At 36.0% G+C, this 262,210-nt stretch overlaps 1 protein-coding gene across 4 annotated transcripts; it reads left to right on the top strand.

Annotated features, from left to right (window-relative positions):
* The first annotated feature begins 17,036 nt into the window (after positions 1–17,036).
* Positions 17,037–237,650, top strand: PTPRZ1 (protein tyrosine phosphatase receptor type Z1). Of its 4 annotated transcripts, none has more exons than XM_077118719.1 (30): positions 17,037–17,407; positions 85,568–85,633; positions 134,622–134,801; positions 136,649–136,800; positions 138,974–139,069; positions 140,281–140,347; positions 143,897–144,054; positions 144,196–144,346; positions 158,562–158,746; positions 160,153–160,279; positions 166,006–166,052; positions 171,455–175,049; positions 179,525–179,666; positions 186,979–187,070; positions 189,872–189,957; positions 192,468–192,488; positions 192,657–192,753; positions 195,556–195,638; positions 197,058–197,192; positions 198,210–198,344; positions 198,809–198,972; positions 215,498–215,633; positions 216,915–217,061; positions 227,325–227,418; positions 227,729–227,802; positions 229,546–229,674; positions 230,553–230,699; positions 234,191–234,333; positions 235,067–235,202; positions 236,698–237,650. In XM_077118719.1, exons 1-30 carry the CDS (start codon positions 17,350–17,352, stop codon positions 236,836–236,838), a joined length of 6,984 nt encoding a protein of 2,327 aa, XP_076974834.1. In that variant the 5' UTR covers positions 17,037–17,349; the 3' UTR covers positions 236,839–237,650. The 4 variants fall into 4 exon arrangements, with proteins under 4 accessions (XP_076974834.1, XP_076974963.1, XP_076974901.1 ...); XM_077118848.1 differs by having other exon boundaries at positions 171,455–172,454; XM_077118786.1 differs by lacking the exon at positions 192,468–192,488.
* Positions 237,651–262,210: the final 24,560 nt, after the last annotated feature.

The raw sequence follows: 262,210 nt of genomic DNA on the forward strand, positions 1-262,210 counted from the left end.
TCATAAAAAAAGTAACGTTAAATCAAAGATTTTGGAATATAATGTATAAAGACTTAATTTGTGAGAAGTACAACAAAAGGTGGGAGGAGAAGGGTATAGGAACAATGTATGGGTAGGCAATTGAAGTTGTTTGTATCAAATCAACTGTGATTATAATAGGTTTATGATGTTAAATTTTAACCCCATGATAACCACAAACAAAATATATGAAAAATATATTCATAAAGAAATGAGAAGAGACTCAAAATGATACAAAATACAAAATCAAATAAAACTGCAAATAGGTATTAACAGAAGAATTGAGAGTCAAAGAGATACAGTACTTACAAAGACAAAGTAGCAAAACGGTAGAAGTATCAATAGTTACTTTAAATGGATTAAACTCTCCAGCCAAAAAGCATAGATTGGCAGAATGGATAAAAAGCATGACCTAGCTATATCTTATTTACAAGACACCTTAAATTCAAAGATACAAGTAAGTTGAAAGTGAAAGGATGACAAATATATATACCCTGCGAACAGTAATCAATAGAGAGCTTGGGTAGTTCTACTAATAACAGAGAAAATATATTTTAAGTACAAAAAACTTTTAGAAGGGACAAAGAAGGCCTCTATACATTGATAAAGGGGTTAATATAGAAAAAAGTCAGCAAGTATAAATAAATATGCACCTAATGGCAGAGCCCTAAAATTTATGAGGCAAATATAGAAAGATTTAAAGGAGAAATAGATAGCTCTACATTAATGGTAGGAGATTTCAATATAACTTTCAATAATACATAGGACATCGAGTCAAATGAGGAAAGACCCCAAATCAAATACCTAACTCAAAACTGGAGGATCTAGAAAAAGAAGAGAAAACTGAATCCAAAGTAAGTAGAAGAAAAGAAATAACAAAGATTAGAGTGGTGGTTAATAAAATTGAAAATAAATAACAGTAGAATCAACAAAACCAAAAGTTGGTTCTTTGAAACGATCAAAAAAATCAACAAACCTTTAGCTAGACTGACAAAGATAAAAAGAGAGAGGACACAAATAACTAAAATCAGAAATGAAACGGGGCATTACTACTGCCTATTCAGAAATAAAAGGGATTTTAAGAGGATACTGTGAACAACCGGACACCAACAAATTAGATAAGCAATGAAATTCCTCAAAAGACATAAACTATAACTCAGTAAGACATAGAAGATCTCAATAAAACATTAACTAGTAAAAAGATTGGATTAGTAATCAAAAACCTACCAACAAAGAAAAGCCAGAGACCAGATGGCATTATGTAGGTGAATTTTGCTAAATATTCCAATAGTTAACACAATCCTGTTCATTTTCTTCCAAAAAATTGAAGAAGAGGAAACGCCTCTAATTCATTCTATGGGATCAACATCACCCTCATACCAAGGTCAGATAAAGATACTTTAAGATTAATAGACTAAGATATCCCTTGTGTCTATGAATGCAAACCTCCTCACAAAAATACTAGCTAACCAAATTCAACAGCACATTGTAAGAATTATATCATGATCAAATGGAATTATCCCAGGTATGCAAGGGTATTTCTACATAAGAAAATCAATTAACATAATAAACCATATTAACAGAAGGAAGGAGGGAAAATACATGATCATCTCAATCAATACAGAAAAGGCATTTGACAAAATGCAGTACCCTTTATAAAAATACTTAGAAAACTAGGTTTAGAAGGGAACTTCTTCAACATGATAAAGGACATATATGAAAAACCCACTACTAGTATCATACTCAATGTTGAAAGACTGAAAGCTTTACCTCTAAGATCAGGAACAAGAATACCAACTATCATCACTGTTATTTAACATTGTACTCACAGTTCTAGCCAGAGCAATTAGCCAAAAAAAGAAATAAAGAAAAGGCATCCAGATTGGAAAGGAAGTGAAAACTTCTATATTTGAAGATGACATGACCATATATAATAAAAATTCTGAAAAATCCATAACGAAACTACTAGAACTAAAAGTAGATTCATCAAAGTGGGATACAAAAACAACATGCAAAAATCAGTAGAGTTTATACACCCTAGTAATGAACAATCTGAAGAGAAATTCAAGAACAAAATCCCATTTATAATAACAACACAAAGAATCAAATATCTAAGAATAAATCTAATCGAGGATGGAAAGGCCTTATACACAGAAAATTCTAATACATTGCTAAAAGAAATCAAGGAAAAATTAAATAAATGGATTAATATTCCATGTTCATGATTTGAATACCAAATATCTTCTAAGAGATCAATTCTACCCCCAAGCAATTTACAGATAAAACACAATTCCGATCAAAATTCCAATAGCCCTCTTTATAGAAATGGAAAAGCCAATTATTAAATTTGCATGTCAGGATAACAGGCCCTAAATAGACAAAAACATCTTGAAAAAGAAGAACAAAGTTGGAGAACTCACACTTCCCTATCTTACAACTTATTTTAAAGCCACAGTAATCAAAACAGCATGATATTGGAACAAGGCCAGATATATAAACCAATGGAATAAATTGGGAATTCAGAAATAACCCCTTGTATCCATGGCTAACATTTTTGATGAGAATACCAAGTTCACTCAATTGGGCAAGAATTGTCTCTTCAACTGAGACAATTCTGAGAAAACTGAATGTCTTTATGCAAGAGAATAAGGCTAAGCCTTACCTCACACCATATACAAAAATCAACTCAAAATGAAGCAAAGACCTAAATATAAAACCCCCAATTATAAAACTCATATGATAATAGGGAATCACCTTCAGGACCTTGTTTTAGGCAACAGTTTCTTAGACTTTACACCAAAAGCATGAGCCACAGAAGAAAAATTAGATAAAAGGGACTCTATAAAAATTTAAAACATTTGTGCATTAAAGGACTTTATCATGAAAGCAAAAAAAAAAAAAAGCAACTTACAGAATAGGAAAAAATATTTAGAAACCAAATGTCTAATAAGTGATTAATATCCAGAACATATATTTAAAACCGTACAACTCAACATCAAAAAGACATTGGTCTAGGATGGTGCAATGTTGGCTCAGTGGCTGAATTCTCTCCTGCCATGCCAGAGACCCAGGTTCAATTCCTGGTGCCTGCCCATGCAAAAAAAAAAAAAAAAAAGAGGAAAAAAGACATTTGTCTAAATTTTTAAAATGGGCAAAACTTGAATAGACATTTCTTCAAAGAAGATATCCAAACTATCAAAAAAACACAAGAAAAGACTCTGAACATCATGAGCCATTAGAGAAATACAAGTCATAATACAAATGAGATATCATTTCACACTAACTACAATGGCTACTATTTTAAAAATGGAAAATTATTAATGTTGGAGAGGATATAGAGAAATAGGAATACTCATTCATTGTTAGTGAAAATGTAAATGGTGTAACTGCTGAGGAAATCAGTTTGGCAGTTCCTCAGGAAGCTAAGTATTAAATGACCACATCACCCTGAAATTTCACTTCTGCGTATATGCCCAAAAGAATTGAAAGTGGGCCCTGAACAGTTATATGAACACTGATGTTCATAGCAGCATTATTTTCAATTGCCAAAAGGTGGAGAGGTTTGCAGTGAATTAAAAGCAACCAATCCAGATTTAAGCATATCACAATTTTATGAGAATTTCCCCCCCAAAATACTGAACATAAAATGCCAATTATGTTTGGAAACTCATGGAAACCTTACTAGATCTTCTATCCAGCAATGTCTAGTTGAGTCCTTCTCACATCACATCACACCACTCTCACCTACTTTTCTGTGTTCCTCTTCCACTTTTAAGAACTGTTGTGATAATCCAGGAGATTCTGCTCATTTTTAAGATCAGCTGATTAACAACCTTAATTTCCCTTGCCATGTAGCAATTTATTCACAAGTTCTGGAGATTAGGATGTGGCTTCTTTGTGAGGTCATTATTCTACATACTCTAAAGATGGAATGGATGCCTCAGAAGGTAACTGGGCTTCAGCCTTCTCACTAATATATCACCTGAGAGTGATGCCCACTGTAAACTATGATATATGGCCACAAGTCTCTGGGGTGGGATAATGGTTATAAGATAAAGGAGACAGGGAGAGAGGTAGGGGGAGACGCTCCAAAGAATCCATTTATTTGCCTAGACCTGAAGAGTTAGACTTTAAATACCCACCCAAAGGTGTACACATTGATCAGCGTTAGCCAGAGAAGTGGCAAGAACAAGTGAGGAGAGAATTGTGTATAAGTAAAGAGATATTTGCCATTTTCCTCGGACCTCTGTATCCCCAATCGCAGAGTCAGAGCTCATAGAAAATTCAGGAGTGGGACTGTAAGAAGAATACTCCACCGTGAAATTTCTTCAGTACATCCTTCTCTGAGGGAGTAGAGGAACTTTGAATCCATATGATGTTGAAGTTATAGACTTGATTGGGTAAATTTTGATAAATAAAAGTGCCTGTAAAATTTACAAATTCTAACCAAGCTGCAGTGAAGGGAGGGAAAAAGGAGTTTCCAACACAGTAAATTAAAAGTTAGCGAAAAAATTGAACTCTCATGTTTTTCTCTCTATTACTATACATTAACCTGTCTCAAGTATATGAAAATCTGAAAAGCCAATTAAATTTGTAATGTAACCTGTATAACATTAGCTCCAGGATACAACAGAGAGGGACAAAATATCCCTCATTTGAGCTGAAGGAATTTGTTCTTTTCCTGGGCTGCTTACCTGTTTCCAACAATGCTTCTTTTTGAAACTATATTTACAGTAAAATAAAGGTAATGTGGTTCAAGTAAAGGTGATATTGTTTTTCTAATCAATGATAGAATCACTGGTGTTATAAATACAAGCAGACAAGGAGGAGTTCATGCCTTCATGATCTTAAACCATATAAATATAATCAACACCTTTCTTTTCAAAGATGAAAAGTAGGAAAGAATCAGAGAAGCGATTTGCTTTTGTAATATAAATGACTTGCTTTGCTGTCATAATCAGTTTCCTCACCCTTATTTACCCACCCTCTTCAACCTCCTACAGAAGCCTTCAAGGATGGAACAACATCTCAAAGATTGACGAAGGATGCTCACATTTTGTGAGCAGTTTCAGTTCTGACAAAGGAGATTTTACTATTTTTCCCTAAAATACTTCAGAACAATTTTTAACATTCAGGACCTAAGAAAAGATAGCAAAACAATTATCAATCTATTATGTAATCATAAAACAGGGTGCTCTATTTTCTTTTGGTTTCTTTGCAACTCTTTAGTTTGTAGTCCCATATTCTCTCTTCTCTGCCTCTCTTTGTCTGTTTGTCTCTATCTTTTTGCTCTGTTAAGAGACACTTCTATTTTTCACCCATATTTGAGTCTCCTTTTCTTCTAGGTACATTGGAAAACCAATGGATTGGAAGGAAAGTGACATGTCATTTCTGTATGCAGACATTTAACTTGACACTTCAAGACCACCAGCACTCTCTTTTCTGAAATTGCAAAAATTTTTAGAAGGAAATGTCAAAAGCTCAACACAGCCCTGATTGCTGGACAGTCACATTCAAGGCAGTTACCCTGGAGAGTCACTTGAGCTTGAAACAGATTTCATGTGAAAAATTAACTTTTGTTCTTCTAATGGGGAAAGCTTTGTAATGTATACTATGTATACAGAAAACAATGTAGACACAAGTTTCCAACCATGTAAAGAATGATCTAAGTCAGGCCAGGGATTATTTGGTGTGGAATCTCCTAAGGGAGAGGAAGTATAATTTAATAGTTAAGAACATGGACTCTGGTGTCAAACTACCTGAGTACACCTTCGATCTATCAATTATGAGGTGTATGACTGGAAAAATAATTTTGCTTCAGTTTTCCTATGCAATTGGGATGAGATAATGGTACCACAACATACATTGGCTATGCTAATTAATCAATTATATAGGATGCCCTTAGGAAAACACTTGTACTTAATATGTACCATGTAAGTATGGCTATAATCACTAGTACAAATAGAAAGAAACACAGTAGAGAGTCTATAATCAGTTTTTTGCAACCTTGGTTTAACCAGCTTCACAACTGTACATGATCAATGTGAGTTCTATCCTTTCTAATGCCAGCAATGGAAGAATCCTCTGTGGCTGTGGGCCTCCTCAACTTCCATTCCTATTTTAGGGAACAGAAGAAGCTGTCTAGAAACAGTGTAAGTAAAAACTGATACTTAGAAAGAATGGCCAATGGCAAACTTTCAGGGTCATTTGGAATAGTCCAGAAATAGAAATGTTTCTTAATTGTCAAATTTAAAATAACTAAATGTCTGCATACAGAAATGACATGTCACTTTCCTCCCAATCCAATGGTTTTCCAATGTACCTAGAAGAAAAGGAGACTCAAATATGGGTGAATAATAGAAGTGTCTCCTAACAGAGTAAAAAGGTAGAGGCAGACAGACAGACAGAAATACATACAAAGAGAGGCGGAGAAGATTTTGAAGTCTCCAGTCTGGCTGGTCCTCTGCTTGAATGGAATCAGAGGAGATTTAGATTAATTGTGAAGGAAAAGAAGAAAATATGATGATAATAATGCTGGGAATACACTGGGGGTGATTTAGGCCTTCCAGGCCACACTGAGTTCAAGAATTGCCAACACAAGGACCACTGAGCTGGTTCTAAGGCAAGGCAAATATGTTCTGAGCAATCTAAATCTCTTATCAAAAAGCCAACCAGTAAGTCAAAGGAGAAGGAATGCAGAGGGTTTAATATGCAAAAATTGACAGAGAAACATCAAGGATGTAGGATGATGTATTCCAGCTCTCTTGAGCCTTGAAACAAGCAGATCACAGAGGTAGCCGGTAGTTCATATATTTAAACATTTATTGAGCACTGAATATATGGAAGGCCCTGGGATTTTGTAAAGAAATAGTAATAGAAACAAGGTAGAATTTAATAGTCAACTGTAGGACTGTTTATAACATGAGGGTGGTGAGGAAGAAAAGGCCAAGAGATTTATCAGGGTTTTTTTAAAATTTATGATTGTGTGGATCACATAAAACACCAGATTTGGAGGAATGATGAGTTTTTAGTTTGGGGCACACAACTTGAAACACTTATGAAGTAGTCATACAAAGCAATTAGATTTTGCATATACATTGGGTGAAAGGTATGGGGTTAACATGTAAATTTATAAGCCAGTAACTTAATGTTAATAGTTCTAAGAGCCCCTAATTTGTCTAAGGAGACTAAATAGAGACTAAGATACACTTAAGGACAAAAAGGATAAAAAGAAATTAGTAAAAGGGGGCAGAGAAAAACTAACAAGGAGAGTGTCAAGAAAGTGAAGAGAGGTGTTTCAGGAATGGGATAGTCAGCAGTATAAGTTAAATATTGTAAGGACTATTAATTGTCTTTGGAATTTGACAATTAGAATGAGGTTATTTACATTTGACAGACCACTATTAATGGAATAGGGAAGGCAGAAACCTAATTTCAGTGGTTTGAAGAGAAATTAGGAAGTGAGGGAGTAAAGAAAATGGCTGTAGTCTATTCTTAGGGAAAATTATGAAGGAAGAGATAGATACATGGGTCTATAAATACAATGAGACACTGGGTCAAAAGAGTAACAGCTCGGGGAGAAAAATAAATAGGGAGAGAGAGAGATTGAAAGAAGTGATGGAAAATTGGCTCCAGAAAAGCTAGGTGCCTCAGATCAAGCATGGGGGAATCAGTATTTAGCAGGAGAAGAAAGACCTCATCATCTGGGATTAGATAAAAGCATTGCTTTCTAAAAGCAAAGGGAAGAGGTTTGTTCTGGATCCCTAAAATTTAGTGAATGGCAGTTATAGAGAGACAATTTTTTGGTTCAAGATAAAGGAGAACATAATGGTTTTTAATGTAATGAAAAATACAATGGATCATCTATGCATGGTTGTGAGGTTTTTAAACTGTAACTAGGCAAGAAACAGCAAAATGACCTTTTATCAGACATGCCTGTGCATTAAAATAATCCAGACCATTTTTGAAGGCTCTACACACTCCTGATTCTCTGATTTTGCAGAACTTATTTAACACATTTGTTTTCTACTCCAATAACATACTGAACATTTTTCAAGGGCCTAGGGACCAAGCAAGTATTGATGTTTAAAATAAGCTTGTGGAAAGACTTTATATCTCATTTGTCACTGATGCAACAGAGAGAAGGGTGTTTTCACCTTCAAATGGTAAGAAAATGAAAGTAGCAATAGACCTAAATTTAGCCATGTGGATCTTTGTAATGTAATAGAGATTTGAGGGCACATTCCTTAGGAACTTATTTCAATTTGGGGCTTAGATCATGGATACAGGGGTAAAAGAAAAATATGACTCTTCTGTTATGTTCTATAATAAGAGATGGTGGCGGGGTACAGAGAAGGGAGCAGGATGTGCAGATGATGAAATAGCCAATTTATTATAGGCAACAAAATATAGAAGAGGATTCTACATTCTAAAGAACATACTTCTCTTAACACAACCAAAAATTAACTTAATATGCCAACAGTTAATAATATGCCAGCAGACTGATGACATATATGAGCCCAGAAAACTAAAGCTGCCCTTATGGAGACTGATTAATTTTTCCTGGATAATACTTTTCAATCTCTGGAAATAATAACTAATGATGGTTTCATCTACTGGTGCATACTCCAAATTAGATGAACATTTTGGAAAGATTACTCAGGTAATGAGTATGAAATAAAGAGTATAAAAACTGATGGTAGGAAAGTTAAATCTTATTAACACCACATATATAAATAAGTTCATGCATGAATTACTACAAAGATATAAATCTTGTACAGAGTCAATAATAGAAGGATATAGGAAAAAGCTAGTATTGCATGTTATGGCCTATATTTAACAGTAAAACATCAACAGTATTAAGGAATACCAGGAGTAAATAATTGGAGGAGAAGGGGATGGAGAAAGAATTAAGGGGAAGCATAGGTTTGCTATTTGGTGAGGGTGTGTTTATCTGTTATTTTTCTCTTTGGGGCAATGAAAATTGTCTAAAATTGAGAGTGTTGCTGATTGTACAATAAAGTTAGGATGCTGTAAGATATGGATTGTTTATTTTGGACATTTATCCATAATGCCCAATGGATGGATGTGGCTGAAGGGTACATTTTCTGAGAAGCAAAAAGGAGAACTGTGGTATATACATATGATGTAATATTGTACAGCTACAGAAAGTAACAAAGTCATGGGGCATGCAATGAAGTGAATGAATCTTGAAGATGTTATATGGTACAAAATAAGCCAGAAACAAAAGAATAAATATTGTTTGGTTTCTTTTAGAAAATACTTATAAGAAAATTGGGGCCAAGATTGTAAGCTCTGATAGAAGTCACATTTAGTCCGGATTTGTAAGTGTATTTCTAGATTCTGAGATGCTGTGCTGTATATGTTTAACCTGGTATTTCCCTGGAACTTTGGGTACCTGTGTGACACCTTAGACTCAGAAATGGAAAGTCAGCACTGCTACATAAAACAACTGTTAAAGTAACTGAAAAAAGAGACCAGGCTTCAACTAGAGATAAAGATGAAGGTGATCTGGTTGGGACTAAGGTAAATTAGAATACAGGGCAAGGGATGATATTGTCTGTATTATAGAGCTTCCCCTACTGGATGAGACCAAAGGCAGAGAGGTTTATTTTGTCCAAATCCTAAAATTTCTGTAGCACATAATCAAAATCAGCTGTCTAGATAGCTCATTTAAACAACCCAAACAGATGGAGCCCAGAATGGGAACAAGGGCTTGTAAATCGGTATAACCTAATGTAATAACTGGATACATCACAGGGTATGTTAGGCAATTTAAAAATATTGGTCAAGTTCCTTGAGAGACTGGATGAAATATATGGAACTATTAAGTTTTCCCACCTGGGAAACTCATGAAACTCTCTCAAATATGAGGGACTCCCAATTTAATAGGCCAAGCCCTTGATTTTGAGACTTGCTCTTATGAAACTTATTTCTGTAGCAAAGAAGCTAAGGTTAGGAGTTACTTCCAGAAAACCTCTTTTATTGCTCAGATGTGGCTTCTCTCTCTCTAAGCCCAACTCTACAAGGAAAATATTACCCTCCCTCCTACATGGGACATGACATTCAGGGGTGAGTGTCTCCCTGACAACATGAGACGTGACTCCCAGGAATGAGCCTGGCCTTGACACCGTGGGATCAATAACACCTTCCTGACCAAAAGGGGGGAAAGAAATGTGATAAAATAAGGTATCAGTGGCTAAGAAAGTTCAAATAGAGTCTAGAGGCTATTCTGGAGGCTACTCTTATGTGCAAGCTTCAGTTAGTATATTGCTAATCGCCATGGTTTGACAAACCTCAACCAACAACATTCCTGTTAACCTTAAAGAACACTTACGGCTCTACTGAGATTCTACAAAAGTTTATGCACTAAGTATACTCTCCAGAAACCTATAACCTTCAGATGTTTTTTAGGTCAGATAAGTCCTGAAACCAAGAAGGGCCAGCCTCTCCAGAACATCAACTAGTTCCATCCCCCATTCCATATTATCGACAGCCCTTTCCAACAAGAAAAATTTAGAATGGGCATAGCCTAATATCCCTAAAGATTGGGAGAAGGTTCAAAGGAGGAGGAAGAGTTATAACAGAGAAAATGGGTTTTAACAAATGAGTATGATTGCTGAATCATTACATTGGTATTTCCTTTAGTCTCCAGTGTTTTGGAGCAGCTAGAAAGAAAAAGCTAAAACTGTGGAACTATAACCCATGTCAAACTTCAAAATCTGTTCTATAACTACTTTTTAAAATGCACTTTGAAATTTATTGATTTTTCCCATATATTTCACAATAAAAAACGTTAAAAATTAAATAGTTTTTAAAAATCCAGTTTTAAAGATGAATATCCTGATTTTTCAATGATGGGCAGGAAGTTGAAATTTAAAAACAAAGCAAAACTAAAAACTTATGCCTGAATTAAAAAAAAAAAATCACTGGGCCAGGACAGTGCAATGGTGGCTCAGTGGCAGAATGCTCTCCTGCCATACTGGAGACCCAGTGCCTGCCCATGTAAAAAAAAAAATAGAAAAACAATCAGTGGGCCTGATCAGTCTCTGGGGAGTCTGTTTGTGACCCATCATTTCCTAGGAAGACCCCATGTCTGTAGGGAGAGCTGAACTACAAAGAGGCTCAGGACCTACAGGGTAGAACCTAAGTACCCAAAAGGCAGTGTGACAGCTTAACTGAGAAGACTGGGCAGTGAGGGGCCAGGTGAAGGACTCTACTAGAAATGTGTGAAGAAGCCACTTCTAATTCTATTTAATAACTTTCCTATTGTGTCATTATTATTTTTTTTAAGTTTACGGGGAAAACCGAACTTAAGATGGATCTAAAGATTCCATAAGTAGCTATAGAAGCTTACTAGATTAAAGAAAAAAGTTGAGAAAAAAGCCTTGGAAAAATATCAGAAACAAAAGTCATGTCATAGTCATGCCTGTAAAACAGAAATGCTAAAAATCTGAATGAGTTGTTTTTATAGATAATAACATTAGATCAGTGTTAAGGTCCTGGATTTTAAAATTGAACGTGGCTATACCTGAAAAATTCCTTGCTTTGGAAAGTATACATTGAAATATGTAGGGATAAAGGAACAGCATGTCTGCAACATATTTGCAAACATTTCAGATGCCATATGTGTGTGTATAAAAGGAAGAGAAAAGGTGATAATGGTAAAATGTTAATATGTGGGGAATGTAAATGAACTGGATACAGAAATTCTTGTTCTATTTCTGTAGCTTTTCAACATATCTAACATTTCCAAATGAAGAGTTAAAAACTAAAAATTGGTTTTAAATGGGTTAATCAAACAAACTATAAAGAGGAGCTAAAGAAGGTCCTTGATACCTTTAATATATATATACATTTAATTTATATTTATACATTAATTTATATACATATTAATTTATATATAAAGGCTATGTATATGCTGGGGAAATTAGAGGCATACCTAGAGGCCATCTCCCAGGTCTCACTCATGCCCCCTTTTCTATTGTGTGCACGTTTCCATAAGCTTCCATTGTGAAGCCCTGCGGGAGAGGTTAGGTCTAAGGAAAACGTCTGACCATACCTTAAACCAGAAACCAGGAACAATCAGCTCCAGCTGCTTATAAGGGCAGGAACTCTCAGTGGCAGGGCCCCCTTACCCTGGGACTGTATAAATATCCCACACTTGGGCAGCATGGATTTGTCTCTTCTTTCTGGGAAGTGGGCCTGTGAAGCTGCCATGCATCGATCCTGGTCAGAGCAGTTGGTCTCCTGGGGAAGTCCCTGTCACTATGGGACCTCGTCTCCTGCTCTTTTGGGACCTTTCTGCTGTATACTTAATTAAGTGGCCATTTGCTGATAGTTTCTGTTGTGCTTGACCCCGTATTCCCACAATGGACCTTACAGCAACTTGCTATATTATTTAATATAAATAGACTTATCCACAGAATAAATGAAAACTTCCAAACAAAAAAATAGAATATAAGAAGTCAAGTGTTTAAGAAGAGACTTAAGGTCTTTGATAGGATGAAAAATGTTTCAGAGAGAAAAACAGAAATTTAAGTGCTGTTTATCCAAAAATAATTTTCAAAGCATATACTTTTCTCTAACTACTGTTTTAAATTGAAAACACAAAAAACATCAGACATTACCAATACACAGAGGAAAAATTATCCTGAATCTCATATCATATTATTCTTGACATGGAAAAAGCAGTTCTTAACTTTCAGTGTTCTTTAATACAATTTTCTCACTGAATTATATACTTTAATCATAATAACTTTAAATTATTCTACAGTCAATCATGATTAGATAGTAAAAAGCTAAATATGGAACATGATGTGATTTTCCTCTTAAATAAAATTATACTTCCCCCAGATGGACTCAGGGTGCCACATCACTCTCAGCTCCAGACCTATCTCTGTGGATTCTCTGATCTGCTTTATGCCTGTCAGTAGGAAAAGGCAGTAATAGCCCATTTAGCTAAATTCCAAAGGGTCAGTAGGAACAAAGATGCATAGCTCATGCAGTTATAAAGGAATTCTTTTTCAGATAGAAAGTTAGTAGTAGGGCAAATCCAAATAAAATGTTTGATTATGCTGCAAAAAACTAAATTACTCTTCAGCCTTTTTCAGAGATTTCACTACATTATAAGAATATTGAGTAGATACCATTATGTGGATCAGATATGAACAAATTTTGTAGTGTGTGGAACAAAATAAATCCATTCTCAAAATCTAAAAGACATGGTATCCAGTAAAAATGGGATTATTTTTGTAATTCTGACAAATTACAAAAACTGTACTTTGCTTGTAAAGAAGCAACTTATATAAACAACTTTAAACACTGCAAAAGTCCTCCGGTATATAACTGCCCAAGCGCTTCACACAGGGTTTAAATGGGAAGACATTTAATTGTTTGATTAAAAGACATACAAAGTAAATATATGCCTTCTGCTGCCTTAGAGCAGGAAATGTCATGCTGTATATGCTTGTTTCTATGGTGGTCTCTGTAACTAGTCTGTAAACTCCTTGATGCCAGGGAGTTAGCCTTATTTATTATTATAACTGCAGCTCCTTTCACAGTAGCAAAAAGTCAGTAGATGTTCCATAAATCTTTATTGAATTAATATGAAACCCAAGTGAAATGATGGTAAAGTAACTGGTGTTTGAGTCTGACTGCAGTCACGCCTGAAAATGGTGTTCTTTGGAAGGATTTTCACTTATATGATATCCTTTTATGGTTAGCACATTTTTCTACTTACATGAGATCCAATTTGGAGCCTTTATGCATCTGCATTAAGGCACAGAAAGTCAAGTTTTGGAATTTTCTCTTGCATTCGTAGAAACAATTAGGTGTAAACATCTGTGTGTCCTCCTGTGTCTTATTCTTCCCTCAAAAATAGTGTTTTAGCTTTAAAAAACTATAAAGAAAAATTATTGAATTCAAAGTTGGGTTCTGAGTGCATTTCAAATTACTACTGGCTTTCACTACTGTCCACAGTCTAAACACTTGGGTAAATGTGCAGAGCTAATAATGAAGTTTGATACTGCTTCAGGAATTAGAAGCCATGATTTTAGTTCTAATTAGAGGGCATATTCAGGAACACATATAAATATTGAGAATGTGACCCTTGATTTATTCTTCCTAGGAATAGAAACAGAAGTGTTGCAACTTTTACAAGAATTATAATGGAGATTGATGGTTGATACAAGTTGCTACATAAGAAGAAAACATTCTTAACTATTTTTGCTAACATAGCAAAAAGTGTGTATATCAACTAGAAATGCACTGGGAGCTCAGAGAAAGCATTTATTAACTATAGACTGGAGCAGGTAGAAATGGTTTCCTAGAGATGTGTAGTTGAAGGAGAAGTATTAACAGGGTAACACTGATGTCAAAGGGGATGGAGACAAGAATGAAAGAAGTAGATATTATATGTTATAAAACTGTGAATTAAAGTTGAGTAGATTGAGTGAGGTCAGATTTTGGAGAACACTGATTTCCTAGGAGAAGAGTTTGTACTTGAAGTGCTAAGCAATAGGGAACCACAAAAGAAACTTCAGAGAACTTTAATTATTTAGAAGTTACATTGGTTTGTTCAGGAGAATGTATAGCTACCCACAATGTTGCAATTATCAAGGCTACCTCACTAGCTGCCAGAATAATCCAACAATATCAAAAGGAATCCCCCTAATTCCTCCTATTTAGGGAGAAAGACGTTATACTAGTCACTTTTGAATTAGTTTCCCAACAAAGGCACTGTTGAAATCAAATTTACTTTGGTAAAAAGGGCAGATGAATCCTGGTCTTTGAGTATTCAATTCTTATAATTAAGATTATGTCATTTACCATAGAAGCCATAAGAAGACACCTTGAGGAAATAGTCTTGTCTAATGAGGTTTGTGCCGGGAGCAGGATGACAACAATTCTACCTGACTGAGTGACAGCAATGGAAAACTGACTTGGAGGAACAGGCATGTCCTCCTGAGGAACAGTGATGGAGTGGGAGGCTCAGGAGGTACAACAGGCCCTGGAAACTAGGTCATTGCCACAGCCCGGGTGTGGGAGAAGAGAAGGTATCAGAAGAGCAGGAGCACCAAAAACATACCATATCTCACATTTAATAGTTTTATTTGGGTCATTTCTGAGACGCTTTACCTGATCAGTATGCATCAGACATTGTAAATTAAAGTTATAAACCTGTAAAACCACATGCTTTCATTCAAAGGATGAATATCTATTTACCATTTATCTATCTACCTACCTATCTGTCTATCTCTTATCTCTCTACCTATCTACCTACCCATCTATGTGCTTATCCATCTATCTACCTATATCGACTGTTTATCAAGAGTTTACGGAGACAAGGAGAGAGAACATCTACCTAAAGCATTAACCTTATCTTTGTGAGCTGGATTTATTTGTTTCTCATTTACTATCCTGGGACATTTTGCACATTTAAACTGATGTATAAGCCAAAGCTCTAGGAATATTACCACTCTCGATAAATATAATGTACCATTTAATATGAAAAATTTAAAGAATGATAGAGAAATGATTATATGAGGGTTGGATCTACAAGGCTAATGAATATTTATGGAGGTAGACAATGATTATTTAATTGAGGGCTTGACAAAAATTTCAAAATGGAGTTTCCATAAAGACAGCAAAGTTAGGGTTCTTTAAAATCCATCCTTTATGTTCATTTAACACATTTCTACTGTGTTTCCATTGTGTATCATGCTTTGCTTTAGGGTCTGACAATTCAAATATGAATTACACTGTCCCTGCCAAAAAGGGACTCACAATCTAATAGGAAAGAAGGATACTGTAACTATAAAATATTTTTGCGTAGGGTTGCCAGATAAAATTCAGGACATCCAGTTAAATTTGAATTTCAGATAAACAATTTTTAGCATAAGTATGTCCCATGCAATATGTGAGGACTAGTTATAGTTTAAAAACTCATTGTATTTACAAAATATGACAACTCTAGTCTGTCTGAAAATTTGGTGTGTCTATCAAGGCTAATCATTTGTGGTTGTGAAATGCCTATGGTTTTCCATAAGTCTCTACTCCACAGTTTATTTCCAAAGTGTCCCTAACAAGAATTCACGTAGAGGTAGATGGGGCATGGGAGCATGAGGGAGAGGATGTGTTTTCTCTGCATAATTTGTTTGGTTCTTAAAGTCAAAGCAACTTCCATGGGATTACAGAATATTGTAAAGTTGCCAAATAAAGTACAGAATTAAAGGGAAAGAAGAATCTCTGTATCTCTTATACCATGACAATAATGAGCTGTCCTTGTTTGGTTCACAGAGATTATTGCTTATTTTATCAATTGTCATTGAAAAATATATTTGAACAAATGTCACTGGGATGAATCAAACAGCAGGACGGTTTGATTAGGGGTCTGGAGAGGGGCAGGGTCAGACTGGTCACAATTCGGGCCGGAGATTATTTGGAGTCAACTAGAGGTGATTTGGGGGCGGAGATTAGAGTCAACTAGAGGTAATAGGTTTTGGAACTACTTTGGTGATATGAGGAATGGAAAGAAAGAGAGGAGGGGCACCTAGTTATATGCTGGCGCACCCACCACTTTCTGACTGGACGCACTTAGCATCTGCAGGGAGGATAACAATACGCTAAAAAAACATTTCCAAGGGTGAACCCCAAAGGTCAGCCTCTGCCAGTGCGGGACAATGGGGGGTTGGTCCTCTCTTCACTTCCAAAGAAATGTCAATGCGTTTACCACGCGAAGATTCTGAACCTCGGCGAGCTTCACTAACTCCAGGACAGCAAAGCCACCGGCGGGGGGCGGGGGAAGGCCTGTAGGCATGTATTTTGTTAACTGGGACTCGGACCCAGAGCGACAAACGCGCTCCTCCGCCCCCTGCGCGCTAACCCGGGCCCGCGACACGCCCCCAGCGGCGCGGTCCTGCACCCCCCGCCCCCTCCGTGCGCCGCGACGCTCACAGCCCGGCCGAGCGCGCACCCCAGCACTCTGGCGCCGCTGCGCTCCGAGCGCTCACCCAGCGGCCGCCTCAGCGGCGTAGCACACAAATCCCCCAAACGGCCGGCGACTTACGGCTCGCGGCTGGCGGCCCCCGACATCCACCCGGTCGTCACGCACCCCTCTCTCGATTATTCGTCTGATTCTCACACAGACGTACATACGCGCTCGCGCGCGCACACACATACACACATACACACATCTCATACCAATTTATACACCGGAGGATAAAAAAGAACATTTCCTTTGCGCCCCCTCCTTTTCCACCCCGAGAAGCAGAGGAGCCGCGCGGTGAGGAGGCCCCGGACCGTCTGGAAATGCTAATTCTAAAGCGCTTCCTCGCTTGTATTCAGCTCCTCTGTGTTTGCCGCCTGGGTGAGTGCTGAGACCTCAGTGGGGTTTCATCTCCGAAACCGGTGGACCGGGGGTGGGGTGGGGGATTTCAGCTACTTGCTGCTGCCGCCATCTAGGAAGGAAAAAGGGACCTTCGACTTGGGTCCCGCGGGGTCGGCGGCCTTAGGATGGATGCCAGCATCGTGAGAGATACGTACTCGTCCCCACCCCGCACCTCCGCCACGCGGAGATAAGTGCTGGGGACGTCAGAAGAAGAGAGGCTGGGTTGTTATGGTCCCTGTTGCCCCCGCCACTCTTGTCTTTCGCGAAGTGTTGAAAGAGCCTGTTATGTTTAGATACACATAAAATAAAGAAATAACCAGAAATAGAACCTTGGAACTGAGGTAAATACTGTACCGCATTTTTGCTGTCCTTTATCATGCCGTAGACAGTCTGCGCTTATATGAAACATGCACGCCTGCTGTGAGTTGATTTTTCTCTCCCTCTCTCTCTCTCTCTCTCTCTCTCTCTCTCTCTCTCTCTCTCTCTCTCTCTCTCTCTCACACACACACACACACACACACACACACACACACACACACACACACACACCTGAAAGATAGTACAGGAACAAGCACCAACCTGCATTTTCAGTTTTTCGGGACTTTTACTTTAGTCACGTTCAAGTCCGGGCAGTTACTTAAAAACAAAGTTTCAATCAAAATCTCTATCAACGTTTTGCCACTACTGCCAAAGTCAGAGAGTTGAAGGTTGGTGGATTTATTCATGGATTCGTTTTTCATTCACCTCCCAAGTTACACATTTAATACTGAAATTGCATTCTAAAATAGCCAGTTCCAGTATTTATTTACCTGGGATGCAGATTCCCTTTTCCAATAATTTTTTCCAGAATTGTAGGGTTGGATTTTGCATTTCATTAAATGTCTTTTATCCTTTGTGATGATTTTAAATCATGATGGAATCTAACAGGCTTGGAGGCATTAGCTTTTGCTTCTCTGAAAGTTAGAAAACATTGTACCTCAATTTGAGAGTGCTCATATTTAACTCTTTTCAATCAGAGGGTCTCAATTTTTTATTCTGGTTTGTTTTTAATAAAGTGGATATTAAACTACAGCTCATCTAATATATGATGCTCCTCTTGGCAGAGTAACCTCTACAAACAAATCACTTTCATGTTCTGAGAATTTCAGTGCTTATGAGTATAGGGTGGTAATTTCCTATCGCCTGCCAAATATGTGGACATAATTTAAATTCCAAAAGTTTTATAAAAATGCTCAGGGATGATGTAATGCACACAGTTGACATTTAGAACCTGGGGGAAATCTATGGACCTGATTGACTGTAAAACTGTACAGTTGATGTCCAAGAGGGGGAGACATTTTTAAAAAGTGCTATGGTCATCAAATACACACCTGTTGAATTTGCATTTTTATCATGTATCTGTTTTAACAACAAAGCCAGGTCCTCAAGATACTTGAATTATTTAAAGTAAATTCCATTGTAATAGGGAAATGAACCTGAGAGTATAGCATTGTATGCCATCAAAATCACACGCCCTAGGTACATTGCCAAGTGATTTTTTTAAATTGAGGTGTAATTTACATAACGTACAATTTATTCTTTCAGTGTGTTCAATTCAGTGATTTTTAGTATAGTGACAAAGTTGTGCAAACATAACCACTATCTAATTTCAGAACATTTTAATTTCCCCAAAAAGAAACCCCATTCTCATTAGCAGTCATTCACCCCTTACCCAGGGGTAAGATCACATTACCCCTGATCTTAGCCTCTGGCAATCAGTAACACACTTTTTGTGTCTATAGAGTTATAGATTTGTCTGTTCTGACCATTTCATGTAAATGAAATCATATAGTGTGTGTGGCTTTGTTCAATTAGCATAATGTTTTCAAATTTCATCCATACCGTGGCACATGTCAGTATTTCATTCCTTTTTATGGTTGAATAGTAGTCCGTTGTATGACTATGCCACCTTTACAAAGGCTTTTCTCAGTATCTTTAACCTGCTGATTTTGGTTGCACAGATTTCAATGGACTCTTTGATGATGCAAACTCTTTGAAGATGTAAAATTTAAGGGTAAAGAATTTAATTGTTTAAGAATATCACAAGCTTATGTGACTTGAACATAGCCTGTATTGGAACTCAAAGTGTGTTATTTGGAGACTGGAAGGTGACCATTTTCGGATGTCCCATCATTCTGAGAAAGTTACCTGATTGCATTATTGCCCACTGGCTGACCTGAGGTACCAGCATCCTCAGATGGGATGAATGTCTTGATTTTGGGAAGCACATTTTGAAAAATTAGGGCATATCGTCTATAAATAAAAAATTCAGCCTTTACTTCAATTATTTTTCTCTCAATAGCAACCATAGTATTTGTGGACGTGATTATTATCTTCCTATCTTTGGAGTCAGCACAGAGGCCTGGCACAAATATTAGATGCTCAGTTAAGTCAGTCACCTGGGTGAGATTTCCTGTGCAAGATGACAGCTCCTATGCAACTTGAATGTTAGACTGCCATTCTTACCATTATTCAGAGTTCATTTTTAGTACTTAAGAATGTCTTGGTGATTGGGACCTTATTTTCTGTGCACAAAAAAAATACCCTGTGGTTTGAACTGGGTATACAGACCAGTTAATTCTCTTGGAAATAATTCTCCAAACAGAAAAATTATTCTAGGGTATGTGGGCCGAAACAAAGTCTTTGTTTCCAATTTACTACAAGGATCAATTGGGACTAAAAAGAGAGATTATATTGGAATAGGTGTGGGAGAACTGTTAAATATATTCTGTGAGTTCATCTGTTTCAATATTTCTGTCAAGATTGGGCTGCATCCTCAACTCTTTTTTCCAGAAATAGCTAGACCAATATCCTCAAACTTTAATGTGTATCACAGCCACCTGGTGGTCTTCTTAAACCAAAGATTGCTGGAACCCACCCCTAGAGTTTCTGTTTCAGTGGGTCTGGGTGGGGGCCCGAGATTCTTCATGTTTTATAGATTCTCAAGAGGTCCAGTGCTCCTGGTCTGGTCCATACTTTGACAACCACTGGGTTAAATAGACATTTAAATTTAAGCAAAATTTCTGTATCATTAAACCAAATTTTTCTATGGACTTGATTTCTGTTGCTGAGTTAATATTTTTTTAAATTGCATGATTAACTCAAAATGTAATGTTATTCAGCTGAAGGAGATTTTGCAGAGAGGCAGAAATTAAGGATGACTACAAGGTAACCTAAGTGAATTTGGATCCTTTAAAGTAATTGGGATGTTTTCTGCTAGGTGGAGAACTTCACTAATGTGATGACCTGCACAACTCTAGATATTGTTTAATCTTGACCCACTGAACAGGTATATCTTATGGGAAAAATTACAATGGCTTTCCTGTAAGAAGGCTTAACTATGAGTCATTGAGGGAGAGGCAGATGTTGTAAGAGCTTTTAAAGAATAGATTCTTTCAATTAATGTGAATTCAGAGTCTTTGAATTAAGCAAGTTACAGGGCAGCAAGGCATATTAATTTCAGATGTTTAAATATTATTATTAAATATGCAGTGAATCAGATTCTGAAGGTTTTAGTCATATTTTTCTGCTTTAAGAGCCACATTGTCTACAAATTATGCCCAACTCCTTTGTGAATTAATTTCTTAATTCACCCCGTGTACAGAGTTAGTGAGATCCAATATATTGTGACTCTCAGCTTGGTCTGTTTTCCTCAGAAAACAAATCGTAAACATGAATATAAAATATTCATGCTTTCCCCCCAAATACTAAATAATTAGACTCCATTTAGAAAATTAATTACTTTTGATTTTCAGAGTAGAAATTTTTTATTCCTTTTCTCTCTTCTTTTTATGTAGACTATAGTTGCTTCCACTCAGGGAGATTTGCCAGGATAAACACTTGATTGATGAATTTGTTTCAGCTCTCATGTCTGGACTAGATATTTGGAACTTTGCTTAAAATTGTATGCTATGCGAATTTTGCTTCTGGCAAAAATTCAAGTTTTTCTTGAAGTATTGAGCTGCATATATTTTCCCATTCCTCTTACTCCAAAAATATTTGAGTATGTCCAATGTGGTAGCTGTGTTTGACAACCCATTTGCCAGCTTCTCAAACTGTAACATAGAAATGGAATCCTTGCCCCCCAGCCAGGGTCAGAGGACCTCAAAGTAAGAACTTGTTTAAGGAGATGCAGTTGTATTTTGTTTTTAGTTATTGTCTATTCATTCTATACCAGGTGCAGCATTTTAAGTATGTTTTCTTTTCATTTCTTCCTTGTCTTAAATCCCTGAGGTAGGTATTTCATTTTACCCATTATACAAATAAGAAAACTGAGGCACAAAGACATTAAATGACTTAAATGACATCATACAGCTCAGATTTTCCTTCTGACTCCAGAGCCTGAGACTTTTTTGCCTTTTCTAGGAAATTGTTTGCCATTTTGAATTTAGTAGTTTGCCTCACATGCAAAGCAATGCTGTATTTCATGCCCATTTGCTGTCTTACAGATCCCTGTCATGACTTTTCCCGTGTGCTCCTATACTACTTTTTTTTTTTTTAATTAAGGCATAATTTAACCGCTTCAGTGTACTGTCTTGGAAGTTTTAATAAATACCATGACCATGTAACAACCTGTGATATAGATACAGAGCACACCCATCCATACCATTTTTAACTTCTCCTGTGTTATTTTCATGTTTACGGAGTGCCCAGCATCTGCCACCCACTGTGCTAGGCACTAATAATTCTGCAGAGCATAAATGTATGGAGCTCCAGTACTCCAATGATGCTTAATCCCCACGTGGGCAACCTTCTTTAACTTCCGCTTTTAAAATACTTCTCTTAGTTGTTGAGAGTAATAGTCTCTTCCACATATCTCTTAATGTGTTAAATCTCTTAAATTTTTTTAAAAGCCACTTCATTTCATTGAGAGCCCACTGTGCAAGCCATAGTCAATTTAAGCAAGAAATATTTTGTTTCCATTTTGTTTCAGCTAATCATAATCTATTGGGGATAATCTCTAGTAGCAAATGCAGGTTATAAAGGAAAACCAGTTGTCATTGGTGTTCGTATTTCTTCAGGAACTAAAACCAACTATGAGGGCATTAGGGAAAAAGGAAGAAGTATTTTATCTTATTGCACAATCCTACAAGACTTATATTTTAGAACTGTGGTGGCAGCCACCAGAACCACTAGTCACGTGTGGCTATTTAAATTTAAACTAATTAAAATAAAATAATTCACTTCCTCAGCAACAGTAACCACACGGGCTAGTGGCTACCACATGGGGCAGTGTAGAAAAGAACATTTCCAAAACTGCAGAAGTCTCCTGGACAGCACTGTTTTAGAACAATAGTAGTGAAAAACTGATATAATATTGATTGATAAAAAAGATGAGAAGTTATCAACTCAGCCAGAAAAATTTCTAAAGTCTTTAAAATTGCTTGAAGTCTTGATGCATATAAGTAATTTTTGGCCATTGTGTATCAACCCTGCAGAATTCCTGGAGACTGTCCTGTGGCCTTACGCACAGCAGCAATAGGAGAATGAGATTTAATGACCACTTTGGTGGTCTCTACAGACTGGGGTTAAATAGGAGAGATTAGCTGTTAGTTTAGGAGGGAATGTTCTGTCCCCACAGCACATTTTTCAAAATTTGTTATGGCATTCACAGCCTTGTTTTGCAGTTTATCTATTTTCATGTCTGTCTGTCTCCCCGACTAGAGTAGCTTCTTCAGGGCAAAGACTATTTTATTCATCCTAGCATTCTTGGGTTTAGCGAAATTGAGTAGTTGTTCAATAAATTTTAAATATAAGGGTATAGAGACGCACCATGAAACTTCTTAGACAGCAGTAGCTTTTTGCTGCTGAGATTGGCCCTTTACCTTTTGTCTTTCCTTCTTTTGACACTTTCTGGTCCCAATCTGAGAGTTAGGTCAGCGTTCTTCTTGGTCCATCCATCTTTAATGCCACTTCTGGCTTGTGGACTTTACTTTCTTTGATTTCTACCAGAAATGCACATAAACATCACCTAGATCCAGACATCATCTATATAGGAAGGCTAAATGCTTGATACTGTATGTGTCGTGGCAGTAACAATTATGAGTGAGCATTTAATTCTAGATGACATGGCAGCAATGAAGCTTTGATGTGTCCCAGGGAACCAGCTTATCAATTCAGTGAGTGTATGGGTGTTGGGAAGGAGAGGAGAGGGACTGGGAGGGGCAGTAAAGAGAAAGTACTCTATCTTGAACCTGTGAGAAATGAAGTACAGTATCTTGAGCCCAAGAAGACTGTATTTTAGCCAGTCAAAGCCATCATGTTGGATAGGTCCTGTCTAGTCAAGCTGGAAATGAGCTTATGACCCAAAGCACTTCTTTCTAAAAACCAGGGTAAGGACAGATAGTGAAGTTACATCATGTGAATGTGCATGCTTTATAGTTTGTAGTCTTTTCAATAATCCCATACTACTGTACCTAGATTTCTCCTCCACATAGCAGATTCTCAGCAAATAATGAATTGAATTGAACTCAAATGGAACAAGGCATGTAGAAATCCTCACAGGAGTTGAAAGTAGAAAAAGAGGACTTGCTGTTCTTTTCGGATTTTTGCTTTTTTCCTCTCTCCTTCTTCACTCCTCCCTCCCTTCCTTCATTGTTTTTTCCTTCTCAAATTCACTTCCTTTAAGTATTAATTTAAAATAATCAAATAAACTGAGGTTGCTCTGCAGCCTGATGAGCACTTTGGAGGGAGGGGCTTGATGCTATTTGATATCATTACTTAAATTATTTTTACTGTGTTAATATAATTTGGGGGGCTTTGTAGTTAACATAATTTTAAATGTATGGGTGACAGATTTTCTGACTAAAAATTCCTTTTTATAAAAATGGGAAGTGTGTCTTTTATTTTTTCTTCTACCAAGATATTAAAGTAAATTCTACTGTTTGGGATACTGGTTAATGTGAACTTTGTGGCCTTATTCAGTAAGCACAAATCAATTAATATAACATATTAAAAGATGAATTGTTTTGTAAGTTTCTTGAAAATATATGCCTTATATATTTGGAAAAAATAATTTGTGAATTAGTAGGAAAGAAGGCTGTCCATTAAAATATTCATAACAGAGACTACAGATACCTCTGAGTATCAGTCTATCCTTTTCTCACTCTGACTTCTGCTTTAGCACTTACTACATTTTTTTTTCTACTTCACCCTCACTGACTGAATTGCTTATTTTTTGCATAGTGATGCTCTAATATATTTACCTAAAGATATGGGTCTTAGTGCTAGGCATTTCTCTGAGCTGATTAGCTCAATACCTTGAGTAGAAATAAAGGAAATATTGCTGTTTTAAAAATTACCTCTTTTAGCAGAGATCATGGTCAAAACAGTCCTAATTATGTGCTTAGAATAACAAAAAGCTGACCAGATATAGGAATTTTCTAGATTTTCTTGTGATTTTCAATCACATTAACATCAGATTAAAAATTATGCTATAATAACATTGTACCCACTTGAATTCTGAGATGTTTTCTTCAGTGGAATATGTAAGGATGGTGCCTCACTGGCATTTAGGGAATTGAGCAGAATCTTGTCTGCCCACAGGAGTGTATTGTACATGTGATAATGTTATCATGTTTATTTCAGTGCAAAAAATATTGACAACCATTGATCTAGGTCAACCTGCACTAACACTTTAGAATTACTTGGAGAACTTTTAAAATATACTGATGACTTTAAAACACACTGTTCCACCCAACGTGAAGTAAATTGTAATGTGTGGGTATGAGTCCTAGACATGAATAGTTTTTTAATACTCCCCAGGTGAACACCGAGTGCAGTCAGGGTTTAAAAGCACAGATCTAGGCCAACCGTGTGATACTAGCAATCTTAGTTCATTTTTCTTAAGGTAGAGATATTGGCAAGTTTCACGCTGTTCTAAACAAAGCCTGTACCACAGGACAAAGGCATTGGAAACCTTCCCACCCCTCTCTCCTCTTCTCAAGACAGTTCCAGTTTCAGTGTAACAGTAGAAGGAAGAATATGGTCTAATGTCGTTGACCTCATATCATCTTTGCAAGCCAAAGGAACTTCAGGAGGTCACACAGTCTTGGAGTTGGTCCCAATACACAAATCTGTCAGCTGGTGGAGGATAACTGGACCAGCCTCCAAGATGGGCTCCCAGATGCCATTTACCAGGACACAGGCACATAATAGAGACAAGCTTTCCTTTTGTCAACTATAGCATGTTCTTGCTGGTCACTTTTCTTGTTTATTTTCTTTCTCCATGTATAATTTGTTAGAACCAAACTTCTTGTTTGCTGTTATATGATAGGTATGAGATTTAGATAGATTTCATCACTTCAGTAATTTATTTGTAAGGTCTAGGCTATTTGTTTTTATTATATTTGAAGAGCACTAATAGCTCCATTTAGAAGTTAACCATGGGGCAGGCGATGGCAGCACAGTGGCAGCGTTCTCACCTGCCATGCCAGAGACCTAAGTTCAATTCCCGGTGCCTGCCCATGCAAAAAAAAGTTAACCATGAACTTTTCTAGATGGTCCAGATGACCATTTTAATATTCTTGGTGATCAATAGTGAGGACATGGATTGAAATCAGTTCTTTACTGAGCATCTTCCAAGTTCTAAATAGTCCCCTAGGAGACTGCACTCAGTGGTCTGCTAAACCTTCATCAAAAAGAAAGATCCATATATACATAGCTCTCATATATGACAAAGTTTGCAGGGTTATGAGTGTGTGAATTGTTTGGGGGTATAGACTAAATTCACCCCTTGGAAAGTTTCTAGGAGGAGATGGGGTTGGATGAAGACCTGCAGGGGGTGAGTAGGGTCACTGTGGGAATGAAGTGCATTAGTGGCAGAAAGGACGGCATGCAGACGCATGGAAAGGAAGTGGGACAGTGATGTTGGAGGGGAAGAGAAATGGGAGGACAGTGTAGTGACGGAAGTCTCTAATGGTAAGTAGGGTATGAAATTTATCCTTTGTGTGGGGAACTATTGAATGATTTTGAGCAATGACACAACTTAGGTAGATCTCCTTATTTTAGGAAGATAAGTCAGGTATCTTATTATAGGGTAAATTAAAACTGAGTGAGACTGAGATTCAGAAACCTCAGTTAAAGGCTCATACACTGTGGCAGTCAAAGTGAAAACTTTTTTTGGGGTGGGGAGGTAGTGGTGCATGGTCTGGGAATCAAATCCGGGTCTCCTGCATGGAAGGCGAGCATTCTGTCATTGAACCACCCATGCAGTCTATAAAAGTGAAAATTTAATAGATCATTTTCAGGTATAATACCTTTTTTGTTACCTACCATATGTTTCTTATAATACATTAAGGGTACAGAAGTGATAAATTAATGAATCATTACATTTGGGAAAAGGAGAAAGTGACAGCTATCAGAGATTGAAATGTATGTTTTTCCTGTGTAATTAAAAGTTTAGATATATTTTGTACTATTTGAGTCAGATACAAAATTTACAGATTAAGAGGTATGGCTGAGTGGATTATTCATGAAAACGTTTGATGATAGTGAAATTTCCTTTGGTGACTTTCAGAGCAGGTGACATGTATTGTGTATATACATGCACCATATATATGCATATATATTACCTAATATATACACAGATAAATGTATATATATACACACATATATGAAAACATATATATGTATATATACACACATTTTGGAGTACTCAAACTGAATATTGCTTTATTTTGAATATGTAAAGATTATATTCTTTTAGAAAATTATTAGATTTAATGGTAGGAAATATCATGGATGTTTTGAACTTGACTTTTGCCTTCCTCTAACATAAGAAAGTGTGGGAAGAGTGTCTGTTTCTGTGTTTGACCTGAACATGGTGCTGTCCATCTTCAAGGGATTGGGTCCAGTTTAGATGAATGGAACTCATTTCAGCAGAGCTGTACTGAGCAGTTACTGTGTGTCCAATATGTATTTGGGAATTTAGTAAATAGTTATGCATTTAAGGAGTTAATCTCTTTATAAATCTAACACTGGTGGAAGTGTACTTGAATATATAGAATAACAAAATTAAATGTTAAATTGTATGGCTCAGCAGGTACAAGGATAGTTCAATGGTAGAATTCTCACCTGCCATGCAGGAGACCCAAGTTTGATTCCTGTCCTGTATACTTCCCCCACACACACACACAAAAAATATTCAACAAATCGTGCTGCAATAATGGGATAGTCACATGGAAAAAGAATGAAATGTGCCCCCACCACCACCACCATATAGCATACAAAAGAAAATTGTATGGCTCAGATTATAAGTCTGCGGAAGTCAGAAAAAGGAGAGACAAAATACAGAGATGAATTCATTAAAAATACTCTGTGAGCATATGAGGAACAGTTCTTCCTCTTAAATAGAGAACATTTGCTGTTCATTAGATAATTTAAGCCACTGTTGCCCCTGCCTCTCCCCCATCCCCTTTTTTGCTATAATCAGAAATAAAAAACAAACCTTTATCACTTGTTTCATATTATTTACTTAAAGGAGAAGCTTGGCTACAGAAGTTGGTTAGGTTTTGCATCTCTACTCTGAAAAGTATTTAGCTCTCCTCAGTATTCCACCCTTCCAAATTTAAAATAATAGTGTAAACAGGAAAATACATAAGCAAAAATTTACACATTAAAACACTTTTCTTGCATGTTCTGTACAACACCTACGGCTATGGAAATATCACACAATTTCCACAGTTAAGTCTTCCCAGTTTGAGGCTTAATTTTTGGTAGTGACAGCTGCTCTTTTGTGATAAACTATTGCTACTGAAATCTCGAAGATTGAATTGGTATGTGTATGATTCTTGGCTACACTGAAGAATTTTGAACATGGATGGCAATGCTGTCTGTAAAATGGATTCCTGTGAAAGAAGTATAATGAATGAAGTCAAATTTAATTAGCCAAATGTGGCTAGTGCAAACTGCTCTTAAATCCTTTAAGATATAGCACAATATGGTCACCATCCATCCCACAAGAGAGTATCCAGTAATGCTTCTGTCTTCCTTATGATTCCAACTAATTTGCTTCTGAATTTTTTTATTACTTCTAAACTATTCAGTATTATTTCCCTGGGAGAAGAAATCATGCAAATGCAAGATACTTCTCTGTTCCTCAATAAATTATTCAAAAGGTTTTACCAATTCCTTCACCCCCTAAAAAAGATAAAACACCCATAAGAGAGTATTCCAGTTCCCTACTTGGAGAGAGACTTTCAAAATATCCTTTTCTTTGAATTTTTAAAATGAAAACTCTTGCAGCATCGGTCAGTTTGGAAAAAACAGCAACTTTGTTTTAGGTTGTATTAGAGTTGATAGCATTCAGGCAAGTAAAGAAAATATTCTTTAACCAAATAGTCTTTTACTAATGATAACAGTTAGTAAACGCTTTTACTGTGAGACAGGTTGAGATTTCTCTGGATACCGGCAGAGAAAGTGTACCTTCATGCTGTGAATTTTTGCTTACAAATAGGTGGGGAGTGCTGGATTTTTTTAAATGTGATGCTTTGAGACTGTAGTACACAGTCTTCTAGAGATTTGTTTGGATAATTGCCCTAGTGGAGAACACTCACTGAAAATAAATTATCAAGAAAAGATTAATATGGACTTTTTTGTCTGTAGAATTCTGCTTGTTTATTTCATTCTGTTATAATCCAATGTACTAGAGCTATGCAGTTACAGTGAGAAAATTTTAATATGTTCACATACCAGCCTACTTAAGGTTTGTAGACTGGAGTTTAAGTTCCCACTGATTAACCCACTTCAGAATGTTTATATGGTAGTCAATAATAAAGAATGAAAAGTCATTTTCTTATTGCATATGTCTTCATTCATTCACCTAAAAATCTCAAACACACAGTTGATCAAAACACAGCTGGAAAGCTCCACAATATTAAATATAATACAAAGATACATACAGCCATGAAAATACAGCAACAACCCATTCCACGTTAACTTAAGAAATCTTCACCAACCTGCTCTCTTGCCAAAATATATGTAGTTCAAAAACATGCTATAGTAATTACTCCCTTGGCATAAATTATTGGTTGTTTAAGGTCAGTGTGAAAAGGCTTTTTGCTAATTTTTGGCAATGCATTGAAATGTTTTAAGGACCATACACTTTAGGAGAAGTACTTATTCTTTTATACAGGTGTTTCCATAATTCTCAGAAAGAAATTCTTATAACTAACTTCAAAAATGAAATGTAGTAGAGATGTAGGAATCTCCATCCATGGAAATCTTTGAGAAAATAATGGATGGAATTATGTGTTGCTCCTACTCATGATTGGAAAGCACCAATAGGTTCATGCGACTCTTGATGTCATATTGTGCACTTTCCAGGGTGTACGAGGTGCTTCAATCCTGAGCGCAGTCTACTTCTCCAGCTTCTCCTGAATCTCTGCAGGTGCTCCTTCACTTTGACTTAAACTTTTCTTTTTTCTGTAGTAGCTTTTAGCCCTGTACATGCCTAGCTGTCTTCCATCTCTTCTGTGGAACCCTTCCTAATGTATCTGTGTTTGCTCTCAGAGATTAGTGCCCTCTTGCCTGTGGTGGCAGAACACTCTACATGACTCATTACTGCATTTCTGCATTGTGTTTTGGTTGTCATTTTCCGTAGTTTTCTCTCTTTTTTTCATGGGCAGGCACCGGGAATCGAACCTGGTTCTCTGGCATGGCAGGTGAGAACTCTGCCACTGAGCCACCATCACACTGCTCTATAGTTCTCTTTCTTGAAAGAGTCTGGTTTCCTCAAGTGGTAGAGCCAGTGGACCCTTAAGTTATCCTGCCCATTTAATAAGTGTTCAGTAAATATTTGTGGCATAAATGAATCAAATTCCTTATGAAGCACTTTAAAAACAGAACATACAATAGGATCTATCCAGTCAAATGTTAACATCTCAACTCATTCAACTCATTCTTTAGCAGTGTAAAAAAACTTAGAGTCCCATTTCCAACCTTTGGAATTAGAATTCAATTCACCCTTAAATTCACTCAATCCCTCTTATTTTAAAAAAGTAAAGTAAAAGTAGGTCAATCAGTTCGCTTTCTCATCTTAGCAGCTCCAAGAATCTATATAGATTTTGAACTGAATTGGCACAAAATCGTGGACAACTTCCTAAAGACTTTTACTCTTGGCATTCAGTGTTTTAAGAAAGAAAATTAAGTGATTGGAATAGAGTACAATAGTGAATGCAGAAGAAGGGAAAAAAGATGACTGTGGCCAGAAACATGAGAGAAAGAGTACTATAAGTTTCTTTATTCTAAGTAGCGGTGGGAGAATCTACTTTTTGGCCTGTGTGGCGGATGTACCATTTCTATGGGGTTTTTCCCTATGTTTCCTGTCAAGCCAGGGTTTGAATGAAACAAAAAGATACCGGATCCCTCTTGCTAACACCTCCTTATCCCTCCAACACCCCAGCCACTGCCAGCCAAGAGCATTTCTTTCAGTTCCTTTTATACTTTTTGACCAAGAACAAGATCTGAGATATGTGCGATCCTGTTTGACTTCAAGCGTGGAGAAAGCACTGTGTATTTTAAAGCAACTGGTTACCTGACAATACTGACAATACAGCTATTGATAGCAGCAGGTAATCTACTGGGTAGATTTAAAGTTTATTTTTAAGGAATGCAATATTTTCATTCAGCTGTTTAAAAGGCTTAAATATTTAAAATGAGGTGTAGGTCAAACAGTCACTATGAGAAGCCTTGCACAAAATTCAGCCATTGTAGTTACGGACCTTTAGGATAACATTAGTTATAAAATTATGCATATGCTTTGTTTTCAAAAAAGCTTTCTATGACATCAGAATGTGTTGGAAAGAAGTTATCTTCTGTGTAAAAGCGGAAGGAACAATAAATATTAGGAAATGTAGACTTCCTCCTGCCCTGAAGCAAGGCTTCATGTGAATGCTTATTGTCTTTTTTGCAGTACTCATTTTTTTTTGCATGATGCCCATTTCATAATTAAAGTATTGGTGTTTTCTTTCAAATTATTAGATTAGCACATGAATATATAAATTAATTAATAGTTTAGTTAAAATAATGTGTTCCTTAGCATCTTAACTTTCAATTATTTCTACCAGTAAAAACAAAATTCCTCTTTTGACTTCTGTTCCATTTCTTTCCTTCCATTTAGAACTAAACTTTTATAAAGAGTTTTCTGTACTCGCTGTCTCTGTTTGTTCTCCTCTCATTGGCTCTGGAACCTGCCCCAAACAGACTTCTTGCTCCCACCTCTGTCAAACTGCCTTTCTTACACTCTGCAGTTCCCTTGACGTTGCAATATTCTTGGTCCTCGTTTTATTACCTACAAGCAACTTTTGACAGCTACCTTTTTCTCGTTTTGGAGATACTTTGTTCTCTTGGCTTCCAAATATATCACCCTTGCTTGATTTTCCTGGCTACCTCACTGGCTGCCACCTCATTCTCCTTTTCTGATTCCTCTCATTCCCCAAACGCTACACATCGAAGTCCCTAAGACTCATTCCTTGCATCACTTCTTTTCTTTATTCACTACATGCTTGGTTGTGTCAACCCTAAATTCTCTACAGTTATGACCTCAAAAATTTGTCTCTAGTCCTGACCTCTTACCTGAACTCTAGAGTCGTGTATCCAAATGCCCACTTAAATAATACACATCTCAAACTTGACAGGTCCACAATTGATCTCTTCATCTCCCTCCCACCCTAAACCCTAACTTCCACTGTTTTCTTTATCTCAGTAAATGGCTTCTTCATATTTTCGTTTGCTCAGGCCCAAAACTTGAAAGTCATCTTTATTTCCCCTATCACGCAACCAGATTCAATCTGTCAGTAAACTTTGTTAGTTCTAACTTCAGTTTATCTCCTGGATCATCTTTTCTCATGAGCTCCATCCACCGATACCATCTGTCCAATCCTCCATCATCTCTTAGTTAGATTGTTGCAGTAGCTTCTCAGCTGATCTCCTTGTTTGTGCCCTACAAAGCAGATAGAATGGTTTTGTTCAAGTGCAAGTCAAATTATGTCACTCCCATACTTGACCAATTTCTTATCTCACTCAGGTTGTGCTTTGGAAGGCCAGCATCCCTTTCTGCACCTTCTCTTAAATTCCCTTCTTGCCAAGGGTTCCAGTCTCCAGTCCCCAGAGATCTTCTACTCTCTTCTTCCAACCTGATCTCCATTTCTTTATCTTGACTACACAATTGCAGCTTTCTTCACTGGTTATCAGTCAGTGTAATTTACACTGGACTGTAGATGATCAAAATTAATAAGAACACATAATTTAAAAGAGGAGCACATTTAACATCAATGATTCTGTAGCTGATATAAATGAAGAGTAGATATTTTTGACGTCGTGGAGCAATAGGCTTTCAGGGGTTGGATGTTTTCCATTGCTCTATAACTAAGACTAAAATTTATTTTTCTCTCAGGAGGTAAATTTGCCTTACTCTCTAGGTGGTGGTGGGTGTATTAAATAATCAACATTGACTATGTGAAGAGAGACCATCTTTGTTATTATTGTCACTATTAATAATAACCATTTATTGACATGCTCATGGTAAACTGGATGCTTTATATTTGTGTAATATAGTCCTATAACACTGTGGTAGACACTGTTGCTATTCTTATTCTGTTCATCTTTTAATTTCCTTAAAGTCACACATCTACGAGGTGGCAGAGCTAGGACTTGATTGGATCTGCAGATTTCAAAGCCTCTCATCTTAATGGCTGTACTGTCCAGTGAAAATAGGTTTACACATAATAGTGGTAGGAGTTAAGATTTGACATATGGAAGTTTGTTTTAACATGCGTGTTTCTAAGGACTAGTTTCTATGGAAAAGTATGTAATATGATAACTTAAAAAAAAACACACTCTAGAGTTGTTAAAAGTTGATGTTCTTGTTTCCAAACTTCAGTCTTGGATGGCACTTTTGTCTTAAAGCAGTGTTGTTGAGATATGTTCACATACCATGCAGTCCATCCAAAGTGTGCAATCAATGGCTTTTGGTATGGTTTCAGAGTTGTGCATTTGTCACCACAATCAATTTTAGGATATTTTCATTCTTCCAAAAATAAAAACCACAAACCTGTTAGCATTCACCTCCCAGTCCCTCTATCCTTCCCCAGCCCTACATAACCACAAATCTAATTCCTTCTCTGTAAATTTATTTATATCTTCATTTTATGTAAATGGAATCATACAATATATAGTACTTTGTGTCTGGTTTCTTTTACTGAGCATAATGTTTTTAAAAATTATTGTAATTTTTTAATTAGAGAAGTGTGGTACCTCTTTCCAATTGATGAAAGAATATTAAATTATGTTAACTATAGTTCATAGTTTACATTAGTTGTATTTAGTCATGGCCCTTTTAGAAGTAGAAACATTTGTCACTGTTACTCTCCTACCTCCCTTTTTGCGTTCCTGTCTCTGCACTACCCCTAACACACAATACCATCTCGTTGGTTAGTCTGGCCTCTCTGTCACTGCCTGTCTCATTCCCATATTTCACCAAGGTCCCTCCCTCCTGCTAATTAGAAAGTCTTCTTCACTTACTACACTAAGAGGAAAACCTGAGCCACGGTCTTCCTACAAGTCTCATAGCATTTCTCTACCCAGAGCTGCACACAGAAGCTTTCTCTTTCTCCTTCCCAAAGCAAGAAGCAGTGCTCCCTTTACTGCTCCGTGGGAAAAAAGGGTAACTGGTCAAGAAACTCTAAGCAGTGGTGGTGGCCAGGAATGTGAGGGAGCATGATGGTATAGAAAGGAACTGGTGGTACTTTATGTGTGAACCTGCCTAATGCCCGTGCTTATGCATCTCACAGCAGAGTTACCCATTCGTGCATTCCTCATCCATTCATGCATTCCTAATCCATTTATCCATTCAACTAGAGTGCTTAAACACCCATTATTTTCCCTATAACCTTATAATGGTATAATGGACACACTGGTTGACCCAGTTAAAAAACAGAATAAAACAAATGAAACAGCCTCAGTAAAGTAAGAAAATAACATCCATTGGTGTGATGTTTAAATGCTGTGGTAGCAGAGAGCGATACCTGAAAAGATGGAGTGGGTTGTAAACTACTCCCCCCTGCCTTGTGAGGAAGTAGAACAATAAATCATACCAGGAATCGAGACACTTCCAAGAATATGTGTGGCTCTCCTCACTGAAGTCCTCTCAGAGAAGATCTCTTTTTAAGTTTGGACTATTTGATGGATTTTCTCATGTTCTATGCATGATGGACGGTGTGAATGATTTCAAAGGGAAGTATGTGTCTCCCCGATCCGAAAACAGTATTGTTGCATGCATTTCAGAAGGTCTCTCTGCTAGAAGAATTACTTCCAAGTCTTTTTGTCTGTTTCAGGTAACTATAACATGAATATCGTAGGTATTGTCTCTTGTTATATTTAAATTTTTTTTTTCTAAAGCCTGGGAAAGTAAAGTTTACCATCCACCTTTACTGTTAAAAAATATTAGCATTTTTTCCTTGCCAGAATAGTAGTACATTCATTTAAGTTACTATACTTTCTTCACATTCCTGGGGAAATAATATTGAATGTATTTCTTTTGAGTAAGCTGACAAGTCTGCCCAAGAGATGGTGCTAAATACTGTTGTTTGCTGATTTATACATTACAACCAGATGGATGCTACTTTACGAATGACTATGTCTTGTGACAAAGAGAAGTATTTCAAATACTTATAATCTACAAAAGAGTACAAGGGACATCTTAGTAAGTAATTGAGGTTGCTTAAATTCAAGAGAAAAAATAATGTAGAGTATATATGTGAGAAGTGAAAAAGAACATGAAATAGAATCATTAATGATAGGAAGGCATTGGGTGACACTACAGAAGTAATTCAGCAAATCCAATCAAACACTTCTATTTATTCATTATCATAAATCCTCATATTTTAAATATTCCAAGATAAAAATTTGCCATTACTACTTCCCACTCCCAGCCTCACAACTTGTTTTCTCACTCAAGTCCCAGGAGAGTAGAAATGTTTAACTTCAAAACTCCTTCAGTGTTAGTGGCTTTCATTAGACTCGATAATAGTGATGAGAACATATCTCTATTTTCTCCCTTTTGTGCAAATCCTCTGAGGCATTGAAGTTCATGTCCCAATTCAAATCAATTGCATTTATCTTCGGTTATCACCCAAAATGTCTAGTTTCTAATATTTGGATATGTACTCATAGATGATTTCCAGATCTACCTTATACATCTTTTATACTCCATATTCTTAACATTTAACATGCAACATTTTAAATATATAGAAGATAAATTCCGCTGTCTATACAAGTTTGTATTATCTTGTTTTTAAAAGTTATCGGAATTTGTTTTATCTTTAAAGTTACCGGAAGCTCAGCTTCCATTTGGACAAAGTGATAATTAAGTTTCTTTGAGATTGTCTCCCCATCCTCCACCCTGAGAAATCTTGGATCCTGGAGCTCCTGGAAGTTATTGCTGCGCATAGGAAACATAAGAAAAGGGTGTGGACTTAAGAAACGGGAGAATCATGCCCAGGGTAGGCAAAGGCCAGATATGATGGGAAAGCTCTGTGGTTTTGCACAGGTCAGGCTGGGTTTGTGGAGCAACTTTCAACTAGAGCTTGATAGATCCCTTCAGGCAGAGTGACATGGGACACATGGATTGATGGATCCTTTCATGAACTATTTGGAGACTAAGATTGGGAGGATGACATAGAACTTGAGAAGTCCAGGCAGACTCTGTAAGTGTCATGGACCCAGTTATCTAATTGCAGTGTTGCAGTGATTACTGCATTCTTCTCAGTGGGTAGAACTTTGGGAACTGCATTGCTGTTGGAACACACAAGTGTGAGCAGAGGTGAGATGGCCATTCATTGAGGCAGAACAGGAAACAATGACAGGGGTTGAAACCTGAGAGACGGGTGTCAAGAGACTGTATTTGGTTTTCAGAACAGGGAGGTCAAGTTCAGGATTTGTAAATAAGAACGAAACATGACCAGGGCCAGGGTATACAGGAAAGGGTGAATTGAAACTTGATGCCAAAGGCATGGTTATAATTCTGAACAAGGGTAAAGTAGGAAATATCATCCCTGTTACAGAAAACCATTAAAACCCAGAAGAGACCTCATGCCTTTCAGGACAGAATACAGCATCAGCTTATTTGAGAAGCTTTTCTCACTATTCCAAGAGCATCACTCACCCTTCTATGAAATCACACTGTCTAGTAATATACATCTGCTTTTGGATGGATCCCATTATTTGATAATTGTTTATACATTTTCTTACCTGTTCTAGTCTGTGAACTTCTGAAGCCCAGAGATCAACACAGGATAAGACAAGTGAATGATGTTGAATTGGGAAAGATATCTTCAGGGTCTCTAGAACTATTTATATTGATATATTAGTTAATTATGTGATATAGATAAGGGTGAGTCAGGTTGCCTCAATCCATTCAATTTCCTCTCCCTATTTGGATGTAAATATTTGTATTGATAGGAGAGGGGCACAGATGGACAACCTGGAGACAGAAGTTATATTTATGTATTTGTTGATAGGTACTGCGATCAGGATTTGGGATACAAAATGAAGAAGGTGAAATCCCTGCCTTCAAGGAATTCATGGACTAATAGCACATGTGATAATCACTGTTTCTTACATGCACCATGTGCCAGACACTGCAAAGTGTTTTCAGTTTGTCGTGTAATTTAACCTAACAATGCTATACGGTTTATTATATTCTCATTGCAAATGAAGATGAGACATAGAGAAGTTAAATAACTTGTCCAGTATCAGGTAGCTGGTAAATAGGAGAGCTACGATTAAAATGTCTGAGCCCAAAGGAAAAGGAAGATCTCAGTAGTGTTTGTCCCTATGCCATACCCTCTTCTCTGTTTCTGATATTTACCATCATGAATACCCTTTGATCCTAAGTAACAGTGTGTTTCTTGAGAGTGAATATAGTAACAAGGAGCAATATTTGAAGAATTCCCTTCCATAATTCAGGCAAAAACATCATATGTGCCAGTAATTTTGTCTTCATATTCATAACCTTCTCAAAGTTAGAAAAAAAACTAAAAATAGGGATGAGATAATGCAGTGCTAAACAAAAGCTAAATTTAGATAAATATTACTGAAGAAAATATGTATTTTACTAAAAATGTTAGTAGCTGGGGAAACAGAACAGTGAAACCTGGATATCTTTTCTGTACGTTTTTTCAGGATGTAAAATATAGATAGATCACTTATTAAAAGTCAGTGAATATTATGGAATTATACACCTACCAAAAGAATGTTTTTACTGGTTAATATATTCTAAAATTTGATGCAGGAAATGTTTCACAATTGAAATCAGAACTTATTTATTATTAATCTTCTGATGTTTAATTTCAGGAGGGTGTTCTTAGAAAATATAAATTACTTGGCCTTTGATGCTATTTATTGGAACAATTTCCTTAAGAATTATTCCATAAACGCATATCAAAATGTGAAAGATTTTTTGTTCCCATAATTTGTTATCCTGAATTTTCTCTCACCTGTTAAATCCAGTGGCATGAAAATCATTCAGAAAGATCTGAGATCACTGTAAGAAGAAGAAATTTACACCTATAGAAATATTTGAAACTGAAGTTTTGCTAAAAGTTACTGTGAGATATATGTGATGCAAATAGTGATTTTTGTGTCCTAGTCTTTACATGCAAAAAAAAAAAGTTTGGCATCTAGGCTTGAAGTATGAAGAAAAACAGAATCTGTAATACAAATTCAAATGTAAGACCTGCTTTGAAAATACATGACCTTTTCTACATGGGTCTGCCACAGGTAAATCTAAAGCATTATTCTGGTAGATCTCCCAATCATCTTATCTTAGCACTACATCTCCCTTTTACTCTTTTGCTTCATCACCCTGTTTTACCCCTTTCCTAGATTTTCTGGCATAATTTTCAAGAAGTTTTGATCATAATCAGTTCCAGTATTTTCCTTCTTATTTTGACCACCTTGACTAGGTATAAGATACAAAGATCTTGACTACATGAGACCTTGCTTCTCAAAAGTTGTAGTTCTCTCTATATATGGTAAAACGCTTATCCTTGCTATAATGTTTCAGTGATACATTTTTCTAGAAAACTGAAGAACTTAATTCTGTTCATGAATTTCTGATCTTAGCACTTAGTCTGTGGTAACAGTTTTAAAATGGCTCTGCCTCCATTTAAAGGAAGCAATTTTTCCAAAAGTGCAGGGTCTGTGATTGACTATACACTGTTTCAGGGCTGAAAGGTTATGTCTGGAATGCTTCTTACCTTGTGAATCTTTGGATTCAAAACATAAATTTCAGATTTAAAGAAGCATGTGGGTGAGTTTCTTTGTCATGCCATATAGGTTTTTTATTTTTACATTTAGCAATACTTAAAAATGGATTTCTATTTATATCACTATATAAATATAGTAATTTCTTATGATTGGAGGTGAAATGAAAGAAAACTTCTATTAAGCTATTTCTTATTTTGTTTAATCCATAGCAGACTGAGATATGGTTCAGCATTTTAGATCCAGTGTCATAATGTAGGTTTCCATAGTTCAAATTAAGCTTGATGGTTTTTAAAGAATTATAATTAAGGTGAAAATTCTTATTGTCTGTTTTGTAACTGACTTGGCATTGAGTTTTCAAAGAATGTGGTTGGTGTGAAAGTGTTTCAGGTGATTGGCTTTTTTTGTTTTTTGTTTTTTTCTTTCTCTTTCAGGGGTGGGCCTTGATGGGGAGTCAGAAGTGGCAGTAGGTTCTGACTATACATGCCAAGATATTCATTGGCTTGACATCATCTGGACAGTAGCTTGCCTGTTTTTTGTTTCCAGATATCAGTGAAAAAAATAAATTTGCAGATTTTACTCAAACCACTAAAAAACTGAAATTTATGATCCATATTATTGGAAGTTAAACTTGGATTGTATTCAGTTTGCATATTGAGTGTAGTAAGTTACTACATAAAATGATAATTTGATGTAAGGCATATTTCTTAATTACTATTGCAGAGAGATTTCTCCCCCCAAAAAAGATGGTCACTCTTTTTCTGTAATGCATATATTGAGACTTAAAAAATTTTAAGTTACTGGGGAGCTCAGCTTTCATTTGGATAAAGGATAATTAGTTTCTTTCCAACTGTCTTTCACTCCTAAGAAAACTCGGTTGCTGAAGCTTCTGGGAGTTATTACTAAACATGTCTCTTATGTATGAACCTGTTATGTAAATAAAAATAAATTTCCACAGTGGCCCACTCTTACTAATTATTAATAATGTGACTATTCAATACTTGGTGAGTTAAGGAATAAATTATATAATAAAAAAACATGATTTTAGCTACAAATATCACATTAATAAAAGCAACTGTAATGCTATTTTGATGTTATTAAATGTGTAGTGGCAAATCTAAAAAACAATTTTTTAACAAGCTGGCATATTCATTAAAAACCTTGTTAGTTTACTGAAGAAGCATACATCACTAACAAAAAACTTATGTATGTTCAAAATGTTCCAGGAAAATTTAGTTTCTCTTATATATTTGAGTGAATAAATAAGAACAGATATTGTATAAATGAGAACCTTAAGTCTCACATTGTTTTGTCTTTCAGACATCAGGCAGTATGTATGTGCTCAGTGCTTTTTATGATTTATTTGGTGATGGTCCACAGCTATACCTTCGAGAGTGCCTCTGTATCTGTCTCTCTAACCTTTCAAGTAGTTTAGTTTAATCATAAGTTCAGGAGACTATTTTAAACTATTAAAGACATAACCTCAGGTCTTTTATGGTTTAGAGTTTAGGCTCATTAAAATCTGTGGGAAGACATGAGGTAAAGGTATTTTAAATATGTAAATTCATATTTTAGCAATCTAATTTATCTCATATATATTAAACTTTTCAGCTTATAGACTCCATGAAATGAAAGAGAATTAAATAGCATCCACTTTTCTATTTAAAGTACTTAATGAGATTCTGAATTTTCCAGATCATGTTTATAATGTACTGTTCTTTCATATATAAATAAGACAAAAATGAGTTATTATTTAAAGGCTGTATGCTCTTGATTTGAACTAGTCATCTGCTTATAGGTCTTCCCTATCACAAAATGATAAATCAAATTTAGATTTTATTCTTTGGGTATTGAATAGTAGAAAGCTAAAAGACTGATACAAGAATTGGATCAGCGACTTTGATCTTGGTCATGTCAGGCACTACTAGAATGTATTGATTGTTGTTAAAAAAAAAAGTATAGAGGAAGAGGATGCCTATGCTTTAAATAAGGAATGATTAATCATTTGCCTTTCAGACACTATGAGTAATTTCCTGTCATCATTTTTGGTGAAATCAATTAGTGATGGTTAGTTGACAGTGATTTAACCACGTAGTTACAACCTTATCTGTATTTCATAGTTTTTATTCTATTTCTCTTCTGCCTTTTTAGATTCTAATGGATCCAACATATACTTTCCTTCCTGTCTTTGATATATTTTACTTTCAGCATCAGACTTATTTGTCACCAAGTCTTTCTAATTGGGATTCAGATGTTAGTTCTCCCTTGTCTCACAGCTCATATCTTCTGCAATGGCACTGGATACTTCTTTAATGGTTTTATCTGTATTTCCATTACCATTAAATTACAAGTAACTACAGTTTAGATAAACTCTTCTTAAAAATTAGAAACTTAAATAGATTGAATTTTAAAAAGAAGTCACTGCTGATTGTAAAAATTCAGAAATGAATAGCACAATACTACCAAACTGTAATACAATAATGTTAGAACACTGATTGTAGCTGAATGTGAGAATGACAGAGGGAGGAGGCCTGGAACAAATGAAATCAGAAGGAAAGATAGACAATAAAGACTGAGATGGTATAATCTAGGAATGATAGTGACTAAATGTGCAAATTTAAAAATGCTTCTGAATGAGGAAGAACAAAAGAATGTCAGTAATGCAGGGTGTTGAAAATAGATGGTAATTCATATTTGAAAACTTTACCATCTGTGTGAGACAAGCAAAAAATGTTTATTTGGTACAAAATCCATATTTTGACTAGTGCATTCCTAATATAACTTATGTGGACAGCTTAATCAAGCACCGTAGTACTTGAAGTCTTGCGTAGGGCATGAAATTTTGTAGGTTTGTCCAGAGTGATGCCCAGATAAATCCCAGAGCAATCTGAAGAGTGAATAGGGAAGTATTTGCAGAGTCCCCTAAGGGGAATGATGAGAAAGAGGGAAAATTCAACTTCCCCAAGTGGAGAATTCTTGATATTCTTACAGGCAGTGGGGGCAGCCAAAGCAATAGGCTGAACCTCCAATTTGGGGTTTATTCTTATGAAACTTAATCCCACAAAGGATAGGCTAAGCCTACTTAAAATTAGGCCTAAAAGTCGCCCCCAACAGAACCTCTTCTGTTGCTCAGGTGTGGCCTTTCTCTCTCTCTTTCTCGGCTGACACAGCAAGCAAACTCACTGCCCTCCCCCTCTCTACGTGGAACATGACTCCCAGGGGTGTGGACCTTCCTGGCAATGTGGGACAGAAGTCCTAGAATGAGCTGGAACTCAACATCAAGGGATTGAGAGAAAATCTTCTCGACCAAAAGGGAGAAGAGCAAAATGAGACAAAATAAAGGGTCAGTGGCTGAGAGATTCCAAGCAGAGCCCAGAGGTTATCCTGCAGGTTATTCTTATGCATTAAATAGATATCACCTTAAGATGTAATGGAGAGGCTGGAGGGAACTGCCTGAAAAATGTGGAGCTGTGCTCAGGTGGCCATGTTTCTTGAAGATGATTGTATGATGATATGACAATCACAGTGTGACTGTGTGGTTGTGACAGCCTTGTGTCTGATGCTCCTTTTGTCTACCTTGTCGATGGACAAGTAAAACATATGGATTAAAAATAAATAAATAATAGGGGGAACAAACGTTAAAAATAAAAAAAAAGTCAATGACTTCCCAGGAGGGTGGTGGAATAAGGAGCTACAGGACTCACCAAAACAGCTATTAAACAAGAAATGCCTGAAACTCCAGAAGCTGGAAGAACACTTATACAGCATTCAGGGAAGACCAGGAGGAAGAGGCTAATAAATTATGTTAAGGAATTGTAAATTGCTCTCTCTGCACAGTGGCTACCAGTGCCAGTCCCCATTCTCATGGTGGGAGATTCAGTGCCTGACTTGGTGTTGCTGACAGAAAATGAAATAAAAATCATTTTCCTCAAGAACAGGGGTGTGCATGGCCAATCACTGATCACATCTTTTGATTAGCCAGATCACATTGCTGAGTACCAGCTCTGAGGACAGATGTTATTTCAACCTGTCCCAGTCAAAGGCCACAGCAGCCATAGTTTCAGGCATCCCCAGAGAGGGGCAGAGGTTGTGAATATTTAAAGATACAGTGCTTCCTCAAGGCTACATTGGACAGTTAGTTTAAGGGCTGTATTTGATTGGCAGGCCAGGAAAGCTCAACTTTTGAGTAGTGTTGGAGGAGCTTTTGGAGCCCTTCCTGACCCTCTCCACAGGACTCTTGAGGGCTGGTCTGAATCTCCTTCATGTGTCTGTAGCCAAATTTTAACTGGGAAAAACCGAATTGGGAAAGTCTTCTCTGGGGTAACCTTCCTCCCAGAATTTGCACTACAAAAAAGCATACTGAAACAATAAAAAGATTATAAGAAACCTTTGAGGCAAACAGTCTGGGACAAAGGCCTGCTGGCTTCAAATACCCGGGAGAGGGAAACTTGTCCCCTGGGAAACAGAAGGGATAAACTCACCCCTGTAAACTTCAGAACTCCAAAACAACTAACAAGCAAAAGCCCAGTACGAGACAGAGGCCCAGAAGGACAGAAAAAACCATGAACAGTGCATTCATCTTGAGCAGACCTTCCAGATAAGAGGGCTGAAGCTCAAGGAAATTTCTGTCTTATCACAGCTGATTATAAAAACAGAAAAAAGACGTCCCAGGAAGTAAATCCCACAGATTAACATTTTAAAATATTAAAATGTATAGTGTGCAACAAAAGAGTACAAGACAAATAACGAAACATGAAATGATGGCCCAACAAAAGAAAAGGATAAAAATATAGAAAACACCCACAAAAAAGACGAGACATACTGAACAAAGCTCTTTTTAAAAAATTATCTCAAAAATACTCAAAGCAATGAAGGAAAATACAGAGAAAGAACTACAGGATATAGAGGGAACAGTGAATGAACAATATGTGAGGCTAAGTAGAGAGAGAAATTTTAAATAGGAACAAAACAGAATGACTGGAGTTGAAGACTAAAATAACTGAAATAAAAAATGCCAAGAAGGTTTCAAGAGCAAAATGGAGTTGGCAGTAGAAAGAATCAGTAACCTTGAATACAAGACACTTGAAATGAATCAGGTTGAGGAGCAGAAAGAAAAAAGAAATAGGTGAAAGCTGAAAAAGAAAAAGGTGAAAATAGTGTAAAATGGCTGTGGGACACCATCAAGCACACCAATGTACACATTATGAAAATCCCAGAAAGAGAAGAAAGAGAGAAAGGATGTTTCAGTTTACTAAAGTTGATGAAATGCGATATATCAGAAATTGGTTGGCTTTTAACAATAGAGATTCATTAAATTACAAACTTCAGTTTTGAGACCATGAAAATTTTGAAATCAAGTCATCAACAGGATGATACCTGGGCTCTGAAGACAGGCTACTGGCAATCCTCAGCTCCTTTGTCCCATGGCAAGACACATGATTGACATCTGCTGGCTCGTCTCTCTTTGATTTTGTTACATTCAGCTTCTGACTGCTTTTCTCTTTTGTTCTGAACTTCTGTTTGTTTCTCTTTGCTTCTGTGTACTTTCTCTGTGAAAATTTTGGGGGGCTTTTTTTCTGTGTTGTCTCTCTGTCTTTTGTCCTCTTATAAAGGACTACAAGAGGATTAAGACCCTCTTAATCTGTGAGGTGGGTCACATCTCAACTTCATTTAATATCCTGCTCACCAAAACATGCTAGTTACAATAGGTCCACACCCACAGGAATGGATTAAATTTAAGAATATGATCTTTTCTGGGGTACATATAGCTTCAAACCATCACAAAGAGGCAGATGGAATAGTCAAAGAAATAATGATGGAGAATTTCTCAAACTTAGCAAAAAATGTGACTCTGCACATCTGAGAATCACAGAGAACACCAAATAGGATAAATGTAAAGGAAAATACATCGCATCATATCTTGATAGCACTATCAAATGCAAAAGACAAGGAAAGAATTATGCAGGCTGGAAGATAAAAGGAGTGTGTAACATACAAGGGAATCCCACTAAGACTGTGAACCAGTTTCTCATCAAGAATGATGGAGGCAATAAGACAGTGGATTGAAATACTTTAAATGCTGAAGGAAAATAACAGCCAGCCAAGATTTTTATACCCAGCGATACTTGCTTTCCAAAATGAGGGAGAGATTAAAACACTCTCAGATAAACAAAAGCTAAAGGAGTCCAGCACCACTAGACCTCTCCTGCAAGCAATGCTGAAGGGAATTCTTCAGACTGAAATGAAAGGACATTGGACAGTGTTTGAAGGTAGCATGAAGAAATAGAGACCTGCCATAAAGGTAAACATTGGGGTAATTATAAATGCCAGTATTATTGTTTGGTATGTAACTCCACTTCTTACTTCCTACAGATGCAAAATGAAAATGCATAAAAAGTAATGAAAATCTAGTTTTTGGAATTTATAATGTATAAAGATACAAGTGGTAAACAGTATAAAAATTGTTGGGGGGACAGAGGTATATTCAGGGCAGTGCAACAGTGGCTCAGTGGCAGAATTCTCGCCTGCCATGCTGGAGACCTGGCTTTGATTCCCAGTGCCTATCCATGCAAAAAAAAAAAGGTATATGAATGCTATTGAGGTTAAGTTGGTATCAAACCAAATATAATTGTTATATATTTAGGATGTTAAATTTTAATCCAGGGTAACTAGAAGGAAAAGGGATGAAAAATATATCCATATAGGAATGAGAATGCACTCAATAACACAAGAAAACAAATAAATATAATTTTAGGCTTTAACAGAAGTGAGGGACAAAAAAGGTATAAGACTTACAAAGGCTAAATAGCAAAATGGTAGAAGAAAGTCCCATATCATCACTGGTCACTTTAAACGTAAATGGATTAAACTCCAGTCAAAAGGCAAGAGATTGGTGGAATGGATAAAAGAGCATGACCCAACTATATTCTATCTGCAAGAGACTCACTTTAAAGTCAAAGATACAAGTAGGTTAACAGTGAAAGGATGGAAAAAATATACCATGCAAGCAGCAACCAAAAGAAAGCTTGGGTGGCTATACTAATATCATATAAAATAGGCTTTAAGTTAAAAACTGTTACAAGAGGGTGGGCCACAGTGGCTCAGCAGACAGAGTTTTCACCTGCCATGCCACAGACCTGGGTTCAATTCCTGATGACTGCCCATGCAAAAAAAAAAAAACAACAAGAAAAAACTGTTACAAGGGGCAATGATATTCATTAAATACTGGTGAACAGTACAAGTGAACAGGAAGATGTAACAATTATGAATATATACATGCATCTAACAGCAAAACCCCAAAATATATGATGCATATACTGAAAGATTTGAAGGGAAAAAATGATGGTTCTACATTGATAGTAGAAGACTTTAATGCATACTCTCAATAATGGATGGAACATCTATTCAGAAGATCAGTAAAGAAGTACAGGACTTGAATGATATACTAAACCAGCTAGACCTAACAGATATATATATAGAACATTGCATCCAATGAAAGTAGAATACACATTGTTCTGAGAGCATTTGAATTATTCTCCAGGATAGCCTGTATGTTGGCTCAGAAAACAAGTCTCAGTAAATTATACGTTGGGTCAGAAAACAAGTCTCAGTAAATTTAAAAAAATGAAATCATACAAAGAATATTTTCTGGCCACAATGGAATGAAGTTGGAGATAATAGAAGAGGGAGAAAGAGATGATTCACAAATATATAGAAATTAGACGCATACTCGTAAACAACCAATGGGTTAAAGAGAAAATAAAAAGCAAAATTAGAAAATACCTTGAGAAGAATTAAAATGAAAACATAACCTACCAAAACTTGAGATGAAGTGAGGCAGTGCTGAGAGGGAAATTTATAGGCATAAATCCTTACATTAAAAAAAGAAGAGGGTGCACTGGTGGTTCAGTGTAAGGATGCTCACCTTCCATGCAGGAGACCCAGATTTGATTCCTGAACCATTCACACGCATACACAAAGAAGAAGAAGAAGAACCTCAAATCAGAGACCTAATCTCAGAACCGAAAGAACTAGAAAAAGAAGATAAAAACCCAAATTGAGTAGGAGGAAGAATATGATGAAGATGAAAATGAAGATAAATAAAAGAGAAAACAAGGAAAACCAATAGAATCAACAAAACCAAAAGGTGGGTCTTTGAAATATCAACAAAATTGACAAACATTTAGTTAGATTGAGAAAGAAAAAAGGGAGAAGGTATGAATAAAGAAAATCAGAGATAAAAGTGGAATATTATTAATGATCCCACTGAAATAAAAATGGATTTTATAATGGACATTATGAACAAATGTATGCCATTACATAAGATAACCTCAATGAAATAGACAAATTCTTAGAAATGCAGAAAAAAAGTTCATTGACTCAAGAAGAAATAGAAGATTTCAACAAACAGTTACAAGGAAAGAGATTGAATGAGTAATCATAATAAAAACAACAAAGAAAAGGCCAGAACCAGATGGCTTCACAGAGAAATTCTGCCAAAATTCCAAGGAGGCTTAACTCCAATTCTGCTCAAACTCTTCCCAAAAATTGAAGAGGAGAGAACACTCCTATTTCATTCTAAGAGGCCAACATCACTCTCATATCAAAAGCTGAAGAAAGATGCCACAAGATAAAACAACTATAGACCAATATCTCTCATCAATAAAGATGCAAAAATCCTTAATAAAATGCTAATGAATTGAATTAAAAGAATTATATGTATGATCAATTTGAGATTTATTACTGGTTTGCAGGGTTCTTTCAACATAAGCAAATCAATTAATGTGATACATCAAATCAATGCAATGAAGGGTAAAAATTGCATGTTCATCTCAATCAGTGCAGAAAAAGCGCCTGATAAAATCTAGCATCCTCTCTTGATAAAATCACTTAGGAATTATCAAATAGAAATAGAAGGAAACTTCCTCAACATGATAAAGAGCTTATAATATAAAAAACCTACGGCTAACATCCTGCTTAGTGGTAAAAGATGGAAACCTGGGCAGGCCACGGTGGCTCAGCAGGCAGAGTTCTCACCTGTCATACGAGAGACCTGGGTTCGATTCCCGGTGCTTGACCATGCTAAAGAAAAGAAAGATGGAAAGCTTTTCCTCTAAGATCTGGAATAAGACAAGGATGTCCACTAGAATCACTGTTACTCAACATTGTACTGGAAGTTCTACCCAGAGCAATTAGGCAAAAAAAAAAAAAAAAAAAAAAGAAATAAAAGGCATCCAAATTGGAAAGGAAGAAGTAAAACTTTCCCTATTTATATATGATATGATCCTATAAAAACAGAATCTTGAAAAATCCATGACACAGCTCCTAGGGCTAATAAATGAATTCCTTGCAGTGGCAGGGTACAAGATCAGCACCGAAAATCAGTATTTCTATACACAAGCCCTGACTGTTTCTATACACTATCAGCAGTAGAAATCATGAAAAAGTTCCATTCACAGTAACTAAAAAAAAATCACATATCTCAGAACAAATATAACCAAGCATGTTAAGGATTTGTGTACAAAAAACTACAAAACATTGCTAAAAGAAATGAAAGAAGACCTAGAAAAGTGGAGGGATATTCCATGTTCATTGATCAGAAGACTGAATATCATTAAGATGTCAATACTACCCAATGGAATTGTATAGATTCAGTACAAATCTAAGCAGTTCTTTTTTGTAGAAATGGAAAAGCCAGTTATCAGATTTATATGGAAGTGTAAGTTTCCTAGATAGCTAAGAAAAAGAAGAATGAAGTTGGAGGAATCATACTTCCCAAACTTAAAACTTATTACAGAGCCACAGTAGCAAAAAAGCCTGGTACTGGCACAAAGACATACATAGAGACCAATGGAGTAGAATTAAAGAACTCAGAAATCAACCCTCACATTTATGGGCAATGGATTTTTGACAAGATTGAAAAAACTGCTCAACTGGGAAAGAATATTCTCTTCAACAAATTTTGCTGAGGAAACTGGATCGACATTTGCAAAAGAATGAAGGAGGACCCCCTATTTCACATCAGATACAAAACTCAACTCAAAATGGATCAAATGCCTAAATAAAAGATCTGAAACTATCAAACTCCTAGAAGAAAACATAGGGAAGCATCTTCAGGACTGTTTGCTCAGCTGTGGTTTATTAGACTTCACACCAAAAGTACTAGCAACAAAAGAAAACATAGGGTGGGTCGTTGTGGCTCAGCAGGCAGAGTTCTCACCTGCCATGCCAGAGACCTGGGTTTGATTCCTGGTGCCTACCCATGCAAAGAAAAAAAAGAAAAGAAGAAAACAGATAAATGGGACCTCATAAAAATTAGAAACTTTTGATTCTCAAAGGACTTTATCATGAAAGTAAAACAACAATCTATACAATGATAGAAAGTATTTGGAAACTGTATTTCTGATAAAGGAGTAATATCCAGTGTATATAAAGAAGTCCTTCAAATTAACAAAAGACAAACAACACAATTTAAAAATGGACAAAAGACTTGAACAGACATCTCACCAAAGAAAATATACAAATGGCCAGAAAACATATGAAAAGATGGCCAGTATCATTAACCATCAGGGAAATGCACATCAAGACTACAGTAAATACTATTTCACAGCTATTAGAATAGCTGCTTTTGTTTGTTTTTTAAATAGGCAAGCACCAGGAAATGAACTCAGGTCTCTGCCTGCTGAGCCACTGTAGCCTGCCCTAGAATAGCTGCTTTTAAAAGAAATAAGTGTTGAAGAGTATGTGGAGAAATAGGAACACTCATTGGTTGTTGATGACAATGTGCAATGATGCACTTCTAGGTACTTCTAGGTACATACTTCTAGGTATGTAGCCCCAAAAATTGAAAGCAGGGGTTCCGACATATATTTTCATTCCGATGTTCATAGCGGCATTATTTACAATTGCCAAAAGATGTATGCAACCCAAGTTTCCATTGACTGATGTATATGTAAACAAAATATGGCATTTACATACAAAGGACTATTACTCAGCTATAAAAAGGAATGACGTCATGGTATATATGACAACATGGATGAACCTTGAAGACATCATGTTCAGTGAAATGAGCCAGACACAAAATGGCAAATATTGTATAATCTCACTGATTTAATACAATTTGCCTAAGGAAACTCAGAGTCCAAGTCTAGAATATAGTTTACCAGGGTTGGAGTGGGAATACAGAATGGGAAGTTAAGGCTTAAAATATCAGGGTTCCTATTTAGAATGATGGAAATGTTTGGTAATGAATGGTGTGATGATAGCACATTATCAGTGCAATTAATAGTACTGAAATATATATCTGAATTATGATTATAGCGAGAAATTTTAGATTTTATATATGATAACCAAAAAATAATTTTAAAGTCCTTGGAACTACTCTACACAAACACTGAACCCTAGGTTAAACCATGGACTTTAATTAATAGTAAAATTATAAAACTGTACTATCATCAGTTGTAATAAATGTTCCACACCATTGCATGGTGTTGGTAATGGGGTGGTATATAGGGTTCCTTTGTTTTACGTATGATTGTTCTATAAACACACAACTTGGGTTCTCCTTTCCTTTCCGTTTTTCTGAATTCCTCCCTTCCTTTCTTCCTTTTAACTTTTGGGATAGTTTTAGCCTTCTGCTTGCCATGAGAACCTCAGCCATCAATTACTTAACCTGAAACCTTTTATGTCACCATTCTTGCCAACAAGTACTTCTTTCTGGATTCCCAATGACCACTTCCCCCTAACTAGAAACCTAGTTCCACCTAGTATCTAGAATAGGATACCCTTATGGCTTTATCTGGTTTTGAGTTGGGTTCCTGTCACTTGTAATTCTGAATTTCCTATTTCAGGACTCTCACTTTTTCTTACAAACCCCTCTTTCTAGGGCTTGGTTCAGATATAATATATCTGCAATAATTTCAGCATGTTCTGAGTCCCCTTTGGGTTCCACACTACTTGTGAAGTGCTTAATCCATTCCATCAAAGAATGCACTGCTGCAGTTTATGAACCTAGGTCATGTGATTCTTCCTTTCTCTCTTGCAGCTGCTTTTATTGGGCCAGATATCTGACCTGAGGCAGGCCAGGCATGCCACAGATATTGGTTGTGCATTATGGTCATCATGTAATTGTAACCAAGAGCAAGATGAAAAGCTAGACTCATGAGAGAAAGAAGAGTATAGCAGACACTCAGACAACTGGAGAGATAGTGTTTGAATCTATTCAAAGAGAACTTTATACTCATTATTCCTCTCTCTAGGAGGTAGTAATAATGTGGCTACACCTGAACAGAACCAGTAGACTTTCAAAGGCAGAGCGATGCTTTTTAGTCTCTACAGAGTTCCATATATCACAGTTTATCCCGTAATTTACATAATTTCCTTAAATAAATTGTAGGATACTCATATTACTAATATCCATCATTAAAAAATTCTCTGTATATTTAATCTTTTTCATGGAGTGATCTCCTAAGATATACCTAGTAAACGTGTTACAAACAATATGCATGTATAATCCTATTTTTAGAATATAATATTGTATGTGTGCATTTGTAGAGAGAAACTTCTGAAAGCACTGTCACCAAAATATTTAGTTATTTTTTCTGGACAAATATATATTTGAATAAGTAATTTGTACTTTTTTTATTCACATTTTTCTTAATTGCTTCAACTTCTGCAAGAGTATGTATGACCTCTGTAAAGATTTTTAAAAGCAATAGTAATACAGTCTGTTGGGTAAAAAAAAAGCAGATTTTAGAATAATATTGTGATATAGTCCCATTTTTATAAAGATATATACATGAAAGTAAAATTTTAATATTGACTAGTATTGGGGCATTTTTCGTTTTCTTCCTTTTTCCCCCCTCATATTTGCTGATATCTGTATTTTCTTGTTTTTCCACAATGAAAATGTTAGATAATAAAACCACTTTTTAGTTAATAAAAAAGGTCACAAACTTTTTAGAACCTAAAAATGTTCTCTGCAAGCAGTTGTCAGGCTAGAATAAAATAATTTATGACACTGTAGTCCTAGTTCTACTCATCTTTTTGAAATTGAGCATATGAATATCGACTAGCTTTGGAGAAGAATCAGGAGAATGTATATATAGAAGTAATTATTTCTGTATATAGAAAATTTTTGTAATGTTGAATTTTTCATGGAGTATTCATTGGTTCCTGAGGATTTCATAGAAACTTACTAAAGTTTGGGGGAATTTGGCAGATAGAGTTAGGCTTTAGTATTTTTGTTACATTTTTTTATTTCTCTGTATATTAAGTATGTGTGCTGGTACAATATTTGAATGAATTTGCTTGCTCTTCTATCTTCACAGTAAACTTTCATCTTTGCCCATCTCCTCTTGCCTAGGAAATCCATGCTTGATAGTGGGTGGGTTAAATTATGGGGCTGAAAATTGGTACTTAACTGAATGCCTGAGTTTCATATTTGAGTACTTAATTAGCATCCCACATCCTGCTCCCACAGGGCCAACAGCTTGCTGGACAATAGACGTGGACATTTGAAACTCAATGAAAAATCTTTCTAATCTTATGATCACCCCATAGGGAATTCTATCATTCAACAAACCCCACTCAGTCACATCCCAAGCCAAATACAGCTAGACTGTATTTTAATTTTTACTCTTAAATAAGAAGAGTCAGCCAAGACTGACCAGATATTTTAGCAAAGTCTTTAGCATAAAAATGATCAAAAGAAGTTAACAAAAATATAGAAAAAAGGAACTCAGAAGAAACTGAGAAAAGGTAGGAAGTAGAATGCACTTCTCCAAAATCTTTAATTATATGTGCAGAAAGATAGTAGATTTTGCATTCATAAAATGAGAAGATACTTTAAAATGGCATAATAAAAGAACAAAAAACAGCTCATAGACGTTTTTTTAAAGGACAAAGAAATCATGGTTGGAATAAACAAATAAATATTAGGTAAAATTTTTTCTTGAGAACAAAAAGCCAAAGTGGTGACAATCGAGAGAAGAAATGAAGAAAGGTAGATTATCAATCCGGAAATCTAACATAGGAATTTCAGAAATAGGGAAAAGAAACACAAAAGAAGAAAGTTACAAAAAATGATCAAGAAATAGCTTATTACTGATACACATGATTCTTCAAATTGGAAGAGCCCAGATAGACCCAATTGAGTGAATGGTAAAAGATTCAAACCAAAGGCAGATCATTATGAAAATTCAAGACACTGGAAGATCAAGAGAACAATATTCAAAGAACTGAGAATAAAAAAGACATCGATTTTTTTTCCATGTCAGCACTGGAAATTAGAATATAATGGAGCAGTAGATAACCTGAAAATCTGGGGGACAAGGTTATTTTCAACTTAGCATTTGCTAGGAGAACAAGGCAATCTCGAGCAAAGATGATCTCAAAACTTTTATCCTGTGCATTCTTTCTCAGAAGCTGCTGGAGCATGTGCTCCAGGGCTCCACCAACACAAGGAATAATCCAATAAGGAGGATTCATGGGATCCAGGAAACCAAGGTTGCTACAAGGGTTCTGATCAGAAATCAGAATGAAGGAAAACCTGAAGACACCAGCTAGGCAGCAGGCTGTGGTGCCAACAGTCCAGAGGGAAACAGAACTTCAGGGGAAAAATTGGAAATGCTACGTTACTTAGAAACAAATGTCTAGTGGTATTTTACAGATTTTATACATTTGGGGAAGATAAGCAATTGATACTTAAGAAAACTAATCAAATTAAGAAACAAGGAATTTATTAACTGTAAGAAAAAGAAAAAGTTGGTTAGAGAGGAGATGTATTCATAGTATACTATTTTCTTTAGCAATCTGCAATATTGACATAATAATATTGAATATTTCTAAAATTATTATATCTGTATTGGAAGTTTAGAGGGGAGAGGAGGAGGCTGGTTAAATTCAAGGGCAAAATACTTAACTATCAAAATAAAATGGCAGTATATAATATGTAAAGTTTATAAATCAAGAAATCATAGTAAAAGTATGGTATCTAAAACAATGGTGTTAAATTCCAGAAAAGAGAGTGAAAAGAGTTGAAAATTGTGACCTCTGGGAAGCTGGACCAAAAGGGTGGTATGAGATGAGGCTGCTTTCCGTTCCTAGTGTTATAGTAACATTTGAAGTTTAAACTGCATACGTGTATTGTATGTGTGAGTGGCTCTTTTCTCAGTGACCTGAGGGCTCACTCATCTTCTGCAAGTCTTTGCTTGAATTTCACCTTCTCATCAGGCCCTCCTTGACCGCCAGTTTAAAATTGCACTTGCAATCGTGTGCCTTGTTCTGTAGCACTTATCTTCTTATATAGTATGTGATCTACTTATTTTTTCCTTTACTGTTTACTTTCTGTATCATCTTATTAAAATGTGAACTCTGCAAGGATAGAATGTTTGCTGGTGAATGATTTTTCACTGATGTAATCCTGTTATGATGCCTAGCACACAGTAGATATTCAATAAGTTATTGGTTGAATAAATCAGTTAACTAACTGGAGGGGGGAAGGACTAAAGGAAAGAAAGGAAGTAAGGAGGGGAGGGATGGATAATACAAGGCATACCAGTTAGGAGACAGTTGCATTATATCACAGATAGGTTTTGAACTTAGAATTGATGAGATAGTGGGACACTATGATTATTTCTAAAATGAACACTTCATCTATTTTGTAAGCACAAAATACCTAAAAATAGGAATTCGTAAATTCTAAAATATATTAGAAAAGAAGAGCATTTATAACCATGCATAAATAAAATTTAGAAATAATTGTTTCATTTAAAAACCATAGAACCTCTTGATTTAGAATTAAAAGAACTGTACAGTAATCTCGCTAACGAGAATAAAAAAATGCTTTTGTAGAAAGTTTTTCAAGAAATTTTATACTTTCTCTAGCTTGGATGTAGGTTACAAAGTTGAGGATTTTTATACTTTGAAATATAAAAATTCATATCTGAGATTAATGAAAGGTCCAATATCATATATATTAATAGTTTATTTTCTTTTTTTAAAAACATTATAATCAATTCTTATTGTTAACACTTTTAAGGAAGTGCATTTACTAACATCTTAAAGTTTGCTTAGAAAGGAAATCCTCAATTAGTATAAACATGGTTTTGGTCTGCATGAACTTAAGCTATGAGATAATTAGGAAAAGATTAATTGTTTTCATTCTGACTATTTTGAAAACACTGATGGGAGTAGTTAGTCAGATTAAATTGTAGTTTGTAATTTAATCAACTCCTTTTTTCTTGCCCTTGAAGTAATAAAAACTAGTAATTATACATTGAAGTTTTCTCTCATGTTAAGAACAGATGTCTATTTTGCATATATTTAAAATAACAATGCATACCTCAATTCTTATGCACGTCCTGAGTAGATATGTACAGCACTACCCCCTCCCCTCCATCTCTGAGGCTTAACTCTTTCTTTTTCCTGTCTTTTTATAGTTCCTACCCTTTTTTAAACTGAGATTGGCGGCAGGGGCTTTAGTCATGGTAGGAAAACATAGTTGGAAAAGACTGCAAACTGTCCATGGCATTTTCCCCATAAGGGGATGCTGAAAGAAAGTTTCAGAGACAGAGGAAAAAACTACAGAGGAATACATCCCATTCTAAAATAGTTTACAATGTAAACAAACTTACTTTCTCCAAGCAATTAGTTGTAGCTCATTCACTGCTATGCATTTCAGGGAATGAAATCTATCATATGTTACCAAGCGTCATACAGGGAAAAAACGTTTATATAAAGTGCCTCTAAATTTTACCTATACATATATATTAAATGCTTTTCACTTTAATTAGCTCTTCAGAATTGCAGTGAGCTATTCAATATTGCAGGCACCTAGACAATGAGAAGGCCAGTCCCTACATTTATTTCAATGGCAAATCTATACGGAAAGAAGTCAGTGGGGGAAAATTCATTAAGACTGTATTAGAGAGTTAATAATTAAAAAGTAAAAGTTATTTTACATGTAAAAACTTAAAAGAATGAAATTTAAGATAAAAAGTAAAACTATTTTGAAACAGAAATGTCAGATACCATGTTATATTTGAAACAGAAAATTGATGGTATTTTCCAGTGGTATGAGAACTAAGATTCTTTTATCTATAAAGTGTTAATATGTAATTAAAGATTCCAATAATTGAAAAGTCTTAAATAAATTCAAGAAATCCCAGTCAATCCTAGAAGGAGTTTTAAGTAAATTTCATATATTTATTGTTTTTAATAAAACAATATGGAAGTATTGAAAATATGAACATGAAAATAATGACAAGACGGAGTTTGCATTTCATGATTAGTATTGTAGCCCAGTCCACTGTTTTTTTATATAGTGAAGTATGAAGAACACAAAATGTTCTTATTAAGTTGATATGTGTTTGGCACTGCTTGGCACACACTCTCTATTCGGTGATTCTTTTTATTTATTTGTGTATTAAGTATTTATTGAGCACTCATTCTCTGCTTGGTGCTATACTAGAGAGGTTTTTACTCTTAAAGGGACCCCCCAGACAGAATGGAGACAAGGATACAATTTATCAAAGAAGGATGATGTTTCCTACTAGAAGAATGTTTGGAATTACAGATGCTTAGGGCATTTGGGAAAAGGAGGTGTTAAGGGAAGGAAAATTTTTAAGATGGGAAGAAAGGGCCAAAAACAACAATTCAGTGAAATCATGGAGAAGGTAGGATATAGGAAAGAGTGAGGACACCTCTTTCTATGAAACATAAGGAGAAATAAGCATGTGATGAGGATCTGTTAGTTAATAGGTGTGATAGTTAGGTTCGGTTGTCAGCTTAGCCTGGTGTTGATGCCCCATTCTGTTGCTGTAAACTTAAATCAGCATGAAATTAGTCTATGGCAGATTATATCTGCAGTTGGTTAAGGGGGGTGCTTTCACAATGTTTAATATAATTAGCTGGAGGCTTAAAAGAGAAGTCAGAAGAGAGCTCAGCATAACTCATCTCAGCACTCTTGCAGCTTAGCCCATTTGGAGATACAGAAAATAATTGCCCTGGGGAAAGCTGTTGGAACCCAGAAGCCAGAAAAGAAGGCCAGCAGTCATTACTGTGTGCCTTCCCATGTGACAGAAAAACTCAGATGAAAGCTAGCTGCCTTTTCTCTGAAGAATTATACATTTGTAATTAAATAAATCCCCTTATTAAATGCCCATCCATCTCTTGTGTGTTGTTTTCTGGCAGCTTTAGCAAACTAAAACAATAGGGGAATGAGAGGGACCTTGAAAATTTCCTGCACAGTAGCTTCTGCTTTCTTGGTGAAACAAAATACTGTATTGGTTCATAATTGTAATGGGAGATATTTTGCAGAGTAACTGGTTGAGAAAGAGTTGATGATCATAGATGGGGAACTGAATTAATTTATACATCACAGGGAGCATTCTTCTGAAATTGTAAATCCTAAATTTGTAGTTTACTCATTCAGTGAATATTTATTGAACACTTTCTGTGTATCTCGGTTAGATTCTGAGTGTGCAGCCTGGAACAAGATAGTCACATTTCCACTTCTCAAGAAGTTGACAGCTTACTACAGAAAACAAATATCAAAAAATTATTCTACAAGTTATTATTCAATTGTATTGTGAAAAGGATTGTGGAAAAGTTACAGAAAGGATGTCTTCAAAGAATTGATATTAAGATACCACATGAAGGGATGGGCCACGATGGCCCAGCAGGCAGAGTTTTTGCCTGCCGTGTCGGGTCTGCCCATGTAAAAAATAAATAAATAAACAAACAAACAAATATAAATAAATAAAAGATACCACATGAAGGATGGTTAAGTATTGGGTAGATGAGGAGGCAGAGAAGGAAGGGAATGGAGATATTTAGGCAGAGAAATCACTGAACAAAGTCCCTATGGCAAGAGCACACTTGGGGATTGTGTTAGTTAGATTCAGTTGTCAACTTGGCCAGGTGAGCATACCTAGTCTTGTTGCTGCAGACATAAGCCAGCGATACGTGAACCTCATCTGTTGCCAATTACATCTGCAGTCAGCTAGGAGGCGTGTCTGCTGCAATGAGTGTCATTTGACTTAATTGGCTGGTGCTTAAATGAGAGATCGCAACGTAGCACAGCTAAGCAGCTCGGCATTCCTCATCTCAGCACTTGCAGCTCAGCCCAGGCCTTTGGAGATACAGAAAGAAGTCACCCCGGGGAAAGTTGTTGGAACCCAGGTGCCTGGAGAGAAGACCAGCAGAGACCATCCTGTGCCTTCCACGTAAGAAAGAACCTCAGTGGAAAGTTAGCTGCCTTTCCTCTGAAGAACCAACAAAATAAATCCCCTTTTATTAAAAGCCAATCTGTCTCTGGTGTGTTGCATTCCAGCAGCTAGCAAACTAGAACAGGGATGATAAGGCAGAGTTGCCAGTCAGCGCCATGTGCCTACTGGGGTTGCAGGTGTGCCTTGGTGTTACTCAACTCTGGTGTGTTACTCCCAGGCAGTGCAAAAACTAATATTTTCTGTACAACAATATGAATAAGTTTGTGAAGCCCTGTATTAGTAGTACTAAAACACATGTGATTGGAGGAGCATAATGAACAAAAGGAGATGTGGGTTTAGAGGAAGAAAGGGGCCAGATAAAGCAGAGCATTTTGGTCCTTCTCCTGAGAGCTGCATCATCCTTTGAAGTCTTTTCAGCATGGGAAGAGAAGTTTGAGGCACTGCTAAATGGAGGATGGATTTGAAGGAGCAAGAATAGATGTGAATGGACAAGTAAAGGATTTCTTCTAGACCTGTCACAACCAGAAACTAGAGTAGGTTGAAAGGATGATGAGTTCGATCAAGGGTTTCTTATGACTGGTTTGATGCAGCTGTTTGTGACAGCAGGACCAAAATTTGAGGTTGCTGGTCAGCATATAGTTGAAATGACTAATCATGGGGTGTGGGCCCTCATAATGAGGACAAAAGTCAGGATTGGGAAGAAATAGAAGTCAAGACTTCTCTTGTAAGTCTTTGAGTCAGGGAGGCAGAAAAGAGAAAAGAGATTCTTGTCAGAGGGAGAGATTTCAGTGCTAAAATTTGCAGCATTGGAGCAGGTCTGAATATAAGAGGCCTCAAAATGTAGCTTAATAATAATTATATATTATAGAAATATTGTTATTTATTTTTATTATTGTTGTATAGATATAGAAATAGATCAACTGTGAAATTATCTATGATTTCTAATCTAGGTTCTTCTACCTATGATGTCAGAACCTAGCATGAATGTAGGAAAGTGCTGTCTTTTGGAAGACCATATTCTCAGGGTATTTGGCCTGTACCAATACCAATACTATCCATTACCAAAACTTTTCCAACATCCCAAATAGAAACTATATATACTATGCGTTAACTCCCTATTCCCTACCCCATCCCATACTCTGGTAATCTATATTTTAGATACTGACTCTATAAATTTGCTGACTCTAATTATTTTGTATCAGTAGATCATACAAAATTTATCCTTTTGTGTCTGTCTAATTTAACTCAACATGATGCCTTCAAGGTTCATCTTGTTTTCTCATGAACCAGAACTTCATTCCATTTTATGACTGAATTATATTCCATTGTGTGTATATACCACATTTTGCTTATTCATTCATCAGTTGATGGACATTTGGGTTCTTCCATCTTTTGGCAATAGTGAATAATGCTGCTATGAATATTGATGTGCAAATATCTGTTCAAGTCCCTGTTTTCAATTCTTTGGGGTATATACCTAGAATAGGGATTGCTAGGTCATATGTTAACACTATGCTTAATTTTCTGAGAAACTGCCAAATTGTCATCTCCAATGGCCGCACCATTTTACATTCCCAAAAACAATGAATGAGTGTTCCTATTTCTCCACATCTTTCAGACACTTGTAATTCTCCTTTTTAAAAGGAAAAATAATAGCCATACAAATGGGCATGAAATCATATCTCATTGTGATTTTGATTTGCTTTTCCCTAATGGCTCATGATGTAGAGTATATTTTGATGTGCTTTATGACCACTTTTGTCTTCTTTGGGGAATTGTCTATTCAAGGCTTTTGCTGATTTTTTTTTCCATGGGCATGCACCGGAAATTGAAACTAGGTCTCTGGCATGGCAGGTGAGAATTCTGACACTGAGCCACCATCGCACCACCCTTTGGCCGATTTTTTAATTGAGTTGTTTGTCTTATGTTGTTGAGTTGTGGGATTTATTTATATATTCTGAATATTAAACAGTTGTTGAATATGTGGCTTCCAAATATTTTTTCCCAATATGCAGGTTGACATTTTAATTACATGTAAATCCTTTGCTGCACAAAAGTCTTAAATTTTGATGAGGTCCTATTTAGCTATTTTTTTTCTTTTGTTACTCATGCTTTGGGTATAAAGTCTAAAAATCCATTGCCTAACACAAGATGCTGACCAACAGTTTTAAACTTTGACTCTAATATTGAGGTCTATGATCCATTTTGAGTTGATATTTATCTATGATCCATTTTGAGTTGGTGTAAGCACATGGGTGTCCAATTTCCCAGCACCAGTTGTTGAAGAGACTATTTTATCCCATTTGAGTGGTTGTTCTATTTTGCTAGCTGCTGAAATGCAATATACCAGAAAAGGAATGGCTTTTAAAGGGGGAATTTAATAAGTTGTTAGTTTACATTTCTAAGGTCAAGAAAATGTCCCAATTACAAGTTTATAAAAATGTCCAATCAAAGGCATCCAGGGAAAGGTACCTTGGTTCAACAAGGCCAGTGAAATTCAGGGTTTCTCTCTCAAGTGAGAAGGCACATGGTGAACACAGTCACAGTTTCTCTCTCATCTGGAAAGGCACATGTGAACACGGTCAGGGTTCTCTCTTATCTGGAAGCACACATGGCAAACACAGTGTCATCTCCTAGCTTCTTCTCCTGGCTTCCTGTTTCATGAAGCTCCCTGGGACATTTTCCTTCTTCATCTCCAAAGGTTGCTGGCTGGTGGGCTCTGCTTCTCATGGCTATGTCATTCTGCTCTGCTCTCTCTGAATCTCCTTCATTCTCCAAAATGTTTCCTCTTTTATAGGACTCCAGAAACTTATCAAGACCCACCCAAATGGGTGGAAACTTGTTGTTATGTAATCCAATTTACCAAATGGGATTAGGATTAAAACATGGCTTTTCTAGGGGACATACATCCTTTCAAACCAGCACATTCCATCCTCTGGACCCTGAATAAAAAGACATGTTTTCCCCATATAAAAATACATTCATTCCATAACAGTATCAGAGAACCTTAAACCATTTCAGTAACATTACAAATACAATTCAAGGTTAAAACCAGTACAAAATCTCATAGTTAATTACAAGCATGGTCTATCCTAAGGTAAAATTATCCTCTGTCTCTGGACCTTTGAAACTCAGAACAAGTTATTTGCTGCAAACATACAAAGAAGGAACAGTCATGGGATACATATACGCATTTCCATAGAGAGGAAGGAACACAGGGGTCACCTTACCCATACAGTTTCGAAAACCCGCAGGGCAAAGGTCCATTAGATTTCAAAGTCTGAGAATCATTTATCCTCGGGACTTCTGAAGGCAGCAGTCCCACCCTTTCCAAGGGCCTATGCAGAGGCCTGCCTCTCTCCAGGCCTGAGGTGGCATGACTCTTCCACTACAACGAGGTGGAAGGCCCATCCTCTGCCTTTGGGGCAAACTCACCCTCTCCACATGCTTGGGTGGGTCCACTCTCCTGGCCCGAGGCTTCTTGCCTCCAGACCCCAGCCTCAGTGATTTTGCCTCTGAAGTTATTTTTCCTCCAGTGTGTCCCTTCTCTGTCCCTTTCAGTCCCTCTCAGTCCTGACTGGCAGTGCTTCTCTTTATACAGATCCCACAGCATTCTCGTTGGCTTTCTATGCAGTAACATTGGATCGTGCCCATCAGATATAAAGAGTTTCCACAAATCCTTCCTGGATAACTCCATTTCTGAGCCTGGCTTTCTCTGAAATGTCTGGCTGGTTACACATTAGGTTAAATTCTCACATAGGGCACTTTTCTCTGGCGTCTCCCTTTTTGGAGGCCCAGAATTTTCCAGAACTTGAATTTCTGGTTTCTTTGTACCCAAGAGTTCAGTTCTCAGCTTATCTCTTTCCTGTTGCATAAGCTATAACCTGCGAGGAGAAACCAGACTGCACTTTCCATATTCAATTTGGAGATCTCTTCTGGTAAATATCCAAGCTCATGGCTTTTAAAATCTGCCTTCCAGCCAAAGCCACTAGACAATTTTGCCAGATTATCTGCCATTTTAAAACAAGGCTTGTCTTCCTTCCAGTCTATAATGACACATGCCTCATTTCTGTCTAAGGCTTTACTAGAAGTGTCTTTAGAGTCCACATTTCTACAGTCTCTTCAAGGCATTCTGGGCCTTCACTATCAAGCTTCTCGCAACTCTTCCAGAATCTTCCCCTTATCCATTTAAAAAGCTGTTCCAACATGTTTGAAATTTGCAAACTGCAGCAGCAGCACCCCACTCCCTGGTACCAAAATCTGTTCTAATTTGCTAGCTGCCAGAATGCCAGAAACGGAATGGCTTTTAAAAGGGAAATTTAATAAGTTGTTAGTTTACAGTTCTAAGGCCGAGAAAACGTCCCAATTACAACAAGTCTATAGAAATGTCCAATCAAAGTCATCCAGGGAAAGATACCTTGGTTCAACAAGGCTGATGAAGTTCAGGGTTTCTCTCTCAAGTGAGAAGGCACATGGTGAACATAGTCACAGTTTCTCTCTCATCTGGAAAGGCACGTGGTGAACATGGTCAGATTCCTCTCTCATCTGGAAGCACACATGGCAAACATGGTGTCATCTCCTGGCTTCTTCTTCTGGCTTCCTGTTTCACAAAGCTCCCCGGGGAGCATTTTCCTTCTTCATCTCCAAAGGTTGCTGGCTGGTGGACTCTACTTCTCATGACTATGTTGTTCTGCTCTGCTCTCTCTGAATCTCCTTCATTCTCCAAAATGTTTCCTCTTTTATAGGACTCCAGAAACTTACCAAGACCCACCCAAATGGGTGGAGACATGTCATCACCTAATCCAGTTTACAAAATGGAATTAGGATTAAAACATGGCTTTTCTAGGGAACATACATCCTTTCAAACCAGCACAGTGGTCTTTGTCCCCTTTTCAAAAATCAATTGGCCATTCATGTGAGGGTTGATTTCTGAGCTCTCAATTCTATTCCATCATATTCCATTGATCTGTATGTCTGTCCTTGTGCCAGCTTTCATTATTATGGATTTATAAAAACTTTTAAGATGAGAAAGTGTGAGTCCTCTAATGTCATTCTTCTTTTTGAAGATGTGTTTGGCTGTTTTGGGCCCTTTAACCTGCCATGTACATTTGATGATTGGCTTTTCCATTTCTGCAAAGAAGGTTGTTGGTGTTTTGATTGGTTTACCTTGAACCTGTAAATTGCATTGGGTAGAACCGATGACATCTTAAAAATATTTAGTTTTCCAGTCCATGATCCCAGTTATTTAAGCCTTCTTTAATTTCTTTTAGCAATGTTTTGTAGTTTTTTTAGAACACATCCTTTACATTTTTTATTAGATTTATTCCTAGATAGTTTTGTCTTTGTGTTGCTATTATACGTGAAAGTTTCTTACTGAATTTCTCTTCAGACTGTTGGTTGTTGGTGGTGTATAGAAACACTACTGATTTTTTTGCATGTTGCTTTTATATCCTACTACAATAATGAATCTGTTTATTAGCTTTGGTAGTTTTGTTGTGAATTTTTCAGGACTTTTCATACATATATAGGATCTTGTCATTTGGAAATAGGAAGAGTTTCACTTCTTCCTTTCCAATTTGGATGCCTTTTATTCCTTTTTCTTGCCTAATTGCTCTGGCTAGAATGTCCAGTACAATATTGAACAACAGTGGTGACAGTGGGCATCCTTGTCTTGTTCCTGATACTAGAGGGAAAGCTTTCAGTATTGCACCTTTGAGTACAGTATTAGTATTGGGTTTTTCATATTTGACCTTTGTCATGTTGAGGAAGTTTTCTTCTGTTCCTAGTTTTCCAAGGGTTTTCATAAAGAAAGGGCACTGCATTTTGTCACATGTTTTTTTCTGTCAATTGATACGTTTTTTTCCCTTCCTTCTTTTATATAGCATGTTACATTAATTGATTTTCTTGTTTTGAACCATTCTTGCATACATGGGATAAATCCCCTTTGATTATGGTATATAATTCTTTTAATGTGCTGTTGTATTTAACTAGCAAATATTTTGTTAAAGATTTTGCATTCCTATACGTAAGGGATGTTGGTCTGTTCTTTTCTTTTCTTATTGTATCTTTATCTTGCCATGGTTTGAGGGTGAGATTGGCCTCATAGAATGAATTAGGGAGTGTTTTAGTTTGCTAAACCTGACCAAAAGCTGTATACCAGAAAATGAGCTGGCTTTTAACAATGGGATTTATTAAATTACAGTTTTACAGTTCTGAAGCCATGAAAATGTCCAAATAGAGGCATTAATAGGAAATACTTTCTCCCTGAAGACTGGCTGCTGGCAGTCCTCAGCTCCTCTGTCACATGACCAGGCACATGGTAACACATCTGTTCATCTCTCCCTTCTCTCTCAGATTTCATTGCTTCAAGTTTCTGGCTTCAGTGTCTTCCTGTTTCTGTGGGTTCTCTGTATTTTCTGTGTTTCCTTTCTCAGCTTCTCTGGCTTTTCTCTCTCTGCTTTTCTCTTTTATCCTTTTATAAAGGATTCCAGTAAGAGGGTTAAGATCCACCCTGAATGAGGTGGGTCACATCTCAGCTAATTTTACAATCTACTCCCAATGGGTCCCCACCCATGGGAATCGATTAGCTCTAACATGATCTTTTCTGAAGTGCATACAGCTTCAGACCATCACAGGGAGTGTTCCCTCCTCTTCAGCTTGGTTTTTGGAAGAATATGAGCAGTATTGGTGATAATTGTTTTTGCAAAGTTTGGTAAATTTCACTGTGAAGCCATTTAGTCCTGAGCTTTTCTTTGGTGGGAAGTTTTTGATTACTGATTCAACCTCTTTACTAGTTTTTGGTTTGTTGAGATTTCTTCTTGCATTGGTGTAGGTAATTTTTGAGTTTCTAGAAACTTGTCCATTTTATTTAGTTTTCAAATTTATTTGCATTCAGTTATTCATAGTATTTGTTATAGTCCTTTCTATTTCAGTCAGACCAGTAGTAATGTCCCCCATTTCTGATTTTAGTTATTTGTGTCCTCTCTTTTTTTTTTTTCTTTGTCAGTCTAGCTAAACGTTTATCAGTTTTATTGAACTTTTCAAAGAGCCAACTCTGGTTTTGCTGACCCTCTCTATCTTTGTTTTTTTTTTTTTTTTTTTTTTTGATTCTCTATTTCATTTATCTGTGCTCTCATCTTTGTTATTTTTCCTTCTGCTCGCTTTGGGTTTAGTCTGCTCTTCTTTTTCTAGTTCTTCCAGTGTTGAGGTTAGGTCTTGATTTGAAATCTTTCTTCTTCTTTAATGTAAATATTTAGGCTCAGTTTCCCTCTCAACACTGCCTTTGTTGCATCTGTAGATTTTGATGTGCTTTATTTTCATTTTAATTCATCTCAAGATGCTTCCTAATTTCCCCTTTAACCTATGGGTTGTTCAGGAGTATGTTGTTTAATTTCCACATATTTGTGAATTTTCCATTTCTCCTTCTGTTAATTGATTTCTAGCTCCATCCCGTTGTGGCCAGAGATGATACATGGCATGATTTCAGTATTTTAAAATTTGTTTAGACTTGTTTTGTGACCTAAGCTCCCTCTATCCTGGAGATAATCCATGTGCGCTTGTGGGGAATGTTTATTCTGTTGCTGTTGAATGAAGTGTCTGTGTACTCTGTTAGCTGTAGCTGCTTCAGAGCATCCTACAGGTCTGCATCTTTGTTGATCTTCTGTCCAGATGTTCTACCTGTTACTGAAAATGCTGTGTTACAGTCTCCTTCTATTAATGTGGAATTGCCTATTTCTCTCTTCAAATTTGTCAGTATTTCCTTAATTTATTTTGGGGCTCTGTTTTTAGTTGCATATATATTTATAATCGTTACGCCTTCCTTTTGAAGTGACACCTTTATCAGTATATATTGTCTGTCTTTATCCTAACAAATTTTTTACTTAACTTTTACTTTATCTGATATTAGAAAAGCTACCCCAGCTCTCCTTTGGTTACTACTTTTAAGGTATTTCTTTTTTTCTATCTTTACACTGTTAAACTACTTATGTCTTTCTTCATTTCCTTATGCTTATTGAAGATCATTTTTATAACGTCTTTTTCTGGTTTGTCCACTGTCTGGTGTTCTTTGTTGATGTTTTCTAGGTTTTTATTCTCTTTCTTTGGTTGTGCCATCATTTCCGGTTTCTTTGTTTGTCTTATTCTGTACATTTTAATATTTTATACTGTTAATTCTGGGCTTTATTCCCTGTAATGTCTGTTTCTTTAGATTGTATCCAGCTAGTGATTTGACAGAGATTTTCTTGAGAAGCAGCTGCTAATAAAACAGGCAGACCTAAACTAAAAACACCTTACTCTTTGCACATTAGATTCGCATTGGCTGGTGCTTTCCTGCAGAGTTCAGTCCTCCCGTTAGGAAGGTCAGCCCAAGAAGAATGCAAAATGCAGGATCCTTCCTGTCTTTTCTGGGCCTGCGTCTTCTCCAGGGCTTATGCTTGTTAGTGGCCTAAGGAGTTCCACTGTTTACAAGAGTTTGAGTGCTCCCTCTACTTCCCATGAAACAGACCTTCTCTTTCCCCTGGGTGTTGCATTGTAGGACTTAAAACCGATAAACCAGGCCACCCATCTCAGTTGTTTCTGACATTGATATCCTTGCTTCAAGATGGAGAACTAGGATTTGTTTATGAACTAGGTTTTTATGCCATTCTTTGGCATCAGAAAGTTATGTCAGGGGAAGGATGCCCTGCTGCCTGGTGGAGGAGTTGGGAATGGGTGACAGTAAACAGAGAGAGCAGTTCACTGGTATTTATTTCAATTTGATAGACTCTTCTTCCTGCTCTTCCTGAATGCTGCACAGTGTTCTGCTGGACTCCGGAGTTTCAAAATAATTGATTCAGATCACAGTTTAATATTTGTTCTGGTGGAGGGACTGATTGTTAGAACTTTCTATTCTGCCATATTCCCACAATCCCTTCTTTCTTTTTTTTTTTTTGAATACTGCAGTACTCAAAAATATGATAGAATGAAATAGATTGAGTGAAATAGATAAATTGAGTGACATTTTAACTGATTTATAGAGCCAGATTAAAAAATAATAATTCTGGAAATCATTCATAAAGCTTAAGTAAATATAACCCAACCTAATTGTTGGGGAAATCTTGAACTGTTGTCTGGAATTATCTAGCTATACAGCCTATATTTATTTTTTAAATTGCATAGTTTTCCTCTTTACCTCTATATATTTTATATAAAATGTCTATTTAAGAAAAACAACTTGGGATTAGTTTTTTAACTGTGAGTTGTTATACTTTTGTGAAATCCTATGTTTAGCACTGTGAGAAATCCCAATGTGCTTGATATCTGAAGTTTTAAGTATTGCTGTTTGATCTGTGTAGAAATAAATTTTTACCACATTATAAATTTCTGATGGTAATTTGTACTTTTGTAATTTATATTTTTACTTACAAAGGTGCGTATCGTTTAAGGCCTCAAGTAAGCTTCGTACATAAAAAAGATTCCACTGCTCTTTCTTCTTGTACCCGAATGTAAACTTCCAGGGACCTATAAAGAGTGAAAGGCATCAGACTGTGTGTCCATGGCAATCTGCTGGCTCTGCGGAGGAAGTTCCAGTGGCATTAAGCCATGAAAGGGATCAATTGTTTTTGTGAAAAATCCTGACTTGAATTCAAAGAATCAAGTCCATTAAAATAAAAAATGATCTAGTAATCATTTTGCTGAAATATTCTTGATGGTGAGTGGATATTTTGTAGATCAAATAGAAATATGATTCAAATGAGAACATAATGGGATTGTTGAAGATCTTGGAATATAATTCTGAATACCTTTTATTCTTGAAGAGTTTTACTGGTAACTTGCATACTACTCCTAATGATAGAACTGAACATAGTGTGAGGTATGTAACATTCATTCATTGATTCACTCATGTGCCAGGCACCATGCTGGTGTCGAAGATGAGAACATTGTGGGGCTTTCTTGTTAAATCCTAAAACACTGCTATGTTTCCCATAAATAATGTGATGTACTAGGCATTAAGGGCAATGTTATATTAGGGTGCCAATAAAATTACATTGATTCTTAAAAAAAAAAAAATTACATTGATTCTTGTTGGATGTGCAAGGAAAATGGGGGTGCTTTTTCTCCCTCTGAGAAGAGATGAATAGGTAAGGCCTACATGAGCTTCACAATATGCTGCACACAAATTCTTTTTTTTAATATATTCATTGAGATATCTTCATGCACATACATACTATCCATCCAAAGTATACAATAAATGGCTTACAATATCATTACATAGTTGTGTGTTTATCACCATGATCATTTTTAGAACATATACATCGCTCCGGAAAAAGAAATAAAAGCAAAAAGGAAAAACCCCTACATCCCATATACTTCCCTCTCATTGACCACTAGTATTTCGATCTATCCAATTTCTTTTAACTCCTTATCCTGCGCCCCATTATTTATTTATTTTTTGTCCTTATTTTTTACTCATCTGTCCATACCCTGAATAAAGGAAGCATCAGCCACAAAGTTTCAACAATCACATGTAATTTTTTTACAATGGTCACATTGTAAAAAGCAATATAGTTAAACAATCATCTTCATATATCAAGCCTACTGGAATACAGTTCAATAGTTTCAGGTATTTCCCCCTAGTCAGTCGAATACAACATAACCTAAAAAGGGATATCCGTATAATGCATAAATATAACCTTTAGTATAAACTCTTGACTCTGTTTGAAATCTCTCAGCCACTGACACTTTATCTCATGTCTCTTTTCTGCTTTTTGATCAAGAAGCCTTTCTCAATCCCATGATAACTGTGTCCCAGCTCATCCCAAGATCAAGGACTCAGATTTCAAACAGAGTTGAGAGGGTATCCTGGAGGTTATTCTTATGCACTCTATAGATATCCCTTTTTAGTTTATGGTGTAGTGGAGTGGCTGGAGGGAAGTACATGAAGCTGTTGATACTGTGTTCCAGTAGCCTTGATTATTGAAGACGATTGCATAAAGATGTAACTTTTACAATGTGACTGTGTGATTGTGAAAACCTTGTATCTGATGTTCCTTTTATACAGGGTATGGACAAATGAGTAAAAAAATATGAAAAAAAATAAATAATGGGGGGACAAAGGTAAAATAAAGTGGGTAGATGGTTAAAAAAAAACAAACCAAGAGCTCAGCCTACTGAATTGGTTGTCCCCACTGCTTGTGAGACTATCATGAATCCCCAGGTGGGGAAGTTTAATATTTCCTCCTTTCTCCCCAGCTTGCTCTGGGATGTATTGGAGCATCACACTGACCTGCATAAACCAACAAAATTTCATGCCCTATTCAAGATTCCATGTGATTATTGTGTTTGCACACAAGTTCTCACTAAATAACAGGTGTGCTCAGGAGATGGGAAATCCATCAGGGCTATGGTATTGCTTTTGGGTTCCCTGGCATGTATCACCATCCCCAAATCATCAGGCCGTACAAAATCAGGAGGGAACTGTGCATTTCCCAGCCACTGTATTACCTGGGGGGATTCAGGTATGAAAGTGAGCACATAGCCTCAAAGTCTCTGACAGTGATGTCTTTTGGAAATGTCAAATATTTTACTAACTAATGCCCATTGCTGTGAGACCAGAGAAGCTTCTGGGAATTCCATCCTAACAAGTAGCATTCATTGCATTTAGATATTTGAAGCAATACATTTCAGTTAGTTGAAGATACATAGATACTATTCTAGCTTGCTAGCTGCTGGAATGCAATAAAACAGAAATGGAATGACTTTTAAAAGGGGTATTTAATAAGTTACAAGTTTAGAGTTTTAAGACCATGAGAATGTCCCAATTAAAGCGAGTCTATAGAAATGTCCAGTCTAAGGCATCCAAGGAAAGATGACATTGATTCAAGAAGGCCAATGAAATTCAGGGTTTCTCTCTTAAGTGGAAAGGTACATGGTAAACACGGCATCTGTCAGCTTCCTCTCCAGGCCTCTTGCTTCATGAAGCTCCCCGGGAGGCATTTTCCTTCATCTCCAAAGGTTTCTGGCTGATGGGCTCTGTTCTCACATCTGTTGTGGTTCTGCGACTCTCTCGTTGTTCTCAAAAGGGAGCTCTCTCTGACATGTCTCCTCTTTTATAGGATTCCAATAAACTAATCAAGACCCATGCAGAAGGGAGACACATCTCCATCTAATCAAATTTAAAACCCACAATTGATTGAGTCACATCTCCATGAAGATAACTGAATCAAGTTTCCAGCCTACTGAATAGGGATTAGAAGAAACTTGCTCTCACAAGATTGATTAGGATTAAAACATGGCTTTTCTAGGGTATATAAATCCTTTCAAATTGGAATAGATACCTAGGTTGTCATGAGGCACTGAAAATTTAAGGAGTTGACAGTTTCTGTAAGCTGTTTTCTCTGAAGTTTAAATAAAGATAATTTAAAATTTTCAATAGTCACAATTTCTTTTAGTTTGCCAATGGACATCAATGGTGTTTTGAAGATCTTTAGCTATCATGCTATAGTTTACCATCTCCTGAAAGAAGTTTTTATTTAAACTATGCATCCCTAGTGCATGGAGTGTAATATGAGCCCACTAACTGTTTGCTGAATGAGTTCTAAGTAAGCATTCCATTTGGCAGCATTGTGATAGAACAGGACATTCCACAGAACTGAATTAAAGCAGAAGTTATTTTTTAATCTCCCTCAGTGTTTAATAAAAAATTTTTAAAACTTATGAATAGGTTTTCCTACTTTATTAAAAATATTTAATATAATTAAGCTTTTTAAATGATACCTCATGTCAGAATTCTCATTCCTGAAGAAGCTGTTGAAGAATGAGTGCCATTTTTCAAGTCACTGAACAGTCTATTGCTATTTATGCAACTGTCTTTCTGACTTTTTTTGTTTGGTTAACTTCCTCCACTATCCACTGTCACTTTTTGATGCTATTTGAATTTCTTGCTTCACATTTTCTCCTTTACCTTTGACAGAGTTGCCTATATTATATCTTTTACTGTGCGGTAGTCAGACTCTTACTTTCCTCTGAATTCATCAAGTTGTATGCATGTTGAGGATGTCAAAGCCTAAAATCTGCATGTTGCTAAATGTGATATAAGAATAACTCTACTTACTAATTTGCCCTGAAACCATGTTTTTGGTTCTGGCTGCAGTCTCTTTGGTAAATACCTTTTGAAACGAATCAATTTCAGTTAAATTAAAATTGTATGTGATTAATTTGTCTTTGTTTTTGTTTTTTGATTAATTGTTTGAGTCTTCACTGGGTCTTTTCAATTAGAGGCAAAATATTATTGAGTAAAACTGACTATAAGAACACATGTAGAAAAATGTGTTCTTCTTGTACTGGGATTCTGTAAACATATTTCTTAAAGTCTCTTCTTTTATGATGATTTGCCATTCCCTGCTTAAATTTTTTTCAAATTAAATGTTGTTTTACAAAGATGAAAGAAGAATTGCTGAAGTTGGAAAAAAAGCAATACCAATATGAACCAAAAATGATGTATATTCATATTTATAGTATCCAAGTATACTATATATCAGTCCCTGGACTAAGAACTATTTGTGTTTTATCCAATTGAATTTAATAGCAGTAGTCAGTATAATCCTTATGCTCATTCTGTAGTTAAGGGAATTGAGGCATAGAGAGAAAAAATCAACTTGCCCACAGAACTATTAAGAAAATGCTGTAATTGGGTAATAGCTCATAAGAAATGATAGAAAAAGTACTTTGGTAATACATTGAATAACCTTTATAAAGTACTGTGTAAATAGAATTCAGTTTAGTTCTCAAATGAAAGCATTATTGCTTGTGTTAATGTATTGTCTTATCCTTATAAACACATTCCTATAAATCAGTTGGTTTCAAGTCACCTTCTTAGGTTAGCAGGGCTTTATTTTTCAGATAGAGAAACCTGAAGCTGTTAGAGGGTGAATGTTCACAGCTGGGTAGTTTGAAAGCCAGGGCTTATCCCCCTTCTTCTAACCTAATTTCTTGTTCTAGTCTCTTTCTATTCTGACATACAGCTTTTCAAAGAATCACAAATAGAGGATAGCTTTTTTTAAAAAAATGAATAATAGCCTTGTTTTTTGTCTATTGAGTTATAATTTATATAGAGTAAAACACACCTTATTTTCTCTTTTAATGCAATTTTATTGAGATATATTCATATACCATACAGTCCACCCAGAATATACAGTTAGTGGCTCCCTGCATTGTCACATAGTTATGTCTTCATCCTCACAATCAATTTTAGAACATTTTCATTGCTCCAAAAAAAATCCCCAAACATCTCGTATCCCTTATTCACCCCTATTATTGACCCCTAGCTTTGGTCTGGTACATTTGTTACTTGTAAAATATTACTGTTAACTATTGTCCATAGTTTGCAATAGGTGCATTTTCCAATATACTATTCTTATTAACTCCTTATAATAATGACTTATATTTGTTCTAGTTCATAAAAGAACTTTTAAATAATTATATTGTTAATCCCAGTCATTGTCCACCATAAGATTCACTGTATTATAGAGTCCCATGTTCTAACCTCTAGCTTTCATTTTAGTGACATACATGAATCTCAACTTCCCCTTTCAACTACGTTCACACACATAATTCACTGCTCTTAATTACATACACTGTAATGAGCTACGATCACTCCTATCCATTTCTAAACATTTAAATTCGACCTAGTTAATAGTTCTGCACAAATTCAGCATCTGTTCCCCGTTCTCTTCTAACTCCTGGTTACCTATATTCTAGATTTTTATCTCTATGAGTTTGCATATTATAATCAGTTCATATGAGTGAGGTTATAAAATATTTGTCCTTTTGTGTCTCACATTACACTCAACATAATGTCCTGAAGGTTCATTGTGTTGTTGCATCCTTCAGGATTTCATTCCTTTTTCTGCTGAATAATATTCCAACGTATGTATATACCATATTTTGTTTATCCATTCATCAGTTTATGCACACGGGTTATTTCATCTTTTCACAGTTGTGAATATTGTCACTATTATGCAAATGTCTGTTCATGTTCCTGCTTTAATTTCTTTTGCATATATGCCAAGTAGCAGGATTTCTGGATCATATGGCACTCTATATTTAGCTTTCTGAGGAACCGCCAAACCATCTTTCACAGTGGCTGTACCATTTTACATTCCTACCAGCAGTGAATAAGTGTTCTATTTCTCCACATCCTTGTAGTTTCCTGTTTGTTTAATACTGGCCATTCTAATGCTTGTGAAGTGATTCCTTATTGTGGTTTTAATTTGCATTTCCCTAATAGCTAGTGAAAATGAGCATCTTTTCATGTGCTTTTTAGCCATTTGTGTTTTCTCTTTGGGAAAGTGGCTACCCATGTCTTTTGCCCATTTTTTAATTGGGTCGTTTGTCTTTCTATTGTTGAGTTATAGATATTTCATTATATATTCTGGATAGCAAACCCTTATTCAGATATGTGGTTTCAAAATATTTTCTCCCATTAAGTTGGCTGCCTTGTCACCCTTTTGACAAGGTCCTTTGAAGCACAGATGTATTTGATTTTGAGGAGGTTCTATTTACCTGTTTTTTCTTTTGCTGCTTTGCTTTGGTTTTAAGGACTCAGAAACTACTGCCTCTTGAAGCATCTTGAAGATGCTTCCCCACATTTTCTTCTAGGAGTGGAAAATAGATTTTTAATTTTGAAAGGGACCACTGCCTGAAGAAGTTGAGATATTATAAGAAAATAGAATCTGAAAAGCAGATAATATAAATATAAAATACTTAATGAGATATAAGTGCTAAACATAAAGACACAAGATCACAAGTTTAGCTCTTGCTTTTCTTCCTGTAATCTGGAATCTGTTGTCAGCCAGGATGACCATTTAAAGAATGAAATATGGGAGAAGTGAAAATAATATTTTATAATAAAAGATTAGTATTTTTATGTATTTCAGAGTAAACTTGGAATGGTGAATGTAGTATTTCTTCTTAATCATAGATTTGATCAATCACTCCACTCCTATTTTTTTTTTTTTTTTGGTATGCTGTATGGTGGGGTCACATTTCATTTTCTTTCCATGTGAGTTTCCTGTTATTGCAGCACCATTTGCTGTATTGCTGTATTTTGTTTGTTTTGTTTGTTTGGGAAGTGCATGGACTGGGAATTGAAACTGGGGTCTCCCACATGGCAGGCAAGAATTCTACCACTGAACTTCCCTTGTACCCCCTCCATTACTTTTTATTACAAAACTCAGGACATCAATAAAAATCACATTCACATGAACACAGTATAGGTGTCATGAGATTTTATTTACAAGGTTAAATCCGTGTCTTTGGGTATACATATGATAAATAATTATCAAAGATTTTCCTCTCAAAATCCTTCATTAATGAAATTAGTGGCAAAAACATAAGCTTCAAAAAATTTGAAGTCACTTAGATGTCAAAAAATGTATTAAAGCAGGGCGGGCCATGGTGGCTCAGCAGGTAAGAATGCTTGCCTGTCATGCCCAAGGACCCAGGTTTGATTCCCGTTGCCTGCCCATGTTAAAAAAAAAAAAAAAATGTATTAAAACATAAATTCTATTTTGAAATATCTTAAGTCTGTGTTATGTCATATATAAACTTCAAGGCCTAAGACTCTTTATAAAAACATTTTTTATCCCTGTAAGGTGCAAAGATGGTCTGTTATAAGATGCTGTTATTAATTTAACTATCACCATTATCACATTAAACACTGCAGGAGTAATTATTTTGAGGTGTCCCAGTGGCCTAGTAACTCCAGGGCAAAATGCCAGCAGACCTGGTTGCAATCCAGTCTGAAAACACTGTATTAACTTGTTCATTCTCTTGACATCCTCATAAATGGTAAACCTGGACAGAAAACATACTTGTTCCAACTGAGTTAACTATTCCAAAATAAATAATATCCAACCCTTGGCCAACCATTTGTAATTGTGGGTAAAAAGTAACTAATGAGATGTACTTGCCAAGGCTATTAATTATGTACTGAACAGGAATGCTTTTTAGATATTGTTCCTCTGAGTGCAATAAGCATGGGCTATCTAGGCAACCTAATGAACGTCTTCAAGCAGCTGCCTCAGCAGAGACCATGCAAATTTCAAGCAAAAATTGGGAAGAGCTGTTTACCTAGTAAGACCCAGTTCTGACATTGGTCAGGATAGGTCACCAGTCCAAAATCTGAAGATAGATATGTTTTGAATAGTGGTTGAAGTGGCTTCTCTATTTTTACGGCAGACTTCGGTGGTTTGCAGAACGAGCATCCATGACGGTGTGGAGCTCCATAGAGAGTGCACACATCTAAATGGGAAAGATAAGAGAGTACGAATTGGATGGTGGGCAAAAGATAGGTGGATGGGGGGGAATTAAAAGTATAAGCAGAGGAAAATGAAGCAAATGATTGTGCCAGCCAGCTACAGCATGTGTACACCTTGCCAATCAATTACCAATCAAGCCAATGTCATTTGAACGGTTTTCACTCACTTCAGTAAAAATTTAGAAGAGAAGGAGATGAGATGATGAATACTGCCACTTGGTAGTCGATTGACAACAGGAAATCTACACCAATAAAGCAGTCGATGTAATCTTATTTGTATCATTATAAGCAACATCAGGGTCAAAGTGGTAAGAATGTGTTAACAATTAGAAGCCAACTAATTAAGAATGTCATCAAATTGTTTTAATTTCTTAAAATTACTAGTAGAGAAAATGGTTCTAAAATGAATAAAGGACTTGCTTAAGATAGCAACAATATGAATTTATAAATAGATAATGGTCCTAAACTGACAAGTCTTTTCTGAAACAATGTATAAAAGTTCTGAAATCTCGCTTTTTAAAATGTATTCATTTTAGAAAGGTAAGCAATTAGCTGACAGTCCCTCTAAGTTTAATTAAAATTATCTTCTATGTGTTTAATGTTCAGAATATTCTTGGGGAACTGAGTTCAGTATTTGAAGATAAGGATTTGTGTTTTCCGTTTGCAGAGAGTGTCCATCCTTAAGAGTCAAGAATACTACTGCAGGATAAGAAACAGGGAGCAATAGTAAACAAATGAATAAATTTGTGACTGAGCAAGCACATGCTATGCACATTATATAAATGTCACATTGTTCTTTTGAAATTTGCTTCACTATTGAAAGAAAAAAGCTAAATACACTGAAAGATGAAATTCAGTAAATGACATGACAATATAATCATATGTCTTAGGAAGAGCTCAAAGTGGTTTTACACAAACTTTATCTCTTGTTACAGTGTTCTTTTATGTAAATATGGACTATATAGCCCCATTTTACAATTTTGAAAATAGGAACAAAGAAATGTGAACTTGTCCAAGGCCACTGAGCAAAGGCAGAGTCTGGACTCTTTTTTTTTTTTTTTTTTTTGGCTTGGGCAGGCACCGGGAATCGAACCCGGTCTCCAGCATGGCAGATGAGAACTCTCCCTGCTGAGCCATCGTGGCCTGCCTGAATCTGGACTCTTGATCTTAAACATGTGAAAAGAGGCACAAAATATTTATATTTCTATTGTGTTCATAGTTTAAACCAGGCAGATTGATAATGGTCACATTAATTTCTTTTTGAAATGTTGCCCAAAGTTAAGAATATTTAATGTGCAATAGAAAGTGGTTTATTTTAATTTATAAAACATACTGACAAATTGAAAATATACTAAATCATTAAAAATCCATTAAAAAAATAGTAGTTTCCTATGATAAATATCTCTCTTATGAATAAAAATTTTCTTTTATCTAAACCAATGGGAAAAAATCTATTGAAATTCATGACAAAAATGAATTTTCAGTCAATACCCTGGAAAGAAGTCAAGGAAATCTTTCTGCCTTGCCAAGGCAAAAACTACATAATCAATCAGTCGGCACACCGGCAACAATTTATCGTATGATACACCCATTTTGGAATAAGTTGCTAGCATACAAGGCTGCCAGATTTTCTTGCTTAATGGTTAGATGCATATGTGTTTGCTTAATTTTATTCACATGAGAGGTGTTTTAGAAGAAAGGCCCAGGTTAAAATTAGGCTGTTTTAAGGTTTATCCACAAATAGAAGACCCAACCAAAGTGACAAAAGGGTGATCTGTGAATTTGCTACACTGCCTTTTTTGCTGTAGTTGTTGTTTTTAATTATCTTTGTAGCTGAAGTGCTCAGATTGTCTATCACTTGGAGACTTGGCTGTGATTTTTCTATGCTGAAGCAGTGCTGCTAATGCTATATCTTAACTATTGCATGCTGTATTTTATGAGTAAGAGGGAGCTTTTTTTTGTAAAATCCAAACTGAAGAATGAAAAATGGATTTCAAGTTTTTCTTTACTCAGTCTTCAAAACACAATTGTGTATTTATCTCTTACTTGTTTGTAGAATCAGAGACATGCTTTCAGAGGTGAATATACATTTTAAATTAAAATTTTTAAATGTTTAACTAGTAGATACAAAGCATGAGAACATATTTTAAAAAGGAAAAATCACCACACAGAAATTACATTTCTGAATATATGCAACATTTATAAAATTGCATTGTAATTGTTGAGTGTGCCTTATATCATGTGCCCTTTTTCACATAAACAGTTTTGAAAACGTTATTTTAATGGCCTGCCATTGTTTCATAGATTACGTTATTTAAATGTTAAATAATTTATTTAAACTTTCCCCACTTTTCATACTTTAAAATATTTTCCAATTGTTCTCTATTTTGTTCCATGTTATGTATGTGATCCTTTGGTTACTAATTTTCAAAAATATATTCCTTTGAATAAAATTACTAAAGAATATGAAGTACTCTAAGGACCTTGCCAACTTACTCTCTAGAAAATTTATACTAGTTCATACTTCCACCTATATGTAATTAAACGTTTTAAGATACGTTGGGTATCATTAAATATTAAAATTAAAAAAACAAAACTGATAATTTGATAGCTGGAAAGTAGTATCTCAGTGTTATTTTGTTTTTTTTTGATTGCCAGTCAAGCCTCACACTTCTTTATATATTTATTGATTAATTTGCATTTCTAAATCTTGTTTGCTCATATTTTTGCCCTTTTGCTATATTCGCTTCATGTGTTTTAATAGTTAGGAATAATTTAACATTTGTAATTTACATTTTATTACTCATTTTTAAGTTTAACAGTAATCAAAGCAATGAATGTTTCTTTATAATTTTTTTCATGCGTAGAAAGGCCCTCTCCATCCTTTGAAAAATTGAATATTCACCTATATTTTTTTCTTAGTGTTTGTGCATCCTTTTTCAAAAACATTTTAATCAACTTGGAGTTTATTTACATGTATATGTGATTTGATTGAACTTCCTTACCCAAATGATGAATATCCCAATATATTTTTGACTTTCATTCTTTGCTTATCTGATTTTGTTGTTCCCCTTATCCTTTATTAAACTTGTATATATATACTAGGGCTTTTTTGGTGTTATGTGCTTTGTTTCATTGATCTTCCTGTCAGTTTATCTTTTAATACCTGGTTGACCAAGCCCCCATTATTTCTCTTTTTCTAAACTTAATTATTTCTTTCCATTTATCCTTCTTTATGAACTTCAATATTTCCAATTAAAAGACCCCACTTTTGTTCAGTGGTAGTTCAGTGGTAGAATTCTCGCCTGCCATGAGTGAGACTTGGGTTCGATTCCTGGCCTGTGCATGAAAAAGCAGAGAAAAATAAAAATAACATTCCAATAAGATTCGTCCTATTCATTCATCTGGAAAGAATTGATATCATCTAAAAAATTCAGTGTTCTCATTTAAGAATGTGGTCGTTCTCTCCATTTATTCACATTTCCTTTTGAATTAATAGTACTTCATGTATTTGTTTTTTGGATTTTATGCTTTTCATGGTTATTGTGACTGGAATCCCATGGAATCCTCTAATTGGTTATTTTAGTGGGCCAGTCGCACAGAACTTCCCAAGCAATCCTAATCATAAGCAGCACAGCAGATGTTCTTGTTCTATGCCTGATTACATTGAAAGCTCATGGACATAAGACTTCACAATAGAAAACTGCTGAATGATAACACCTTATTATTGTACAGATAATAACATAATAGTGTAATAATGGAATAATAATGTAACATAAATATAATAGTACATAGTTTTGTATTTTCATGAATCCCATGTTTTCTACCCACTTTCATTTACTTTTTTAAATACACATTTAGTTCTCTTTTCACCTGTAATATTTTTAGCTCCTTCTTCCAATAGTTATTTTTACATGAGTTATTTCTGTCTCTGCTCTCATTATCACTATTTTACAGACAATTGTTTTTCTCTTATGATGGAGCAAATTCAGAGTTAGGTGTTTTATATATATATATATATATATATATATATATAAGTGATTATAATTATTCTAACACTGTACAATAACAATGAATTTTTGACACCTTTGAGTTTTAGTGTTGTAGAAGAAGCTTGATAAGGAAAAAAAAGTGATATTTAATCTCCCACAGATTTTATTATACACATAAAGCTCAAGTAAGGCTAGCTAAGTGGAAAACATTATTATGCATGTCATTTAGGTTAAGGAAATAACACATTTTCTAAAATCTAATCAGTGTTCTGTTTTAATATACAAAATGTAGAGAATACTTTAAGTAAACCACTATGATATTATAAAACTTTTTATTAACTTGAGAAATTATCAGTGATTATTTTGTAGAAAAGTCAGGTTACCTAGTAATATATATAGTGTATTTCAATCTACAATACAGATTTAATATATCTGCATAGTTTACCATCTGGAAACATATACATATGCTAAGTTGTAAACAGTGTTTACATGTAGGAGATGGGATTACAGGTGATTTAAAATTATTTCAGCTTATCTGGGTTTTTATAATTTATCTGAAACACATTTATGACTGGTTTAATAAACAAAATTATCAGCATATTTAACAAAATAATTCAGCTTTAGAAATACAGATGATCTTATAAGATTAAACACATATATCTAAGTATAGGAGAAATCACTAGCTACTTTCCAGTACAAGCCTGTGAATATTATGAACTTTCATTGAAAAGTTTTGAATAGGTTTTGTAGATGAATTACCAACATAGAAATTCTCTTTTGGAAAGTCATGCATAGTCCTCAGTGTCTAAGAAACAATAGAAACTAATTGCCTACCACTGAACTCTTCCCTAGTCCTATGAGACATCTGTATTTAATTGGATATCTCATTACCAAAATAAGCATAAGGACGAAATGGTTCCCATTGTTCTTTTACATGCTCCATTATGTTCAACCTTTCCATCTCCTTTGATAATTTTGCCAATTGATTTATTTTTTAGTGTAGTGCCACAGGCATCTACTTTTTCATTTCTTTAACCTTATCCTTACATAAGGAAGTCGCCTGAACTCATAACTCATTTCTTTCCAGATTACACTTTTTTTAACAATTTGAATTCATGTGCCCTTCTCTATGGTACCAAGTTGTGATTTAAGTCTTGAGACTGTCGAAAGCACTTTTATTTTACAACTACTGCAGAGGGGGAGAAAAACCAGTGAACCTCTTCTAACACTGGAAAGTAGCTGAAATTGGAGAACAGATAGTTTGGGGAAAAACAATTTTTTAAAAGTCATATGTTTTTAGGGAGTTTGGTTTCACTAAATATAATGTGTGAACTATTCCTATATCCTAAACATTTCCATAATTAGCTAAAAATAGCTTCATAAATGTCTCTACAAAATGGATACAAGTTTACATTCCACATGGTTAGAGGCAAGCTATGTGGTAACACAATTTGAGAGTAAGCTAATCCTTTACATTGAATGACAGGAAATCCCACAGAGAAAACTTGCCATGTATGAAAGTATAGACTCTTTACCAAACTCGTGGGAAATTTTAATTTTACTCAGAAAGTTTGCCTTAGTTAGCTGATCAAAATTTTGGCTTAGACTACTTGAATCATAAACTCAACTTTCTCACCAAACTGAGAAAGACATTTGCTACAGAACGTCTGAAGAAGTAAAGGATTTTGTTGCTATAGGTGATTTATTAATGGGTGGTTTTTAATCAAAAACTGATTCCCTTCTTAAAGGAGCTCATATTTCTGATTTTTTTTTCTTCTCAGAGAGGAGGGAGCTTCTGTTATTTTGTTTCCAGTGATGGATGGTTATGACTGTTGTCATTATCAATGTATTTTAGTCCTGCCTCTTGATTTTTTTTTCTTTTGGTCCTGCCTCTTTAGTCTTATGCATGTCTGGCTTCCACATTATTTAGTGTCTGATTATTGCTCTGATGAATCTAAACTGTCCCCAGGTTTTCCAGGCCTTTTCTCCAGGTTTTCACAAGCCATCTACTTTCCTCCCACTCCCTTCACTTCTGCTAGAAATAATTTGTTATTCCATATTCTTTTTTTTTATATTTCCCTTCAAAATATATTTAAATATATGAAGTCTATGCAACACCTTCTGTCAACTCAGCAGACTGCCTCCTTTCCATTTTTAGAAGAAAAACAGATATGAGGAAAGGATAGAATGAGAATAAAATGTGTGAAGGTTTGTGTGACCCCTGTGCCACAGTGCACCAATCTCACCAAGAAAAAGTCTCTAGAGACCTGTGCACACTGTATGTGAGAGGCCAACCTTTGCTTTTATAATTTTCTACCTCTTGTTGATCTCACCCTTTCCTCTACCTGAACATTTCAATCCCTCTCCGCAAGTCTCTACTTATCAAAATCATATTCAAGGGCTTTAAAGAACCATATCTTAATTCTGTCCCTTCTTCTCTGCCTTTCCAGATTTCTCCCACCAACTGATCTCCTTTCTCCATCCCAAGGTTCATTACAGAGTCATTAAAGGATGTAAAATATGCAAGAAATATCATCTCTGAGGACCACTTTGAGAAATCTAGTTTTAGAATCCTAGACTTCAAACTCTGCAGTTATGAACTACTGCTGGTGGTTATTTAGTAGGATAAAGGTGATAATTTGTCAACCAGCATGAAGATTTCCTTTAGTAAAAGGCGCAACCAGAGTCATTTTGTAATTCAAAATATTTATAATTATATTTTATAGTGAATGAGCACACAGACTTTTTTCTTTTTGTTTAGAAAACTTGAGCAAAAAGAAATGCTAAGTTTGGCATTTGTCTATCTCTTCCATATGGTGGTTATGAAGGAAAACAAATTTTAATTTCCATTATTTGAATTTAAAGAAAAACAAAGGATTATATATACATATAGGTATATATATGCATATACATACATTTATGTATGTAACTATTCAAGGTAATTACAAAATGGAATATGTCGAAACAGAAACATTTAAAGTTACCTAAAATAACATAAACCAAATTTCTCTAGTTTTCTTTTAAGCAAGTAAAAAAAGCCACTTCAGGAATAGTTTTAAAGCAAATTTTAGAGTAGCTGTAAAAAAAGCTTCATTACCATATATTTTCTTGTATAATATGTTTATCATTCCTTCCTGAAATGCCTTTCTTAGTTTTTGTCACTACAGAGCACTCAGACTGAAATGGATCTGGCAAATACTTTTAAATGGAATAGAAACTAAATAGAAAACTAAAGAAACTAAATCAAATGCATAGAAATAGAAAAAAAAAGTCATTTCATCTCTTTAATTGATTTAAAAATGTATAAGTTCTTTGATAGATTCTATTTTATATAGGATTTACTGGTTTTCAAAGTATATAATGCAACAGAAATGTGGGGAATCTAGCCTCTTTTTTTCTTGTTCATTGGAGCTATCACATCTCATCTATCAGGTCTCTAAGTAGAATTATAAAAGTGGGGTACTCTCTCACGCCCAGGAACTATGTAATTAGCATATGAATATGTAACGGATTGTTTGAAGTAACAATTAAGAGGACAATATGTGAAGGAACTGAAGAGAGCTACCAACACCTGGGAATCTTATTGAAAAGCTTTCTTAATGTAAAGTAATTAAAAACCAAGGACAAATGCTCATTGTGCAGTGATAAAACCCTACTAGGAAAGCTAAAATCTGCTTTGCTGTTATCCTTTAGACTGAATCATTATAACAAGAGCTTGCAGTTTTATTCATTTCAAACGAATACATGTTAATTATAGAATTTGTATGGTATGTAATATTCTAAAACCATCAAAACCCATTTATATGACATAAATATTTTCAATTTTTAAATATTTATATTAAAAATTTATTAAATGTAACAATAAATACCTTCTTGGTGGTGTAGAGTTTCAGAGGAAAATTCCAGTTGATAGCTAGGTCAAATCAAGTGTACAGTTAATTCTCTTTATTTGTCCAGATAATTTCTTCTGATAAAGCTTTATCCCACTGTATTGTTTTGTTTTATTGTGTTTCTCTTGAAAGACATACATGCTATGGGAGTTAGTGGTCAGTAACCTGAAGAGAGAGAAGCAATCATTTCAGAACTGTTAAAAATCCTTGATGTTGTGGAAGGAGCAGTGAAGTAGAAGGTGGAAGCCATGGATTATTGGTTCCATTTTTGTCACTTCCTGCCTGTACAAATGACTTACATCTTTTTGGCATTAATTTCCTTATCTCTAAATTAAGAAATATATTTTTTCTAGGCTGTTAAAGTCTAGATTTCTTCACACTCTTTCTAATGTTGCGTGTGTATAATCCTGGATCATGAAGAAACACTTGTCACAAGAATTTTTAGGATTAAATGACTACCATTTTGTATGACAACTTAGTTCACCCCTCAAATAAGAAAGCAAATGTATGTACAAATATTCATAGCAGCATTATTTGTAATAGCCTAAAATTGTTTACACCCCAAATATCCTACCACTTTTGAATGACTAGATAAAATGTTGTATATCCATATGGTGGTATATTATTTGGTAATAAAAAGCAAAGTAGTACTGATAAATGTAGCAACATGGGTGACCTTGAAAATGTTATTCTTAGTGAAAGGAGCAATTCACAAAGGCCCAGATATTGTATAATCCCATTTATATGAAATATCCAGATTAGGCAAATCTGTAGAGACAGAAAGTAAATTACTGATTGCTTAGGGCTGGTTAGGATTGGGGGATGAGAAGGTGGCAGGTAAAAGGTACAAGTGTTTTCTTTGGAGTGATGAATGTTTTAGAGTTGATTGTGGTAATGTTTTCACAAGTTTTTAAATAAATATTAAAAACCATTGAGTTGTACACTTGAATGAATTATGTGCTGTGTGCATTGTATCTCAATAATTATGTTATTGAAAAAACCAAAAATGCATGTCAAAATGTGCTATGTGGTCCATGGAATATTTACCAGCATATATGGTTAATGAAAAATTCAAAACAATTACTTTTCCAAATTAAGTTTTGGCTTTGAATAATGTATGGATTCTGAATGTACATTTTCTGCAGTTGGCCTGACTTGTAGTTTTTATAAAATCGTTTAACCGTGATTTAATATCATGTTATACTAATCATTGAGTATAAGACACAGAAGAAAGGAAAATAATTTCTGAAATGTCCTTTAAGGAATTTGTTACTCTGAAACTAATAATTGTCAACAAAGAGAAAACAATTATGCAAAGAGAATAAGAAGAAATGGTTTCATTTTTCCAACTGATGAGAAAAATCAATGTATATAATATTATAAATAAATCCTTGCATCCAAGTGAAAGCTGTATTTCCAGACTCTAATTTATGAACAGTAATGTATCCAAAGTTCATTCATAAACTAGCTATTTGTAGCCTTTTCTGTAGAACTATTTTCTCAATGCTGGTTAGATTCCAAACAATATTTTTTTCAAACTACTGTTTTCTCAGTGCTGGTAGATTCCAGACTACAAAAGTTTATTGAACCCACAGTGCATCTGAACTGGATTACTAATGTTAGTCTGGCATTAAGGAACAATGCACAGGAAGAAGGAGGATGAATCATAACATCCCCATTTCTTGGGTGCAGTATGGCCCTAGGAAAAATTTTGAGTTTTTTGGAATGAGACTTTGGTCTCCACCCATCTTCCTTTCTTTATCCCTTGCCCCATATCCTAAATCTAGAGCCTTTCTCTCTCTGGCTTATGAGGCATCCACTAGTCTTATAATGCCCTAGGTTTCCCACTCACACAGCTCTGTTGCTTAAAGGGCTATGGAATATGAATTCACCTACAGTGCCCAACTCAATCTCTCTCCCAGCCAGCCAACACCCACACACTGAAATTCCCATTTCTTCATGCAGTTAATTTTGTTGTGAATTAGAAGGGAAGCAAATTTGAAAGCATGATAACCTCATGGAGGCATTTACTGATAAAACTTGAAAACATAAACCCAAAAGTATGTCAAATCCATATAATTTTCATGTATTAAGAGTTGGGAAACTATAAGAAAAATTTGGAGGTAGACAGGCTTTTGGGACAAACCTTTCTAAGTTGCTTCTGCTTTATGCAGAATATTTGCTTTGTCCCTGGCTGAACTTCCAAGTTCTTCAAATGTGTCCTCTACAATTTACACTAATTACCACAATAAGAGCGTTGGAGTTTATAATGGTGGTGGTTGGGGTTTAAGGGAGATTTGGGGAAGGTGATGCGGATGACCATTTGGGGATGAAAAATTGGGGGTCTTATATAATTTTTAGTTATAATTTTAAATATATTTTTATATATAATTTCTATGCAGTGATTAATTAGTTTTTCTTGGTTATAGATTTGACTTATGGATACTACAGACAACAGAGAAAACTCGTTGAAGAGATTGGCTGGTCCTATGCAGGTAAACATTCAATGATTAAAAAATATTATTTGTTTTCATATTCGTATATATAAAATGAAATTTTATAGCTCAATACATTTTAACTTAGCTATAGTCAATTGGATTAATTAATAAAAATTTAACAAAGGCAAAGCAATTGCTAATGGATTTTTACATGGATTTGCTTATGTAGGCCATATTGGTATCAGCAGAGCTGGATTAAAATCCCAAATCCACATTGACTGCATCTCCTTGGGTAATATGTGTAACCTACCAGGGACTCAGTTTTCTTATCTTTGAAATGGAGGGTTATTCTGAGCATTAAGTGAATAAAGGAAGTATAAACAGAGCCTTGACACAGAGCCTTATTCTTAGAAAGCTCTAAATATATGTTAGCTGCTATTATTATAATCATGCTAATCATTGTTTTTATTTTAACAATATTAATGAGAAGCTTGCTTGAGAACAGAGCTTCCTTCTGAATTACTATGGCTGAGTTCACTGAAGTCAGACTCTAAAAAAGATCCTGTCATATTACTAGACTTTTTTTTTAGAATATCATGAATATCTGCAGCTGGCTTGAAATAGCTCCAACCAGAAATTACAATCAGATTCCCTAGGGTAGAGGAGAAGCCTTAGGCCTGATCGGAAGAGTCTGAATTGGAGTCTGGAGGAATCTTGACAAGCCTGGTGACCATCTGTGATAGAGTCAAGAGTTGGGTATTCATTAAAAATAAGGTTGGATTAATGAGAAGGAGTCAGATTTGAAGGGCTTTTACATGGGCTTGGTCAATTTGGATTATATTTTGTAGAACAGGGGCAGCAACATGACAGATTTTGCACAAGGCACACATTCTCTCTCTGTCTCTAACAATTTATTATTTACTTTCAAAGTAAATTTTGGTAGAAATTTAGAAAATACATACACGCTCAAAGAAGAATATAAAAAATCACTCTTAACTCCCTCCAGGAACATCCACTAAAGAAGTGGCCTGTATTTGTTCTCTTAAAATTGTATGTTTTATACGTGGTTATGTATCCATTTTATCTCTGAAAACAAACTTTTGAGCATTTGCTTATTTCAGTGATTCCTCATGATCATGACACTTAATGGTTGCTTAATAGTCCGTTGCATAACTGCTTTTGTTGCATAACTGCTTCCATTCCCTTATTGTAGGGTATTTAAGCAACTTTAAACAATGCCATTTAGATAGACAGAAAAACATAAATCTTGATTTGTATTTGTATTCTTTCCTTGCTAGAGAATCTTTGATCAGCAGTTATTGAGTGGAAGGAAATGTTTTTGAGGTTCTTGATGCACACTGCCTAATTGCTTTCCAGAAGTGTTATACTGAAAAATAGTACATTAAAGTGAGTGCCTCACTGAACACTAGCCAGAATTGAATAGTATTATTTTGAAACTTTTCTAGTCTTTTGTAGGTTAAAAAAGTGATATCTTGCTGTTTTAATATACTTTTGTTTGCTACCAAAATCAAGATTTTCATTTTTATTAGTCATTGCTATTCCCTCTTGTATGAAATAAGTTCAGCTAAAGCCTAGAAAACAATCAAAATACCCAACAGATGAATCTGGTCGTAGCACCATGGGATCAACAATGCCATCCTGACCAAAAGGGGAAAAAGAAGTGTAACTAATATAAAGTATCAGTTGCAGAGGGGGTTCAAATAGAGTCGAAAGGCTACTCTGCAGGTTACTCTTGCGCAAGCTTCAGTTAAACCCTGCTACCTATCATAACCTGCCAACCCCCAATCAGGACCATTCCAGCCAATTCTAAATAAAGAACACCTAGGGCAAAATGTAAGATTTCACAAGGGTTCCAGGCACTAGAGTAACTTTACAGAAACCTACAACCTCCAGATGGGTCCCTGGTCCAGATAAGTCCTGAAACCTAGCCCAGCTTCTCCAGAAAATCAGATAGTTCCAACTCCTTACCCCATATTAGTGATAGACCCTTCCAATATCAAAAATTTAGAATGGCTGTAGCCCAAAACCCACTAAAGAGAGGGATGAAAGATCAAAGGTGATGGTGGAGTTATACAGTGAAGGTAGAGTTTAACAAATGAATGTGAATGTTGAATCATTAAATTGATATCTCTTTTCGTCTCCAATATTTTAGAGCATCTAGAAATAAAAACCTAAAATTGTGTAATTGTAACCCATGCCAGACTCTGAAATATGGTCTACAACTAATGGTGGTGCTGTGCTTTGAAATTTATTGCTTTTTTGTATATATGTTATTTTTCTTAAAAAATAAGGAAAAATGATGATAAAATATTTATGCCTTCTAGCCTCTTATATTCTGGAGCAGCTAGAAGGAAAAAAAATCTGAGTGGGTTGTGTGGTAGGCCATGACAAACTCTTGGATCTGTCCTGTAACTACTTGTTGATAAGCGCTTTGAAAACTATTGCTTTTTTATTTATTTGCTGTGTTTATATGTTATACTATACAATAAAAAAGTAAAAAAAAAAAAAAAAAAAAAAAACTTAGTAATTTGGCCCAGGCAGGAGATTAGTTGGATTGGAGCTGTATATTGAAAATATAAATCAGATCATTGAATGGAACAGTAGTATTACAGATGATTGTGAAAGTCGTATTGAGCAGTTTAAAATTACTGGCGTATGCAGTGGGACTTAGGGTTGTGTAAATGGAAAGACTGCCCTTGTGAGCTTGACCACAAGTTTCTTAGGGATGGGATCTTTAGAATGCCAAGAAGGGGCACTTCATCTATATTGGTAGAATGGATGTTAGAAATGTTCATTAAGGGCTAATGGTCTGATTGTGACATACAAAATGGATTGAAAGGGAAGACTGCAAAGGCAGGCAGACTATGTGGGAGCTTGGCGTGGTGACTCCAATGTGATATGAGAAAGTATGTCTAATGGATTGGCTATAAGTATGAAGGAGAGGTGGGTTTAAATTACAATGGGGAATTAATAGAATTTGATGACTAACTCCATATGTGGCTAGAGTGTGGTGTACCCATTAGGAGCTCAGTCGTTAAATTCAGACAAACCAATAACTTCGTTATTCAAAGCCCCCAAATGTTTCAGAAGCAGAAAAGTATTAACACTTATTTTTCACATAATATGTATCTTTCCCTCTGGGATTGTCTCTGTACTTCTATTTATTATATGTTTACAGCTGTGTATTTTAAAATTCATTTGCATTCTTTCCATGCAAAATCAAGTAGACCCATTTCAGTTTTACACTTGATGGCTTGTGTTTACCTTTATCAAGCAATTCATTGCAATAAGGCAGTGGTACGCATTTCAAATTACCTTGCCAAAGTGAAAGATGAAACTTGCTGCGTGGAAGAGAAAGATCCTACCTGAAAGTTCTTTTACATAATATTTACTTATTGTATAATATTTAGTCTTTCAATCTCCATCATTAATCAATGAAGTTTAGTTCTTAGGTCGTAATTTCTTAAAAGACTATCATCACATTTCTGGAGCCCTGAATCTTAATCTCAATTGAGTGATTTTGCAAGCAGAGACTTTATACTGAGAAATGTTCAACAAGGTAAGATTCAGTCATCTCCCTCTACTGCTATCATTTGTAGTGTTGTTGTCCCTGGGAAGGAGCACCGGTGCATGTCCCTCTAATTCAGACTGGGCTTTGCAATTCTGAATACCTGGACACTACGCAGAAGCATAATTTCAGAGAGAAAGAAAGATGTGAAAGAAGGGATTGAAAGGAAAAATGCTGTCTACTAGCTATCTCATTCTAGAGGGAACTTTCAAAAATTAATACTCATTTTGAATCCTTTTTTCTTGAGATTTACTTAATATCTTCAATTTCATGTATGTTTTTATATGTACCACCAATTTCTGTAAGTTTATTAACTGTGTAATAAATTCCTTTTTGTCTTTCAAACACCATCTTCTTTAAGATTTTATAACTGGCAGCCACAACTCCTTTTGTCTTTCTTTTCATCCAAAAAGAAAAATCTTAGTGTTTTGTAACAATTGTAGCCAATTTTTGCACTCTCCCCTTAATAATCATGAGAAATAAGTTAGAAGAGATTGTGAATGTTTGAAGTGCAACTAACCAAGGAGTTAGCACTGTGAGAGGCAGTTCTCTGTTCTGGAAAACATCTGCTGTTATCACCATCTGGACATTAATATGGGATGTCTTTTGGAAAGATATATTTAGATATTATTAGTAGTGGTTTGGGAATCATCAAAATGTATATGCTAATGAGGAGAATTTCTATACTTATATACAAATGTTACTTCAAAAATAAACATTTCTCCAATGACTTTTTATATGGATTAAATCTACACATTTTAGTCTTTTACATTTATATTTTTATTTTTAATTACTAACAATATCATAATCCATCTTTTAAAAAATTCACCACCCTATTCTTTTTTAGACATTTTTTACTCTAATTAAAAAAGTAATATAACCATAATGAGATGATACTTCACACTCATTAGGGTAACTATTTTTTAAAAACAAATAGAAAATAACCAGTGCTTGTGAGAATATTAGAGAAATATACTGTTGGTAGGATTGCAAAATGATGCAGCCACTGTAGGAATCAGTTTTACAGTTCCTCAGAAAGATGAACATAGAATTATCATATATCCCAGAATTTCCACTTCTTGGTATATACCCAAAATAATTGAAGGCAGAGACTCAGACAAAGGTATTTGGCTACCCGTGTTCACAGAAGCATTATTCGCAATAGCCAGATAGTGGAAGCAGCCCAAGTGGCTATCAACAGATAGACATTTTGGTAAACCAAATGTAATATATACACAAAATAGAATATTAATGAGCCATAAAAGGGATGAAGTTCTGATACATACTATTAGATGGGTGATACTCATGGGTGAGTTTCAAAGACATGATATTGAGTGAAATAAGCCATACACAAAAATACATATTGTATGATACTGCTCATATGAAACACCTATAATAAGCAAATTCATAGAAACAGATAGCAGATTACAGGTGAAAGAAAGGAAATTATTGCTTAATGCGTACAGAATTTCTATTTGAGGTGATCAAAAATTGGGGTAATGGATGTTAGTGACAGTAGCATAGTGTTGTGATTGTAATTAATACCATCAAATTGCACACTTCAAAGTGGCTAAGATGAGAAACTTAAAGTTATGTTATTACAATAAAATGCTTAAAAAAGAAGTGATAGATATAGAAAGATTAGATAGATAGAATGATAGAGAAATAGTAGCAGCAAGACATCAAAAGTTGGTGGACCTGGGTATCTGTGTAGGGGGCTTGTTGGAGTTTTCTGTATGAGTTTTATTTTTATTCACGTGTCATGTATGTTTGAAATTATTTCAAAATAAAACATTGTTAATTTAAAAATAATAACATATAGCTGATGTAGAAAACTAAATACATAGACATATGTCCAGAGAACAAATCAGCTGTATTTGATTTTTTAAAAGTAATTAATTAATTAAAATTTTTATTTTATTTTATTTATTTATTTTTTTACATGGGCAGGCACCAGAAACTGAACCCAGGTCTCCGGCATGGCAGTTGAGAACTCTGCCACTAAGCCACAGTTGCCTGCCCTGGATTTGAATTTGATAATAATTAACTTCCTAGTTTCAGGTTGAAACTAAAACAGGTTATTTTCCTCTACCCAATGAAGTTTTAAAGACAGATCTCAGATACTTAGCAGTTATGAGTAAAATAAAAAGTAGGTTTTAATGCATTCTGTTTTCCCTATAACTGGAGTCAGAAAATGGAGGACCTTTTAGCCTAGGAGAGAGGAGGTTATACTTGCCACCACTCCAACAAGGACGGTTTATACTGAGTGATGGGGGAGTGGATGGTGTGGTGTTTACTTCCCTGAGCAGCTGGGTGTGCCGCAACAGATCAGGAGAGGGCAACAGTTTACCATGGTTTTCAGCAAATGTAATAGCAACAGCAAGTACCAATATGTGTACTCTGTTAGAAGAAAGCCACAGAGTTCCTTTTATATGGCTGAGTATAAACCTGCGGCTTATAGAGTGGCCAGGCTTTCATGAATGGGTCTATGTCTAAGCAACGCACAGTTCTTTGCTTTAAAACCAGGTTTCATCATTCTACTCATTACTTATTAGCTTTAGCTCCTTAAGAGGAGAGTCAGAGGATTAGACTCATTATAAAGGGGCATTTGCTATGGTAGGTAGGGTGGCAGGTCTCAAAAGAGAATGTTCCAAGATCAGGGCGAGGGTGGAAGCTTCAAAGTTTTAATGAATGACTTGCTCTACTGACATAGGTGCAATCGGTTTAGAAAATTATCTATTGCTAGAATATTTGTTTATCTTAGGAAGAGACTAAAAAAATGTCTCAGGTGAGGAATATTTTAAAACTGCCTAGATCAAAGTGAATTTGGCCTCATTATTTTGTTTGAATTGCTAGAGTATTAATAAGAAAACAAATGAAAGCCTTTATCCAAAGTAAATTACACCAAAGCCAAATATTAGAAATGTATACTTTTAACTTATAAAGCTTACTATCTCTTGTTATTTTTAATTTTAATAAAGTTGGTATTATTTTAAACTTCTATGCTTATCATCCCATCTAGAAAGTGAAAAATTACTTACTGTATATATACAATGCAAGATAAAATAGTTTTAAGATTCTTAAATATAACTCTTTCAGAAATGGCTCAAGTAAATTAGTCTTGGCCATATTCAGTCCTTCTTTTACATATAATAGCTTACCTTGCTGAGCTCTATATTTATGTTCCTCCTTGTTTTATGTTGTTATTTAAATTCATCAAATTAGCTGCAATTTCTGAAGGAAGGACTTGCCCTTGAGTGTTTGTACATATAGAATCATATTAATAAAAGTTACTAATGTATCATAACGCCTGTCTATAAAATAGTTCACTACTCTACCATAAGCCATTTAAATTATTATTATATGCTAAACATTATTTATTTGGAATCACTTGAGCTAAGGTTAAGTAACCTTTTGTAAAAGGTTATAAAATTATAATATGTAAAGTGCAGTACAAATCCCTGCTGGTTACTAGGTGGGTAGAGAATTAGAGGGTGGAAGAGGAGGAGAGGATTGTTCTTTTAATTGTGCTTTTTTACATAGGCTAAAAACAACTTTTCTATTCAGGATGCATTCTATAATTATGCTGTAAAATGACTGGGTTGGTAAATATATTCAACAGTCCTATTTTAAAAGTTATAGGAAGGTAAACAAGTTTTCAGTCCGTGATGGAAAAGTGAATTGCATATCTGAGAATATCAGTACTAAAAATCCAGTTCGCTCCATAACTTCATTTCCTTTAAAAAATCTAAGTTGTTTGGCCTTTTAAAATTAATGTCATGAAGAAATAGCCCAGGATTATCACATGAGGTGATAAAATCTTCCTTCCATTTGAATTGTTGCATCATTGATTATAACCTCAAGCAATATAAGGTCATCAGAATCTTGTTTGCATGTCCTCAGAAGTAATCACCATTGAAATACAATATGTTTTTGAACTTTAAAATATTATATTATGTCTATTTCATCATATTTAAAACAACTCAAAATTGATAAAATCTCAAGTGTTCTTAACCCTAGACTCATTTTAACATTTTAGTTAAAGGGTTGCAATGTATACAAGTAAGATGTGTCTAGTCTACTCTGGCCGCACACATCACTATTACACTCTTGGCTGGAAACCCAGGAATGAGGAGGGCTTCAGAACAGAGAGACTTATGGGAAACAACAGAACCATAATATAAGGTTTAGTCAGGTTTAGTGTTTAACTTCTATTGATCTAGGAGAAAGTGAGCCAAACTTAACTCAGTAAGAAAATCTGAATCTATGTGAAAAATGGCTGGTTTCTGCTCATTCAGGTCTCTCTTTACTTCTAGAATCTGAGATATCCTTTTAATGAAGTATATTTTCTTCTTTGATTCACCTCTCCTTATGTTAAACAGACTGTCTATCTCACATTTCTAACTTAGTAGTCAAAAAGCAAGTTTTAGAACCCTGTGTATAGGATTATCTCACTTATGCTTTAAAAATTGACTGTGAAAAAATCCACCAACCTGTTGGCATGGGACTGTGGAAAGGGATGAGACTGTAAGAGGCAGGACACTATCACTTATTACTGTGCACTATTTCTATTGGGAAAAAAAAATGAATGCATGTTGAAAAAATTTGTTTTCAGCTTCCTTGGATTTGTTTTATTTAAGAAAGGAAAAGTGGTTGGATAAGAACCACAGCATTGTGCCCCCGCCTTTCAGAACATGCGGACTTTGCTGGGCTGAGTCACAGTGAGAGGGGTTCACCAATTTCTAATCACCACCCAGAGAGCACTTATTAATGCCCGGCTTTCTGGTCAAAATCATAAAACTGATTTTGAAGTAAAATTTGAAGGTACAAATTGACCAGGCTTCATTTCAGTTTTCTTATCTGAGGAAGATCTTAATAATTCCCTACTTGAGTGCAGATCAAATAAATGCTTTATATTGTTGTAAGAAAGCTCTTCGATCAAGTATGATATAAACCCAAGTGATTATTATTTGGTAATGCCTTAACTTGGGTCCAAAATGATTAAGCAAGCCAGTGTATGCCTGAAAAATCTCACAAGAGAATTTAGGAAGGAGGTGATTTGTCTGAATGCATAGTATGAGCAGGGTTTTCCCATCATATATATATATTTGAAATTTCAGCTAAGATTTATATTCTGAGCAAAGTATTCCTGTGCTAAATGTGATATCTAGAGTATGTCTCATTATAGAGGCTGAATAGGGAACAGTTAATTGATCAAAATGAGAATTCATTTGTCTGCAACTATCACTTATTGTAGAATTGGGAAAAAAGGGTGTGGCTGAACATTAGCATTACAATTACAAAATATTTGCTAATTTTATCAAATAGTAAACTATGTACTAATGAGTTTTTCCCAATATGATAAAGTTTAATATTATGGTAGGTCTTTTTCTTTCTTAGGAAAAACTGCATGTATTTTATATTCCAGCCTCACAACTACCCCTATTGACAACATCTAGTAGATTCTTGAATGGATCAGACATGTCTTCTGGCAACTTAGGCTGAGAAAACCTGGCTTTTCTGGTCTCTGTGTTCAGCCTTTCTTTTCCTTCCTCTTCCAGGAGCACATTTCTCTCTCTGTGTATCCTCTCATCTGGAGTGTTCTAGTTCATGAAAAACATATTTCAGCAAAAGAAAAAGGGAATATTACATAGTTAACAATATTAAGAATATTTCTTGGTTAAAAGGTTAGGTTTAAGTTTGTGTTATCCATCATACAAAATTCATTTAAATATTTTTAGCATTTAGGCCAAATACCACTACAATTATTTTAAATTGATCCGTGTCACTCTTCTATAGTATGGCTCAGTAAGATGTGGAAAATCAAGGATTTTCAGTGAGGAAAAGATGAAAAATAAGTGGTTTATTTCTTCTTTTCAGAAAGATTTTTCATCAAGTGAAGTATGTATTAATGAATGAAACACAGAATCATAAAACTGATTTTGAAGTAAAATTGATATATTTAGGACTGACTATATATTATTTATCCATTAAATATATCTATGTTTCAATATGGCTGTCTATTTTTTCTGCTAGCTGCAAATACAAACTTAACAACTTCCTGATTACACTTGTAGTATGTTTTATGTAGGCAAGAGGCCCCAGTCCTTCTGAGACCTGTAATGGAGAGTCCTTCCTTGCTTCTTTTTTAGCTTCAGTTGGTTGGCTTGCAGCCGCAGCACTTCCATCTCTGCCTCCATCTTCACATACTTAATTATGACCTCACATAACTAATTTTCATCTCTAACAACCTTCTGTCTAAAGTAAGACCTTACATAACTAATTTTTATCTCTAACAACCTTAATTTCGAAAGTAAGTTCTAACATATGGGTGTTAGCACTTCAACATACCTTTGGTGGGGAGGACACAGTTTAACCCATAACAAAGGGCAAAGATTTACTATCTTCACCCCTGTATCCCTGCATACATAGTAGACACCCAAAAATATTTTGTAGTTCTTACTCTATATTCTCCAGTCTCATTGGGTCTTAGAATTAATGTCATCTCAGAGAAATTATGACTAACAGTAGCATTATTACAAGAAGCCACTGCAAATCCTTCTTGCAACAAATAAGGATGTACAAAAGTTAAATATTGTCAATGACTTCAGAGCATGTGGTGGTATATGAGAAGTAACCATAAATGGAGTGGAAAGCAGAAAAGGTTGCATTTTCTAGCCCTTTCCACACTCTGCACCAAAGCAAATAATAAACCTCACATATGCCAAGATAGATTATCTCTTAATGAATGTCTAATCTTGTCTTTATATGTATGACTCCCATCATTTCATATTTCATGAGCATCTTTAGAAAATAAGATACACCAAAAGCCTTTTCCCTCATAAGTATACAGTTTTTCTTTTCCATAATGCTAAAATTTTGTTCTTGAAGCTTGCATTTATGCATATAATGCCGTCATAAATCCTTGAGAACAGTTTTAGGTTCTATTAATCTCTGCTAGAATGTGAAGAAATTGACTTCTTATCACTTCCATGGGTTGCCTCCTACCTAAAAGTTATCTTATATTCATCCACAAAGGAAAACATAAAGCTTTAAGATCATTCATTTAATGAACTAATATTTACTCAGCATGAGCCAGACACTGTGCTACCTCTGGTGATGCAGTGATGAATGGAAGCAATCACAAGTATACAGACAAAAATAACAAAATAGGATAAATGCCACAATCATAAATTATGGTAGCAGAGGGTCTAGGGTTAAAAATAGCTTAAAGGTTTAGGGAAGGCTTCTCAGAGAAAGGGACTTTATATTGAGATGAAGCATATGTAAGGAATAAGCCATTGTGGGTGAAAGATCATTTCAGGCAAAGAGAGCAGCTGTGTAAGACCTGTAGGTGGGGGAGAACTCTGCTACGCTCCAACCTCCATAATATTCTTTCTGCCTTTGGACAAAAAACTAGAAATGCAATGAAACAAGCTTCTTGAGACCCTGTGAGTTAATTCTAATTGATTTGGTGTCCTTAACCTATCCAAAACTTTTTATAACAAGATTTACATCATATTTGATTACAGTGATTTACATTTTTACTTATTGACTTGATATTTACAGGATTTTTGACATCAAACTTTTAGTTAATAAACTAAAAGAGAACAACAGGGGAGAGTATAAAACATGCTGATTCCAAAGCCATTATATATGGTATAATCTCATTTCATTTTATGCATGTACCTTTTAAAAAACTGTGTTGAGCAGTTATTCCTGAAAAGTGGAATATTTTCATCTTTTTACTTGTCTGTATCATCTAGTTTTTGTACACTGAATATGTGTGTACTTTATAATTGAGTTAAGGAAAAGGGGACTTGAGAGTCTACTTAATGTAATGGAAATTTGTTTAAATTAATTTTTCTTCTAGGAGTGATTAAGAAGTTATTTTGCATCACAGAAATTCTTCTGCCCCTTCAAACTTCCTCCATCCGTAATGGTCTAATTGTTTATATATGTGAAGAGTCTATATGTGGGTCTTTTTCTATTTACTCATACCAGGTCAACTTTTTACTAATCAGTAAAACTGGAAATGCTATATTAATTATCTGTATCCTTAAGGAGTCGGCAATAAATTATAATCAGCAGGAAAATAGATAATATTCTCTTAGAAAAATGGTCTATTCATTGTAGATTTGCATTTCACCAGATTTGGTCTAGCCTGGATTCCATTGAGGGCACTTAAAGTACAGAACAACTTGATTTTCTTCTCTGTTATGGAGCAATAGACTCACTTTGCATTCGTTTCACAATCTGGGATCATTATCCCAGCTTGGGGAGAATCAATTTCTCATAGTTGATTGTCTGAATCACTGCTAGCTCTGTCACATTTTCTACATCATTTACCAGAAAGTGTAGTGTTTTAAAAAGTCAGAACAATTATTCAGGTAACCTATTGCCTGTAGATGTCCTCAAAATGTGCTCCAAAGCTGTCACACAAGGGCATTGAAATTCTTCTGAAAATTGATTGATAATGTTGCTGACCTGTAGATCAAAGGACTACCCATTCCAATTCACTATTTTCTAATGTCCCCGTTGATGTGAAAGAGTTCATTCTCTTTTGAAAGGAGAACAGTTCATCTTTAGAGAGTAGTTTCTGTTTTAGGATAATGACATCTTTAGTTTCTGTGGAGCTAATGACATTAATTTGGGATATGTTTATGTGGTTTACGAGTGGATTTAGGGAGAGGGTTCTATGACTTTTAATTATATCCTTTAGGGATTTATGGAGATCCCTTGCTCATGCTTAAGCACAAGACGAAAGCTTGATTTTAAATTCAAGTTCTATTGATGTATTTTAATACCACCAACATTTTTTTAAAGTAAATTGAGTAGAAAATTAAATGCTGACAAGATGCGGATTCTTCTAATGTATCTGGCCTTTGTTTAATCATTTATGATTTATCACTGCAAGATATTTATATAGATTAGAAACCACAGAGATCTAAGGAACTATATTTATTTGATCCTAATTAATATTTGGTCATAAATAGATAATCACACCACTTTCCAATTTCCAAATGTTAAGCAATTAAACACCAAGCAGCTGTTGGCCAGATAGGTATTAAATCTTGCCAAGTAGACATATGCAAGTTTTTCACCATATTTGGATTATATCAGATTGATTACAAAATATTCTGAATGTCATTTCCCTTAGGAAGGTTGTATGTTATAGGATAAAACTGAAAAAAATGTATTTATCATATTTAATAGTGTTAAAATTCATGCTAACTTGAAACAGTTGTATAGTACCTGTTAGTTCATAATTTGTGAAGATATATTAAGTGAAACCCTTTTTTGACTATCTGTGTAAAAGTGCTTTGTATTTAAGTTATATTTTAAATAGCGAAATATTAAATCAGGAAGGAATTACATTTTCTTAACTAGAATGTTACTAAACTTTTGCATTTTACTCCTTTTTTGAAAAAAGACATTGCTCTAGAAGCAGTTACAATGATAAAGAAAAAAGGAAAAACTAAATAACATATATCTACATCAATATTCCTAAACTTCAGTATGCTTCAGAATTACCTGGAGGGCTTACTAAACAGAATACTGGGCCTGACTTCCAGAGTTTCCTATAACTCTGGGGTGGAACCCACAAATTTGCGTATCGTACAACTTCTCAGGGATACTGATGGTTTGGAGAACCACATATTGCAGTATCCAAAATTTGCATCATTTTTCCTTCATTTGTGGAATGACTGAGTGAAGGATAGAGCTTTTTAAAAAAAGAAAACAATCATGAATACATTCATGAGTACTTCAGCTATCTGGATATTGATATTGGATATTGATATGGAAGAGTATTAATATTGTGCTATATAAAATATAGTAACTTTTAAATATTATTTTCAAAACTTGCTGTCTGTACCAGTAAAGAAAGATAGGGTAGATTTTTGAACAATTGTTAATACATGCTGGGTTAACATTCCCATCTGAACAGGGGCTTTTTCACCTATATTGAGAGGTGAAATATGCAAGCCGTCTTTACCTTAAATTACTCTAGATGCAGCATCTGGCCTGCAGCCAGACCCACTAAAGAGGGGTTCACACAAGATCCACCTATGCCATTATCCCCAACAATTCCCAAGAAAAGTTCTTTTTTATAGCCTTTATTAATTTTTTTTTTTTGTCCACTTGGCTCCAAAAGAGTATGGGTCCCTGTTCTAGTTTTCTAGCTGCCAGAATGTGATATACCAGAAATGAAACAGCTTTTAAAAGGGGGAAATTTATTAAGTTGCAAGTTTACAGATCTAAGGCCACGACAATGTCCCAATTAAAGCACATCTATAAAAATATCCAAATTAAGGCACCTATAAGAGGTTACCAGAGAAAGAGGCACACTTATCCACTGTTGGTGAGAATGTCAAATGGTGCAACCACTGTGGAAGGCAGTTTGGCGGTTCCTCAAAAAGCTGAATATAGAATTGCCATATGACCCAGCAATACCATTGCTAGGTATCTACTCAAAGGACTTAAGGGCAAAGACACAAACGGACATTTGCACACCAGTGTTTATAGCAGCGTTATTTACAATTGCAAAGAGATGGAAACAGCCAAAATGTCCATCAACAGACGAGTGGCTAAACAAACTGTGGTATATACATACGATGGAATATTATGCAGCTTTAAGACAGAATAAACTTATGAAGCATGTAATAACATGGATGAACCTAGAGAACATCATGCTGAGTGAGACTAGCCAAAAACTAAAGGACAAATACTGTATGGTCCCACTGATGTGAACCGACATTTGAGAATAAACTTGGAATATGTCATTGGTAACAGAGACCATCAGGAGTTAGAAATAGGGTAAGATAATGGGTAATTGGAGCTGAGGGGATACAGACTGTGCCAACAGGACTAGATACAAAAACTCAAAAATGGACAGCACAATGCTACCTAATTGTAATGTAATTATGTTAAAACACTGAATGAAGCTGCATCTGAGCTATAGTTTTTTTTGTTTGTTTTGTTTTTTATATATTTTTTGTATTTTTTATTTTTATTTTTTCTCTATATTATCATTTTATTTCTTAAAAAAAAAAGAGGTTACCTTCATTCAAGAACAGCCGATGAATGAAGTTCAGGGTTTCTCTTAGCTGGAAAGACACATGGCAAACATGGTGAGGTCCGCTAGCTTTCTCTCCAGGCTTCTTGTTTTGTAAAGCTCTCCTGGGGTGTTTCCCTTCTTCATCTCTAAAAGTTTCTGATTGTGTGGGCTCTCCACTCTTGGCTCTCATGGATCTTGGGGCTTTCTCCAAAATATTTCCTCTTTTAAAGGATTCCAGTAAACTAATCAGGACCTACTTGGAATGGGTGGAGTCACATCTCCCTCTAATCATAGATTAATACCCACAATCGGGTGTGTCACATCACTACATTGATGATCTAATCAAGTTTCCAACCTATAATGCTGAATAGAGATTAAAGGAAATGCATGCCTTCACAAGATGGATAAGTATTAAAACATGGCTTTTCTAGGGTGCATAATCCTTTCAAACTGGCCTCTCTTTATTTTTAAGATTGTATTTTCAGTTCCTGGAATCTTCTTTGTTTGTTTTCAGATTCCAGTATTATAATTCTAACAACACATACCTACTAAACTGTATTGTTAATGTAATTTAGTAGTACCTTTAAAACTTTTTAAAATAGGAGAGAAATGTTTCTGAATTTTTGATTAGTAAAGACTGTTATTCATCCATCTCTAAAGTAGCTCATGTAATTGTCACTTTTCAAGTCACTGATGTCAACTCCTCAAGAGGTATTGTCTTGCCACTGCACATACAGATTTCATTTTTCATCACCAGGGCTGCATTTTCTTGGAAGTTAGTCTCTAACCCTGGGGGATATATTTGAAATTTAATAGTTTTTTTCATAAAATTCGAGGAAAAAAACAACTAGGTATCTGTCAGTTCTCACTTTTCTAGCAAAGGCCTTGCTTGAAAATCTTGCAGTGGAAAGTAGAGCCTGAACTTGTTGGGTAATAACTTCATTCTCTGAACAAATTTTAATTGCTTATGTCCTAACTGCCAAGCAGAAAACAAAAGACTAAGTGCCTACCCTCAAGGAGTTTGCATTCTAAAATAACACGGAGCAAACATCTACAGGTAAAGGGGATAACTTGTGACAACTTGTTGAACTATACTGCACAAGGATGCCATCCCATTCTTGAATGTTGAGTACAGTCATCTTAGTAAAAAAAAAGTAATAGGTATATAGTCATTACTATAAGTAAAAAATAACTACAAAATTCCTAAGACCAAGCCTTGTATCTTATTTCAAGTAAATAATATTTATTGATCATTCTCATGTTGGAAATTTTTCTGGATATTCCTGTATGTAGTGATGGTGGCAGACAGAGTAGTTCTAATTAGGATTTCCTTTGGACCCTAAAACCTATACCCCAGGGAGCTTCATGAAACAAGAAGCCAGGAGAGAAAGCTAGCAGGTGATGCCTTGCTTGCCATGTGCCCTTCCAGCTGAAAGAGAAGCCTTAACTGTGTTCACCATGTGCCTTCTCACTTGAGAGAGAGACCCTGAACTTCACTGGCCTTCTTGAGCCAAGGTATCTTTCCCTGGATGGATGCCTTTGATTGAACATTTCTATAGACTTGTTTTAATTGGGACATTTTCATGGCCTTAGAACTGTAAACCAGCAATTTATTAAATTCTCCTTTTTAAAAGCCATTCTGTTCCTGGTATATTGCATTCCGGCAGCTGGCAAACTAGAACACCCTACGTCCCAGATCAAGCCAGGAGATACAGGATTATGGAAGGATTAGGGCATGGGTGGGGATAGGGTGGCAGAGATAGTCAGGTGAACAGTGTACTCTTGAACGGTCTTTAATCTCAACCTTCAGTATCACCAGAATAGCCAGGCCCATCTCATACCCGCACTTACCACTTACCAGCAATCTGAACATATCCTGGTTTTTCCCTCCTTGGGAAAGGGTGTCTGGCAAGAATGTTATAATTTCTGCTCCCTTTAGAGTCCCTATCAGCCTGCCAAGAACACCGTTGTTCTCCCACTTTGATTGTGAAGAACCCATTTTAACATGCTTAAGCTTCATTCGGTTCTTTAGATGTCCATCACACTGACCCCATTCAGTTTCCTCGTGTGTCTACCGCAGTCTCTGTTATCTGAGACACAGGCCACTTCTTCCTAGCATCTCACACCTGCCTGTGCTTGGTAACTGTTCCTTACTGATTCTTTTATCAGTTGATGGCATTCTGTATAAAAAGGTCCTTTTATTTTTGTTCCACAAATGTGTAGTCTGGTTGCCTTGGCTAGCTTATTCTTAAAGGGTGTTGGATTTTACAAGATAATATAATTAAAGATTATTTTCTATATAATTTGCTTTTTCGAAAAGAAGAGAATAAAATTTAAGTAAAACTATTTTAAGCTATGGATATATTTTAAAACATTTTTGTATGTACTGCCTTAACATGAGTATAATTTTGTTAATTTAAAAAACCCTTTAATGCTTTCAAATCTTAACAGGATTAGGTCACAACACTCCTAAAATATCATCTTATACACATCTATATATTATATTAATGTTGGCACAACCCTAATATTTCTAAAAAACAGTTATGACTTAACTAATGAAACTGCTAATGTAAGGTTTCCTTTCAAATAACATCACTAAGGAACACTTGATTGTAATTATATTTTGTCAGTAGTTGACTATATTTTCTTTAATTTCATTACTACTTTGTGTAAGACAAACCTGTTATAGTAGAAGAAAGCTCACTTTAAAAAATAAACTAGCGCTAGTTAACAAAGGAAACAAAGTGCAGGTTTTGAGGGCCTAAGTTTCTTCATTCCCTAAGAAATACTGTGAAGCAGATGTACTTTGCCATACAGGGAGTCCTGGAAACTGCTTTTTGGGCACCAGTCTTCCCTTCAGCCTCTCCTCTGTTTTAGTTTTCTTGGTGGCTTGAAGTCCAAAATCAAGGCTTTCTCCCAGAAGTCTGTGGTATTCTGGGGCCGGCTGCACATGATCCTTGGTTCCTACCTGTTCTGAAACCTGGCAGTGCACATGGTGGCCTCTCCAGGATTTTCTTGTGGTTCTGATGACTTCCAACTTCTGGCTGCTTCCTGTGGGTTTTTTCCTCTGTCTAAATTTCATTCTCCTTTAAAGAACTCCAGTAACAGGATTAAGAACCGTCCTGATTGAGGTTGGCCACCCCTAACTGAAGTAACTTCATATAAAGTTCCTGTTTAAAATGGGTTCCCACCCACAGGAATGGATTCAGATGAAGAACATATTTTTCTGGGGTCATAGCTCCAATATACCACATCCCCGAATCCTCAGCCATCCCACACACAATCCCAACCACTACCCTGAGCACCAATCAGACGATGCCCCATTCTTTAGGAATTTACCAGATGTCTGGCTCTCTGATTTATCAAAATTTCATCCAAAGGCTAATGTGTACCTAACTCAGTCTTTGACATTGACCATGTTCTCCAACTTTGCTTCCTTAACCTCATAAATTCCACTCTGATGCAGTAAGAGGTCCTAATGAGTTAATGGGTGTCCTCTCAAAGATGCTTACCTTTTCAGACTGCTTTTAAAGGTATAATCTATAAAAAAAATTGTCTTATGAGATTTTCAGGCTCTGTGCCAACTTGAGGGAGATATGATTTTTTTGTCATCAAGCCTTTGTAATCCCCTCAAATTATATCAAATTTTTTTCATTTCATTTTCATCAGATGAAAGATTGGACATTTTCCTTATTTCATGCTTCAATAGCTTTCTAGAGGTCATAAATCAAAGAATTTATTACTGTATTTAAAATTTGTCAGTCTGTTTTAAAATGAGTTTTCTAAAGTAAGAAAAGTAGGTGCACGAATATATTAATGAAAGCTTTCGTTGTAATAAGGAAAATTAACAGTAACCTTAATGACTAAGAATAGGAGAGTGGATAAATATAATGCGTGTATGTGTGTGTGTTTCTATTGTGTGAAGCCAGTTACAGCATATCCACACTGAGAAACAAAATGCAGACATTAAAAACAAATGAGGCAAATTATATATGCTGACATGGAATGATCTCCAAGACATATTTTTGTTTGAGAAAAATAAGCAAGTCACATCAACGTAGGTCAGCTGATGCTTTTATGTAGATAAATGAGAAGAAAGGGGAAGATTATGGGTATACGCACATAATTTAAGGATATAAATACATAGACAAAGTGATTGGAGCTCTTCCCCTCTTATTTCTCTTCTCTTTTGTTGAAGATAAACTGATGCATTTTTTTAAAAATGTTAAAATTCGTTTGGACAAAAACAATTTGTGAATCAGGGAGGGCCAAACTGAAAATGGTAAGGAGCGCTCTGCCAAGAGAGTGGAAGGGGGGAACTTATATAGGGTAAATTAGGAAACGAGGAAGGAGATATTCTAATTCACTGACATTGTTTCCATTTTACATGGCGGGGAGGGGTCTTTGAAAGTGGGCAGCAGTTATGCATTTATTAATGTGGTACCTATTTTTGGGGGGTGTTCATTTTTATTTTATTTTTTTAACTTTTTTATTGTATAGTATAACATACGTACAAAGCAAAGAATTAAAAAGCAACAGTTTTCAAAGCACTTGTCAAACAAGTGGTTACAGAACAGATTCTAGAGTTTGTCTCGTATTTTTCCTTCTAGCTTCTCCAGAATATAGGAGGCTAGATGGCTTAAATACTTTTTTAGCATCATAATCAACTTTTTTTTTCCTTCTTATTTTGTGAACGATAACATATATAAAAAACTATAAATTTCAAAGCACAGAGCACAATTAGTTGTAAAACATATTTCAGACTTTGACACGGGTTACAATTTTCAAAATTTTAGGTTTTTACTTCTAGCTACTCTAAAGTACTAGAGACTAAAAGAGATAATCAATTTAATGATTCAGCGTTCATATTCATTTAAGTCCTATCTCCTGTGTATAATTCCACCATCACCTTTGGTCTTTCCATACCTCTCTGTGGGGTTGTTTGACCTATGGCAATTCTAAATTTTTGATATTGGAAGGGTCTATCACTAATATGGGGTAGGGAGATGAAACTATCTGATTTTCTGGAGAGGCTGGGCTTAGGTTTCAGGACTTATCTGGACCAGGGGCCCATCTGGAGGTTGTAGGTTCTGTAAACTTACCTGGAACCCTTGTGGAATCTTATACATTGCCCTAGGTGTTCTTTACGATTGGCTGGAATGGTCCTGGTTGGGGGTTGGCAGGTTATGATAGGTAGCAAGGTCTACATGTAGCTTGCATAAGAGCAACCTTCACAGTAGCCTCTTGACTCTATTTGAACTCTCTCTGCCACTGATACTTTATTAATTACGTTTCTTTTCTCCCTTTTGGTCAGAATGTAATTGTTGATCCCATGGTGCCAGGTCGGGATTCATCCCTAGGTATCATCTCCCATGACACCAGGGAGACTTTCACCCCCTGGATGTCCTGTCCCACATAGGGGAAAGGGCAATGATTTCACTTGCAGAGTTGGGTTCAGAGAGACTGAGGCCACATCTGAGCAACAACAGAGGTCCTCCAGAAGTAACTCTTACTAGTCTAAGCTTTTCTGCTACCTACATACGCGTCACAAGAGTGAGCCTCATGATCGATGACATGTCCTATTTATTTGGGTATCCCTAAAGTTTGGCACAGTATTAGGGAATTCCCTGATGGTAAGATTTAATAGTTCCATAGTCTTTCTCCCCCCCCCTCAGGGGACTTTGCCAATACTTTTTGAATATCTGCTTAATATACTCTAAGAAGTTCCCAGGCATTACAATAATCTATATATTATAAGGACCTCTTTCTTATTCTATGCTTCCTGTGTTTGAGTTGTTCAAATGAGCTATACAGTTAGGTTGAATTATATTATGCGCTACAGAAAATTTCAGTTCCAGATCAAATAAACCTTTCTTACATTGGTCTCAGAGAGTATGTGTGGTTCTAAAATATAGACAATATTCCTTACCACTGTGTTCTGAATTACTTTAACCCTAACCTATTCAGCTTCGTTCTTATCTCTAATTATCAGGATATATATATATATATATATATATATATATATATATATAAAACCATCGCTCAAAACCCAGAAATTAATAATCACCACTCTGGACTTAATAATAATCACCACTCTGGTCTGCTCTAAAAGCTTACAATTTAGGCCCCTGTTTCTTATAAGCATATGATTGTTGTTTTTTTGTTTCTGGCTTATCTTGTCTCACCAAATGTCCCACATGTTCATTCATATGGTTGTGTGCCTCACAACATTGTTCCTTTTTGTAGCAGCACAGCCTTCGTTCATAAGTATACACCATCGTTCGCCAATCTACTTCTCCATCAATGCATCCTTCAGCCACCTGCATTCATCAGGCATCATGTATAAGGCCCAAAGTCCACAGTCCATCAACATTCTTAACTTTAGATAATTTCATTGTTCCCAAGAGACAGAAAAACAATAAACACACCCTTGCCAAATGGGAAATCTAAACCTCCTCTTAACTCTTGTCCCTCACCCCGTTATTTACCTCTTCTGTTGCTGTAGTAGTGCTGATGGTTTCCTTTTGAACATAGCTCATAGCATACACTAGCAGTTTTCCCTCTGTACCCTGGACTTAAGCACTCTTTATAAAAAAAGCATATCTTTGAAGTAATTCTTACAAGAACTCACTCATATTTCTAGTTTGAGTCAGTGGAACATGTAGGTCCATACAACCCATTTCAATCTTGTTCATCTTCCATATGGTAATACTTCTAGACCTACTAGAGAATCACCTTTGCTCCTATGTATTCCCTTACACTGGAGTTCAACCTCATTAGCTAATGGTTCACCAATCCCTAGCTTCTATGTATCTCTAAGTCCCCTATCTTCTGTATTATAAGCCTCTGATTATACCTTTATGTTGGCCATAAAAATGAACTCATACAGTATCTATCCTTTTGTGTCTGGATAATTTCACTCAGTGTTATGTTCTCAGGGTTTATCCATCTTGTCACATGCTTCAGGACGTCATTTTGTCTAACTGCTGCATAATATTCCATTGTATGTATATACCACATTTGTTGATCCACTCATCTGTTGATGGGCATTTGGTTTGTTTTTATCTTTTGTCTATTGTGAATTATGCTGCTATGACCATCAGTGTGCAAATGTCTGTTTGTATCATTACTTTCAGCTCTTCTGGGTATATACCAAGTAATGCTGTTGCTGGGCCATAGAACAATTCAATATTTAGTTTCCTAAGGAACTCCCAAACAGTCTTCTATAGTGGCTGCACCATTATACATTCCCACCAGCAGTGCATAAATGTCCCAGTTTCTCCACATGCTCTCCGACATTTATAGTTTCCTGTTTGTTTAATAGCAGCCATTCTTATAGGTGTGAGGTGGTACCTCATTGTAGTCTTGATCTGCATTTCCCTTATAGCCAATGAAAATGAGCATCTCTTCATGTGCTTTTGAACCATCTGTATTTGCTGTTAAGAAAAATGCGTATTCATATCTTTAGCCCATTTTCTAATTAGATTGTTTGTTCTTTTGTTGTTGAGTTATATGATTTCTTTGTATATACAGGAAATCAAACTTTGTCCAATATGTGATTTCCAAATATTTCCTCCCATTGAGTTGGCTGCCTCTTCACCTTTTTGACAAAGTCTTTTGAGGTGCAAAAGCACTTGATTTTGAGGAGTTCCCGTTCATCTATTTTTTCTTTTGTTGCTTGTGCTTTGGGTGTAAAGTTTAGAAAGCTACCTCCTAATACTAAGTCTTGAAGATGTTTCTCTACATTTTCTTCTAGAAGCTTTATGGTGCTAGTTCTTATATTTCAGTGTTTGATCCACTTTGAATTAATTTTTGTATAGGGTGTAAGATAGGGGTCCTCTTTCATTCTTTTGGCTAATGGTATCCAGTTCTTCCATGCCCAATTATTGAAAAGACTATTTTTCAATGATTTCAGTTGAGAGAATTTGGGGGCCTTGCCAAAAATCAGTTGACCATAGATTTGGTGGTCTATTTCTGCATTCTCAGTTCAATTCCAGTACCTGTGTTTGTGCCAGTACCATGCTGTTTTTACTACTGTGGCTTTATAAAGGTTTTAAAGTCAGGGAGTGTTACTTCTCCCACTTCATTCTTCTTTTTTAGGATGCTTTTAGCTATTCAGGGTCTCTTTCCCTTCCAGATGAATTTGTTAGTTAGCTTTTCCAAATCTTCAAAGTAAGTTATTGGATTTTTGATTGGTACTGCATTGAATCTGTAGATCAACTTGGAGGGAATTGACATCTTGACTATATTTAGCCTTCCTATCCATGAGCAGGGAATGTCTTTCCACCTATTTAGATCTCCTTTGATTTCTTTTTTGCAGCCTTATGTAGTTTTCTGTGTAAATGTCCTTTGCATCCCTAGTTAAGTTCATTCCTAAGTATTTGATTCTTTTAGTTGCTATTTTGAATGGAAATAGCATTTCCTTAACTGACTCCTCAGCTAGGTCATTGCTTGTGTGTAGAAATGTTACAGATTTTTGAACATTAATTTTATATCCCACCACCTTGCTGAATTTGTTTATTAGCTCAAGTAACTTTGCTGTAAATTTCTCAGAATCTTCCAAGTATAGTGTCATATCATCTGCAAATAATGAGAGTTTTACTTCTTCCTTTCCAATTAGTATGCCTTTTATTTCTTTGTCCTGTCTGATTGGTCTAGCTAGAACTTCTAGCACAATGTTGAATAATAGTAGTGACAGTGGGCATCCTTGTCTTGTACCTGATCTTAGGGGGAGGGCTTTCAGTCTCTATCTATTGAGTGTGATGCTGGCTGTCATTTTTTTCATCTATTCCCTTTATCATATTGACTATTTATCTTTGATTTCTATCTTTTGGACTGTTTTTATCAGAAAAGTATGCTGAAGTTTGTTGAATGCTTTTTCAGCATCAATTGGGATGATCATGTGATTTTTTTCCTTTTGATTTGTTAATTGCTGTATTACATTAATTGATTTTCTTGTGTTGAACCATCCTTGCATTCCTGGTATAAACCCTACTTGGTCATGTTCTATAATTCTTTTACTGTGCTGTTGGATTTGATTTGCTAATTTTTTTTTGAAATTTTTTGCATCTATGTTCCTTTGGGAGATTGGCCTGTAGTTTTCCTTTCTTATAGCATCTTTACCTGGTTTTGGTATTAAAATGGTATTAATTCCATAAAATGAGTTAGGTAGAGCTCCTTTTTCCTCATTTTGTTGGAAATGTTTGAGCAGCATTGCTGTTCGTTCTTTCTGGAATGTTTGGTAAAATTCCCCTGTGAAGCTATCTGGCCCTGGGCTTTTCTTTGTAGGAAGATATTTGGTGACTGATTGAATCTCTTTATTTGTGATTGGTTTGTTGAGATCTTCTATTTCTTCCTGAGTCAGTGTAGCTTGTTTGTGTGTCTCCAGGAATTTGTCTGTTTCATCTAAGTTGTCTAATTTGTTGGCATATAGCTGTTCATAGTATCCTCTTATGATTTCTTTTATTTCTTCAGGGTCTGTGGTAATGCACCCCTTCTCATTTCTAATTTTGTTTATTTGCGTCTTCTCTCTTTTTTTCTTTGTCAGTCTTGCTAGTGGTCTGTCAATTTTGTTAATTTTCTCAAAGAACCAACTTTTGGTTTCATTGATTCTTTCCATTGTTCTTTTGTTCTCCCATTCATTTATCTCAGCTTTAATCTTTATTATTACTCTTCTCCTATTTGCTTTGGGGTTAGTTTGTTTTTCTTTCTCAAGTTCTCCAGGCTTTCTGTTAAGTCCTCAATTTTTGCTCCTTCTTGTTTTTTACTGTAGGCATTTAAGGCAATAAATTTCCCTCTCAGCACAGCCTTTGCTGCATCCCGTAAGTTCTGACAAGTTGTATTCTCATTTTCGTTCGTCTCCAGATAGTTATTGATTTCTCAAGCAATTTCTTCTTTGACCCACTGGTTGTTTAAGAGTGTGTTGTTTAATCTCCATGTATTTGTGAATGTTCTTGTTCTTTGGTGGTTATTGAGATCCATCTTCATCCCACTGTGATCAGGGAAAGTGCTTTGAATAATTTCAATATTTAAAAATTTATGAAAGCTTGTTTTGTGCCCTCAGTATATGATCTATCCTGGAGAATGTTCCATGAGAACTAGGGAAGAATGTATAACCTTGTGCTTTGAGGTGCAATGACTTATATGTCTGTTAGGTCTCAGTCATTTATCAAGTTATTTAGCTTCTCTATTTCACTGTTGATCTTCTGTCTGGTTGTCTTATCTATAGAGTAGAGTAGTGTATTGAAGTCTCCTGCTATTATTGTTGAAACATCTATCGCTCCCTTCAGTTTTGCCAATCTCTATCTCATGTACTTTAGAGCTACTTGACTGGGAGCATAAGCATATATGATTGTTTTATCTTCTTGGTGAATTGACACTTTAATTAGTATATAGTGTCCTTCTTTGTCTTTAGATTTTTTGCACTTAAAGTCTATTTTGTCCAAAATTAGTATAACTACTCCTGCTTTCTTTTGGTTACAACTTGCATGTAAAATCTTTTTCCATCCTTTCACTTTCAGTCGATTTGTATCCTTGTGTCTAAGATGAGTCTCTTGTAAGCAGCATATAACTAGATTATGTTTCTTTATCCAGTCTACCAATCTGTATCTTTTAATTGGTAAGTTTAGTCCATTAACATTCAAAGTTATTACTGAAAAGGTGTTTCTTGATTCCACCATCTTATCTTTTTTATTTTATTTGTCAGATCTATGTATTCCTTTCCCGCTTTCTTTTTGTATTCTTTAAATTACCATTAGTGGTACTCTTCAATTCTGTGCCCTCCTCCAGACCTCCCTCGTCTGTCTTTCTTTTTTTTCAGCCAGCAGAACTCCTCTTAGTATTTCATGTAGGGCCAATCTCTTGTTGATAAATTCTTTCAGGACTTTTTTGTCTGTGAAAATTTTAATCTCTCCCTCAGTTTTGAAGGACAGTTTGGCTGAGTACAGAATTCTTGTCTGGAAGTCTTTCTCTTTCCAGATCTTGAATATATCATACCACTGCCTTCTTGCCTCCAGGGTGCTAGTTGAGTAGTCTAAACTCAGTCTTATTTGATTTCCTTTGTATGCAGTAGATTTTTTTTCTCTTGCTACTTTCAGAATTTTCTGCTTCTCTTCGACATTTGACTGACTGATTTGTATGTGCCTTGGGGAAGGCCTGTTTGGAGTTCTTTAAGCTTCTTTGATGTGTTTGTTTATGTCCTTTATGAGGGTTGGGAAGTTTTCCCTATTATATCCTCAACTACTCTTCTAGGCCTTTACTCCTCTCTTCTCCTTCTGGGACACCAGTGATTCTTACATTTGCATGCTTTGTTTTGTCTATCATTTCCCTGAGTTCCCATTCAATTTTTCTACCTTTTTTATCATTTGCTGTTTTACATCTTTGAAGTCAATTATCCTGTCCTCTACATCACTTATTCTTTCTTTTGTCTCTTCAAATCTGGTGTTATATGCCTTTAGTATGTTTTTTTTTCATCAACAGAGTCTTTAATCTCTGTGATTTCTGCGATTTTTCTTCTATTCTTTCAAATTCCTCTTCGTGCTCTTCTATGTCTTTTTAATCTCCTTTAGGTCATTTGCTATCCCACTTATTTTATTAAGTAGAGCTATATGAACATCTTTGATTAGCTGTTCCAATGTCTGTGTCTCCTCTGGTGTTATAATTTGGTCATTAGGTAGTGCTGTATCAGTCTGCATTGTGATATGCTTAGTGATCTTCTGCTTTCTTGGTGGTATGCAATTAACTTGATTGATTTACTTTGGGAGTTGATTTCTTTCAATAGGTCTAAGGCCTTGTGTTTGTGGGATGGTTGTACAACAGGTAGCAGGGCACGAGGTGGAGCACTCAGTGTGGTGATCTGTTTCAGGGCAGGTATGGGCACAGGTTGGGAATGTTACGCTGATGCCCATGTGAACGTGGGCACCCAGCAGCCAGGGAAGATGTGGCTGTGCGGGTGCACCAGTCTGGGGGACATAACCCTGGTATGCACTGGTCTAAGGCATGGGGCCCTTTGTGCACATGCATAGAGCTGTGGCAGCAGGTTGGCATTACTCCTTTATGGATTGGGGGCAGATGTGACCCAGCTGTGCAGTTCCAGCCTTTCTCAGAGCTGGGAATTGAGGCTGAAGGCTGTGTGCATGCATGGTTCTAGGACTGCTATAAAGTGTGTTTCCCAGATCAGAATGCTATGATTGAGGGCCCATGCATGCATGGCCTCGGAGTGCCGTAAAGGGATGTGCTGAGCTCAGGAAGGGTGGGTTGAGGCTGTGTGACACTGTGGGTAGGGGGTGGGGGTAGCATAGGTATGGAGGTTAGTGCCCACAGCCTTTATGCGCTGGAAACAGCCTTCAGGGAGCAGGGAGGGAGAGGTAGTGCTTGGGAGGGGTGCAGGAGAGGTGGTTGGGCTGCACTTGGGGTGGGGGTGTAGGGTGGGTACATGCACTGGGGGCTGGTGGGATGGGGGTGCCTGGAGCACGGGGAATGGGAGAGAGTGATGGGGTTCAGATGTGTTGGGTATGCGGTGAGTCGCTGGTCACCGGGCTGAGCTGATGAGGGTAGCGCACCCAAGAAATGCAGCCTGGCTTATTTCCTAGTCCTGTATTCCAGTCCTGTGAACTCCATGCCTCCACACCTCCGCACCCCTGCACCAGGCTCCAACCTTCTGCTTCTCAATTCTAAAGTGTCCGCAAGCAGGGCTGCAGCATGTGGTGCAGAAGGTTCTCCCAGGTCAGCTGCGCTCCTGAAATGCCGCCTCAGTCACCCTCCTGTTCCCTCTCCAGCCTTCCCATGAAGCAAGGCTAATCTCAAGCCATTCTAGTTGGCCATCTTCCCAGAAGTTTCCCAATATGGTGTCTATTCTGATAAACTATGTCTGCTGGATGAAAACTGGTTTATTACCAGGCATTGCTTATATGCAGTTCTGTAGGATGCTTTCCATTGTTCTGTTTTCTCAGAAATCCCCTGCAAAACAATTGTTTTATCTTCTGTAAAAAGCGGTCCCTGCCAGCACTGTCCAATGCCAATGGCCATTTTATTTTACTTAATATTTCCTTTCCCTTCCATTTCCTTTCTTCATGAACATTTCAGTCTTGAAGCCATTAGGTGGGGATGAGCAAAACAGACATCTGTGCCAGTGTCCCAAAGCTGGTTGGCAGCATCCATGCCTGAACATAGTGAGGAGGGCATTCACAAATGATGACTGGCCAGGAAAGAGTGTCAGATATGAAGTGGAGTGAGGAAGACATCCTTATGAGGTGATGACCCAACTTAGGGAATCAGAGCCCAAGTGAGATGAGAAGGACATTCATTCTGAAGAATTTCTGTCCTGAAGAATTTCCAGGTGGGGTTTTGAAGACCACACAGAGTGAGGACAATGTCATCTTAGAGTGAGGCTGCCGGGTATGATGTGTAGAGGGTATTGCCACAGAGGACAGCTTGGCATGGAATGTCAGAGCATAGGTGAGGTGAGAAGGGCATCTTGGTAGGAGGGCTGCCCTGCATGGAGAATCAGAAACCAAGAATGGAGATGGGGGCATCCCCATGTGGGGGTGGGAGATCAGGAGAGTGACTTTTGGTGTGAGGTATCAGAGCCAAAGAAGAGGGAGGAGGGCTTATGTCTTGATGGGATCCTGGTATGAAACCCTGAAGATGGGTGCTCTGGTGAGAGGTGTTGGAACCCAAGAGCAATGAGGGGAATATATGAAACTGAGCCTTTCTCACTCTTGCAGCTCTAGTGCTTGATATAGGTATTTGCTGAGAAAATGAATTAAAAAACAATTTACTAGAGTTTCAATCCTTTCCTAAGCAGCTTTTCTTTTAATGTGGTAATAAGTAACACTACTAGATAAAATGGAGCAATATACATTTTCAGCTGCTGCAGGTGCTAATTGGTAATAAAATAAAGTAAAACCTCCAGTGAATTTGACAAAGTGGAGAGTGGATAGAATACTACATTAGCCTGAGCATCAGGAGTAGATTGTGTAATGCTAAATGAAAACTTCATAAAGGAAAATTGAACCTCTTTGGGCTTGTAGGCAAGGAATCTGGAAACTATTCGTGGGATATTAATTAAAAGTGGATTTCTGGCTTGTGGTGTCAAATGCCAAGTGGGTAAGGAGATCATCTATAGAGGGGCAACCTGTATTGGTTATCAGAGCCCAAGCAGGTGTGGAAGATGTCTCGGCAGAAGACCAGCTTGGTGTGGGTTATTAGACCTAAGCAAAGTGTATAAGGTATTTGTGTGAAGGGAGCAACCTTACCTGTCAGAATCTGAGCTGAGTGAGGAAGACATCCATGTAGAGGAATAGCACAGATCATAGTCAGCGACCAAGCAGATGAGGAAAGTATTTCTCAGCAGAAGGAATGGTGATAAGAGATTAAGTACATTCAAGGGGATTGACTAAACAAGGAAATATGCTAAGATTAGTAAGTGCTGGATCTCTTGTGGTTGGTAAAAAGAGTTAAAATTATGGCAAGAGAGAAAACCCTTATGAACCCTTAAATGTTAGATTGTAAGTAAAGGTATCAGTGAGAATGCATACTTTTATATATATATACACATATATACATATTATATGTGCATATTTGTATATTCCCTGTCTATGGAAAGAGCCTGGGTGCAGCATCACTCCAGTGGTAATAAGCACACCCAGTGCCCAGATACTGGCTTCTATATCTCATTCCACACTAAAAGGAACCAGGACTTCTTAGAGAAAAAGCTGAGCCCATGACTAAAGTAGTGAAAGTTCAGTGAACCAGTAATATCTTGTGACAGAAATAAAGAAGGTGCTCAAAGAATGATTGGGGGCATATTAAAAGGACACAGAATCCATTTCAAATGACTATTACTAGCCAAAATGGGAACAATTTGAGCATCAAAATATATAATTAGAGTAATGTAATATATTCCATTTAATAAATTAGGAAAACAAGTTCATACAAATATAATTTAAATATGACTTAAGTGAAAAAAATTTAAATTTGATAAAGAACAAGATATTGACATAAATTCACAGTGCACCCCCACACACACATAATACTTTTTCATTACAAGGGGAAATTAAAAGCATTTTGGAAAAGAAAAAGTAATATTAGTATGGAAAAACTTGACAGATGCAACTTTACTCAAGTAATCAAGCAGATTCAAAGAGAATAAAAAGACAACTAAAAGCTACACTTTTTATTAAATGGAGAAGGACTGTATTAAGACTTGTTGATGAAATCTGAATGAGGTCTAAGGATTATATGATACTGATGTATCATTGTTAATATCCTTATTTTGAGGATTGTGTTGTGGTTTTTATTGTAAAATGTCCTTATATTTAAATTTTCAATATCAGTGAGTACCATGTAGGCTCCAGCCTCTCAAATGGTTAAAAAAATGTATTTGTTATGTATTTGAAACTTTTTTGTGAGTTTGAGTTTATTTCAAAAGAAAAAGATGTATGTGTGTAGAGGGGGTATGAGAGTGGTGGGAGAACCTTAAAGATATACAACCACCACTAGTTCATAGGATTTACTTTTTACAAGAGCAAAGGAGGTGAGGAAGGGTAAGATGGAGACTTCAATATTTTACTCTATAGTCTTATGTGTGCTCTTTCACATTGAGGATGTTGCATTATTTTCCTGCCTGCTAAATAAAATACCATACAATGGGCTGACTTAAGAACAAGAATTTATTGGCTCACAGTTTAAGAGGCTAGAAGGCTTACTTCCTCCCAGGAGCTGGCTGGCAGTCTTTGGGGTTCCTTGGCTTTTCCATCATGTGGCCATGCACATAATGGCATCTTCTTTCTTTTCTGGGTTCCATTGATTTCCAACTTCAGTCTGCTCCCTGTGGCTTCTCTCTGTGTTCAGCTTCTAAGGATTTAGTGCATATTGGGTTAAGGCCTACCTTCACTCAGTTTGGCCACACCTTGACTAATAATATCTTCAAAGGACCTATTTACAAAAGAGTTTGCACCCATAGGCCCAGGGTTTGGCACTTGAACATGCCTTTTGTGAGGGACATGATTCAACCCTAACAATTGCATACAAATTTTAATAATTTAATACATAAGGAAGGAAAAGGTTATATACACTGTGCTCACAGATACGTGAGTACCAAAGCAGAAACTGAATTAGCCTAGTTTCAATTACCCTACCAAGTTACTGTTACTTTTTAGTTTTCACTGAAAAACAAAAATAATTCAATTGATCAGTCCATATTAGTTCAGTGGCTTTTTTCCATGGCAATAATTTGGACTATGAAAGCAATGTAAGTGTCTCAGAAATGCATCATTTTATCTGAGCTTCCCTTTCTTCATATCTGCCAGCAGTTCTAACTGAAGTAAATGGAAGCAGGCTATTGGAAGCAATGAAACTTCATTTTGTAACTCCTTAAAATTTTGTTGCTTTGCCTTTATTAGAAGATTTTGTTTGTGAAGCCAGATCCAGGCTAAATTAAATAGATCTGTCATGGCAACATTCACATTCTGGGTTCTAAATAAATGTTTCCTTTTATTATGCATCCTGAAATTTCCTGTGACAAACTGAAGCATATGAAATGGAGTTTTATGCTCCATTGAACTGAATTCTACATAGCTGCTGAAAAATGTTTGAAGACTTTTAATGGATTTGTCCATTTTAGTGACCATGTCACCTTACATTTTTGAAATGCATTTTGATTTGCATTTTAGTGTTTCTGTAAATGTGAATTCAGTTATCTGCCTACTTCAGAGAACACTCTTGAGAACCAAGACAGATGTAAATGTTAATAAAAGCAATAATAATAATAATTATAGATGACACTCATCAATTAATTCATTCATTACTCATCTCTGAAGATATCACAGTTGAGAAACAGTTAAGGTGCCTGACCTTAACTGACCTTAACTAAGCTTATATTCTGTGAGGGAGAGAAAAATAGACAAATATCAAGATAATTTCAGAGCATGATAAATATTATGAAAAGAACAGAGAAGGTGATGTTGATAGATAATAACTGTGTGAAGATGGAGAAGGCCTTTCCAGGAGAGTGCTAGACATTTCGGCTGAGATAAGGAGAAGAAGAGGCCAGCTAGTAAGGAGAAGGGGAGGTAAATGTTTCAGGTAAGGCGATGGTGAGTACAAGGGAGGTGTGCTTGAGGAAGAGAAAGGGTGTGGAGTGTGGTAAAAATGGAGACAATACATGGGCTAGACATGTACTAATTGCTCTATATGTATTAACTCATGTAAGCCACACAGTAATCCTGGGAGGTTCATCCTAATATATCCATATTTTATAGGCAGGAACACTAAGAAACAGAGATGTTAAAAAAAAAAAGTCTTATCCAAACTTATACAATTCATGAGTGATAGGTACAGGGTTTTTACTTGAGCATTCTGACTTCATAGCCCATGCTTTCAGCACTATATGATGCTTAGTGATAGGTACGGGGTTTTCACTTGAGCAGTCTGACTTCAGAACCCATGCTTTCAACCCTGTATGATGCTTCTTCCCAGAGAAAGCACCACACAAATGTAATTTACTGTTACTATTTTTATGATAAAGTTCCAGGCATCTTCTATGACCTAGAGAACTCATCTATATTTCCATGTTTCATTCCACAAAGAATATTATGTCTTGCTCTTGGTACAAAGTTCTACAAAGCATATATATATATATATATATATATATATATATATAGACAAATTGAAGAGAATATAGAAGTTCCCAGATGACAAGTAATTTTGACATGTGAGAAGTAGATGAAGTGACTAAGAACTATATCATGAAAAAGATAAAGTTCAGGGGACTACAGTGTCCACATTCATATGTTTACAGGGCCATGATGTGGAAAAATAGCTCAACTTTTTATATGGCCCCAAGGGAATACAATTTGAAGAAAAATGTTAAAGCTACAGGAAACTTGCTTTGATGGATTGAATGACTTAGTGAAAAATCCAAATACGCAATAAGCTATACGGTGGGATTTAGAGACCTCAGTGTCAGAATCATTTAAACCTATGCAGAAAAACCCGTTATTAAGTGTGTTGTAGAGAGGATTTAAGCAATGATTAGGTAGGACCTAGGGTGATTCTTCCCATTCATAAGATTCTATGATGAAGAAGCTATAATCAGAAGCCAGGAGGGTCAGAACTTAACATACTCAATTTGGTAAAGCAGGGCATGGAAACTTGATGCCAGGAATAGGTGCAGAATCAAAGTAGAATCCCAGACAGGAAGATTGTAATTAAATATTGAAACTCCGTTGTTTTTTTTAGTCATCAAAGGGTGTCTTAATTTTCCAGACAATGGCTTGGCTTAAACAATGGGAATTTATTGACTCACAGTTTTGAAGCTTGAAGTCCAAAATCAACAGTCAGCAGGGTGGTGCTCTTTTCCCCAAAAACTGGCATTCTGGTGCCATCCTTTAGTCCTTGTGTTTTCTGTACGTGGCAGTGCACCTGGTGATGTCCTCTCCTTTCTCTTCTGGGTACTGTTGACTTTCAGCTTCTACTCCACCCTAATTGCTTTTTCCCTGTGGCCTTCTGTAAAAGGGCTTCAGTAATAGGATTATGACCCATCCCAATTCAATTTTGCCACTCCATAACTAAAAATAACATCTTCAAAAGATCCTTTTTACAATGGGTTCATACCCCCAGGAATAGGTTAAGAGCATTTTTTTTCTGGGCTACATACATAATTCAGTCTACCACCAGGAGGCAGATTGTGTGGCTCAGGCTAGAAAGTAGAGCAGGCTACTTGCTTGGCATGCCCTGTTCTGCCTTACAGAATCTGTACTCAAATTTCCCCACTTGACATTATCTTGTCAAAAACAATCCTGACACCTTAGGGAATTGATCATATACAGTTATCTTGATTAGATTACCTATAATTTTCTGCATTGATTTGTCTACATGTCTCCTGTTTTTAGATCCTAGATTCACGGAAGGATTTGTACTTGTATATTTGTATTTTTGGCCCTAAAAGCATTATTGAAAAATAGTAACTAAGACAACAAGTAGGAGGCCTCTCCTGGTCTATTGAATAGGATCAGAATGTCAAAACAAACTTGGATTTAGAAATGTAACGTATTTGTGGCCAGCATTTATTTTCCATTTACTTATCAAAGCCCTGGATATAACTCCGCAGGTGAACTCACTGCCCTACCTGCCAACTCCCAGGGTTGTAAATCTCCCTGGCAACATGGGGCATGACTCCTAGGGATGAGCCTGTCCCTGGCATTATGGGATTGAGAAAAATTTCTTGACCAAAAAGGGGAAAAGAAATGAAACAAAATCAAGTTTCAGTGACTGAGAGATTTCAAATAGAGTTGAGAGGTCATTTTGGAGGGCATTCTTATGCATTATACAGATAATCCATTTTCAGTTTTGGGGTGTATTGGAGTAGCTAGAGAGAAATACCTGAAACTTGAACTGTAACCCTATAGCCTTGATTCTTGAAGATAATTGAGTAGCCATAGAGCTTTTAAGGTGGGACTATGAAAACCTTATGACTGACACTCTCTTTATCCAGCATATGAACAGATGAATAAGAAAAAAAAAATAAAAGATTAAATAAATAATGGGAGGAGAGAGTATGGGATGATTGGGGTGTTCTTTTTTCTTTTTATTCTAATTTTTTTTTGGAGTAACAAAAATGTTTAAAAATCTACTGTGATGAAGAATGCACAGATATATGATAACATATGAATCACTGATACAATTTCATGGTTGTATGGTATGTGGATATATAATATATCTCAATAAAATTGTATTAAAAATCTCTAGGCATGTGCTCCTTAAGCATAATATTAGAAGATTTATTAATGGAATATATTTCTTCTTTAGAAGATTAAAGATCCAAGTGATTCAATAAAAGCCGTGATAAATTATGATTGAATTAGATGTTAAATTTGGCAGATTTCCTCCATTTGGTATTCTAGAGTTCTTCTGAATTAAATTACAATGAAGTAATTGGAAAAAATATTTTGTCCTATGCTAGCTTGTTGATTTTTATCAAAAGGTCCAAGATCAACTTCTTTAAACTCTCAGAATTTTAGCTACATTTCCTAAACTGAGGACAGCAGTATCTTTCTGGAGTTGAAATTGTTATTATGTTAGTGCTACTTAGTATCACATCTACCACTGAAGAAAAAGGACTGCAATACATTTTGGTATTATTAGAATAAATTTTAGAAGAATAACGTCAGAAAAGTTATTTTTGAGCAGTAAAGAGAAATGATGTGAAGAATTTTCCTAATTTAAAACTTTGTCTTCGAAGTATGGGGTTTCATTATTTGGTAGCAGCATGTGGGAAGACCTGGATATTGCAGTAACTAAACCCAAGCAGAAAAGAGGAATGTGTTCTGCAAATGCCCTGTTATCTTTTACCTTGTTGATTTTGCCTGTTCCTCAGAATTAATTTTTTAAAAGTTGAAACATATGTCAGCTGGGACCTCCCAGCCTTTCAAAGATGTAGATTTTGTTGGCTCAAAAGCCAGCCTGCCTCTCGCTTTTCCCAAATCCTGTTGCCTGTCAAAGTTCTAAACCCTGCATTGGCCCTGGCTTCCTAATGCCATATCTCTGCACATCTTGGCAGACACGCAGGAGAGGGAAACCTGCTCATCTAAAAAAAAGAATCTGTTCAAATCTGTTGTTATGACCAGACCTTTACTGCATCTTCCACAAGGTTTATTGAGGTAGACACAAGTTAAGATACCTTAGAATCCATGCAAGTATATACCTTTTGCAAATAGATGAACAACAACATGGATGAAACTAAAAATTATGTTGAATAAAAGAATAGTACCTACTGTATAATTCTATTTATATAAAATTCTAAAATTGTAAAGTTAATGTTTAGTGACAGTAAATATATCACCTATTTCTTGGGGATGAGAAGAGACAGATAAAGACAGGAGGGATTGCAAAAAGGATCAAGTGACAGATATATAGTATTGTGATAGCTAGATTCTGCCAACTTGGCCAGGTGATGATGCCCAGTTGTTCTCTTGCTGTGGATTTAAATCATCAGCATGTGAAATTCATCTATGGCTGATTACATTGTGGTGGGCTAAGGGGCATGCCTTCCACAATGAGTGAGGTTAATTTAATTAGCTGGATGTTTAAAAGAGAGAGGTCAGAAGAGAGCTCAGCAGCTTAGCATTCCTCATCTCAGCACTCACAGCTCTCAGCCCACTTTTGGAGATGCCAGTAAGTATCACCCTGGGAAAGCCATTGGAACCCAGAAGCCAGGAAAGAAGGCCAGCAGTCATCACTGTGTGCCTTGTCATTGTCAGAGAAACTAACATGAGAGCTAGCCGCCTTTTCTCTGAAGAACTATAAATTTGTAACTAAGTAAATCTCCTTATTAAAAGCCAAGCCGGGGCGGGCCGCGGTGGCTCAGCGGGCAAAGTGCTTGCCTGCTATGCCGGAGGACCTCGGTTCGATTCCCGGCCCCAGCCCATGTAACAAAAACAAAAACAAACAAACAAAAAAAAGCCAAGCCATCTCTGATGCGTTGCATTCTGGCACCTTTAGCAAATTAAAACACCTTCTGATTAGTACGTGTCTCAGAATAAATCCTTTAGGCTTTTTCTGTTTGGAGAATGTTGAGCTTCTTGAACGTATGTATTTATGTTTCATAAGAGCTGGAAGTTTTCAGCTTCTATTTCCTCAAATATGCTTTCTGTCCTTTTTCCCTTCTCCTTCTAGGACACCCATGACACATATATTTGTGTACTTCATATTGTCACTCCCAACGGTGTAATCTCCCTGACAACATGGGTCATGGCCCCCAGAAATGCCACTCAAATCCCTGAGACACTTCTCAATTTTTTCTGTCCTTTTTCTATCTGCTCTTCCGACCATATGATTTCTATTGTCCTGTTTTCTAGTTCACTGATTCTTTCTTCTGTCTCTTAAGATCTAATGTTGTATGCCTGTGGGGTATGTTTAGTCTCTACTGTTGTACCTTTGACCCCATAATTTGTTATACTTCTTTTTATGCGTTCAAATTTTTCCTTATGACCACACATTGTCTTCCTAATACCCTGTATCTCTTTATGCATATTTTCCTTCAGCAACTTGAATTGATTTAGGAGATTTGTTTGAACATCTTTGATTAATTCCTACAACTTTTGAATCTCCTCCAAAGTTTTTATTTGTTCCCTTGACTAAGCCATGTCTGTCTTCTATTTTTTTGTCTGTCTTGTAATTTTTTGCTGATATCTAAGGCACCTGATTATATTGGTGAGTTAACTCTGAAGGACCGTTTCTCCTTTTGTCTAGGGGTTTTTTTTGTTGAGTGCCTTTGTGTTAAGGCTTTTCTTTGACACTTGGTCTAATTTATTCTAGACCTTTAGAATAGCCCATATTTAACTATTCAGATTTTCTCAGCTACTCATCTGGTTTTTACCTTGGATCTGCAATGCAATTTTTTAAATTTCAATTCTTATGCAATTGTTTCACCTGTTGGAGAGAGCGTCGTTTACTCTTTTCCTTCTCCAGGAATCTTGATATGTTCTTTTGGTTTTTGTGCAAAATTTTTCTCCCCAGTTCCTATTATTTGCTTAAACCTTTTGAGACCTATCCTATTTTAAAGCTGTTCAGTTTAACACCTCCCCTTTTTCCTTTGAGGCTTTTCTTCCCTCTCAGTGTATTCTGCCCGGAGGAGCCAGATGGGGTCATTCCAAATAGGTGGGGCACTTCAGAAAAGTCTGTTTTGCTTTTAGATAGTCCAGCCAGTTGCAGCTGGGTTGAGTGAGAGCTCAGTAGTTCTTGCAAGCAAGCCTTTCTATCCCCATCATTCTTTCTTTCTTTCTTTCTTTTCTTTTGCCCCAGGAGACCTTTTATATGCATATGCAGCACTTCACAGCAGCTTATGTTCTGTTCTGGGTCTCTGCAGACTTAGGTCCCTGTGCCTGCAAATGTTTGGAATTCATATGTGTGGACTCGCTGCTGTGAGTCTCTATCCTCAGTGTGAGGTGAATGGAATCTGACAGTCAGGGATGAAATTCTCCTGAGATTTTTCTGTTTCTTTGATTGAGTATTTGTGTTGTCCTTCTCCAGTCTGTACTGTTCTCCAGAATTCTAAGCAAGTGGGATTTGTCCTTTTGTTTCCTAAATCTCTGTGAAGGCTTTTTCGGATGTTGCTCTTTTATTTGCTAAATCTCTGTGGAGGCTTTTTCAGATGTTGTTGTTGCCATATTGATAATGTACCCTTTTGAGTATTAATTTTTCATGATCTATTTCTTTTAATTGCGCAGGTTCTGGTAGCTCTTTTAGGATTATTTCCTTACAAAATGCTTAGGAAGAAATAAACTTTGTGTTTGATAATTTCCCTCAAATGACATCCATGTAAGTGTCAGTGTATACAATCTTCAGTTGATTTGGAAAGACCATAATATAATAGCAAGACTATGACAAGTTAGATTTACCCAAAAGACAAGCAGTCCTTTAATTCTTTGAGGATTTTTCTTCAGTTCTAATCCTTTCTATTATTATTTTAAGAAGTATTTCTGGTTTTGTTCTATTATTAGAAAAAGCAATCAAAATGATACCCAGTGTCACATAATATTTATTGTTGTTCAGCAGTATACATGTTTGAAGAGATCCACTGCTATTAAATTATTTTTCATATTGTCACTGGTGGTATATCTTTATTATTACTTTGCAAACAAAGAGAGTAAGATAAAGGCTTAATTTTCTTGTGTATAGATATGTCAGACTAAAACTCTTTCATCATTTTTGTCGTTGAAACCAGACACCATTGGGAGGGACCACTGTGGTCACACCCACAGCAGAGCATTTGCCCCAAGGAAGACTTCAGTGATGCCCTTTTTATTCCATTCCCTCGATTATCAGGGCTCTCTGAAGAGAGTTTGACGTGGACCATGGAAAATTGCAGCTCTTCCCCTCTTTACCCAAAACTGATGCACATTTGCTGAGTGGTTGTGAAAGATAATAAGGGAAAGAATGACTTGTCAACTAGTTCCCTAGAGGATTAGATGCTGTTGCCTCTTGGCTGGTGACACCATCCTCCTTAGGCACCCAAGACAGAACCATCATAGGAATCCATTCATTACCCCTTTTTCTCAACCTTCACCCCTAACCAACCCTCCATTGCTGAATTTTTTCCTAAATCTTTCTCAGGTGTACCTCTTCCTCTCTTTCCTACTTGTTCCTACCCTGGTTTGGATTCTAACTATTTTTCACCTAATTTATTGCCTAAACATCCTAATTTATCTGTCTTTACTTTTGTCCTTCTCAACTTGGTAATCATAGTGACCTCTGAAAACTTAAATTTGACCATGACACTTGCAACATGAATCCATTAAATAACTTCTCTATACCCCTCCCCCACCCAGCCCCCTGGTAACTTGTGATCTACTTTTCATCTCTATGGATTTGCTTATTCTAGATTTCCATATAAGTGGGATTATACATTATTTTTTCTTTTGTGTCTCAGTTACTGCATTTAGTGTAATGTTTCTAAGATTCACCCATGCTGTCGCATGTATCAGAATTTCCTTTTTTTGGATGAATAATTCCATTATGTGGATATATCACCTTTTTTATCCATTCATCCTTTGATGGACACTTAGATTGTTTTCACCTTTACGCTATTGGTGTACAACGCTACTAGGAACATTGGTGTAGAAGTATAAGGCAGCTTTTTCAGGGCTATACTACACATATTCTTTTTTATTCCCCAAATCAAGGAGTAAGTAATTTCTAGGAATAGTTTTCCTCTGAGATTGGTGTTTTGATCTGTATTTGTCATCTCATTGTAGTAGCCAGACTTAAGCAACAAAGAAAAGAAATCTCTTCTCTCATCATTCCACAGATAATTTACCGCTTTTCATTAAAGGCAGTTAGTTAACAGATAGTGCTACGGAAAAGTCCTACAACTAATCAGTCTGCATTGCTTTCTGTCTGAATCCTGAATATTAATATATAGTGGATTCATTTGGAATGAATCAGGCACATATAAAGGTCATATCATTAATTACAGAGTTACTTAGTCTCTGAGCCTTTTCCTTTGAGACCTGGTGGCAATTTGGGGGGGCGGGGAGATAGAGAAACAAGAACTTACTGTGGTTCATGGAGCTTGTTAAATTTCACCTGCAGTGTTCTGATTTTGATTAAATATATCTGATGCCAAGCTATTGTAGTAGAAACATTGCAGTATTGGGCTTCATCACTATTGCTGTATCATTTTATAACTTAAAATGAAGGATGAAAAGAGAACACTGTGGTTGTAACTGTTTAATAGCTTTGAAAAAATTGATTTTCTCTCTCCGTGCCAGACTGGAGAAGTTTTGGGTAGGGTGGAGGTGAGTTTCCATACTCTGTTGTCAGAATCTCTACTTCCCTGACTTTTTATGCTTATACCACAGCCATCATACTCTCCTCCACTGTAGGACTGCAGCTACCGTCCTACTTTGCTTGACTATCAGGACTTCTGAGCCTGCAAAGAAACAGTGGTTTTGAGTAGGGTCGTTACAAATTTATAGTCTCCCACATTAGTGAAATAAATGCTCAGTGCTTTCCATCAGCCTTAATTGTCCAGTAATCATTCCATTCTTCACTATTTTCCTCAAACCCAATCTCCTACCATTTTCCCTCACAGAAAATGATCTTGTTTCTGGTTTTCTTGAAAAAGTAAGGAAAGGGGTTAAGAAAATTCATACTATCTGCAAGGACATTTACATATATTATCTCATTTAATCTGCACTGTCCTGAGAAATAAATATTATTATTCCTGGTTACAGATAAGATAACTGAGGTTCATGTGAGTTATGCTTGTGAGCAGAAGGGCTGGAATCGAACTGAAATCCACTTGACTCCTGTTGCAGTTTGAAAGCTTCCAGAATGTGATATGCCAGAAATGCAATGGCTTTTAAAAAGGGGAATTTATTAAGTTGCAAGTTTATAGTTCTAAGGCCATGAAAATGTCCAAATTAAGGCACCAGCAAGAGGTTACCTTCACTCAAGAAAGGCCAATAAAGTTTGGGTTTTTTTTCTCAGCTGGGAGGGCACATGATGACGTCTTCTAGATTTCTCTTCCAGCTTCTTGTTTCATGAAGCTCCAAAGGTCTCAGGTGGTGTGAGCTCTGTGGGTTCTGGTGGCTCTCTTGGCCCTTGTGCTCTCAAGCTTTTTCCAAAATGGTTCCCTTGTAAAGTGCTCCAGTAAGCAACCCCACTTTGAATGGGTGGAGGACACACAACTCCATGGAAGCTGTCTAATCAAAGGTTACCACCTACAATTGGGTGGGTCACTTCTCCATGGGAACAGTAAAAAAGAGATCCCTCGCAGCAATATGGAATGAGGATTAAAGGACATGGTTTTTCTGGGGTGCACAATAGATTCAAACCAGCACAACTCTTAATCTACTTTTCTTTCCATGTGCTGTGATCCTCCCTAATGCAGAAGCTCAGGGATATGAACCATTCAGCATTCTCATTCCCCCATCTGTAAATAAGCTAGATCCATACAAGTCCTTATTTCCTTTTCTTTTTATTGTTGTTCTCTTCCTCTCTTGGGCTGATAATCCTTTATCCATTCTCTGTATCTTCTCTCCTTGGGAACTTTGCTCAAAGCCTCATATAATTTCAAACTCCTTTCTGTAATAACTCTTTCCTCTTAATAGTCTCACGTGCTTAAGTCTCTCTTCTACCTTAAAAAGAAAATTCCATTCTTCCTTCTTGTATCTGTCTCTGGGTGCCACCCTATCATGCTTCTTTCTATCACAGCAAACTATTAAAAAGTGTTTTAACTCTACTTTCTTGCCTCCAGTTCACTTCTCTAACTGCCACAGTCTGAATTCCAAGTCCATCATTTCGCTAAAACTGCTCTGTTCTAGGATATGAAGTCATGGAATTAGGAAATAAAAAAGTCCAGTACGCACTCTTCATTCATACCCATGGTCTACATAGGACACTCACTTTTATGATAATTCTTCAATGATGAAACCATCCTTCTCTGGTATCATTTTCTCCTAGATTTGTAATTCCCTTTTCAGGCCATGTGTTCCTAATTCTTTTGGTGCCACCTGGTCCTTGTTATGATCCCTAAATGTTAGGGCTGCTCAGTGTCTTATCATTGACTCTCTACCAGCTCTACTGACTTTCAATGAAATAGTTCATCCATACCCATGGTTTAAAGCTAACTCCTAAATGCTGATGTTTCCCAGTATTTGTCTCTAGCCCAGACCTTTCAGTGGTTTCACAGACCTATAATTTTGATTATCTGATAAGCTTCCATGGAAATTTCAAGGTCTACAGGTCCAAAACTGGACTTCAAGTCTGTTTTACCATTCATTGTCCCTACCGATGTGAGACTAGTACCACGGTACACACACATGCCCCATTCAGGATCTTAGCAGTCAACCTTTGCCCTCCTGCCTTCCTCACATCCAAATTAAAATCCTCTCAAATGTTCCTAAATCCTTCAAATCCACAACCTACTTTTAGTAGGTTTCTTTAGTTTGTACCCCCATAATTTCTTGCTGCTTTAACAAAACTTTATTCTGCTATAGGGTCCATTTCATTTTCTGATTAAATCGTGAGTTAATTATGATCCATTAGCAATATCATCATATTTGTTTTGCTTATTGATTTCATTTATGCCCACCATAGATTACTAGGCCTTGATCTTCAAAGTAATAGTATTTTAACATGTTAGTGTCCTTTGATCTTATTTCATCTTGTGTTTTTATTTCTTTTCTGAGGTCTGCAGTAGTTTTGTTGTTGTTATTATTTTTTGTGGGTTTTTTCTCAAGTGCATTTGTCTTGCCAACTTGGAATACCCCCCAGAATTTTAGCAAGGAACTTTGAAACAAAATTTCTGGTCTTTCTCTCTCCCTATATACTGAGCTTCAGTTAATTAATTTTTTGAATATAATAATGCTTAAGTAATAATTGAGCTAGTGTTGGGAATGTTTGTGTTTCTTTCTTGTAATTTTTTTTAATTAATAAAAAAATTTAAAAAAAATAATTGAGCTAGGACTTTCCTAAGTAAATTGATAGCTGACTTCCTAATATGTTCGGTCCCTTAGCAATTGGATGTATCAGCCAGGCTCGCAGAGATTTTCTGCTATCCTGTTGTAAGTATCCCGTAGGACAGATAATAAAGAGAAATTAGAGAATTAGAGCTTCTAATTCTGAAATTGTTTGCTTTCAGTCTGCTTTCAAGGTAGCTTTAATAACAGCTACTGTCTATACTGACTACATCACTCTGTAACTCTAGAAGTCTGGCCAAAATCACAAACAGGCACACGGATTTGTGGATGTAAAAAACATCCTATCCCCATTCTTGTTCTTGACATGGACAGTTATTATAGACATGCTGCTTTAATTTTCCAACATTTTATGTGACATTTACTAATGTGATATGTATTCATTTAATGATTATTTTTCAGTAATATTAGGTTTTAGTTTCTTATGTTTTGAGAAAGTCCCCTTTCTTAGCAGCTAACTGTTGCATCTGAAAAATGTCTTCTTTCATGAATCATCTTTCCATTTTGCTAGAGCTCAAAATTCTATGCCACATTTTCATTGAAACCAACACTGATTTATCTCATTTTGTTATTTGAATGAATTGAAATTTGAATCCAAGTCATTCATTGCTGATAACTTTATTTTATTTTAATGACTTTCAGGGAGGGTGGGAGGGGGGCCTCAATCAGAAGGACTTGGGTCCCTAAATGGTTTTTTTAATTTTGACTTTTTGGTAGATTTGTTAACATATAAAAGGTAAGCCATGGTCATTTTTCATATCGTGGTTTATAGTTTATGGGTTCTTGAGTGGAATTTATTCAAGGCAATTTATGATAGATGCCACAATCATGACTTCAGTCTTCCCTTTGATATAGCACTATTTCCTTTTTTGTAATATGTTACATGTAAACATATAGCAACACAAACATTTTCTGACCTCAGAACCTAGTCTAGACAAGAAATATATGAACATTAAAAACAAAATATGTTTTTCTCAATAATATCTTGGTCCATAATGTAACAATTCTAAGAGTCTACCATTATTAAAATCCAGTTATATAACAACAATTTATGGTAATCTTAAAAACAAATCCATGTTGAGCTCTTTGTCATATTTCTGTGAGTTTTCAGATAATCTTTTCTGATTACCTTATACACTATCATAACTATTTTGCCTATTTATCTGATACTTGAGGTAGACCCATCAACAATAATGTAAGAAAGAGGAAAAAGGAGAGGCTGAATGATAGTATTTTCTTTGCATTTTCTCTCCTTTCAATCATTTTATTACTTTCTCCAAATGTTCAAATAAATGTACTGTTTGGTTTTTTGTGTGTATTTTTCTTTTCTCATTCCCTCTTTATCTTACATTTTAGTTTCCACCAGATAATATTTTTAGATTAGTGATTGGTTGAGGAATATTTCCCTATACAGAATGTATTTTTCAGTGGGTTCCTATCTAGAATCCTAACTTGTCCAGATGTGTAGTACCTGGACATCAAAGGGTAGATAATGGTAGATATCTTATTTAAGCATTTATGCACTCAGTAAATGTTTATTTACTCCCTAAGTTCCAGGCTCTAAGAAAGATAGTGACATTAGAAGAATAAAAGACAGACATATTGTAGTTCAAGTAATTAGTTGGAGGCCGTAAGAATCAAATGAAGGCAAAATGAAAGATGTGTATGAAAATAGCCATTCGTTGCAGGCTCTGCTTTCCATAAGGCAGCTATCACCTGTTTACTCTTCCAAAGCCTCTGTACTTCCCAGCTAAAATTGATCACAGTCTTCCTTTTCGTCTCCCTCTGTAGAATTCCCCTTCATCCATTCTTTGCTCAAGACCAGTCTGGACTGTTCACTGTTCTCTAGCTTTGCCTACACTTTCCCATCACTGTACGTTTGCTCAGGCTTGTCATGCAGCTGAACACGTTGTCACTTCCTTCTCCACCTGTCAAAATCCTGCCATCCTGCAAGGTCTGTATTAGTGCACTTTTGATTGCTATGCTTGCCTTCCTTCATCCTGCACAAACAAACTAGAACTATGCTTCCTGCATATCTCCTTGAAAGCCTAGAATTGCTTTCCATTTTGCTTGGTAGAGAGAATGTACTATATACAATAGAAGAGGCACAGTAGGTAAATATCAATACAGTTAATTCATTTTGGTGCACAAAGACTATTCTACAAGTATTTAATTTGTTCCTACTACGTGCTAGACTCTGAGTTTGACAGTAGAATACAGATGAAATAGATAATTAACAAACAATTAAAATACAGTCTAGGGCCGGCCACGATGGCTCAATGGCAGAGTTCTCACATGCCCTATGGGAGACCCAGGTTTGATTTCCAGTGTCTGCCCAGGCGAAAAAAATAAAAAAAATTTAAAATACAGTCTAAGTGCTCCCACCAGGTAAGTACAGGAAATTTATAGTAGAGTTACCAGTTCAGGTGAGTCAGTGGATAGATGAAAGAATGGATAAATGTGTAAATGAACACTTTATCTTAATTATCTAAAGGTCCTATTTAACACTCTACAGTCCTATTTATGAGTAAATCACCCTTTTATAGCCTTCTTCTCAGCTATACCGGTGTCTTAATTTCATTCCTCCAAACTCTCAGGTGGATATTTGGGGAATTAAAAAATAATGATGTTTGGGAATAAAGTTAATCCAACGTTTCATTATGAAAGACAGATAAAATGCTTCTGCTATTTATGTTTCAGTCTCATAAGCAATTTTAACACTTTATTAGTTTACTTTCCATAAGCAGTTTTAACATTTTATTAGATAACTTCCCTTGCTTTTCTACTGCTGATGATTTAAAAAAAAAAAAAAACACTCCTTTTTACACTCCTTTGAAAGAAGGTCCTCAAGTTCTTATTTTTCTGGATTTTTTCTTTTTCTTTTTTTCTGGATGTTCATTAAAAAAATTATTTTCCCTATTTTGGTTTTAATTTTGCCTTTAATCATAGAAATTAGGGCGGTCTCTTGAGCCCGCACTGTACTAAGCACCCTGATCTAGTAGACATTTTAAACTGGGTCTATGCTCAGTGTAATCATTTGGTGCGCTTCAGATATAATCCAATTACTTTCTGTCTCTATGTTTATAAAATGGCAGGCAACACAGTTTGAACCTCAGGTCATTCTTGATATCCTTCAGAAGAAGTTTAGTTGGAATCACTCAACAATTGTTATATAAACTGTCATATAACAAATAGCTAAATGTGACCTGCTGTTAAGTTCAGAAATGTTACTTTAATTCATCAGGTTCTATTTTTCCATTTGCCATCTCATGTTAGATCCCTATGAACTTAAACTTGTAAAGAAGAAGACGTCATTTCTTGTTTGTCTGATTCCTTCATTCAACAGATGTTTACTGAACATCTGTGTGCCAGGTTTTTTTCTAAGTTCTGGCATATAGCCATGAACAAAGTTCCTTCTCTCACAGAACTCACTTTCTAGTATATAGAGACAATAAAGAAACATAATTACTGTGTCAGGTAGATATATCAAAAAAGAAAAATGAAGTTGGGAAAAGGGATAGAGAGCGACATGGGGAAAGTTCAGGGACTGAAGTGAAAGAGCAAACCTTTCATACATCTGGGAAAGAGCGTTCCAGGAAGAGATGGCAGCAAGTACCAAGCCCTGAGGCTTGACATGCCCAAGAAACAGACCGAAAAGTCACTGTGGCCAGAGCAGAGTGATCCAAGGTAGAGTGGAAGGAAATTAGATCAGAGAGGATATGAGTGGTGACATTATTTAGGATCTGTAGTCCATAGTAAGGAATTGATATTTTGTTCTGAGATAGAATGACATTGGAGGTATTTGAGGCAAGTGGCATTTGTTCTGGCACATATTTTAAAAGATCACTTTAGCTATTAGCTTCCTTTTTCTAGGTAACAAATGCTTACAAATTTAGCAGCTTAGAACAATGCACATTTATCTTACAGTTTCCTTGGGTCAGGAGTCAAGGAGGAGAGGGGTAGATTAGCTGGGTTCTCTGCTCAGGATCTCACACAGACTGAAATCAGGTTGCTAGCTGGGCTACATTGACATGTAAACCTCAGAACTCCTTCCCTCGTTCATTCAGGCTGTTGACAGAATTTACTTCCTTGAGGTTGTTGGACTGAGGTTCCCGTTTTCTTGCAGACTGGCTTCCTGGGGTATTCTCAGCTCCGAGAGGCTGCTATTGATTCTTAGCCATGTGGCCCTTTCACAGCCTGGCTGCTTGCTTCTTCAAGGTCAGCAGGAGAATCTCTCACACTTTGAAGGTCTAAGACAGAGCCTTTTATAATGTAACATAATCACAGGAGTCATTACCCCATCACTTTTGCTGTATAATATAACTTAATAAAGAGAGTGAATATCCATAATATTCTTAGGTTCAGCCTACAACCAAGGAGAGGGGATTAGATAGAGGTGTGCACAGGAGGTGGAATTTGGGAGGCAGAGAGACATTTCAGATTCTGTCTATCACATAAAGAGAGAACAAAATCATAGAAAGGTCATGAGAGGAAGCCTGAGATCACAGAAAAGGCACTGAGTGTCTAGGCCAATACTTCCCACATGTGCATGTGAATCTCCTGAGCATCATGTGAAAATGCCCATTCTGGCTTAGTAAGACTACAGGTAGACCTGACACTCTTAATGATCTCCTAAGTGATTAATGCTGCTTGTGGTGCAGAAAGGCTGTAGGCAAGCGATGACAGTGACATGGGCTGGAGCGGTAGTAGTAGAGATGGGAAATAGTCTGTTCAGGGATATATTTTGAAGGTTCACTCAAAAAGATTGAAGGGTTTGCTGAAGGAGGAACAGAGGCATCAGGATGATTCCCAAGTTGAGATGGCAAAGACTATACGAGGAGTTTGTCTCAGAGCAGAAATCAAGAGTTCAGTTTTGGATATGCCAAGTTTGAGGTGGCTAATAGACCCAAGAGAGATGATCACTAAATGCTATGGAAAATAACAGGTTTATAAATCATATACAGTGTTAGTGGAGGCATAAAATTTTATGTTTCTGTGCACCACAACAGTGTGACTCTTGAGTGTCCTTGGAATTTATTGCACTGTATTAAAAAATTTAATAAGAAGAACCTTATTGATTATATGCTGCAGTTTCTTTCTCTTCAATTGAAACTTCTCTTCAATTGACATTAAAATAGGCCATGTTTTATTGTCCCCATGCCAGTATTCTTTACAGTGATATCAACATAACATTAAAGTTGTGCCCTAGAAGCCAAATCATTGAATCACTGTGCATATTTAAAGCATATTGTACCCAAGTACTCTTTAGGAATAGAGCTAGATTTTAAAATAAAGTAAGTCTTCAGCACCTGTTGATTTTGGTGAATACCCACTATGAGATGAATTACCTAATTTTCCCTGGCTACATAGGTGGATTTGTGATATAACTATCATTCTTTTTTGGGGATAAATTATGCAAAGTTAACTTTGTTACATTATGAGAGGTGGCCATTAAAGTGAGTTTGCAAAAGAAGACAGCATAGATCAGGGTGGTAAAAAAGGCTATGTTTACTTACAATTTCCCTGAATATCATCATGTAAAATGTGGGCCTTACCCATGCCCGTTTTTGGTAAGAAAAGCAGCATTTCATGGATTTTAACAGAACTAATTAAAATGTGCCTCTCAAACAGTGAATTCTAAGTTAATATCGAGTGAAATAATGATATGAGAGATGGATCATGGTTTCAGGAAGGGATGAAATTAAAACAAATGTAGAGCAGTTTTGGTTTAGAAGACTGTCCATCCTGTGAAACGGGAAAATTCATTTCACTTTGAGAAAAATATCTTATAGAAAATCCTATTTGGTTTTCATTGTTTTAAAACAATAGACAATAAAACCTTGGAGGTCTTAACACCAGGAAAAAAAAAATACAGGTGGGGGCAGTGTGGGAGGGATAGATAGCTTTTTATTAACAAGACCTGAATAGTTGGAGAATAAACCAAATCATCTGATGATAGGGGGCAAAAGAAGGTCTCCACTACCCCATGAGAATGCTGAGGAAGTTAGAACTTAACTCTTATCATCTAGGTACCTTTCAATCTTGAATCCTGGGCTTATCGAATAATTAGTCTTTCTGCTGATTTGGAAGAGTGATAGCCAAACAAAACTCTTGGTGAACTCTGCACTTTGGGTGGTTTTTAGATAGTCCTCTTTTCTGAATCCAAGGCTAAATGTATTTATTTTAATGTATTTAAAATAAATACATTTTTAAAATTTGAAATAAATATATTTATTATAATGCATCATATTAAAACCCTGAATCCAAGACTAAATGTATTTATTTTATGAATTAGTTCAAAGATGTCTCTATTGTATCTATTTTTATTTAATGTATTAATATAATAGATTAATATAAAATTTAGTTTTTACATGATAATTTAAGAGGCTAACATCTTACCCTTTCTTTTCCTAGGAGCACTGAATCAAAAAAATTGGGGAAAGAAATATCCAGCATGTAATAGCCCCAAACAATCACCTATCAACATAGATGAAGATCTTACACAAGTAAATGTGAATCTTAAGAAACTTAAATTTCAAGGTTGGGATAAAACATCTTTGGAAAACACATTCATTCATAACACTGGGAAAACAGGTAAAATATTTGCATTCTGTTTGTTCCTTTAACATGTTTTATGAAACTAGTGTATGTTTACATTAGTTTTTTCTCATTTTCCTTTGAATGGCTTAATATAAACTGGAAAGAAGCTATAGGTAAAAGAAACCAAATAAGCAGAGAAAACTGGAAATATAGACAATATTTTGAAAATCTGTACCAAAAAAATGGCCAAAGTCACTATATCATTCCTATTCTCCAGTAATTTGCAGTTATTAAAGATAAATATAATAATAATGGTGCCTTCACAAGAAGGTGTGATAAAGATAGTGTAATCATAAAGCTTTTGTGAGTTAATAACTCCATCACTGGGCAGTTATTTAGCCAATCAGGATTTCCTTTTCTTGGTATCATAGTTTCATCTCGTTTTCTCAGTTACATGCTGTATTCAATATCTGGATATGAAAAAAGAAAGACTATAATTGATATTTTAATGTAATAATTTAATTTTGAATTCTGAGAGAAAAGGATTTTTTTCTATATCAGTACCTGAAACATAATAAGCATGCAGTAAGTACTTGTTGAATAAGCAAAGATAATTATTATTACATTATAGTATTAGTTAAATACGTAAAAATATATTGTCCCAAATCTTGACATTTACTTTACCAGTCTTGAAGGTTTTGACCATTGAACAAGGCAGTGAGGCATGTAATCTCTGCTTTATTTTTCTTGGTAGAGTGTGAGTAAGCCTTTGAACTGTGCTATTATATTCCACATTTTAAAAAGCATGAGTCTAAAATATTTTGGAGACACACTGCTTGTGCTCATTGCGGGCTCTTTAAGTTATAAGTATGGGGTCTTGAGCAAGTTACTTAACCTCTTTGTGGTTCAATTTCCTTATCTGTAAAGTAGGGATCATAATTGTATCTACCTCCTAGGGTGATGAGAGGGTCAAATGGTTAGTGCATGTAAAGCATTAAATTTAGTGCATAGAACATTGTAAATGATGAACAAATGTTTACCGTCATTGGTACCATTATTATTGTTATCATTATTGTTATAATTAATGGAAAGTTATATCCTTGGCTGGCTGGCCAACATGTTGGATTCCTGATGCCAACAGTCATTTCAGCCTAATGCAACAAAGACTATTTAAATCTGTCCAAAGATAACCAACATCTTGCATTAGGCCCTCCCAAGAATCATTAATCCCCAGAAGACTTATAAAATGCAATCAATAAAGTCTGCTGTGGGACTCAAATTGGGGAGTTTAAGATTCTGATGGTTACAGCTCAGAGTTCAAACATGATATGACTAACCCCTTCGGTAAGAATGGATTTTTCCCACCTGCCTTTGACACAGCCTGGGACAGAGGTTCAGGATGTTCGAGCTTGATAAAGCTTGGGATAATGTTTGGATAGATAAAGATGAGTGAAGAAAGTAGAAACCTGTTCAAGAGCAGAAATAAGCTGATGGGAGGTGGTGAGCACTGCCAGAAGACTTGTCTTCTTTCTGCTCCTCTGTTCCTTCACACTTCACTCTTTCCCTTCTCTACCATCAGATTCTTTAGAGAAGCAGATCTTTGGAGAAATGGCAACCTCAGGACACCACCACAAAGCAGGGAAGGTGGACTAGCTGTCTTCTGCTTAGGGCCTCACAGCAGTTACAGAATTTGGTTTGGTTCACTTTTGTGGAGATATATTAGGTATATTATAAGGAACTACAAAGTCCAACTTCCAAAATGGCAACAATTTTTTTTTAATTTTTCAAATAAATTATTTTGTTAGTGTAACTTAAATAGGAGGGAATTTCATTGAAATTTGTAATTTTGATTTTCAGAAATGTAGATGCAATTTTATTGTTGGTTTTGTTTTTGTTTTTAGTTGAAATTAATCTCACTAATGATTACCGTCTCAGTGGAGGAGTTTCAGAAATTGTGTTCAAAGCAAGCAAGATAACTTTTCACTGGGGAAAATGCAATATGTCATCTGATGGATCAGAACATAGTTTAGAAGGACAAAAATTTCCACTTGAAGTAAGTCAGTAGTTCCACTGGTTGCTATTTCGTTTTCTAAATCGTGTTTTATTTAGTGTATAATTTGATTAATGCATAACTCAGATTTTATAATTTATACTTTATATTTTTTATAACTTGATTAATATCTGTTTTCCTCACTAGACTAAGAGCCATCTTTGATTTTCCACCCCCTGCTGAAATTAATTAAATAGTGAATGTGAAGAGTCCGAGTCAAATAGACCTAAGTTTGAATCTTGGCTCCACCCTTTGGCTATTAGTTGTATGACATGACATTATACAAATTACCTAACTCACCTGAGCTTCTTTTTTATCTTCTGTAAAATGAACATAGTAAGAGTAGTGCCTACCTTATAAAGTTATGGTGAGGATCAAATGAGAGGATGGATTATTACTCTTATAAAAATAATTGAAGATGTTAACAGTAATTATCTCTGAATTACAGGTGACTTATTTTCTCCTTTAAATAGTTTCCTATATTTTCTAAATTATAATTCATGAAACTGCATTGCTTTTATAATCTGAAATAGTTATTGATGATAAAAATAAGGGTAGGGTGATTCTCTTTTAAAGATTAAAACACCTTTTTAAAATATATAACCGCTTTCAAATTTGTGACTTATAATTTAGGTCTTTTCTGTATTATATATATTTCAGGAAAATTACATTTATCAAGTTGGGTTTATCAAAGAAAAAGCAACTCATTAAAACAAACAACATTTTTCTTTTGGGGCACTCAGCAGTCTAACAGTAGTAGTTATTTAAACAAAGATGAAAAATCAAGAACTTAAAAAACCTAACCAAAAAAAAGACTGAGCAACCAAAAAAAAATGATACATTATCTACACATTAAACCTCTTACATATTTATTTTTCAAGATTTCTCAAGTCCTCTCACAAAGGTATTTTTTGTTTGTTTGTTGCTTGTTTTTAAAACACCCTCTTGTAATTAAGCATGTAGGAAGAGTCATCATTGACTTGCTCATTTATCTGGTCTCCCACATCTGGTATCCAAATCTTCTAAATTCTGCTCTAAATATTGTGGGAGGTCAGAAGATGTTCAAACCACCATTGGCTCTTACTTAGATTGTGATATGTCCTTTTGACTGATGTTCCTCTCTCCAGTCTTGATGTCCAATCTGTCTCAGCTTCATTGCTTGCCTCTTCCCTCAGGTGGGCCCAGTTGAAATCACAACCGACTGCTTTCAGCTTCCCATATTTCTTATACTTTCCTGCCAGTAGGCTTTTCCCAAACTGTTTCTTCTGATGAACATGTATCTGTCTCTTCCACCTTTCACCTGGCCAAAATTAGCTCTTCCTTCATGGCAGCTTAGAAATCATCTCTCTGAAAAGGCTTGGTGACCCATCGAAGGCTGTAGCCACTGCCATCCTCTGCTTCCTACTTTCTGTTTCCCCTATCATGATACTCATCACACTTCAATGTTCTGACAGGTTTTATAGTCTATTTAATTATGCTTCTGAATAGCTGATTTGCCTGATTTGCAAGCTCATGACATGAGAAGCACCAACTGTAAGTAAGGAAAGAGGCTATTATAGACAGATATGTGGAATGAAGCAGAAATTAATAAAGGCCAGCCTCACTTGAGGAGAGGAGACTTGAAACATGCAACTTAAACTCTTGCGGTATATTCAAATAGAAGCAGTGTTCTTAAGAGTTTTTCTATTAATATTGTACAGTATGATAATGTCCAGAAATGGCAAGTCAGAATCATCAAGAAAGGCATATAAATTCAAGAAAGAATGAAACCAATATTTGAAAGAATGCCAGCAAAATAACAGAATAACATTGGAGGGCCAAGATATTACTCTAGCAAATTGTTATTTCAGTGTCCCCTGCTTATCTTAAAGTGGTATTTGGGTTCTAGGTATATCTAAAAATTTATGTGTGAAAATTAAACTTTATTCCTGATGATTTGTGTTTCTCTCCTCATTGAGGGATGGTAAATGATAGCAAATATAATAATGATAGCAAATATGCAACTATATTTGCTATCATTAGATAATAGTGATAAAATACTTTGAATCTACATAGGAAATAGGGTTATGCAATTATAGGCTTTTTCAAACATAATTTATTGAATTAGTCAATTATTTTATTAAGTCTGCTGATGTTTATAAATTCTTTGTTTATAATAAAGCTGTCATTGTTATAGATGCAAATCTACTGCTTTGATGCGGACCGGTTTTCAAGTTTTGAAGAAGTCCTTAAAGGAAAAGGGAAGTTAAGAGCTTTATCCATTTTATTTGAGGTAATATTATATTTGATTAAACACTAACTTAATTATTTTTCTGTTCATATGAAATATTGATGTGAAGTGTCAAGATACACTTTCTAACAAACAAAAGAGTTCACAATTGCAATAACCACTGGTCTTCATTTTCAGAGAGAACTACCCTTTGACTGGTGGGTTCAAAAGAGGAGTCTTGTACTCATTAATTGGGTTTTATGAATCCACATTATTTGTACATGCAGAGCATCATAATTACATAGCAGTAAGTCTAAATTACAACTTTTAAAAAAAATTTTTATTTTTATTTTTAAAAAGTTTAATTCACACACCATACTACCCATCCTAAGTGTACAGTAAATGGCTCTTGGTATAATCACAAAGTTATGCATTCACCACCACAGCCAATATGAAAACATTCTCATTTCTTCTGAAGAAAAAATTTCCATGCCCCTCATATCTCCCTGTTATTGACATTTAGCTTTGGTATAGTATCTTTGTTACAATTAATGAAAGACTATTACAATTTTACTATTAACTGTAGACCTTAGCTTTCATTAATTGTGTTTTTCCCATGTAACACTGTATTATTAACACCTTCCAATAATGATGTATGTTTGTTCTAGTTTATGTAAGAACTCTCTTATCTTTATACAATTAATCCCCATCATTGTCTACTCTGGATTTCGTTAAGTTATACAGTCCTGGTTTTTATCTTTTATCTTTCCTTCCTTTTATCTTTCTGATGCCATACATGTCCCTAGCCTTTCTCTCTTAACCATATTCACACATGTTTTTCATTATGCTTATAATATTGTGCTGTCATCACACAGAATTGTGCCACCCATTTCTGAACCTTTACAATCAATCTTGTTAAATATACTGTACTCCTTAAGCATTGAATGTCCAATCTCTTCCCTCCTTCTATCTCCTGATAACCTGTGTTGTCAAATTTAACTCTCCCGAGTTTGCTCATTATAGTTAGTTCGTATTAGTGAGACCATGCAGTATTTTAAATCATAGCATTTTATAATTTCCTTTTTTAATGGAAAATTTGAAAGCATTCTAGTTTTTCTTTTTTTGTATTGTTTCCACCTTGATGAGAAAAAATTGTTCATTTGGCGCACTTTACTTTCGAACATGTAAAGTGGAATTCATTGGTCTTTACATTTTCTTTGAACAGTTAATAAAATATTTTGTCTGGTTTTTAGAATATCACTTTTCTTTTACAGGTTGGAATAGAAGAAAATTTGGATTACAAAGCAATTATTGATGGGGTCGAGAGAGTTAGTCGTTTTGGTAAGTTACTCAGAGGAATATTCTTCTGTAAGATTCAACTTTGAATGCATATGAGTTTTTACAGTATTACAAATGTTCCAAAAGGAGGAAGTGAAAGCATATTTAATGAGGAACAATCTCCCACTTATCAGACTTGACAATTTTTACATTTCTCATTAAATAGAGAACAATTTTTCAGAAATTTTGTTGCATAAAAATCATAAAATGTTAATGTAGTAGGAAATTGAAGTTTTCTAATTTTATTCTTGAAAAATAATCTAATTCTCACATGCGTGTAAAATGTAGTTATCTATTCTGTCTTTGCATTGTGCATCCTTTAAAGACTCATTTCTAAACTGATACCAGATAAGTTTATGAAAACCATATTTTAAAATGGAGAAGGAATTGTAGCTCAAGTTATAATTTATTTCCTGGTCGTTTCCTTGCCAAATCCTTTGCTTTAGCAATGTGAAGAGATAAGATTTTTGGAAGACAGTGAATGTTTACATAGTAAAATGAAAAATGCCTTGATTTGTTCTGCCTGGTATCTCATGGATCTTGTAATTTATCACAGCATATGTTTTTGACAACATTGTCAATAGACTGCAATCCTCTTATTATTGTTATTTTATTTTTATTAAATGCCCACACATAGAGTATCCAAGCTGCCCTTGAGTTACCGATAAAATGAGGATTATTCCTCTCCTGGAAGCTACAAAATTTGAAATTAGAAGCAAGACTCATATATATCCTTTCCTTGAAAGCAGAAGTGTGGCCTAGGATTGACTCATCTTTGTCAATTACTTGTGAGGATCTGATTTGACCAAACTTAAGTCAGGAAGATGCGAGCTCCTGCCAGGCAGCTAGCTTTATTTTTTATTTTTTGAAAGGTGCAATGAAATGCATGATAAAGCTGTTATCTCCTTCCATCCACCTAAATTGAAAAATTCAACGCTGACTGCCAGAAACCATGCTTAATGTTCCCCTCATTTAGCCAAACTGAAAGAAGGCAGCTAGTTTGAATTCCTACAGATAATATTTGTGTCTGATATGAGTTCTGGATGTTCCCAGGCCTTGTACAAGCCTGTAGGAATGGAAGTGATGTGAACCCTAGATTGTTCATCCTGACCTGCGCAACTCTGAGACTTCAGCCACTTTCTCTCAAGGCTTCTACGGTTTTTTCTGGGATTCTCTAGAGTAGGTTGCTCATATGAGTTTAAGAATAAATTTGATCATCTTCTTTAATTAAAGTCATATTTTCAATATCTATTATATGCAAACCATTGAGGGAAGTGCTTAATCAAGCCAAGGCTGCCGCAAAATATAGTCCCTGAGAATATTGTTTCCCTAATCATATTATTCTGCCTATATCCTGGCTCTCAATTTGAAAGCAGAACTAATGATCTCTTGGACTCGCTGGAGACAGGTTGTATCTGCATGATAAGAATCAATTGAAATAGGTCTTTATTTCTAAGAGTTCATCTTAAAGTCAAACTGCAAGCATATATTCCTAACTTTATTAACAGCACTCCTCATTCCTTAGGAAATTTCTGTATTGCAGAAAATTTTAAATTTAGTAATCAATTTTAAATAGAAATAAATTAGTTTTTCTTTGAGGATCTCTGGACAGGACCTGCCTTCGTTGGGATTTTAGTTCACAAGGTCTGGAGCATTGGTATTTTTTTAAAGTTCCCCAGATCATTCTAATAAGTGAAACCATGGCTCTGCCCTGTGCCACTTCACTCAGATGAGACTAAATTGTTTTCAGGGATGAAACATGTCAGGACAAAGGACATGCCATGGTGAGGTAGTGGCAGAGGGGCAAGTGGGCTGGTGGGGAGTGTGGAATTAGTTTGACACAGGTCTTGCTGGTACACTATATATGGCTGAGGGCTGGTACAGAAATAACTAAATATTTGGCCAAGGCAGAATATGGTAATTCCTATTGGGAAGATGCAAAATGCAAGGAGAGAGATATATAATTGGATTGTTTCAGGGTTGTGTAAGACTAGATGGACCACTCATGAAATCTGTACCAATTTTTTTGTAAACATTCTCTCTGAAACAAATAACTTGTATCCAGAGAATACCTCCCACTTTTTAAAATGCCTTTTTACTCTCTGATTATGCTGTAATAAAACTTCTCATTCTTCTCTATATGTTTAGTACTTTTTGTATACTATTTAAGAAATCTCAACCTACCCAAAGATTATGAAGATAATATTCTATGTTTTCCTCTAACGGTTTTATAATTCCTTTACAGTTAGGTCTACAATCTATTTAGAACTAATTTTGTTTATAGTGTAAAGTAGGAAATCAAGAGTCACTGTTTTCCTTGATGATATCTGATTTATTGTGCACTGTTTATCTAGTGACCATACACGTGTGGGTCTGGACTCTCTATTCCCTTCCATTCATCTCTTTGCTTATCTTTGCACAAATACCTCACTGTCATGATTTCTGCAGCCTTATAATAGTTCTTGCTACCTGCTAGTTGAAGTTCTTCAGTTTTGTTATTGTTCAAGATTGTTTTAATTTTTCTTTTGTATTTCCATTTCAGTTTTACAATGAACATGTCAGTCCACACGTGCACACTCACACATGCACACACATGTGCACAAACCCTGCCTAGAATTTTGATTAGGATTTCATTGAATCTGTATATCGATTTGGGGAAAATTGGCACCCTTGTACTGATTCTTTCAATCCTTAACATATTATTTCCCATGTGTTAAGGTCTTATTTAATTCTTTTAGAATATTTTATAATTTGCAATGTAAATGTAATTAGATTTATTTTTAAATATTTGATATTTTTGTTTCTATTGTAAATGACATTTAAATTTCATTTTCTATTATTTAGTACTGGTAAATAGAAATATAACTGGTTTTTGTGTATGATGACTTTTAAAGTCATTTGGTTAAAGTCATTCACTTATTAAAGTCTTTCCAATCTCATGCACAATCAGTTATCTGCAAATAGCATTGGTATTATTTCTTTCTCTCCAGTCCTTATGACTTTTGTTTCTTTTCCTTATTTTATTGCACTTGTCAGGTCCTCCTGTTCAGCATATACATGTGGTGCTATCAGGGTATCCTTGTCTCCTCGATCTCCAGGGAAATGCTGTTAATAAGTCATCCTTAAATAGGTTATTTATTATTGACTTTTGAAGGGAATCTTCATCTGAATAAGAAAGTTTCCTCTATTCTCAATTTGTTAAGAAATTTTGTTTTTTTTTAATGAAATTTGTTTCTCATCAAATGTTTTTTCTGTATCTATCGAGATGATCATATGACTTTTCTAAATATCATGACTTTTAAATATCTTTGTTATACAGAATGATCTCTCCCAAGTTTTGCTTGTGTTACAGTTACAAAATCTGAGACATATAATGATATATGTAAGAAAATTTTGACAATACCAGATTATGAGCCACATTGGAAATGTATCTAATTTTTAAAAAAATTTTCAGTTCATAAATGCCCAACAAAATGTTTGTTTCATAGACTCTTTGAACAGTTCACTTCCAGTGTTGGAATTCCAGTTGAGATTTCTATTATTCTTTTGTAGGTAAACAGGCTGCGTTAGAACCATTTATATTGCTGAACCTTCTGCCAAATTCGACGGACAAGTATTATACTTACAATGGCTCCTTGACATCTCCTCCCTGCACAGACACTGTTGACTGGATTGTTTTTAAAGATAGAGTTAGCATCTCTGAAAGCCAGGTAATCATGGAAATTCGAACAAATGAAATAATTTGAAACAATTTTTAAATGAATTATTTTCTAGTTTTACCTCAGAAATATCTAAAGGCATTTACTGATGCACTTGGAGCAGGTATGTTAAATTGTTTGTTCTTCTTTCAGTTGGCTGTCTTTTGTGAAGTTCTTACAATGCAACAGTCTGGTTATGTCATGCTAATGGACTACTTGCAAAATAATTTTCGAGACCAACAGTACAAGTTCTCCAGGCAGGTATTTTCCTCATATACTGGAAAAGAAGAGATTCACGAAGCAGGTATGTATTGAAATATAATTTTTGTACAACCCTTACAGATTCACTATTATAAGGGATAATTGTGGTATAATAGAATGAGTACTGAATTTTGATTTTTAAAAATATTTTTATTATTAGTTTTATGATTTTTTTATTAAGCTATTTAACACCTCTGAATCTCAGTTACCATTTATGTGAATGTCAATTTAAAAAACAGTCTGTCCTTCCCTATACAAATAACCCCATTTTACAGATGAGAAAAACAGTTCAGTAAGGAAAAGTTGTTGTTCCAAAGTACATAAAAATAGGTGACAAAGCCAGATGCACAGTTCCACATTCACTTTCAAATTGTCTTTATTTTGTCTAATCTCGGAGCTATAAAAGAAGAGAAATAAGGAGCTGAGGTGTCCAGAGCTTGGGAGATCTTTTCTGGTTGTGGTCACCAGGGAACCTCCATGGGAGAACAGCAGTTGAGCTGAATTTTGATACATGACTTGAATTTTAAAATATTCATTTTTGTGTTAGCAGTTCCAAGGGAAGAACCTAGCACCTGGTTGCTATTGAAAATAAATGCACTGAGTTATTAATGAATTTTAAAAATGAGCTTTTTTTCCAGTTCCGTCCTTGGGATGGGGGGCAGAAGTTTTTCTTGTCAGGCCCAACCAATAGAGGCAATGCCAGAGAAATCTCTGGAGTGCCCTCTCTCTGTCTTTGGAAGCTTGTTTTGGATATTATAGGTGAGTTCGTGGGTGATGAGATGCAAGCACATACGGCCAAGTGGTGGAGAATGCCTAAAAACACAGCTTTGTTAAATCAGAGGCCCTGGAAGGGGCCAGGGGAAAATGAGGGCTGCAGATGGACTCTGAGTTTACCTAACCTGGCCCCTTCTGCAAAGATCAGGTCAGTTCAGAAAGGCACAGGAAGAAGCACACGTGGGTCCCACACTCTTTCCTTTACTGTAACCCAGGGGAGAGGGGTATGGCTTTTCTGTGGATACTGGGGATTGAAAATTTCAAACTATATCGTGCAAAAAGTAGAAGCAGCAAGGGCCCTTTGGAGAAGCTGAGGGCAGCTTCTTATCATCCAAGCCATATGGAGATACAAGCCTTATTAGTAAACTATGTTACAGAGGGACAAGGGGCCATTTGGAGAAGAAACTGCAAGGACCATTTGGACAAGTCAAGGGAGGCTCTTTTCAGCCAGGGCTAACTGGAGTGGTCATGCAAAAGGAAACTCCCAGCTAGGCAGGATGGCAAACACAAAATATGGTATCCTTTAGGCCATTACAAAGCTGACACAGCTGTCAGAAGACTTTTAAAATGTCCAGCAGACAAGATAAGATGCATCATCTGATTTGTCCTTTTTAGTCTATGTTGAAGGTCTATTGGTTCATGAAAGAACTGGTGAAATGGCCCTTGTTTGAGGGACTTAAAACATTTCTAAGTACTTGGTCTTCTTTGATCTCAGCCCTTCAGTTAATTGTTTATGAGGTATAAATTTACGTCTTTTGAAGAGAAGACATGAAAACACTATTCTTTTAAAATTTTAATGTGATATTTGTGAGAAATGTTTATCCTTTAATGGAGAATAAAGTACAAGAGAAACAACAGTGATGAATAGCTGCATTTAATGTCATTTAGTTTCAAATTAAATTGCCTCAATTTGAGGACATTTAATTATATTTCTACCAGCAACACTAAATACTATAACATCCTATCTGGTAAATAATAGATGATTGATTGAAAAAAAGAATCAATTAAACAATTCCTTTTCTAAAATACAATACACTAAACTAATTAATTGTGATTATTTTTATCGTGTGCTTTTGACTATTTTATTTTGTTTAAAATCCTTCTATGGCTCTCCATTGCTTTTAGAACAAAATCCAAGCTGTTTGTCATTGCCATTTCAAGTACTAGTCTTAGTACTTGATACTTAGTACTTATTCTTCCTTCTCTCACACTGAACACCATGAAGTCCCCTGAAAATAGAAGACTGCTTTCACCCAGGTTGCATCTCTTTCCCTTACACTGTATTTCCTTCCCTGTTATCCTCCCTTGCTTGCCTCTTCCTCGTTCTTCAAGACACAAGTAGAGCACTGCATCCTCTGGGAAGCCATCTGTGACTCTACTCCTCTCCCCACAAAATCTGGCTTTGGCCCAGGCACAAGACTGTACACTCCAGGAGTCGCCATATCCATAGAGTACGAGGCAAATGATGCACCATCTGTACTTGTACAGTGTGCCCATGTGCTCCTATATTGTTCTATGCATCCGTAATTCATAGCAGTTGCCATATTATAATAACTGTCTATTTACTTGTTGGTCTCCCTAAAGGACTCTGATCCCCCTGAAAGAAGTAACTAAGTCTTGTATCTTTTAACTGTATTGCTGAGCACAAGTAAAACTACCATTTGCTAAATATTCACTGAGTGACTGAGAGAATCCATTTCCATTTAACAAAAACATGGCAGATTATCCAGGCTGGTTGGCTGCCTCTTACACTGCTTAACGAGTAAACCTGAATGTAGTTCTGACTTAATGTAGAACACTGTTATTTACACAGTTAAGTGATGAAAGCTCAAAGTAATAACAACTAAAACGGCAATGGCTACTATGTATTGTATAACCCTTCTCTACCAGGCTTTGTGCCAAAGGCTATTTGATTTAAACCTCACATCATTCTTGTTAAGTCAGCTTTATTTTCCTCATTTTAAATATTAGGAAGCTGAGATGAATTGGCTTGCCCAAGTTCACACAGCTAAATAGTACAGAAGTCAGTATTTGTACCTTTCTCTCTCTGTTGCCAGAGCCTTCCAACGCTCTCAACTATGTTTCTTATTTATGGAGGAATGTCATTTTTGGGCTTCCATAATTTTAGACTCAAAAATTATAACCTTAAGGATGTGAAACTTGAATAAAAAGTAGTATTGGATTTTGACTATTTTGTTCCTATAAGGTCAAATAAAAAAACACTTTCTAAACTACTTCGTGTTTTTGTGTTACATGGATATATGTTAGAACTTTTAAAATAAGGAGTCCAGTTTTCTTGAGCAGAACTATCAATCTTATTCCCCTGGGCCACATGTATAAAACATTAGAGAATTTCACATCAACATTGTTATGATTATCATAATAATATAATGATTTATCACCTATCTGTCTGTAGTTTGGTTCCAAAAGAATTAAAATTGCAGAGCTAACTAGAATAAACAACTCTAAATAGACTCAGTCATTTAAATTGAATGGACTTACAAATGCAACATTTACGGAAAAAAACACACAAATTAGTTTTACAATAAAAATGTCCATTTATTTTGACCATGTATGTATTCTGATGCAAGCCCTCTCCCAGCTTCCTCAAGAAAGCCCAGTCACACTCAACATTTTGTGATGATTTGTATTTTAATTAAAGAGTTGTGGGGTGATGGGAAGGGGCTACAAAACATGGCATCTCACCAAAAACGCTTACCATAAAAATGTGGAAATCATTCCTTCAAAAGTGTTGTCCTTTATTTGACCTCTGGATAAACTCAAATACTGGAAACCAATACTAATTTTTGTTAATGTTTCATGTCTTTAAAGTCATAGGTTTTTATTCTAAAATTATGCAAATAGAAACATACCACTTGTGCACTCTCCCCTTCTGGGTCCCAGAGCTCTGGCCTTCAGATTTTTTACTCTTTTCTGTGGTCATTTTCCTCACAGAGTCCCAGCTGCTACCCATTTCCCATCATCACAGTCTTTTCACATCTTTTTTTAAAAATATTTTTATTGAGAAATATTTACACATGTACAGTTCAACCATATTATACAATCACTGGCTCACAATATGATCACATTGTTGTGATAATAACAATCCCATGATCATTTTTAGAACATTTACAGCACTCCAGAAAAAGAAATTAAAAAATAAAACCTCATATATCCCATACCCACAGAATTTCAATCTACCCAATTTTTGCCCTTTATCTCCCCCTGTTTTTTTATTTATTATCCTTTTTTTTTTACTCATCTGGATAAAAGGAGCAACAGACACAGGGTTTTCAAAATCACACAGTCACAGTGTAAAAGCTATATAGTTATACAGTCTTCTTCAAAATCAAAGCTACTGGAACATGGTTCAACAGTTTCAGGTACTTCCCTCCAGCCACTCCAGTACACTGTAAACTAAAAAGGGCTATATATATAATGCTTGAGAATAAACTCCAGGAGAACCTCTAAATGTTTGAAATCTCTCAGCCACTGAGACTTTATTTTGTCTCATTTCTCTCTTCCACCTTTTGGTCAAGAAGCCTTTCTTATTTGCATGATCCTGGGAGTCAGGTCCCATGTTGCCAGGGAGATTTACACCCTGGGAGCCATGCCCCACATAAGGGGGAGGGTAGTGAGTTTACCTGCCAAAGTTGACTTAGAAAAAGAGGCCCCATCTGAGCAATAAAAGAGCTTATCTTGGGGGGACTTTAGGCATAATTATAAGCAGGCTTAGCTTCTCCTTTGCAGAAATAGGTTTCATAGAGGCAAGTCCCAAGATTGAGGGCTCAACCTATGAAATTGGTTGTCTCTGCTACCGCCTGTAAGAATATCAGGAATTCCCCAGATGAGGAAGTTCAATATTTTCTCCTTTCTCCCCAGTCCCCCAAGGGGGGCTTTGTAAATACTTTTTTTATTCTCTGCCAAAATTACTCTGTGATATATCAGGGCATCACAGTAACCTATACAAACCAGCAAGATCTCACACCCTATTCAAGATCCCATGTAATTATGGTGTTCTAGCAAACTGACCATGCAAGTTAAATTAGATAATGTGCTACCCAAAATACAAATTTTGCACCAAATAAACATGTCTCCCTTTGGTCTCACATGGAGGTTGAAGTTTGAAGATATGAGTCATGTCATCCTTTACCCAGTATTCTGATGTAACTCAGTCCTCTCCACATCAGCTTCATTCATATATCTAGGAATAATCTGATCACTTTTTCAGCTTTTTTAACAACTGTTGAATTGGGTAATGCTGACTTTCATAGCTTTAGTGCTCTAACTCTGAGTTTCAGGTGTCACATAAATATCTGAAGTTTCAGGAAATGACCAGTTTACACAGAAATAGCTAAGTATGTCAGAATTTAGAAATATCAACTCCTAAATATATGGGACTGCTGTAAGAATTTACAATATAGGAACCTTTACCATAGGCCCCAACCTGATAACCCATGCTCTCGACTTCAATTCCCTAATTTTATAATTTATAATTAATCCATATCAGTGTGGCATGATATTTGTCTTTTTGTTTCTGCCATTTTATTCAACATACTGTCCTTACGGTTTATTCACCTAGTTGCATGCCCCACAACTTCTTTCCTCCCGCCTGCTCATAGTCCATTGTATGTATATACCACCATACCCCCTTCCATTCCTCATTTGTTGTACCCTTAGGCCACCTTCATCCGTTGGGAACACTGCCACCATAAACACCAGTGTGCAAGTGTACATTCGTGTCCCCGCCCTCATTTCCTCCAGGTATGTACCTAGTGACAGTGTTACAAGATCATATGGCAACTCCACCCCAGCCTCCTGTGGAACCCCCATGCTGTCCTCCGGAGAGGCTGCATCTCTTCCCTAGCAACAGTGAATGGGTACATCTCTTTCTCCGCATTTTCTCTAGCACTTTTTCTCCCTGTTCATACCTCTCCCTCATGCCTCCACCTGTGGACACTTAATTTTGGCAGAAAGCCCTTACATTTAGTGGAAGCATATTACAGTGTTACTGTTGCATATAGACCCTAGCTTGCATTGATTGTACCTTTTCTTGTATACCATCCATTTTCAACCCCTTGCAATGTTGACATTCATTTGTTCTCCCTCTTGCAAAAATGTTTCTGTTTCATTTTTACATGTAATCACCATCATTGTCCTTTCTAGGCATTCCTGAATTATACCGTCTCAATCTTTATCCTCTATCTTTCCTTCTGGTTTCATATGCTTCAGTTCTTTTTAAGGGCAGAAGAATGTAGCTTGGCCCAGATCCTCCAAACATGCCTACCTGCACCCATCCCATTGAACACAGCAAACAAAGGGCCCTCCATTTACCAGGACCTACACCTGCCCTAAGGAAGTTGGGAGGTTATGAAAAAAGTTTTTTTCTTCTGTTATATGGACTTTTATGTTTGTTTATGATTTTAAAGTTTCAATCTTTTTCTAAAATAAATGACTTAACATTGCAATAAAATCTGCCTGTTTAAAAACACAGGTTATTATCAGTTTGATGAATCTCGTTCATGTAGTTAAATATTTCTTCAACTCTTATTCTCACTTAATGTGACCACTGACAAAGATCAGTTCATAAGCCACCATACTCTATGGTGACTTCCTCATGCCACATAATTGGAAGCAATCCTTCTTTCTCCTGAACTGTCACAGTCCCTTATCTTCAGTTATGACACTTTCCCCTTCCTACCTTACTTCAGAGGTTTTTATGTACATGGCTTAGTTCCTTGATAAAGCTGAGTCTGATTGATCTCAGTATTTTCTGAATCACCTGATAAAAGTACTTGGCAGGTAGTAAGAGCCTTCTGACTCCTTGATGAATAAATGATGAACAAATGAATGAATTAAAGAATGGATCAAAACTTACTTAATACTTAGCCTTTGAGGTTAAATAGAGCACGTCTGCATTATTGGAAACGAGCACAGGAGGAATAAATGGCTTTAGATTTCCAGACTGATTGGAGCCAAGTTCTTTGCTGAGCTTCCTTTAAATAATTAAAACTGGGCAGGCAACGGTGGTTTAGTGACAGAGTTCTCGTCTGCTGTGCCCAAGACCTGGGTTCGATTCCCAATGCCTGCCCATGTAAAAAAAAAAAAAAAAAAAAAGTTGTGACTCTATTTAGAATTTTAGAATTGCTTTTGTTTTTTCACCAACTGGCACAATTTAATTCTTGTTTTCTCTATCATGAGTATTTACATTCCACAGGCCTTTCTTTTTTTCAACATCTTTATTGTGAGATAGAATGTGCATACACACACACAAAGCAATAATTTTCAAAGTACCTTTTAACGAGCAGTTATAGAACAGATTTCGGAGTTTGATATGTGTTACCGTTCCACAGTTTCATGGTTTTCCTTTTAGCTGCTCCAAAACACTTAGAGATTAAAAGAAATATCAATGTAGTGATTCAGCAGCCATGCTCATTTGGTAAATCCTGTCATTCTCTAAACCGGCATTTCTTGATTATTTGCCTTAAACATATTATTGTGATACATTGTTTTCTTTTTTCTTAATGGAAACACTGCCTCCCATCTACATTTTGGAATTGAATTTGAGGATAAGAATTGCATTTATATACAGAATTTATCTTTATAAAATTAAATCTACGAACAACTTTTTATGATGTAGACATCATTTGAAAAAGTAAAAAAGTTAAATAAGAACTCAGAAGACAATAAAAATCCCATATAATATCTCCATGCAGAAATAACCACTATTAGGATTTTGGTGAATATCTTTCCAGACTTTTCTCTTAAAATAAAAATGTATTTTTATATTTCACAAAATGGGACTATACTACATATGTCTGTTATCTATCTTGTCACTCAATGTTCTATCTTTAATATGGCATTCTTAATTTTTACATGGTATTCCATTGTATACTCAATTTATTAAACCAGTTAATCAGTTTTGAACATTCAGGCTATATTCATAATTTTCCCTCTCATAAATATCTAACAATGCCATTTTGACCAAGGGTGTGATGTAAGAGATGGCACAAAAATTGCCATAAATCTGCTCTTAATAAGTATGTTGTAAGAAAATGTATTATGTAGTTAATTGAAGAAACCATCTGAGATCTTTATATCCATGTAAATTTCTTGAAAGTAGACACAAAGCCTTATTCATTTTTTCTTTTGTGGCAGGCAATCAATAAATGTTTGTGAATGAGTGCATGTTTTATAAGAACTTCAATCCTCTATTTTCCCATTTTTATCTACAGCTACCATTTATTATAAAGACATTTCTTAACTGTCTTTCAGCTAGTGAGTAATATGTGTGAGTAACAATACAAATATAGCAAAAGTATAAAGTAGACACAGGTTCAACTTTGTCTCATCCCTTCCCTTCCAGGCTGCCTTTTTATCTCACTACCAAGTCTCTCCCACTTGTTAGAAGAAGTAGGGTCCTGCTGAAGCACAATGGATAGTAAAAAACTAACAAGTCCAGTAGAATTTTGCTTTCAAACCCCAGTACAAATGCTTTTTAGTTGGATAAGGCATTTCAAGTCACTTGTTTTCTTTTCCCAAGCCTCAGTTACTTTATCTATAAAATGGGAAAGTTAAAAGTGGTTGTTGTGAGGTTTAAATGAACTAAAGTCTGCGAAGTAGTACCGTCTCTTGAATGTAATATGCTCCAAAGTTACTATTGTTGTCATCTTTATATATGTATAAAGAGGCAAGATATCACAACAAGTATAGGATGCTGCAAAAGTTGTCCATGTTTATTGCTTTGGGAAAAGGCCTTTTTATCAAATACAGTAAGGCCTTTTAAAATAGTTTGTTGAATAGGATTAGAAATGCACTTCAAATCTTATGTGCAATTTGAAAAAACAATAGAACATAAAATGTTTTTCAAGACAGAGTGTACATGGAGTGTCTTTATTGCATAAGGTTGCAGTTGAGCTGTAAAAACTTTTAAGTAATTTCCTGAAAAATGTCGTGATGAATTTTACATTAGTAGACACACCTTTTTGAAGGTCAGTAGTTGTAAATAGCATTCGTTAAGGTCACATATACATAAAGACTGTGCTCTAACTATATGCAGAAAAATGAAATGAAGGTTATTTCCTTCCTAGAAAAGTATAGATTACAAATTGAATTGTTAACAGTTACTGTCTGTCCCTAGAAGATATTGATAGAAGTACGTAGAATTTGAAAGACCTCTTGGCTGTTTATCTAAAGTCCATGCAATCGTTTAGAAGTACTCAACAGTGACACATCTTTTCCATTTATTATATTTTAGCATTTGTGGCACTGTTTGCAAAAGTTTTATTAGGATCTTCTGAGGCAAAATCACAATCTCGATATTTGCTGTCCTTTGGGTCTCTAAGTCTTCCAGCTTCTCTCATCAAAAAAATACCAGTCTCTGGCCATGGTGGCTCAGTGGCAGTCACCTGCCATGCCAGAGACCTGGGTTCCATTTCCAGTGCCTGCCCATGTAAAAAAAAAAAAAAAGAGGCATCTGTCTCCTATATATTTTAATAAGGCTCATGAACCTCAAATAAGAATGTCGTGGATTTATCAGTCTACATTCATTCATGAAATATTTTATCATGAACTGTGTTAAACTGTTCTGAACTTCAAGTTAGAAGGAAATAACTGGGTGAAACCTAGTAATGACTCATATAATTGTGACCTTTTCTCTGTCACTCCTCAATGATCATCTCTCCATCTTTTCCCTCTACCCACCACTCGTGGATTTTTACTCATAATCCATGGAGATCAGGCTGGATCTCCTCCATCAAAGCAGACTGCCCTTCTTCTGAGGCAGGCATACAGAACAGTGAGAAAAACAGGAGACTTGTCCCTTGCTCCTGCCATCTGCATCAACTTTCATGATAAGTAGAAAGAAGTGTTACAGCCAAAAAATCGCCAAAAAATCCTCATTTGCAGGTTTCCTCCATTTCTTTTTCCCCTGTTTCTTGTTCCTTGTGACATGCAGGTGCTTTTCTTATTAATATTTTGGTACTTGTGATTCACATGTTTTTCTATGTAACTAGGTGTTCCCTCTGTGAGTGATGAGATGAAAATGATAAACTGCTGAAGTTTGTGTCAGCTGAAAGTTTGTCAGGCTTTTACAAGTTTTAGTGGGAAATGCATGTGATTTGGAAGAACACAATCTAATTTGCTCTAAATGGCTTTTTTTTTTAAAGTTTATTGTGCATTCCTCTGTAGATGGAGTCCAAGACTTAGAAAATAAAAGTGCTCATTGCACCTTATAGATTGCCAAATTTAAGAGTTAGAGGAAGTGAGCCTCTTAAAGACAGGGACAGCACCTTCTTAACCTGCATGTGCAGAGCACCTGCAGGTACTCAGTAGATGGAACCCGATACGTTTTTAAGCAAGAACTTTTATAGCTCCGTGAATGAAGAGAATACATCCTCATTCTTTAAAAGATGCTCCTTTGCATCTGTATAGTACCAAAGCACTTAACTGTACTCCATGTGACCTGCCCTAGATTTATCTTAGGGCCTGCAGCAAGTGGAGTCTCCTTGACTAGTGTTCCCTAACAATTCAGTAACTATGACCCAGTACAAATGTAGCTTGCACAAAGAAATTGAGGCCAGCAATGCCGTCCTGAACAGGGAAGTAGGGCCACAGCATAGTTCTAAACTCCCATAATCAAAGAAACTATGTTTTTGTTATTATTTTATGATGTTAGTTGGTAGCTTGTATTTGGTTTCTGAGTATATATTGATTTGGAAAACTATTTTTTATTTTCTATCCTAATATGGTGCTTTATATAAGCATCTAATAAGATATTAGACTGGGTGGGCCATGGTGGCTCAGCAGTCAGAGTTCTCACCTGCCATGCCGGAGACCCGGGTTCGATTCCTGGTGCCTGCCCATGCAAATAATAAATACATTTAAAAAAATAAGATATTAGACTGAATTCAGTAGGGAATATAAGGAAAGCTTAGAAAATTTAGTGCAAACTATTCAGTTCTAGCCTGATCATGACCCACTTTTTTTGTTTGTGCACCAACCAGGTTGTATGGCACTGACTACATGACTATTCAGAAGACCCAGTCCTACTTGTAGAAGGATCTTCAGCAAGATCATAGCCTACTTAGAAAAGTATAGGCTTTTCTTTTGAAGGCATTCTAAAGTACACATGTTTTTCCATTTAATAAGGCATTTCAGAATCTTCAACTGAAGCTTTATAACATGCTATTAAACTGTTGATTATCAATTAATATGCTTTTAAATAAGTTTCTAATTAAAATATGCTTATTCCTGGACCATGCACCCCCCAAAAATATAAAATATATTTAAATTTTGTGAGTAAATGACTGATAGACTCTTATAGATTTATAAGGACAAAGAACGGGAATTAATACAAAATGGCAAGGATATAAATTTCTTTTTGAACTCTCTACTAGTCCTGACTCTTAAAATTTTGAAGCCTCTACTAATTTCTCTTATCAAGGAGAGATGAATGTAACATCAAAGTACAAAGTATTTTTGTCATTTAAACAATAGTTTGAGCTGTATTTTTTTGCAGCTGAAAATTTTAATTTTTTCACGGGAGATTTCTGTATTGTATGTGTATGCATCAAACTTTAATACATTTTTAAATAGTTACATCATTGAGGAAGGAAATAGTTCATCTCAAATAATTTAAATAATTCTCTAAAAACTAGGATTGAGTTTTGGAGGGTAAAATCTACAAAGGATATTGTATAGATACTTTTCCACTTTCTAAAAGTGGACTTGCGATCCATGAGAAGCAAAAATGAAGCAATTGCATTTCTTCCATGGTATAGTTTACATGAATAACTCAATTATGAGATGATTTGTTGGATTTCTGCCATCTGGTGGACATTAGTAGACTGTCACTACATGAGTAACATGATGTAGTCTAGCCCTAAATTAGAATATGTTTTCTTATTGTGAGCTTACGCTGTTATGATAAGGAAAGAAATGTTCTCTTGTTCCCAAAGAAACACCCCTAGCATTAACCTTTTCTAAATAAAAATTAGCATCACAAGTTTTTCATTGAAAAATCCAAAATTTCTACCTCAAAAAAATGTATACATATGTTTATTCATATGCTATATATAGTTATGTTTTTCTGAATCATTCATATGTCATTGCTGATGTGATATACGTATACTAAAATTGATAGTACTGTATACTGTATGTAAAAATTTATTTCAGTTTTTAGGCAAATTGTTAGTTTTTGGTGCCCTCCTGTGTTCATAAGATGAACTACAGACTAGTAAAGACAGTTTCCTGGGTCACACTCTGATCCTGTTGGCATATTTTCATTGAGTCCTTGGAGTAGTTTTCATAGAAGCAATGATTAGGTTGACCTAAGTCAACTTCATACTGTCATCTAGTGGCTTTGTAATTTTAGGTATGTCTCAAAAGCAAAGCCTGGGTTCTTAGAGGCAGCATATTAATTAATTTTTGGCCTTGGAGAGATCAACTCTATCTGACCTGTGTAGAGATTATATATATCACTTTGCTTAACACAATATCCTAAAATTTTATTATTTTTGCTTCTAAATTAGTCCAGCCTGTCGCATTATGAATATCTTAGAAAACTATCAGGGCACTCTTTCTTATGGGACTTAATTCTTTGGCACAATTCCCAGCTTGAATTCATTTTAAGAAGTCCCTCAACAATTTTTAAAAATGTTACATTTTTTGAGTAAGGGTGAGATCTTGTTGGTTTGTCCAGGTTACTGTGATGCCCATATATATTCCAGAATCATTTGGGCAGTGAATAAAGAAGTATTTGCACAGTCTCCTTGGGGGACTGGAGAGAAAGGAGGAAATATTCAGATTCCCCAACTGGAGAATTTCTCATATTCTGGCAAACGATGGGGGCAACCAAATGAATAGGCCAAGCCCTCAATCTTGGGGTTCGCTCCTATGAAACTTATTCCTGCAAAGGAGAAGCTAACCCTACTTAAAATTAGTCCTAGGAGTCATCCCTGGAGAACCTCTTGTTGCCTAGATGTGGCCTCTCTCTAAGCCAGTTCAGCATGCCCTCCCCGCTACAAGGGACATGACTCCCAGGGGTGTAAATTTCCTTGGCAGTGTGGGACAGAAATCCCAGGATGCTCTGGGACCCAGCATCAAGGGATTGAGAAAGCCTTGACCAAAGGGGGAAAAAGAGAAATGAGACAAAATAAAGTTTCAGTGGCTGAGAGATTTCAGACAGAGTCAAGAGGTTATCCTGGAGGTTATTCTTATGCATTCTATAGATATCCCTTTTTAGCTTATGGTGTATTGGAGTGGCTGGAGGGAAGTACCTGAAACTGCTGAGCTGTGTTCCAGCAGCCTTGATTCTTGAAGACGATTGTATAAAGATACAGCTTTTACCATGTGATTGTGGGATTGTGGAAACCTCGTGTCTTTTGCTCCTTTTATCCAGGATATGGACAGATGAGTAAAACAAAATGTGGATAAAGAATAAGTAAATAGTGGGGGGACAGGGTAAAATAAATTGGGTATATGGAAATAATAGTGGTCAATAAGAGGGAAGGGTGAGGGATATGGTATGTGTGAGGGTTTTTTTTTGTTCTTTTTATTTCTTTTTCTGGAGTGATGCAAATGTTCTAAAAATTAATCATGATGATGAATACACAACTATATGATGATATTGTGAGCTATTGATTGTACACCATGTATGAAGTGTGTGTGGAGAGTTATCAATAAAAATATCTTTTAAAGTGTTATGTTTTCATATGCGACAAGCAAACCCTCAAACTCCCTGAAATTATTTTGCTTAATCTATTTATGATTCCAAAATAGGATTTTTATTAATGTATCTGAAAAAGTACTGACATGGCAGTTTTAATTGTGTTTTTATGGTTTTCCCTGGTTTTGAATTTTTAATATTTGAAGGCTTCTCTAATGACAAAATGTCCAATAATAGAACATCTTTATAATTGAAATTCTCTTCATCCTGAGCTAAATTTATCTGTCATATCCCAAACAGAAATAAACACCATGAAGTGGAATATATCCTTTGTTCATTTATTTTAAAAAAATACATCTGTATGCCAAATATATTCAAAACATGTTCTAGGCAATATAGAAATGATGAGTATAGTTCTTATCTTTTTAACCTAGTAGAGGAGTTAACTCATTCAGAAGAAATAATGAAGCATGTATAAATGCAATAATAGTAGTAAAACAAAATAGACCATTTAAACACACACACACAAAAAAAATCATTTTAGTAGAAATCAGAGCAAGTGTAATACAGGAGGTAGTATTTGACTAAAGCTTGAAGGGAGAAGTAGGACTTAAACAGTTAAAGGATAGAAAGAAGGAAATTTTCGGATACAAGGAATGGCTTAAATCAAAGCCCCAAAGTGTATCTTTGGGAAAGTGTAACTTTTTATCTTACGTTAAAATTAAATGCAAATGAAGTTTTTCATAGGACAGATTTTACTTGTTAAAGTCCTGAAGGCTGACAGTTGTATCAATAAATATGCTTCTTTTGTCTCTAGTTTGTAGTTCAGAACCAGAAAATGTTCAGGCTGACCCAGAGAATTATACCAGCCTTCTTGTTACATGGGAGAGACCTCGAGTGGTTTATGATACCATGATCGAGAAGTTTGCTGTCTTTTACCAGCAGTTGGAGGGAGAAGACCAAACCAAGCATGAATTCCTGACGGATGGCTATCAAGACTTGGTAACTATAAGACCAATTGTTTTATGCATTGATTACATTATAGTTTAATTTTCAAGGTAAGAACTCACAAGCTGTGTATCACTACCCTTGGTTAATTTAAACTTTGTATAAAGCTCTTCAGTGAAAAACAAAGGCAGAGGTGATGCACAATTATGCCAAAAGTTACACTGAATTAACTGCTTTCATTATGTTAATTATTATGTTTTGAATTACAGGGAGACTACAACTTTGCCACCAAAGATATTATAGAATAGATAGATACGGACGGACAGATGAGTTATGAACTGAAGATCATCTAGCGTAGGCCCTCTTTACAAGTAAAGGGACTTAAGAGAACGTCTTGTTAAACGTCTTGGCTAAGGTCTGGCCGTTGTGGAGTCAGGTCTGGAATCTCAGTGTCCTGATACTTTGTGTATTGTTTCCCCGTCCCACTACTAGCCCAGGAATAACAAAGTAGGGGACTTTTCCTTGCATCAGATTTCCAGGTAACAGATGCGAAGTTATGACTGGGTCAGGATCTGGGGGGTGGGAAACAGTTAATCCTTAGGAAAAGATCTGCCCCTCCCCAGCCCCGCTCCCTTCTGCCAACACACATACATACAAATTAAAGAAAATAAAATACAAATTTCTTCTGAGGCCTGAGCATCTCAATATTGGACTTAGCCTCAGCAGGAAGAGTTGGCTGTAGACGGGAGTGTGCTTGAGAAAACTACTGGGCAGGGCTCCAGGAAGGTCTGCAAAGCTTTCCCCATTGCAGGTGAAGCAACAGTGGACCCTGCAGTCATCAGCTACAGTCCAGCAAACCTGCATTTACATAAAAACAGTAATTGTTATCATGATGTTTAATACCATATGGACCAAATAGATTAAAAGTTTAGCAAACAACATTTTTATTCAATAGTTTTCATAAAATATATGACTCTAGCACTGGGAAAGTTATGGAATTTATGAGTACATAATATTTTTCACTTCAAACTTATGGGAAAGGAGATATAATCCTATTGCTGCCTTGCTTATAAATTGTTAGGGTAAAAAATGTAAATTGCTTGTTCAGTGTGTTCTTCACTTTGTGCCCCTTCTTTGCAAATGCCTCTATACATTTATTTTCTCTAACATGTTCATTTACAGTTTGTGATACCTATTTACAAATTTGATGAGTTCTAAGTTACAAATGAAAATTTTAAAAATCAAATCTGATGAAAAAAATCCAAAATGCCTAATTTTCTGGTATCTTTTTAATTAACAAATATCAAAAACTTCACAATATTGCATACACTTTTTTCCTCAGTAATAAAATATAAATATTTTCCATTGACAAAATGACAAAGTTTTCTAAGGATGGATGTCTAGTATATTAATAACTATGAAAATAAAACATTAGTATAATTACTGGCATTTTCTTTTAGGGTGCTATTCTTAATAATTTACTACCCAATATGAGTTATGTTCTTCAAATAGTAGCTATATGTACCAATGGCTTATATGGAAAATACAGCGACCAGCTGGTTGTCGACATGCCTTCTGATGACACTGGTAAGTACTCCCTGATAAACCTTCCTAGTAACTAACAAATGAGGCTAGTTCAATTCTTGAATGCATTGGTACTTTTTCTCTGACTTTCTATTCTTTTGGCAATAAGGCACAGTGATTTTCTCTTAAGGCTGGATTTCAGATAATATTGTGAATCATGGAGCCCATTCTCCTTCAGCAGATCTGGTGCAGGACAATAAGTAAATTTCATTCTTAATATAGATATTTTCTTTTATAAGATAAGAGCAGCAAAACATATTTATAATGTTTGTAATGGTCATCAAATGAAAATTGCTGTGTAAATATTGGGACTTATTTTGAATAATTGAGTTGGTTTCATTTGTGTTCATTTCCTTTTCAGCCCCCAAAGCATTTTGTAGTAAGTATAGACATGATCCTAAGATCATGTGAGGTATGTTCAAATATCTATACAAAGCATCTATCTTAAATATCCTTAGACATTTTTTATAATTTCCTATAGTTGATTTGCCAGTTTTATTCTACACACCAAAAAAAAAAAGTTTCTAATTGTGTTTTATTTGCATGCATCTATCTTCTCTAATTTGTATGGGAAAACCTTTTGATCTCACAACATATGCAATAATTGAATTCCTTTGTGTTTTATTGATAAAATCAATTGCTATTATAATTTGACTGTACATAATTGAAAAGTTTTCTTTTTGTTGGTGTAAGCTATTTTAAAGTAATAAAATGAAAGTACATGTATATACATATATGATTACATATTCATATAGGCATGCATACATACACAAGTAAATGTACATATTCTTTGGTCATCCCTATCATAAGACTACTCATTGAAGTTTTTACAAATTTTTAATGTAAATGAAGTGTTACAAATCACATTAATTATAGCCTATTTCATTTTTATGTGCAGAAGGAAAATCAATGTGTACTAGATGGTCCAAATGCATATAGCAGGACTTTAATACATTATGAGTTAAAATAAAGTATATGTTCCTTGATCACCTCTCCCAGATGGTTCTAACTAGTTGAATCTTTGTGAGTTAGAGATGTTAGGATATGCATCTTTCCAAATCACATCATACAAAACTTCCCAAAATGTCTTCCAAATTAAAAAGTTGATAACTATCAATTATTCCTTTTATCATGAGGCAATATAACTATTAAATAAGATTTATGATCTCCCTTGTGGTGTGGGTATAACAATCTTTCCTAGTATCTTCACTTAGCACTATTTTCCAAAATCATATTATTTTTAAAAGGAATGTGCACTTTAAGTCTTATTGAAAAATAAGTATCAAATTGACTAACCTTATTTCTAACTATGCCATGTCATGCTTCACCATTGCTCAACCCTTACCACAAAGTTCTCCATATTGATTCATACAGAAAACGACATCTGTAGCAGTGCAGCATTGACCTTGTTGGCCAATATCATATGTGAATTGATTGGAGTATGGCATATAAATATCAATATTTATATAGTTGAGGATATGAATCATATTGAACATGTTCACTTAATTTTTCTACATTAGATTTTAATATGCCACTCTCTAACTTCCTATATCTCAAACAATTTCTAAGGAGTTTACAGAACTAATGACTTTTAGCTGTTTATTTTATTCTCTGGACTACCACACCAGAATATTAGACTTTCTGAATATGATTTTGCAGTTTTCTATTTTTGAGAAGCTTATTGCATATGGACAAAAAGATCAAATGTTTCTTTTCTGCAGAAGTGATTTCTGAATGATCTTTGACACTGAGTCTATATTGGCACAAAGTACAAAATTCTTGTATCATTTGTAGCACTTGCCACATTTGTTCAAAATAATAAATATTATGACTTAATTTTGATTATTTATTCAAAGAATCAGGACCCTATCGAACATTGTAATAATGTGATACTAGTTTGGACACACCAGTTAACCTCAGACTACTGGATGTCTGAGTCCCTAAAAGCATTTTGTACACAAAAAATTTTAGTAAAAGATGGTATTGATTTGACTATATTCCTCTTAAAAACCAATGGTTAAAATGTTAGGTAGAATATTCCTTAAGTATTCCTATAAAAATTCCTTCATCAAAAAACCAATTTAACGGAAGTTTCGGGGTCTTCCTACTCTTTATAAAGAAAATATTATTTCTCACGGAACTTATCCTTTCTGATTTTAAAAGTGGAGTAGCATTTAAATCTATATATTTGCAATTCATTATTAAAATTACATTATCTTAAAGATTGCTTCTATAGTAACTAGTACAGTAGGAGTTTTGACAGCAATACTATCTTGTGGATTGTATGATCATACCTATAAGATTTGTGATTTTTTATTTATGTGGTTAATACAGCTGTGTTTTTTACTTTGTTGCTTAATTCATGGTTTTTATTAGTACCATTTCATCCGCTTAATCATGGTGGTCCATTATCTTAGTAACCTTGTAATATGTCCTATTGAATTTTTCTTTTATAATTTAGGATAAGTTGTTTCCTAAATACTGTATTTTTCATAAATTTTGTTTTAAGAAATGGACTTAATTCATCATTGTCCTCATTCTTTCCATCATATATTTCAATTATTCTAATCAAGATCTGTAAAAGAAAATTCAATCTTCTAAATTGTATATTTAATGTTGGCTAATTTATTAATTGCCTGTGCATTTTAATTTCATGTATGCAGTTGTTATGGACAATGGTACCACCATAAATTCATGTCCGTTAAGTATTATTTTAAATAGTCATTTTAAAATGACAGCATGAATTTATATTTAGATATCAATTATTTAAATTTGTCAACAAAACCTTTTTAATGTTATGAAGAGATGTGTATATTCCTTTAAAAGAACGTAGAAAATTATATTTATGAATGAATTCATAAATATATTTATTTCACTGTAACTAAGAAAATTTTGTTCTTTTCTGTTATGTAATATAGAGCTAATTATTATACAGTTACAGAGGCCTTTATTAAATAGATGTTTTAGGGTCTTGACAATTATATGTGTCACATTTAAATGCGTGGTAAATTAGATCAGCACATTTTCCTGTTGCTGTGTCCTTTTCAGTTGTATAATGGATGTCTTTGTTAAATCAGTATACATCTGTCCTTGCTCCGTCTGTACCATCCTATGCTTTTGGTGTAATTATATAATAATATTGTAAATCACGGTTTGAAGTGATTGCAGTCTGCATTGCTTTAACCTTTTGCATTGTGAAACTCTGCTTACCTTCAAACAATTAAATAAGCCTTGCTTGCCAACCTCCATCAGTGTTGCTTTTTTGTGTTGGAATATTAATGTATTACTAACATGTTATTTGAGAAAATTTAGCATTACATGTGCCTAAAAACAAAACCAGAAAGAGCCAATAATGTTTTGTTCAATTATCATACAAATGTGAAATTTGTATTCATGCAGAATAAGATAATGACAGTCTTCAAAATTTCTTACACTTTTGTAGCCTTTATGGAAATCTGTTATGATTAAATGAAAAGATTCTATAAAACAGTAAAACTTTTGAACTAATTAAAATGCCAATAGTGCCTGAGTCAGATCAGTAGTTGCTTAAAAACCAGTTACTATTTGCAAGGACAGAGCAGGACACAGGAAACCCAATATGAGTGAGACCTCATCCCCATCAGCAAGGTAAGCCATGTGCACTGTGCTCTGGAGCTCCCAACGGCAGAGCTTCAGAATCTCTAGAAAAGTAGAAACAATCTTCCAAAAGTTATTTCATTTCAGAATTCTTACAGAGAGCTTTAGCAAAAGAGTTTTGGATTATTTGGGGAGAGGAAGCATGGAAGTATTCCTGGGCAGCCCCAGAATTTCAGTCAACCCAAGTGATCTGAGTCCAGGAGGCAATGAGAATGAAGATCCTTCCAAGTGGGATTATATTTACCAATATGAAGGTGCTGGCACATGGAGTAAACACTCTATGAGCATGCCCTGAAACAGAGAAGTTTTCAGAGTGTTACTTGGGCCCATTCATTCTGCCCCTGGGGTCTAAAAAGGTCTAACAAAACCTCTTACATCTTATTGCATGAGACAACAACACCACTTATGAAGTCTACAATGAAGTAGCCTTCATTGGTGCTTTCTAGGATTTATGATTGGGCAAGGTCATGTTTTTTAACTCATTAGGAACCATATCCATATAGTTAATTTATACTTTGATGAATGGGTCAAAATAAATATACACTGAGAATACTGGAAGAAAAGGAGATTAGTCTTCAAAGTGATAATTCTACATTCCCCACCCCTTTCTGACAGTAAAAAATTACCTTTGTTCCTTAAAAATATGATGCAGTTAGGCCATGTTTTTATTTTAAAACACCTCTCTAAGCGTGTTGAAGGGAATGGACTGCTGAGAATTTTTTCCTTTGGCCTCCTTAACAGAGAAAAAAAACCTACAGTTTGATAACATCTATCACTAAGAAGAATTTGATTATGATTATAGTTAATAATTGTTTGCATGCAGGAACTTCTCTAATTGTGGCTTTTAGGAAATTGCATTGGAGATTTTTACTTGCCTGTTGATTTAGTTTACCTCATTTTTAAGTTCACGTATATTAGTTTCCTTGGCGGTTATGGAGACAAGAGTGTTGGAGACAATTGAAATCATTTTAATTTGGAAAAACAGAGGCTGGTAAAAGTTTTTATAAGAACAAAAGAAGAAAAAGAACACAAATGATCCAAATAAAAATTTCCAGACCCCTTCATGGCCACTTTTAATAAGAAAAAGAATAATTGAGAGTTAAAATTTAAGTGATTATTTCTATGAGGGTTTTAGCTTTTATAGCAGTGAAAATTGGTCAGGGTAAGTAATATTGAAATAGCTTGAGTATTAACTTTAATACTGGGGCCTGAGCACACATAAATTTTATTTGAATTCTCTTTTAAATTGAATTCATGCTTATAACTACACTTTTATGGTTCTACATTTCAATTTACTGATAAAAATAAACTCCGTCCATTTTATAGTACAGGCCTGTATTTGAGAAACAATGTTAATTCAGTTATACCTTTGAGATTTCCATAGAATATACATTTCCTGTGGGGATATGTAAAAACATAAAATGGAGAAAACAAGCAGCACTGGACAGTGAAGAGTCTGAATATTGGAGATGGAGTAAGATTCTATAAAAGCTTCGGAATGAGAGGAGCATTGCTCTGTGAGAATGCCCGAGCCCCTCAGTTGCCTGCTTGTCATCTTGGGTGATGACCTCAACAGCTCAGATGAAGACGAAGGGAAAATTCTTCTCTGGCCCCTCCTTTGGCAGTTTGGCTAGATCCCTTCTTGGAGGGATGGAACCAGCTCCTAGGTTTTTCTAACACTTCCTGACGAGTACTGTTTTCAAATTGAGATATCCATGGACTAGAAGTATGTTAATTCTGGTCTTTGGGGACAACTGACTGACACTGATCATTCCACTCTTGTATAAACAGTATTAGCTGAGTTTCCTGTGGGAAAGGCCCAGGACTTGCTCGGCCTTAACCACTGCCAGTCCAGGCTGAGGTCTGCTAAAAGGATCAAAACACTGAGATTTACCTAGTGCAGTTCCCTATGTACAAATAGGGTTGAGCCCATATCTAAAGAATAAGGAGATTTATTTTTCACTGTCAGAAGAGATACTTCGTTTTCAAAACTAACAGTTCTTTTTTCTTTTTCCTCCTTTCATCCAAAGGTAAACCCACAACACTGAACTATTTAAATAAAAATTTTAATAATTGTATTTTTAATTTTGTAGAACTTGACCTCTTTCCTGAATTAATTGGAACTGAAGAAATAATCAAGGTATCATAGCCATTTTTATATATATAAATTTTTCAAAATGATGTTCTGAGTTATTTGTTCAGATATTGCTACATGGATAAAAATATGTGTTGCATTATTTAGTGTGGAGTTAAGTACTAAGTTGTATAGGTAGTCACATAATTCATGTATATGAGTCATGAATGAAGAGATTGCAAGATATTTTGATATTATAAATAAAAAAACAGAGAGATAGAAAAGGCTTAGTGATAATGAAAAGACAAAGAACTTTAAAAATAATCATACCCATGAGCTATAGCTTTAAATTGGAATTTTTCAGTGTTTAAGTTTTTCAAAAAGACTAAAATAAGATTCAACCAATTCTTAATATTGCTATGGTTTATTTATCAATAACTTAACCAGTGATTAGTAACTTAATAATAATTATGAGCCAAAATATGTTGCATATATTCTTTTACCCATTTAATATTTTTTATTTGTGTTTGGACTATTCATGTTAAAAGTGTCTATTCCTAGAATAATGTCTTCTAAATAAGTGAGTATTTAGGGAATACCTACTAATTTTGATATTTGGCATTACTGAGATTAAAATCCAACTGTTTTTATTGATAGGATTATGAATGTGTGTGAATGTGCATATATATATATATATATATATATATATATATATATATATATGCTGATAAAGTGTAGCTACTGCTATTATCTAGCCATAAATAGCAGTTAGATTTTGTTTTCACATCTATAATTACCTTAATAGTTTATATATCTTAAAACCTTTCTCTTTTATAAGAAATTATTTTACTGAACTGACCAGTTGACCTTAGAATAAAAGTTCACAGAATTCACCTAAGGATATGTTGTTTGTTGTGGATGTTTGTATGTGCACACATGCATTTGGCTATGTATATACCTAGAAATGATCACTAGAATCAAGTCAAAGACAGGAAAAAGAAACTATGTTTACTCTGCATTGTTAGTTCGTGTCATTGGTTTGATATACAAAACATGCCCTTGTGCCAATAATTTGGTAAATGACAATCTGTTTGATTTCCATCTTGTAAAGGTGTAATATTATACATCACATACTTTAGAAAAGACCAAGGAATTATTTTTCACAGTAATTGGCATTATCATAATTCCATGTTTGTTTGTTTTTCTGAACCACCGTTAACTCTAGGGCATCCTTAAGCATAAGCCCTTAAAAGTTATTTAAAATTTTCCAATGTAGGTTAGAAACTCTAAAACTCTAATGTTGCGTTTAGCATAATATTTAGTTAACTTTGTGAATAGGCTATAAATGTAACATGTGTACCTTTATTTTTGCCTTGGCACCCTAAAATATAGGTACCAAAGGTCATATATGTGCTCTTACCTTAAGTTTCACCAGTTAGAGAGCTGCAGACACAAGGAGATCTTCCTGTTAGATGAGAAAGTGAAAAAGTTTGAGAATTTTCCCTTTACAGTCAAAGAAAGATTCCTGAGCCTTAAGCAAGGAGGAAGAGAAGAAAAATAATAAAAATAACATTCAATATAACAGTCCAGGTTCCAAAAGGAAACATGTGCCACACTTAAATGGATCATTGACATTAAGTTTAATTTTTTAAAAAAGGACTCTTAACAGATCTATGGGAAGGGTTAAGAAAAGCCAACAAAGGATGACGCTGTACCCCTGGGGCTAACAATATTTGGGACTTGTTACTGCATCCAGGCCAGAATGGCAAAGAGAGGGTATAGAGTAGCCCAGCAAAAGCTGTGACCTTCAGAGTGGGACCCAGACATATCCTGGCGACCAGTTACAGAAAGAGCCTCCTGGGAAATAGATACCCTACCCTACATTCCTCCCATCCTCCTCCTGCTAGAGCAGAGCTGGGATGCATGGAGAGTAGATCTGGAGAGACTAGGAGACATTATGTAACACAGTGGGGAAGAAAACACTTAAGGGAGCTGAAAACAAAAATTCAGCATTATCTCTTGGGGAAGTGGAAGGCTGTAACTGAAAGAAGAAATGGGAGGAGTAGAAGTCTTATGGTATTTTATGAGGCTTTGTCCAGTGTGGTAGTGCTCAAAGAAGCAGCAGCTCCTGTTCTGTGAAACAGTGAGGAGAACGTGTGGTCACTGGTGAGGGAGAGAAAGCCAGCTGCCATCACATATTTGGGGACTTAAAAGGGATGGCTATAGGAACAATGGTTAGTAAACATGAAATAGCAAATAGGTTGTAGTTTGTACTACTGAAATTGACTACTTGTAGTAAAGCTTCAGATAGGAATGGGTCTATATGCTTAATGTGTCTTCTGGAACATGATTCTCAGATGGGATGAAAACTGCCTGACCCATCCACTATTCAATTCCATTGATTCATACAGGAATGAACGACAGAAGTTGTCAAATACTGGAATGTATCTCTAATGATATTTAATGTTTGGACGATGTTCTAGTGGATCTTCTTCAAGTAGAAATGTATGACTTTGAAAGAGAAAGTATTGACAGCTTTATGAAGGGTTTTCACTGAAATTTTTTAAATGAAAGTTGTGAAGGATAACTGTTGTGAGACAGGTCAAAAGTGTATTAGAAGAGATACAATAATTTTGTAAGAAATAATATAATATCTGTGTCTTCAAATATGTAAGTAAAGTAATCATAGTGTATAACTGATGCATTCTCCTTGAAAAGTTTTTTTTTGTTATTATGGTAACATATACTAAAACAAAAAATGTCCCATTTTAACCACTTTCATGTGTACAATTCATTGACATTAATTACATTCACAAATTGTGCTATCATCACCACCATCCATTCTCCCTGAAATTTTCACACAAAGCAATATGATCTCATAGAGAGCAACAGGACTTGATGGGGTAGGAATAGTTAAGGAACATTTCTTAATATGCTTGAAGTTGTATGTTAAATTTGTGTATGTATAAATGAGCATTTTTCTCGGGAGCTGGTCCATCACCTTTATTAAATTCTGAAAGGTATTGAGAACACTAAGTTTTAAATCTACTAGTTTAGAAAGTAATAGAAGGATGTATATGTGTGTAATTTTTTCCCTTCAACAGATCTAAGAGAAGAGGTTAGTAGCATTATGTTTTAAGAAAAGTTTTATAGAAATCTACATACCTTATGTTAGGAGTATGGTAAAGTCTGTTGGTATGGGAAAAAAGCAAAGAGGAAGAGGAGTAATATTATTTGGGGCATAGATAGATAATTGTTCCATAACATAGAGAAAATAGATGACATGTCTTCAGGGAACTTTAGCTTGTAAGTGGAGAAGAGAGGTAGAATGGTATTAGAAGATGAACTAGAGGTTTTCCTATATATATTTCCTTTAAGTAGGAGAGATCTGAGTACAGTTAAGCTTTTGAGAATGATCCATTTGAGAAAACAAAATTAAAAATACAAAAGAGAGAAAAATATTCTATTGTATTTAATCATTATATTTAAATCTGTGTATGTATAAATGAGCATTTTTCTTGGGAGCTATTTCCCAGGAGGCTCTTTCTGTGACTGGTCGCCAGGATATGCTGGGTCCCACTTTGAAGGTCACAGCTTTTGCTGGGCTACTCTATACCCTCTCTTTGCCATTCTGGCCTGGATGCAGTAACAAGTCCCAAATATTAATGGACCTTTTCTGTCGGAAAGGACGGGCTACAACAACCCCTCAGTTACAAAGGACAGAAGGAATAGGGGTGAATTTGACTAATTCATATGATTATACTGCAAAGAAGTGTTTTTGTCTGGTGGCTTCTTTTCTCTGTAAACAAACAGGAAGATCATCTCCAAATAGTGAAGAGAGCTGGAGATTTGAATAGAGCAGAAAAAAAAGTTTGAAAGAGCCTTAGGAGAGGAGAGAGTAAGAGTGTGGAGCAGTATCAGAAAACTAGGCAAATATCCAGATTTTTTAAAATACAGTGGAGACCAGAAACTCCATACTGCTAAGCTTAGCTTTGATCCTCAGCAAAACCCTGGAGAAGATTATAAAAAAAATGTCTAAAATGAAAAGAAAGGATATCTGGGCACCAAGAATTTTCACCAAGAACAAGCCAAGGCAAATTATTATTTCCTTTAACATGAAGTTTTTAGGCTTGTACATTAGAAAAATATTTTATTCAGTTAACTATTTGTCAACTGTCAGGTTGTCCTTATGAACAAGGTGTCAAACAGAATGCAAAATTTTATGAAGAAACACTGACCATTAGTGAAGAAATCTGCCAAGGGAAGAAAGTGGTCGTTTTTGGAATATTATACAATCTAGATAATTAAAGCCAACTCACTTCTCAGAGTTGTCACCTATGCCTCAAAAAATGCTGTACAACCAACCAAATTATTAAGCTCTAGATAATGATTGGGTCTTAAGCTTGTAAATTTGTGTTTCATACAATATAACTTCCCATGGGTAGGAGATACATGCCCATTAGCCCACATAATTTGAGTCACATTTTTTTCTACTGATTTGGCCAAGTTCTCATTAATTTGTACCAGCTCACTTTTTTCTTCTTTTAAGGGACATTGACCTAAAGAACTGGATCTAACAGATAATGCTGACAAATTATTAGGTATAAGAAGACTGATGAAATCATGTCCCAAGGGGATTTTTTTGAAAATCATAACTCTGGCAACTTAGTGTCCTAAACATAGGCCTAGATGTCTTATAATATACCCAGATATCCACAAGAAACAGAAAGCATGGGTTTTGGTTGACTTCTAGCCAAAACACTTCCAGTCCTTTACATGACTAGGGGCATGAAAGCCTAGGGCTCCTGGAAGTTGTTTCTAAGGGAAACACAAAGTTAAATAACTAGTACTAAAGTCATATCTTAACAAGTTGCCAGCAAAATACCTGCCTAAGTCTTAAGTGTAAAGTAGTAAAATAAAAAAATTGAAAAATCCTCTTCCTGTCCTAAATCTTTTCCTTAGGATGACATAAGAAATCTGATTCATTCTGAATATATACAATTAAATATTCTAACAATGCAGCTACTTTGGTCTTTGAAATAAATAGCTCCATTGCCATTCATTTTATAGAAATTAATTATTATTTGGTATGTTGCCAGATGAAATGAACAAAGAAACATAAAATCAAGAAAATAAATAGCATAATAAATAAACAACAAATCCCAACTATATAGTCTTCGTTTTAAAGCTGTGAAATCTATTAACTTAATTACTCCCTTCCATAAATTAAGGTAAAGAAAACCAGAAAAAAGATGTTTTCATTACATTTAATTACTCTTCTTAGAGGATGGATGGAAAAGATTATAGGACAGAGGCATGGCTTTTGTGGAATGATGGCATATGTGCAGGAAAATTTCCCAAGATCTTAAAAGTAATGATTAACAGTATAATACAGTGTAAGATACTACTAAGATTTAGTTTTTCTCTTATTTCCTCATGTCCCATTAAATATTTTTTACTTTTTAAAGGAGGAAGAAGGGGGAAAAAAGATTGAAGATGATACTATCGTGAATCCTGGTAGAGACAGTGCTACAAATCAAATAAGGAAAAAGGAACTGCAGATTTCTACCACAACAAACTACCATCTCATAGGGACTAAGTACAACGAGGCCAAGACTAACCGATCCCCAACAAGAGGAAGTGAATTCTCTGGAAAGGGTGATGTACCCAACTTGCTTTTAAATTCTACTTCTGAGCCAATAACTAAATTAGTGTCTGAAGAGGATACTTCCTTGACTTCACAAACTGTGACTGAATTGCCCCTTCATACTGCGGAAGCTACTTCAACATCTTTAGATGATGGCTCTAAAACTGCTCTTAACTTCCCACAGATGAACTTGTCTGGGACTGTGGAATCTTTAAATGCAGTTTCTGTAATGGAATCTCAAGAGGTATCCACTGATATCAGTGAGGATGAGAGTTTACTGACCCATTTCAAGCTTGATACAGGAGCGGATGATTCTTCAGGCTCCAGTCCTGCAACTTCTGCTAAGCCATTCATCTCTGAAAACATATCCCAAGGGTATATCTTTTCTTCAGAAAACCCAGAGGCAATCACATATGATGTCCTTCTGCCAGAATCTACAAGAAATACTTCAGAAGAATCAACCTCGTCTGGTTCAGAAGAATCTTTAAAGGATCCTTTCATCGATGGAGACATGTGGTTTCCTAGCACTACAGATTTATCAACCCAGCCCGATGTTGGATCAGGCAGAGATAGGTTTCTCCAGACCAATTACACTGAGATACATATTGATGAATCTGAGAAGACAACTGAGTCCTCTTCTCCAGGTCCACTGATGTCACAGGCACCCTCAATCACAGATATAGAAATGCCACAATATTCTACTTTTGCCTACTTCCCGACTGAAGTAACTCCTCATACTTTTACTCCATCCTCTGGACAACACGATTCAGTCCCCACTGTCAAGTTGGTGCACTCGCAGACAACTCAGCCAGTATACAATGGTGAGACACCTCTTCAACCTTCCTCCAGTAGTGAAGTCTTTCCTCTAGTCACCCCTTTGTTGCTTGACAATCAGATCCTCAACACTATCCCTGCTGCCACCAGTAGTGATTCGGCCTTGCATGCTACGCCTGTATTTCCCAGTGTTGATGTGTCATTTGAATCCATCCTGTCTTCCTCTGATGGTGCACCTTTGCTTCCATCTTCCTCTGCTTCCTTCAGTAGTGATTTGTTTCAGCATCTGTATACAGTTTCTCAAATCCTTCCACAAGTTACTTCAGCTATTGAAAGTGATAAGGTGTCCCTGCATGCTTCTCTCCCAGTGGCTGGGGGTGATTTGTTATTAGAGCCCAGCCTTGCTCAATATTCTGATATGGTGTCACATCAGACCACCGCTCATGCTGCTTCAGAGACACTGGAATGTGGTAGTGAATCTGGTGCGCTTTATCAGACGCTTATGTTGTCTCAAGTTGAACCATCCAGCAGTGATGCCATGATGCATGCACATCCTTCAGGGCCTGAACTGTCTTATGCTTTATCTAATAATGAGGGCTCCCAACAAAGCTTCACTGTTTCTTACAGCTCTGCAATACCTGTGCATGATTCTGTTGATGTAGCACATCAGGGTTCCTTATTTAGCAGCCCTAGCCATGTACTGATGCCTAAGCCTTCATTAATATCCCCAACTGCATCATTGCTGCAGCCTACTCACGCCCTCTCTGGTGATTCGGAGTGGTCTGGAGCCGCCTCTGGTAGTGAATTCCTTTTATCGGACAGAGATGGTCTGACAGCTCTTAACATTTCTTCACCTGTTTCTGTAGCTGAATTTACATACACAACAGCTCTGTTAGGTGATGATAATAAGCTGCTTCCTAAAAGTGACGTAATGTATGGAAATGAGACTGAACTGCAAATTTCCTCTTTAAGTGAGATGGTTTACCACTCTGAAAGCACAGACATGCCTGACCTGTATGCTAACGTAAATAAGTTGAATGCATCTTTACGAGAAACCCCAGTTTCCATCTCTAGCACAAAGGGCATGTTTCCAGGGATTCTTGCTTTTGCTACCACTAAGGTTTTTGATCTTGAGATTAGTCAAGTTTTAGAAAATAATTTTTCAGTTGAACCTACACATGCTGTATCTCAAGCCTTTGGTGATGCTTCGCTTAAAACTGTGCTTAGTGCAATCTCAGAGCCAGCATCCTCTGACCCTGCTTCTAATGAAATGTTATCTCCTTCAACTCAGTTCTTATTTTATGAGACTGCAGCGCCTTTTAATACTGAAGCATTGCTGCAAGCTTCCTTTCAGGCTTCTGATGTTGACACCTTGCTTAAAACTGCTCTTCCAGCTTTGCCTAGTGATCCAATATTGGTTGAAGCCCCCAAAGTTAATAAAAGTAGTTCTACAGTATTGCATCTCATGGCATCAAATTCTGCTTCAAGTGAAACCATGCTGCTCTCTACGTCTGTGCCTGTTTTTGATGTATCACCTACTTATAGTATTCAGTCTGCTTCAGTTCAAGGTTTAACCATTTCTTATGCAAGTGAAAAATCTTTTGAGCCACTTTTGCTTAAAAGTGAAAGTCCCCAACAAGTAGTACCTTCAGTATACAGTAATGATGACTTATTCCAAACTGCTAATTTGGAGATTAACCATGCCTTTCCCCCAAAAGTAAGGCATGCATTTGCTACTCCTGTCCTATCGATTGATGTACTTCCAAATACACATATAAATAAGTTTATATATTCTGATGAAGTTTTCAGCTCCACAGAAAGTTCTGTTCCTAATGGGATATTTACTGGTATCCCAAAAGTTGTTTTGGATACGCTTGTATCTGCTGATCATTCTGTTCCCTTAGGAAGTGCCTATATTTCCATTACAGCCATTTCTCCCAACAGAGATGGTTCTTTGACCACAACTCAGTTGCTGTTTCCCTCTAAAACAACCTCTGAGCTGACTCCTAGTGCCAGTTCTGATGCTGATCTAGTAGGAGGTGGTGATGATGATGATGATGATGATGATGATGATATTGATGACTATGATGATGATGATGATGATGGTGACAGAGATAGTGATGGCATATCCATAAATAAGTGTATGTCCTGCTCATCCTATAGAAAATATCAGGAAAAGGCAAAGAATGATTCAGATACTCAGGATGAGACAGTGAAAATCCCTTCACTGTCTGGGAATTCTGAAGAAGAAAATAAAGTCACAGGTGTAACCTCAGACAGTCACACTGGTTTGGAAAGAAGTCCTGTTAAAACACCACAGACAAATGTGCTACTCCAGAGGCACAGTGATGGGAAAGAGGAAAACGACATGCAGACGGGTAGTGCCGTGCTTCCTTTCATCCCAGAATCTAAATCGTGGGCAGTTCTTACGAGTGATGAAGAGAGTGGATCAGGGCAAGGCATCTCAGATAGCCTTAATGATAATGAGACCTCCACAGATTTCAGTTTTCCAGATGTTAACGACAGAGATGCTGATGGGGTCCTGGAAGCAGGTGACTCAGAAATAACTCCTGGATCCCCATGGTCCTCAACACCATCTATAACTAGTGGGCACTCAGAGGTGTTCAACGTTTCAGAGGCAGGTTAGTTATGGATCAAAGGGATAGATCAAGGTGTGGTGGCTTTCTTCCTCTAAAAGGGAAGTAGAAAAATCATGGAAAGGTAGAAATTTGGTAAACGGCACATCATTTTGTTTTTTTTTTTTAATCAAAACATCCAACAAATCATTTTATGGTTTTCAAAGGATGAATAGTTTACACATCAAATAACGTTCAACATGTTTTGGTCCTTAATTAAGTTCTCTACAAAGTAGATGAAGTGATTTCTATTTATTGTCAATATTACAATTGATACCTATTATGTGTAAGAGCAGTTATGTGTGCATAATGCATTTTTATCCTACTACTTTTTAAATGAAAAGATTTGAATATGCTGTTTTTTGGATGGTGATTTTAATTTTCATATTTGTACTCTAAAATAATTTGTAAACTAATTCTGTTGAATTCTCATATGAATTTACAACTCTGATGTTATATGACATAAGCACCACACTCTGACTCACCCCATGAAAAAGAATTAGATCATTTGTACATCCACATCAGCTTGGGAAGTTTTTAAAAAACTGTTCTATCGCTGAGTTTTGAAAACTAATGGTAACGTTAAAAAAAAAAAAAAGAAAGTTTTGATTTTAAAAATTGTCTTTTTTATTTCCTTCATGTTGCCAGAAGAGGGCAGTATGAACCAGCAAAATACATTCTACTTTGTATTTGCTGCTTATACATACACCTTTGTAAAAAGTTGTTGTGCATTAATATGCATAGTATGCATAGGCATTCTAGGACAAGATGTAAAAACACTAGAACATTTGATGTAGAAACACATTTCAATTGTTAATGTATTTTATGTAAATTTTTTTTTTGGCCAGATGTTTCTTAAAACCTATATAATACTGATGTTTGCTTCAAAAGCCAATGGGAAGAAAAGAGAAAGCTAGTGCCATTAAACACGTGAAATACTAGATGATTTCATTGAATTGATCATAATTATTTTTATAATTTGCCTCTATTAAATTTTAAGGTATTTTTAAAATTAACAATGAAAATATTTAAATCTCAACAGTAAGTCAAAAGACAAGCTAATATAACATTTTGTATTCTTATTGCATAAAAGTGGATATATGTAATCCAGGACATAGATATCAATCTCATTAGGCATATATTTCTTATTTATTATTATCCTTTGCATTAGTTGCAATATTTTTCTTTTATTGAAGCAGCAATTAAAAGTTGACACATTTTTATAAAGAAGTTTTTTCTGTATTCTGATACCTATTTAATATTGCATCTCAACTTAAACACCTACACTCTGATATGTGAAAATGTGTAACTGATCCATAGTTCACTGTGTTCATTAATGACATATATAAATTACTATCAGGCTTCAATTATAGTACTTTTTCTTTAAAAATAATTTGATTTATTTTAAAGGAAAATATCAGGAATCCATCCATTTCCCTATGTTATTCAGTGTTGAAATCGTGAATATATTCTTGCTAGATTATGCTATTATAAAAAAACCCAAATACATAGCAAAATGCTAAACCTAAAATTATTGACTAAATTTAACAAGTTTGTCTTCAATACACAAATTAGATTTATTTAATAATTGTGTATGTTCTACTGATAAGCAGAAAATATACAACATCATCAGGTTGCATAATTAATGAAGTAAATAAGGTCTAACAAGATTAGGAAAAAAAAAATCATGCCTGTTTTTAGAACTATATCTGTAAAAATTCAAATGTGGCCTCTCTTATTTAGTACTTGATTATGCCCCTTTATTAATTGCACAGAGACCTAATTCTAAAACTCTATGACATATTTCTATTGTGTAGAACAGTGTATAAGATGTGTTCCTCAAAATAACATAGATAAAGCAAATAGTAGTTATCTGCAGTTTATAAATGAGGAAACTGAGACCCAAAAATACTAAATTACTTGACTGGTCACAAAAGGTGTAAACACAAAAGTAAGACCTGAAATTAGATATCAGTGCCTACTTCTTAGAGATTCTGCTTTCATGATTGAGGATTATAAATATATAAAATGATTAAATTGTTATGCCAAAATATGCTGTTTATTCTCAAAACATATTTTCAATAATAGCTTTAGTCCTTTATTTTTTAATTGTCTGTTAATAGAATCTTATTTAGGTAACTGACACACACACAACTCTGCCAGATCAAAACAGATATTTTAGTCTCAATTACATGAAAATAAAAATCCGTAGAGTTAATTCCTCATAGACTACACAAAGAAGTCAGTTGAAGATCTGTACTTTAATGTGATATCCCATCTTGTGTGTGTTGGTTTTGTGTATACAAGAACCGTAAACTGTTAATTTCACAATAAGAGCTGTAAACTGTTAATTTCACAATATGCAATTGCAATTGAATTATCACTCTTCCTTCTCAATTAGAGGATTTTTTTTTAAAAATCAAGCCTCCCAGAGAACTTAAGAGAAAAGTTTATTTACAAGGCTGTATGTTGTGTGTATGTATAGTATGTGATATATATGTAATATATATTTTGCTATGTCTTATTTATCACATATATGTCTTATAAACACATATCTTATGTTTGCACGCACATATATAAATGAGTTGTGTCTATGCACACACATAGATATGTACTGCTGTGAATATTTGTGACCATTGAAGATCTATGTGTTCATATAAGCTCGCTTTGTACATACATTAATGTAGACCATTGCTTCTCAAATCTTAGCATCAAAATCAGCTGGAAGACTTGTTTGAGCACCAGTTCCCTGCCCACAGTTTCTGATTCAGTAGATTAGGGAGGGGGTTCAAGAATTTGCATTTCTAACAAGTTCCAAGTTCCAAGTTCCATTAATGCCACTGTTTGGGGGACCAAAGTTAAAGCAGATGACTTCATTTATTACTCACAAACTTTCTATTTAGGTAACAGTAGTTTCCATTTAGTCACTGTGAGAAAAATGAGATGCTTTCCTAAATTTCATTAAGAAATCTTCAGAGCATACATAGATTAGATTTCCAGATAAATCTGACTGCTTTACTTAATGACCAGAGCATATGATTGATATAATAAAGACTGATGCTTGGGCTTTTCTCACAAGGTTATTAACTATAGCTCTGGGATCAGTTGAATTACAATATTTTCATGTTTTATACAGTTTTATGATTTTTCTGGTCACACCTTTAAATTCCACTTTTTTCCCAGACAGTGCCTCCATAAGGATAAGAGCAAACATCTTGGAAAATTTAAGTGTCACTTATATTCCTTTCATGCATTTTCTTATGAGTGGGTTGAATTTGTGACCCTTTCTGCCATCATTCCTGGTTACAAAAGGAAATGGCCATTTTAAATTTTAAGTCCTCTGTAGTTAGATAAAATATTATATTCATGCAAATTTGTTCTCAAATTTCTTCTTAAATATTTAAAGTTAAGTTAATTTTCTCTCTCGTATCACTAATAATAAGATATTTGATGTAGATGTTCCAAATATACCAAGTGTAGGAAACAGTGCAGACTCTAAGGGGGAGTTTATGTTTTGGTCTTTCAGAACTTCCACAGGTAGGCAAGATAAGGCCTCTTACTTTGTAGTAGTAGCAGTATATTCTTGTATTAGAAACCATTCTAATAAAAAAGTTCTAATATTCAGTCATCTTGGTTTCCTGCTGAACAGAGCTCAAAGAGGGAATGGATTATTATGGGCCCACCAATATCCTGCAGTTCTGAAAATCTTTTAATAATGTGGAAGGATATCTCCAGTTAACAGTAATTTTGAAAGTGCTAATACAATAACATACCTGATTGGTAACAAAAATATTGTTTGTCATCTTTCAAAATTAGCCCAAAGGCTTTTGACTTTTTCATTATTTGCATTTGTATATTTGAAAAGAGTTTCTTTGATCTATGTATTTCTTAAAACTCATCTGCAATAGCATTTTGGTTTTTGACAGAAAAAAAAATGCTAAGAAGGGCATTCAAAATCACATTTAAAACCAACTTAAATTTAAATAGTTTGTCCAATTGAAGTTTTATTCTGATATAAGGCAGGCTATCCTAAGAGTCTGTATTTATGAAATTAACTGCTCCTAATTATTTATTCAATTACAGAGTTAAAAATAATTCCATTAAAATTAATTTTAGACAGCAAAGATTATATTTCATGATTCATGCAGTAAGTAACCTTGCTTTTTCCTGGTCATTTTGTTGGAAAACTGGGTAGTTTTTTTATTTTAATACTTCCATTTCCCTTTTAGATAGCTTTTAGAGCTCACTAGTTTCCACAGCACCCCTGCCTTCTCTGTTGGGTTATTCAGCTCTGACAGTCTGCCTTATTTTTTTCATTTTGTTTTATTGAAATTGGCTTTTAAATGTAGATATTCTTAGCATCCGAGAGTCAAAATTTTCAAGGTAAGTAACAACATTGAAGGTTGCAATTAATCAGTTGAAAATTGTTGTGACTGTTTTTAAACTCAAATATCAACACTCTCAATTTTCTCTGACTACAGAGGCCAGTAATAGTAGCCATGAGTCTCGTATTGGTCTAGCTGAGGGTTTGGAATCCGAGAAGACAGTTATACCCCTTGTGGTCGTGTCAGCCCTGACTTTTATCTGTCTAGTGGTTCTTGTGGGTATTCTCATCTACTGGAGGTAAGTTGAGTGTTTATTTTTGAAAATTTCATAAAGCTCAGATGTTGCCTATATTTGATTGGTGTTGTTGAAGCAGATATGAAAGGTCTTCAAAGCCTATTCAAAATCCCTTCTTCTTGAGAGCTGTCATTAATCTATTCAAATAACTATGAACAAGGTGAATATGTGAATTTGATGATATAATAAGAGATTTTATTGTTCTTCATACTTAAACAAAGATAAAACAGAGGAACTTTGACTTCAGTTAATATTTAATATAGTATTTTGACTATTGAACTTTCATATTAATCTAACTAATATTCAGACCTTATCATAGCATCTAAACACTTCACCAGCTTTTATGCTTCCAAAATTATTATTGAGAAAACAATTTTTAATATAAAAAATATTGAGTTTCTTTTTTTAATAACTGGAGTTTGTACAAGATGCATATGAACTCACAAACTGATTAATAAAAATAATAACCTGTGCACAAAAATAAAAATCAAGCAATCACAATATAAATAAAATTCAAAAACGAAATAAATGACCATGTTTATGTACATGGAATTTAAAATTGTTTATATTTTGTCTTGAGGATGAAATACTGCTTCACTATTAAACCTATTTAAAACAGGTTTAATAACCTATTAAAAACTTTAAAGAACAGGAATAATTGCACCCATCATAAACTTCCCATGCTGTGGTAAGCAGAAGATACAGCAAATTGGCAAGCTTACTATGGACACAATGTGAGTGAGTGTTGGAAAACAAGGATCTTTTGATGGTACAAGGAACCATATCTCCAAATTAAGAAATGGTATAACTCAGTACTTTCTACTTTTGTTTTAAAAGAGAGTTTTATTGTATAATTAATTCATTTTTGTTTATCGGCATGTCTGTAAATTTATATTACCACTTGATAATGTTTTTCAAAATAGTCTCTCGGTTCACTCAGAAATATTTATTAACTATTTCCCATGTGCCTAGTACTGGATTAATCACTATGGAAAGGTCAAAAATGAATGAAAGACTGAGAGTCACTGCTTTCAAGGATTTTATCTTTATTGGGGAGAAAAAGATTTCCTATGAAAAATTTAGAAAATAGTGCACAGGACTTTGTATAGCAGCTGAAATCTTTAATACTAAGAATGTTCAGAGAATGAGGGCTCTTGATAGATCAGAATGGAAAGAGTAAATCTAAAATAAAATACAGAGCTTGACCTGGATGGGATTCAGAATGTAGAGATGAAGGAGACATGCATTTCAGCAGATGGAAAGGTCTAGAGGCAGGAATGAGCTGAATATCTCAGAAATGGTGAGGCCGGAAGTATGTAGTTGCATGTAGTTGGACAGTGGTTGGCTAGGATAGAATGTTTTCATGGCCAACTGTATTTCATAAGGGAATTCCTTTATAGACCCGAGTAGATTGCAAACTATAGAGAACAGATCATGCTTTCATTATCCTACATGAGTTAGGAGTTAGCTTTGTCCATAACATAATGCAAAGGAAGATGCTTTCTACATTGTGTTCCCCAGTCATTTCTGTCATTGTCAATGGCTCCTTAACAAAGACCCGATGCATTAGACATAGGGCCCACAAGCTATATCAAAGGTGCATCTGTGTTCTCCTTCCTCACATAATCTGAAAATGTTTTTTCAATGGAATTGGATGACAGCCAAATTTCTCACCAACATGGATATCATGTTTGTTCACATGAGTGCTTTCTGCCTATCCTGGTTTTCCCCACCCAACCCATTTTTCAATTAATAAGAATGTGTATTAGGCAAATTTAAAATCAGATAGACAAGGGACCAAATTCTCCTTCAAGTAAATAAGGTTAGAATATAGTTCCAATATTTATATCAAAGAGTTTATCATTAGACACAATAATGAATTTCTTAACGTTTATTAGTGTTTCAAGTTTATTTTCTGTACCTTTGAAAGTCGGGGTCTTATTTAATAAGACATTTGATAGTTCATGGAGAATTAAAATCATGACTAATTTTTAATGTGTAATCCATTTGTACAACGTGTAAACTAAATTACCATTTTGGTAAAACAAAATTACCAGTTGAAATTATATTAACTTGACTTTTGCCAATAAGATGTTTCTCTTTTCCCCACAACACTTGATGTATCTTCAATATAGAGTGCAGTTTTAGTTTAAAATATGAGTACTTTGATGGCTTTATAATGTATATTTTATAATATTTAACTATAAATTGTGGCAGTAAAATCCATCACTCTTATACCTACCCATACCCAAATTTAATGTATCTATTCTTCTCTTTCCATTTGAAGTTAATCCACTTCAAGACATAACCTTGTAGATCAGCAATGCACTAACAATTAGGAGTATTATTTGCTGAAACATGGAGGATGGTAAGGCTAATGCATTCCTCAAGGTTTGCAAGAATTACTTTAATTCTAGCGCATTTAGAGTTACATTTTAGAGTTTTGTGGAAACTACAGCCTATGGAAAGGCTTAAAAATCAACATACCAATAAGGGGCCGAATTGTAAAAAAAAAAAAAAAAAAATAGGCTTTTTTACAAGCTTATTTATTTAAACACTTTTCTAACCTAATTTTTTAGGAGAAAAAAATCTTCTAAAAAGAGTGTAATAAATCCTCTCTTTTGTCTGCTTTACCTAACTCAAGATAGTCTCTGTATTTTCTGTAAACCTTAGAAGATAGCATGTTGTTGTATTAGAAAGAGAGGACAGATTAGGGATGATAAAATCTGGATGCCTTTCCCAATTCTGCCTGACGTTTCCTAGATGGCTTCAGGCATGTCATTTGGCCACCTAGGAATTAGTTTCCTCTGTTTGCTGTTTGCAGGAAGTGGTCACTAGACCATGTTTCAGATTACAAATCAGGTCTGCTCGGGTGGTTCTATGATGAATGCAGCCTGCGGAATATTGCTTCATATTCATATCAGGGTACTAAGAAGTGGAATAATAATTGTACGTTTCTAGCTTTTAATTCTAAATACTTAGTCTGCTGAAAAGGTGTAAATTAAATAATCAGATTAACATTGATTGATAGGACCTATGTCTACAAGTTTAAAACAGTCATCACTTCTTCCATCACAGCTAAGTGATAATTAGCAGGAGACATAGTTATCAACACTTAGCACATAGACGTGAAGACATTCACTCCTTGTACAGAACAGATGGACTATAGATGTTGAATCTTGTCATACGTTAAATAATATGCCTTGAAATTATTTTCCAGATGTTTTAAGGTATAATTTACATGAGTCAAACTGTAAACTTCTAGGATGCAAAATGTCTTCAACAAGGAAGAACATTTTCAAATGCACTTCTTAAAGCACACAAATGGCAAGTTTTTGAGATCTTTTTAAGAGTTAGAACCTAAAAATAGAACCTAAGTTATATATTCAGCAAAATGATACACTCTTAAAAGCAGTAGAGGAGAGAACATTCCATAGGCACTCTTTTTTTTTTAACTGGAGGCAGGGGAGACAAGCAATATGAATCCTGCCTGATCTTGAACTCAAATGGGTCATCGAGGGACCCAGCTCCCAGTACAGAATATGGAGCCTCCCAGTGTCATGCTGCTTCTTAAGTAGAATGTCAATGCCTCTGTAAGGCCATGCTATAAAATCTACCTAAGCAACATATGATTTTCACCCAGAATGTGTCACATACTATTTTAATCTCGATTTTTTCCCATTTATAAACTTTTCAGTATGATTTATAAGATTCTATTGGGAAATTAATACCAAGTTATATAACTGGACTAGTTATTTTCCAGAATAGCAAAGATTTTATTACATTGCTGAAAAGAGTACAGTTGATATTGACTCAGCCACTACAATGAATGTTAGTAGTAAGTTAAACCTTAAACCAATATGTTTTAATTTACCTTTTTGTTTCTGTCACTCCACGAGATGCTAACTTCCCATCCTCTCAGTCATTGGCATATCTTCTATCTATCCATCCATCCATCTTACTCTACCTATATATTTGGCCTCTCCCTCCCAAATGTGTTAAGATTTTGAGTCAACCTATTTAAGGCTCAGGAGGCAAGAAGGCCTACAATGCTGCTGAATAACATAGAGTGGGATATCCTTGCTATTAGAAATCCATCTAATCATTCAGTGAACAGTGAGCACGTTTTACTCTTAGCACTTTATTAATAATTGGGTTACATAGTTTCAAAGACATGGCCCCTATCCTAAAAAAAAAAAAAACAGGACAATCGACACTCAAAAAACTCATATAACTACCCCAAATAATTTCCAAAAGTAATTAACTTAACCATCAATCTAAAAGTTATTTAAAGTAGGGTATGCAAGGGTAGTTCAGTGGTAGAATTCTTGCTGCCATGCTCGGGAAACCCAAGTTCAATTCCTGGCCCATGCAGTTCCACCCCCCCAGAAAAAAAAAATGCAGCAAATAGTGCTGCAATAATGGATAGCCACATGGAAAGAGAATGAAATGTGACCCCCATCATACACATACAAAAAAAAAAGTTGTTTAAAGTAAAATAACACAGAATAGTGTCTAAAAATTGGAGGTCACACTTGGATTGATTAGGTGTGTTTTTCAAAACAATTTTTAGAGAGGTGAGCATGAATAGAAGTTTGTATTGGGTGCAGTAAAAACAGCTGTTAGAGTGCTGACATCTGCTTAGGAAGTGAGAGGCTGCTTCAAAGAGAATGCCCCTGGGCTGCCTTTACAGAGGGCAGTGTTTGCCTGGCACGCTGGTGAGTGAGGCATTCTGGGTAGGAGAACCAAGTTTAAAGCAGAGAGGAGAAATGAGGCAGGAGAGAACATGGCAATTTCAGGGAGCTACAAGTGGTTTGGATTATTGGATCAGAAATTCAAGGAGAAAAGTTGGTAAGGACCACATATTATAGGTTGGGTTTCTTTAATGAAAGATCCTGGCTACCATAATCTAAAACTCATACAAGTGCAGAAATAGAGCCAATGTATAAACGTAACAGGGAAATAGATTTTCCCTAAGAAAAGTATCAATAATGAGAGCCACAACAGTGGAATGGACCTCCTCCTTTGGTGCCATTTGAAGGTGCTTAGAAGGAAATAGGTTTTGAGTTAGAATAAGAAAGAAATGCCTAGCAACTAAAGATGACTCATAAGTGAGTTCATTATCACTAAAGGTATTGAAAATAGATCTTGCTAACTATTTATCAGGGAGGCTGTTGAAAGGGTTCTTGCATTGGCTGTGATATTGGATGAGGTCCCTTAAAGTACTTTACAACTTAAGATTCCCTGAAAAATGAACACAAATTCTTTCACTGAATTGTGTACCTTTATTTTAGAGAACCCAAAGGGATTTTGATTCTGTGATATTACAAACAGGTATCAAATCCAGTGTTTGCATACCAGTGTGTCAGAAAATGCCATGTTTGTGTTGCAGGGGTGTCACAGTGCTTCTTGATAAGTCAACCCATAGTTTTTGCTCCTCTCTACTTTCGATTCTGTTCATATTTGGACTTTCAACAGGATAGATTCTTTGTGACAGGAGCTGTGGCCCTCATACTTCCCGGTTTCTCATCACTCTGCTTTTCTCCTTCTTCCTCCCGTACCACCTGCTCTCCCTTGAAGACATTTTTGTGTTATCTCGATTATCTGTGCTCTCACAGGTTTGATTCTCGAAGGCTTATGCTGTCATAACAGAACACCAGTTTCTGCTGTGCACATCATCGCTTTAGAAATGTTTTTGCTTGTGACTTTGAATAGAGACTATGAATAAATGATATAATTTTACACCAGTCATGGCAGTTCATTCACTGAACAAATATTTTTGGGTGACTACAACATGGCAGACACTGTTCTTGGCATTGAGAGCAGACACTAGTAAATATGACGATATACTTTACCTCCAATGAGGTAAGACATCAACAGTAAATATGTAAGACAAGTAAATATATAAACAATAGTATCTCAATAGTATCTCAGATAGGGCAGAGAATAGTGAATTGGTGGCATGCGCTGATTCAGCCACAGGGAAGGATTCTCAGGGAAGTGGCATTTTGAGCCATTACAAAATTGATGGAAAGCAGGCAGGTAAGGAGAAGGAATGGCAAGAGCCAGGGCCAGGATTGACCATTGGCATGGCATTTTCCAGGGAAAAAAACTGGACTTTATTGGGCTGGAGCTTATGGTTGAGGGACATTTGCAGGAGATGAGGCTGCTGAAGTGGGGTGGAGGGAAGGGCGCAGATTATATAGAGTCTGATAGGTCTTGCTGAAATAATTGAATATCTTCTATTATAATAGGAAGCCACTGAAGAATTTTATTCAGGGAGCTAATTTACTGGAAAAATATCATGGTTTAGGCATGTCGCTGTAAGACCAAATGTTACATTAAAGTTCATTAGGATAAATACCTTAAAGTTTGACACTTTTAAATGGAAAATGAGATTGGCATTTTCACTCAACTAGATATTTCTATTTAAATGTAGCTACTCATGAAAAATACTTCAAATAAATTAAAAACCCACATAAAGGACTATCATTAGCAGTTTTAATTAGCTAATGTTGTTTTAATTAAAGATGGTTTGCATTACTTTACAGCAGCTGTTGGTTGTTTGCTCTTCTTGATAGTTTGTAGTGTGCTCTTACAAGAAGTTAGTTACTCTTATTATCTGAATGAAAATAGATTCTGGTGATACTGCAGGTCATAGCTGGCATTGATTCCAATTGTATTCATTCTCAAAACCCTCATCAACAATCCTAACATCTTTTGGAAAGAAAATCACCCCTGCTTCTGGTTTTTATGCTCATTTCCTCATTTAAGTTCTGTCACTCCTACATTACCGAACTAGAGATAAAGTCACATTTGCTTTTCATCAAAATGTTACCACTGTTAAATTTCATTTCTACATAGTCATTGCTTGCTGCCTTTTACTAGCAGCTGAACATGCTTAGAAGGATGATGTCACTTAAATGTTGAGTGAAAAATAGCTTTGTATATTCTTTCATTTCCACCTGGGCCTGTACAAGGTAGGAGAGGGTGTATTGGGAAAATAGCAACAGTGGAAGCATAGCTAGGGCACTGAAGTGTCATGACACAGCAACGTACCATTTGGTACCTGCTAGAACTTCAAATGCCATCTCTGCTTTTAGCATGTCTGATGTATGCTTGCTCTTTATCTGTGCAGGTAAACAGATAAATTTGGGACCCATAAAATGCATTTAAAAACGTATGTTTTTTTAAATAGATGTAGATTTACTTTTTGTTTGGTTTTGGAGATTTCTATCACAATTTTCAAGCAGTTCAGAAATTGTCTTATTATCCATGGCAGCTAGTGGTATAAATTGTTTCCTTTTGTTTTTAGGAAATGCTTCCAGACCGCTCACTTTTATTTAGAGGACAGTACGTCTCCTCGAGTCATATCCACTCCCCCAACACCTGTCTTTCCAATTTCAGGTAAGAGCTTAAAGTGTGACCATGAGTAGCTGGTAGATGTGGAATGAAAAGCACAATGTTGGAAGCTTTGCTTTTATTGGAGTGCTTTGCAAATGGCCATACTATAGGGTATTAAATGTTTATGTTGTCAAAAATATTTAGCGTATTAGATGTCAGGTGTACAGTTTTATCTCCTGTTCTTATTAATTTTGAACATTCTCAACCACACATATAAGACAAATTATAATTGTTCAGGTATGATATATTAGAGAGCATAAATACTTATAGCCAAAATATTAAAAACAAAACCTTACTTAAGAATCATACTGGCTTCCAGTGATTTCTATCACTTTAATGAAAACCTAAGCAAGAAAAAGCCATGCTAAATCGAAGGATTAATTGCGAGTAAGAGAAAATAAATATAAGTGTAAATTCTAGATTCTTCCTGGTAATGTGAGTTTATGTGAGGTTTCTTAACTACACGAAGAGGGGGAAAAATAACACACAAAATGGGAATGGGATAGTGATAGAAGAAAAACAGGAGCATGAAGAATGTTTGGTTAATTTAAAGTCAAAGTATTGAACAGGGGGATATCAGAGAAAGTATTGACAATTTTTTATCAGAATTTACCTGGTAACAATATTTGAAGATTGTGCAGGATCATTTTGATTAATTAGCCCATATACCTTAGAGTTCACACTAATATCACAGACTGTTAGTAATTGACACTTTATAATATCACAGAATAAAAAGCAGTACAAAAAAAGAGTTGTCTAGAAATGTGTGAACCACAGAAGTAGTACTGGCGATATACAATGAACCAAGGACATGACAGAGTCACCAAACTAAGGAATTCAAAAAGAGAAATTCATCTGTTGCTACAGGCCAAAATTCTACATGATGTTATCTTCTAAAATCTCATGACTTAGTGAGGGGAAAAAAAGAAAAGAAAAGCATTTTATTTTAATTTTCAACAGGCATCGGAATTTCGAGTATGTTGCTCTTTTCCCTCTTTTATTAAGTTTATCTCTTTAACCACTACTATTTTATCTCTGTTTTTCTGACTTTATATTAAAATACTGTACATTTATTTTAATGGAGCATGATTTCTCCTTAACATATTTAGAATTTGAGACTGTCAGCTTTCAGTTTTCTCTTGCATTTTGATTTCCTTCATTTTCAAACATTCCTCTTCTATATACCCATCAGCATAGGTATGCAAATTAATTCTAATATTATGTCCAAGTCCAACATAGTTTATTATTAGCAATAAATAAAAGATTCAAAACCAGGACTTTGTCCAGGAAATCCAAAATCTGTTTTGAATACAAGAAGAGTATTGATCGAGCAGGCCACAGTGGCTCAGCAGGCAGAGCTCCCACCTGCCATGCTGGAGACCCGAGTTAGTTTCCCAGTCCCTGCCCATGCGAAAAAGAAAAAAGTATTAATCTACATCTTCTCATTTCATGAGCTCTCAGAGATTCACTCCTGATCACCTAAATAGGCACAATTTTATGTAATTTTCATATAAATTCATGAAAATGATATGTTAGTCTCACTTTTTTGCAGATCAGTTAATAAAAGAAATTACCAAAATACTTGATTGTAAATAAAGAGTAGTTGGTCTGCTTGTGAAAGGAGATTGGTTGTTTGGGATAGCATTAGTGGGTTTGAAGTACATTAATTGGATGAACTAATGATTTAGGTATGACAAATTATATCTGTTTTCTTCTCTAATTATAAAAGCTAACTTCTAAGCAACATCCTTTGTAAGTGTGAAGGTTGAATTATACCTTTGTCTAGTGTTTCTTAAGCTTGACTGGCTAATTCAATTTTAGTATTCAGGTCCACTCATCTAAGAGAGAGAACAGATGGATTCTAATTTTTAAAAAAATCAACAAATTCTCAGTAACTGAAGCTTAAAAATATTAGATGGCCTAAACGCTGAACATCTGTTGATGTAAATAACTGTTTCTAGTGAAATGCATTTGATGTTTTCTCGTCAGAGAAATCACTTATGAAATCGCATACTGTGAACTAGTGTATGTTTAATCTAAGAAAGCCTTTCTGAGTGGGGGGGAAAACACACACACAACCAGTTAAAATAATTTGGTCCCTTCACAATTAATTAACAGATCAAAGGACTTTGTTTACATAACGTATTTTCAAGTTAGAATTCTTGAAATCTTACAGATTAAAAGTCCCAGAGGTTTTTGAAAATATCCTTAATGAATATTCTGCATAAAAATGTTTTCTGTTATTGATACAAAAAAAGAGAAAATGCTTTCAAATGTAAACATCTATTTGCCTGCAAGGCATTAAACTGTACAATTTTATAAAACTGAAGTTGCACTATATATGATACTTATTCCATGGTAAAATTGCAAATACATTATTTCTGCCTGTTCTTTTTTCCAGAATTTTGCATGCAACTCCCACTCATGCATCCCCAAAAAAGATGCAGTCCTTTCATAAGAAGTGAGGCTTTGGTGGTATTTCTAAACATTCAAATGAATTATTTTCTCTTTAGTGTATAGATAGAAAAGAGAGTCTTGATCAAATCAGATTTCTTAAAATGCAGGTTATTGACAGTAAATACAAAGAAAATTGTGAATTGTTGCTTAATGTTTCATTGAAGGCTGATTCATGTCCAGGTTGGTGACTCTAATGCTCGTGACCTTCTAATGTAATTGCCAGCAGGCAAGCAGTCTTCAGAATCATGATTATAAGAATAAATGAACTTTGAAATGTTTTAGAAGAAGGCACATTATAATGAGTTGAATTATCCATTCTAACTCGATTTTTTTTTTAATTCATTTAGATGATGTTGGAGCAATTCCAATAAAGCACTTTCCAAAGCATGTTGCAGACTTACATGCAAGTAGTGGGTTTACTGAAGAATTTGAGGTATGATTTCAGTATGTCCATTTTAAATAATATAAGAAATAGTGAATTTAAAAGAATCAGCAGTAGGTTGTTTCTTGACTTGAAAGCATTGAAACCATTTTCACTTCTAGATAAAGTATTAATTATGTAATCACTCATTTGTAGGAGATATGTCATTGTTATCATATAAATTAGAATATTGGTTTTCCATTTTAAAAGCCAAGTCATGCTAGAGGAAAAAAGTAAAAAGCATTGTTAATTCTCTCCCGTAAAATTCAGATCTCGAATATTCTTTTTTTTAATCTGAATTAATAGCAGTATTTTTTTAATTTTCTAAATTATATAAATTATTCAAAATTACTAAATTTCTTGATCTTCAGCTAAAGTACATACATACTCTTAATTTTAAGAATTACACCAATGTAAATACAAAATCATTTAGATAACCCTTTTTTATTATTTAAGGTAAAATCACACCTTTTCAAGAAAATACACATTTCCAAAAAACATTAAACTTGACAGTCAGTGAAAAATTTTCCCCAGTTAAAATATGCTTAGATGTAAAGGGCAGAGAAATTTACTGCAAATGTATCATGGCTCAGTAGATTAATAATCAGTTAAACAGATTTTTCAAAAGAGGGAGCCATAAGCTCAGAGTTAATAATAGGTACAAAAAAATAAAACCTGCCATTAGTGAGCAACCCCTAATGTACTAGGTCCTTCCACATTCACACTTCACCCAGCTCAAAGGCTATGTATTATTATTTCTGTTCATATCATACATGAAACCAAACTTCAGAGAAGTTTATTAGCAACTGATAAACTTCAGGGCTGGGATTCTAAAGCTTATGCCCTTTCCATCACACAGCAGGCAAGCACTCGCAGCCTCTTTAGACTGCGGTCTTGAAAGTATCATCACGTTGCCTTCTTGCCTCCACCCACCCAGAGCACATGCTAAGCGCTGTGCTCTATTCACAGGTGCCCCACTCTGCCCATTGCATCCAGCAACTGCTTCCCAGGAGTCACATCAATCAGCCACTTGTGATGTGGATGTGCTTTTACTTTCAAGATATATTTGGAGAAAGAAACATAGATCAGAAACCTTTCAAGAAATCAAAAATAAGAGAAAGAAGTGTGATGTTTTCTCACTAAATTAAAAATAATAAAAGCCAATTCATTTAATCCTAAAATAAATCTAAATCTTTTGTTACATTGACTGAGGAAGCAGTATGAGGCAACACTACAGTGTAGAATAGTAGAATAATATGAAGCATTACATATTTAAATATCAAAATATTTTTCTTAACATAAGGTAGAGGTTATTGGTGGTGTAATTTTGACATGTAGAGTCTATCTGGCTAAGAGCAAACAAAACCTTAATTGAAATACAGAGAATATAAAGGATGGGTCTAATATTTCAAATGTCAAAAACCACAAGTAAAAGTAGACAAATTAGAATTAGAATTACTGACAGCATTTACCCAGAAGCAGATTCATGGTTTTCACAAGTATAAAATCATTTTGATTATTATTAAATAGTTATAATAATTAAAGTAATAAAATAACCTTACATTTTTATTCCAAAAGTTTCCATGCCTCTGTTTTTAACTAGCAGTCTGGTTCAAGAAAAATTTTCATTAACTTAATAATCAGCTTAATAATTAATAACCTACACCTTTTAAGTGATTCATGTTATTACATAGTTTTTATGTCTAGAATCAGAATAACTTGCTACAAAAGTGGCCTTAAGCTTATTTAGAGAGGGGTTGGGCCATTTGCTGATGAATCCGATTCATATTTGAATTATTACTTATAAGAAATTATTTTATAAAGAACTCATTATCTTAATATTAAATAACTATAATTTACACTAACATTTAAATGTAAAATATCTCTGAAAAGGATTTAAGAAGCCAGTTGGCAGAAATAATTGCTCTGTACCCATGAAGTTTAAACAAAAAAGAGGTCTATTAATGAAATACATGGAAAACAGTGTTATCTAAAATTTGTTTCAAAGTGACATATATAATAAAAAATTTTAGGAGATTTTTAATATTTAGACAGCCCTAAAGCTCTTGTTACAAAACATCTAACAGGAAGCTGTTTACTCTTTATAATTATTTAAAAAAAAAAAAAAGAAAGGCTCACTAATTCAGTGTTTTAAAAGGTGTGGTACTAATCAAATAAAATTACATTTGGAAATTAGTAAAACCAACTAATAAACAAAAATTTGTCATGGAGTATGTGGTTTTTCTCATCTGCATTTTAAAATTTCATCATTATTATACCACTATCCTCTTTTAAACATGTTATTTTTTTCCTTTTAAATTATTTTAAGATTTCAAATTAATAGAAGCTTTGATTTGCATGCAAGTGTTTGAAACATTCTATTTTGTCAGTATTTGATAAATGTATTTATTGCATGATCATAGTTTTCCATTGTAAACCTAATATGAACACTTTTTTTTCTCATTTGTCGTGTGCTGTGGAATTTGATTTCTTTACTTTTTTGGCATTCATTCCCTCATTAGACACTGAAAGAGTTTTACCAGGTAAGGCATTATTTCACTGCATTTTCTTTTCGCAAAGAAGTAGTTTGTAAAATGTAAAAAAAAAAAAAGATTGTAGATTATTTTGTTTGTTTTGTCTTCCTTATATTTTAAGGCACTCCATTTGAAAGAATATGTGTTAAAATGGTATATATGTCATCTTTTTTGCAGGAAGTGCAGAGCTGTACTGTTGACTTAGGTATCACAGCAGACAGCTCCAACCACCCACACAACAAGCACAAGAACCGATACGTAAATATTGTTGCCTGTAAGTATAGCCTTACCTCAGCTCTGGCTTTGCTATCACTGTCCTTGTGTACCGTCATGTCCTGAAGCTTTCTGACAGCAGACCTCAGTGTAGCAGTTTTGTGACGTTTGTATCAGGGAATAAGACTTGCATTAGATAATTCATAGCATTATAGTATTCAAGCTTAAGGCGATTCTCAATGAAAAATATGTTTCTTTTAAACAAAACAAGCTCAAATTTTAATCCAATGTTTTCCTCCTGCCTTATAAACAGTAACATTTATTCTTGTGGTTTTACTCATAATTTATATTCCACGGTCCTACTTTCACTTAGAATCTACATACTTTTATGTGAATTTACTCACGAAATGAGATCATCTTTATGCTTTCTCTGTTTTCTTCTACCTTTCATCTTTTCCTCCCTTTCTTCCTGGGATCTTATAAAAGGGGTTGATTGGATTCCTTCTTTTTATTTCATCTCTCCCTTGTTTTTTTTCCTAACTATTCTCTCTCCTTTTCAGTGAGCAGACATCTGGCTATTTTCTCTAATGCGAGTTTATCTATTTCTTCCTATGCAGTTACCATTTCTGCCATCTTCTTACAGCACCACTTGTTTACATCTGATCCCTCGTTTGCCTTTCATATCTCTCTATCTCTTGAAATTCATTTTCACTTTTTCCTTTTTCCATCTAAAACTTCTGCTTATATCCTTCTCATATCCAGTGGGCCTCCCTAACATCATGTGAATAAAGCATTACCTGCATGATTACTTAAATTCTGATTCTATTCTAGTTTCTGGAAGCTGATGAAGCTGCACTTTTCTCCCTTTTATCTATCCCCTTCTGTTAAATGATTTGTATAGACACCACCTTCCTTTTCACAGGTTTTACGCCAAGTTTTTTTTCTTAGTAGAAGGCTCTGATACATATATATTTGTCTTCCTCAACTGAAACAACTATCCTAATGTTTATAAAAACTCCCTTGCTTCTTAGACAGACTGAAGATGCTTTCAGACTATTCCCTTTACAAGCTAAAATAGAAAACACCCACCAGGTAATTAAGAAAGGGAAGGAAAATAGCGTTTGTTGTGCCTGACACTTTGAATACATTGTTTCATTTAAACCTTGAAACTGTCTGGCAAGTTAATAACAGTCCTATTTTAATATCAAGAAAAAATCACCCAGGAAATTTACCGAGTAACACCATCTACTATGAGTATTATAACCAAATACAAACCTAGGACCCCCTGGCATCCAAACTCCTTTTTCCATTGCCATAAATCTATTTCCCTCGGAAGTCACTGTACCAAAGTCACAGAAGTATTAATATCCCAGAAGAGCGCTTTAACATTGTCATGGTTTGGTCTGTATTCATAAACAGTCTGCCCAGAGAAACCATCAAGTTCCCCTATAGTAATACTTCCCTTTCTCATTATGTAGTTTCTCCAAATAAATAGTTTCTCAGGTGCACAGGTGGTTCAGTGGTAGAATGCTCGCCTTCCATGCAGGAGACTCGGGTTCGATTCTGGAATATACGCCTAAAAATAAATAAATAAATATATATATATATATATATATATATATATATATATTTAAAATATTTAATTTTAAATATATTTAAAAATAAATATGTATATGTATAGTTTCTCTGTAGAAATGAAGTTAATTCCTTACTTATTAAGTCAACATATTTGAATTACCATAAATGTGTTAGTTTTCATCCTCATTTAAGTAGCAGCATAGGATTCACTTCCTCTCTGCCTGGGCAGTTGTTATCCTGCCTCCCTTTGCAGTACTTTCTCCCTAGGTCTCTTCCCTTGAAAGAGATGCCTGATGCAACCATTCAGGCACTTCCTAGGGAACCTTCTGCTTCCTTCTCTACTTCCTCTTCCTCCATCACCTTCCTGTTTAAAATGTATATGCTGCCATCTTCCTAGTTTTCTGAGTCCCCAATCACTCTTTTCTTTGGGTGGCTCTCTACTTTTCACAGACCCAGGATATATCCTTAAAAACAAACAAACATCTAAGAGGCCAACCTTAGGTTTCCACAGCTGTGAAAAGTGCCTTCATATCTCCTTAGTATTTTGTACCTCTTTCTTGGCACCTGTGAGAGCTGAACTGGAGGAACAAGAAAGGATGAAAATACTGCCACAAGGAAGCAACATCTCGAAACCCTCCGGCCCCCGCCTCCAGCAGCTGCATTCTGGTGATAGAGCCTTGTGCACAAACATCTGTCCTCTGGCAGTTACGACCTTGGAGCATTCTTGTGATGAAACCCTCTTGCCCAAACGTTCCCCTCCAGCAGTTACAACCTTGCAGAACTTAAGGCAGTGTTTTCACCAATGGAAAGCTGCCAAAATCCCAAGGACCCCTTTGTGAGAAACCCGCCTTACTCTACCCCCCAACTCTCTTCAGAATGCCTACTCAAATCCAGGCAGGCAAGAGTTGAATTCATGAGTCAACTCTCCCTGCTGCTCCCCTACTAAGAAACCTTCCTTCCCCCACTGCCAGTGCTTCTCTGTCTCTGTTTCTCATCTCTGACCTCTGCCCAGGTACTTTCAGCGCCTGCATATTACTTTCTGTGTGTATGTCCTGTCCTCAAACGTATTACATAAGAAAATTTTTTGAAGGTAGACACTTTCTGTATTTACCTTTTTTCATCTTCATGTCCAAAAAAACGTTTATTATAGTAAATAAGTTTTGCATCGATTTTAATTGCATCTGATAGATTATTATGCAAACATTAATGACCCTTATGCCGAAAAGTAGTCCATGCTACAGTGACATATTTTCTTTTACTTTTTTTTGTTTTTTTTTTACTACAGATGATCATAGCAGGGTTAAACTTGCACAACTTGCTGAAAAAGATGGCAAACTGACTGATTACATCAATGCCAATTATGTTGACGTAAGGATATTTTAATTGAAAATTTTACGGAAATTATTAGTCTATGGATTTATTATACCATAGCGTCATATGTATGCTAGTGCGTAATACACGTTATTTGATAGATAAATAAAAAAGCACGTCGGCAGTAAATAATTTTGAAGAAATCCAGGGATAAAGGCATCCAGATTGAATGACACTCAAGTTATTGTACTTGGTTTATCTATTTCTTGAGCAAGGATATATCAGTTCTGGTGGAATTGTATGTCAAGGTAGAATCTAGATATTCAAATGGGTTTATAATTCCTGCTGACAAGGAGCAAGACCAGTGCCTACTTTGAATATCCCACAGCTTCTAGTACATGCTGCACGGGTTTAAGATGATCAGTGCATGACGCATGATAAATTCACACACTAGAGCTGATTAAAAGCAGACAGGTGATTACTAATCCACTTATCAGCTTTTATATTCTTGGGTACTCCTTGGGTATCAAAGCTTTGTAGAATTTATTGGAGCTTTCCAGAAACTATAGACCACTCACAAACTTAATGTTTTTTTTATTTTGGTCAACAAGTTTAACAGCACCCACTTCTTTCTCTGACATTGACCCTTCAGTCTAGTTGCCTTCAGGTTTATGTACTGTGGAACTCTGCTTTTGAGAAAATGAGTACTGAATATAAGCGTAAAGTGGCAGCTCCTTCACAGTTCCAGAGGAGACAGTTTGTATGCCAGAAAGAACACGGGCTTTGGAGTTGAAACTGGTTTTGAATCTCAGCTCTGCCACTGGCTAGCTGTGAGACCTTGAGAAGTAATTTAACTCCTCTGAACCCCAATTTACATGAAATCAGGAGTGATGCTTTCATCCTGTATAGATTAAAGATTAGGGCTAGTATTTGTAAAGCAACTTGGCCAACAGTTGCTGCTCACAGACAGGTAACTGTTAATGATTGACGCTGCTCAGTACCACCAAGAGTGTAAGGAGGTCACACCACCCGAGTTTGCCCAACTGTTGTAGACAACTTACCCTGATGCCTCCACCACATTTCAAAGTGTTAAGGGCCAGATACAAAGCATAGTACGTACACTTAGATTAATTGCACTTGGATTAAAGATGCAGAGAATTGTGGTTGTGTCAAAGCAAAAAGAGCCTTTTTTTTTAAAACGAAAATTAGAGTTAACGATGGGTTGGACACTTGTCAGTGCTAGTACTGTCAAATTTCTCCAGCTTTCACAGTGGCTCACTGGCAGAGTTCTTGCCTGCTGTGCCAGAGACCCGGGTTCGATTCCCAGTGCCTGCTCATGTTAAAGAAAAAAAAATTTCTCCAGCTTTGCAAGTTTATTTTTTATAGTGAAATTTTACTGACCTTTAAAACTTAGAGACTGTACAGTTAAAAATAGTATATAAATCTTTTTGTATGTTTTATCATTTGTTTATTCAGGGCTATAATAGACCAAAAGCTTACATTGCTGCCCAAGGCCCTCTGAAATCCACAGCCGAAGATTTCTGGAGAATGATATGGGAGCATAATGTGGAAGTCATTGTCATGATAACAAACCTTGTGGAGAAAGGAAGGGTATGTAGATATCTATGATGTCGTCCCCAAAATAACAATTAAAGGTGCTTTAAATTGCTATTTATACAGTCAGTATTAGGAAACAGCAAAAGTTATGAAAGCTAATCAGTATTTTCTTCTAAGCATGACATCTAGAGGGAAACTATTCACATCGTAGGTCACAAGACTCACAATAATCAAGCTGTTTTTTAATGCATTCTTCATTCATGCTATGAGAAAAACAAAGTCAAGTGAAATAGATTTTAATTCACAAGACCTGAATTCTAATTCTGCCTCTTCAGTGACTTAATTATGTCTGGGTTCACTTTCCTCATCTGAAAGGGGGAGGTGCGACTAGATCACCTCAAGCCTCTTTCAGTTGTGTGATTCTATCCCTGATCTCCTCTACAACCAATTTGCAATTGCTTTGTAAAAAGAGAAAATATTTAGAAAAGTGAGGAGGTCCATTCCTGTTACTGTCTCAGACCTTTGCTGATTTCAAAGGTGAGATTTACATTGAGCAGTTGAAATATAAAAATGGCTTCTTTACTGTTTTAATTTCTTCATTGCCAAAGCAAATCCCATGCAATGGGTTGGCTCAAACAATGGGAATTTATTGGTTCATGGTTTTGTGGCAAGAAAAATTTCAAAATCAAGACATCATCAAGGCGATACTGTCTCTCAGAGGCCTGAGGTGTTCTGGGGGTGGCTGCGGCTGATCATTGGTCCTTGGCTTTTCTATCAGGTGGTAGTGCACATGGCGCCTCTCCTGCCTTTTCCTCTCTCCCAGGTTCCATTGACTTTCAGCTTCAGGCTGCTCCCTCTTTATGGCTTTCTCTCTCTGTGACCGTCCCTGTAAGGTCCTCATCATTAGGATTAAGACCCATCTTGATTCAGTTGGGCCATACCTTAACTCAAGTAACCTCATCACAAGGTCCTATTTACAAGAGTTCACACCCAGAAGAATGGATTAAGTGTAAGAACATGTTTTCTATGGTACATAGCCCCTAGTCACCACATTTGCTTTATCTTTTGCAGAGAAAATGTGACCAGTACTGGCCTACCGATGGTAGTGAAGAGTATGGGAACTTTCTGGTCACTCAGAAGAGTGTTCAAGTACTTGCCTATTATACTGTGAGGAACTTTACTCTAAGAAACACAAAGATTAAAAAGGTGAGTCAACAAATGATGGCTGTCAGCAATTGAGTGAGGCATTTAGTCCTTTTTTTTTAAATGAATGTGTGATATAACCATGACAGGATATATATATATATATTTCTAGGTAGTAAAAGTTCTTATCATAGCTGCACCTCAATCCTTAAAATTCTTTCCATGTCTCTAAAGACCAGCCATGGCTGTGGAATCAGGTTGGCCGTGGTGCTGATGATTGAACCAACAAAAATTCCTACCCTATGTGCCTAGTGATAACTGCCTGCTGTTCCAGCCCTGACAATCCCAACATCCAACTGAAAAGAATTGATAATGAAATAAGGAAAGAAAAAAAAAATCTAGAATGATGACAATGTACTATTTCAGCCTCTTTATGAATTGCCAGTATCAAGCTATGAGTCCTGAGTTGATGTTATGTGCCCCCAATATGTGTGTGTTACTGTTACCAGCTGTCTGAACTCTCCCAGGGCTCCCAGAAAGGAAGACCCAGTGGGCGTGTAATCACACAGTATCACTACACTCAGTGGCCAGATATGGGAGTGCCAGAGTATTCACTGCCAGTGCTGACCTTCGTGCGAAAGGCATCCCATGCAAAGCGCCATGCGGTGGGGCCTGTTGTTGTCCACTGCAGGTAAGTCTCAGTGATATGCGTTGAAACCCATATAATTGCTGACACTAAAAAAGAAGTCAGTGAAGCAAGGTTTATGCCCAAATGGGAAGACTTCATGAAGTGAGGGAGATGAAATTTTGTCTGTTTTCATAAGTACTGATCACTGGGAAATGGCAGAGTCAGAATATGCTTGGTGAATATTACATATAACCTTTTATTTGTATAATGTTTGTTATTCTATTTGATTTTTGTATTGAATTTCAAGTTACTATCTTGTAAGGCAGTTGGAACAATGTTTTGTCATTAAATCAGCATTCATTACAATATATAATGTCATGGAATAAAAATACTTGCAACATCACCCTGCCTCAGGAGTTAATAGTGAATTGTAGTGCCATTGTGCCAGGTTACCATTAGAGGAATCAAAGCACACAGAGTGTGAGGGATTGGCAATATGCATACATGTTGTTTCTAAACAATTGAAAACCAATATCCCTTTCTCTTTTCTACAAATTTTTCTGACTTGTCATACTTAAAGTTCAATTCATTTTTTGTTCTTTATTTGTTAGAGATGTTTCAGAAAATCATGCTTAAAATACAAAGTCCATATATACCACCCTATTATTAATACCTTGCATTAGTATGGCACATTTGTTAAAATTCATGTAAGAACATTTTTATAATTGTACCATTGACTATAGTCCCATCATTTACAACAGTTTGTGTTGTTTAGTCCTATGTTGTTGTTGTTAATTTTTAATCTAGGAACATATATACAGCCTAAAATTTCCATGTGTTAATTACATTCACAATGTTCTGTCACCATCACCACCACACAGGACCAAAATTTCCTGTCACCCCAAACAGATGTTTCGGACCAACTAAATATTTTTTTTCCTTTTTTTTTTCTGGACCAATTAAATAGTAACTCCCTATTCTCTATCCGCACGCTCTCCCCTGTAACCTGTGTTCTACTTCTGACTCTATGAATTTGCTTATTCTAGTTATTTCATATAACTGAAATCATACAGTATTTGTCCTTTTCTGTGTGGCTTATTTCACTCTACATGATATCGTCGGGCTTCATCCACTTTATCACATACATCAGAACTTCTTTCCTTTTCATGGCTGAAAAATATTCCAGTGTATGTATATTTTGTTTGTCCACATTTTGTTCATCCATTAATTGGTTGATCTATGCTTGAGTTGCGTCTGTCTTTTGGCAGTTGTAAGTAATGCCACTATGAACATCCATTTGCAAATATCTGCTCAAGTACCTCCTTTCAGTTCTCTTGGATATATACCTAGAAGTGGTATGACTGGGTCCTCTGGTAATTCTATACTTAACTTTCTGAGGAACCATCAAATTGTTTTTCCAGAGTACCTGTACCGTTTTACATTACCACCAGCAATAAAAATGAGTATTTCTATTTCTCTGCATCCTCTCCAACACTTTTTATTTTCTGTTTGTTTTTTTTTAATAGCCATTGTAATGGGTGTACCTGTACCATTTTACATTACCACCAGCAATAAAAATGAGTATTTCTATTTCTCTGCATCCTCTCCAACACTTTTTATTTTCTGGTTTTTTTATTTTAACAGCCATTGTAATGGGTGTGAAATGGTATCTCATGGTTTTGATCCGCATTTCCCTGATGGCTAATAATGATAAAAATCTTTTCATGTGCATTCTGGCCATTTGTGTATCTTCTTTGGAGAGATGTCTTTACTAGTCTTTTGCCTATTTTTAATTTTTTTTTGGTCTTTTTGTTGTTAATTTGAAGGATTTCTTCATATATACTGAGTATTAATCCTTTATTGTATATGGGGTTTCCAAATATTTTCTCCCATTGTGTAGGTTTTCATTTTGTTTTAATGACAAAGTCCTTTGAGGAACAAAAGTTTTTTTTTTATTTTGATGAGGTCCCTTTTTTCTTTTGTCACCTGTCCTTGGAGTATAAAGTCTAAGAAACTACAGCTTAAACAAGGCCCTGAAGATGCTTCCCTGTATTTTCTTCTTGGAGTTTGATAGTTCTAGCACTTATATTAAGGTCTTTGTTCCATTTTGAGTTGATTTTTATAAATGGTGTGCGATAGGGAAACTCTTTCATTTTTTTCCAAATCTAAAATAAACATATTAGTGTCTTCTCAATTGTCCAAGTCAAAAACTGAAATGGCAATATGATCTCTTCCATTTCATCACTGCTGTAGAAATCTAATGTATAAAGCATGGTTGATCCTGAAAAATATCTCCATGATTGCTATTTTCCTAGTCTAGGCCCCCATCATATTTTTCAGATTGTGAAAGTTACATCATTATACAATCCTCATCAAGAAACATGGCTACTGGAACACAACTCTACATTTTCAGGCAGTTCCCTCCAGCCTCTCCATTACACCTTAACTAAAATGGTGATATTTATATTATGTGTAAGAATAACTTCCAGGATAGCCTCTCGACTCTGTTTGGAATCTCTCAGCCATTGACACTTTATTTTGTCTCATTTCGCTCTTTCCCCTTACGGTCGAGAAGGTTTTCTCAATCCCCTGATGGTGAGTTCCAGCTCATTCTAGAATTCCTGTCCCATGTTGCCAGGAAGGTCCACACCTCTGGAAGTTATGTCCCATGTAGAGAGGGGGAGGGCAGTGAGTTTACTTGCCATGTTTACTGAGAGAGAGAGGCCACATCTGAGCAACAGAAAAGGTTCTCTTGGGGGGTGACTCTTAGGCCTAATTTTTTTTTTTTTATTAATTAACGGAAAAAAAGAAATTAACCCAACATTTAGAAATCATACCATTCTACATATGCAATCAGTAATTCTTAACATCATCACATAGATGCATGATCATCGTTTCTTAGTACATTTGCATCGGTTTAGAAGAACTAGCAACACAACCGAAAAAGATATAGAATGTTAATATAGAGAAAAAATAAAAGTAATAATAGTAAAAACAAAACAAAACAAAACAAAACAAAACAAAAACCTATAGCTCGGATACAGCTTCATTCAGTGTTTTAATATGATTACTTTACAATTAGGTATTATTGTGCTGTCCATTTTTGAGTTTTTGTGTCTAGTCCTGTTGCACAGTCTGTATCCCATCAGCTCCAATTACCCATTATCTTACCCTGTTTCTAACTCCTGCTGGACTCTGTTACCAGTGACATATTCCAAGTTTATTCTCGAATGTCGATTCACATCAGTGGGACCATACAGTATTTGTCTTTTAGTTTTTGGCTAGACTCACTCAGCATAATGTTCTCTAGGTCCATCCATGTTATTACATGCTTCATAAGTTTATTCTGTCTTAAAGCTGCATAATATTCCATCGTATGTATATACCACAGTTTGTTTAGCCACTCAAATGTCTGTTGATGGACATTTTGGCTGTTTCCATCTCTTTGCAATTGTAAATAACGCTGCTATAAACATTGGTGTGCAAATGTCCATTTGAGTTTTTGCCCTTAATTCCTTTGAGTAGATTCCCAGCAATGGTATTGCTGGGTCGTATGGCAATTCTATATTCAGCTTTTTGAGGAACCGCCAAACTGCCTTCCACAGTGGTTGCACCATTTGACATTCCCACCAACAGTGGATTAGTGTGCCTCTTTCACCGCATCCTCTCCAGCACTTGTCATTTTCTGTTTTGTTGATAATGGTCTTAGGCCTAATTTTAAGTAGGCTTAGCCTATCCTTTGCAGGGTTAAGTTTCATATGAACAAACCCCAAGATTGGGGGCTCAACCTATTACTTTGGTTGTCCCCACTGCTTGTGAAAATATCAAGAATTCTCCACTTGGGGAAGTTGAATTTTTTCCCTTTCTCACCATTCCCCCAAGGGGACTTTATAAATACTTTTCTATTCACCATTCAAATCACTCTGGGATTTATTGGGGCATCACTCTGAACAAACCTACAAAATCTCATGCCCTACTTAAGGTTCCATGTACTATGGTGTTCAATTAAGCTGCCCACATAAGTTATATTAGGAAATGCACTAGTCAAAATATAAATTTTGTACCAAATAAACATTTATTGCTTTAGTCTCACACGTAAGTTAAAGTTTTAAAATATGAATTACCATATATTTTCAACACCCTGCAATATTGACATTCCTTTGTTCTTCCTCATGCAAAAACATTTTTAAATTTGTACATTTAGTCACTATCATTATATATTCTAAGCATTCTTAGATTATACCCTCTAAGTCTATCTTTCCTTCTGATTTCATTTGTGCCCCCAGGCCTCCTCTCTATAGCATTCTCACATTCAGCTTCATTCAGTGTTCTAATATTATTGTATTATAGTTAGGTAGTATTGTGCTAGCCATTTCTGAATTTTTACAATCACTCCTGTTGTACAATCTGTATCCCTTCAGCTCCAATTACCCAATATCTACCCTATTTCTATCTCCTGATGGTCTCTGTTATCAACTGAAGTTTTCCAAGTTCATTCACTGATGTCAGTTCATATCAGTGAGACCATACAGTATTTCTCCTTTTGTTTCTGGCTAATCTCACTCAGCATAATGTCCAAAAGGTCCATCCATGGTGCTACATACTTCATAACTTTATTCTGTCTTACAACTACATAATATTCCATCGTATGTATATTCCATCGTATGTATACCACGACTTGTTTAGCCACTCGTCTGCTGATAGATGTTTAGGTCTTTTCCATCTCTTGGCAATTGTAAATAATGCTACTATAAGCATTGGTGTGCAAATGTCCGTTTGTGTCCTTGCCCTCATGTCCTCTGAGTAGATACCTAGCAATGGTATTGCTGGGTCATATGACAATTTTATATTTAGCTTCCTGAGGAACTGCCAAACTGCCTTCCACAGCAGTTATACCATTTGACATTCCCACCAACAGTGGATAAGGGTACCTCTTTCTCTATATCCTCTCCAGCACTTGTCGTTTTGTTTTATTGATAATGATCATTCTGGTGGGTGTGAGATGATATCTCATTGTGGTTTGGATTTGCATTTCCCTAATAGCCAGGGAAGTTGAGCATCTTTTCTTTTGCCTTTTGGCCTTTTGTATTAAAGAACCAACTTTTGATTCTGTTCATTCTCTGTTGTTTGTTAATTTTTCATTTATCTCTGCTCTTATCTTCATTATTTCCTTTCTTCTGCTCCCTTTGGGTTTAGTTTGTTCTTTTTCTTTATATTCTCTATTTTGAGGTACAGTCTCTGATTTGAGATCTTTCTTTTTTAATGTAAACATTTAGAGCTATAAATTTCCCTCTCAGCATTACTTTTGCTGCATCCTGTAAGTTTTAGTATGTTGTGTTTCCATTTTCATTACCTCAAGCTATTTCCTAGTTTCTCTTGTAATTTCTTCTTTGACCCATAGCTGAGTTCATTAATTCCATGTGTTTGTGAATTTCCCATTTCTCCTTCTGTTATTCATTTCTATCTTCATTCCATTGTGATTAGAGAAGATGCATTGTATGGTTTCAGTATTTTTATATTTGCTGTGACTTTTTGGCTTAGTATATGGTTTATGCTGAAGAATGATCCATATACACTAGAGAAGAAGGTGTATTCTACTGCTGTAGGATGACTTATATAGACCTATATATGTCTGTTAGGTCTAACTGGTTTAGAGTATTGTTCAAGTATTTTATTCCCTCACTGATCTTTTGTCTAGATGTTCTATCCATTATTGAAAATGGTGTATTGACATCACCCACTATTGATTTAGAACCATCTGCTTCTTCCTTCAAATCTGTCAATATTTGCTTCATATATTTTTGGGCTTTGCTGTGAGGTACTTATTTATTTGTAATTGTTATGTCTTCTTGTTGAATTGACCCCTTTATCAGTATATTGTGGCCCTCTTTGTCCCTTGTAAAGTTTTTGACATGATATCAATATAGGTACTCCAACTCTCATTTGGTTACTACTTGCATGTATATGCTTTTCTATCCTTTCACTTTCAACCAACTTATGTCTTTGAATGTAAGGTGAGTGGCTTACAAACAGCATGTAGTTGGGTCATGCTTTTTATCCATTTTGCATCTCTGTCTTTTGACTAGGGAGTTTAAGCCATTTATATTTAAAGTAACTACTAATATTACAGGGATTTCTTTTGCAATTTTGCTCTTTTGTATTTAAGTCATTCCTTTTTTGGCTCTCAATTCATCTGTATTTATTTGGCTTTTTATATTGTACCATTTTATGGCACTTCTCATTTCTCTCTGAATATATTTCATTTCTTTCTGAATATATTTTTCTGGTATTTCCTTTTTGGTTACCATGGGGTTAAAATTTAATATCCTATAGCTATAACTGTATTAGTTAGGGTTCTCTAGAGAAATAGAATCAACAGGGAACACTCGCAAATATAAAATTTATAAAATTGTCTCACGTGACCGCAGGAACACAGAGTCCAAAATCCACAGGGCAGGCTGTGAAGCCGATGATTCCGATGGAGGGTCTGGACAAACTCCACAGGAGCGGCTCACCAGCTTAAGCAGGAAGAACCTGTCTCTTCTGAATCCTCCTTAAAAGGCTTCCAGTGATCAAATTAAGCATTACTCATTGCAGAAGACACTCCCCTTTGGCTGATTACGACAGAATCAGCTGTGGATGCTGCTGACTTGATCATGATTTAATTCTATGAAATGTCCTCATTGCAACAGACAGGCTAGCACTTGCCCAACTAGACAAACAGGTACCACCACTTGGCCAAGTTGACATATGAACCTGACCATGACAATAACAGTCTGATTTGATATCACCTTATCGTCAATAATTATGTATACACTGTTCCTATGCCCCTCTGCTCACCCCCATCTTTTTTTAGTACTTGTTACGAATTATATCTTTGTACATTCTATGTTCAAAACCATCCATTTGTCACACTGTAAATGCATTTGCATTTTAACACCTGTATGCTGCAAGAAGTGTATTTACATAACAAACAATACAGTATAATAGTACCAGCATTTATGATTACCACATGGTTACCTTTTCCAGACATCTTTATTTCTTATGCTACCTCAATCCACTGTCTAGTGTCCTTTCCTTTCAGTCTGAAGAATTTCTCTTGATACTATTTGTAGGATTGAGTACAAATTCCTTCAACTTTTATTAATTTGGGAATGGCTGCATCTCTACCTCATTTTTGAAAGAACGTCTTGCTGGTATAAAATTCCTGTTGGCAATTGTTTTCTTTCACTGCTTTAAATATTTTGTGCCTTCACTTTCTTGCTTCCATAGTTTCTGATGGAAATTTAGAACTTAATCTTATTGCGATCCCGTATATATAACTTGTTGCATTTCTCTTGCAGCTTTATAAATTTTCTCCTTGTCCTTGGCATTGGACAATTTGATTACTGGTTCTGGGCATGCTTCTCTTTGGATTTATCCTGTTTGGGCAAAATTCATTGGGCTTTTTGAATGTGAATATCATGTCTTTTTTAAATTTGGGAAGTTTTCTCCCATTTTGTCTTTGAATATTCCCTCTGCCTCTTTCTTTTCTTCTTCTGGTACTACCGTAATATATATATGGATACACTTGATGGAGTCCCACATGTCTCTTAGACTCTGTTCATTTTCTTTTATTCATTTATCTTTCTTTTCCTCACATTGAATCATTTCAATTGTTTTGTCTTCAAATTTAATGGCTCTGTCTTCTGCTACTTCCAGTGTACTGTTGAAACCATCTGGGGAATCTTTCATTTCAGTTATTGTGTCCTTCAACTCCGGTATCTCTGCGGAGACACTCCCACATTGTTCACTCGTTGTTCTCTCCATATCCATTAGTTCTTTCTCTGTATTTTCCTTGAGTATAAAAGGGTCACTGTTTTAAAGTTTTTGTCCAGTGTGTCTGAAGTCTGGTCCTCTTCATAAATAGATTCTGGATTTTTTTATTTTTTTATTTTTTTTCTTAATTAAAGAAAAAAAAGAAATTAACACAACATTTAGAAATCATTCCATTCTACATATGCAATCAGTAATTCTTAACATCATCACATAGATGCATGATCATCATTTCTTAGTACATTTGCATTGATTAGGAAAAGAACTAGTAAAACAACAGAAAAAGATATAGAATGTTAATATAGAGAAAAAAATAAAAATAATAATAATAGTAAAAAAAAAGAAAAGGAAAAGAAAAAAAATAGGAACAAACAGACAGACAAAAAAAAAAAACCCTACAACTCAGATGCAGCTTCATTCAGTGTTTTAACATGATTACTTTACAATTAGGTATTATTGCGCTGTCCATTTTTGAGTTTTTGTATCTAGTCCTGTTGCACAGTCTGTATCCCTTCAGCTCCAATTACCCATTATCTTACCCTGTTTCTAACTCCTGCTGGACTCTGTTACCAATGACATATTCCAAGTTTATTCTCAAATGTCGGTTCACATCAGTGGGACCATACAGTATTTGTCTTTTAGTTTTTGGCTAGACTTACTCAGCATAATGTTCTCTTGGTCCATCCATGTTATTACATGCTTCATAAGTTTATTCTGTCTTAAAGCTGCATAATATTCCATCGTATGTATATATCACAGTTTGTTTAGCCACTCGTCTGTTGATGGGCATTTCGGCTGTTTCCATCTCTTTGCGATTGTAAATAACGCTACTATAAACATTGGTGTGTAAATGTCCGTTTGTGTCTTTGCCCTTAAGTCCTTTGAGTAGATACCTAGCAATGGTATTGCTGGGTCATATGGCAATTCTATATTCAGCTTTTGAGGAACTGCCAAACTGCCTTCCACAGTGGTTGCACCATTTGGCATTCCCACCAACAGTGGATAAGTGTGCCTCTTTCTCCACATCCTCTCCAGCACTTGTCATTTTCTGTTTTGTTGATAATGGCCATTCTGGTGGGTGTGAGATGATATCTCATTGTGGTTTTGATTTGCATTTCTCTAATGACCAGGGACATTGAGCATCTCTTCATGTGCCTTTTGGCCATTCGTATTTCCTCTTCTGAGAGGTGTCTGTTCAAGTCTTTTTCCCATTTTGTAATTGGGTTGGCTGTCTTTTTGTTGTTGAGTTGAACAATCTCTTTATAAATTCTGGATACTAGGACTTTATCTGATATGTCATTTCCAAATATTGTCTCCCATTGTATAGGCTGTCTTTCTACTTTCTTGATGAAGTTCTTTGATGCACAGAAGTGTTTAATTTTGAGGAGCTCCCATTTATTTATTTTTTTCTTCAGTGCTCTTGCTTTAGGTTTAAGGTCCATAAAAGCGCCTCCAATTGTAAGATTCATAAGATATCTCCCTACATTTTCCTCTAACTGTTTTATGGTCTTAGACCTAATGTTTAGATCTTTGATCCATTTTGAGTTAACTTTTATATAGGGTGTGAGATACGGGTCCTCTTTCATTCTTTTGCATATGAATATCCAGTTCTCTAGGCACCATTTATTGAAGAGACTGTTCTGTCCCAGGTGAGTTGGCTTGACTGCCTCATCAAAGATCAAATGTCCATAGATGAGAGGGTCTATATCTGAGCACTCTATTCGATTCCATTGGTCGATATATCTATCTTTATGCCAATACCATGCTGTTTTGACCACTGTGGCTTCATAATATGCCTTAAAGTCAGGCAGTGCGAGACCTCCAGCTTCGTTTTTTTTTTCTCAAGATGTTTTTAGCAATTCGGGGCACCCTGCCCTTCCAGATAAATTTGCTTATTCGTTTTTCTATTTCTGAAAAATAAGTTGTTGGGATTTTGATTGGTATTGCATTGAATCTGTAAATCAATTTAGGTAGGATTGACATCTTAACTATATTTAGTCTTCCAATCCATGAACACGGTATGCCCTTCCATCTGTTTAGGTCTTCTGTGATTTCTTTTAGCAGTTTTTTGTAGTTTTCTTTATATAGGTTTTTTGTCTCTTTATTTAAATTTATTCCTAGGTATTTTATTCTTTTAGTTGCAATTGTAAATGGGATTCGTTTCTTGATTTCCCCCTCAGCTTGTTCATTGCTAGTGTATAGAAATGCTACAGATTTTTGAATGTTGATCTTGTAACCTGCTACTTTGCTGTACTCATTTATTAGCTCTAGTAGTTTTGGTGTGGATTTTTCCGGTTTTTTGACGTATAGTATCATATCATCTGCAAACAGTGATAGTTTTACTTCTTCCTTTCCTATTTTGATGCCTTGTATTTCTTTCTCTTGTCTAATTGCTCTGGCTAGAACCTCCAACACAATGTTGAATAATAGTGGTGATAGTGGACATCCTTGTCTTGTTCCTGATCTTAGGGGGAAAGTTTTCAATTTTTCCCCATTGAGGATGATATTAGCTATGGGTTTTTCATATATTCCCTCTATCATTTTAAGGAAGTTTCCTTGTATTCCTATCCTTTGAAGTGTTTTCAACAGGAAAGGATGTTGAATCTTGTCAAATGCCTTCTCTGCATCAATTGAGATGATCATGTGATTTTTCTGCTTTGATTTGTTGATATGGTGTATTACATTAATTGATTTTCTTATGTTGAACCATCCTTGCATACCTGGGATGAATCCTACTTGGTCATCATGTATAATTCTTTTAATGTGTTGTTGGATACGATTTTCTAGAATTTTATTGAGGATTTTTGCATCTATATTCATTAGAGAGATTGGCCTGTAGTTTTCTTTTTTTGTAATATCTTTGCCTGGTTTTGGTATGAGGGTGATATTGGCTTCATAGAATGAATTAGGTAGTTTTCCCTCCGCTTCGATTTTTTTGAAGAGTTTGAGGAGAGTTGGTACTAATTCTTTCTGGAATGTTTGATAGAATTCACATGTGAAGCCGTCTGGTCCTGGACTTTTCTTTTTAGGAAGGTTTTGAATGACTGATTCGATTTCTTTACTTGTGATTGGTTTGTTGAGGTCATCTATGTCTTCTTGAGTCAAAGTTGGTTGTTCATGTCTTTCCAGGAACCCGTCCATTTCCTCTAAATTGTTGTATTTATTAGCGTAAAGTTGTTCATAGTATCCTGTTATTACTTCCTTTATTTCTGTGAGATCAGTAGTTATGTCTCCTCTTCCATTTCTGATCTTATTTATTTGCATCCTCTCTCTTCTTCTTTTTGTCAATCTTGCTAAGGGCCCATCAATCTTATTGATTTTCTCATAGAACCAACTTCTGGTCTTATTGATTTTCTCTATTGTTTTCATGTTTTCAATTTCATTTATTTCTGGTATAATCTTTGTTATTTCTTTCCTTGCTTGCTTTGGGATTAGTTTGCTGTTCTTTCTCCAGTTCTTCCAAGTGGACAGTTAATTCCTGAATTTTTGCCTTTTCTTCTTTTCTGATATAGGCATTTAGGGCAATAAATTTCCCTCTTAGCACTGCCTTTGCTGTGTCCCATAGGTTTTGATATGTTGTGTTTTCGTTTTCATTAGCCTCGAGGTATTTACTAATTTCTCTTGCAATTTCTTCTTTGACCCACTCGTTGTTTAAGAGTGTGTTGTTGAGCCTCCACGTATTTGTGAATTTTCCGGCACTCCACCCATTATTGATTTCCAACTTCATTCCTTTATGATCCGAGAAAGTGTTGTGTATGATTTCAATCTTTTTAAATTTGTTAAGACTTGCTTTGTGACCCAGCATATGGTCTATCTTTGAGAATGATCCATGAGCACTTGAGAAAAAGGTGTATCCTGCTGTTGTGGGATGTAATGTCCTATAAATGTCTGTTAAGTCTAGCTCATTTATAGTAATATTCAGATTCTCTATTTCTTTATTGATCCTCTGTCTAGATATTCTGTCCATTGATGAGAGTGGTGAATTGAAGTCTACAACTATTATGGTATATGTGTCTATTTCCCTCTTCAGTGTTTGCAGTGTATTCCTCACGTATTTAGGGGCATTCCGGTTCGGTGCATAAATATTTATGATTGTTATGTCTTCTTGTTTAATTGTTCCTTTTATTAGTATATAGTGTCCTTCTTTGTCTCTTTTAACTGTTTTACATTTGAAGTCTAATTTGTTGGATATTAGTATAGCTACTCCTGCTCTTTTCTGATTGTTATTTGCATGAAATATCTTTTCCCAACCTTTCACTTTCAACCTATGTTTATCTTTGGGTCTAAGATGTGTTTCCTGTAGACAGCATATAGAAGGATCCTGTTTTTTAGTCCATTCTGTCAGTCTATGTCTTTTGATTGGGAAATTCAGTCCATTAACATTTAGTGTTATCACTGTTTGGATAATATTTTCCTCTACCATTTTGCCTTTTGTATTATGTATATCATATCTGATTTTCCTTCTTTCTACACTCTTCTCCATACCCCTCTCTTCTGTCTTTTCGTATCTGACTCTAGTGCTCCCTTTAGTATTTCTTGCAGAGCTGGTCTCTTGGTCACAAATTCTCTCAATGACTTTTTGTCTGAGAATGTTTTAATTTCTCCCTCATTTTTGAAGGACAATTTTGCTGGATATAGAAGTCTTGGTTGGCAGTTTTTCTTTTTTAGTAATTTAAATATATCATCCCACTGTCTTCTAGCTTCCATGGTTTCTGCTGAGAAATCTACACATAGTCTTATTGGTTTTCCCTTGTATGTGATGGATTGTTTTTCTCTTGCTGCTTTCAAGATCCTCTCTTTCTCTTTGACCTCTGACATTCTAACTAGTAAGTGTCTTGGAGAATGCCTATTTGGGTCTATTCTCTTTGGGGTGCGCTGCACATCTTGGATCTGTAATTTTAGGTCTTTCATAAGAGTTGGGAAATTTGCAGTGATAATTTCTTCCATTAGTTTTTCTCCTCCTTTTCCCTTCTCTTCTCCTTCTGGGACACCCACAACACATATATTTGTGCACTTCATGTTGTCCTTCAGTTCCCTGATCCCCTGTTCAAATTTTTCCATTCTCCCTATAGTTTCTGTTTCTTTTTGGAATTCAGATGTTCCATCCTCCAAATCACTAGTTCTATCTTCTGTCTCTTTAAATCTATCATTGTAGGTATCCATTGTTTTTTCCATCTTTTCTACTTTGTCCTTCAGTTCCATAAGTTCTGTGATTTGTTTTTTCAGTTTTTCTATTTCTTCTTTTTGTTCAGCCCATGTCTTCTTCATGTCCTCCCTCAATTTATTGATTTGGTTTTTGAAGAGGTTTTCCATTTCTGTTTGTATATTCAGCATTAGTTGTCTCAGCTCCTGTATCTCATTTGAACTATTGGTTTGTTCCTTTGACTTGGCCATATTTTCAATTTTCTGGGCATGGTCCGTTATCTTCTGCTGGCGTCTGGGCATTTAGTCAGATTTCCCTGGGTGTTGGACCCAACAGGTTGAAAGATTTTTCTGTGAAATCTCTGGGTTCTGTTTTTCTTATCCTGCCCAGTAGGTAGCGCTCGTGGCACTCATTTGTCTGCGGGTCCCACCACTAAAAAGTGCTGTGGGTCCTTTAACTTTGGAAAACTCTCGCCGTGGGGGAGGTTCGCCAGCCGAAAGCTTGGAAGAGTGCCAATCCGAATCTCCCAGCCAGCCCGGGGATCCGAACGCGGGGAGGGTCGCCGGCCGCCGCAGCCCGGGAGAGTGCCCGTCTAAATCTCCTAGCCGGCCCGGGGCGCCAAGTGTGGTGGGAGGGCGCCAGCCGCCGTGGCCTGGGGAGGTGCACTGTTCCCAGCCGGACCGGGAAGCCACGTGTTTGGAAGGGACCCCGGTCGCCATTCTCTGCGGCTTGGGGATCTCCGATCCAATTCTCCCAGCTGGTCCGGGGGGGGGTTGCGCGTGGTGGGGGCGCCAGCCGCCGTGGCTTGAGGGGACCACCTGTCTAATTCTCCCAGCCGGCCCAGGAAGGAGGGAGGGAGGGACTCCGGCCGCCTGCCGCCCCGGCCCGGGGAAGCCCACGCCCCTCGGCAATCTCACCGGAGCGGGTTCTCCCAGCCAGTCAGCCGTTCCAGAATGGGGTACGCTGTCTTCTTGATCTCTGTCTTGGCTGCGGGAGCTGTTCTGTATCGTTTCTACTCCCCTAGTAGCTGTTCTGGAGGAGGAACTAAGACCCGCACGTCTTACTAAGCCACCATCTTCTCCGGAAGTCAGATTCTGGATTTTTATCTTGTTCATTGGGGTTGGCCATCATTTCCTGCTTCTTTGTTTTGTAATCTTTTGTTGCAGACTATACAGTTTTATATTTTTAAGTGTTAACTTTGGGATTTAGTTCCTTAAATTTGTACCCAACTTGTGATAGGATAGAAATTACTTGAATGCCAGGAAGTAATCAAATGCGGCATCCAAGGCAAAAATCCCCTCTCACTCTCTCTGCAGATTGGCTTTGCTTTGTCTGGTGGCCTTCTTCAAAGCTTAGCCCTCCTGTCAAGCAGATCAGTCCAAGGCAACTGGGAAGTGAAAGGTCCTCTCTGTCTTATCCAAGCCTGCCTGGAGCCAGAGCCGGAGTGCTTGCTTCTTCTCCTGGGCCTGTGCTTCCTAGAAGCCCCAGGAATTCCCTGTTTATAGTACACAGGAATTTGAGTAAAAGCCTACTCTATTCCCTTTGGAACAGTCCTTCTCCTCCTCCCCCCCCTCCTCCTCCTGGGTGAGGCAGTCATGCACCACTGCCCCAAGCCATTTCAACATAATTGTTTCTCACACTGTCCCAAGTCTGTGTCTGCAAAGGCCTTCTCTGTGCTCAGGACAGTCTGAGAGGACAAACCTGAGACAGAGCCCTGTTCAGTCTCTCAGGCTTCTATTGGATAGGTTGGCACTGATATACATGCACCCCAATGTGCACACAGGGGCCACTCTGCTTCCTCTCGAAGAGGCTTGGGGAACTCCAGCACATTGGAGTGCAGGCCGGCTCTACTCTGTGTTGTGGAGGGAGGGCAGGAAGGTTCAGGAAGGGCATCAGGAGCTTTCTTCTATGGCATTTAAATCTGTTGGCTTGTTTCAGCACTGTCCAGCTAATGCAGCCTTTTAATTGTTTTCCTTGATTTTGAGAAAGGTTACTGTCATTAAGTTTCCTCTGCTGCCTTTGTCCCAGCAGCCTTAGAACAATGACCTCCCTCAAATCTAGCCCCTAGCAATCTGCATTAGCTGATCAGAGGTAGAGATCTGGGATCAGACTACACATCCCTGGAGTTTGGAGAACTAGTTCTTTACATCCCACCTCCACCAGCATGGTGAGCCAGGAGCCGGAGCCTCAGTCCCACTGCTGGCAGCTATGAGGCTGGGGGCAGGGAAATGGCTGCCATTGTAGGGCGGGTGAAACCCATGGGTCTTTATTGTAATTTATCAGCCTCTTCCTCCTTCTCCTCCCTGGATGGTACACAGTATTCCCTAGACTCTGAAATTTCAGAGTGGTTGATTCAGATAGTTCTGACCAGTTCAATAATTGTTTTGGTGTAGGGACTGATTCCTGGAGCTTCCTACTCTGCCATCTTCCCACAGTTGAAATGCTGCAATTCATTTTTGCCAAAGTATTCTTTTTATGGGAAGTTAGGGGTGTTGCATGGTCTAGGAATCGAACCCAGGTCTCCTGCATGGAAGGTGAGTGTTCTACCACTCAACCACCCATGCACCCTTGCCCAGGTACTTTTATTTCCAAGACTGAGGTGATGAATAGAAATAATGACATTTCAGAGGAAGAGAAAAGAATATTTTAGATGTTTCAATAAAATATTTTTCAACTAAAATAACAGTAGCAGTTAACATTTAAAGTGTTCACTGATGTGCCAAGCTTTATGACCGCACAAATCAAATTTATTTCTGTATACAGGAGTTTTGTCAAAGCAGTATCTGTGTTTTTTGCAGAAGCAAATGTTTTCCTTTGATAGGCAGCTTATCTAATGCATTCTAATTACCTTTATCAGGAGTTGTCCTCAGACAAAGTTTGAGAGACCTATCTTAAGCTTTTTAATCTGTTAGCCTGACAATAAGCTGAGGAAAATAGGAAGATGCAGGAAAATAGCTCTGAAGGTCAGGGATTGTTTCTTACCAAATGGAGAAGGACCAGGGTATTGTGCAGAGCAGGTGCTAATTTTCCACTCTAGCATTTCCTGCTTGTCAGAGCATATGAAAAGAATCCGTCTATGAATTCTGTCCCTCCAGTAGAGGCTTTGAAGAAGTTGATAGATAATGGCCCTTTAGAAATGACTGAAATTATGCTTTGTTCCTTGTGATCTCACTGAAATGATATTTTCAGCTGAAAACCTTATCAAATTATTTTTCACATTAATGTGGAAACCTTTACAAACATGTCTATCTGGCAGTACAGACCCAGGGACCTTTTTTGTTCAAGGTTTAGTGAAGCCGATGCTTTCATTTTTCTCAGATTAAATGTCTATTTGCTATGCTCTGATAATATAACATTTTTCATTGTATAACATATAATGAATGATATATATAATTATAAGAAAATGAAAAGTCTCCCACAGAAGTAGGTTGTTTTGCAGTTTGACCCATAGTAAAAAAAAATTAAAGAGAAACTTTTCATTTGTTGTTTGAAGCAATGCTACTGCTAAACTGTTTACAATGTTGGAACGCTGTATCATTCATTATGTAGTCACTATAGCCAGAAGTGACCTGTCTTCAAATTTATTTTATGCTTGACATTGAACTTTTTTTTTCTTTGTACTTTCTTCAGTGCTGGCGTTGGAAGAACAGGCACGTATATTGTGTTAGACAGTATGTTGCAACAAATTCAGCACGAAGGGACTGTCAACATATTTGGCTTCTTAAAACACATTCGTTCACAAAGAAATTATTTGGTGCAAACTGAGGTATGATAAAAAGGATACATTTATTCACCTAAGGGTTGGAAATGCCACTAAAATGCCAATGTAGGATAGACCAGAGTTTTATTTCCAGGCATATACAAATAAGCCAGTTTTGTCACCAAATGGGAAATATTTTTAAAATTATATTGGTCACAAAGAAGAACAGAAAAGGAGTAAGTAAATAGTCAGTACTCATCCTTGCTAGCAAAAACTTCATGTGTTTTTTGTATATGTAGTCAATGAATGGATTCTTTTTTTTTGCTTAACAAAGTGTGAATTATACTCAAATTATTTCCCTGTTTAGGCCCATAGCAGCTTTTCCATATATGACAAAGGGCAAAGTGTGCAAATCTTTATTTTATTTTCACTGTGTCTAAATAAATGTAAATTGAATATAAAAACTATAGATGATGGCTTAAAAGTAATCTGAAATGTATGGTCTGATATCTCATCAGCTTGTCTTATCCACAGGCTTTTTTTTTTTTTTTTGGCCTGGGCAGGCTTGAGGAATCGAACCTAGGTCTCTGGCATCACAGGCATTTTTATGTGCTTTCTGGCCTAGAATGAATCTCAAGCCTGAAGTCTTCTTTATAATATAAAGTTTCTGTGGTCCTTATCACCCAAGTGGAACAGCGGACAGAGCTAAATAATATTCATTCTGAGTCTACAGAGTTGTTTTATGTCATTCAGGTGATAAATCTTTATTACTGCATAGTATTTATGCAGCACGCTACTTGGTGCAGAGTGAGCTTACAAACAAACCAAACCACCATGCCCTTAAGAAATTGACCATTCTAAATAAATAAGACAAGGCAAGAGTCCGATATGTCAAAAAAAGAAAAGACCTATTGAAAACAATGTATAAAAATGAGTTAGGCTGCAAATGGCCGGTAAAAGGAGATTTGGAGTTTGACAGAAGTGGAAAATTCATCAGAAGTATAGAAGTCAGGAAATCCATGTGCAAATGTGAAACTGGGTCAGGGATTTGAAAGATGGGCATTGACGTCATTGCTTTGCCTCCCCAAACCTTCCTGCCTCCACCAGATAAATCAGTACACATTAAATTAAGAGGTGAGGGATTAGAAGAGGTTGTGCTATCCCTCGACTGTCTCCTTTCTTCTATCTTTTTGACAGGTATGGTAAGCAATTCTTTGTGTCTTATCTCCTATTTTGTAGAACCCTCATTGCCTGGTAATGGAAAGTACTACTTTTGTACCTAGATATGTATAAAGAAAACACGAAGATAACTTAAAGTAATGTTCCTTATTGTCATTGTTTTGCCAGGAACAATATATCTTCATTCATGATGCCCTGGTTGAAGCCATACTTAGTAAAGAAACTGAGGTGCCAGACAGTCATATTCATGCTTATGTTAATGCTCTCCTCATTCCTGGACCAACAGGCAAAACAAAGCTAGAGAAGCAATTCAAGGTAAGTTCTCTTGGAAACCTCTTGGATGTCCCATAGAATTGAATGTTCCCACACCCTCTCAATTGAGTCTCCAAGGCCATGAGGATGGGTTGAGAGCTTTGTTGGCACAATGGCTTTGTATTTGAACTACCTTATTCTTTATGATAGGTAACAAAGCCACACGGTACATTTCAAGGAGGACCTTAATTTTGAGAGGAAAAGTTCTCCAAAACCCTAGTCTAACTTTTATAAATGCAAACTTGGTCCAGGAAAGGAGGGCACAGAGCATAACGGAATGAACAGGCAGGATTTATAATACAAACTACATAAGTGTTCTTTTTTACTTTGAAAAAAACCAGACCACTTACTGTGAGTGCTGTGGCTCAAGCTGTTTGTGCTGCTCTTTGGAAAAATCTATGTCTCACTTGAAACCCTTGGACTTGAGCAGGCCACACTAGAACAATAGCTTCTTCAACCTCAGTTTCTCCCACTCACCATGTTACAGAGCACTGAACTAGAGAGGAGAGCATATTTTGTTCAACATTGTGCATCCCACAATGCTAGCTCTCTGACTTCCAGAAATCGGCTAAGCAAAGAATTCAGAAAGCAGGTGTTGCCACACCTGCCAACTGGCTCGGGGTATTTGCAGAGTCATGGCTTTCCAGAGGAATAGGAGTTATGCTATTTGCTCCACATTATTCCCGTACTAACCTCTCACTTCCCAGAATTCCCAGAGAAACAAGTCCAATTTCTGAAAAGGAATAGCTAGAAAGGATTTGGAATACTCTGGAAAACCAGGAAAGTTAGCACCCCTCAAGATTGCACTTTTTTTCTATGTCCCTTAGCCTACAACACAATGGCTGTTAATCACTATAAAATCCCTATGACCTTTGCCTTCACCTTAGTCACCATCTTTTGTGCTTTGGGAGGAGAAAAAGAAAGATTGAGGGTGAATGCTGAGAGTAGAAAGCTCCTGTCAGGAATACTTAAATTTTGTACTCAACCAAGCTTATCTGAGTCATAAAGGACAACTTTATGGGGAAAAAGAAAAATAGTTCAAGCTCAGAAACAGGTAATAATGAAATGTAAAATAGTAACATTGGGTAGTTAGAATAGCTTTTCCGTTAATAGAAAGAAAAAAATGTTACCCATTATCAATAAAATTCTCATTTAAATATGATCAACCTCCTATGCAATAGCATAAAAGAATTGATAGGCCTTAAAGTATACAACACGGGATTGAAACTGAAATACGGAATGTAAGGTCAGAATCCAATTAAAAAGAGAGAGATCTGTCTCTATCCCTGTTTACATCATAGAAAGGGAAACATTGATATGTTATGCATTCAGTAGCCTATAAAAAAAATCATTCAAGTTTATCCATATAAAATTCCCCATGAATTAAATAGCTTGTCTATTTATCAAATACATATCAGACACCTAAACTAGGTACCAGGCTTTGTAATTGGTGCTAGGATACAAAAATTAAGTAAAAAAAAAAGAAAGAAAGAAAGAGTATACCTGGTGCCACTTCCCTACTCTCATGTTATTTACACTCTAGTAGGATGCAGAGTAAGAAAACAGACAGATGCAAAACAATATGCAAAGTGCCATTACAGGACAGGACAGAACAGAGTGTTGTAGGAGAACGGGTAAGGGGTACAACTCATCAGGGAGGAATGGAACACAGGTTTGGTAATTGAATGGACACAGCAGTGAAAAGAGAAAAGAGACAGCATAACTACTCAGTGTCTGTCTTGCTCAGCCTGGACGATGTTGATATCATTGATTGGATTGAGGGCGCAGGAAGGAGAGGAGCACGCTTATGGGGTGTAGTGGAGAAGATGAACAGATTACTTCTGAACATACCTAATTTTGAGATACTTCCTAGGATTCCCAGTAAAGATGTGTAGTCAGTGGTTGTATGTATAGGTATCAAGTTCAAGAAACAGGTCAGACCTGGAGAAATGAATTTGGGAGTGATCCACTTAAAGTGGTAACTTGAAGCAATGGGATCCAGATAAGAGAGCTAAAGGAGTGGGGTATCTCAATTAAGAAGACTCTGAAAAGATTCTCTAAGAAAAAATACAATTAATGAATGAATGGCCAGTCCACAAAGAAAAGGAAGAAGAAAGTATCATAGAGAATGCACAAATAAATAACATTAAAATTTAAAAAGAGATAAAATTACAAATATTTTAGAGATGTTTTTCTAAACATAAAAGAGTACTTTGAACATATCTGTTACAGTAAATTTGAAAGCATACATGAAATGAACAATTTTAGGAAAAATATAATTTAAAATACACTAAAAATGAAATAGAAAATTTGACTAAACCAGTAACCATAAAAGAAATTGAATTAATTACCAAAACTCTCACTTCAAAAATGAGCAGGGTCAGAAGAATTTAAGGTTGATTTTTAACAGACTTTTAAGGGATAGAAAATCCATTTAAGGATTACAAGTGGAAAGCTAACATACGTATTTTACTAGACAAAAATAACTTTAATATCAAAACTGTACAAAAGAGAATACAAGAAAAGAAAACTACAGGCCAGTCTCATTCATGAACTTAAATGCTAAAATCCTATTTAAAATATCAACAATTCAAACCCAGCAGTGTATTTTTTTTAATTATCTTGACAAGTAGAATTTATTCCAAGAATGTTGATTTAACATTAGAAAACCTGAACATATTTAGTATAGAAAGTGTATGATCCTCTCAATAGGTGTAGAAAAAAGTAACCCATTAAATTCAATACCATTCATGCAAAAACTCTTAGCAAACTAGAAATAAAGGGAAACTTCCGTAAACTTATAGAAGGCACCTACTATAAGACTACAATAAACATCATATGTAAAAACTAAGCTTAGAAATTTTCATATTATATTCAAAAAAAGACAAAGAATGCCAGGTATTGACACAGTTATCCAACATTATACTGCAAATCAATTTGAACAAGAAAATAAAATAAAATGTATAAAGTTAGAAAAGTATTTACAGATGATATGATTGTCTACATAAAACACCAAGAGAAACAAAAGTGAAAATATTGATGTTTAGAGTTCAACTCATATTAGGATTCAAAAAATATATATAAAGATCAATATTATTTAGCTATGAATGATCAGAAAATATATTAGAACAAAATGCCAAATCAACAACAAAAAACAGCATCAAAAACTCTATGATTTCAAAAAAAGTAAACTTAACAAAATGTGCAATATGATTCCAGATTATAGAACTAAATTGAAGGGCATAAAATTAAGCCCAAATAAATAGATACAATGTTCACAAATGGAAATTTTGTTAAGATATTGATTCTCTTTGAACTAAATATAAAAATCTTAACACAGTACCAATCAAATTCCTAGCAGAATTTTTCAAAGAAATAAAGATCGAATTTTAAAATTAATATGGAAAATTAAAGACTCTAAAACATCCAAAGTAATATCAAAGAGGAAAAGATAAGGAATAGAAATTTGTTGTACTATGTATGGAAGACTCATTAATCATTGAAGCAGAAAAATAAATCAACCAGGGGAATCATGCACATGCAAAACTCTGTTTTGTGGATACAGACATTACAAATTAGTGAGGAAAGGACTAAGCAATAAATGACACTGGAGAGATTTCTATATGGAAAACAGTAAAATTAGATTCTTATCACACATCAAAAACTTAAACATATTCAAGATGGATTACGTACCTGTTTCTGTTTGCTAATGCTGCCAGAATGCAATATATCAGAAATGGTGTGGCTTTCACAAAGGGGATTTATTAGCTTGCAAGTTTACAGTTCAATGGCCATAAAAATATCCAAAGTAAGGCCCCAACAAGAGGATACTTGGTTTCTCTGTCACAAGGGAAGACACATGGCCACTCTGCTGGCCCTTTGCTCCTAGGTTTCGTTGCTTTCAGCTCTTAGTTTCCAGTAGCTTAGTCTCTGAACTGTCTGTCTCCAGGCATCTCCAGACGTCTGTGTCTGAACTTTCTCCAAAATGTTTCCCCTTTTAAAGGATGCCACTAAACCAATTAAGACCTACCTTCAATGGGCAGGGTCACTTCTCCATCTAATCAAGAGGTCACACCCACTGTTGGGTGCGTCATATCTGTACGGAAACAATCTAATCAAGAGGTCCCACCCTACAAAAGGTCTGACCCCACAAAATTGGATTAGGATTAAAATGTTATAGCTATTCTGGGGTAATTACGAGTTTCAAACCAGCACAAAACCTAAAGGTAAAACAAAACTCCATAGCTATTATAAGAAAATATTGGAAGATATCTTTTGATGACTTCAGGATAGAGAAGCACTCCTTAAAAGAACATAAATTGTGGAAGTCCAAAATTAAACAAATTGACAGTTAAATGTGTGTGTGATTAAAGAGAACAAAGACATTTGTGATTTTTTTTAATGAGCTGTAGATTTATATTCAAAACATCAAAAATTCCTACAAATTAATAAATAATAATGAAGTAGAAATGTGAAAAGCAATCATCAAAGAAGAAATCTGTATGTCTAATAAACCCTGAAATTCACAAGGTAAAGAAAGACAAATCAAAACTTTTATACACCATTTTTCACTTGTCAGACTATTAAATATTAAACAGTGATGGTCCTTAAATTCTCTATAGAAACCCTTGCTTGTGTGTACAATAAGAAATATAGAATGGATATTTGCTGCTGTGAACTTTGAAATTTAAAAAAAATGGAAATAACCCAAACATTCACTAGTTGAGGTATAACTAAATAAAATGTAGATTATTCATATAATGGAATACTAAATTACAGAAGAAATGAATAAAATATAATTAAGCTTGATAGAGAGATAAGTTGGTAGAGCTCAGAAAAGGTAGGCTGAATGAAAAGCAAGTTTAGAATGATGAATATAGTTTGGCAAATTGAGAAAAAAATACATAACTATAAAATTTTCTAGAATTCATTAATATGTGTATTAGAAAACCATAAAAAATACACTGGTAAATAACACACCAAATTCTTGACAGTGGTTACCTTGAACAGAAATGAGACTACAGGAGATGGTCAGAGGGCATCTCAGTCCTATCTGTAATGTGCGAGGTGTTCTCTTTAGAAAACAAGCAAACAAACAATCTTTTGAAGCAAATATGAGAAAAGGTTAACATTTGTTCATTCTGAGTGGTAGAAATTTAGATGTTTGTTTTAGCAATGCTTTGCATTTCTGTATTTTTTTAAAATTTCTTTAAAAAATCAAAGAATGGGAAAACATACTGACTCAGGAACAGCAATGCAATGAATTGCTAGGAAATTTAGAGATTGAGTTCTTGTGAATCTTTATATAAAGTACATTTGATAACATTATGGACACTGTCTTTACATATGGGCATTTTAATTGTTTATATTTTGTTGATATATATTATATATTCACATAGCATGTGATCATCCAAAGTGTGCAGTCAGTGATCACAATATCAACGTATAGCTGTGCTTTTATCATAATAGACTTTAAAAAAAAAAAATAACATGCACACAAAAAAGCAATACATTTCAAAGCACATCACCTTTAGTTGTAGAACAGATTTCAGAGTTTGATATGGATTACAATTCCACAATTTTAGGTTTTTACTTCTAACTACTCTAAGATACTGGTGACTAAAAGAAATATCAATATAATGATCCAGCAATCATACTCATTTGTTAAACCCTACCTTCTCTATATAACTTTGATCTTTCTCCCACTCTTTAGGGGTATTTGGGCTATGCCCATTCTAACTTTTTCATGTTGAAAGGGGATGTCAATAATATGGGATAGGGGATGGAACTAGTTGATGTTCTGGAGAGGATGGCCCCTCTGCATTTCAGGGCTTATCTGGTCCAGGGGCCCATCTAGAGGTTGTAGGTTTTTGGAAAGTTACCATAGTGTGTGGAACCTTTGTAGAATCTTATATAATGCCCTAGGTGTTCTTTAGGATTGGCAGGAATGGCTTTGGTTGGGGTTTGGCAAACTATGATAGATAGCAATGTCTAAGTGAAGCGCGCAAAAGAGTGACCTCCAGAGTAGCTTCTCAATTCTATTTGAACTCTTTCAGCCACGGATACCTTATTTGTCACACTTCTTTTCCCTGATTTGGTCAGGATGACATTGTTGATCCCACGTGCCAGGGCCAGACTCATCCCTGGGAAATCCCACACCGCCAGGGAGACTTTCACTCCTATTTGTCATGTACCTGGAAAGGACAATGATTTCACTTGCAGAGTTGGACTTAGAGAGAGAGGTCACATCTGAGCAACAAAAAAGGTCCTCTGGAAGTAACTCTTAGACATACCTGCAGGTAGGCTAAGCTTCTCTGCTATTTATGCAAGCTTCACAAGAGCAAGCCTCAAGATCAAGGGCTTGGCCTATTAATTTGGGTGTCCCTAAAGTTTGACACAGTATCAGGGATTTCCCTGGTGGTAAATTTTAATACTTCCATTATTTTTCCCCCATCCCTCAAGGGACTTTGCCAATACTTTTTAATTATCTGCGTAATATACTCTGGGATGTATCCAGGCATTACATTAGGCTATACAGGGTTAAAGCCCCTCATTCTTATTCTGGGCTCCCTGTGTTTGGATTGTTTAAATGATCTCTCCAGTCAGGTTGAGTTAGATTATGTGCTACAGAAAATTTAGGTTCTGGACAAAATGAAGCTTTTTCCCTCTGGTCTCAAAGAGTAGATGAGGTTCTAAAATATGGACATGTCTTCCTTACCCTTGTATTCTGAAGTCCAACTTGATCAACTTCATTCTTATCTCTAAATTCCAGGCTATACATATATGAATATGACATTGTTGATCCCACGTGCCAGGGCCAGACTCATCCCTGGGAGATCCCACACCGCCAGGGAGACTTTCACTCCTATTTGTCATGTACCTGGAAAGGACAATGATTTCACTTGCAGAGTTGGGCTTAGAGAGAGAGAGGTCACATCTGAGCAACAAAAAAGGTCCTCTGGAAGTAACTCTTCCAGAGTTTTCAGCCTATCAGAATCCACAAATAACAATTACTACTCCAGACTAAATTTGACTACTGTATGAACTTACAATCTAGGCCCTTGTTTTCTTATAAGTATTTTCTATATGAAACCATACAATATTTGCTCTTTTGTTTCTGGCTTATTTTTGCCTCACCAAATTTCCCACAGGTTCGTTCACAACGTTGCATGCCTCACGACTTCGTTCCTTTTCATAGCAGTACAGTATTCAATCATATATATACACCATTGTTTGCCAATCTATTTCCCAATCAGTGCATCCTTCAGTCACCTCCATTCATTGGGCATCATGTATAATGTCCAAAGTCAACAGTTTATCGACACTCTCAATTTTAGATAATTTCATTGTTCCCAAGAGACAGATACACATGGTTTTACTGTAGATTTAGAAGACAGCCTTCAAACACTAGCTTCCACAATTCATCAGAAGCATTCCGTAGAGAGCTAGGTTAGCTAATTGTGATTCATAGCCTCTACAGTTCTACAAAGGCAGTAAACTTGTCAGTCTTGCTCATTGTCACATCATGAAGGCTGAGCTTTTTGGGTACTGACTAAGCATTTGCTGACTGAATAAATGAATGAATATATTGCCTTTTATTATCTAATTTTTTTTGTAAGTATATTTTTAATGGAACACAGCTCTACCCATTTATTATTTACTGTCTATGGCTGATTTTGCAGTATAACTGCATTTTGAATAGTTACAACAAAAACCATGACCACAAAGTATAAGTATTTATTATCCAGCCTTTCACAAAAAAACTTTGCTAACCCTTAACCGAATTTAATACAATAGTAAATTGTAGAGAATTTTGAAGAATTCACAATTGCATGTCGTTTTATGAAATATTAGATTGCTCCTCTTTTGTTGGTTCAAACAATAAAAAATAAATAAATAAATTGGACCTCATCAAATTTTAAATGAAAGAGTCAGAAGGCTTTATCATGAAATTGAAAAAACAACCTACAGAATGGAGACAATATTTGGAAACCACATATCCAATAAGAGCTTAATATCTGGAACATATAAAGAAATCCTCTAACTCAACAAAAAGACAAACAGCCCAGTTTAAAATGAGAGAAAGATTTAAATAGACATTTCTCCAAGGAAGATATATAAATGGCCAATAAGTATGAAGAAGATGCTTAAATCATTAGCCATTAGGGAAATGCAAGTCAGCCTCATTGAGATAACAATTCACGCCCACTAGAATGGCTGCTATTAAAATAACAGAAAATAGGGCAGGCCATGGTGGCTCAGCAGGCAAAGTTCTCACCTGCCATGCCAGAGACCCGGGTTCGATTCCCAGTGCTTGCCCATGAAAAAACAAACAAACAGAAAATAGTAAGTGTTGGAGAGCATGTGGAGAAATAGGAACACTTGCTCACTGTTGGTTGGTTGGAATGTAAAGTGGTACAGCCACTGTGGAAAACAAGTTTATTGGTTCCTCAGAAAGTTAAGTATAGAATTACCATATGATCCAGCCATACCACTTCCATGTATGCACCCAGAATAATTGTTAAGCAGGAACTTGAACAGATATTTGCAAATGGATGTTCATAATGAGATTAGTCACAATTGCCAAAGGCAGAAAAACCTTAGGTGTCCTTCAGTAGATGAATGGATAAACAAAATGTGGTATACACATACCATGGAATATTATTCAGCCAGAAACAAAGAATGGCATTCTGATACATGAGTCAACATGGATGAACCTTGAGGACATTATGTTGGGTGAAATAAGCCAGATACGAAAGGACAAATATTGTATGAGTTCACTTATATAAAATTGCTATCATACACAAATTTATAGAGCAGAAACCCGAACACGTTTTACAAGGAGTCCTGGGTAGGGTAAGATAATGGGGAATTAATGCTTAATTAGTATGGAGTTTCTATTTGGAATTACATAAAAATTTAGGTAATAAGTGGTGAGGATAATAGCACAACATTGTGAATGGAATTAATACCACTGAATTGTATATTTGAAAGTAATTAAAATGGGAAATTTTAGGTTGTATGTATGTCGCAAAAATAAAAAATTTTAGAGAACCATATAACTCTACAACACAGTGAACCCTAATATAACCTATGAACCAGAGTAATAGTATAATTATAATAATATTGTTTCATCAATTGTAACAAAATTACCATATTAATGCAAAGTATTAATAACAGGAAAAACTGTGTGAGGGGGGTATATGGGAACTGTGTACTTCTACATGATTTTTCTGTAAACCTGTGACTTTTTTAATTAAGAAAAAAATAGTGCATTTTCAAAGACATTTTTTGCTAATAGAAGCATGTAAAAAAGTTAACAGATTCAGGTGGTCCTCAATCTAAAATGATGATATAAATGGATGAATTCATCAAAGCAAGTTTAAGTCTATCCAAGTCCATTAAATAATAATTTGGAAGCAGAGTTAGCTGGGCCAGATCTGAATCCTGTCTCTGACACAGGCTGTTTCCTGGTCCCTCCAAATCTCATTCTTATCCCTGGAATGGCAGACAACAATAGAACCTACCTCCATGGGGTCATGATATTTAAAAGAGAAAGTGTATTTAAAATGGTTTTCATAGGGTCTGCCACATAGTAATCTCTCACTCAAATTGTTTTTTTTTTTTTACTCACATTTAATTTCAGGTCTAGATTTTATGTATGTTGATTAACCACTCGTTAGTCAAAGCACAAGCTTGGGGTACCAACAGAATAGGAGAACCTTTAAAATTAAAAAATGTTTTGAAAAGATATTTGACATTTTCAAAAACATCAAAATAATTATCATAGGAAAAATCAGGAATTTCCTTAACTTTTATTATATTTATTTTGTGTTCTACAATTTCTTTATTTTGAATTGTATGTGGTCAAGGCATTTGAAAGATTTCATCCGACTCCACTTTTTTATCCCTAATATCATGCAGTATACCTCCAAACTGCACTGTGCGATTTAAGGAGAGGAAATGGAGTGTAGACATCTAAAGAGGGAGTCACAGGGAAGAGCCTCTCAACCCTGAAAGTCAAACTAAAGAGACTTCTCTATGTTTTTCAGTCCAGTGTAGAATGTAGATATACAAGAAAGTGTGCTAAAACAAGGCTTAGTTCAAGGAATTCTTGGAAAACAAATAAGATACATTTTTTGGTCAGTATCAGTGTGTGTGCGTGTGTATGTATGTGTGTGTGTGTGTGTGTGTGTGTGTGTAGGGGAGTCTCTTTAAGTGGCTTAATGAAATAACCTGTATTTTTTCTTGACTTTCTTTTCCCAGCTCCTGAGTCAGTCAAATATACAGCAGAGTGACTATTCTACAGCACTAAAGCAGTGCAATAGGGAGAAGAACAGAACTTCTTCCATCATCCCTGGTAGGTTATGTTGAATTGTGAATAAAGTGTCCTTTTTTAAAAAAATAAAAGCTTTTTAAGGAATTTGGCTATATTTGTACATCTTGGAAGAAATACTATATAGCTTTTTCTAGTTATGTCTCAGTATGTGTAATATAATTATCTAAAAGAACCATACTCCCTTGAGGTCTCTTCTAAAAAAATGTAGAAAATTAGTTAAAGATCAAGGATACTCACCTTAAGAAATGCAGCTGTGTTTTGCAGTGGGGGGTGGGGTGGGAGAATCAGTGCTGTGAGCAGGGTTATTGACAAAGAATATTCTGTTTTGCAGTGGAAAGATCAAGAGTTGGCATTTCATGCCCGAGTGGGGAAGGCACAGACTACATCAATGCCTCCTATATCATGGTAAGTCAGAGGAGTCACTCAGACTGCCTTCCAGCCAGTGTTTCGATAACCAAAACCAGAGTGGGTTTCCTGGAGCAGTGACTGTTAACTACAGCATTCCTTGGTGGAAATAAGTCCACAGCAGCAAATAGAATGACAGCATCTTCTGGTGTTTTATATGTACTTGGTACTGTCACTAACACAAGCACAACAGATAAGTAGATGCAGGGACCCAAACCCACCATTCAAGAAACATGAGTAGATACAAAAACACTCACCCACCTAAGAGGCTCCATTCTCCTCTTTAAAGAGGCAGAACCCTGAACAGGGCCCAGGATACAGCAGCTTCTGCAAAACCCAGTCTCACTGACACTGCCAACTGACCCTGCCATCTTTTGCAGCAGAGCCCCACCCTGAAAAGTCAGTTCATTAGGAGACTGGATTTCTAAAAGTATAATTAATTTGTCCTGCCATTTAAGTTTTCCGTGAGAGAGATAGGTGCTTTAGTAGCTGTTATGCAACCTTCATTATATTTCAGGTTAAGCAATCATAAAGCTTGGTTTCAGGTGAGAGTCCTAATTCCTAAGCTAAAACTTCTGTTCCATTTATCTAGCAAAGAAATATTGAGAAATATCCATACGGGAAGAGAGTGATATCTGGTGGTGGTGCCTGAATGCATGCCACACTTCAGATGAGCTCATGGGGCATAGGAATCGGATTTGAGAGTCCCTAAAGCAATAAAGGTTATAAAACTAGGATGAAATCATGATTAGTCTCATAGCACCCAAAAAGAATTTATCTTTGAGATTGAAATAACTTGTATAGAAGCAAAATGTGTTTTGTGTAAAGTGCAAATATAAAAATGACCCAATTTCTAATTGGTAACTTACTGTAGAATATCAGAATTACCCAGTAGTTCCTACAAAATGTAATCCATTATTTGAAGAGATATTTCAGTTTTTTTCTGTTGAAAGTTGCAGCTCTCACAGTTTGAAAACACAATTTCTGCTGGCATCATTCCTTATAGGAGCAGGGCTTTGTTTGGCCCACCAAGGATGGTGCTTCTGTTGGGTGCAGGTTCTGCTTTAATTAAAAGTAGCTTTTTGATTAGAAGTAGCTCTCACTGATGCAAATGTTCAAAAAAAATGATCATGGTGATGAATACACAACTATGTGATGATATTGTGAGCCACTGATTATAACCATGTCAAGAATGTTTGTGTGTCTGTTCACTATTTATAATAAAAGTATTTTTTTAAGTAAAAAAAAATCTCGTGGCATCTTTCAGAGGCAGCCAGGATGTCAAACACCAGACCCTGCAGAGAGGTCTGAAACTTGGTACTCTGCCTTTGGGACCAAGTACACTCTCATATGGCTATCCATTCTATCTAGTGTAGGTGACCTTTTCCATAAGCCATTTTGGTAAATCTACTTCTAGAGATGATCCCTGTATAAACTTGAGCATAGCATTTAACTTCTTAAGCCTTAGTTTAATTATCTGTAAAATGAGGAACACAGTTCCTATCTCTGAGCATTATTGTGAGGAATAAATGACTTAGGGGAAGAAAACTCTTAGCACTATACCTGGCATATAGAAAGTGCCCAGTGATTATTAATAATAATAATCACTTTATTATTTATAGTCCCAATAAGAAAAAAAAGGACTAAGTTTGATTAAAGATGAATTAAATTGTCAATGTTTTTCTGAATGTTTAGACTTATATGGCAGAGCAGAAAAGCTTTCTCTTATGCTTGGTTTTGAAGGGTTATTATCAGAGCAATGAATTCATCATCACCCAGCATCCCCTTCTCCACACCATCAAGGATTTCTGGAGGATGATATGGGACCATAACGCCCAGCTTGTGGTTATGCTTCCTGATGGTCAAAACATGGTAAGTCCCTTAGGTCTCTTTTAACACTTTTTTTTTACAGTGAATTTGTCAGGTCACAAGATAATCTATAGCCAGATTCTGGAATATCAGCAAAGTAATTTTTTTTTCCCAACTGAGGAGCTAATATCACTGGAAACTTACCTTCTTCACTGTTTGGGCTTGTTTTAGCTACACAGTCTCCAAGGTCTAAAACTGCTGAATGACTTCGTGAAAGTCAGTGAAAATTAACTTAAAGTATTTTATGACCCTGCTTAAAAAAATTAAGATTTCAACCATAAATGAAGTCAGTGCCACATGTTTCTGTTTACATTATTAAAAAAATGACAACTTAGTGATATTTGGAGAGTCCCCCCAGTTTAAAAAGATCCTTAGAAACACATTTAAAAAAAAGATTCATTTGAGAACACAGTGAACTTCTAGTATGTGAAGAAGTTTTTATGTTAAAAAAGCAGGAATACTACATTCTCCAGAAGTAAGGAAAACTATACTTCATTTAGGGTTTGCATATATATATTTAAACTTGAGGCTCATCCATAAAGTATACTGATCGTTTCACATGAGGCAGGAAATTGCTGTGTTTCCTTAGAATCATTAAATGGTCTGTACTCAGTTATCAGTTATAGAAGCAACAAGTTTACCATTGTTGTTGATAAACCAAGTCAATAAAAAAATGAAGCCCTGGTTCGGATTCTTAAATGTAATATTTTGTTCTGTACATCACTCTAATTTAAGGCACCAGGAAGCTTCTAATAGTAAATGCTGGGACACAAAGAAAAATTTGAGTTGAATTTTCTGAGGCAGCCAATTAATTTCATTTTGCCATCTGACCTATTAATTATGTTATTAAAATCCAGAATCTTCTGATTTCAATCCTCCAGGCAGAAGATGAATTTGTTTACTGGCCAAATAAAGATGAACCCATAAATTGTGAGAGCTTTAAGGTCACTCTTATGGCTGAAGAACAGAAATGTCTTTCAAATGAGGAAAAACTTATAATTCAAGACTTTATCTTAGAAGCTACACAGGTATGGGCTTAATTTGTATTGCAGACTTTTCATCTTAAGCATGTGTAAAATATAGGCTAATTTAACTGTCTTTTCTAGAAGTAAGAATAATGAAGGAATCTGATTTCATGTGGACTAGACAGAGTACCACAATAATCAATATTTGCTTACTGGTCATTTTCATTTTCAAAATCTTACAGAATCATTAAAAATGAGTCATCAGTCTTCACTATATTACATTGTTACTGACTTCTACATATGAAGGAAATAAAAGATTTCTCTCATACTCCAGAAGAGTTAATGATAGAACCTAAACTGAAAATAAAAATAATAAAAAAATAATTTCATTAACCCTAATATGCATGTCTTTAGTCAATCCCTTACCTGAATTCTCCTAAGTAAAATGGAAATAATATTTTCTACCCAAACTAGCTTACTGCTCTTTATGATTTTCAATGAGCTGTTAGTGTAGAACTGCTTTGAAAATGTGCAGTAATGAATGAAGATTGTTTTACTAATCTACAAGGCTTTGAGATGAATTCTTTGTCAATAATTATTGACAGTAAAATACTAAAAGATACTAATAGTGATGACTGAAGCATGTGAGATTCAGAGTTCCTCCACAACTGGAGAAAGATTAAATCACATTCTAGATGGTTTAAATATTTCACTTTGTTATACTGTAATTCTGAAACTGGCAAACCATATATATGTTATATAAGAAGAGTCACTATTCTTCAGATTATTCAAATGACTTAAATATATAGACTGGATTGTGTAAATAGATTAATTACATAAAAACTATAGCAACAGAATAGTTTCCATCTGATTAAAATAAAACCATGAACATGTTGATTGTAATCCCACCGATGAGCTATGTGACCTTTTCTTTTTTGTAAAATGAAGGGCAGGAACTAGAAGGCTCCTAGGGTCCCTTTGAGCGCTTGAAATGTTCCATGCTAATTTCCATCTGTGACTGTTTCCTAAACATTTCAGAAGCACCCACTCAGACCTGCTCTCTCATGCCCTCTTCCCATCCTTTTCCAGTTGATGTGTAAGTTTATTATGAGAGTAATGATCATTAAAGGCCCATTGTCTTGTTGTATTCCTTTATCCTAATCACTGATCCTGTCTAATATCTGGCTTGGCCTTATGTACTCAGCACAATTTTCCTCCAAATAATATGCAGAAAAATATTTAGAGAATAAGCATTCATAATTGATCTCAAGTGATTATGTTTCATCTACCTAAATCAGCCATTATAGACACCTTGATCTCTAAGTGATCAGCACTATTTCTAAAATAATGGTCAAGATTGAAATGGGTAGTTTCTGAAGCTCAGACATTTATAGGTCCTTTTCCCAAAATGTTACAGCATTTGAGGTCAGTAGAAAGAGCCTATGCTTTGGACCAGAATTCCCTTCACAGTGTCCAAGGAGGTTTAGATTAATCCACTGAGGTCAGAATATAGCATTTATTTGTTTTTTATAAGGGCTATTTTTAGAATTTATTAAATAGATTTAAATGAGTATTTATATAATATATTTGGTATTAAAATGATACATGAGCTGTATGCTCATCCCTGAGTTCAAGAAGAAGAACATGACCTTCACCTTTGAAATCCTCATTTGCCCTCCATCCCATTCTATTCCTTCCAGTATGAGAAGGAATAATGTTCCTTATTTGTTTTTTGTTTGTTTGTTTGTTTTGGGGGTTGGTTTTTGCAACAAACAGTGCTACTTTGTATATTTTTAGAATCTGGAAGATTTTCTCCTGGGTACACCTGAGTAATTCCTTGCTGGGTCATTGAATTATGAGCATCTTCAACTTTACTAAGTAATGCCAATTGTTTTCCAAAGTGGTTGTACTAATTTACCCCCCATTCAAGAGTATATAAGTGATTTGAAAGCTCTACAGCTTCATCAATGCTTGTGGTGGAAATACAGTGATATCTCATGGTGATTTTAGTTTGTATTTCTCTTGCTGCAAATAAAGTTACACATCTTTACATAAATATATTGGCCATTTGAATTTCATCTTTTTTGAAGTATCTGTTCATGATTTTTGCTATTAGGTTATCATTTCCTTATTGATTTGTGGGAGTTTTTTTTTATATTTTGGATACTAATCCTTTGTCAGTTGCGTATGTTACAAATTACAAATACCTTCTTCCAGTTTTTGATTTGACTTTTTTACTTCCTGATCTTCTTTTTCAATTGTGGAAAAAATAACATATATACAAAAAAAGCAATACATTTCAAAGCACATCACAACAATTAGTTGTAAAATAGATCTCAAAGTCGGTATGGGTTACAATTCCACAATTTTAAGTTTTTCCTTCTAGCTGCTTCAAGACACGGAGACTAAAAGAAACATCAATATAATGATTCAGCAATCATGCTCATTTGTTAAATCCCATCTGATTTTTTTGATAAATTAGAGTCATGTGAGCTTTTTAATCATTTCCTTTCTGGCTTTTATAAGCAAACAACCATTTGTTGTCTTTTTAAATAGTCCTTCTAACTCTGAAGTCATAAAGATATTCTCCTACATTGTTTTCAGAATGTTCTATAGTATCACGTGGAATTTATTTTTTGTATTCTTTTCTTGTGAAACAAAATATTTCATTGTTTTCATTGTGAAGAACTATTGTTGTGGCATCATTTGTGGGTCAGTAATGCCTGTTCAGTTATAAATCAAGTTTCCATACCACTATAGATTTGTTTCTAGGATCTCTATTCTGTTCCACTGGTCTCTTTGTCCATCCCTCTTCAAGCTACAGTGTCTTAATAGCTTATATAATGCTTGATATCTGATAAGCTAATTCTCCTATCTCTTCTTTTTCAATAGTATCTTTGCTCTTTTGGTTCTTTGAGTTTCTACTTGTAATTTAAGGTCTACTCATTATTTTTAAATGTAGGCTATTGTTGAGTACACTTCAGGAAACGGAATCAGAGGTTTAAGAGATTTAAGCAAATCACAACTGTCTGGACAGTTAAGGAAGAACCCAGACTTGAAATTAAACCTGAATCTCCACCCTCCTTGCCAGTATTTCCCCTACTGTGTCAGGCAGTCCACTCCTTCCCTTAGTTAAAACTGAATATTGCTAGTATTTCAAAGAGGACCATGATACTTTCAAAACAAATTTTACATTGAAAATTTCTTTTTGTAAATTTCACTTTAGCGTCACAGGCACATCTTTGGTACCTACCATAGTTTCATGGTTTATGAGCATTAGCATGATACACCCACAGATAAGATTTATTTTTTTTAATTAAAGAAGAGATTACATTTCCTCACCTTACTAAGTACATCTGTACGTGGCAAATGTGACATCACAGCTAATTCTTCTTCCCATGATGAAGGATACTACAACTACTGCTGCTCATTCATGCATGCCATTTGGTTTTATTATCTTACATTGATTCCTAACTTTTCAACAGCTATTCCATTCATAATAAGCTGTCACTGAATGTGACTCCCAAACACTGATTTTTTCCTTCTTCTTCTAGGATGATTATGTACTTGAGGTGAGGCATTTTCAGTGCCCCAAGTGGCCAAATCCCGATAGCCCCATTAGTAAAACCTTTGAACTTATAAATATTATCAAAGAAGAAGCTGCCAGCAGGGATGGACCCATGATTGTTCATGATGAGTAAGTTCCAAATTTTAAATCATTTTCCACCTAAGCATTCTCTGGGTGTACATATAATCCTACAGTCCTTGTAGCTACCTAATGCTGTGGACCAATTGTAGTGATTCTACCAGGGTGGATTTTCTGCTTCTTATAGACAAGGTTAACACAGAATTTGTTTCACCTCATATGGACCTCCTGTTGAAGGCACAAAATGGTTAGATGATCATAAGAATCTGCTCTTGCATTTTGTCCTGAGAACACTTTCATAAGTCAGTGATTTAGCACTTGAACTTTTATAGGGGCTAACCAGAGACATTTCTCAGCCATTGAATTCCTGGGACAGGAGTACAATTGCAACATTCTTTATTTCCAGGAACAGGAATATTTATAGACTAGCTCTTTCCCAGATTGTGTTATGAACAAATAAAAATGCATATATTATGTATACATTATATATGATGCATATTATGTATATTATCACCATGTTCAAACCATTTTTTATTTGCCAGCCTTTTCCACAGTATAAAAACTAAAAATGCTCAAATATTAACCTTCTATGAAGTGTTCTATTACTAACATCATGAACATTTGACAGTGTTTCAAATTAAACTATAGTTCTCTGCACAAGTTGACGAGAGACAGTACAATAAAACAATCGGTGTTTTTACTGCAAAGTTGTCAAGATTGCATGCTCTGAGTCCCAAATGTGAATGCTTGATTTATCTTAAGTGTCCCTTCCCTTTGCTACAAGGCATGGAGGAGTGACGGCAGGAACTTTCTGTGCTCTGACAACCCTAACGCACCAACTAGAAAAAGAAAATTCCATGGATGTTTATCAGGTAGCCAAGATGATCAATTTGATGAGGCCAGGAATCTTTGCAGACATTGTAAGTAATAAAGTGGTAAATCAAACTTTTTATTATTTGAGTACTTACTCCTTAGAATCTGCCACAATCCTTCTTATCACATATCAAGAAAGATCACATTGTGATGTAGTTTTCAAGCTGAATTACAAGGTATTCAATTCACAATCCGTAGAACCAGAACAACAAACATAAAATTTTAAGTATATTTTCCAGATAATTGATGAATAAAATCATTTTAAATCTCATCTGTGCCTTTTTGCAAGACACTAATTCTGAAAAATATCTTCAGTAGAAACACCTTATTGACTTATTAACCAGTGGATAAGTCAAGGACTTATTAACCAGTGAAATAAATAGCTATTTTCCAGGGTTTAAGTTCCTTCTACCCTCAGAGAACAGTCAGAAGACAGACCTCAAAGACCTGAATGTTAGAACTGTTCCCTCTTTTCTCAAGCCAAATTCAGTTTCTGAATTGAGCAAATGGGTAATTCTTGGATAGTTTAGTAAAAGGAGGTAAGTGTAGAATCAAAGAAGGGACTTGGCACATCTGGAGAGCTAAGTCCCAACTCTGAAATTAATTTGCATATTTTTTATCATTGTAGCAACAGGGACTGTATACACGATAGGGAACTTAAGTAGCACAAATTCCCCAACAGGAGAGGCTCAAATGAGTATGGAGGAATAGGCTTGCTTTCAGCTTGCCGGTCTGTGTATGTAGATGGGCCTTATAAAGGTTCGTCTTCCATGCTCCAGCCTGGACCAGTTGACCAGAGGTCAAGGTAACCTTTGCACACATACAATTCAGAGGAGCACTCATTAAAATTCTCAGGACAGTTGAATTGTGTCAAGTTTGTCCTGTGTGGAATTGCTTTCCAGAGAATGAACGTTAACCCAAATTTAGAATGCATTTAATGATGCCCCTTTTCACATGTGATCCTGATGATTTTCTGGTCTGATGTTAGTCATTGGCTCAAATTCTCTGCGGCTGCCTCCCCTGCCCCTATCAACAGCGCTTGACATTTCATTCTGTTGTGTGCCTCTACTGTGAGACCACAGCAGGGCTCTTGCTCACCTTTGCTCAGAGCAGGGTGTAGGGCCAGTCAGCCTAGCCTGGTAGAGTGTGAAGAATACTTGGTATTACGTATGTATAACAATTGCTTAGTGCCAAAGCCCTCCCCACCCCCCATCCCCCACCCACAGATTAAATCGGTATCAGAACTCTATATTCACATCACCATCTGATCCCATGAAGTTTATGCATAAGAATGTGCTTATCTCTGGCAAATATACATGGAGCCAAACTTCCTAGGTCAGTGGATGATGGCTAATTGAAAATCCACTTTAAATTGATCAGAAAGAGACATCGATATAGATTGTGTACTTCTGCGAAGTGTAACAGAGCCCTTAATGCAGATGCCATCAATGCTTTTCTGTGAAGAGTGTCAGACTGTCTAAAAATAATCCTTCTTTTTATAAATGCATGCTTTCAATATTACCTCCCATTCTTGTTTTCAAGGAGCAGTATCAGTTTCTCTACAAAGCGGTCCTCAGCCTTGTGAGCACGAGGCAGGAAGAAAATCCTTCCACCTCTCTGGACAGTAATGGCACAGCATTGCCTGATGGAAATATAGCCGAGAGCTTAGAGTCTTTAGTTTAACACAGAAAGGGTGGTGGGGAGGGAACCCACATCTGAGCACTGTTTTTCTCTTTCTAAAATTAGATGGTAATCTAATTTTTTTTTCATTTCTTCTGTTATCTGTTTACTTCCCATCACCTGATATAAACTCTTATGGCATAAGAGTCTGCTGACAAATTTACATCATTAACAATGTGTGCCTTTACTTCTTGTAATTCACTTATGTTTGAACTAAAATGATTGAATTTTACAGTATTTCTAAAAATGGAAATGTGGTATTTTTTCTGTATTGATTTTAACAGAAAATTTCAATTTATAGATATTAGAAATTCCCAACGATAGAATACATGTTTTTAGTGTCAGATTTTTAGCTGTGTTTGTAGCATTCATGATGTTTGCTAGATATATAACTTTTAATATAGACAACTGTAAATAAAACACTGTTCTTGCTATGATATTCAACATTTTACAATTGCAGTATTCTCCTAAAGTAAAAATAATCTGATACTTACTGTAAATACTGCTCTAGTGTCTCCGTGGACCAAATTTATATTTATAATTGTAGATTTTTATATTTTACTACTGAGTCAGTTTTCTAGTTCTGCGTAATTGTTTAGTTTAATGAGATAGTTCTGTATCTGGTCTTCCTCTACATGTCTTCTGATATTGATTTATGTTATCTAAGTGATTAACTCTGTTTCAGCATGTAATTCTAAGTTTGTGGAAAATAGAAGTATGCTTGTTTTGAAAGATGATGTTTTTATGAGAATAACACCTTACACAACTTGTTTAAATGGTTTTTATTCAAGGTATTGCAAAAATAAATATAAATATTGCCATCAGTTTGCATTTACTTTTGGAGTGTTGCGCTAAAGCACGTGCAGCAGATTATAGATTATAGATGCATCCCATTAGGATGATGGAAGCTGACAATAGGCCAGTGGGATGGGGGATGGTGTTTAGAGCCGTGGTCCCCAAATTATCCATGTAGGGTACCCACAGAAATTTTAGGTTTTGAGAGAGAAACACAACAACATCTGCAAACCCTGCCCAAATTACTATTAAATTATTGGTAAATTATCCGGACCTATATAATAAATAGAACAGTTAAATCTTTCTTTTGGTTAGGGGAGCTATGAAAATGTTACTAAAAAATTAAGGGCACCATAAGCCAAGAATGGTTGAGAACCTTTAGTTTAGAATCCAATCAGGAGTTAGAAGTAGACAGATTCACCAGTTAGGAACTCCAATAAAAGAAATGGTCAAGCTAAGCATGGGGTTGGAAGTCAGGTGAATAACAAGAACCAGAAGGATATAAATCCCGGAGAATGGAACAAGGTAAGAGGTCCTATGTTAAGGCAAGTTGTCAGACACAAAGAACTGCGTGGGGCCAAAGCACAGGATGGGTAACAAACAGACTGTGATACCTAAAACAGCGTCCTGCTTCAGCAAGGAGCATTTTGTAACACTGCCTGATGAAGAGAGTACTAATTCCCAAGAGTGCCCAGCTCAAGTCCAGAGCAGGAGGCCAGGAGAAGCTTTGTTTAAGCCAGTGGTTTTCAAACCGTGTGCCCTAGACCATAGCATCAGCAAAACCTGGAAATTTATTAGAAATGCAAATCCTGGGTTTCCATCACAGATCTGCTGGATCAGAAACTTAGGTTCGGGCTCAGCAAGTCAATGTGTGCTAATGTTTGAGAACCATGGCTCTACAGCAACAGTTCAGGGAGATTATAGTTTCCTCAAATAGTATCAGAAATTTTCAACAAATCTTTAAAAGTGAACTAGTTAATTTAATTTCTTGAATTAAATTAACTTTTTAGGGAAAGTGAGGTAAACTACACACTTGTCAAAATAGGCAAAGCATACTCTTTTATTATAGTTTATAAACCATAGTGGATTATTATCTACTTACTTGCTAATTGCAAAATATTTTGGCACATTAGAGCTCCTCCTCATTAGTACAATATCGGTATGTTGAAGAAGATGATATTAAATGTTAAGGCATATAAATGAAATGCACAATACTGGTTTTAAGAATTTAGAAGTCCTTGGCATTAAATTATAGTTAGCAAGTTGTGTGGGTTTTTAAAAGATAATCATGCTTTATAAAAGAAAAACAAGATTTGGAAGTGGGAGTAAGAAAAACTGGGGGTGTGAAATGAAAACGTCTGCATGCACAGCAATAACTTCTAATCAGACTTCTAATCGGCTATGACACATTTTGAACAAGCACAAGAGACACAGACTGACCTTGGAAAAATTTCCCAAATATATTAACTTTGCATTACTTTCTCTGCAGTTTTGGACATGCCATTCACCACAGCTCTCAGATTACTATTATATTGCTTCAGTTGTAGGGAAGTTGCCTCAATTTTGAATTACCCACACAGAGATCAATTAGGGCAAGTTATTTTTATTCTTGTTGCTAACTTATTTAATGAGGCAGTGTACTGAAAACTATCAGGATTCACATTCTTAACGAAAAATGTTAAAGTAGCAATCTCTCATATTAACTTTACTTCAAGTAAATGATTTAATAGACTCAGGAAGTTAAAGCTATATATTTCCTGGCCCTTGTAGAGAGTAAATGAAAAATATTATACATTGTGTATATGATATATCCATTCCTAAACTCAAGGGATTACATAAGAAAGTTCAGGGAACTACCTAGAGAAAAAATGAAATGGTTTGAACATAATGCCAATGATAAAGACTGATAACTATGGTCATTACTGTGTATTCAGACTCCACCTACTTACCAGTCTCCTAGGGTGCCTTCCTCTTACAGATTGTATTTTCCAAAAGTGGCCCAACAGCATATTTTATCCTACATGTGACTCTCTGAAATCACTCCATTGAGAAGTGGGATCAATGGTGCCACCCTTTGAATCTGGGTGGACTTGTGACTACAGTGGAAGTGATGCTCGCTTCCAAAGCGAAGTCATCAAAGGCTTTTGCCTGGTTCTCTTAAGATGCTCTTTCTTGGTCCAGTGCCACCATTCTGTGCCGAAACACACATAACCTGGGAAAGAACCAGGTGGAAAGAAATAAAGGTCGTGGGTCCTTCACTCTGCCTGAGCTCCCAGCTGACAGCTAGTACCAACTGCCAGCTATGTGAACAAACTGTCCTGGAACTGGATCCTCTCTCTCCTAGTCAACACACTCCACATAACATCGTGTGAACAGAGACAAGCTATTCCCACTAAGTCCTGCCCAAATTGCAGATTGATAAGCAGAATAAATGACTATTGTTCTAAAAATCACAACATTTTGAGGTGGTTTGTTATACAACAGTAACTAGAACATTTTCTATACCTCAAGCCCTGGAAAACTATAAACCATGTATCCCAGATCCTTTCCAGCTAAGGTTCTGTATGTGAGTTATAGACCACCAAATACAAGGGTCCAAAAATTCTGGGAACATGAACAATACTTAACATGCATTACAATGTAATGTTAACATTTGATTATGCTTCCTGCCTTGCTGGTCACCTTGTAGATCCCAACACAAGGTTTTGAAGACAGGAATAAGACAAGCCATCTTCCTGCCCTATTTGCCTCTGCATGCGAACAAGTTTGTAGAAGTGTAATTTTTCTGCACAGATTTATAGTGTCTCATGGTGAGAGCCAGTAGAAGTCTTGGTTGTAAATGCAGCAGCTTCTGATTCCCAATCAGATTCTGGACTGAGCCCCAGTTCTGAATATAAGCTGTTGGTCTTAATATCTTGCAAGCCTTTTCTCTTTAAAATACTTTGAGTGGTTTCTGTTTGCTCCTCCGAACACTAATTCAACAACTGGGAAAAGAGGTATCTAAATAATACTGTGACAGCCCACTCATTTTTTTTTAACATTTTTAATCGTGAAATATACAAAAAAGCAGTAAATCTTAAAGCATATTTTAACAAGTAGTTATAGAACAGATTTCAAAGTTTGGTGTGGGTTATCCTTCCACAGTTTCAGGTTTTTCCTTCTAGTGGCTTCAAAACACTGGAGACTAAAAGCAGTATTACTATAATGATTCAGTAGTCATACTTATTTCTTAAGTTCTAACTTCTCTATTTTAACTCCTCCTCCTCCTTTGATCCTTCTCTCAATCTTTAGGGATATTTTGGTTATGCCCATTCTAACTTTTTTCATGTTGAAAAGGGGTGTCAACATTAAGGGATTGGGGGACGGAACTGATTAATGTTCTTGGAGAGACTGGTACCCCTGGGATTCAGGACTTACCTGTACTAGGAACCATCTAAAGGTTTTAGGTTCCTGAAAATTAAATTTAGTGCTTGCAACTTTTGTACGATCTCAAATAGAGCCCTGAGTGTTCTTTATGTTTAAAAGGAATGATGTTGGTTGGTATTTGGCATACTGGCGATTAACAATATTGAGATGTAGCTTGCATAAGAGTAGCCTCCAGAATAGCCGCTTGACTCTATTTGAACTCTCAGCCACTGATAACTTGTTGTTTTAAAAATATTTTTAAAATTTTGATTGAGAAATATTTACACACATACGTTCTATATATGGTGTGCAATCAATGGCTCACAATATCATCACATAGTTGGGTATTCATCACCATGATTATTATAATGTTTGCATCACTCCAGAAAAAGAAATAAAAAGAAAAAAGGGAAAAACTCATACATACCATATATACCTTATCCCTCCCTCCCATTGACCTCTAGTATTTCTATCTATCCAGTTTATTTTACCCTTTGTTCCCCCTATTATTTATTTTTAATCCATATTTTTATTCATCTCTCCATACCATAGATAAAAGGAGCATCAGACACAAGGTTTTCACAATCACACAGTCACATTGTAAACATTACATCTTTATACAATCGTCTTCAAGAATCAGGGTTAACTCTCTCAGCCAACATGGCAAGCAAACTCAGTGCCCTCCTCTCTATGTGGGACATGACTCCCAGGGGTGTGGACCTCCCTGGCAATGTGGGACAAAAATCTTAGAATAAGCTGGGACTGATTATCAAGGGATTGAGAACACTTTCTTGACCAAAAAAGAAAATGAGAAAAATGAGACAAAATAAAGTGTCAGTGACTGAGAGATTTCAAACAGAGTCGAGAGGTTATCCTGGAGATTATTCTTACACATATAGATAACCCCTTTTAAGTTTAAGGTGTATTAGAAAGTTTAGAGGGAAGTGCATGAAACTGTAGAGCTGTGTGGCCAGGTCTCCTGAAAATAATTGTATGATGATATAGCTTTCACAGTGTGACTGTGTGATTGTGAAAACCTTGTGTCTGATACTCTTTATTTATGGCATGGACAGATGAGTAAAAAATATGGATTAAAAATAAATAAATAATAGGGGGAACAAATGTTAAAATAAATTGAGTAGATTGAAATACTAGTAATCAAAGAAAGGAAGTGGTAAAGGGTATAGAAAAAAATAGGGGGAACAAAGGTTAAAATATATCGGGTAGATGGCAATTCTAGTGGTCAATGAGAGGGAAGAGTAAGGGGCGTGGTATGTATGAACTTTTTCTTTTTTCTTTGTATTTCTTTTTCTGAAGTGATGCAAATGTTCCAAGAAATGATCATGGTGATTAATGTACAACTATGTGATGATATTGTGAGCCATTGCTTGTACACCAACTATGAAATATTCATATATTTAAGAATGTTTGTGCTTGTATGTTGTTTTGTTTTCTCAATAAAAATATAAAAATAAAGGAAAAAATCAAGGTTACTAAAATATTAAAAAAAAAAAAAAGATAAAAATCAAGGCTACTGGAGCACAGCTCAACAGTTTCAGGCACTTCCCTCCAGCTAATCCAATACACCATAAACTAAAAAGGGATATCTACATAATGTATAAGAATAACCTCCAGGATAACCTCTCAACTCTGTTTGAAGTCTCTCAGCCACTGACACTACATTTTGTCTCATTTCTCTCTTCCCCTTTTTCGTCAAGAAGGTTCTCTCAGTCCCTTGATGCTGGGTCCCAACTCATCCTGTAATTTCTGGCTTCAAATTGCCAGGGAGATTTACTCTCCTGGGAGTCATGTCCCATGTAGGAGGGAGGGCTGTGAGTTCAACTGCTGGGATGACTTAGAGAAAAAGTCCACATCTGAGCAACAAAAGAGGTTTTCTGGGGGTGACTCTTAAGTCTAATTTTAAGTAGCTTTAGCCTATCCTTTGCAGGAATAAGTTTCATAGGGGTGAACCCTAGCTCAAGGGCTGGCCTATTGATTTGGTTGTCCCCAGTGCTTGTGAGACTATCAGAAATACTCCAAATGGGAAAGTTGAATAATAGTTCCTCCTTTCTCCCCATTCCACCAAAGGAACTTTGCAAGCACTTCTTTATTCACTGCCCAGATTACTCTAGGATTAGATAACTTGTTTTGTTACATTTCTTTTCCCCCTTTTGATCTGTAAAGCATTGTTGATCCCAGGGCCAGACTTATCCCTGGGAGTCATATCACGCATTGCCAGGGAGACTCACACCCCCAGTTCACTCATTTTTAAGTATCTTTTCTTTCTTCAATTACTGTACTAGCCTTTGAATATGTCTCCCTCTTGCCCTTCCCCATCTCATTCTTCTTTTTTTTTTTCCTCATGCAAAAACATTTTTTAAATTTGTACATTTAGTCACTATCATTATACACTCTAGGCATTCCTAGATTATACCATCTCAATCTTTATTGTCTATCTTTCTTTGTGATTTCATTTATGCCCCAGCCCTCCTCCCTCTATCATTCTCATATGCAGCTTCACTCACTGTTTTAACATAATTGTATTACAGTTAGGTAATATTGTGCTGTCCATTTCTGTGTTTTTATATTCAGTCCTGTTGCACAATCTGTATCCCTTCAGTTCCAATTACCCAATATCTTACCCTATTTCTATCTCCTGATGGTCTCTGTTACCAAGGAAATATTCCAAGTTTATTCACTAATGTCAGTTCATATCAATGAGACCATACAGTATTTGTCCTTTTGTTTCTGGCTAATCACACTCAGCATAATCTCCTTAAGGTCCATTCATGTTGTTACATACTTCATAACTTTATTCTGTTTTACAGCTGCATAATATTCCATCTTATGTAAATGTCACAGTTTGTTTAGCCAACTGTCTGTTGATGGACATTTTGGCTGTTTCCATCTCTTGGTAATTGTTAATAATGCTGCTATAAACATTGGTGTGTGAATGTCCATTTGTGTCCTTGGCCTCGTGACCTTTGAGTAGAGACAGCATATAGATGGGTCCTGTTTTTTAATCCATTCTGCCAGACTATGTCTTTTGATTGGAGAGTTTAATCCATTAACATTCAGTGTTATTACTGCATGGGTAGTACTTTCTTCTACTATTTTGCCTTCTGGATTTTATACGTCATATCTAATTTTCCTTCTTTTTACCTTTACTCATAGTCTTCCTTTCTACACTCTTCTCCACACCTCTCTCTTCTGTCTTCATATCTGTCTCTAGTGTTCCCTTTAGTATTTCTTGCAGAGCTGGTCTCTGGGTCACAAATTCTCTCAGTGATTTTTTTGTCTGAAAATGTTTTAATTTCTCCCTCATTTTTGAAGGACAATTTTGCTGGATATAGAATTCTTGGTTGGCAGTTTTTCTCTTTTAATAATTTAAATATATTATCCCACTGTCTTCTCGCCTCCATGGTTTCTGCTGAGAGATCTGTGCACAGTCTTATTGGGCTTCCTTTTATGTGATGGATTGCTTTTCTCTTGCTGCTTTCAAGATCCTCTCTTTCTCTTTGACCTCTGACATTCTAACTAGTAAGTGTCTTGGAGAACGCCTATTTGGGTCTAATCTCTTTGGGTACGCTGCACTTCTTGGATCTGTAATTTTAAGTCTTTCATAGAGTTGGGAAATTTTCAGTGATAATTTCCTCCATTAGTTTTTCTCCTCCTTTTCCCTTCTCTTCTCCTTCTGGGACACCCACAACACATATATTCGTGCACTTCATATTGTCTTAATTCCCTGAGTACCTCCTCATATTTTCCCATTTTTTTTACTATAGTTTCTGTTTCTTGTCGGATTTCAGATGTTCCATCCTCCAGTTCAGAAATCCTATGTTCTGTCTCTCAAAATTTACCATTGTAGGTTTCCATTGTTTTTTTCATCTCTTCTACTGTGTCTTTCTTTCCCATAAGTTCTGTGATTTGTTTTTGCAGACTTTCAGTTTCTTCTTTTTGTTCTTTCCTTGCCTTCTTTATATCCTCCCTCAATTCATTCATTTGGTTTTTGATGAGGTTTTCCATGTCTGTTCATACATTCCGAATTAGTTGTTTCAGCTCCTGTATGTCATTTGAATTGTTGGTTTGTTCCTTTGCAGGGCCATATCTTCAGTTTTCCTAGTGTGATTTGTTTTTTTTGCTGGCATCTAGGCATTTAATTACCTTAATTAGTTTATTCTGGAGATTGCTTTCACTTCTTTTATCTAGGGTTTTCTTGCTGGATGAATTTGTTGTCTATCTGTTCTTTGACATTCCGTTCAGCTTTATCTGGACCTTTAGCTTAAGTTTTGTTTAACAGAAGAGACTTTTTCAGTTCTTGTTTTCTTGTTTCTTGCCCTGCTTGTGTGGTGCCTTTCTCCCCCCACACTTAAGAGGGTCTACTTAGGTATTCTAGACCCCAGCCGGATTTTCCAGACCAAAGTGGCCTCCTGTCAGGAGAAAAGAGTCACCTGTGTCAGTTTTCCCCCCCAAGGGTGAGTCCCAGCAGGTTGAAAAACTTTCCTGTGAAGTCTCTGGGCTCTGTTTTTCTTATACTGCCCAGTGTGTGGTGCTTGTCTGCCTGCAGGTCCCACCTGCATAAGATGATGCAGTCCCTTTAACTTTGACTGGGGACGTGGTGGAGACAGAGGAGAGGTTGTAGGCTGGTTTTAATGGCTTCAGATTACCAAGCCCTGGTGTCTGAATTCCTTGATGGAGGTATTCCACCTGAGTGGGGCTTCACCCCTCTACTGGGGAAGGCACAAGCTCTAGAAAAGCCCTCAGAAGAGCTTACTTCTGCCTATGCCTGAGGCAGTTGCAGCCTGAAAAGTCCTGCAGCCATATCCAGAGGCAGTTAAGACTTTGTAGATACACAGCCACAAAACCCTCTGTTTCCTTCTTTTTTTGCCCCCTTTATCTGTCAGTCCTGCCCCCTTGGTGCCAGGGCAAAAATGAGCAACCTCCACTTTGATCAGGTTCATCTAAGCTGGGGGCCTATTTTTAGTAGTCAGAATTTGTTAATTAGTTCCACAATTGGCGTTTGATTGTGCCCAGTCCCTGCTGCTGGTAAAGTCCTTTCCTTTCCCCTCTGGGAAGCGGCCTGTGGGGGAGGGGTGCTCGCCGCCACAGTTTTGGGAACTCACGGTTCTGGGGGTGCTCACAGCCTCTCCAGCTGGTCCAGACTGGGGTATGCTGTGTGTCTGGTTACTATCGTGGCTCCGGGAGCTGTTCTGTACTGTTTCTGGTTATGTACTAGTTGTTCTGGAGGATGAACTAAAATGCGCATGTTAAGCCCCCATCTCATTCTTAACATTGCAGCCAGAGGAATATTTAGGAAATAAAAAGCTGATCACATCAATCCCCTATGTTATCCATCATGAAATAATTTTAACCTAATATGACACAGTGATTTTGATGGTCAGGAACATCTCAAATATCACAAACTGATGCTTTTGGCCCACCCTCAAGCTTTGAGGAAATTTTGACAAGAATGCTAAGAGGCAACAAAAAAGTCTACAAGACAATGCTAAAAAGGATACATATAAACAAGACCTGTAACAACCTTCCCTTATCTCCACCTTCATCACACCTTACCACAGTGGGTTTTAAATGTGTCAAAACTACTCTGTAATTGCCTATATTTACAACAGATCATATATATATGCATATATACATAGAATATATTATGTATATTACATTATGGTAATATATTATATCATATCATATCATATCATATTATATTATATTCTTCCATTATGTGCCAGGCACTGTGGTAGGTGTTAAAAATACACTGGAGGGATGTAAGGGAAGTTCAGTGGTAGAATTTTAACCTGCCATGCAGGAGACCCAGCCCATGCACTTCCCAAAAACAAACAAGCAAACAAAGGAAAAACAAACAAACAAAAATTCAACAAATAGTGCTGCAATAATGAGATACTCACATGGAAAAAGAATGAAATGTGACCCCAGGCATAAAACATACAAAAAAAAGATACATTGGAGTCTTACTTTGGTTTCCTACAGAAACAGACCCTAAAATAAGAATTTAAGTGCAAATAGTGTATTTGGTGTTGATTCTAGAAAACACCTGTAGTAAGTAGAGAAATGAGTCAGAGAAGACCTATCTGATGAAGGCTACATTATCAAGCAAGTTACTCAATTGGGTAATTAGAAAATAATCTCAGTAGGGAAGTCTGGGAAGCAGCTTAAGACACCTACTTACACCTCCAAATTAACCCATCCAACTATCTACGGAGCTGTTTTAGTCTGTCAAAGCTACCAGAATGCAACACACCAGAGATGGATTGATTGACTTTTAATAAAAGAGGATTTATTTAGTTAAAAACATATAGTTCTTCAGAGGAAAGGCAGCTAACTTTCATCTGAGGTTCTCTCTTACACGGGAAGGCACAAGGCAATCTCTGCTGGCCTTCTCTCCAGGCTTCTGGGTTCCAACAACTTTCCCTGGGGTGATTCCTTTCTGCATCGCCAAAGGCCTGGGCTGAGCTGTGAGTGCTAAGATGAGGTATGCTGAGCTGCTTGGGCTGTGCTGCATTGAGCTCTCTCATTTAAGCATCCAGCCAATTAAGTCAAATATCACTCAATGCAGTAGGCACTCCCCCTAGCCGACTGCAGATGCAATCAGTGATAAATGAGCTTCACATGCCATTGGCTTATGTCCATAGCAGCAGAACTAGGCACCTTCACCTGGCCAAGTTGACACCTGAACCTAACTACCGTAGAAGCTAACTCCCATCTGCCATTGGTTGGCTGGGGCAGGGAAAGGAGCATGGGACTCACATTCTTGGGCATTTCTGGGCTGTTGGGATCATAGGCAAAACAGGATCTCACTAACAGAGAAAGCCCTCAGGCAAAGAGATACTAGAGTTGGAAGACAGTAGGTAAGTGCTCTGAAGTTGTGGTAGATTGAATTATATACCCCAACAAAAAGGCATATTCTTAATCTTCATCTGCTTTCCTGTGGGTGTGAACTCATTTGTAAATAGGACCCTTTGAAGAAGTATGATCAATTCAGATGTGGACTCATTTGTGAATAGGATCTTCTAAAATCTTTTTAGGTGTCCTCAAACTGAATGAGGGCATGCTGTAATCCTTATGACTGGAGGTCTTATTAAAAGAGGAAATTTGGACACAATCAGAGGAAGCAGAAAGTCGACAGAAACAAAAGCAGACATAAGAGTGAAAGATCTCCACTGATAGCAGGCAGATATGCAAGCTAAGGAACCCCAAGGCTTTTATCAAAAATGGTACAGACTTCAGGGAGAAAGCGTGTCTTGCCAAGACCTTGATTTTGGACTGCTGACCTTTGAAACCATGAGCCCAAATCTCCTGATCTTAAGCTAACCCATTGCTTGGTACTGGTCATAGCAGCCTGGAAAACTAAGATAGATGGTAAGGCCAAGAGAATGTGGGTACAACTAATGCAAAAGAACTACTCTGTCTTGGCCACTGTGAAGTTTTTCTAAGTGGGGATTTGTTATCTCTGGTTCTCACATACCAGATGCCAGCAGCCTCCAACCCCCAGTCATTCTGATAATTGAATATGTCCACACATTTTCAAAAGCCCCTAGTCAATTAGATCACAGAGTGATTTGTGTTATGGAGAAAGAAAAAAAAAAAGTACAGGGTCCTCTAAAATACCTAACCCAGACCAGGAATTCCTCAGAGGACCTGACTTCAGAGTGGGAACCTAAGGGGAGAATTAAGAGTTAGCCAGATAAAGGATTTGTGTAAGCCTCAAGTAAATGAGAAACTGTCCCAAAGACAAGAAAGTGCAAGCCTGTTAAAGAAAGAAAAAAAAAATTCTGGTTAACTGCAATATTTTGCAGGGTAGTTAAGAGGTGAGACTGGAAATAAGGAGTCCAAGTTTTACCCTGAAAGAAATGAGAAGTCACCTGAAAGGTTTTAAGCAGGGGAATAACATAACCATATTCTTTGTTTTTAAAGAAAAAGATGATACTGGTCTAAATTAGGCTGGTTGTACATGGATAGAAAGATACAGATGGAATTAAGGGATTTAACTGAGATAAGGAAGAAGTCCTGATTCATTGAGTGATGTGAGAGAAAAGAAAGCATCCAGGATTCCACACAGAGCAAGTAGGAGGAAAGTGGCTACCATTTCCTGGGATGGGCAACGAGATGGAGAAACTAGTTTGGAGGAAAATATATAGTGTTCTTCTGGAGAAAACTGGCCTATATTTAAAATTTTTAAACCTACATTGAGTTTAAGAAGTCTAAATATCCAGAGACGTGCAGTAGGAATTTGGATACATAGCCTGAAGCTCAACTGAGAAAGTTTAGGATTTATCAGAGACAAAGATAATAATCAAAGTCCTGAGGCAGGATGCATGCACCCAGAGAAAACTTAAATAAAGAAAGAACAGATCAGAAGTGAACTCAAAAATATTGCACCAGTTTGAAGCTATTGTGTAACCCCAGAAAAGCCTTGTCCTTAATCTTCATTCAATATTACTTTGGGTGGGATCTTTTTTATTGTTTACATGACCCACCAAATTGTAGGTGGTAACTTTTGATTAGACAGTTTCTATGGAGATGTGTCTCTATCCATTCAAGATAGGGTTGCTTACTGGAACCCTTTAAGAGGGAAAAGTTTGGAAAAATTTTGGAAAAAGTTTGAGAGCCACCAGAACTGACAGAGCCACCAGAACAGACAGAGCCCCAGGAAAGCCATTGAAGAACCCTGGAGTGAAAGCTAGCAGATGTTGCCAAGTGCCTTTCAAGGCAATGAACATCATTGCCTTCTTGAACTAAGAGTTCTTTCCCTGGATGGCTTAATTTGGACAGTTTCAGAGCCAGAACTGTAAACTTGTAACTTAATAATTACCCTTTTTAAAAGCCGTTCTGTTCCAGATATATCACATTCCAGCAGCTTGCAAACTAAAACAACAATATTTAACTTATGGACAGGTGAATAAGAAGCTTCAAAGGAATTCCGTCTTCATTTTGCATCTTCCATATTGGACCATTTGCACAAGTTCAACCAATGCTAAATCTCAAAGTTCATAGTCCTGGCACTAAATTGGGCCACTGAGCAATCCAAAAAAAAAAAAAAAAGTTCAATTTTTTCAACATTAGTAAAGTATTTTCCTATCTGACTCCTCTGTGATTTGCTATTCTCTCATCTTTTCTCTTGCTTCTCCCTGCATTTTACAACTCATTCGAGTTTCTTTCTTCTTTCAATTCTCACTTGACTTTTACCTCTTTAAAATATTTCTCTCAACTGAAGAAGAAGAAATCTCCTTTAATCAGACATTGCTAATAAAGCAAGCATGAGTTTTCTTTATTGGAGTTATCAGTTTTCTTATCAATAACTCCAATAAAGTTATTGGAGTTAACTTTATTGTTAACTATAAATTAGTTAGGGGCTTGTTTTTCACCCTGTGCCAGCTTCTCTGACAAAATTGTTCAGAAAAATGAACTCAAACTATTGGAGACAGATGTTGGGCTGCTGCTTTAGTTGTGCCTGGCAAAAGCCCAGAATTATCTTTAATCAACAAAGATGAGAGGAATATCAATTTAGCTTCATCAGCCTCTCAGGCTGGGAGTGGAATTCCCAGGGTTTATGAATTTATCTAGTGGTGTTGTACACATTGTTGACCAACATAAAACTGGAAAGCATAGAAACTTTCTATTTTAGTGCACCAATTTAAACTGGGGGGATGTAACTCTTAATCTAACAAGTTGACTCAACAGTATTGTGCAAGGTCAAAGTTGTCATGTACCCCAGAAAAGCCATATCTTTTTCCTGATGCAATCTTGTGGGGGCAGCCATGTTTCTTTTATCCTGATTCAGTATTGTAGGGTGGAGACCCTTTCATTGGATTACTTCCATGGGGATGTGGCATGCCCAATTGTGGGTGTGGCTTTTTTTATTAGACGGAGATGTGACTCCACGCATTCAAGGTGGATCTTGATTCACCTTGAGTACTTTCAAAGGGGAACATTTTAGAGAAACCTAGATACTTGGAGTACAGTTATTAGAGAGCTGACACAGACAGAGACATTTTGAGATGCAGAAAGAAAATGCCCTTAGGGAAACCATTTGAAATGCGGAGACAGGAGAGAAAACTGACACTGCCAGGTGCGTTCCCATTGACAGAGAAACTCTGAGCATCATCAGCCCTTTCTTGAGGCAGGTATTTTTGCCTGGATGCCTTAGTTTGAACATTTTTATGGCCTTAGAACTGTAAACTTGTAACTTAATAAATACCCTTTATAAAAGCCCCCATTTCTGGTATAGTGAATTTCCAGCAACAGTAACAAACTTTTAAAACTCTGTTTTGTAATCTCTGCTAATGAATGAAAATTAAGAATGAGTATTAGGACTAAAAGTGGAAAAAGGAAGTTATTAGACTAGCTGTCACTAATTCTGACTAAGAAGTATTGCTCATAAAAAGCCAGCTTTTCTCACTGGAGTCTGTCCAGTGGAGTTAAAGTCTGGTAAATAATAGTTCCATTGCAAACAGTCAACAAATGAAAACCACTGTAAAGAAAGCTAATACTGTCTAACATATAAGATAAACTACTTTGAATGGCTGTGCATATTATGCATTCCAGTTAATGGGGAGCTAATCACATCATAGACATTGAAGATTTGTATATTTGTTACAACAGTTGTGCCAGATCAAAGCCCAGAAATACTGTACCCCAGAAAAGCCATGTTTTAATCCTGATCTACTCTTGTGGGGGCAGCCATTTCTTTTAATCTTGATTCAATACCATAGGTGGAAACTTTTGATCAGATTATTATGCAGTATGCAATTGTCAGTGTGACCTTTTGATTAGATGGTGCTATGACTCCATCTAATTAGTCTTCATTAGTTTACTAGAATCCTTTAACAGTGGAAACATTTTAGAGAAACTTCAGAGCTGATGCAGATGCTTGGAGAACAGTTGCTCCAGGGCTGACAGAGCCAACATGAGACCCAGATGTTTGGTGATGCAGGGCCCTGCAGACATTGCCTTATGCCTTCCCATAAGATACTAAGCAAGCCAGACCCCAGAGTTGTGCAGGAGGAGCTAAGTAAAGGCCCACAGATGCCAAGTGAGGAACTGCCACAAGATACAGAGTCTGAAAGCAATGGAGCCCAGGAGCAAAGGGCGCACATGCCTTCCCAGCTAACAGAGATGTTCCAGACAGCATTAGCCATTTTTGAGTGAAGGTAAGCTTGTTGGTGCCTGTCATGGTCAAGTTCATGTGTCAACTTGGCCAAGTAATGGTACCTGTTTTTCTGGTTGGGCAAGTGCTGGCCTATTGCAATGAAGACATTTCATAGAATTAAATCATGATCACGTCAGCTACATCCACCATTGATTCCATTTGTAGTCAGCCAAGGGGAGTGTCTGCTGCAATGAGTGATGCTTAATTTTATCACTGGGAGCCTTTTAAGGAAGATTCAGAAGAGACAGGCTTTCTTCCTGATTCGGCTGGCGAGCCTCTCCTGTGGAGTTCATCCAGACCCTCCATCAGAATTGTCAGCTTCACAGCCTACCCTGCAGATTTTGGACTCTGTGTTCCCACGGTTACATGAGACACTTTTATAAATTTTATATTTGTGAGTGTTTCCTGTTGATTCTGCTTCTCTAGAGAACCCAAACTAATACAGTTCCTTAGTTTGGACATTTTCTCAGCCTTAGAGTTGTAAACTTATAACTTATTAAATTCCCTTTTTAAAAGCTGTTCCATTTCTGGCATATTGCATTCTGGCAGCTTAGCAAACTAATACAATCTTCTAGTGGAGGGTGGTAAGTTGTTTTGTCCTAATAAATTATATATTTAGGACTTTTTTTTTCCATTGATAGATGTGTCCTGAAGAAAGGATATGTTCTCTAATTCTCACAACGGTGCTATATGGGCTAGAAGTGGCCCTGATGGATAATTTTTCCTGAGAAATGTTTCATAAATCAGGGTGCTCCCCAAATTTTATCAGGTGTCTTTAAATGACTATCAAAAATTTCAGGATTCAGTCATGTGATCTTAGGCAAGTTATTAAATTTATGAGACTCATTTTCTCATCTGTAAAATTAGAGGCTTGGCAAAATGATTAATGAGGTGCTTTCTACCTCTAAAACCATATTAAGACCCCCATTATGTAGCAAGTACATCTATGGCTTTGTCTGTACATGGATCTTTGAGGAGTCTTTAAAGTTATACGAAAGATCAAAAAGTATTTAAATGCTAAAATCTCACTAACTACAACCCAAATTTAGGCAAAAACAATATTCCCAAAGAGGGAATAACCCTGTTTTTGAGCATCTACTATGTGTCATGCATTTCTCATACATTATCTCATTAAACTTTGTAATCACTCTGTGGTTATAAATAGTATAAATAGAAGCACACTATGAGGTACAGTTATCCTCATTTTAGGGAGAAGGAAACAGCTAGCATGTTGTAGAACTGAACACACTACCTCAATAGAGAAGAAAATTCTAGTGTTTCATGAGTCTAGACAAGAAAAACTGAAAAATGAAAATATTGGAGTTATCGGGGATAGGCTAGAAAAGGTAGAAAGTTCTGGCAGAATTGAGCATTAAGTCTACCAGCATGGTTAGACCAGGGTCCACAGACTGCATCTTGAGGGCCAAGCTCACCTACTGTCAGTTTTTGCAAACAAAGTTGTATTTGGAATACAGCCACACACATTCATTTATATATTGTCTATAGCTGTTTTCACACTGTACTGGCAGAAATATGTAGTTGCATCAGATCTTTTAGTTTGCAATGCTTAAAGTATTTAGTATCTGATCAGAAAAGTTTTGCTGGCCCTTAAGTAGAGCCATATGCTTACAACTATAACCTACCTCAATCCTCAGACCCTACCTCTACCACATTTATTATTGAAATTTCTCCAGGAAAATTTGTTTTTGGGAGCCAATGCAGTGTTTAATTACATTTATATTTACTCGAGCATACTGACATTTCCTTTTCTATCACTACCAGCACTGTTATTAGACCAGCTCTTTAAACAATTGTATCCCCTCTATCATTCATTGTTATCAAAAAACCCAAACCAGTTAATTATATTGAGAACTCAACAGTTTTCCCCCACACACTCAAGATGCTAGTTGCTTAACTCCCAACCTAATATAGCCTCCGTTCAAATTGGGGATGGAATCAATGTGACATAAATTGTATTTCCTAATTGATTGTGTAGAGTTCAATGTTATGATTTAAAAAAAAACTGCCAGAAGAGAAATGTCTTTACTCTAATAAATTATTAGCAATTTTTCTGTGTTTTTAAACTATTTTACTGTATAGTATAACATATATAAAAAGCAGAGAAATAAAAAAGCAATAGTTTTCAAAGCATGCTTCAACAACTAGTTACAGGACAGGTCCCAGAGTTTGTCATGGGCTATCACACAGTCCTCTCAGATTTTTCCTTCTAGCTGCTCCAAAGTATAGGCAACTAGTAAGCTTAAATAATTTTTTATCACCAAAATCGACTTTTTAAATTTTTTGTGAAAAATAACATATATCCAAAAAAGCAATACATTTCAAAGCACAGCACCACAATTAATTGTAGAACATATTTCAGAGTTTGACATGGATTACAATTCCACAATTTTAGGTTTTTACTTCTAGCTTCTCTAAGATACCGTAGACTAAAAGAGTTATCAATTTAATGACTCAGCAAGCATATTCATTTGTTACATCCTATCTTCTCTGTATAACTCCACCATCGCCTTTGGTCTTTCTATCCCTCTCTTTCAGGATGTTTGGGCTATGGCCATTCTAACTTTTTCATGTTGGAAGGGTCTGTCACTAATATGGGGTAGGGAGATGGAACTATCTGATGTTCTGGAGAGGCTGGACACTCTAGGTTTCAGGACTTATCTGTCCAGGGACCCATCTTGAGGTTGTAGGTTTCTGGAAAGTTACATTAGTGCATGGAACCTTGTGGAATCTTATATATTGTCGTACGTGTTCTTTAGGATTGGCTGGAATGGTCCTGGTTGGGGTTTGGCAAGTTATGACAGTGTGGTAGTTAGATTCAGTTGTCAACTTGGCCAGGTGAAAGCACCTAGTTCTGTTGCTGTGGACATGAGCCAATGGTAGGTGAATCTCATCTGTTACTAATTACATCTGCAGTCGGCTAGGAGGCGTGTCTGCTGCAATGAGTGACGTTTAACTTAATTGGCTTGTGCTTAAATGAGAGAAGGCAATGTAGCACAGTCTAAGCAGCTTGGCATTCCTCATCTCAGCACTTGCAGCTCAGCCCGGGCCCTTGGAGATGGAGAAAGAAATCACCCCAGGGAAAGTTGTTGGAACCCAGGGGCCTGGAGAGAAGACCAGCAGAGACCATCCTGTGCCTTCCACATAAGAAAGAACCTCAGTGGAAAGTTAGCTGCCTTTCCTCTGAAGAACCAACAAAATAAATCCCCTTTTATTAAAAGCCAATCCGTCTCTGGTGTGTTGCATTCCGGCAGCTAGCAAACTAGAACAGACAGGTAGCAAGGTCTAACTGAATCTTACATAAGAGCAACTTCCAGAATAGGCTCTCAATTCTATTTGAACTCTCTCTGCCACTGATATTTTATTAGTTACACCTCTTTTCCTCCATTTGGTCAGGATGGAAGTGTTAATCCCATGGTGCCAGGGCCAGATTCATCCCTGAAAGTCATTTCCACATCACCAGCGAGAATTTACCCCAGATGCCATGTTCCATGTAGAGGAGAGAGCAATGATTTCACTTATAGAATTGGGCTTAGAGAGAGTGAGGCCACATCTGAGCAACAAAAGATGTCCTCCAGAATTAACTCTAATGGATACCTATAGTAGGCTAAGCTTCTCTGCTGCCTTCACAAGAGTAAACCTCAAGATCAAGGGCAGGGCCTATTGATTTGGGTGTCCCTAAGATTTGACACAGTATCAGAGGATTTCCTGGTGGTAATGTTTAATAGTTGCATGTTTTTTCTCCCACTCCTCAAGGGACTTTGACAATACTTTTTTAATATCTGCTTAATATACTCTAGGATGTATCCAGGCATTACATTAAGCTATACAGGATTAAAGGACCTCTTTTTTATTCTGGGTTCCCTGTGTTTCAGTTGTTCAAATGAGCCATGTAGATAGGTTGGCTTAGATTATGTGCTACAGAAATTTTGGTTCCAGACCAAATAAACTTTCTTCATTTGGTATGAAAGAGTAAGTGAGGTTCTAAAATATAGACATTGTCTTCCTTACCCCTATGTTCTGAATTACTTTAAACCCAACCTGATTGGCTTCATTTTTTTTTTTTCCGGCATAGGCAGGCTCCAGGAATCAAACCCGGGTCTCTAGCATGGCAGGCGAAAACTATCGCTGAGCCGACGTTGCTGCCCGCCCTGGCTTCGTTCTTATCTCTAAATATCAGGTCATATGTATATATATATAAGAGCCTCTCTAAATCCAGAAATCGTAATTATCACTCCACATTAAATGTGTCTGCTATAAAAGTTCACAATCTAGGCCCTGTTTTCTTGTAAGCATTTTCTAAAGGAGACCACACCATTGTTATTCTTGTTTCTGGCTTATTTTGCCGCACCAAATGTCCCACATGTTCATTCACAGCGTTGCATACCTCACGACTTTGTTCCTTTTTGTAGCAGCACAACATTCATTCATAAGTATCCGTCACTGTTCGCCAATCTACTTCTCAGTCAGTGCATACTTCACCCACGTGTGTTCATCAGGGATCATGTATATTGTACAAAGTCCACAGTACATCAGCACTCTCAATTTCAGATAATTTCATTGTTCCCAGTAAAAAGAAAACCAATGAACACACCCTCGCCAAATAGGAAATCTAAACCTCCTCTTAACTCTTGTCCCTCCCCACATTAATTTACCTCTGTGATTGCTGCAATAGTGCTGAGGCTTTCCGTTTAAACATAGCCCAGAGCATGCAATAAAAGTTTTTCTCCTGTGCCCTGGACTAAAACACTCTTTGTTCACAAATCATACCTTTGATGTAGTTCTTGTAAGAACTAATTCTAGTGTTAATCAGTGGAACATGTAGGTCTATAAAGCCCCTTTCAATCTTGTTCATCTTCAATATGGTAATATTACTCATAGACCCACTGGAGAACCACCTTCACTTCTATCTATTCCCTTACATTGGAGTTCAACCTCATTAGCTAACCATTCACCCATCTCTAGCTTCTATGAATCTCTAAATCCCTTATATTCTGGATTATAAGCCTCTGTTTATACCTTTATGCTGATCATAAAAGTAGAATAACACAGTATCTGTCCTTTTGTGTCTGGCTTATTTCAGGCAGCATTATATCCTCAAGGCTCATGCATCTTGTCATGTGCTTCAGGATGTCATTTCATCTTACTGCTGCATAATATTCCATCATATGTATATACTATATTTTGTTAATCCATTCATTTGTTGATGGGCACTTGGCTTGTTTCCATATTTTGGTGACTGTGAATAATTCTGCTATGAACATCAGTGTGCAAAGGTCTGTGTTATTGCTTTCGGTTCTTCTGGGTATATACCAAGTAGTGCTATTGCTGGGTCATAGGACAACTCGATTTTTAGTTTCCTAAGGAACTGCCAAATAGTCTTCCATAGTGGCTGCCCCATTATAAATTCCCACTAGCACTGCACAAGTGTCCCAATATCGCCACATCCTCTTCAACATTTATAGTTTCCTGTTTGTTTAATAGCAGCCATCTTATAGGCCTGAGGTGGTATCTCATTGTAGTCTTAATGTGCATTTCCCTTATAGCAAATGAAAATAAACGTCTCTATGTGCTTTTGAGCCATCTGTCTTTGCTCCTCAGAAAAATGCCTATTCATACCTTTAGCCCATTTTATAATTGGGTTGTTCGTTCTTTTGTTGTTAAGTTGTATGATTTCTTTGTGTATACAAGATATCAAACCTCTGTCTGATATGTGATTTCCAAATATTTTCTCCCATTGAGTTTGCTGCCTCTTCACCTTTTTGACGAAGTCTTTTCAGAGCATTTGACTTTGAGGAGTTCCCATTTATCTATTTTTTCTTTTGTTGCTTGTGCTTTGGGTGTAATGTTCAGGAAGCTACCTCCTATTACTAGGTCTTGAAGATGTTTCCCTACATTTTCTTCTAGAAGCTTTATGGTGCTAGTTCTTATATTTAGGTGTTTGATCCACTTTGAATTAATTTTTGTGTAGGGTGTAAGATAGGGATCTTCTTTCATTCTTTTGGCTATTGATATCTGGTTCTTCCATGCCCAATTATTGAAAAGACTATTTTGTCCCAATTCAGAGGATTTGGGGGCTTTGTCAAAAATCAGTTGATTTTTTAATTTTTAATGTGCTGTATTACATTAATTAATTTTCTTGTGTTGAACCATCCTTGCATTCCTGGTATAAACCCCACTTGGTCATGGTATATAATTCTTTTAATGTGTTGTTGAATTTGATTTGCTAATGTTTTGTTGAGAATTTTTGTATCTATGTTCATTAAGGAGATTGGCCTGTAGGTTTCTTTTCTTATGGCATCTTTACCAAGTTTTGATACTAAAATGATAATAGCTTCATAAAATAAGTTAGGCAGAGTTCCTTTTTCCTTGATTTTTTGGGAAAAGTTTGAGCAGGATTAGTGTAGTTCTTTTTGGAATGTTTGATAAAAGTCCCCTGTGAAGCCATCTGGTGCTGGGCTTTTCTTTATAGGAAGATTTTTGATGACTAATTAAATCTCTTTACTTGTGGTTGGTTTGTTGAGACCTTCTATTTCTTCCTGTGTCAGTGTAGCTTGTTCGTGTTTCCAGGAATATGTCCATTTCTTCTAAATTGTCTAGTTTGTTGTCATATAGTTGTTCATAGTATCCTCTTATGATTTCTTTTATTTCTTCAGGGTCTGTGGTAACACGGTCCTTCTCATTTCTGATTTTATTCTGCATCTTCTCTCTTTTTTATTCTTACTAGTCAGTCTTACTAGTAGCCAATCAATTTATTGATTTTCTCAAAGAACCAACTTTTGGTTTTATTGATTCTTTCTATTGTTCTTTTGTTTTCCCATTCATTTAACTCTGTTTTGATCTTTGTTATTTCCCCTTTTCTATTTGCTTTGGGGTTAGTTTACTGTTCTTTCTTAAGTTCCTCCAGGTGAGCAGTTAAGTCCTCAATTTTTGCTCTTTCTTGCTTTTTAATATAAGCATTTAGGGCAATAAATTTCCCTCTCAGCACAGCCTTTACCACATCCCATAAGTTCTGATTAGTTGTATTCTCATTTTCATTCATCTCCAGATAGCTACTGATTTCTCTAGCATTTTCTTCTTTGACCCACTGGTTTTTAAGACTGTTATTTACTCTCCATATATTTGTGAATGTTCTCATTCTTTGGTTGTTATTGAGCTCCAGCTTCATTCTGTTGTGATCAGAGAAAGTGCTTTGAAGAATTTCAATGTTTTAAAATTTATACAGACCTGTTTTGTGCCCCAGCATATGATCTATCCTGGAGAATGTTCCGAGAGCCCTAGAGAAGAATGTATATTCCTGTGTTTTGGGGTGCAATGACCTATATATGTCTGTTAGGTCTAATTCATTTATCAAGTTGTTTAACTTCTCTGTTTCCTTGTTGATCTTCTGACTGGCTGTTCTATCTATGGAAGAGAGTGGTGTATTGAAGTCTCCTACAATTACTGTTGAAACCTCTATTGTTCCCTTCAGTTTTGCCAACATCTGTTTCATGTACTTTGGAGCTCCTTGATTGGGAGCATATATATTTATGATTCTCATATCTTCTTGGCAAATTGTCCTTTTTGTTAACACATAATGTCCTTCTTTGTCTCTTATGATGTCTTTACATTTAAAGTCTATTTTGTCTGATATTAGTATAGCTTCTACTGCTTTCTTTTGGTTACAACTTGTGTGGAAAATCTTTTTCCATTCTTTCACTTTCAATCTATTTGTACCCTTGCATCTAAGATGTCTCTTGTAAGCAGCATATAGCTGGATTATTTTTCTTAATCCATTTTGCCAATCATCCGTTAACATTCAAATTTATTACTGAAAAGGCATTTCTTGAATCTACCATCTTATCTTTATTATTTTATTTGTCAGAAATATATATATTGTTTACCCTCTTTCTCTTTTTATCCTTTAGTTACCCTTACTGGTACTCTTCAATTCTGTGCTGTCCTCCAGACCACCCTTTCCTGTCTATTTTTTTTAACTGACAGAACTCCTTTCAGTATTTCTTTTAGGGCTGGTGTTGTTGACAAATTCTTTCAGGATACGTCAGTGAAAATTTTAATCTCTCCCTCAGTTTTGAAGGGCAATTTGGCTGGGTACAGAATTCTTGGCTGGAAGTCTTTCTCTTTCAGGATCTTAAATATATCATACCACTGCCTTCTCACCTCCATGGTGCCAGTTGAAGAGTCTGAACTCAGCCTTATGTGGTTTCCATTGTATGTAGCAGATTTTCTCTTCCCTCTTTCAGAATTTTCCACTTCTCATCAATATTTGACAGACTGATTAGTATGTGTCGCGGGGAAGGCCTATTTGGATTTATTCTGTTTGGAGTTTGTTGGCCTTCTTTGTCTTATATATTTATGACTTTTATAAGGGTTGGGAAGTTTTCCCCCATTATATCCTCAACTACTCTTCTTAACCCTTTACTATTCTCTTCTCCTTCTGGGACACCAGTGATTCTTATATTTGCATGCTTTGTTTTGTCTATCATTTACCTGAGAGCCAATTCAAATTTTTCCATCTTTTTTTTTTTTTTTTTTTTGCCACATGCTGTTTTGTGTTTGAAATCAGTTATCCTGTCCTCTACATTGCTTATTGTTTCTTCTGTCTCTTCAGATCTGCTGTTGTGTACCTCTACTATATTTTTTATTTGGTCAACAGAGTCTTTAGTCTCTGTGATATCTCTATTTTTCTATTTATTCTTTCAAATTCCTTTCTGCTCTTCTACTGTCTTCTTGATCTCCGCTATGTCATTAGCCATTCCACTTATTTTATTAAGTAGAGGTACATGAACATCTTTGATTAGTTGTTCCAGCATCTGTGTCTCCTCTGGCATTTTATTTTGATCCTTAGGCTGGGCTATGCCTGTCTGTGTTGTGATAGGCTTAGTGATCCTCTTTTGTTTTCATTGCATGTAAATATCTTGATTGATCTACTGCGGTAGTTGATGTTCTTCCGTAGTCTAAAACCTTGTGTTTGCAGGGTGGGTGTGTAGCAGGATGTGGGGTAGGGGTCAGGGCACGACAGTGTGGTGATGCATTGCAGTGCAGGTATAGGCCCAGGTTGGGATATTATGCTGGTGTTTGTGAATGTAGGTGCCCAGCAGCCAGGGAGGATGTAGCTGTGTGGGTGCACAGGTCTGGGGAGTAGAACGCTGGTGTGCACTGGTCTAGAGCATGGGGTCCTTTGTGCACATGCGCAGAGCTATGGCAGCAGGTTGGTGTTATGCTTTCATGGGCTGTGGGCAGATGTGAGTTGGCTGTGCAGTTCAGCACTGTCTCAGAGCTGGAAGCCTGACTGAGAGCCTTGCACATGTGTAGGTCTAGGAGTGCCATAGACTGATGTTCCCAGAGCTGAGGGCATGACTGGGAGCCCAGCACATATGCAGGTGTAGCAATGCCATAAACTGATGCACAGAGCTCAGGGGGTGTGGGGTGAGATTGTGTGATGCTATGGGGGGGGGCGGGTAGCCTGGGAATGAAGGTATGCACCTGCAGCCTTTATGTGCTAGTGATAGCCTGCAGGGAGCAGGGAGAGGGAGGTAGTACTCAAGAGGGGTGCAGGAAAGGTGGGTTGGGCTAAACTTGGGGTGGGGGTGTGGGGTGGGTATGCCTGCTGGGAGTTGCTGGGATGGGGTTGCTTGGAGCATGGGGAGTGGAGGCAGGTGATGACATTCAGGTTCACGGGGCTACGCTGGTGAGGGTAGCACATTCAAGGAATGCAGCTTGGCTTACTTCCTAGTCCCAGTCTCCCTGTCCACACACTGCTGGGGGCTCAGTTCTCTGCTTCTCAGCTCCTCAGCTTTTGCAACTAGGGCTGCCCTATGTGGTGCAGAAAGCTCTCCCAGGTCAGTTGCAGTCTTGAATCGCCATCTCAGTTGCCCTTCCATCCCTTCTCTAACTTTTCCTTGGAGCAGGGCTAAACTCGATCTTACTCTAAAAACATCTCTGGATGTTAACTGTGACAGGTCAAACTTCGCT

Source organism: Tamandua tetradactyla, chromosome 1 (assembly GCF_023851605.1).
Source record: "Tamandua tetradactyla isolate mTamTet1 chromosome 1, mTamTet1.pri, whole genome shotgun sequence".
In the NCBI taxonomy this organism is placed as follows: Eukaryota; Metazoa; Chordata; class Mammalia; order Pilosa; family Myrmecophagidae; genus Tamandua; species Tamandua tetradactyla.

Bases quoted from the DNA above. Each gene is read 5' to 3' on its own strand.
- PTPRZ1 (XM_077118719.1), top strand. From the start codon at position 17,350: ATGCTAATTCTAAAGCGCTTCCTCGCTTGTATTCAGCTCCTCTGTGTT. The intron at 217,062-227,324 runs GTAAGTTCTCTT...TTCTTTTCCCAG, and splicing joins AGCTAGAGAAGCAATTCAAG to CTCCTGAGTCAGTCAAATAT. The intron at 227,419-227,728 runs GTAGGTTATGTT...TCTGTTTTGCAG, and splicing joins AACTTCTTCCATCATCCCTG to TGGAAAGATCAAGAGTTGGC.